Raw genomic sequence first — 286,015 nt, 5'->3', positions numbered from 1 at the left:
TTAGTGCATGGAATAACGTGATATCACATTTTGCCAATTGAGGTCCGCCCACATAAAATCTGTAAGAAGAGCAAAAAACTAAATGCAGTCCTCCATAGTAAGAAGCTGATTGAAAAAAACACATTCTCAGGGCCTTTGACTAACCTTCACCTTGACCAATACATACTGTATACACTGAAACATCTACCATATACTGTAGGGTTGGATATCATTTGGTTTTTTTTTCTGATACCGGTGCTAAAGCGATACTTTGAAAACGGTGCCGGTGCCTAATGCCTGATCCGATACTTTTTAAAAAACAGTAATAAAAAAAATAAATATATATAATAGTTTTTCCGACAACGTCAGCTGCAGACTGTTACGTCCCAATGTTGGAATCCTCTACAGTGAAATACAGTCACACTTTACATCGTTTAACGTTAGCTGTCAGCATTTTAACCGTGTTTAATCCAGCTACAAGCTAACGGTAGGGTAATGTTACCGTTTAGGTAGGTTACGTCGTTTAGGCACTAGTGCCATATTAGCACCTGGTATCGGTACCCAACCCTAATATGCTGTCATGTACAGTGCATGCATACACACATGAATGTCCTTTTAGTGGTGCCTCTAATCAAAAGGACATTTACTGGACCAGATCATTCATCAAAAGAATGAGTAAAACTCTTAAAAGATTAGCTGATAGAGCTACATCATACAGCACGCACGGATGGTAAACTAACTGTTTTTTGTTTTTTCTTGCAAAAGAATATAAGGACAAGGTGTGAACTTGCTGCCATCAAACAGAGATGAGATTATCAACCTATTAAAAAAAAAATTAGTCTCTTTGCAGATTGCATCTTAGACTTACTGAGTGGCTTTCTCGCACTGAACAGCTCGGTCCCTTAAATCTCTCAAATCTCTTTTTATTAGCAACAATTTCCCTGAACTCCTTTCCTCCTTATTACTAATAAACTCTGCCCATCTGCTTCACATTTCTGTGACTCACTCTCACTGCTATAGTATTTCACTGTTGACTCGGCATGAAAATGTGGATACTGACTGTTGTGAAACGATCCGATCAGCGTTGTTTGTTTTTTCGAATCCTATCATCTGGCTTGACCCCTGTGAGAAGATTCTGAAAGCAGTGGCAAGATCTTGGAGGACAAAGCGACATGAAGCAGGGTTGAGTTCACAATGTTCTAAAGGTTTAATGAGACACAAGGATGTGCCTATTCTAACAATCGCTTCATTCATTAAGTTGAGGTCGAGTAAGATAAGAGTCAGAATGGGAGGAGGGATTGTCTCAAGGTCTCCTCACACAGATAGGAAAACAGTGTTGCACTCTAGGATACATAAAACGAATGAGAACAACTTTCTTCAAACTTCTCACAGAATGGAATGTAACATTATTCACAACATTGACTGAGATTAGGTTTTTGCCTGAATGATTCGAGTGACAAATATCAAGGTGTAAACACTACATTGCATATTTTTCTAAACACCAGCTGTGCAATTTCAAATCCTAAATAGGAGCCCCTGCAATGGTAGCAGATGTTTGAGAAAACATAAGCTTGTGTGTCTGTGATGCCTTGTGAGGCTCCTCTTCATATCTTTGTGAGTAAGAGATACTTTACATATTGATGCAGAAATCTATCCTTTGCTTTAATGTGTCTGTGGCTCTCCACAACTCATCATTGTAAGGATGTCATGCATCTGAACGCCGAGAAATCAGAAAGATTGCCTAACAAAAGTCATTAAAGTGCTCATATTATGGTAATTTTTAGATTCATAATTGTATTGGTTGTACCTGAATAGGTTTACATGGTTTAATTTTCAAAGAACACCATGTTTTTGTTGCACTGCACATTGCTGCAGCTCCTCTTTTCACCCTGTGTGTTGAGCTCTCTGTTTTAGCTTAACTTCTGTACCATCTTTGTGGGAAGTCGCACATGCGCAGTACCTACAGTGGGTACGGAAAGTATTCAGACCCCTTTAAGTTTTTCACTCTGTTGCATTGCAGCCATTTCCTAAAATCAAAAAAAGTTCATTGTATTTCTCATTAATGTACACTCAGCACCCCATCTTGACAGAAATGTAGAAATCTTTGCAAATGTATTAAAAAAGAAAAACTGAAATATCACATGGTCATAAGTATTCAGACCCTTTGCTCAGTATTGAGTAGAAGAAACCCTTTTGAGCTAGTACAGCCATGAGTCTTCTTGGGAATGATGCAACAAGTTTTTTCACACCTGGATTTGGGGATCCTCTGCCATTCTTCCTTGCAGATCCTCTCCAGTTCCGTCAGGTTGGAGGGTGAACATTGGTGGACAGCCATTTTCAGGTTTCTCCAGAGATGCTCAATTGGGTTTAGGTCAGGGCTCTGGCTGGGCCAGTCAAGAATGGTCACAGAGTTGTTCCGAAGCCACTCCTTTGTTATTTTAGCTGTGTGCTTAGGGTCATTGTCTTGTTGGAAGGTGAACCTTTGGCCCAGTCTGAGGTCCTGAGCACTCTGGATGAGGTTTTCTTCCAGGATATCTCTGTACTTGGCCGCATTCATCTTTCCTTCAATTGCAACCAGTCGTCCTGTCCCTGCAGCTGAAAAACACCCCCATAGCATGATGCTGCCACCACCATGTTTCACTGTTGGGATTGTATTGGGCAGGTGATGAGCAGTGCCTGGTTTTCTCCACACATACCGCTTAGAATTAACGCCAGAAAGTTCAATCTTGGTCTCATCAGAACAGAGATTCTTATTTCTCATAGTCTGGGAGTCCTTCATGTGTTTTTTGGCAAACTCTATGTGGGCTTTCATATGTCTTGCACTGAGGAGAGGCTTCCGTCGGGCCACTCTGCCATAAAGCCCCGACTGGTGGAGGGCTGCAGTGATAGTTGACTTTGTGGAACTTTCTCCCATCTCCCTACTGCATCTCTGGAGTTCAGCCACAGTGATCTTTGGGTTCTTCTTTACCTCTCTCACCACGGCTCTTCTCCCACGATTGCTCAGTTTGGCTGGAAGGCCAGGTCTAGGAAGAGTTCTGGTCGTCCCAAACTTCTTCCATTTAAGGATTACGGAGGCCACTGTGCTCTTAGGAACCTTGAGTGCTGCAGAAATTCTTTTGTAACCTTGGCCAGATCTGTGCCTTGCCGCAATTCTGTCTCTGAGCTCCTTGGGCAGTTCCTTCAACCTCATGATTCTCATTTGCTCTGACATGCACTGTGAGCTGTACGGTCTTATATAGACAGGTGTGTGCCTTTCCTAATCAAGCCCAATCAGTTTAATTAAACACAGCAGGACTCCAATGAAGGAGTAGAACCATCTCAAGGAGGATCAGAAAAAATGGACAGCATGTGAGTTAAATATGAGTGTCACAGCAAAGGGTCTGAATACTTATGACCATGTGATATTTCAGTTTTTCTTTTTTAATAAATTTGCAAAAATGTCTACATTTCTGGCTTTTTCTGTCAGGATGGGGTGCTGAGTACATTAATGAGAAATAAAATGAACTTTTTTGATTTTAGCAAATGGCTGCAATGAAACAAAGAGTGAAAAATGTAAAAGGGTCTGAATACTTTCCGTACCCACTGTAGGTAAGGACTACTAGCCAGTCAGAAGCAGAGTATGAGGGCGTGCCACGCTAGCAGCTAGGCGAGCATTACAACGTGTGTTACAAAGTGATGCACGTTCGTCACGGAAGTAAAGGCTGGACTACAATAGAGCTGTTTGGAGCAGTTGGTGAACAGTGTTTTCTCTGGAAGGAAAGGGGAAAAGTCAAAAAGCATAATATGAGCACTTTAAGATTTGTGAATGTTTGAAAGGTCACGTATCCCCATCATCTTGTCATAGTGAAAAAAATGGATAAAGGTTTCAAATTACAGCGCACACACAGAAAGCCTGTAAGTAACATGTAGCTACTGGCCAGTAATCAATTTATATTCTACGTTGTTGAGCTGTGTCTGTCCAGGAACTATGTCCTAGGTACATTTTGGAAGACCTATCTGTGAAGAGTTTCTCAAAATGGTTGACCACCAACAAATCTTTAGTGCTTCGAGCAGCAAAGATGGAAAATGTCCAACATTTTTACAAGCCCGTGTTTTTTTTTTTTACACACATGCTTTTTTTCAAGCAAAGTTTCACATTCATACATGCTCGAGGGAGCTTTGATTTTATGCTGAGCAAGTTTTCAATCCAATTTCCCCAACCAAATTTCCGGAAATTGATCAGGGATTCATGCTGGTGTCACCTCCAAAACCAGAAAAAACATCCAACCAAAGGTCATCCTCTTCAACCTTTGGGCCAGCGAGTAACACACCTGATTTCTGATCGGTAAATTAACTTCCAGAATTATGTCAGGAGGCCAGATTTTGCTGACATTTCAGAGAATAGAGAGTTGACATTTGGTGTGTGTGTGCATATAAAATGTGTGCTTGTTTTTATTGGTTCCAACATGTGCATGCTCAATACTTTTACACAGCATCAATCACCCCAACTAGCTGAGTTCAGCCCTCCGTCAATAAGCGACATCACTTCTTCTCAACTCCGATTGCAGAGTTGAGATAAGATGCTTTAAAGGTGCTGTAGGTAGGATTGCGAGGATCCAGGACTTAGCCAAAAAATTTGAACATCGACAACTTCTCAGTCCTCCCCCCTTTCCGCTAAAGCACAAAATGGTCTCCTAAGCCCCTCCCCCCACAAAGGAGAATGAATGCGTGTACATGAGCAGTGATTGACACACAGACACCCCCCCTGGCCCTAATTGGTGCATCTGAACAGGGAGCGGTGGATTTGTACCTACTTCATGTAGTTCTACTCCAACATAGGGTCAGTTTCAGCAAATATGACAGAAAGTTAGTTTTAGAAGTCTTACCTACTGCACCTTTTAAGATAAGAGAACATTAACTTTATTCTCTCTGCATGTTTTGCTGGATATCAAAGCAAACACCTCTAGACATCTGAGCATTTCCCTAAATGCAGACAATTTGATTTTGACAATGCTAGTGTTATGGTTATTGTTTCATTTTAAACATAATTTATATGCGATGAGCTCCTTATAATAAAACCTGAATCATGGAATAACTCCTTTTCATTTTGTCGTTGTGCTGGAATCTGCCAATTCCTGCATTTCTAAGGAACTCTGTCCCAAAACGTTTCCAGTGATTGCATAATTCCTGAACACATAAGGTGACATCATACACTGTAAGATGTGGTACACTTTGCAGCAAAGTTAGGAAAAGAAAAGATGCATAAACTGACTTAGTTCTGAATTCCACTTAAGTGAGACACAACTGTGAATCCCATTATTGAAAAAGGGCGCCTCGTGGATTCAAGCTGATTACATGGTACTTATGGGACATGTGTCTTTGCTCTCAAATGCAATCCCATCCATCCACGCTTCACATAAGTGCTTGTGTGAAATTCAATCGCATTTATCTGAAGTGAAATGGGAGTCATTCCCTCTCTCTTCCTCCCAGGCTAAGGCTTTAATAGCCTTGCAGGCCTTATGTGCTCAGGCTGCTGGTGGACTCCAAGATCATCATACACTGTAGAAGCTACAACAGTCATTTGTATCGCACAGACTTTAGCACAAGCTGCACTGTCTCAGGTTTCATGCATTAAAACGATCCAAAACACACCTAGGGATACAAACAGTGAAATAGCATGTCTTCACAGATAAAACGCATCAAAAGCGTTTTGATTTCTTTGTTCTACTTTGGTTTGCTTTCATGCAGACATAACAGAGGCAAAGTAATACGTTATTTATAACTGCATGAATATCTATTTTGGCTGGTGTGTCTCTAAAATGAGGTCAAAGGTCAAGTCAGCTGAAACATGGACTCCTGCTGCTGGTAGGGATTTATTAAATGTGTCCCATCAGACTCATTAAACCAGGTTTTTAACCATGTTTTTGTCATGACATATGTCCACACTGGTAAAAATGACTAAATGAAGTATACTCCAAAATGCCAACACACGGTCGAATTCATCACTGAAACTCATGCCAATGGATTTTCTGATGCTAGATGGTCTATATGAAATAAAAAGGAGCAAACAGTCAACTTTTCGTATTGAACAGCCAAATAGTAGAGCCCTAGACTGCTTTGTGCCACGAAGCAAAATAAGAATGGAATAGGTTATCAGAGATGGACAAACTGGCGAGAAATTAGCAGAGGAGAGCGAAAAACCTTTTAGTTACAGGCCAGAAAACAAAAATGACTCGTATACTAACTGCTAAGCCTTGCTCTGCTTTGTGGAAACATTGGGACTGACTGTCTTCCTTAAGGCAGCCACTCAGTTTAAAAGGTACGTAAGTCTACCTCGTGACAAAGCCCTCCTGTAGTTTAATAAATGACAGCAGCATGTTGAGAATATACGATGATTAAAATACACATATTCTGGATAGGCCGTTATCCTAACTGCAGGAATGATAATCAGCTCAGTTGATTCAGCATAGATAGGCTTAGGCTGAAAGGTTGTGTTCCATTATGTTAATGCAGCAGTAGTTTTTGAATAGCATTGAAAAGAGAATATATAATAAAGATGTTTCATCATGTCTATTGACAATAAGTGGAGAATTCACAGTAAGAGAATCCAAATGCATCTATCTCCGCTAGTATTTCTTTCCACACACTAATTAAACAATAATCTGCCAAATGCACATTGCACAGCACCTTTTTAAGATATCTGTTATGCATTTTGGCTTTATTGATAGAGACAGGAAATACGTGGAGACCCTAACTTTAGGGTCGAGACCAAGGGGTCCTACATAAATCTGAAGGCATGGGATAATTAACATGCTGGGACTTCTGGTAAACAAAATATGTTCATTTCTTCTGACTTCATCTTAAATCTTTTGCTGTGGTTTAACTGGTCACAGCATATGAAGTCTGTGACGAAAGGTCACAAAAAAACACGGAGCATGAAGCACCACAAGGAAATCCAACAAAAGGCTGGGTCCACACAAATCATGGCAATCCATCCACCAGCTGTTGAAACATTTCACTCAAAAATACAAATGTCAACCTCATGGTAGTGCAAGAGGTAAAGTCAGCCTATGACCAAAGTCAATAGGATTCGTCCTCCAGGAACCACGAATGTCTGTCCATTGAGTACTTCATCAGTTTGGACAAGGGGTGGACTGACTGACTGAGCGTCTGACTGACATTGCCTTCCCAAGCCGCTAACATGGGGAAGTCAAGATAGCCCTAAATTGGATACTATTTGAACCAGTTGAATGTATAAAAATCCCCAAGTAGAAGTGTCCAAACAGCTCCTAAATGCACTGTAAATACAGCCGATGTGGTGATCGCAAAACAAGATGTCTGACTGATTATTATAGGGACTTAATTATCCACTGAAGTGACCTTCCTGCTCTGGCTCGGAGCAGCACTGGCACAGATATCAGCGACAGCCTTTAGATGCCAGAAATGTCAACTTGTAAACTGCCGCCTCTTTCACACGAACCCAAGGTAAAAAAAAAAAAAGGGAGTTTTAAAGCTTTAGAATGCATGGAAGAAAGGCTTGCAATAATGGTATGGTTGATATATTGATTAGATGCTTCCACCACAGCTGGATCCTCAATTACTCTGCAGTGCAACTAATGGACTGTGCTATTTTAAATGAGATAATCAACAAAAAACAAATAGTTCTTTAATGGCCAGCAAAGTGAATAGGCTTCATAAACAATAGGAGGGAAATGAGAAATAATAACAATAAACTAAGTGCTATTACAAGCCCCAAGGTCTTCGCACACTCCATCAAATCAATAAATACACAATGGCACAAATATAATGTAATTATTCTTTGAAAGTCAAGCACTCAAAAGTCTCAGTCAAAATCTTATTTATCCATGATAGATTAAACCATATAAACAAACATAAAAAGGAAAGAGGGAACAATAGTGTCTATCTTCCTGCATTATTAATAAATACCATGCCACAATTCATTTGTCACTACAATTCAATAGCAGATTTAATGGAAATGTACACTCAAATATGTACAGGGGAATTGTATGATGCCAGAGGGAAGATGAAGACAGGCTGCTAGAAAATCATGTATCTCTCACAACAAGCATTCTTCAAACAAAGCTGGAAGTGTGAAGCCACTGTTATGAAATATGTTGTCATATTCCGGTTAACTTATGAAATTTTAAATGAGGGCCTTATGTTTTTTTTTTCCTCAGTGTGCAAATTTATTCTGACAGAAATGGGTCAGTGGCTGGCTTTGATACCTTAGGTTATTAGACAGGGCTGAGTAACCTGCCACTTGGTTGCCTCACATGTCTAAGATCCTAAAGCATTTGACCACAAGCCTGTCAAACCTCTCAACCCAATTCCCTGCCTGACTGACAGCAGCATTTGTGCAGCTCAACACCCGCATGCACGTTATACTAACAAGAGAGATAGGTGATGTATTTGTTTTCCATGCATGACAGCAGTCTAGTGAGTATCTACAGCAAATACATGTAAATCAAACTTCTTACTATCTTATGTTTGTACCTATCTGTAATAATAACATTGTACTCACATGGTTAATTGCTGAAATCTGACAACGCTAAAAATGAACAATAAAAGAGCAGGTTTTAAACACAGCACCAAGTTAGCCAAAATCATTCAAAGACACAATTACAGGCCAACTGTTAAAGTAGTATCCAAACGGTCTGTTGTAAACATCCATCACAATTTATAGATTTACAACCTTACTTAGTAATGCGTTACAACAATATTTCTTTAGCGAAGAGTAATGTAAGGGATTATCATTTGAAATTAAGTAAATAATTACAGTTACTAAAGTAATGCTCTATTCTCCGACAATGTTGGGCTTGGTTGGCTTGTTCTTTAAGCGTCTTGCTCAGGGACACATTGGTTGATGTATTGCAGTGGGAATTGAACCCAGGCCTCCCACACCAAAGGCATGTGTCATATTCACTGCGCAGAGTACGGCGGGTCATGACTTCGCCATTCTAGGAAAACAATTGAGGCATCCAGTACATACGTTAGCTTGGAGCAGGGAGCTAACCTCTCCCGCTAACTTCAAAGTAGTCTTATGTATATGCTGTGTGCTCTTAGCCAGCTTGCTAACATTAGCGAGCATGTGGTTTTGTTCAGACTTTGTTGAGTGCTGCTTAGCTAACTTTGGGGCTAACATAAGATACCTGCTAGTAAATAACTATGTGTTTGACCGTACGATCTTGGTTTTTTGTTTTATATAGCTGAACTATTGTTCACAACCTGTTTGATCATCTGACTGCTTATGTCTTTTTCTCCATCACACTTTGTTGAAATGATTTTGCCAGATTTCCCAGATCTCAGCAATTAGTTTGGTGAGTACAAAGTTATCATGCCCCAAACTACCAACATCCGACATCCAAGTTCCAAAAAAAAAAAAGCCAAATTTTCCTTTCAGTGCCAAACATATCTAAAAAGTGACACCACTAAGGCTCAGCAGTCACCAACATTCACCCCCTTATAATACATTTGAGAGCAATACAATCTGAGGAGGATGGTATAAAACTCCCTCAGGATTGATGCTCAGTAGACTCTTGCAGGAGCAGCTGCCTCTGCTGCTGTGCTCTCCTTTCTAGATCCCTCTGAATGATTTAAATGACCCTGGATAAAAAAAGATCTGGACGAAGGGAAGGAAAATAGTGCCACTCCTTGGGGCAGAATCTGACATATATGGTGGAGGAAATGTTATTCTATCAAGCTGCACTGCAACAGAATATTCTGAAGATGGTGAGATATAGCAGCAAAATACTCATTTTTGTGTCTCGTGTGACATGATCTCACATTCTCCTATAGTCATCCATATTCCAAATACAGTACGGAGAATTGTATCCTTCATTTTGTTGCCCCATTTTATCCGAGACTTTATAAACTTTTTGCATTTGAGTCGGAGAAACATTTTAGGTTCAGTATTTATATACTCAGGCTCCTGATTTATGTCAGCAATTCAATGTGACGAGCACTCGGATGATGTAGCCCTCAGGAGCACCTTGGTTTAATTAAATATTGATGATTTCAGAGGGAGGTGGCACCAAAGTGCTTTTTAAATCCTCATGATTGCTCCTCTGAGTAATCCTTTCGTAGCCCATCCACACTTCACTCATTCATTTAACACTGTCAGACCATGTCGGGCCAAACACACTTCTTCCAACTGTATCAGTTCACAACAACAATAGCATCCAACACACTGGACTGGCGTTCCATCATCAATTTTATGAATGTAATGCATCTAAGACAGGAAAAAAAGAAATCATCTATTTTTGTTCACATTGGTGGCTAGAGCTAAGGATATTATGCCTAAACAGGAAATTAATCTTTAGTTTGAATTGGAATCCATTTTCTCCTATAGGCAGCAGTGTATTAGAGGGACACCTTAAGGTCTGCATTAGTATTCAGCCCTCTGCTGCCCAAGTGCCACCATGGCGATGTTATTAAGGTCTACAGGGGCTCATATAACAGCCATTTATCAGTCTACAGAAAATAGTCCACAACTACTTACAATGGTAAGTGTCACGCGGTCCCTCTATAGTCAATTATACTGCTGAAATGGATAATTCTTTCGGTTAGAATTGTTTATATAACCAGGTCTGTTGTCATTGTAGGTACATTTGGTTGGCCAGGTGCCAGAGAGGATATAGCTTAAAGATGTTGCACAAGGTCATTGTGATAACGTGACAGACTGCCGTGTTCAACAATTTAGCTCAAATTACTTCACCTTTTAAGGTGCACCTTATACTGCATGTTTTCCGAAGAAAACGTAATTGAGTGTGTGTCAGGAGAATAACAAAAAACAGCACATAAAAAATGTGTAACAGAATCTTTTTTTTTTCTTTATGAACCCTTTAACCATCTTGTAACACACTACAGTGTATCTTTAGGACGCCATGAGTGGCTACGTTAGGATATGAACCGCTGCTTCACATGACAAACAGCACAGCAGATACAATCCTTTAAATCTGCAGTTTCTGGTTCTTCTTACACTACGAGACAACAGACCTCGTTTGCAAGCCACATTTCTAACACACTGTTATGTTAACATACATGTTACATGAAAGCGTGACGCTAATCTGTATCCGGCTTTACTCCCATGTTATGTGAGTCAGTGTTCTTCTGACTGTACGATTCCCTTCCCAAAGCTGTTGGCTGTCACTGTTATGTGCTGATTAGAATCCCAACCAGTCCTCCTTTTCATTCCCTGTTTTTCAGGGGAGGAGGGGGAGATTTTTTGAATGGAAGCGTCACAAAGCATGCCTTTTCATGGGAATGAATCCCCCTTTAGCCGAAGATCTCACCCAGGGAAAGCGAAGACCTGGAACTAATTACACTAACGAGTTTGCCCTGATCCCTGTAGTAGCGACTGAGTGGAATCATTAACAGCCATTCAAAACACGCAGATGTACTGTACGTGCACTTGGACACACAGGGCCAAATCAATCAAATACAAGAGGTAAAGTAGGATTCTCTTGCTGCCCCTGGAGTTCTCAATTCTTCTGGAAGAAAACTACTGTTTTGTGCATGAACCAACATCTCTCCCTCTGGCATGTCATAGCCTCATCTCCCATCCCTGTACAGTACAACGACAACAACAGTCTCTCCAAAAAACATGCTCAAGGCTCAAGAAATGCATACAAGGGTTTGAAATTCAGCTAGTGAACTGACCAAAAAAGTGTCTGAATGGAGGAGGAATTTAAATCTCAATGCATTGTTGGACTGGCGACATCACGTTGGCATTCAGGCGCTGCCAGCCAGAGAGCCTGTGCCAACCAAAACGCTCTTGGAGAGAGGAGGCTGCAGGCAGAGTGAGGAGCAGGGCTCCTTCCAAGGTTAACACCAAAAATTGGCTTGTTTCTGGACCTATGTGGGCTGGGACATAACAACAATAGGGTTGTAAGCAAAGACTGAGGGGGAGCTTAATGGACAGCAGTACTCCCCTGTGGGATATAGGGCTGGGAAAAGTGGACAGAGCGGCTGGAGACTGACTGAGCAAAGTATGTCTGCTGCAGGAATTCAGAATGATCCAGCCATGCCATTAGTTGCAGAATCTCTCATTGATACAACTTCCTGTATAAGGTCATAGGAGGAAAAAAAAAAAAGAAAAAGCAGAAGCCTAGCGCTTTAACACTTATTCACCCAATGACGTACATGCACCAGTACTCCAAGAACTCCCTGAATTTTGGCTTTTCACTCCAATTTCTGCGGGGTTTTTTTCTTCCTACATCGCACTGTTAAGGAAAGGGACCCAAAAGCAGCCAAATCCACCGGGGGATATAGCAGCGTGAACTGTATTTTGATAACGCGACGCCCTGACCTAAATATGCATCCCATACAAACATCTGCAATGAGGCTTCCCAAGCACACCCAGCTATACGAGTCCCGTCACAGACCATGTTCGTTCGCAACGTCAACAAAACCAAACTGGATGTAGAACAGCAGATATGGCAGTTTTAGTTTGTTATGTAACCTTTTTAAAGAGAAAGCCAGGCATGGCAAAGGCTATGTGGACTCACCGTAAAGAGTAAAGGCTGGCTTTTTCACCTCGACTTGTGCGGAGACTTTATCCTTTCTGTCTCAAGCCCGGCCGTCCAGCATGGCAAGACTTTGCTCGAATGAAGTAGCCTATGTGCGCCGTTACTCGCCTGTCGGGAAGCCCCGCAGAAAGATGAATGGCACAGCAGTTTATTATTCCCTCCTTCCTCACAGTCCCACTGAGGAAAATTTACAGTCGGAAGCAGCCCCTCTCTCCTTGGCAGCAATAGAGACTTCTCCAAGAGCCGCGGACAGCTCCGGTGCTGAAATGTCTTACCCTTGTTTTTTTTGTTTTTTTGTTTTTTTTGTTCTTCCTCCACTCTCCTTTCTGAGCTACTCCCTCAGCATCTGAGGAGAGACACGCAGCTTGCTGGCTGTTGGAGGCAGGAGGAGTCCTTGCTGCAGACTCACAGGCGCCCACTGAAGTTCAATCACGGATTTATAACCTTCATATTTGCAGCCCCCTCCCTCTCCGAGAGCCCTGCGAGTTCAGTCATTATCATTTAGGTTAACAACTTGTGAGCTTCCTCAAGCTTGATCCTGGAGCGTCTTGATTGGCCCGGGACCACCAGGTTCCTGCAGGTCCCAAAATAATGACGTTATTAGGAAAGATTCCTCTGCAGCCAATTATGTCAGACCAACATGTTATACGTAATAGGGGATCATTTAGAGAGAGGGTGTGCTGCTTCAAAGTTTGAATCCCATTTTAGTCACTTCTCAGCAAAGGAAGCCTGAAGTCAGAATTTAGCATATGTTTGACATGGAGGCACATTATGCACGCAGAGCTGCATCTGCACGGATTAAACTACTGAGAGGAGAACAGGAAAAAGAGGAGAAGCTGCTATCAAATGTTAACATTCAGATTTCTAACCACTTTAAATGCTGAAACAACAACTTGTGTTGTTCTAAAATGTTTTCTAGGCTACATAATTAGTGAAGTGTGTTCACATTTATTTGGAAATTGCAACAGTCTCCCCTATAGCACCCGGAAATATGCAGTATATTGAATATTATTCTCATATTATGTGATTTAAAAAAAATACCAGTGAAAAGGTGTTAAGCCCAGACAGATGGCATGCAGTAAACCATTGAATTATCATTGATTGGACAATCCCCATTGTTGTCACTTTTATTAGAGTATCCCATTGTATCTAATGGACAGTGCCCAAAAATATATCAGAAATGAATTTCCACAATTCATGCAATACCTATACACTGTCTTGTTTCGTATTGTTCTTGACATTACGAAACAAAGCCACTTGACAATGGGCAAAATATATCTCATATATGTAGGGCTGCAACTAATGATTATGTCCATTTTCAATGAATTTGTCAATTTTCATTAGATTAATCGTATAGTCTAAACCCACCTTGATTATACTGTAAATGGACAAAAACACCAAATCCTACCATTTGAGAAGCTAGCACCAGTGAATGTATTTGCTTCATAAATGCCTTAAATGATTAACCAATTATCAAAACTGCTGGTGAATAATGTTCTTTCCATCTACTGTGCAATCAAAAAACTCATTATTTCGGTATGTATGTTTGTCTAAATAGGTACAGTAACTGCTGCAATATAATGCAAACATGTCGACAATTGTGCTTCTGAGTGAAAATTTCCCAACCAAATGATATACATTATCTCATTTGTACTAACAAGAATTTTTTCACTCATAATGTTTTAGTAACTAGAAATCCTTTTTTCTCCCATTAACATAAATCTTAAAGAATTGCTGTAACACAGATATGCTGTATCTGAGTATTAGCATAAAAAGTAAGTGGCGGAAAATAATCTCAAAGTTGTACTATAATAACCTCTGCTTACGGCTGTATGCTTTGCAATACGCATAGTTTCTTCGGGGAGTCCCAAATGAAATTGAATTACATATATTGACATGTTTGTGCAAACATAAAAAAAATTATCCTCCACAAGGACAATAATAAAACTTGAAATTCATCTATAAGCATTTTTATTCAAGCATGGCATCCATACACATACATGATATTACAGCATAAATGTCTTACTCCTTGCAACATAATATAAAAATCCAAGCATAGATAATTTATGTGTATGTGGTGTGACAGCTCACAAAGAGTAATACGCTGAGTCGGTATCATTATAATGGGTTCTCCAGGGCCTGTCTGCAGCATGGGGTATATGGTTAATGTATGAACAAATGGTATGCACCATGTCCCATTGTGTTGTTCCATGGCCTGCTGGATCAAATGGAAGGCCATGCATTATTGATGAAGACGTAAATGCACACTGACCCATTGGTCTTTAAGGGAAGAGAAAGAAATGACCAGCTATGGTATGTCCCATTGGAAACCTGACCCGTCGCCTACCAACCTGTGACACTTTTCCTTTGCGCTTTACAAAAAAAAATAGAATATAGATTTTCTTTCCATGCTGCCTAGACTGTGTTAGGCTACTATGACTTATTGGTTAGATGAGAGTAATGTGTAACCTCAAAAAAAATTCATGAAATATGCTAACTAAAGACACTTTTTTTTTCATTTTCGGGCAATCTGAATGTGTTTCATGGCCTTTCACACTGGCAGCCTATGGTTGTTTTGAATTGTTGCCATGGTTTGCACTTCGAGGTGAACATAAAAGAGTCATAGAGAAAATGTGTTATAGCTCATGATTAAAACTTTTATTTTACTTTTTTTCACAGAAATGGGCTCTTAATGAAGACAAGTGGCGAAGGCAAAGCCAAGCTTGGAATGTTTTTCAAAGAAGAATTAGGCTGGGAAAGCAAATAGCAATGGCCTCAGTTCCTCTTTCAGAGCAGTTCTAATGGTCTCAGTGGGGCTGTTTGTCACTATTAGCAGTCCATCCACAGCCCTGTTGCATTCTCACTATAACAGCATTCCCATAGATTTGGAGCTGGATTTTGGAGCACTGCAGTCACTGCCTTTTCAGCCCTGAATTAGTTACCCTGTGAAGAGAAAACAAAGGGCCTGATATGGCACCTGATTGGTCCGTTCAAGTGAGCAGTCATTTTACCTTTCTCTTGAAAGAATATTCTGTCACTTGTTCCTGTGCTGAAGGAGTTTTACTGCAAGAGCAGCTATTAGAGAAATGACCCCTTATTCAGTAACTGTCGCTCTTGGTCCAATAAGGTAGGAAGCAAGGGTGAAATATAAAATTTGGGGGGGGTCAACCTGCTTGGGGGGGTTAATAGTTTAATTATTTACACGCATACAGTAATGAACATCAGAATCAGTGTATTTTAGAGTAAGTTAAGATAGATTTGTATCGTCCCAAATAGTAGACACAAATAGTATCTGCTGTTTTAGAGAATTAAACACAACATAGTGCATTCATACATATAGAGTCAGTTCAATTCTGAAGTATTGAGGAAAGAAAAATAGCTTTCATTTAGCTTTTAGAGGCATTTGATGAATCAATCAATCTTCTTATCTAAATCTCTGCAAGAAAGCAAATGAGTTTATTTCCTAAAATGTCAAACTATTAGTTTAACTTCATCAACAGTAATCATGTAGGCCTAGTTTTGCACTCAACAAAGTGACACTGTATGAACCAGCAACCTACTGAACTCATTACGGCGCAAACAAGGTCAGAATGAGATGTTCTTCTCTTCAGAAACAATTGTCTGATTGGACAGGAATTATTAATTCATTTAAAATCCTAAATGCTGCTGCAAAGTAAGCAGAGGAGGGGACAAGCCCCCAGGGACAGAGCTGCGCCTGTCCAATTTGGCTTATTTCAGGATTAAATAACCTTACCATGGGATTAATGAACACTGACTTGCAAATCTTAATGCATACATGAATATTAAGATATTTCAACCACAGGTGATGCTTTTGTAAAGTCACAATACATTTCATTCAATATGGGTCATGTTTCACTCACTATTCCCACGTGTATATTGTGTTAGCATTGTTATTATTACTTGTGGTATTACTGATTTTGTTTGTTTGTTAATTAGTCTGTTATTAAAAAAAGAAAAGAAAAGCCTCCCGCGGACAGGTGTCGAAAATTAGCAAATGGGCTAAAACACTTAAGCAATACATCCAGTTCGTCCAATGTAACTGTGATTCCATGTCAAACACAATCTTAACTACATACAGTATAGTTCCTGTATGTCATTGTACCTCTTGATGCCATTATCAGTCTCTTGCTACATACAGACAACTGCCTTTGTGGTTCCCAACCTTTTTGGTCTAATGTACCTTAGTCTCGCTTTGCCAGACCTTCCTCCGCAGGCGCTATAAGCGCCCGGACGGAGCCAGGGTGCCGCTGCAAAAATAGCCTCGGAAAGGAACTTGTACTTGTGCTTGTTCAAAAGTTATTTTTATTCGTGCAACAGAAAACTCAGATTGGACAGATAGTATAGCTAGCTGTCTGGATTAACCCTGCAGAGATCTGAGGAGCAGTTAACCATAGTCAACCGGAGTTTAAAATTCCAAAAAAATTACACAAAGAAAGCGGAAGGTAACAGATATCCGACCAAAAAGAGGTACTCCGGCGGCACCGGAGCAATCCCGGAAGTGGAAAGTCAAGGATATAGGCTAAAGTAACAGTACCAATGTAACCCACTTGAAGGCAAGGCATATTTATATACTAAGCACATTTTATCAACAAGGCAATTCAAAGTGCTTTACATAAAAACACTAAGAGCATCGAGACAAAGTGCAAAAGAAACATTAGAAAAAAGGATATTTTAATATATTTAAAAAGTCAAGAGAATAGAAAATAAAAAACAAGCTAAATAGAGTAAGACTAGTGCAATGCATTGTGAGAAATGAATAATTCTTTGATCTAATAAAAGGCAAAGAGAAATGTCTTCAGACATGTAGACAGAAAGCAGACCTGTCCCAGACATCTTGAGTGCTCTGAATGGTTCATAATGTATCCTAGCAGGAGATCAGAAATGTATTTTGGCCCTTAACCATTCAGTGCTTTATAAACCAACATGAGTATTCTGAAATCAATTATTTGTCAGGGAGCCAGTGTAAAGACCTCAGAACTGGAATGATGTGATCCACTTCTGTTGTCTTAGTGTGGACTCGAGCAGCAGTGTTCTGAATCAGCTGTTGCTGTCTAATTTTTTAAGGGGGACCTGTAAAGACACTGTAACAGTAGTCAAATCTACTGAAAATAATACATTGGACAAGTTTTCTTCCAAATCCTGCTGAGACATAAGTCCTTATGTCCCACAATTTGTAATTGTGGCTGGTGAAATTCAGGTCTAGGTCCATATATGACTACACCATGATTTAAAACCCTAACCCTAACCCCAAACCTATACCTGTTCTAAACCAAATTAAGTAGTTTTGGCGCCTAAACGTAACTAAACTGCGACCGTTTAACAACGTTAACAACGTGTTTAAAACAGTGACCGATACATTCTCTGTGGGTCGTATTTCCTGCCACTGCTAGGGGCGCTAATTTATGAAATGATCCTATGGGTCTAGGAATAAAAGACCTATAAGCTCGTATGGTTTGGAGGACATGTTGGAATCTGCTATTGTTCCATACGAGAATGGATGACGCTTGACAAGCGCAGCAATAACTAAGGGGGGTTTTTCTCCTCTCCTCTTTGTTTTAATCATCATTCATTGTCAGACAGTGATGTTTAATCATGTCTCTGACTCATTTCAAGAAGTCCTCATCTCTTTTGTTCATGCATCTTTAAATTGGTGAATACAACCTTTTGTTATTCAGCCAACGTAACTAAACAAATAGCAACAAACACAGAAAGTCAAAGATACACGCTCATTGGTGTGAATGCAAAATAATTAAGGTAATTGCTTTGCTTTGGAGAATGGAATCTTTAATGTCATGTTATCTAAACATTTATTTAGCATTTTACAGAAAGATCTTGACTGGAAGGGTTTAGAATCAGCCTGAGTGAAGGCTGTGCTTGTAGCTGTTTGATGTTTCAGCATGATCAGATTAACTGGACGATGACTCAGCCTTTCAATCTCACAGTGTGGAGTAGGAAAGAAAGATGGACGAATGGTTCACAATTTAAAAACATGAAACTAAAAACACTTTCTTTTATTTTTTTATGTTGCTCTGTGTTTGTAGAATGTGTTTTTCAAGTATCTTAACTTGTGGCCTACATTCTTACTTATAAAGTGTGTAATAACTTCATGATACTAAGGTATATTTATTTTCCATTCAGAAATCTCTGCTGTATACATATTGTTGTCTCATGTGGCCTCCCTAATCATGTCTTTAAACACTGTAGGCTGGAAAAACCTGTTGATGCCAATACCAACACTGTTGCCAGGCAACTGATCAGCCTCGTTACTGATTTAGATTCACTCCGATTCAGCCAATGTTCTCTTTTCTGTTTCCAAAATTGCAAAAGTGTGAGTTAAAGGTTCAGTCCCTTAGACACCAAATCATCTTACACAGCTTAATAATACAGGTAATTATGATATCACAGATTGCAGGCTTAGTTTTAGTTACTTGCTTAGTTGTTTTATTATGCTGCATAGACGATATAATGCCTTATAGATATCTGTGGAAGCTGGAAATTGAATGAGAGTTACTGGTTATTATATTGGTGACATTAATATTATCTGTGGCAAGAAGGAGGGTGACAGCTGCACAAATATCCATTTCTTTGGGGCATTCATGTTATTGCAGAATGTTATCCAAACCTTCCAGCTGGGACTTTCTGAGTCATGCTGGGTCTGGTCAAGACACCACATTATGTACTATGTATGACATCTAACTGTAAATCTGAACTACCTGTATTTATTGTGGTAACAGATGGCTTGAAGAACATAGCAAAGCCAGAAAGTTTGTAATAAATAGAAGCAATAATGATGTTGAACTAGATTTAGCAACTGGGCTTTGCGCTCTGACCCATTTGTTTTGGTCTACTTTCTTGTATTGCAGATTTCTGTCATTACAAAAGTTTCTGTATTCCTGCACTGTAGTCTCTAGCTCTGCTGTGCCGCGCTACATCCTGTAACGCCCTTCAGTGCTCTGCTATGACATGAACTACTACGACTACCATTTGTAGTCACTGTTCCATTATCTTTGTGACTATTATTGCCACTGTTCATCACATCCCCAACCGGCAGACTCCAACTACCAAGAGCTTGGGTCTGGCCGAGGTTTCTTCCTAAAATGGAGTTCTTCCTCGCCACTGTCGCATCAGCCACTGCTAATGCTTGCTCTTGGGGGAATTACTGGAATTGTTTGGGGCTTTGTAAATTATAGAGTGTGGTCTAGACCTACTCTATCTGTAAAGTGTCTCGAGATAACTCTTGTTATGATTTGATAATATAAATACAATTGAATTGTTTAGATGCTTGCACTCTTAAAAAGAAAGCACTGATAAACCGATTGTATTGTACACTACCTGTCCAACACCAAACAGATGACAGACAAAGTTAGCAACTAGCAGGCAAACATAGTGGAGCATTTAGCTGCTAAAGAGTCAGGTATTTCCCTCAGGAGTTGGAGGAGAACAAAACAGAGGTAAAAGGTGAGTGAATATTGGACTTACATTTGTCAAGTGACCAGAAACACAACTCCAAATGCATGATAATGTTGATCTGCTGGACACGTAAATAGTAGACAGGCTAAACTTGTTAGTACACTATCAGTTAATGCAAGACAATGAAATAAAAACAAGTTTGTGTCCTGTGTCTCCATGTTACTTGTTTTGCTATTCTTTCTATATTCTATGTAAATTATTTATGAAGCAAAAAAGTAAGTACTTGTTATAAATATGTATCTCTCTTTTATTTTTATTTTTTATTTTGTAAAATAGTTCTGATGAGTCATGCTGCAGTCATGTAGATAAACAACATATCCAATCATATGTGATTCTTTGGAGTGACAATCCTAAGCATTACCCCCAAAACACAGCAGAGCTTCAACAACTTGGTCATCTTTCCACTAAGGTTTTATTGTTAGTCTAGTCTATATCGACAAAGTTTCATTTCTGGGATTGTTCAGGTGCCGCCAGATGTCCCTCTTTTCGGCCAAATGTCCGTTACCTTCCACTTCCTTTTTGTTGGCATTTTAAACTCCGGTGGATTTATGAGGACTATGGTTAACAGCTCCTCAGATCTCTGCAGGGTAAATCCAGACATCTAGCTACATATGCATTTCATTATGTATTAAGGGATCTAAAGATGCTCCATAATATTACTTCATTGTTATATAAATGATTGCACACTATAGCTTTTGAATTGAGTGCTTGTCCCCTTTAAGACAACTCCTAATGTCTCTCCTGTGGAGTAGTGTATCCCCACACTCACACACCCTTGCATGATATGATAGAATGAAGTGGTCATTTCCATCCTTGCACTGAAATCCGATAGACTTCTGCCAAATACTAATTTCTTATCTACCTGTCAATCACTGCAGAACTGTATGACAAAGCAGAGAACAAGGACACTGTCTAGCGCTGTTACTTCTGGAGCGCAGCTGCTCTGTGTCACATCATGGAGCTCATTCAGCGACATGTGGCTTACCTTATGACTAAGCACAGTTGGTGTGATTTTATCCAGATGCTACCTGCCAATGTATGCTGCTCAAGCCTTCCCGATAAATCAAGTCCACTGTCCTTTCTCCTCCTCGTCAAACCGGATCAGAGGATTTGCTCTGACAGAACTGTTTACCTCTTTTGTTTAGCTAATTGCCCGTCACGTGAATATTTTCAAAATTAAATTTAAATTGCTGCAATGTACATGGTCATTTCCTCAATCCTTGGGGTTGATTAATGATTGTGAGATGTGCTCTTTTTCCCCAGACAATTTGACGTCTTTGTCTGACGATGTAGATTTATTACCAGATCTGACAAAGCTCCATTATTCAGCATCACTCCCTAGAGCTGACAGAGTGGATCTGGCATTGAGGCATTATGGACCGCAAGCCTCCATTAGAACCAAGAGGAAGGGAGGGCCAAACGCAATGTCAGACAGCTTGAGCTTTTGAATTTAATTAAATGTGTCACAGGTTTTTACCTATTTATGGCCCGGGTGCAGTAATAGGGACAGGCTGTAACTCCAAAAATCCACCTCATTTATCTCCCGCTGTGAACAGAGAGCTACATGTTTTCAAAATGTGAGCAATTGGAGGTGTAGCTTTAACAAGATAAAGTGAGTGAAAATGAAATTGTTAGAGAGAAGATAAGGGTGATGTAAAACATGTGGCAGTATTGCCTGTCAGCTCCAAATAACATTGTAATACAACTTTATTTAGAGATTTAAAAAGAAAAGTAGAAATGTTTATCTACTCCACCATCACTTCACGTTGGAGTACTTTCTGCTCACACCAGCAGACATAGAGATGTAGTGTGATCTGTGGCTACCAAGGTAACCTGTGTCTACTGCTGAGGGCTCTGAAAGGACCTGGCAGGGTTGATTAATTAGACATGAAGTGACAGAAACGGAAACATCTGAGACCACCAGAGACGCAATTTTAACTAAAACCTTGTGAAGTTTTCGGAGAGGATGCTTTCTCTTGTTTATTCGGAGAAACTATCGGAATAGTTTCCACCCAGTTTCCTCTTCATCTTTTTAATATACGGAGGTTAATTTCTGTGCACTCCTAGGAAGCCAGTAATGAAAGGAAAAGCCATTAGCTGAGCATATAAGATTCCTCTCCCTGCCTCTTTAATGAGCATAAATTAAAAGTAGATAATGTTTACAAATGACGGTACATATTTCCATGGCAGCAGTCCAACAGAACATTTTAGCACAATTTAATATCCGAAAGAACCCCTTCCTGTAATGGAAACACCCCATGTTTCAGATGCACCTAAGTTCACAATAGGCAGGATGTGGTCAGCAGTCCAGATGTCCCCTACAAAAACAAAGAAAACATACAAACTAACTAAACTAACTACTCTACTTGTGGTTGATTTTTGCAGTTAGTGGGTATGTGGACTAGGGTTAGGCTTAAATAAGTGGATGTAGCCACTGAGAGGTCAACCGTTGGTTTGTGAATTACTGTTTTGAAGCTTCAAGTTTGACATTTTGTTTTTTTGGAGCCAGATGTGTAGGTGAGGGTGGAGCTAAGTTATCAGCTAACAGTAGTACTAGCTAGTGCATCTGTTATTTACGTTTACTGTGTAATTAATCAGAATGCTAATTTAGGCTAGCGAGAAACAGGCTTAAAACAAAATGTTCTTATCGGAAAAAGTCGACTCCTTAGAGTGTTGTTTAGTACAACTAAATGCTAAACAAGACATTTTTAGACTACCACAATGCTACAAATAACTTTCATGAACTGAAACACACTGTAGGGTCAAAGTTCAAATTTAAATGTAGCCTACACAGTGCCATGGATTGCTAAGCTTCTATCCAATCACAAGGGAGACAGCCCCTAAAAAATACCCAGCTTTATCATCTACTTTACTCTAAATGGGAACATAATTTACTAAAAGAACATCATGCTGTATTGAAAAAGACAAAGAAACAAGCGAGACTTCAGACTTCTGTCTGCAACCAGTGGAGTCGCCCCCTGCTGGCCATTAGAAATAACGCAGGTTTAATGCGCTTCTACATTATCTTCACTTTTAAGACCCAGCGGCTACGTCCACCTTTTTTTATACAGTCTAATAAGTGACATCTTATGGTTTGTTGTTTTAAAGCACAAAAGGCACATACACCATCTCTTGAAATCATCAGCAACTCAGTTGTCAAAAGTTCAATTCATTTTATTTATAGTATCAAATCATAACAAGAGTTATCTCGATAGAGTAGGTCTAGACCACACTCTATAATTTACAAAGAGCCAACAATTCCAGTAATTCAAAAAGTCAAAAGCCGTTTGGATTGTCAATCCATTGCTACATCCAATGCATTTTAAAGGTCCCATGGCATGAAAATTTCACTTTATGAGTTTTTTTAACATTAATATGACTTCCCCTAGCCTGCCTATGGTCCCCCAGTGGTTAGAAATGACGATAGATGTAAACCGAGCCCTGGGTATCCTGCTCTGCCTTTGAGAAAATGAAAGCTCAGATGGGCCGATCTGGAATCTTGCTCTTTATGAGGTCATAAGGAGGAAGGTTACCTCACCTTTCTCTGCTTTGCCCGCCCAGAGAATTTGGCCCACCCATGAGAGAGAGACATCATGGCTTTCAAACGAACAAAGTGGAAGTTGGTCAAGGCCGCATCCCCACCCCCCACCCTTCCCCCCCCCCCCCTCTCTCCTCCTCAATAGCATTTAAAGCTACAGACACAGAAATGGCACATACTAAGAAAAGCTCATTGTGGGACTGGCTCTAGTGGCTGTAATTCTGCACCAAGGCTGAATTTTGGTAAAGAGACTTCAGATACAGCATTAGGGGACCACTAAGGTCTATATAAAAGCATCCAAAGAGCACCATGTCATGGGACCTTTAAACAACCATTATTGGACACTCAGTGAATTATGATACACAAATAAAAATGTGATTGGACTTCTGTACGGATGAAGGAGAGAGAGATTTGACAAACCCATTTGGAAAAACTGATGAAAAACAGACAGCTGCAGGCAAAACACAGCATTGCAATGATCTAATTATATTCTTCCGCACATCCTCCACAATTACAGTACAGCTGCCTCCCCAAATCACTGGGTATGTTAATAAGTAAAATGTCTCAAAGCTACAACTCTATTACACGGAAACAAACAGAGATGTCCCAGGCTGAGCCGGCTGGCTAATTGGAGCTCCATATGAAGTGTCCTGAGGTGTTTATTACAGTATGTCAGGTATTTAATTTTGAGATGTTATGAATTACTGTTTTCCAACTAGACAATGACAAATGTATAAAATACAAAAACAAAGAAATAAGACAATAGAAAAACACTCAAGGGGGAGAGAAGAGCACTTAAATGTATTATTTTTAAGTGGGAGGAAATGAAAGCCCCTTCACTATAACAATAAATATCTGTGACTAAATAGGCAACAATCAAAGTTTAATGTTTTACCGTTAAAGTGTAGCACTCAAAAAGAAATAATCTGCCTTATTTGGACTAGTGTGGGTGTGGTTTTGATTAATACATCTTTAATTTGTGCATGGATATTTTCGATATCACCTTTTACCATCTGAGCTCCACCCACTTCAAACCAATGAGACCAGCACAGACAAAAAACACATACAGTATATATGTAAAATTAGCAAAATTGTTTGGCAGAAAATGTTCATAAAGAACCCCATCACTGATACTAAAAAACTGATTGAGATAGGTTTTCAGGGCCTAACATCATCATTAATACCAGGATTTACTCTAGCTTGAGACTGTCCTCCCCCAAAAAACGACCACATAGATTGATTTAAGCAGCTTATGAAGACCCATATTTACGTTTATAGTGTCTGTGACCTTGTGCGTAGAGAGCGAGAAAGTCAGCATAAGGAGGAGGTTGGGGTAGATGGACTGGTCATCAAAAACAGGAGACCGATGTCCCTGTCCAGTGTGAAACCAAAATAAACTTATTTTAGCCCAAACCATGATCTTTTCCTAAACCTAACCAAGTAGTTGTGTTGCCTAAACCTTACCAAATTGCAATAGCAAATCTATTTTAGGACACAATGCAACTTGATGTATAACTACACCTCTGGTATGAAATGACGTAATAAACTTTCAAAAAAAGGAAAAAAGTTTCATTTTGACCCTTGTAAAGTAAGGGTTGAAGGTTGGATCACAAGCAGGAGAGAAATAAAGCATTGTGACGACACCCTGTCATTAAACACAAACACTTTGGTGCCTCACAACATCGGCCGTGATGCTCTCATGTACTTGAGTAAGAAAGGCGTGCTTCGCTTGCATGCATAATTGATCAAGTCACTAGGTTAGATGAAAGACGGATATGCTGTTGGGCACAATGAGAGTCAGAAAAAAAGAAAAAAAAAAACATTTCCCTTTGGCCGGGCCTTAATGTGAAAGGAAATGGACTGCCACTTATCACAGATGCACTGTTATGGATGTCTTGTTTCTGAAGCGAAGCCGCTCTGGCTGTTGCCAAAATGGATACCTGATGGTCAGAAGGTTAAGAGGGAGGATTTATAAATAGGACTGCATATCAAGTCATATAAAGAACATTTGAGCACTTATTTAATTAAGAAGAGTGCTCGCTGGGTAAGGCACCCACCATGCTACTCGCTTTTGTCTCATGTTTGTAACTTTGGGTTTTTAGTCTTTGAATCTTTTACCTTCATTGGTATTTTATTTATTTTCGCTTGCTTATTTTCTGTTGGGATCCTACTGTATTTTAACAAATGTTTATCATGTGAAGCACTTTGTGACTTTGTCAAATACAAGTACAAGTGCTTACATTTGGGTACTTGCCGATGCCGAGTACCGATACGAGTACTTAATAATCCCTCCGGGGGCCGAGGGTGTTTTCAGACATACAGATGATTTTGGCCTTCTCTTATATTGTTGTCAATTAGAACAAATGCAGTATTTTCAAAGTGCCATGCCTTTTTTCTATTCAAAGCTCAGTGCCTGGGCCTGGACATTTCCCCGGGCTAATATATTTTATATTTTATATATATATTTTCATTCCATATCAAAATACTGAGTGAAGTTTAGAAAGAATGAAGAATGCAAAGTCCGATTACATCATTCACAAACTATGACAGTTAAAACAGTTAGACTACACATAGAGAGCTTTCGTTTCTGAAAAAATATAGCTATTTACAGAGTAGGGCTGTGGTTGTTAAAACAACGCTGTGTAGAAACTGCATGCATGTTTATGCCCATTAAGCTGATGAGAGACATTGGGCTAACACCACTACTCCAAATATCAGTGGTGAGGTTTACGGGCAACAGTCTGCTGATGTGCTTTTTCACCAAGCAGCTTTGGAAACACGGTGTGGGGAGAAAAGGCTTATGACATTTTTCCACAATAACAACTGGCTTTGGTAATTTACTGCCAGACTATAACAACATACTTTTATTGATTCATGCAGATGTATCTGGATGAAAGCTGACAGAGTAATGTTTCATTCATTCATTCTTTTAACATTTATGTCACTAATGCATAAATTCACCTTACTTTTGATTGATGGATGACATAAAGGTAGAGTTGCCAGAGTTTGTGTACTTTAAGCTTTTTTATAGATGCAAAGAAACTCCCCCACACTGTCTAACTTGCAAAAAATAAATGTAATAGTTACAGTAAGAGACCATCATCAAAATGTTGCCTGATGATGGTCTAGTACAGTTGCCAGCTATTAAATTTATTTTGTGTGCAGGAGCTCCTTTGCAACTTTTGACCTACTCATCCCTCTCCGATGCACCTGTCTCACATTATAGATGTGCAAAGTATTTTTCTCTTTTTAAACTGCCAGAAGGCACAGCACAGATAGGTCTATATTTTCACCTATGGCATTTTGATTTTGTGTTATATTGGTCATCTGAGGTAAGCGTTCATACAGCAGCACAGAACTGTTCATCTTTCTCTGCTTCATCCCGAAAATTTCATTTGATGCATTATTGAAGCCTCTTTATTGCTACTCCATGTAATCTGTCATCTTCTGTGCCCACCAGCTCTACGCAGCGCTGCACAATGGATTGTGGAGGCAAGTTAGACCGACAGCTTCTTGAATAAAACTCTCAATAGCATCAACAAGTTCCACAGCTACAGTTTTTCTCATCCTTCCGTTTTTATGTTCTTCCTCAGATGGTTGTGTATGGTACACGGCTGCAGAGCAATGGAAAAGAAAAAAATAAAGTTGCTGTTGTTCGTTTTTGTTTTCGTGTCATTCGTTGGAAACAGTACAAATGGAAAATTCTGTTTCAAAAGATGACATCCATTCCCTAGAAAACGTGACAGCTCGTCTCAAGAGTTTTTGATGAAGGTTGGGGCTACAACTGAATAGCAATCATCTTACGACGTCTGTTCACAGCAATGCTGTTTTTTTATAGTGATTCACTGCTCACTGCTTCTGACTATGACTTTCATGCAGCAAAACTGTTGCAAAATAGATGCACTCTGCATTATGCAACAACAGTCTTCTAGTACTTTACTCCACTTCTAGCAGCAGGATCCGATTTGCCTGCTAGGTGGTCCCTGGGGCAAAACAAATGTGGCGTTTCTGGCCACTTGACAAATGTAAGTCCAATATTGACTCTCTTTTTATCTCTGATTTTGCTCTTAACCTATTTAACTGCTAAATGCTCCACAATGTTTACCATCTAGTCGATAACTAACAACAAAATAATAGAAATTATATGTAAACCTCTGTATGGTTAGGCACCAGCCCGGCTTAAAATCATTTTTATTTTCTTCTCGATACCTGATACTCCTACATCTTCAATAACCTTTAACATTAAGATGTGTACGTAGCCTAAGAGGCAAAACCCAGGGCATACAATATCCATAATGGTTTAATGTGTGTCAGTTAGTTTGTGATGATTTGATTCAACACATGTTGATATAGGAATACACACTGTGTAAGTGGAATAACCAGCAGGGACAAAGGTATTTCCTGCCTCGGGACTGATGCTAAAATGGAAAGTAACACATTCAGTTGCTTAGCATTTTGTTGGATGCTGGTATTCACTTACTCGCTTACAAGCTTACTCTTTGTGCCAGTAGTGAATAGCTACACAATCCCAATTAGAATATACTCAGCTCTTTGGCTCTCTGATTGGCACTGAAGTGAGCACTAAAGTCCTCAGTGGATGACTACAAGTTTCCCTATGTGAGTTTGCACCAAAGAGAGCATCCAAACAAACAGATAAGCTGAAGTGTTAGTGGGAGTCGAGCTTCTTTTTTTTTTGCTCATTCACAGTGCTAGGATTTTCACAACAAAAGCCCGAGGTCATCAATCAGTGGGGATTGGGAATCAATTCCTCCGTATCCAATAACTTGACACCCACAACATTTCTTCTAGGGTTTCCACTCCTCCAACATTTTGTGAGGATGACATCGCACTTCCCAGTGGCTCATGCATGGACAGCTTTAAGATATGTATTCTTATTGTTTTGAATCATCAATCTTCTTGTAGTGCACCAGTAGCAGAAGTTTTCCTGGAAAAGCGTCAGATGACAAAGATTAGTAAGGTTAGAAACCATAACAGATGAAACAGCCTACAGATGTTATAACCTCAGGATGATGCTGGTGTCATGAGTCTACAATTACAGGGAGGCTAGTTGAAACAGCTTAAAGCTATAGTGCGTAGTTTCTGTTGCCTCCATGAGGAATTCTAAGTAATGACAACAACACTGTTGGGGCGTCCACATGATACAAGGCTTTGGTACTCGCGCACCACCCCCACCCCTCCTCTACGCAGTCGCTAGTAGCCGAGGAGGACACGGAGGATTAAAAAAAACATGATGGACTCTTCAGAAGAGGTGATTAGCTTCACTCGAGTTTCTGCGCATGAAAGTCGCCGGACGACACAATAGAGAGTGTGCAGCTGATAGTCTTAATTAGCTTTGTAGCAACTCATTAGGCAATGGCTAGAATGTAACGGACGTTCATTAATATCAAAAAGTTACGCACTAAAGCTTTAATAGACCTGAGGCCCTGACTTTTGTTACCATATCCAAGTTCAGAGTCTCCAGTTTTTAAATGCCTTGATAGAAGTTTAAATTTATAAAGCTTGTTTTTCTCAGTGGAGCAACTCACCGCGTAATTTTCTAAGTACCTTATGCTGAATGCATCAAAGGTATTTCTTTCTCAAACCACAATGAGTGTTATGGTGCTCTGGTAAAGAGTGCATGCACCTTAGGTTGACTGCATTGGAACCAGAACTTAACACAACCAATGTCAAATAAAAATTATATAATAATTATTAAATTATTAAATTATAACTATCTATCTAGCCCCTCTTTCCATTCTTCCAGTTATACTCTCCTGATTGAACTGAGTTTTCTCTTGTTGAGTGCCAAAACATTACAAAGGTTTAAAGTTCTGTTATAAAAAAATTTTTACTGCTAAAAATATCAATACTAAAAATACTGCAGCAGAAGTAATTGTCATCACAAGATGAAATAAAGGAGTTAAAAGCTTTCTATGGCTCAGAAGCATTACAGGTATTTTCAGAGTAGAAACGAGACTGACTGAAAGAAGAAAAAAACACTTTCCTGCTCTCAGTGTAAATGATCTTTCTTCTCCTCGCTGTAGTAACTCTCACTAACTGTATTGATCTTCCTTCCATCTGCAAATAAGTGCTGAGGTGAAAGAGTCTCCACTGTGTTTTGTTGCTCTCACATCCGTCTTTGTTTGTCTGTCTGTTGAGGGTTACAGCTGCAGTAATGTGATAGACCGTTGTTGGCCATGTCATTCCCCAGAGCGTGGACTTTATTATGATTATAGTCCCCCCCCCCAAGGGAATCTGAGACTAAGATCTGCTCAGCCTAAATGGAAGTATATTGACACAATACAAAAGATTTGAGAGTGCTGAAAACAAATTGTGAGCGCAACTCTGTCTGCGAGTCAACATTTAAGAGCGCACGGGCACAGATCCGTTAGAGCAGAATCAGACTTGAGAGTGCAATCCCGATGATGCACACTCTTGTTTCTGAGTCTGCTCTTTCAATTTTCTCTAGCTGTTTTGGCATCTCTAAACAAGAGTTTGCTTGCCATCCATTTTTGTCAATATGTCTTATCATTAAGCCTACAATTTCAATTATTGTGGGTTTGTGGGTCTACACTGTAGATTGAAGTTGAGCCAAATTCTGACGAGACAACTGTTCCCCTTACTGCTGCCGAGTTTATCCATATCGCCATTCTGAATGTAGCCAAAATAAATTCATAAAAACAGAAAAAGAAGAAATAAGAAAACCCTACATCTGGTTCAGAAAAGCACACTTGAAATATAAGTTAATACAAAGCTAAAAGGCTACTATGATATATAGCTAGTAACTAATTTTAAATGAATCTACTAGCCTAGTGTCAACCAATCAGATTTTTAAGATAATGCAGACATCAAATACTGCTATTTGTCTTCATTTGGTGGTTATAAAACATTTCTATCTCAGCTTTTATTTTGAAAGTAGAAGTATGAGGATGACCCTTCACTTCCTGGTCAAATTTAACAGGTGAGGCTCTGCTCTTTGTGTCTGAGTTTGCGCTAAAAGTGAGTGCTGGCTTTGATCATTACGAGCAAATGTAGTTACATTATTCCTCTTGCTGCTCAATCAAATTAGCTGTTACACTCATACGGTTTGACTTGCAGACTGAGTAGTGCCTTAATTTGTTTTGTGCTCTCTTGAATGTGTTGCCGTCAATATTCCTGCGCGACAACTTCTCAGGAGCACTTAAAGGAGGTAGGGTGAAATAAGTGACTGAGTAAGTTGGCTACCCATTTTTTACTCAATCTAGACCTGTAATTTACTAACCAGTGTAGTGGAGTTAATAATTCCACTTGCCATTAAAAGGTAACTTTTCATTTGGCTAGTAGTTCCCATATGAGACAGGCTTTTTATGTAACATGAGCACCATCTATTCGTGCTATTCTGCAGACGTTAGGGTAAATTCCTACACACTTATCAACAGTCTGCTGTAGCCTGTTTCATGGTAAGTCGCATAAATTGAGCTCCACTGTTATAGTTAGGTAAATGTGTTCATTGTGATAATGTTATGTAGTATATGATGTTCATGTAGTATATCCACACGGGAGGTCTCAAATTTTATATTAGAGGCCAGTTTTGTTTCTTTTGTTTTAGCTTAAATGAAAAAGGCTCACCACGTTGTGCTAGCTTGCTAGTCTGGTTAGCCTAGCTTGATAACCTAACTTTTATGATACAACCGTGGCAACAGTAAACTGATAATTTCTATTTTCATGGAGCTCTTTATGGTGACTAATGTGATTGTGAGACACTATTCTGCTGTTTACCAGGTACAGTTGTCTACTTTTGTGATTCCACACTGGTATTTTGTTAATATCATGTGTAATACTGTTCACCAGTCTGCTGTAGCCTGTTTCATGCTAACTGGAGCTCTTTATGGTGACGAATGTGATTGTGAGACACTATTCTGCTGTTTACCAGAATAAACGGCTGTGATAGCCAACGAAGAGTGACGGATTCGTCTGTAACACAACACAATACAAGAGAGAGAGAGTACACATCCGTTACACCAGCAGTAAGATAGCCTAAAGACTTTCCTGCAGCCCACTGCCCCCATAACCTTTGACTCTTACGTGTAAGGCATTTAGGGGTTCTTAAAGGCGAGCATCACTCTTAAAGCCGAAAAGCCTGACTGCTAACAACATGCCAGCTGGATGAGGAAAGTGCTCTTGGAAGGTTGACAAAACTCCGCCAGCCCTGAATGGCACTAGGCAACAAAGGCCCAGTGTGATTCCTGGTATATGGGGCATCCTTTTCGGCCGTCTCCCGGCTGCGTCCCCAGCAGCCGCCTCCCGGCATATGGGGTGTCCTTTTCAGCCGTCTCCCAGGCGTCTCCCGGTAAAAAAAACAGGCCCGTGAACACGTAAAAATAACGTGACAGTTACACGTAAAAAAAACGAGAAAAAACATGCCTGTGAACATGTATCAATAGATTAGACATAACGTGACATTTACACGAACTGCCGTGAGACTGGGTTGTGTAACACCACCACAGCTAACCTCTGCACACTGTAGTCGTTTACATTTGTAAGTCGGGGGCCTGAAGTCAAAATCTTCAGGCCCCAGCTGCCTTTCTCAGACCTCAGACTTGAGTTTCTTCAGGAAAGTATTCTCTTGTTTGCCTTCCATGATCCCACAATTCCCTTAGATGAGTAAATCAACCATTTTTGATGGCTACTGCTGCAGTAGAATATTTGTTACACAGCCTACGGTCAGCTCACCTTGAATGAAGGTGAATCTACCTTCCCTAAGGCTATGTCACTAAAACTAACCACATATCAATAATTCTGCTTTGTTCACAGAATCCCATAAGGCCTCAGCTGTCCAAAATAACTTGATGTCTCATGGGGCTGTCTTTGTCCTCGTCTTTACTGCGAGAGAGCCTTCTTAGGTCCTCTTGGTGTGCCTCCAGTTGTGTAATTAAATAAAAAAACAGGCCCGTGAACACGTAAAAATAACATGACAGTTACACGTAAAAAAACGAGAAAAAACATGCCTGTGAACATGTATCAATAGATTAGACATAACGTGACATTTACACGAACTGCCGTGAGACTGGGTTGTGTAACACCACCACAGCTAACCTCTGCACACTGTAGTCGTTTACATTTGTAAGTCGGGGGCCTGAAGTCAAAATCTTCAGGCCCCAGCTGCCTTTCTCAGACCTCAGACTTGAGTTTCTTCAGGAAAGTATTCTCTTGTTTGCCTTCCATGATCCCACAATTCCCTTAGATGAGTAAATCAACCATTTTTGATGGCTACTGCTGCAGTAGAATATTTGTTACACAGCCTACTGTCAGCTCACCTTGAATGAAGGTGAATCTACCTTCCCTAAGGCTATGTCACTAAAACTAACCACATATCAATAATTCTGCTTTGTTCACAGAATCCCATAAGGCCTCAGCTGTCCAAAATAACTTGATGTCTCATGGGGCTGTCTTTGTCCTCGTCTTTACTGCGAGAGAGCCTTCTTAGGTCCTCTTGGTGTGCCTCCAGTTGTGTAATTAAATACCCCTAAACATGAACTAGTTTAATTTCTATCGATGAAGTCACTGAAAATCTTGAAAGATGGCTCGGAAAAGTTGATTGAGTGCTCCTTCACAGAGGAAAGCTAAAGTCTGCTTGGATTCACAAGTTGCAATGGAGTCCAATGGCAATTTTCTGCCGTTAATCCTTCTCCAGACACTCTTGTTTGTCCACAACAGAGCTCTATGGTCTCCTCATAGCTTTTCTAGCTATATTTAGCAATTTATTAGCCAAGAAGAAACATAATTAAACATACAGATCAATAGCCCCAATGTGTGACTCTCATATATTACCATTACATTTGAGTCACAGAGCTAAGCATTACATTTTCTGAAAAATACATTCCAGTCGATCTATGGTAAACTCAGAATGCAGTTTAACTACAATTAACTGGTAAAGCTCTTTTCAATCGAAATATTAACATGATATTTTGACGGAAAATATGAATTATGAGAAAGACACATGTATTAGTATAACAGAATGGTGCAACTTAGCTCTGTGACTCCAGTGTAATGGTAACACATGAGAGGCACAAATTATGGCAAAATAATCAGAAGACAAGATGCTCTAGAAATGGTTTTAAATAGCCTGGGAACCAGACAAATCTGCAAGCTCCTATTTTCTTCCCCCTCCCGTTCACACATATTTCCAGCCGGCCAGGCGCTGGCAGGGCTAATCACAACCGTTTATTTTATGCATGTTTGAGACGATGACTGACAACTTTTGGAGTCTTTGTGCTTTATGCAAAATATCTGATGACTTCATTTTTACCTCGCGCCTGGGACACTACAGCGAGCATAACCTAGCTTAGTAAAGAGGAGCTACTTTGAGGTATTTTTGAAAACAACCGAGATGGCTGCAGCTGATGTGGAACTTACTGTGGAAGTGTTATTTTCAAATTCTGATGGCAAAAATCAACTCGTTCACAGACGTATTGATGTAACACAGCCCGGTTTCACGGCAGGTCGTGTAAATGTCACGTTATTTTTAATCTATTGATACGTGTTCACGGGCACGTTTTTCTCGTTTTTTACGTGGTGGCCAGCACGAAAATGCTAGGGAGTAGTATAAAGAGCCGAAAATCCGCGCAGGGAGATTGGTCGGGGTGGTGGATGGGTCAAACAACACAGGACTTTCACCCGGGCGAGCGGGGATCGCGTCCTGCGTGTGGTGTTTTGTTTGCCATAGTCTTCCTAATCACAACCGTCCCGTCATTGTCGCGCGTCCCCCAAGGCCGTCTCCCGGCGTGTGAGGCTCCCTTTCCCCGTAGGGTTTTTCCTAAATCCAACCTCCGCCATCCTGTTATTGTGGTGCGTCCCCAGCAGCCGTCCTCCACGGCCGTCTCCCGGCGTGTGAGGCGCCCTTTCCCCGTAGGGTTTTTCCTAAACCCAACCACCCAACCTGGCCGTCTCGCCGCCGCTTCCTGGTATATGGGGCATCCTTTTCGGCCGTCTCCCGGCTGCGTCCCCAGCAGCCGCCACCCGGCATATGGGGTGTCCTTTTCAGCCGTCGTAAAAAAAACAGGCCCGTGAACACGTAAAAATAACGTGACAGTTGCACGTAAAAAAACGAGAAAAAACATGCTTGTGAACATGTATCAATAGATTAGACATAACGTGACATTTACACGAACTGCCGTGAGACTGGGTTGTGTAACACCACCACAGCTAACCTCTGCACACTGTAGTCGTTTACATTTGTAAGTCGGGGGCCTGAAGTCAAAATCTTCAGGCCCCAGCTGCCTTTCTCAGACCTCAGACTTGAGTTTCTTCAGGAAAGTATTCTCTTCCAAGATGCATCCATAAAAAGCAGCCCATCTAGCTTAGGGAGGATAGCAATTGTCCAACGTGCCTTGGAGGGATGATACATTAGTGCGCAGTGGTTGGAGATGGTGTTCGAAGGCTCAGCTGAAGAGCACTCCATTGGCTCCATCCATTAGCCTAATGTGTTCTTTTCCTCAATGCCCCAATGACTACTTTGTCATGTGCTCTTCTCTTTTCACCTCTTCTCTTGTGTTTGGGGAGATGAGACAGATATTACTGCAATGTATTAGTGAGTTATGCCTCCTCTAACAGACAAAAATGAGTCATATTCCTTTGTATCTTTCCTTTTCTCAATGCCCTGTACTCAGAATAAGAAGATAAAAGAGACTGCATGTTTCAACTGCATGATACGGCTCAACTGAAATCTCTTTTTTGGTTTCCATTTGCAATAGTTGTGGATAGTACATGGTACTTTTATATAGTACTACCTTGGCCAAAGTTGCAATCGAGCTGAGCCAATACTAGAAGGTAGGTTTAAACTGGAGACTACTGATTGGTCAGAGAGAATCGTCACTTGGGACATCCTGCACAAAACCGCAATTTCTTTTTCAAAACCGCAATTTTTAAATAACCAAGCTTCCGTCACTAACAACCGCAATTTTTAATTCACTTGACCCAAATGGCAGCACGCAAAACTAAATGGCGTTCCATTGAAAAAGTGCAGGCATTCTGTTTTGTTGCTGATGAAAGGATTCAGGAAGTGCATATAAGATGAGGCGGCCACATTATGGCGACACTAACTGGTTTGATCTTTTAATCTGAAAAATTACTCAAGTAAAAGTAATAAGTAGTTCATTTAAAATGTACTTTAAGTAAAAATTACTTAGTTACATTAATAAAAAAAACGGGGCAGGGGGGATCTCTCCCATGAAGTGAAAATAGGACAAGGGGTCATAAATCCAAAACTATTTTGTTTTTAATTAAAGAAAAATCTCGATACAAATGTATGCACATAACAACATAACACATGTCACACATGACATTTAAGACCCTTAGAAAGGTATAATGTGCAATTTTAGTTCAGACCATCCCATAAAATGTTTCATGTAAATTGAAAGTGAACGTACCATACATTGTTAGTTCTGAGGGCCATCCTTCTTTTCTTCACAAACATGAACAGTTATAATGCAAATCAAGGCCAAATCATGTGTTTTGACTCCATAAATGGGTTAGACCCTATAATGTTCACAGCCCAGACTAGCAGCTAGCTTCTACACACCTAAGTAGCCCGTATGAGCTAATTAGATGTCTGTGACTTAAAGGACAATACCGGCACAAAACAAACCTAGGGGTTATTAACAGATGTGTACCCACTCGATCGCTCTCTGGGGCATGTTTTCATGCTAATCGAATGTGTTTGTAGCTTGAAAGAAGCTAGCACGGACCGCTGATTAGCTTACAACGCTAGTATTCGGGGCACAGGGAAAGTAAAAACAAATCGCTATTTATACCACTAAAAAGGCTCAAAATATCACCACACTTCAACGGTAGCATAATGAGGGTCCCTAAATGTTAACCGAAGCATTGAGAACATTGTAAGTGTACAGTTGTGTTTCAAGCAACAAACACATACGATTAACATGAAAACATGTCCCAGAGAACGATCAAGTGGGTACGCATCTGTTATTAACCCCTAGGTTCATTTTGCTCCTGAATTGTCCTTTAATTTAGCCAGTCTCCTACATACATTGTCCTACTGCAGGGGTGGGCAATTAATTTGCGATTTTGTGGGATATCACAAAGCTGGTCTTGACTGCTGCATCCCTGGATGCGTTGTTGCCTTTGCAGCTTAACTAGCAAAGCTTCAGATGTCCATTTCCACTCTGCATCAGTCAATCCTTTAACACAGCGATCTGTTCTCCGCAAACTATGTATCGACCTCTCTTTCTTTCGCATGAGCTGACATTTTTGAGGGATAACAGCTCATTCACGTCCATGTTAATGTCTCCCACTCAGTTCGCAGCTCGCCAACACGGGTCCGACCTAGGGCTTAATTTGAGCCGGAACACGCCGGAACATGTTCCGGCACCTCCGACGTTGGATCCGGAACCTTTTTTATTGTATCCGGCACCTCCTGTGTCACTATGAAAAATGAATCGCCTAAATGAAAGAAAAAAAAATGACTGTGTTCAATGTTATTATCTGTCTTGTTAGTCTATATTCCCCATTGAAGTTACAAAAAAATCTTATGTTTGCATTTTCGATGCGTTTTGAGGTGAATTTTCGCGGCGCTGCACTTCAAGTGTCACAAACGCTTCAGGGGAAAATGTCAAAAAGACAACAAAGTTTGCTTAACTTTTTCAAATACGCTGGCCAGTCGGATCCCAAACAAGCAAAAACCGTTACTGCCGATCAAGAATGTGGAGACCACGGTGGGTTTTTTGGTTAATTTAATAGTCCGATGGATTATTGCTGCTTGTGAAAACGATTGTTGCAGTGTAGCCTTTTTTTTTTTTTTTTTACATTTCTCACCGATGCAGTGCATGTTCTGAAATTAAAATAAACATTGCCCTGATGTACACACAGCGTTGTTTAGGTTTTTTTAGTCAGAGAAGCTACGTAGGCAGTGTCATTTTTTTGTTCCGTTACCTCCAACCCCCACTCTCCGGGACCTCCCACTTTACAAATTAAGCGCTGGTCCAACCATTCTCTAATGTTTTACAGTAGCCGCAGCCAAGTGACGTTAAAATGATGTAGATCTTGCCGATTTATAGCCACCACTCTTGACAAAGCGGAAACAGGAAGCATGAACGAGCTCCTGGGCAACCGGATGCCAGGACTCTCAGAGTGACTGCAAGTCTCTCTTGTAAACTTACTGGGTTAAGATGAGTTCTTTTATGGTGAATGAAAGGCTTGATCCGACCAAGTAGGTCATCAAATCAAATCGAAGCATTGACGTCAATGCTGCTGCCAGTTCTGCCGTTGTTTCTTTATTTCTTCTTTCACATTTGCGCGCGCCAGCTGGGCTACGGTTACTGTAAAACATGCTTAATACATCCATGTGTAACGGAGTAGAATATACTTGGTTTAATTATGGCAAAAGCGGGGCAACAGTGCCACCTATTGGCACGGCGGTAGCTATGACATTGTGGGTTGGTGTTTATGGAACTACACAGAGTGATACGGGAAGCACTGTGGTAGGTCACGTTCTCCTGCATGGTCCGGGATAATTAATAATTTTGTGAGATCCCAAATGTTCATACTTTGTATTTTACTGTGTAATGTACATATATTGACTTTAGCTAACTGTCTTGAGCCCAGACTATAAGCTATCTAGTGTTTAAAATGATATTTTAGAGACTTACTGAAATTACAAATACATTGTCAGTGTTAGCCTAGCATAATTATTTGCATCTGTTCCACGTTTTATTCAGACTGTTATCCTGAGACCAATGCTGATTGACATACCACTGCTGTACTGTGTTACAGGTAATATTCTATGCATTTCTGTGTTAGTTTTCATGATGTTTTATTGCATATTATTGTTTGTCTGCGTGAGCAGCTCTTTTTAACTGTTCAGTTAAGTAGCTCACACTAGTTTGGCTAGCTCATAGTTAAGTGAAGCAGCCTGTTGATTAGGTGTGTATGATGTATACCTGTGCTGTGTTTATGCTCACCTCCTGCTAAATGGTCAATGTGGTTTTTCTATTTTTTTTCTTATATTATAAAATGGATTACTGGGGGGTGTTTTCACCAGTATAATGTCAGTGCACATGGAGATATATTTGATTGTGCAAATGTGAATACAAGGCAGCCTAAGGCATTGTAATGTATTAGAATATATTAGGTAATATCCACTATACGATCACATCAAGTTATGATAATTTCTGTTGTGTTATTATTATTATTTTTGTTATGAAATCACACAGAGTGATACGGGAAGCGCTGCGACTGTTATCCTGAGACCAATGCTGATTAACATACCACTGCTGTACTGTGTTACAGAGCAATAAGGAAAATACGGTGCAATAAAGAACCCTGTAATCCACCCGACCGCCTGTGATGTGTAGAAGCAACAGTAGTGTGGAGCTGCATCTCATCACATACGGTTGTGACCCGTCACACATGGTCCGGGTCCGACACATTGCAGTTCTTCTTCTACTTATTTTTAATTGCGACTTGCAACCAGAGAAGAAGAAGCTGACACAAAAAAAAGAATGCCCAGGTCTGGTGTAGTTATTCCCAAGGGGGTAAGCTTTGCTTCAGAACTCAAACCTCCTATGGCGCCATTTTGATGCTACCAAACGATCACCCGACGTTAGCATTCCATTGACTGCCATTCATTTTGACGTCACTTTGACAGTGAATAACTTTACATCTGAAGCGTTTAAAGACTCTATTTGTCCATTGTTTATTTCTAAAGAAACACGACAATGTATAAAATGCTCCGTTACCTTGAATCTCACGTTATGGCTCCGTAGCAGACGTTTTTATAAAAATAGGCTAACGATTGTGTCATAACCACGCGACTTACTGTTGCATAGTACTAACATTACTAATGTTAACTAGCATTTTAGTTAGCAATAATTAGCCTCTGCCTATGTTATCTCTTTACATATAGGCTACCTACGCTCTCTGTCTCTGCAAGATTGGGAATTATTGAGATTTCTCTTGGCCCAGCTACCAGAAGACTTCCAACTTTCAGACAGGTTGCTCACGTCACATTTACGTCGTCTCTCTCAGTTGGAGGCTGCGCAGTAACGCTCAGCACTCACCAGAAAAGTGCTTCTAATATCCTTCACTGGTCTCCCGTCCAGAGCAACGGGATCTGTTGGTCCATTATATACTGTCTATGGTTATTCCGGGTGCGATTTTTTTTTTTTTTTTTTCTTCCTTTCGGTTTTCGTTAGTCAAAGTTAGTTTTTTTTACTCAGTAACGGCCAGGATTTGTAATGTAGCGAAATACAATCCTTCACTCAAAACGTAATCAAGTACATTTTAAAATAACGATTTTAAAAACTACTTGAAAAATACAAAATACACAACAAAACTACTCAATACAGTAACGTGAGTTACATGTCGTTACTTTCGACCTCTGGTTAAAGCAAAGTAACAGACACACACAATCCTAGCACATGGAAACAGTTGCAGTCTGTAATCAATGAGAGACAGAAATCTCACTCAAATATAAATGAGTGAGGTGCTGAAAGAATCCAAAATGAGAAAAGCATTTGCCACGTACCCAAATGAATGTGAAAATGTGAATGGAAAAAGAAGTTTCATTTATTACATTGGACGGTTTCCAATCAGGGGCTCCCATATGTAAGACAAAATGGCAAGGAAAAAAATGATAATTTACAGCTGGTAATTATGTGTTGCACAGCTTAGTTTTAAGTGAGAAATGTACTATCTGTGTGTCCCAAGTCCACTGGAACAAAGTAGCCCTGATTCCACATTCGTTCATATGCAAGTGGAAGTGTGTACCATTGAAAAGCATCCAGTGGATGCATCGAGGGTATCTGCCGCAGCCACAGTAGCATATGCCTCACAGCTGTTAGTGCTACTAAAATGTCCAGAGCATAAAGCGCCAGATTTTAAATATGCAAACTAGTGATGATTAGACATGCAAAGGAGAGGCATCACACATTTGATGATGTACATGAGAATATCGCGCTCACTCCGGGGATGTTACTAAAATCGTATTTCACTCGGAAACATGCAATCAAACGCGCATGAATATGTACTATTATGCAAGATAACGTGCTTTGAAAAGAAAGTAAGAACACAAAAAGGCTATTTGGTCACAGCTGGAGAAATACTGTCACCAACGTAAAAAACAGATGAGAAGGTTTTCAAACCTTCCCAACAGAAGGCTCTTAAATTCTGCTACAAACATTGAGTTTTTAACTTCCTTTTAGCTCAAAGCACCACTGTGCCAAAGTACAGGCGCTAGCATGGCTGGAGACTCTCTAATCAAAATCTGAAAATCACAGCAAGAGGACACAGACCACCATTACAACGAGGGTGTCTAAATGGGTGGCTAATGTTTGAGAATGTGTTTAGGGATTACATTTATTTTTTTTATTTTTTATTTAACCTTTATTTAGGCCATTGAGAACAGGTTCTCATTTGCAACGGCGACCTGGCCAAGAAAACCATAAGCGTGCAAGACAACATACAGTTTCACATTCAATACAATACAGGAATACAGAATACAATAGGCTACATAAAGTACAGATTAAGTAGGCAATTACAAAGCCGGCGCAAAGTGAGGTGTAAGTAAGTCGATGGATATGCGAAAGTGATATCAGAAACCTCAGTTTTTCTGTTTGTATGCCTGAGACCTAGCCTGACAAGCCAGACCCACATCAAGATGTTGGGTCTGGGAACTCACCATTGACGTTTGTAAGCAGGAACACATACAGTAGCACAGCCTATTTAAGTAATAGTAGTCTATTGAGCATGACGCTTATTACACTTTTTGTCTTTATTAACCACTCTCTGAGCGCTGTCTGGGTCCGTCGGTTTATCATATTTCAATCAATTATATTTTTATTTGGTCTGGGGGCAAAAAGAGGTCTGTTAAATTGGGGTTTAGACGAGATATCATTGCCTCATGTGCTCCAGGCAGTGGAGAGACATCTGACGTGTGCTAGTACTGTGTGTGTGTGTGTGTGTGTGTGTGTGTGTGTGTGTGTGTGTGTGTGTGTGTTTGAGTTTGTGCCGGGGGAAGCCTGGGATCTCAGGAGCCACAGAGAAGAACCATATTCCCCCAGAGAAGAAGAAGGAACAGCTGAGACTCATTTGTCAGATTACCTGGCAGCTGGGGGAAAGGTAACACGCCAAAATAACCCAAGAGTTTTGCTCTGAAATTGCTTTCATTTGCAATTCATATTTGTGTGTGTGTGTGTGTGTGTGTGTGTGTGTGTGTGTGTGTGTGTGTGGTCCACAGGTGTGGTTAATGGTTGCAAAAAATGACAACTTTTCTTTCGCAGTACATCTTTTCAATTTGTAAAGCTCAGAGTTTTCAGCCTGGCAGCATGACAGACAGTCAAATGAAGCACCTGAATAGTAGTAGTTTAGTTTATTTTGAACATGTAAAAAAAAATATATATATATATATATATATATATATAAATGACAGATAAATAAGGACATGTACTTCTCAGCACAACTACCAAAGTTATTATAAGTAATTCAAATAAGAAATTCCCATGTTCAAAAAGGAGTAGGAAGAAGTTCATAAACAAACTTTTCTAGTCCTACCCCCTTTCTCTATTTTTATCTTTTAGTTAAATACAAAACAATTTAACACAATTCTTCTTTACATACACATGCACCGTATAATGAGGCTAAAGGTTGGTTATGCCAGAAGAACAAAAGCAGCACCAGGGTCAATCTGGCCAGTTGAGATTCCTTTCATCGTCTTCCATGGACTGAGTGACGAAGATGTGTTGGTACTGGATTTTAGAGATGCCTTTCATTTCACATTATTAAGAGGGATTCTTAGACATTATCAGATGCTTTTCCTCTTTAATTTCTTTTATTGGAATGGGTCAGTGTGGCAAATCACAGCGTGGCAAATCACATTTCCTTGCAGCAAGATATACAATCTAGTGGGCAATTGATTCAAACTACATAAGATAAGACAGATATTACTGTCCCAGTGGGAAATGTGCCTCGGACATCAGTGTCCATAGAATAAAATCACAACATCAGTTACTTTCAAGTAGTCTCGCATTGCCAGACCTTCTTCAACGCTGCGGAGGAGGGTCTGGCTAGTCCACACAGCATTCCTGGGATGGGAGAAAAACCTGCTCTGGTTTATTGGCATTTCTTTAAACCAATCGCAATCTTCTTGTGCGGTTGCTAAGCGCCGGACGGAGCCACGGTGCCTCTGCAAAATAGCCTCGGGAAGGAACTTGTTTTGGTGGAACAAGTGTACGTTCAAAGGTTGTTTAAGTCGTGCTAGGGCTGGGACGGTATGGATTTTTTTTCTACCGCAGTTGAAAAGCAAGAAATTCCCACGGTATACCGCAACCCCCTTACGAGAGTAGCGTAAGTTAGAGCGAGAATGGCAGGGTGCCTTAAGTGAGTGACATCAGTGCCCGTGTGGTCGCGCAAGGAGAGCGAGCGGTAACGGAGGGCAGCGTATGAGTGCCGCTGTGAGGAAAAGAGAGAGGTAGAGAAAAGAGACACGTCATCAGACACAATCCATGTCATTAGAATCAATGAATCCATGTAGACACAACATGTACACATGTGGAGGCCAATGTTTTTTTTGCGGTGATGACGGTGACGAGCTCAGACCCGCGGTAGGCGTCACGTGACCGCGGTATTGCGGTAATGCAGTAACTGTCCCAGCCCTATCGTGCAACAGAAAACTCAGATTGGACAGACAGTCTAGCCAGCTGACTGGATTTACCCTGCAGAGATCTGAGGAGCAGTTAACCATAGTCCTCGTAAATCCACCGCAGTTTAGAATGCCGACACAAAGAAATCGAAAGGAAATGGCAATCCGGCCAAGAAGAAGGACATCCAGCGGAATTTCCAGCAGCACCTGAACAAGCCTGGATGTGGAACGTTGTGTATATTGACTATAAGATCAGCTAATATCCATGAAAAGCTGGTGTCTAGTTGCTCCTTCCTCACAGAGCTTGTTATGCTTGGTCACTTCTCTGCAGGAAATGTTGCTTGTTTCCTATCTGATCTCTTCTCGGGCGTGATTGGATGATGGATTAATGGAGCAGTGTGTGCTTAGTGGATTCAATCACTATGGCTTAGAGTGCTCTTTTAAACTACATGCACTGTATTGTAAACTGTGCAATCCATTGCAAATGATATGACATTTTGTTGTTTGATGCACCTGAAAAAACATATAAAACTTAATTATGTATACATAATTTTTAATGGATGAACATTGAAGACAGCAACAGAGAGCTTTAACTTTGATGAATTTAGGGATCAACATCCACTGTGAAACAGTGAAGTCAGCTACAATTCAGAAGAAAAAAAATAATAATATATATATATATATATAGGTATATATATAGGTATTATATAAATTGAATGTGTCTGACTACACATCAGATTGCTTTTTCTCTCTTTCATCTCTCTGGCTGCTTGTCTTGAGGTGTTTTCGGCATTGTCTGATAAAACATCAACTGTGGCAATAATCTCCAAGCACACACCACAGAATCACTCCATACTTTCCTTCCTTCTACAAGCAATCTCCATATTCTCATACTCATCATAGAAACGCTACATAGCAGAACAGCAAACACTATAGGGAGACTGGTGTAGAAAACACTTCACTTTCACCCCCCACATCAAACAGCAATGGAGCCTGCAGTCTGCTGCACGCCTCCATCTCATGCATGAACATTGTAACAGTGGGGAGTCAGTCAGTCAGTGAGGGACATTCAGAGTGATCATCCCACTCAATGGTCTGGCAAAATAAGGGTACCTGTATGTCCTGTATGACCAGGATGAGGACGGCTATAATGTCCATTCATATGGTCGGTATTACAATCATTAAGCCTTCATCAATCTGACTCAGTAATCTAATGCGGTCCCTTTCAAGCTACCACGGGTATCATCCAATGCAAGCAGAGTCTAGTGTCATTACAAATGTAGACTATATCCACAACGTTCCACTTCCGGGATTGATCCTGTGCTGCCGGAAATTCCGCCGGATGTCACTCTTTACGGCCGGATGTCCGTTACCTTCCGCTTTCTTTTTGTTGGAATTTTAAACTCTGGTGGATTTATGAGGTCTATGGTTTTAACTGCTCCTCAGATCTCTGCAGGGTAAATCCAGACAGCTAGCTAGACTATCTGTCCAATCTGAGTTTTCTGTTGCACAACTAAAACAATTCGAATGTACACGTGTTCCACCAAAACAAGTTCCTTCCAGAGGCTATTTTGCAGCGGCACCGTGGCTCTGTCGGGTGCTTAGCGCCGCCCATGAGGATTGTGATTGGTATAAAGAAATGCCAATAAACCGTTTTTCTCTCATCCCGGAATGCTGTGTGGACTAGCCACACCCTTCTCCGCAGCGCTGTGGAGGGAGGGCTGGCAAAGCAAGACTACTAATTACATTACAATTTCTCTGTCCGTGTAAGCTGTGACAGCAAGCCAGCATGCACAATACCAAGACAAACTGAAGTGGCTAAATGGAATACATCCATGGTTAATTGCTTTCCCTCCTCTGACACGTCAAAATATCTTGATTAAAAAAAGGCCTGTTTCAGTGCCTGCCGTTCCTTCCATGTCCTGCACTAGTCGTTAGTGTATCTACTCCCAGCTGTCAACATCACCTGATCCCCACACTCACCTGCACACCTGCTGCCAATCCCCTAATTAGCTCCCCAGGCTATATATATATATATATATATATATATATATATATATATATATATATATATATATATATATATATATATATATATATATATATGTCCTGCATGTTTAGCTCAGATGTGCCATCCACGCTGTAGTTCATTCCTCTTGTCCTCCTACCTCCCTTGGTTTTTTTACCCTTGCCTGTCATTTGGGGTTTCTGTCTGCTTGTTGAAATGCCCTTTTGGATTTGTCTGTTCTGACTGTGTTCCCTGCTGCTGACCTGCACCTTGTTTTGTTTTTCCTTCCCCTTAATGTTTGTAAGTCATGCTTTTGAGTCCTCGTTTCTGTGTTGCTGAGTTGTTGCGCACGATAGCTCAGCGAAGACTGGAAACTGAACTGAACTGCACTGTCGATCCGTCAAGTAGCAGAATCGAGAAAATGACTTACTTTATTTGAAACTATTAAATGCATTTGTTTATATTTTTTTTATCTACTGTAACATAGGACATGTTTTGAATTAAATGCATTATTTTGGTATTCCTGGAAAAAAATACATTATTGTGATAACAGCTTGATGAGAGATTAGCACAGTGATAATTTATCTCCATAAAACCACAGCCAGCTTTTTAATATTATCTAATCCTAGCTGTGGCTCAACACTTTAAATTCCAAGTCCAAATTTAGAAACATCTGTGCGCCACAAAAGCAGCGAGCAAGCAAGCAGCTTAATACCGTTCTGAATCACCAATACTGGATTGTGGTTTAAGGTGGAAGCTGCTTTGGTATCACCCAAGGAATATTGTCTGACCAGAATGTGTGTGTGTGTGTGTGTGTGTGTGTGTGTGTGTGTGTTTGTTTGGAATAGCTGAAGGAAAGTAAATCTATTTGACTCCTATGGACATATGGCCCTTGAAAATGCATTATTCATAAGCAAGACAAGTTTTAAATTATCTTGGGTAATGTGCAATACTACACTAAGTGGACCACGGGAGAGTTGAATGTACTGTATAGCAGTTTTTCAGGCAGTTTTATAAAACCCAATGGCACTACTGATGAGCTAAAAGTCGTTGAGGGAAAAAGTGGATATTAATAATGCAAAAAATTGCTGAATTGTTTTGTTTGCTGAGGAAATCCTTTCAACGTTACAAGATAACGGTGTCCGATAAGTGTACTTTACGACTTATGACTACTCTGCCACTATCTACTTTGGCCTGAGGCAGTGAACCCAGTATGTGCATCATACTGCTTAGGCTACGTTCAGACTATGTTTATCAAATCTGATAAATCTGATTCTGATAGAATAGTGTGAACACTCAAATCTTGCCCAGATCTGATTTTTGTTCAAACTGATTTAGACCACTTCCATATGTGGTGCTGAATCAAAATATTATTTTTTTTATTATTTTTTTTCAATGCAACAAACCAACAACCAAGGCGGATTCGATGCGACTTTTACGTCAATCTACATCGACATTTGACACAGTTATGCGCCGGTGGGACTCTTGAGGAGAGGCGCTGACATAGATAATCAAAAGTTGCCCCCGACATCCGAAAGTTTTGAATAAACTGCGTCTCTGTGAAGCTATTCACAATGCAGTCCCACCACTCCTGGCTTTGTCTCTGCATCCACACAGACCTCTGTAGTGAATTTGCAGGCATAACCCCGCAAAAGGCCAAAATAGCCAATTGGGCTCTCTTTCTCTTCATTCTTCTCCTCCTCAGCACCTGCTCATTAATGTTACGGCTGCCGTTACACAAACATTCTGAAATAAAAGCGAAAATGCTTACTTTCTCCATAACCTCCCTAACAACAGCGTGCTGCGTCTGATGTCATTGTTGGTCGCAAACAGTTCACACTGGAATCTGATATAGGCCACATTTTAAAAGGTAATGTGAACAGCCAAACAAAAAATCGGATCTGAGCAAAAAATCCGAATTAAGCATTAAGACTTGCAGTGTGAACGTAGCTTTAGAAAGCGTGTTGAGTGAGTTCAAGCCTCAGCAACCTGACCTTTTGACATTTTGTCCTCAGGAGGATCAATAGAAAATCACTAGGTCACTATAATGTCCTCATCTGATCTATCTGGTCTTTCTTCCACTTCAGAGCATCAACAGTGATGTAAAATCATCTCAGCGTTTCATTTAGCAGCTGTTCAGCAGGAGTTCACTGTCTCAGCTCTGCAACCTTTTTAAAAAAAAAAAGAAGTATGGCACAGACATAAGACTGAGATTTCCCACCAGCATAGAATCTTTTACCGGCTCTCAAAAGCAGCAATGAAACCCTCTTTCATATTAACAGAAAAAAAATGTTGGATGAGATCACTATCTTATCACAGCCAATTCCTTTTTCTTTCACACTTCGAACGCCTACAAGCTCATTCTGCTCCAAGGACCGAAACTAAACCACTCGACCAATCTGAAGCCTTTTGTCTTGTGTGTCTGTTTCTGTTTCTGAGGAGAAATGCCTGAACATGATTTGTGATTTACAAAGACTAAAATATACCAGACGTGTAGAAACAAATGCATGGAAACACCAGAGAATTGACTGGCCAGGGAGGTGAGAATGTGTCAGATTACACACACAGGATGCTGACTTTAACTCTCACAGTGGGAGCTGTCTTGGCCCCATGATGCGTGAAGGCCAGTGGTTTTCACCACTTTGAAGAACTGGTTATTGTTCATTTTCAAACAGCAGTCAGTGGCTTTGTGTGTTGCCAAGTGGTCGAAAGAGCATAGTTATCATAAGCTACCCTACTCCTGCCCATCTGTGTTTGCCATCTGTAACTGTGGATTTCCACTGGATGCGGAACGGCTGCGCGCTCCGCCGTCTGTCAATACCCACTAGGTCCGGATTAGTTGCGGCACGGCTGCGGCCATGACTGACAGGACCCACAATATCTCGCAAATTCACGTAGAATACAACCACAAAACCAACAACAGTTTGTTTCCATCCAGAGTCGTAGTGCAGGGAAATATGATCCGCCGTGAGCACGTGTATTTTACTTTGAAAATTAACTGGATTCTTATTTTGTTTCTGTGCTCGACTTCCTGTCCTGCACTATCTGGAGCTCTCCGGCGTCCGGCAAAAATAGAAGCTCTGCGTATCTGCTCCAGAGGGCTGCAGACCGCCAGAGCTCGGACGGAGTAGGGACGCAGACGTTCCGCAGTCAGTGGAAACCTAATGACTCCGTCGACGTTCCGGAGCCGTTCCGCAGCCGTTCCGCATCCAGTGGAAATTGCCGGTAACATCGCATCCACGCTGCATAACTCCAGTCTTGGCCTCCCTGATTTGGCTTCCTATGGAGCCTAGGGCTTCTCTGAACAAATAACCTATTTGCATAGTCTTGCTCCACAATACTTAAAACAATATTCATTGATTTATTTTTTTTCCATGCTTGGGGGCAGCGGAACAAGCTGTTAACACAACACTGACTTGTTAGCAAACTATTTGATTTACAGATCCAGAGGACACAGAGCAACATTAGCATTCATTTGGAGTATGTGTCCACATGTTAATATTTACTCTCATATTAGGTCTCCACTAACCTCCAAAGAAAATACATGGCTTGTTAGCTGCTTGCTAGCAGTGTTCTAAATGTGTCCAGGATGTCCTGCACAGGGATTTGTTTGGTTTTGTTACCAAACAACTTGAAGGTCACCATTCGGAACCAGCTCCGTTAGTCTTGCCAGAATTTCACCGCTCAGCGGCTCCGGTTTGGTCCCAATAATCCGGTAACTCACGGAGGGAGAAGTGGAAATGTTTGTCTGCTCATATTTCACATATAACACCTTGGTTGTACAGTATGCATACATGGATAATAATGTCACTCATGAGTTGGGCCAGTCTTGTTACTAGAAAAAAGTATATGTGCATGCACATATGCAACATTGTGACATTTTGGCTGTTCTTCACTTCTGAAAAACAGCCAACAGGGGACAGTAATGCATTTCCACAGTTAATTGTAGGATTCAGACTTGGTTTAAATTGTGTAGGTAGAATTAGGCATGTAGCAGAGAAAAGCAAGGTTAGAGTAAGAGTTCAGGATAAGAATGCAGTCCATAATGTCCTAACAAGCATCACAACAAAAAAAAAACTAGATGAGTTCCAAATTGCATTGTTTTTCTTTTTACCTTACTTAGTATGTACTGCAGCTGCCCTTGTTAAGTATGTACTGACATAATTAAAATCAGTTTTATGTTCATTTAAGAAAAAAATACAATGTTTTATGACAATAAAGAGGCGTGGTTTACTTCATAGGCTGTGTACCTGTGTTATTACATTATCTTGGTCACATAAGAGTAATATAACCAAAAGATGTATTCTGGAATTCATTTAAAACTTTAATTTGTTTTAAAAAAAAAGAAAAAGTAATACATAATTAAATATTATAGACAATTATATTGTAAATCGCAATTATTTCTGAGACAGTTAATTGTACAGTAAAATTTGGAATTGTTAAGGCTCTAGTTGCATGCAGTATGCATACAATTGGGACATACTACTTCTTAATAACATTGGGCCTCATTCACCAATATCTTCCTAAGTTTTCTCTTAAATATGTTCTTAAGAAAGTCCCTAAGAAAAGTCTAGGTCTGATTCATGACGTGTTCTTAAACAGCAGAATTGTTCGCAGGTGTGTTCTTAGAATGATGAATCCCAATGTCTTCGTACGTTAAAAGCTCGTGCCCGTTGCTCCTATTTAGCAAAGGTAAACACCCCGTTAATTCCCATAAAAGGGCATGAGATGGCAGGGCCGTGTCCTGTACACACTTAGAGAAATGTCCAAAAGACACGGCAAAGACGGTGGAGGCCTCGACTCCAAAAGAAAGGGAAAAACTTTAGTAATTCTGAAGTGGAGGTAGTGCTGCAAGAAGTTAGCGAAAAACAAGACATCACATTTAGCAGCGGCAATATTTAGCAGTGCATAATAAGCAGCAAATAAAACCGATGCATGGAATGCAGTTACTCATGCAGTGAACGCTGTATCCGGAGAAGGACGCAGAACCGATGACGTAGAAAAAGAAACGGTTCGATCTGAAATCTGAGGCAATTTTTTTTAAATTTCAAAACATAGAAGATACTCTTGCCGTATAAATAGCGTGATCACTTATTATTGGATGGCAGGCCTCCCTCGTTAACATAATTGATTCTGAATTGAATTGAAGGCAAGTTTATTTATATAGGCCTAGCACAATTCATACACAATGGCAATTCAAAGTTCTTTACAAATGAGTGGTAGTGTGTATTTATTAAAACAAACAAACAAACGTATAATTATGTGTAAAATAATGAAAGTGATTAGTTCCAAAATGGAGAGAACTATTACATTTTAAATTAGAACGGACGAGTACGGTATAGCTACTTGTTTTGCGCAAACGTGTCAGCTCTAAATTGTGCGTAAGAGTGTGCGTAGATTCTGTTCTTCGTGAAAACTGCGTTAAGTGGGGTTTAAGAACACATTTGTTCTTAAGAACGTTTGGTGAATGAGGCCCAATATTGCGCCTTGAACTTTCACCATCTTGCTCATGTATGCTGCGCAAAGAATTGTGGGTCAGAATAGCAAGAAAAGCATGCTGGCCTAAAGACTGCAAAATCTGACTGGATGCAGCAGGACATCCTGATATTTTTTGGCAGACTGACATTTGACATACTATGTATTGGGACATACTAAATCTTTCTCTGGCATACTGAATAGAATGATAGTATAGGTATTGGAACGCAGGGCATATGTACTGCATATGTACAGCCTATTATCTGCTGCCCTCACTGTGCATTTCAAGCCTTTTTGTATCTGACCCTTTAAGAAGCACTCAGCCTTTTACTCTGAACATGTTCCTTTTCTGAGTATGTTGAGCCCTCTGGCAGGTCCGCTGGCATTGATTGCATCAGATTCAGATCTAACAATATTTACAGCAATATTATCCCTGTAGACTGAATATAGACATATAGAGAACTAAACCAATCCAAGTGCATGAAATTCAATTCAGTAAACATCCTTTGACCAACAACCTATCTGGTATTATGGTATTTATGTAAATGAAGTATACCATATAAGTTTTATTCTTATAACTGTGAGCTAGAACCCGAGTTTACCCATTTTAAAACAGATACCCTTAAGTAAAATGTCTCTTTCAAGAGTGCATTTTTAAATCACAGACAGGTACATTGCATTATTACTCAGGCAGAATACAAACTGACGTGAAAATGTTCCCTGGAAGCTGCTAAAGTAGGAGAACTACAAGCAGTGTTCATCAAATGGTTTTCGTATTCTTTCCTTTTAATATAAAATTCCGTTTTTTTTCCCGTCAAAGACAAGATCAAACCATCAAACAAATAGTTGAACTGAGACTGCATACCTAATCAACTGATAAACATTCTCCACTGCAACATTTTAAAAGCGGTGTACGTGATTTACCACCATTGTGTTTTCTCTTTCGCACTGGAATCTGAGACATGCAAGTTACCATGGCTTGGGAGAGAAATTAAAAGACAGATTACTGAATAGCCCAGCAGCAGACATTTTGTATTGAACACAGGGTTTGCTCTAAAAGCGATTAAAGTACATTAATCGCTTAATCGCATACACAAAGTAAATTCAGAAACAATTACACCCCTGGGATGAGTAATGTTACATGCTACTTAAATCCAGATAATGTAGACATTACTGTCTGTGTGTGAAAACATAAGTAGGCTAATGTGTATATTGTGACAATGCAAATTAATGAACATTGCATTTTATAGTGTTAACAATCCCCCGTCCATTCACTCCCATCATAATTCATGTTAGAATAAGCAAGTATGTCCCTAATCACACAAATCAAACACCCTGCTGACTTCAACCATGTTTAATAATCCAATAACTTTATTTTCAGATACACAGAATCTGATTTTACAGCATTTCTTCTCTTTTTTATTAAAACCCAATCAATCAGCCTAGCACACTGCTACTATAAGCCTATACAAAGTTATAATTCTTAAGATTTTCCTGAACTCAAACCATGTTTTTAACATATTTAACAATAGCCATTCAATGTATTTGGAGTACATTCTGTAATTACCTCTCAATCTGGTAGTTTTCATTGTTAGTGGGGGAGGCCGCCAAACCTGCATCAAAGCAACACTGCGTTACATTTTCAAAGTGTAATTGACTTACACACCGCAGTCGTAAATATGGACAGCTGTACATGTGCATTTTTTATGATTATATAACATATGATCAAAAATAGCAGGTAATATCAACACCAAACTACCTAGACTTTTACCTACTAGATTTTACCAGGAAAAACGTTATTATCGGGTAAGTAACATTTTTGAATGTAATTTTGTCTTTTTTTTTCTCTTCTTAGTATCGTCTTAACACAATAACAAAACATTATTAAACAACATTAAGAGACGTGGCTGCTTTGGCTTTTAGTTCTTTATCTATTACAACTAACTTTTGATCTTATTGGCACTTCTCAGAGCAACTTTGTGGAGAAAAAGTTTGCCTTTCCATATCCTGTAACTGAGCCTGGTTAGTGGTGTAATGGCTGAAAATGTTACTCCCATAAATCCACTCTGAGTCCAGACACTCTACATCCTATTCATTCTCTGCGGAAAGTGATTATGGATATCATCAAAACAGTTTTATGTTTGGTCCCCTGTGGAAAGGTCCAGCCCTTTTTCACTGAACTCAGAGCACAAACATCAGAGGGCAGCCAGATAATTTTCCATCCCCGTAATACAAATTGGTCTGACTTTAATAGTTGATGCAAGCGGAAAATGCTGGGATTGTTGTCCAAAGGGCTGCTCGTCTGATAATTATAGGCAATTGGAGAGGCACTGATGCTTTGAATGAAAGCTTGGCAATCTGATCCACAGCTTCAAAGTCATAATGGTGTTTCACATCCAAAATAATAAGAAATCCAAAGCTTCAAACAGCAACAGCTAGTGATGATTTCCTGGATGTTACTGTGAAGTGTTTTTAATTATTTATTTTTATGGCTAGAACCACATATTGGCAAACTGATCATTAAAGATAGTGAACTTCTTCTAGAGTAACTGCATAACAAAGTATGATGAGTAAATGCAAAATAAAGATAATTAGCATCACACAGCAGTTTCTTCCAACAGTCTTTTTCCAAACTATGGAGCCCCGGAGGTGACATGGAGGAAGAAAAACATGTACTGGGGACAAACCAAGGGGGTAAGCCAGCTTCCACAAAGCGTAGCTCCTGTGGCGCCATTTTGATGCTACCTAGCACTCACCCGCCGTTAGCATCCCATTGACTGCCATTCATTTTGACACCACTTTGACAGCGAATAACTTTACATCTGAAGCGTTTAAAGACTCTATTTGTCCATTGTTTATTTCTAAAGAAACACGACAATGTATAAAATGCTCCATTACCTTGTATCTCACGTTATGGCTCCGTAGCAGACGTTTTTGTAAAAATAGGCTAACTGTTGTCTCATAACCACGCGACTTACTGTCGCATTGTAGAGGAATTACCGTATAGTACAGGAGAAGCTCGCAGGCAGTTTGGACTTACATTAGCTGTTTAAGTTTAATTATTAATGTTAACTAGTATTTTAGTTAGCAATAATTAGCCTGTGCCTATGTTATCTCCTTACATATACCTACGCTCTCCGCCTCTGCAAGATTGGGAATTATTGAGATTTTTCTTGGCACAGCTACCAGAAGACCTCCAACTTTCAGACAGGATGCTCACGTCACATTTACGTCGTCTCTCTCAGTTGGAGGCTGCGCAGTAACGCTAAGCGCTCACCGGAAAAGTGCTTCTAATAGACTTCACTGGTCTCCCGTCCAGAGCAACGGGATCTGTTTGTCCAGTTTATATACTGTCTATGGGACAAACACTCTTGCGAGATCTCGAGTTTGTGACAAGGAGGAAAAAAAAAAAACGAAGGGGAAAAAAAGAAGAAAAAAAAGTAGGCCTACTGGGGGCAAACCATAATATACAGTCTATGGGGCAAACACTAAACACAAGATCTCGACTTTCAAACTCGAGATCTCGAGGAGCTGTAGCCGAGGATCCCTCGGCTATAGCTCCTCGATGCTCGTTTCTCGGGGCAGAAATAAGATCTTTGAGACGGCCTTCACCGAGGAGTCAAGAAGCTATCAAATAAGGGACATGGGATGTAGCTATTGAAAGTTTGTCAGATGCACATTGTGAACACGATCCAATATGGGTTCATTCAACCCTGTCCAGTTTATATGCTGTGTCCATTGATCAAATGATTTTCTGTAATTTGCATTTAAAGGGTAAATACAGTATATGTAACAAAATGGACAAACTAACTTAAAGTGTTAATATTATGCTTTTTGGCTTTTTCCCTTTCCTTAATTGTGTTAAATATCTTTTTTGTGCATGTAATAGGTTTACAAAGTGAAAAAGCCCAAAGTCCACCGCAAAGGGACTTACCATCTCCAACAGAAAACACTGTTCACCAACTGCTCCAAACAGCTTTATTGTAGTCCAGCTTTTACTTCCGTGACGAACATGCTTCACTTTGTAACACACGTTATAATGCTCGCCTAGCTGCTAGCGTGGCACGCCCTCATACTCTGCTTCTGACTGGCTAGCAGTGCTTACATAGCTACTGCACATGTGCGACTCCCAACAAAGAATGAATAGAAGTGTGACGTCTCACTCTGTAGCTAAAACAGAGAGCTCAACAATGTGCAGTACAACAAAAATGTTTTTTGAAAATTAAACCATGTAAACCTATTCTGATAAAACCTCTAAATACAATTATGAACCTGAAAATGACCATAATATGAGCACTTTAAATTCAATGTATTGAGTTTCAAAATGCATCTCAAAAGCTGGCCACTAGTCTTTGATATGAGTATAGTAGATTAGTTTATGGGGGAAAACGGGTTATAGGAAAGCTGAGGAAGCAACAGACACTTTCTTGAATATGTCGTCGCCCCTTTGCCTGTTCGTACAAGTGAGACGTTTGACGACTTAAGATTTATGGGAACTGGAAACGTGGAAGGCCCCGGTGAATAATGAATGACGCACCTTGACTGATGGGCAGTAAAAACTTATGGCGGCACCCGTCTTCTCCATCAAGTCCTTTTTGAATCAATAAAACGAAGACATTAAATACAACTTTTATGCACCGCAACAATAAATAATGCTAAAGTGAAACACGGATGCACCACAAATCATGACAGTGAAACTGTGATATTTTCTAAATCATTGTGAGGCCAAGATGTCGTGTAAAAAAGTTTTTATTACATTTTTCACAGAATGGAAAAAAATCATCTTAATTAATCAGATATTTATATATTATACTTTCTTTTAAAACAGAAAAAAAAGCCCCGTCATCACACAACCTAGCCAAACCATCACTTGGGCTAATCATTAAAGCAGCCGCTATAAATGACCAATCACTTCCATACAACAGCCTGAGAAATGCTAATTCATCCTGAGTCGACATCCCTTCATGCATTAGCTAATGAGCTTCAGCTGCTGACTACAGCTGCATCACAGTAACAGATCTCACATCCAACACTGACTCAGACGTCCCGCAGAAATACATTTACTGACGGCGTTTCTGGAGGTCCTGGATTTAATGACCCTTTCAACATAATGACATCATACACGAAAAAAAAAGGCATTGGTCAAAGCTAGGCACCTATTCCAGGGGGAGGTGGGGGGGGGGGAAGAATTGGCCTAATTACGACAAAAGTATAATTTGAGATGAAAGAAAGATCTGTGATTAAAAGAAACTCGATTATAAATGGGCATTAAAGTGAGGAATCGGAACCCTACAATAATAAAAGCGCTAGATTCAACAGATTGAAAACCCGAACGAAAAAACAAAAATGTTCACAGTAATACTATCAATTGGCAGTAACAAGACACGCTGGTTATTTCAACATCTTGGAAATAGAAAACATTAAAAAAAAAAATAAAAAAAACAATATGGAAAAGTTCCTTCAGCGATGACAGACATGGTGTAATGCACTTGCATGGATTTCACCAAAACGGAATAGATCGGCTTGCAAATTGACCGTGAAGTAGCGCCAGACATTGGGTGGCAGATTGGTTGGCTTTGGTGGTTAAAGTGGTCATTCTGTCGCTGTGGAGTCCCAATGTCAGCTTCAGCAGTAAGACACTGAACCGACTCAAGATTCACATACTCGTTTAGTTCTATTTCCCCCTCCTATAACATTGAACTTATGCCTCAGTAACAAAGTTAGGGGGGGGGGGGAATTCCTTGAAGGCCAGTTTGGTTTAAATGTTTAAATGAACTGCGACAGCCATGTTGCTAGTGTAAACTGTTTAGCGTTATGTATTTCGGGAAGCTTTTTGACCGTTGCACCATGAACCATTTGCCAGACTGGCCAGGCTTGGAGAGCTCGGTAGGTTTCATCCATTCTATTAGTTCTATTAGAAAACAGAGGAGTTCAGGAGACATTCAGAAACTGTGGTTCCTGCTCTAACCACATAGGCCTTCAACCTCATGAGCTAAGTGAGGTGGTCTACAAATGCATTATGGTATCTACGCGAGTCCAGATGCGATCCAGAAGAGTTCAGTCAGTCTAAGATGCCCTTAAGTCTCTGGCTGAAAAGGAGGTGGCCCCCAGTGTCAGTAATGCATGACATAGCCCTCAAAGAGAGTTACAATAAGTGGCAACCTCACGCGACGTGTTTGTGGGGATCCTTACGTGAGACACGGTTGGCAACGTCTTTCTTGTGAGAGGTCGGTATTAAAAACTACAGTGACGCCACCGTGTCCCTTTTCTCTGTGGCACAGTGAGCTCTGGCGGGCTTCTGCGGTTAAGCAGCAGCGCTGCCGTCGCTACCTAGACGCGTCCGGGACGAGTCTCTTAAACCAGCGGCCCACGGCCACGTCTACTCTCAGCACTAGTGTGACCCCGATCAGTAGAGACACGCTGCTCACCAGGAACCCCGAGGCCTCGAACATTAACCTGGAGGAGGGGGGGGGGAGAGAAAACAGAGGACTCTGTAATGGCGGCTGAGAGATGCACACATTTAAAACAATTCCAATTTTCTAATTTCAATGTAAAGTCCAACTTTCCAACTGTTTTAAACCTTAAAATGTAATGCAATTCAAAGCCAACGGGCTGCGCACTGATACTGGCTGTGCAACACACATGGTTAGTCAAAATACTACCCCCCCTACGGTTTAGAAACATATAAGACATAAATATATAAATAAAAGGTAGGAATCGTCTACAGAAAAGTAGACCTTTTTACTAAAGTGCGCCTATACTTAATACGATATCAGCGCTGAGTATCCTCAAAAGCCTTTTACTGTAAGAGAGTTCGTGTGAGCTGGAAAATCCATTCAGTCACTTACTTGGGTGCGAAAACCTTCCACACCATTAGGTGTCTCCTGAGGATAGCAGCTGCGCAGACCGAAGCGAAGACCTGTGAAGAGGCGCACAGACACATGTACAGACTCGCGTGATGTGATAAAGATACACATGGAATGGGCGGGACTGCACACACACGAGACAAAATGATACGATTAATAAAAACAAAAAAAAACAACAACAAAAAAATCACACTTAAAGGGGACTTAGATTCCTGAACTGAATGAATGATTTCCATTGATGAGCAAACAGACAGTTAATAGACGCTCCTCTAATGTGTGAATCTGTACCAGGGCTGCTCGATTATGGGGGGAAAAAAAAATCTAATCACGATTATTGAAATCACGATAATTTAACACGATATTACTCGTTGACTTCTGGAAAGATGTTGCAATTATTGAACTTGGAAAAAAAACAACTAAAAAACAGTGAAATAAATCAACAGTAAAAAAAAAAAAAAAAAACAACGCAACCGTGAAATTTGCCTTAATACTTCTATTTAAAATTCCTTTTATTTTGTCATTCAGAACACAAGAGAAAATAAGAGTTTACTTGCAAAACATAATGAGCTAAATAATAGTTTTTCTCGATTATTCTGTTTTTGTGATCATTGGGAGCCGAAATCACAATCGCGATTATATGCCGATTGATTGCACAGCCCTAACCCATACTGGGCGAACAAAGGCGTGCCGTGGCGTGCGGACGTACCTGCGCTCCGAGAATGAAGAGGTAGCGTGTTGAGAGCTGAAGAAGGGCCGAGCTGAACTGCTGGGGGTTTTCCCGCAGCCTCATCTCCATCACGGCGTCCTCTCCCTCTTCGCCACAAGCTCTCGCTCCCCTGCTCCCACGCACCTCGCACACCAGGGGCCAGAACAGCAGCAGCGGGCAACCCACTGAGGACGACGAGACGTGGACACAAATGCGAATCAGCATGGCAACAGGCTCACGGTTTCACTCCTACCGTTGGGTTGCCAAACTCTACCAATCATCTGCTTTGTTCCGACTGAATTTCTTTTGGTATTCATTCTATTTGCTTTCAGTTTTCTGTATCTCCCCTGCATAATATGACATTTTTGGAGTGCATTGTTGTTGAAAAAACGATACATAACTGAATAAAAAACTAATATACCTTGGCCTTGCATTTAATCATGTAGTCAAAATAATAGCTTTTTATCTTTTTGAATTAGGTCATCCCATCTAAATGTTACAGTGAAAAGATTTTTTTTCATCTTTTTCCATCGCATATTGTATATTCTATTTAATCTTTGTTTATATCGTAGCTTGTCTTTTGTCCCAGCTGAATGCTAATACTTTTGCAGCTGCAACAGCCTAATTTCCATTAAGAAACATCAATTAGTTATTTCATTCGTTTTTAAAATCATATCTCATAACTCACGTTGCTTCTCTGTTAATAACTACCTGCGAACAAGATGTGTGAGGCAAAAGTGTTGAGGGTGACCAGTGAGGCGGGCAGCAGGGTGCCCGTGTGTCCGTCAGGGAACCCCACGAAGGCAGCGCCCCACTGGATGGACGGGAAGGTGGGGAGGTGACCTGTGGCGTGGAAGAACTGGGTGGCCGCCAGGGACCAGAGCACCACTGGAGTCCAGGGCACGTTAAAGCCACCTGAGGGGGAAACAGTGAGAGGGTGGCGGGTGAGTGGGGTCAAATCTTCACAGTCATGAGGGACAAACAAAAAGCGCAAAAGACGTGCGATTCTGAGGAATCTCACCAGAATATGTTCCATGCAGGCTACTGAGGTTAGTGGAGGAAGCGTGAATGTGCAACAGCGCTCCCATTTCAAGCAGCAGCAGGAGGAAAGACAGAGCCATGCCCTCTGGGTGCAGCAGCAGCAGGCCAATTCCCAGCAGGCCACAGAACAGCAGCAAGGGGGCGGAGTAGACGGTTCCCAGTCCGTAGGCCTTCACGGCGGGACTGCTGTCCACCTCGCCGCCCCCGCTCAGCTCGCCGTCGTCCATGGAGCGGCGCATGCGCTGGTAGATCTGGGGGATGAGGTGGTGCAGCTCGGCTTGGGGGCTGATGCCGGTGCTCGCCCGGTAGCTCGGCGGGGGCAGAGACGAAGCTCGGGCTGAGGCCGCGCCCCTGGTCTTGACGAAAACGGTGAGGGGATCCAGCCAGATCAGGAGCAGCCCCAGTCCCAGGAGACAGAAGGCGGCCCTGGGGAGGGCCAGCTGGGCCAGGCTGATCAGCTCGGCCAGATTCCTGAAGCTGTCCTCTGGAGTGGCGCTGACCGCCCAGTGGAGCGCCAGGCACACGGACAGCAGTGGCAGGATCCAGTGGGCTGTGAACACTGTCCCGCCGGAGGAGTTGAGGTTACCGTAGTGGCGGAGGCAGCGCCTCAGCAGATACGTCCACAACCCCAGGGAGAAGACGGAGAGGACGTAGTGCAGGTTCTTCAGCTGGCTGTCCTGCAACCGGGACAGAGGAGAGAGGAACGGAGACGGCTGGCAGGAGCCCTGCTCTTCCCGACAGGCGTGGAAGGAGAGGGAGAGATAGAGGCTGCCGACGAGGAGCCCCAAGCAGGCGAGGAGGATGCTGCTTTCTTTCCTCACGGTCGACGGGGACAAGGCTGGGGGCGGCAGGAACCCCGCAGCCTTGAGAGGGTCATGGCTGGGGGGCAGGAGCAGGCCATCCCAGTTGAGATGGATGGGAATGTAGAGCGCCAGAGAGAACACCAGAAAGGTCACCGCCCGGCCTTCGGCGATCACGTAGCTGTCCGAGAGCAGGGAGGCGCAGCGGAGAAGTGGCACCAAGAGAGGCGGGATGAGGAGGTGGCACGGGGTCAGCCAGGTAGTACACTTTGGAGCTTTGGCTCCGTTTTTGTCCGCGGGGATGGTTCCGCACCGACGGGCTCTCCAGAGAAAGAGGAGTTCGGAGCTGAGGGCAGCGGAGGCCAGACACCACGCCGCCTCGACGTAGCCCTGCGTGAGCAGCTGACAAGCAGCCGCGCAAGCCCCCGCCACCAGTGCCACGACCACCGGGGCCTTGAGTCCGGGAGCGTTCTCCCTGATCAGCACCAGGGACAGCTCAGACAGGAGGAAACACGTCAAGCAGGCGAATGCCAGGATGGCCAAACCGACTGCCATTTTAAGGGGGTTGAATCGAGCCCAGGTGGCTCGGCAGGTGTCTCTGACGGAGGTGAGGTAGGCCTGCAGCGAGGCGGCCAGCTGTGGGGAGGGTGACCGACCCTCTCTTACCGAGCTGAGGTACTCAGAGGAGAGGCGGGAGAATTGGCGCTTCAGCCGAGAGAGGCTCTCTGGCGGGATGTCTTTGGCCATGCCGGAGTAAGTCTCTAGGAAACGGTTTACCTTCAGAAACATAACAGTCATGAGGTGAATACACATAAAAAAAAAAAAAAGAAAAACCACCTACACACAATAACTGAACATGCTCCATGATATGTGAAGTCTGATGGGGTTTTTTTTTTTCTTTTCCTGTGGGGAGACATTAAAAAGAAAAAAAAAGAAAAACTGTGCTAGACAGCTCCTAACTGAGGAGAGCACCTGTTTTGCATTGATCCACAGTGCCTCCAGCTGGCTGAGACGTCCAACTGCACCTTCTGTCTGCCCATGGGGGGGGAACAGAGGCAAGAGAACCTGCCCCACACTGCTGTACGGGATGGGAACTCCAAGCAGCAGAGCCAGGGTAGGCACCAGGTCTGTCTGGGGCACCACGTCCGGTTCACTCTGCAAAGAGGAGAAAATAAGATGACTACTCCATTATCTGTGTATTTTTTAGGGTCAGATTCGTAACATTGTTTACTTACTTTACTTATTCTTTGATCGGTTAGTTCCTGATTTAAAGTGAGACCACTTTTGAAGGAAGAAATAACTCGGTGTTCGTTTTACAAATGAAAAGGTGACTTGACTAGGAGCTCACGGTGGCTAATGTTAGTTAACTTCAGATAGACGCCGTCTGACAGACATTGACTACTGAATATGTTTGAATACTCTTCTTGTACTTGCAGCTGACTTAAGAGAACTTCAGGAAAAGAATGCAAATTCAATATGCCATTATCTTGCAATCTAACATTTGTGGCCACGGTGGCTGCTGTTCAGCTAAAGTTACTTAGCATAGCATTAAATCACTGGATTCATTTAGGCAACCTGCTTGTCCTCTTAAGCCCTAGTTAAGAGGACAATAAATAGATCAAGAAACGGATACACCTTCACGTATTTTATACATAAATTACCATAATTAGTCCCTTAACTGCAAGCACATTAAGAATAAAGGACTCCGTTAACTCAAGCAGTGAGTGAGCCACCACTGCAGTGCCATTTATTCTTGAGATTGGTGGATTAGTTCACGCCTTGTGTAGCAGTGGTATTTTCTGTGTACTCATGTAACCTACGATTCTCCACAATGTATTATGCAACGCTCCAATTACACTGCAATTATGGAAATCATCGGTGAAGTTCACTTTTCTAGTGCGAGATCCACTTTTAACCCTGAACAGGCAGAGACCAGCAACCTGCCAGCATCAATTTAGTGGATTCGGGGAACTGCACAGCCAACCATGAACAGAAATGACCATGCACTGACTGGTTTAATGTTTCATATTCATATCATCGCAAACACTCCGTTCTGTTCCTAATATATATGTTGTCTGTATAATATATGTTGTTTGTATATCTGGAGTTTGTAACAATAATCATTTCCCCCTGGGATTATTAAAGTATTTCTGATTCTGAAATGTTTTGTTTTCTGATATAATAAAATAATAAATGAAATGACACAAAACACACAAATAGATGAAAAGGTTCCTTATTTGTGGGCAGCATCTGTTGTTTTTCGTCTGTTTGACAGCATTTCATGTTCTTTCAAAAAGGTCCAGGAGTCAAAGGTTGCTTTCTGCCAGTTATTGATATATAGAATATAATGAGTCTGTTCTGTAAACTTTCAGCAGTCTAAAACCGTGCTTCTCTCTCACTCTGCATTTCATTTACAACTAGTTAACCGCAGTGTTTCCCACAATGTGTGGCGGTGCGCCGCACTATCAACACCGGCCGCCGCACATTGCGTTTCGTTATTAATTTTTTTTTTTTTTAACGCTATTTAAAACACGTTCAGCTGCATTTCCTTTCCCTGCTCTCCTCCGTCTCTCTGTCACTTGTGTCTCGCTCGCACACACACACACACACACACACACACACACACACACACACACACACACACACACAGCTCCTCCCACCGTGCGGTGTTTTTAGCCCCCAACGTCGCCTTCCAGGCAGCGCGGCAATGGTTATATTTAGGGTTAAGGTGAGGTTTAGCTGCCTGGAAGGCGACGTTGGAGGCTTAAAACACCATGGAGCCCACCGTGCACACGGCGTCTGTCTCCGTAAAGGAGAGAAGACGGATGGCGAAATTCACAAGTTCACGAAAGGTTGGTATCCATCTCGTGAACACCTTTTACACAATCGCACATTCACAATCACCGACCCGACTCTTAGCAAACAAGCGATTGCGCCCGCTTTAGAAAGTTAACTAGTCGCAAGCTTGCGGTGAAATACAGTTGGGTCGTCGAGGTCAAAACACTATACGTAGCAGCTGTGAATCAAATAAACGTATTATAAATAATGTCATGTCATTTTTTACTCTTACAATGAATGTTTGCTGCTTCAATCCAGAGGAGTATTGAAAAGTATTTTCCGCGACTGAAAAAGGCACGCGTTGAGGATGAGGACCAGCCTGAACCGGAGGTATCACTCTCAAACAGAGATGAACAGTCCGACCAGTGGAATTAGTTATGCTATTCATTTGTTTTCAATATTTTCAGGCTTCAACCAGTGGAAGACAGGGTCAGGGAGAGAGAGATTTGTTAGGCGTTGAAGTAGGAGAGGAGGACGGCATCCAACAGCGTGATCCTCCTCAAATTGCTTTCTAATCTGTGGGAAACGCTCAACCGATTACCGGAATGAAGCATTTAGCAGAGACAGGACAGGAAATCTGATGTTAAATGTGACAATCAGCAAAAAAAAGAGACAGGCGCTCCAGCAGAGCGTCTCACACAGAGGGTGAATACAGGTGCAGCAGCCATGGGCAGTATGAGGAAAATCCTTTTTTGTGTTTTTTGAACATTAAGCATATAAAATATGTTCTAGTAGAAACACAAAATACAACCTGAAAGCAGTATATGATAGGTCTCCTTTGAGACTTTGCAGACCTGGTTATAAACCCCTTATTTCTCAACTGTCAGTACTTTACTAACTTAAAAAGTGGGCCAGAACTGTCATTTAATTAGGCGTATTATTGTCGTTTTTTTTACGTAGACCTGGGCCCGAGCATTTCCACACGTCATACTTTAACAAACTCCTCCTGGAGATTTCATCCGATCGACTTCAAATTTGGTCTGTGTCATGTTAAGACCTTAAAGATGAAAAGTTATTAAAAGCTTGAGTTTTCGTCATAGGGCCTAGCTGTGGCGGGGCAGACATTTTGTGCGTTTCGCCATTGAAACAGGAAGTGGGTGTAACTCCAGTGTACATTGTCCAATTGGCCATTTTGAGCATTTATCGATGAACAATGAAGTTGTTGTAACTTGAGTGTACGTTGTTGTATCTGCCCGAAATTTCTCACGATTGAGAAGGGTCCAGGCCTGAGGACATGTACAGGCCAATATTGACTTTCGGTGATAGCGCCCCCCACTGGCAACAGGAAATCAGCCTTACATGACAAACGTCATCCGATTTACATGAAACTTAGAATGTGTGGTCCACATACTGACACTGACATGATACTTTAACCAGGTCCACATACTCAAGCCACGCCCCCTTTTATGGCTTTAGAACCATTTAAGGTAGAGTCTTGTGTGCGGTATCATTGAACTCAATAGAGAGTTCCTTTGTCATTGGTCATAGTTAAGCCCGCCCCGTATGCTAAAGCCACGCCCCCTTTCATAACTAATGACCCGTTTGATGTAGACCATTGTGTGAGGTATCATTGGACTCAGTAGAGTTCCCTTATCATTGGAGATGGTTTGGCACGCCCCCTATGCTTCAGCCACGCCCCTTTCATAACTAATGACCCTTTTATCGTAGACTATTGTGTGAGGTATCATTGAACTCAGAAGAGAGTTCCTTTTTCATTGATGACGGTTTGCCCCGCCCCCTACACTTGGTACAACTTTTGCAATGCACCATCTCAAACGGCACACACTCCACTGCGCGCGCTGTGTCCGACGGTTGTGCAAATGCAGGGTCCGCCAGTAACTCCATACGCGCGAAAAGGAGCGAGGGCCAGTCCAACGCTGCTTGCAGCTTTAAATTATTCATGTATTTGATACAAACTCATAGGGATAGCATAACGCTGCAATGCCGCAAAGAAATAGACCAAAAAGATCTTTTACATTTGTCTTTACCCCTCTGTCTTCTCCAATGAAACGTTCCCTCAATAATGCACAAAGCCTTTCTTTAGACAGATTCATTGGCTAGACAATCATCCTACTGCGTTCTTGACCACAAAATAAAAAAAAAATGTTCTTTGTGCATGTCCTTCTTTCACATATCGATCGTCTCATGTGAGAAAACTGACCGTGAAAAAAATAAAATAAAAAAAAGCTGGCTACTCTACCGACCTGGGACGGCGGTCCGGGAAACAGAGGGGACGGACTGTAGAGGAAGATGGCAGCGTCGGTCTCCTTCTGACTTTCTCCGCCGTGATCTCCGGTGTCCGTCATCCCGTGATCTCCCATCACCACCAGGAGGGTGTCATTCTGCAGACGGTCAATCACAGACCTGGAGGAAAAGCGTGAATATGGTCCGAGGGGGTTTCAAAGAGAGATTAATTAGGGTTCCTGCAATTCAAATTCCATGATGTGACATGACATCATTACTCAATTGCAGTCATTGTAAGCAGTGTTAAAAAAAGAGCTATCTGGATCAGCATCTTCTAATAACAGTGTTACTAAGTGACAGGACTTATCTACAGCACTGCTGCTGTGAAACAAGCTTGTAGCAGCTGTTGTCTGACCTGATGACTCCATCCATCTGGGTGAGCTTGTCGGCCATGGCCGGATGGTCGGGACCAAACCTGTGGCCGCAATGATCCACTCCGAGGAAATGAGCAACCAGGACATCCCAGTCGTCCCCCACCACTGTCAAAACCAACAGCAAGGGACGGGCGGACAGATGTGAAGCGCGCGGACAATACAAGAACAGTGCAGAAGTGCAGAAGTGGATACGTACTAGTTGTGTAGAGGTGCTGGAGGATCCCATTGTCCACGGTGTGCAGATCCTTCACGTTGAAAGAGGGGAAGGGCAGAGAGCGGTGGAACTTCTTCGGAAAAAGGTTCTCCCAAGTGTCGTCGCCCATGAACACCACTCGTTTGCCTGTGAGGGGATTACGCACCTTTCAAATGAACTAAATCAGGCAACGGCATTAGTTCACGCAAACACATTTTCACCTATTAAAATGGACTTTGAGGTGTGATTAAAGTATGATGTAAGAAGAATCTCTCAAGACTTTCTGGATTGTCCAATTCTAAAACTTTTCAACCCTTGATCTATATTTAGTTTCTTATACAAAATTGTGATACATCAGACTTTTACTAGGCTACATATTATTAAAAAGGTGCTCTAAGCGATGTTGGGTGACATCACTTCTTGTTGACGTTCGAAGTATTGTCAAACAAAACAGAGGCTAGCTCGCCCCTCCCTCCTCTTCCTCCTTATCCCGTCCCCTCCCCCTCCCTTCCGTGCTTCCGCTCACTAACCCCCCCCCCACCCCCAAATCCTTCTTGTCGGTTATTGGCTGGAACAGTGTTTATGTTTCGTGGTGCAGGTTGGCCCAGTTTGTTTTTGTTGGCGTTTGTGGAGCCTGGGCTGTCTACAGAGACCACTTTTTTTTACAGGGTGTTCAGGGGACAGGCAGCTAGCGGATTGTGAGGAGATGTTTGCTGTATGTGACAAAAAAAAATGTGTGACATCGCTTTGAGCACCTTTTAATATACTGGCACCATTGTCATGATCTTATGACAGTAAAGCAGAGTTGTATCCTTTCTTTCTCCCACCGTTTGAAATGCCGGACTGCTCTGTGCTCCTGCAGTTCAGCTAAAACCCAAAACAGTCTACACAGTAAAGGTTTAAACTTTCAAGCATTAGGCTGTGGTCAGAACAGCTAGACAGCAGTGCAGCCCTTTGATGTAATAGCCACTACTTCACCTCAGCCTTATATAAAAGACTGTGAAACTAACACACACATATGTCCGTTTTTTTTGCTCTTTGATATATATGTAACGTGAGGGTTCGGTATGTGGTGGTGGATCACTCTTTATGAGAATAAACAGCAGGATGGAGACCTTCTGACTTTCTCAAGCGGTACTCTACTGAACACCACTCACCACAACAACACTTCCTTGTTCGGACCTTCCACGTGACTGAACTAACCAATCAGAAGCGAGAACTTAGACTGAGGTAAGGTGAGGGAATCAGAGAGGCAGATTCAACAGAATATCCTGACTATGTTAAATACGTAAACATGTAAATATGCAACTAATAATTGTGGAACATAAATATGTAAATGATTAACTGACTAAACATTGTAAATACATTTCTAGTAAATTAACTCAAATATAAATTATATTAAATTCTGAGCCTTACACCTTTCACATATGAATTAACTCCACTTCTAAACCTTACATATATAATGCCATGTATGTAGTGTGCAATGTGTAGTATTGTAGTGTACTGCACCTCATACATACAACTGTGTAACTACTCACCCACTTGCCCAAACTGGTGGATGAGGTTGTCCTCCAAGATGGCACTGGATGCAAAGTTATTACCTACATCCACAAAGGTAGGCAAGGAGCCCGTGGTGAAGCCCTTGATCCTCTGCATGGTGGTCGTAGGCGGGTCGGCGCGGAAAGGGTACAGGCGGCTGTGGGAAGGCCTGGATGAGACCGTCTCCTCCAACACAGGCAGCTTGTTCTCATACGGTCTTGGCGCCGTGTTGTTGGGGTCAAACCAAGCGAAATCGATCTTAAGGGCGTCGATGATGAGGAGGACAGCCCTGCGGAAACGGGGCTGGACGCGGCAGAAGTCCACTGGCTCCTCTCCGGGCTGCAGCACGTCTCCACAGGTGCTGGTCCTGTTCACTTCAAGCCTCACCAGCAGGAATCCACCCACAAACAGGTAGATGCCCACAAAGTACATCGCACACATCCAAAGGAGCAGGGACAGCACCGGGAGCCCCCTCATCCTACACAGACACAAAGGTGACAGGAGTGACGTTACCGTTAACGTTACAGGTAAAAATCCGGGCACACTTGTTTCACACAAGGTAAAAAAATAAATAAAAAAAAGTCAAAGAAACAAGTCTTTGGGCAACACCTGCTACATGAGATGCTAATGCTAGTAACGTGCAAATTGAGAGAAAAGCTCAAGTTCCACTTAAACCGAAATACACAGCACACGCGGCGTCAAGACGTGACAGGTACTATTAACAAGCTAACGTCAAGAGGAGGGGACGGTTAACGTCTGTAAATGAACCCAGAGTTAAGTTAGCCCCGAGGCTAGCTTGCCTCGGTCTTGTCACTGACCTTGTAGCAGTCGGATTTTCGTCCTCTCTCGGCCGGAGAGGGGGGGGGCGTGAATGTGTGTGCTTACAACACAGGTGTCCCAGGTGTTTTAGGTAAACAGAGAACGGCGCGACACCCCTATCACCTTCATGGATTTCAGTACGAGATTAGATGGCTGGTGACAGCTAGGAACTTCAGTGTGCGTGCAACCCGGCGGAAATATGGGACGGACCGTTTTCTATGCAACACCGATTTTTTTTTTTTTTTTTTTCCCCCGATTGGAAATAAATCCCTGAATTCAGACTTTCAGGCTAACCAAAGCGTAATAGAGGTAACTCTTTGGGCTAACCTTGCTTTCGACCGTTCTTTCAAATTACCTAAACCAAATATTAAACAGAGGAGGACATCTTCAGCTCTTATTTTTTACAGTCAGCTATTCTCCAAACCATTATTCATAGATATCAATTTTTTTTCTTCACAGTTATGATGTCTGGTAGTTAAATGAATGGAGGACGGAAATGTACCAAAGATACTGGATTACTTTTTTTTTTATTTGTTGGCACAATTATTCAATTGGTTTAAAATGTAATAAGATACATTGCAAACAAAACTACATTCATGTTATAGGATCCAAGCCGTCTGTGAGGCAAAGTAAAGGGCTAACTATGATCATATCATAACAACATAACTAATCTCTATCCAACATAGAGGAGGAAGGAAGCAACGATGTGTCACTCTGTCAGTATGTCACGGAACCAACAACTCATTCACTATTCTGTAGATTGTAATCTTGTAAAACAATAAATAATCTAATGCAGGTATATTTTGGTAAATAAATACATGCGATGTAAAGTGTATATGCTCCCAAACATTTCTGAGCAGTTTCTTTAAATCCTTGTTAGTACATGTGGCATACTTTGGAACTCAAATGTCAAATAATATTGGTATGAAATCTAAAGCTGCTGAATTCTGGCACTTTGTTTCTCCCGCCATGCCCCATGGAATGAACCCTGGCCCATTTGTACCATACCTCCGCTCATTTAAAATCATAGTGGCACATTTTAAAGGTGCACTTTGAGTTCCTGCATGGTTTCAGCTCGATTTCATTTTTGTCTCAAATCGTAGGCATCTCTCCTTGATCCGCTGGCTGGCTGCCCCCTGAAAACACTGTGAAAAAGCCCAGGCTCGGGAGACAACACAGGGGTCGTAAACGTCAAACAAACACTAGAGGCACCATAGACAGTTAAATGAATGGACCAACAGATCCCGTTGCTCTGGATGGAGACCAGTGAAGGATATTAGAAGCACTTTTCCGGTGAGTGCTGAGCGTTACCGCGCAGCCTCCAACTGAGAGAGACGACGTAAATGTGACGTGAGCAACCTGTCTGAAAGTTGGAAGTCTTCTGGTAGCTGTGCCAAGAAAAATCTCAATCATTCCCAATCTTGCAGAGACGGAGAGCGTAGGTATATGTAAGGAGATAACATGGGCACAGGCTAATTATTGCTAACTAAAATGCTAGTTAACATTAGTAATTAAACGTAAACAGCTAATGTAAGTCCAAACTGCCTGCGAACTTCTCCTGTACTGTACGGTTATTTGTCTACTATGCGACAGAAAGTCGTGTGGTTACAACACAATCGTTAGCCTATTTTTTACAAAAACGTCTGCTACGGAGCCGTAACGTAATATACAAGGTAACGGAGCATTTTATACATTGTCTTGATTCTTTAGAAATAAACAATGGACAAATAGAGTCTTTAAACGCCTCAGATGTAAAGTTATTCGCTGTCAAAGTGGCGTCAAAATGAATGGCAGTCAATGGAATGCTAACGGCGGGTGAGTGCTACGCTTTGTGGACGCTCGCTTACCCCCTTAAGAGGCACAGGCTGTGCACCAAAATACAACAAACCACTCCAGCCAATCACCGACAAGATGGTTGGGGGAGGGGGTGGGGACAGTTAGTCACGACAGTTACGGAAACATGGGGGGAGGGGCGAGCTTGCTCTGTTTTGTTTGGAATTTACATGGAACGTCAACAGATGCGACCATGCAGGAACTCATAGTGCACCTTTTAATGTCTATTTGTTGACACCCAGACCAAGTGAACCCATGTATTATTTTATTTGATGGCAAATAGTGACCCAAAACATGGAGTTCCAACTTTAACGTCCATTTTCAAATCCTACTAGGAGTTTTTTTTCCATCAACAGTCAAGGTTTTCCAAAACATTACATTTGAGTTGCAGTTGTTCCACATTCATTTTTTTACACATATCGTCTTCCAGCATAATTGTATATTTCCAAACAAGTGCTTTACAACTTCTCATTCCACCAAGTCATAAACTTACTGACGTCTCTTTACTTCGTCTCAAATGACACAAATGTAATTTTTGCTTTTATTATAAACCTGTAAACACCAGTGAAGCCTATGACATGACAAACTTGCCGTCTTTGCAGAGAACCATGAAATTGAATACATATTTTCCATAAGACATACGAGGTGAATACTAATATGAAGATGGCAGGAACATTTGTTCTGAGGGACGTCTTTGTATACTAACTAGTTATCGAGAAGGAGTAGTTTATAATGGATAATATCAGAAAATATTCCTAAATAAATACTGGATTAGCTTTTTTCAGGGAGATGTTTCAATCAAACACCGGGCCAAGTTGTGAATTAACTACACCTTGGGGAATCTTTCACCATTTTGTGGCATCACATGTAGCAACTTGAAGTTGCTGGTCCCAATGATGCTGAGGACAGTTGAAGAATTGTCGCTGATGTCTGTAAACAAGCCGTAACAAAGCAGATGGCTCCTGAGCTAACACGGCAAAACTAATGAATGTAGGCCAGCCCTGAAAAACAGGCTGCAAAAGGAGAAAACATTCAAAATAATCGTGTGTTTCACTTACATTTTGAAGTAGAGCGGTACAGTTAAAAACCGTTACATCCACTTCTAATAGGGTTTATGCAAAAATACAAACCACACGCAACAGATCTGATGCACAACAGAAATTGCCCACAAATGACTTATAGATCATATCCTGCACAACACCCGGGGCTTATTTCTGCATCCACTGTCCACAGTAGCTGAGAAATCCCAAAACCTCATCATCAATTTCTCCATTTTGTCAGCCTGCCAAAGTCACTGGTGTGAGTATATTTGTCCGAAGGCTGGTGTTAACTTTCCATTCGGACAATATCTGAACATAAATATACAGCGAAGATTAAAAATCCTACAGAAAAATGTGTTTTTTTTCCCCCCCAAGACTCCAAGGAAAAACATCCCAGGAGTTTGTAAAGGTGATAGTTTTCCTGTCCGGTCAGTAGAGGGGTATGTGATCATCACACAGCGATGCCTTGGATTCCCCCCCCCCCACCATTAACTGAAACATAAACTGCTGTTTTCTGCTTCTGTGACATTTTACTACATTGAGTTCATTCGCCGAGCTATTGAGATGATTGGCTTGCATGGTCTTCACTCTTCAGCTGCGCCGCTTCTGGTACTTTTGGACCCTTCTTTGCCATCGTGCTGTAAATGGTCATAGCCTGAGTGCAGAAAGACAGGAAGAGAGCCATTAATGTCGTGATTGAAGACGGCTATAACGGAGTTTCACTAAGTCAAATTTTAGGGCTCCTGTACGCTGGCTGCGTAGCGTGAGTGTGTCAGCTGCGCGGCGTGTCCGTTTTTATTTCGGCTCCCGTGTTAACAGGTTAGAGCGTGCACACTGCCTGCGTGACACGCATGTCTCAGGCTCGGCTCGAGCCGCGCCGAAAACGCGTGCATGCTATTTTTCACGCTTGTGTGTTGGAAGCGTTTCCATTCAAAATAGAATACGAAAATATGACATTTTGACACGAATACATTTTATAAATGACATTTTGATGTTTGAAAATCTCTAGCTTTTGACATAAATGCAGATATAAATGTAATTTAAAAATAATAATCGATTTTCAAATATTGCACCTGTCAATACAGAACAAAATATTCTGTATTTTGCCGTCAATACTGCCGATGTTGTCTTTGCTGTAATCACATCAGTAGATAGTTATGTGTTACATGAAGTATAAGAGCATTAGAGGTAGCGTTGCATGGATGTAGGAAAATTGAGATCTGTTTAACATTATTTAAGACCTAGAACACAATACTTGAGCACATGTACACCTTTTTATGCCTAAAAGTTTAATTTAGAAATTTTAGAGACTACTTAAGACCCCACGGAAAACCTGTGCAACTCTAAAAAATTCAAGAACAGTTTTATAAACGGTCACCCTGCTCTGAACAGGAATACAAATAATGATGCGTACACGTGTACATACCTGTGTGATCATTCCGCTAATGTCCCCAGTATTAGAGGGCAGGAGGATGGTGTTGGACTCTTTGGCGAGTTTGGAGAAAGCAGACACATACTGCTCGGCCACACTCAGCGAGGCTGCCGCATCTCCGTTCTGTACGACGCGTGATTTAAAAAAAGAATCAAAATAAACTTCCATGAATGAGACTGCGATCATGTGAATCTCTATTAAAAAAAAACCCAAAACATCTCTTCACCTGCTGGGTCAGAGCATCTGACAGCATACAGATAGCCTTAGCTTTTGCCTCTGCTCTGGCCAGAACTGCTTGGGCCTCACCTGGAGGGAACACAGTAATCCATCAGTGACATAGAACTTGTCCTCATCGGTGATTTCAGTTTATTTAGCCCTACGACCTCAACTTACGACGCAACAAAGAGCAGCAGATGAACAGGAGAAAACAAGCCTACCTCCCTTTAAGCAACGAGGCTGCGTTCAAAACGGCAAGGACACAACAACTAAACTGAGACTCTAAGTGCACCCACCAGCCGCTTTATTGATCTGCTCTGCTTTTTCACCCTCCGAGGCCAGAATCTGAGCTCGTTTCTGACCCTCGGCGACATTAATGGCCGCTTCCCTCATCCCTTCGGAGTCCAACACCGTGGCTCTCTTCTTACGCTCGGCCTCCACCTACAGAGTGGAATTAAAAAAAATAATTTAAAAAAAAAAGTCCGTTAAAACATTTTCTGCTATTAATACAAGCTCTCTAGCTTGGCCAGAATCTCACCAGTAAAATCCTGAATTTTATTCTCTGCTTACTACAGTCAAAACAAGACCTCCTGGACGCTCCGTACAAAAGAACTAAATGTTTCTGGCAGACTTAGAAGATTAAAAAAAAAAAAAAAATTGCATTTGCTGCTGAAGGTATTTGAGTTTAAAACCCCTTGATTACCCACATGCGCTGACATGAGAGCAAACTCTGTTAGCGGGAATAAAAACGGAGGAGAGGTGAGGTTCTTGGGTGTCTACAGTGATCTAAATCAGACTAAAGGCCTTTTTACGGTCGCCGTTCCCGACCTGTCGCGTAACAATGTGACGTCAAAATTACGTCAATCTCGCTGGCGCGCCGGGATTTACTCTATTTTTTTTTCCAGCGGCGCACGACAAAGCGGAAATGGGAAGCATGGACGAGTTCGAAGGGCAAGCTTTCAGAAGCTTTTCAAAGGACGGACATCCAACCTTCCTTTTCTTCGTTTCTTTGCAAGCAGGCTCAAAAAGCAGCTGCTCTTCCTCACCCATTGACTCCAATGTCATCTTAGCCACTGTTGACATTGGCGCCAATGCTGCTGCCAGCTCTGCCATTGTTTACCTTTTTCTTCTTCTTCTTCTTCTAGTCGGTAGCCTTTCCTCAGTTGCGCCACCTCTGTTCAGGAGAAGACTGCAACTAGTGTCACGACCACCACGCGCGAGTATAAACAGTTACGGCGCGCCCATGACGTCACGCTGTCGCGCCACAGGTCGGAAATGGCGAGTATAACGAACGCTTAAAGGCAGCTACACACTGCCAACGGTCGGCCGTCGGCCCTGTAGCTGCCTTAAGGCTATCAGCAATATATTGGTTCTATTTGCCCCACCTGCATCTGCATGGACTCTTTGACACGAGGTGGAACGTGTATATCTTTGATTTCATAACGGAGGCAACGGATCCCCCACTCATCCGAAGCTTGGTTGATGGAGTGGACGATGTTGGAATTGAGGGACTCCCTTTCCTTGGAAAAAATCAAATAAAAAATGTAAACAAAGAAAATGCATCAACAAATGATGTGCTTGTGACACCTTTCTTATTACAAGGCTACAGCAGTAGTTACCCTGAACACTTTGTCCAGTGTGAGTTTGCCTAATTCTGAACGCATGGTGGTCTGCGCCAACTGTGTCACGGCATATTCTGGCTCCTCGACACCGTAACTGGCCTGGGAACAAATGATATTACTTTTGATCAGAGTACAACAACACAAGTGAGAAGACCAATCATTCCAGCGTGAAGCAGTTTCTTAACAGCGTACCTTAAAAGGGTCTAGGATCCTTAAGTAAAGCACTCCATCAATCTGTAGTGTTACATTATCTGTAAAAGCAATCATGTCATTTTAAATATACCGTGTGTCTAGGAACTTATGTCACACTTAAAATTGAGCACGTTATTGATCCCATACCTAGAGATACTGCAGACTGCTCCGGCACATCGATGACAATCTCTTTGAGACTCTGCACGTAGCGCACTCGGTCAAGTATGGGTATGAGGAAGTTTAGACCCTAAAAGAGAAAAGAGGGTTGTTGAACTTTTTGGTTTTTTATCCCCCCCTGCCCCCTTCCATAGAGTAATATTTGACATTAGTGATTAGGGTTAATACCGGCTCTAGGATCCGGTGGAAGCGACCCATTCTCTCCACCACCCAGGCTTCCTGCTGGGGCACAAACAGGACCACGGTGTTCATGGGCAGGCTGGACGCCCATCGCTGCTGGGCGGGTGTAACCCACAACCTGGGCACGGCCCGCTGGGTTTGCTACAGAGACACACGGTCAAGAAAAAGAAAACAAATGCCATCAGATTGTAGAACTTTAGCTTGGTGAAATGAATTTCCAATTTGAAAATGTATCCTCAAAAGATGCTTTTCAAACCCAAATCCTTGCAGCAACGGTCACTTGTCTATAACAAAAATGGACAGGGCTGCAACTGATCATCATTCTATTTCGTTGAATCAATTTTAGTCTATAGAAAGTCTATTGAAAGTCAGAAAACTGTGCAAAATGCCCCTAACAATTTCCAAGAGCCATAGCTGACATCTGTATATGGTATGTGCAGCCCATTTAACAGAAACCCCAAAACCAACCACTTAACATCCTGCTTTTTTAACTATTTTTTAACAACATGCTGCAGAACAGGTGTGTGTGTGTGTGTGTGTGTGTGTCACAATGTGCATTATACTGATGTAGGATTTGTGATCTGTTTTGTTATGTGTTGTCATGTTTTTACTGTTGGATTTAAAGTGTGCCCTGCCTAGGGACTGCAGATGTAAATTAGCCTGTGGCTAACTCTGGTACAATGCATCAAATGGCAACATTTATGTGAAAAATTGCACATGGTCCCTAACAACTAAAATGAATAAATAAGATATTGATTTTACAATAACAACAAGCTGTTTATTTTGTATTTAAACAACAACTTCTACTATAATTTATTTTGGTCCGAAAGGGTTTTCTGTTGACATGTTAACTTTATGTTAGTACCGTACCTGTATTTACTCTTTATTTATCTGTTTGTTTTGTTCATGTATATATTTTGTTAGTGTCAGCACTAGAAAAGTGTTTATTTATAATGTGTAGGAATAATCCTATAATAAGGGACGGGCCGTGTAAGAGGCAGCAAATAAAGATGTGTGTGTGAAGCATCCACGTTACGCCAAAATATACACATATCTTTTATTACATGGTAATTGTAGTTGCTTTATAAATGATACTTGGGCAATCATTCCACCGCTAATATAATAATAATAATAATAAATAGTAATTGAGAAGTGAACCACTTTCAAGTTTGTTGACTTGTGTAAAATATGTTTGCTTCTGCTCACTTTTAGTATTGTAAAGTTACTGTTTTTTATTTTTTATTTTGCTCTATATATATATATATATATATATAAAATTGTATTACTTTAAAGATGCAGTATGTATGTATCCTTGCATGTTTGTCGTCATATATTATGTATAAAGTTAGGTTAACAGTGTAAAGGTTTTACATGTCATAATGGATTATATATATATATTTTATTACTTTAAAGATGCAGTATGTATGTATGTATGTATGTATGTATGTATGTATGTATGTATGTATCCTTGCATGTTTGTCGTCATATATTATGTATAACGTTAGGTTAACAGTGTAAAGGTTTTACATGTCATAATGGATTATATATATATATATATATATATATTTTTATTACTTTAAAGATGCAGTATGTATGTATGTATGTATCCTTGCATGTTTGTCGTCATATATTATGTATAAAGTTAGGTTAACAGTGTGAAGGTTTTACATGTCATGTTGGTACATGTTCTACTATCTCTCTACTTTCTATTGAATAGTTAGCATGTCAGTCAGTGATCAACTCTTGTTAAATTGGCACTTTTATCAGGATGAAGAGTGACATTTCGTGGATTATTAACACTCTGATGCACGCTGAATGACACCCACATTACCGACGGCTGGGAGAGAACTCTCAGAATGTTTGCACATGCTAACAAACCGGATATGCTATTTACCTGAAGAAGGGCCCCGCCGGTCCGACACAGCGATCGTAACATCATTTCATTAGTTTCAGTGATTGTGAAAAGACGGTTCAGCTTCGTAGAATGGACTCACTCTACACAAACTGTTCTGATAATGACCCCTTACCAATCAGGAAATGAAAGTTACATCAGTGGTGCAACGGTGAAAAACTCGGGCTGCAATAACCGAACGGCTATGGTTCCGCAAGCACGATAATGTTATCTGCAACTGTTAATACTAACTAACTACTACTACTACTACTAGGCATAATAATAATAATAATAATTAGAAGAAGAATAAAAATACAAACATTTTCTTTATTATTTATTTGTTTGGTACTTTTTTGCCTAGTGTAGGTCTGCATTCAAGATATTCTGAAGCCAAAACATGAAAACCCTCCCCTAATATGTTGGCCTATAAGGTATATAAGGATAAGGATTTGTTACCTAGTACTGTACCCTAAAGTTACCCAGCATTTACAAAGACAGACAGATCCTAACCAAGTACAGGCTCAGTGACGATAAAACTAGCAATCAAAACAAGAAGACACAAAAACAGAATAGGCCTGCATGGTCACCGGTGGACAGGTGAGGGAGATGCACCTTCTCCTACAATGTAACACATTCAATGAAACAACAAGCATTTACTTTAAGTGATTAAATAAATGTTTCAGGACCCAATGCAATGACTCACTAAAACACATGGTGGTGCTGTTGGTTTTGTCTTAGCTCTACCACAGTTGTATGGTGAAGACCATATTAATATGTTTGGTATCCCTAATGGCATGGCTGTTCAAAAGGCACTTCTTTATTGTAAAGCTCTTTGTGATTAAAAAGGGTTTATAAACCTCACCTGACATGACACTTCAGCAAATTATGCTAAATCATTTTTAATAGTAGGCTATGCAGCAACTATATAGCCAAATAAAATACTGGAATAAAAAGTGGGAATACTGTAATGCATTAAAACAACCAAACATGAGAAATAATAGAGAATTGAGAAACTAATAAATCAGTAATGTTGTGTGTTGCAAATACAAAAAGGAGAAGTCCAAGACATAAAAATTGTAATTGTCCATTTACATCACATTCAATTAAGAATACATGTTGTCTAAAATTGCATTGTAAATGAATAAAGAAAACTATAATTACGTTTTTTAAGTATAGTAACAAACATTTTTTATTTTATTTTTGTTAAAGGTCACTGTTTACTGTGTTTTACTATTTAAAAATAACTTGTATATGTATATTACTTTTTAAGATAAGTTGTATATATTTTGCTTTTATTCATATTTTTACTGGTTGCCTTTGTTTGTGTTCTGTTTACTTAACTTTGTTCTATTTATTCAGTTATTTATGCACACTATACTATTACTATTGTAACAATACTATTGTACTCTGAGCACAATGACAATATCTATCTACCTACCTGCCTGCCTGCCTACCTGCCTGCCTGCCTACCTGCCTACCTACCTGCCTGCCTGCCTACCTGCCTACCTGCCTACCTGCCTGCTATGAAAAAGCAATGAAACGGCTCAAAAGGTGTTTGGTCTGCCCAGGATGTGTGCGTCACCTGTTTCTTCCGCTAACCTGTCCCTCACAGCGATTGGTCGGATTTATTTTTAAGCGGCTCCAGTGCGGTACTGTGTTTTGATTGGACACCTCAGACGCCAGTAACAGGTGCCTCGACCCCGCCTCCCTCCCCCTCTCTCTCTCTCTCTCTCTCTCTCTCTCTCTCTCTCTCTCTCTCTCTCTCTCTCTCTCTCTCTCTCCGTGCCCTCAGGTTGTTCGTCAGTCTGAAAACCTGTGATGAGAGTTTTAACAATGGCGTGGCCGTGGCGGGGGGCTGCTGCTCTTGCCCCGAGTCCATATTCAGAAAACCACCTGTAAACATTGAGTTGGAGCTTATCGGCGATTTGAAAAGTAATTTGACGGTTACAATGATACAGGAGAGAGTAAATCTCCGCTGACAGCCTGCTCTACAAACTGTGAAACTACTGGAGTGTCGCTGGAAGCGCTTTGCCATGTCGTTACTGTGTGTCAGAGGTAAGTTTTACGTTCATTTATTTTCTTTCTTTCTTTACCGTTACATGGTTAGAAACGACATTAACTCTAAGTTGTACACGTAAAACCTTGAGTTTGTTTGAATTCAATCTGATAAGCTCATAATCTTACAGAACAGGTTTTCTGGCAGGAGGCATCTTCCCTCAGGGTAGCTAGTAGCCTACATTTGTCCCGTCGTGATTTAACGTTTTTTTTTTTTTTAAACACAGACTCTTCATGAAAAACAAGAATCATATTTGAGATTGTTTTCCTACCTAGCCTTCCATGCCAGCTGTTGTAGCCTAACAGAACCACCACTGACACTTTGAGATAGCACAAAACAGTAGCCGTGATAGGCTACTGTAATTTATGGTAGGGCTGGGCGATATGGAGAAAATCAAATATCACGATATTTTTGACCAAATACCTCGATATCAATACCGCAACGATGTTGTAGTGTTGACTATTGGTGCTTTCATTGCAGCCTTTAAAACCAGGAAAAGGCAACACTTCTGCAATATTACGATATCCAAAATCTAAGACGATATCTAGTCTCATATCACGGTATCGATATAATATTTATATATTGCCCAGCTCTAATTTATGGTCAGTTTAGGATGATCCCTGTTCAGAATAAGAGTTACAGCAATTACATTTGTATTTAGGGGTCCACATAATAAAAATAATTAAAAAATATATAATAATTGATTTATTCATATTTTTTGTGTATAGCACCTTTCAAATAAGGTTAAGTCTTCTTTACATGGACATGCTTCTATGCGAATACATGACTAAAGCAAATCAGGCTGGGGTGGGTTAACACCATAAAGAAGTTGTACAGTCCTCGCCTGCCCCAGCATCCTTTACAGCAACAAAGCACATTATGTAATAACCTTTTTTTTTTTTTATATGTCAACAAGACCAATGCCCAGCAATGTGGTCCAGTGCTGCCAGGATGAGGGGTGTGGGGGGGGGGGAGAAAATCATGCAACAAGCTTAAACAGAGCTGCAGGCTTCTTTCCTTTTAACCACATGTACTGTATGCGCATCTGTAATGATGACGGAGCCACCCTGCCAAACTACGCATAATATCATTTTTTTTTTCAAACAGTTGGCCATTAAAATGTTATTTATTTTTTTTTTTCATTTTTAAAAAGAGGGCTTTAAACATAGGGAAAAAAAATGTCTTTGTCTTTTCCCAATCTTTTGAAAAATACAGTCAGGCGGCCTTCTGTTCAAATATCCTTAAGGAAACTAGACTCGCGCGTGTTTACACAATCAAGCAAACACTTTCTGTTATGATCTTAAGTTTCTGTGAAGATGTTATCCGTGTCAATGCTAGTAATCATGTAATCATGTAAGTAATCATCGTCACAACACTCATCTCAAGATATAGGAGCAGGGATCCTCCCCGTTGAAGCAGTATACCTATCTATCGACCAGTTTTCTTTCTCTCGCACCAGAAGCTGATTGTCACTGATTGGGCTGTTTGTCTACTTTTTCTCTCCCCCCCCCGCTGCAACGTGCTGCTCTGATTACTTGCTGCGAATCAAACGTACAATGTAAATCAGACACATCGTGACGTTAGGTACTAGATGACTAAACATTAGGAAGCCTTTTTTATTTCAGGCTAGGTGTGATGCCTCCACTATAAGATGCTGGCGAAACCACCAGTATTTATATTAAGTAATTGAAAGACTGACCTCGCGTCGGCCACTTCGTATGTGGCACAAAGATCACTGCAGGTAGCCTACTCCGTTAAGGACGGGCAATCTCAGATCATCCTGTCGTCACTATCTTATCACAAAAATAAACTTTTGGTGATCAGTGTCGTCTTGCAGCAGGAAGCACAACAACATTTGGATGTGTGCAGGTGGTGTAGTCTAATGTACTGTAGTGGTTATACTGTGCTGTATATGTTTATGTTTTGGGGGGGGTCTGGGTGTCCTTCACCAGGGAAGACTTCATTTCCTGAATTTTGATACACTTTTATGCAGCAATTACTAAAATACCTTTTTATTTAGCCTATGCAAAGAAAAAAAAACCCCACAGATGACAACTCAAAATATGTCAAAAATATAATGGAAAGTATGTCATTGCGCTTTCTTAAGTGGGTATATGGAACTCCTGGAGCTTTCTTAGTGAGTATACTGCACATACATGCGTATCACGTAGACTACACCACTGGATGTGTGGGGAACATAAAATTGGAAAGGAAATGCGTTTGAACTACTTCTGCTCCTTCTAAAAAAAACAACAACCTGAAAACAATGAGCCTCAGACGGGATTCAAGCATCAGTACACCAAGCTGGGAAAGGTCACAAAGAGGCATGTCAGCTTGGTCCCACTTGCTTCAGAAAGTTCAGCCCAATGGCTCGGGCAACCAAGAGTTATTGTACTTAATGTGGGCCGTTGACGATAGAGCTGTCCATTTATCGATCGCTGTTATGGCGAACAGGGGGCCGGTAGGAGTTATCCAGACCATAGATAACAGAGGAGGGGGTGCTCGGGCAGGGGTTGTGGGACTAGCTGATGTTGTGACTCATCCTCCCCCCCCCCCCGATAGCACAGCTTGACAGTGTTGCTTATTTATTGGGAGTCGAGAGATGCTTCATCTCCATGGCGATGTCTTTACACAACAGATAAGTGGTGGCCCTTACAAGTGGACATGTAGGGAGAGACTCCTGCTGTGGATCAGGGCAGGGATGGCTGAACGCATGGCTCACATGGACCCCCATCATGCTGCACGATTGGAGTTGTACTAGGGCTGCCGGCTATATGGGGAAGAAAAATCATAATCACAATTATTTTGGTCAATGTTGAAATCACGATTATTTAAAACGATTACTCATTGACTTATGGAAAGATGTTATAATTATGGAATTTATAAAAACAAACAAAAAAACCACCTTGAACTGTGAAATCTACATTAATACTTTTCCCTTAAAAAATAAAAACTTCATTCAGAATACAAGACAAAATAAGAATTGACTTGCAAAGCGTACTGTGCACAATAATAGTCGAAAAAAAAGAAAAGAAGTGATTAATTGCACAGCCCTGAGTTGTACAGATTCAGACACGTGATTACTTTAGAGACAGAATACCTGGGATCTTCTGACACTAGGGAGTAGAGCTGGGCGATATGGAGAAAATCAAATATCACAGTATTGTTACCAAATAGCGATTAGTGGCGATATTGAAGGGTTCACTATTGGTGCTTTCAATAATATCTATGTCTGTTACTGACTTGAAAGACAATGGTCAAGTTGTTTGTTTGGCATGGGTTATTTCCATGGCGCCAATGCCCAATTCAGCTTTCTGATATTATGGGACGATAGGAAACATTTGGCACAAAACATTTTACCAAAACTCAAACTTGAATTCGTCACTAAAAAGTGACAGCAGAATTGTAACGAAGTCGCCTGATATTGACATTGTAGTTTGTGCACTTGCTGTATATAATGTGCGATTTGACAGTGAATGAGTCCTCAATTTAGATCATACTACGTCTCATGGGAGTGTTAGTTGGAACAGGTTAGAGGAGGAGTTGGAAGGCAGAGAGCTCACACGCAGCTGTGCATACCTGCAAACTAGTCGCTTTTCGGCGACAATCGCCCTTTTTGAATGGGAAAATGTCATCCACGTGAATCGTGTAGATCCGAAGAGTTTTTATTTTTGGGGGTGGGGGTCTCCGAGACCCGGTGCCTTGATGGAGGTCAGCTAACTGCGGATGGTGATGTGCTCAGTAGGGAGCCCTGCACGGTATATCATTTTGTTATCGCTTTCGAGATATCCACCGGCGCAATAAACGCATCGCGAAAGGCTGCGACTTCTCGCGAGAGACACTCGGATTGTTGAGTTAGTTGAAAGAAAATATCGGTCGCAAACTGCCCTTTTAAAATGTAACGGTCTGTGTTTTTTTTTTTTTTATGTACAATTCAATGTCCAATTTCTTCAACAAACGAATGTTGGAAATGACGTCCTTTTCATTTGTTTCAAATTCAACAAGCAGTTCATAGTATTTTAGCCGAATCCTGAAAGCAGCAGAGCTGAGTACACTTTAATATCGGTTTGTTTATCGCAAGTAATATCGTTTATCGCAACATTTCGCAAACGTTCAACCGCACATTTTCCTCATATCGTGCAGCCCCAGTGCTCAGACTGGACAACGTCCTGAAGGTTGTTATTGGAATATGAGGAAGTAGCACTTGACCAAACTGTGCTGGAAGGTGTTAGGATGTGGTGACGTTTAAGCAGTAAAGCAATTAGGCTACATTACTGTACATAAATGTTTGCCGAGCAAAGTCTCTCGTCTGCTCTGTTTAGTCTTGTTTCGTGAGGGTAATCTGGCTCCATGCTTCCTACGTTGGTCTTTGGGGTTTTATTGCTGGCTGATCCAGTGTCCACGCCGGATGTTGAGCTTGTTTCATGCATCATCATCTTTTTGTATGCCGATTCTTCTGTTGACAATACAGTACAAATGAGTTTTACTCCTTTAAATGATAACGGTGATGTCTTTGTCATGGCACACACTCCAGTCTTTCAAGTGTTCAGGCCTCAGATGCATCCGCTGCGTCAACACGGTTTGCTCCGAGCCTGCTTATTTGACTTTGCAGCTGGTTCAGTAGGTGAGGAGAGATATATTGCAAGCTACATAACTTGATAAAGGATGAGAAACGGAGGCTAAAAACAACTGAACTGCAGTAGAGGGTAGTGCCTGCACGATTAATCGATCTCAATTCACCCTGTTCACGATTTAGTTTTTGAATAACTTCGATGTGTGTGTTTTTTTTTTAATGACTCCGATTGTCATTTCATTTTACGAGCCGACTGCATGACAAACGCTACTACTTTCTTCTGTGAGTTTTAAACATAGACTGTATAAAAAAGGTTTTAAAGCGCTGCAATGCTCTCCCTTCTCTTCACTGAAGCCTCTATGTTTACAGGCTTGTGGTGATGCTCAATGTGCAAAAAAAGAAATCTATGTTTAGTACTGCCAATTTGTTTTGTTTTGTCATGGTTCATGTGTGCCACACATATTACACTTAGTGAGAAAAAAATCGCGGCAGAGAATCGTGATATCAGTTCTAAGCTAAAAAATCGTGATTCATATCTTTCCCCGAATCGTGCAGGCCTAGTAGAGGGGTTGAGTGTAGCGAGCAGCAGAGTAGTGGAATTAGAGAAAGAGGCAGAGAGTGCGCTTAGAGATTGTGGGAGTAATCCCCTCGCCATCTGTTTCTCTCTCTCCCTCTCTCTCTCTCTCTCTCTCTCTCTCTCACCACTGTCTGCAACAGTGCAGCAGTAGATCCTGGCGTCACTTCCTGCTCCTACTTCCCTGCTTTCTGCCTGACATTCCACCGATGCTGTCCTTTTTATTTTTAATCTATCTATCTTTATCTAAAATAAATCATTGGAGTCTTACACGGACGCGTGATTTTAGACTGTCAAGAACAGTCTGAAATGGTTTTGGTAATTCACATAACTAGAGCTGCAACGATTAATCGATTAGTTGTCAACTCTTAAATTAATCGCCAACTATTTTGATAATCGATTAGTCGGTTTGAGCAGTTTTTCTAAGACAAAAGTCAAAATTCTCTGATCCCGGCCTCTTAAAATGTGAATATGTTCTAGTTTCCTCTCTCCTCTGTGACAGTAAACGGAATATCTTTGAGTTGTGGACAAAACAAGACATCCGAGGACGTCGTCCAGGGCGTTTGGGAAACACTGATCCACATTATTCACAATTTTTTGACATTTTATAGACCAAACAACTAATCGATTAATCGAGAAAGAAATCAACAGATTAATCGACTAGGAAAATAATCGTTAGTTGCAGAACTACACACAACACATTTTTGTATTTCTGGTTTTTTTTTGCCAGTTCGAAAAAAACGTGATGCGAAGTATTTCCAAGTGCCAATCAGGATTTAGGAATATTTGAAAGAAAATCGAGAGACAGCTGCGGGGTTGTTTGCGTATGTTGTCTATGCAATTTGACCAAACCGCACATTCAGTCCTGATGAAGCACATTAATAGATTTTTAGGACTGTTAAACTCTTAGAGGCCCTATCTTGCACCGACGCGAGTGTCTTTGCTAGTTTAGGACCGACGCAGTTGTCAATTTCCCGTCCAGCGCCCGCGTCGTTTTAAATAGCAAATACACCTGCGCCCCTCTTTGCGCCCATGCGCCAAGGTACAAACGCGCCTGGCTTTTAAAGGGAATGGGAGATGACACGCTGATTGTTTTTTTTTGCACGTTACGCTCGAAACACACCTATGAATTAATGAAGACACTAAGTACAACCCTTTTGAACCATGCGCCTGGCGCACGGACCCTTTTTTTCCTCCGTTACACCAGCAAAAGGGGATTCGTACACGCCCGAAACGCACCTGCGCCAGAAGCGTTGTTGAACAACATGTTGGGCAACATGAAATTAAACTAGTCCGGGCATTCTTTTTTATGAATTAATGTTATTCACTATTATGTTTAAAGTTGGACCAGCGAAGGAGTCAACTGTGACCAAAGCATGCACCTGCTTAAATGTATTTAAATCAAGTTGCAGGCATGTTGAGAAGAAAGTAAGCCCACTTGGAAAAGAAAGAAGGAAAGAAAAAGCAGGAGGTTGCTAGGGTTGCTAGTGGCACATTCTTACCTGCACTGCTGTCATATTTGTTTAATATTTGCTTAATGCTCTTTTACACTATTCCATTTGCACAAACCGTATATGGACTCTGTACTACACTCGGCATTTTTACTTGGACTATTGTATTGTATTGCATTACTGCCATACCACTTAGACATAACATTACACAAACTGTTTGACTCTATATGTGACCTGTGTTTTTGGTAGACTACTGTATTTTGTGTGTTCATATTTTGCGTATTTAACGCGTAACTCTATGTTGTCTCGCACGTTTATGATTTGTCTTGGCCGGGTCGTCGTTGCAAATGAGAATTTGTTTTCAATCGGCCTACCTGGTTAAATAAAGGTTAAATAACAACAAAATAAAAGGTTGATTGTACAACTAGCCCTGCCAAATAGTGAGCTAAATGGCCTCTAAAGCCATGGAGGGACCCAGGGCAGAAAATGATAAGCATCAGTTTCCACCACAATGGCCCCCTGGTTTATTGCTCTGTGCTCCGTGTACCACAGCCCTAAATAACATCATGCAATTTAGGACATAAGGCCACTGTGCCAGCTCATTTGCCCCAGTGACAAAGAGTTGTACGCATGGCTGAAAAGAATTAGTGAAAAGCCACAAAAAAAAAATCACACTGCTGGTTTCTCTCAACATTTCCACTGCTCCCTTTCCGCTTCACAGTGTGGTATGTACAAGACAGGAAACGCTTCAGAAGAAGTTCGTTCCCCCCCCCTCCTTTGTGATAACAAAGTTCCTTTTTTTCCCACCGTTATCCTTAATGACAACACTGGAAAAAGACTGAGTTGTAATCCTTAAAGGTCCTATGACATGCTGCTTTTTGGATGCTTTTATTTAGACCTTAGTGGTCCCCCAATACTGTATCTGAAGTCTCTTTCCCAGCCTTGGTGCAGAACTACAGCCACTAGAGCCAGTCCCACAATGAGCTTTCCTTAGGATGTGCAATTTCTGTGTCTGTAGCTTTAAATGCTATTGAGGAGGAGGGCGGGGGGCAGGGTGGAGGGTGGGGGTGAGGCCTTGACCAACTGCCATGCTTTGCTTGTTTTCATGCCATGATGTCTCTCTCTCTCTCTCTCTCTCTCTCATGGGCGGGCCAAATTCTCCGGGGGGGGGCAAAGCAGAGAAAGGGGAGGTAACCTTCCTCCTTATGACGTCATAAGGAGCAAGATTCCAGATCGGCCCATCTGAACTTTCATTTTCTCAAAGGCAGAGCAGGATACCCAGGGCTCGGTTTACACCTATCGCCATTTCTAGCCACTGGGGGACCATAGGCAGGCAGGCAAAAAAACTCATAAAGTGACATTTTTATGCCATGCGACCTTTCATTTTTTGAATTGTTCTAGTGTTTTGGGCTAAAATTGTAATATCGGGGTTATCACTTGTTCAATTCATAAGCAAGAGTGATGTTTTAGACAGAGGAGAAAAACAATTACATTCTTCTCTCTCCTGCATAGTTGTTTTAATGTGCACAGGGGATGTCGCATGAAAATATGAAAGTTTCATTTGTGCCTCCATCATCCCGTCCTGCCCATCTGCCATCTCAAGCTCCAAAGCTTTAGTAGTATGCCTGAACACATAAACCTCCAAACAGCAATCACAATTAATCCCCTCCAAAGCGCTTCGCAATCCCATAACTGTTATTGTATAGATGCATCAAGGGGCTAAAGATGGTCTAAAAATAAACCGAAATACATCAGCAAGCATTTTTCCCAAGTTTTTGGAAACTGCTGCTGTTGGCAGTTGTTTTTACTTTTTGGGTTTTGTTATCTTAATACCCATCTGCCCTGGCCCACTTTTGCCTTTGTGTTTGGTGTGTTTGTTTACCAGCTGTTGTGTTTTGTGACACAGCTGTCTAGCCGTATTGTTCTCGATTATATTAAAGTTGATATTTACCAATCAAATAAAATGTGTTTGTCAACTCTGATAAAATGTGGGTGTACATTGTTCTCCACTTGTATAATCTAAAAGCTCTTACTCAATGCAAGGTTTATATGACAGTGTATCGTGATGACAAATATTCCAATACAGATTAGTTATGTTGGGCATCGTTTTAAGTTTAACAGTTTAGATTCTTCTTCTTAAAGGTCCAGTGTGTAACGTGTTTAGTTGTTCATTATCAAAATCTGTGTTTCCCGTTCACAAACTTGTCCTTTTTCATGAATATTGACCACCACCACCAATTCCAAGTATTCCGTTTGGCTTGACATTTAACATTTGCGTTTGCATGAACTGTTGTAGACGCTCCATATCCATGCGCCGTCTTGAAATAAGTTAGCCGGTAAGGGACATACAGGACATACTGCTCCACCTTTCGCTTTTTCCGCTGTCACATGATAAACTCACAGGTGCTGCTAATGCTGCTAATGGGTATCGTAGCTTCCCGGCCCCCGGCAAGTTTGAAGAAGGAAACCTGGAGGACCGCACGTATTCAAAATCCAAAAAGAAAAAGGATGTTGAAAAGAGCAAGAGACCGGCTTTTTGAAGCGTGAAGGCTACCGTAGCTGTAAGACGTACTTTGAGCTGCGTGGCGCGAGAGAGTTAATGCTAGACGGGAGAAAGTCATACACGTTGGACCTTTTTAAAACGGGTCACGTGCTTACAGGGTTTTCCCTGACTCAGAATGAGCCTTTGGGGGGTGACTACGCAAGACAAGCATGATGGGTCCGCGTACAGTAAAGGCAAAGAGTCTGTGTCGCCTCATTGGACAGAAATTTATGCATTATTTCTGACAATTTGATCAACAGAAAATATATATAAAGCTTGAGTAAATGAAACCCCAATTAACAAAACTGCTTCAAAAACTAATAATATTAGTTTTAACTACCGTTAAAATCATCAGGAGAGTCCGACACAGACAGACTCCGGACGTCAAAACTGAGATTAGCGCTCCTATTCAAGTTTATGTTCTGCTTGTTTTGAATTGCGTTTTTTTTAAAATGTATTTCTTTCTCTCAATTTCTGTGATTTTGGCGCTGGTGATTTTCCTTTGGTGCTGGCTAAAACCCCTTTGGGGGGGCGCCGAAAAAAATCCTCTATGCAGGAAAAAGTCTCTGATTTCAAAGAGAAGAGGACAATTTCATTTTGATTCCATGGTGATTTACAGTTTTACCTGGCTTTTCCAACGTCAAATAAAGCCACACTAGAGCGCCGCCTACTGGGCTCCGTGGCTGCAACGCAACAAGCGCCTGGAAGTACGGTGGCCGCTACGGAAACCAAAACTAGCGCGTGTAAAATTTGAAACCGGATTGGATCGGATTCAAAACCAAATTTTCCAAACGCTTTCCAAAAACGATTCCATTGGAATTGGAATTTTTGTAACGATTCCAAGTTGGAACCGGTTCTCGATTCCCAATCCTACAGATTAGGCTATAATTTTAAAAGTATTTTATACCCAAACTGTCATGTGTCTCTCTGTCAGATTATGAACTTTCCAAAGCTAGTCTCCTAAAGAAACTTGAGAACTTTGATTGATTTAAGAACAAAGATTGCTATTGTCATCTATTTCACTTCTAAACGCTAGCAGAGGTCGGGATTATTCATCCGGTGTGGGAGGGTTTTCACAAAGGGTTGTATTTAAATCAGAACAGCTTGTGTATCAGGAGAATAAGTCAAGATTAGTTCTTCAGTGGCAGTTACTATGGTAGAGTAAAGGTAAAAATAAATGCAATAGGCAAATGGAAATGAGGCAATTTACATGCTAGTGTCATGAGTGATCAAAAAGCCATCCAGTCAGGCAAGGTGACGCATGAATTCAACGAAAACATTCAGTGTTTTTGTTTTTTTAATAGCATTTTAACGCAAAGCTGCCCACCATAACAAATAGCTCATCTGTTTTGATCAAGCTGCACACTGGGTGCTCCTGCTTTTGCGGACGACAACATCGTGAGGCCGTTGTCGTGTTTGTGTGATTCAGGTGTCACGAGTCATCGCCTCACGGCTTGTCTGCATATAAATGAATGTGTCAGGCTTCAATAACATGAGACCTTCCATTACTTTCCATTACTCATGCCCAGATATGTTAACATTTCTGACTTGTTTTTCCATACTTGTTCCACATCGTGCTCAACATCATTATTGTCTTTTTTTTCTTTTCTTTTGTTATTCGTTACAACAGTGGATTCCAAATGAGATGATTTTAATCTGTTTTACAGTTAGCCTAATCATTGTTTTCCTTTTTTTTTTGTGTGTGTGTGTGTTGCAGTGAAAAAAGCCAAGCTCCATGGACTTCGAGGTCAGTACTACTGTATTCACCAACCTTTTGACTTTTTATGAACATTTACTGTATTTGTCTTGACATGAACACTGTCTGAGTCCTTGAGATCGGAGCGTATTCTGTGGCTCCTGTGGGCTTAGTAACGTTGTTTTAAGACCTGTTCAATGACATGATCTACAACTCTCTCACCCAGCGTCGAGCTATCGGGAAGTTTACCCAGCAAACCCCCAATAATGCGGCCATTTACAATGTTTAGAGCCAGTCCTCTAACTAACCAGCTCACCTTACTAAATTCTAATTAGCTTTATTGTTTTTTGGAAATATGCCACATGCACTCATTTGCTCTTGTTGGCTAATCAGTCAAATTCTGGCAAGTCACTGAAAGCTTGGCGGGATTTTGCATTACGTAATCCAGTGTCCTTGCACAGGTGAGCTTAGATCGTTGGCCGCTAAATCCCAATCTCCAAACTCTCCACCTAAGCAAATCCATCTAGCGTTCAGCCTTACACCTTCCTTTAAGCCCTATGACGTTTCCGGCAAGAGCAAGCAACAGCATAGACAGAAAGTCACGGCGGCTTAAGATCTGCCGTGACATTCGCAGTCCCTGACTGACCCCGTGTTCGCTGAGAATAATTGCTAAAGTTAATTGCCCAGCAGGTCTTTACATTTGGTTCAGTGTGTATTTTTCTTAGCCCCTTCACCTTTTGGGAAAACCGAATGATTTATAGTGAGGTGTCTTTTTTGTGTCAACAGCAGCACTATTCCACTTTGAGGTATTGGTTTTAGATGGCCAGTCTATGCCCGGACTTCTCTGTCTGTCCCTTCTCTCCCTTCCCTCTCCTGGGCCACACCACACGTGACACCTGTCCCAGAGCAAACATCAGGGAAATTCAGTTAAGCCTGTCGTCTCCCTTAGGCGAAATGTAAACATCAGTCAGTTTAAGTACAATCTGGCATGAGATTTAGAACAGCAAAAGGGCATGTGCATGCATTTGTTTTGCACATGCTGTGGAGTGAAATGAGCACTGTGTGTATGAGGTGCATACATCATAATGAACTGGTGTTGTCAGAAGAATCTATAATCAAATTTGGTAGTGGATAATATTATAGTATCCTGACGTATAGCAGATGAAATGATTGTTCCGGACTATCATTTTTCAAGCTTATATGGTCCAAATTAATAATTTCAAGCAAATTGTTATCAAATACTTAGATATTAATGTTTTTTGTTGTACATGTGTGAAGAGATTTTTGTCCGATGTAACACAGTTTATCGCATTGAGCATCAATTAGTTTATTCAATTTCACATACAAACCCAAATTCCAATGAAGTCTGGACGTTGTGTAAAACGTAAATAAAAACAGAATACAATGATTTGCAAATCCTTTTCAACCTATATTCAATTGAATACACTACAAAGACAACATGTTTAATGTTTAAACTGATAAACTTTATAATTTTTTTGCAAATAGTCGCTCTTTGTGAATTTGATGCCTGCAACAAGTTCCAAAAAAGCTGGGACAAGGGGCATGTTGCACTAATTGTTGAAGCTTTGTAGGTGGAATTATTTCCCATTCGTGCTTGATGTACGACTTCAGTTGCTCAGCAGTCCGGGGTCTCCGTTGTCGTATTTTGCGCTTCATACTGGCCACATATTTTCAATGGGAGGTACCTGCACTCTTTTACTACGAAGCCACGCTGTTGTGACACGTACAGAATGTGGCTTAGCATTGTCTTGCTGAAATTAAGCAGGGACGTCCCTGTAAAAAGACATTGCTTGGATGGCGGCATATGTCGCTCCAAAACCTGTATGTACCTTTCAGCATTAATGGTGCCTTCACAGATGTGCAAGTTACCCATGCCATGGGCACTAGCACACCCCCATACCATCACAGATGCTGGCTTTTGAAGTTTGCGCTGATAAAAATCTGGATGGTCCTTTTCCGGAGGACATGACGTTAATGATTTACAAAAACAATATGAAATATGAACTCGTCAGACCACAGCACACATTTCCACTTTGCATCAGTCCATCTCAGATGAGCGCGGGCCTAGAGAAGCCGGCGGTGTTTCTGGGTGTTGTTGATAAATGGCTTTCACTTTGCATTGTAGGATTTTAACTTGCACTAGTAGATGTAGCGACAGACTGTAAAAATGGTTTTCCCAAGTCTTCCTGAGCCCACGTGGTATTAGCCTTTACATAATGATGTCGGTTTTTAATTCAGTGCGGCCTGAGGGATCGAAGGTCACGGGCATTCAGTGTTGGTTTTGGCCTTGTTGCTTACGTGCAGAGATTTCTCCAGATAGTCTGAATCTTTTGATGATATTATGGACTGTAGATGATGGAATCCCTAAATTCCTTGCAATTGTACATTGAGAAACGTTGTTCTTAAAGTGTTGGACTATTTGCTCACACCGTTATTTACAAAGTGGTGAAACTCACCCCATCCTTGCTTGTGAATGACTGAGCCTTTTGGGGATGCTCCTTTTATACCCAGTAATGACCAGTTAACCTGTTCACCTGTGGAATGTTCCAAACAGGTATTTTTTGAGCATCCCTCAACTTTCCCAGTCTGTTGTTGCCCCTGTCCCAGCTTTTTTGGAACATTCAAAATGAGTGAATAATAATAAAGTTTATCAGTTAAATCACATTAAATATCTTGTCTTTCTAGTGCATTCAATTGAATATAGGTTGAAAAGGATTTGCAAATCATTGTATTCTGTTTTTATTTACGTTTTACACAACGTCCCAACTTCATTGGAATTGGGGTTTGTACTTTACCATAGCAAGTATCTCCTCTACCTAGTCTCGCATTGCCAGGCCTACCTCCACAGCGCTGCGGTGGAAGGTCTGGCAACAGGAGCATACACTCCTCGATAGGAGAAAAACACTCGGGGTTGATTGCATCTCTTTAAACCAATTACAACCGTTTTGGGCGGCGCTAAGCTCCAGACGCAGCAAGCGTGGCTCTTCAAAATGGTCTCGGGAAGGAATTTGTTTTGGTGGAACATTTGCACCCCGCAAAAGAAAACGCCACATACATTATTAAATGAAGAAACTGCTCACACAATACAGTAACATGAGATATATAAATTAGCTGGATACATGGTTAAACTTAATTTGCTCTTACCAGTGTATCACTGTGTGTATTTTGTCTATAGCAGATCCCTGCCAATCGGTCCCAAAACGTCCCCGTTAGATGGTAAATAGAGATGTACCGATACCAATACTGATACCAGTATCGGTATTGCCTCCGATACTGCCTAAAACGCTGGTATCGGTATTGGGAAGTACTGGAGTTTATGCACCGATCCGATACCACGTAATAAAGCCCTAAAAAAAAACTACGTTAAAGTAGTTTATTTATGTTCTTTTTCCGTTATAACTGACTGTCAAACTGGAGAATAAAAGAAAGTTTTGTGGCGTTCATTATTTGTTTCTTCATGTTTCACAAAGAGTTTAACCTGAGCCAGACCGACAACAAAGACAGAAATCATATCACATCCATACAGGGATAGTAGTATACAGCTGTTAAAACATAATAAAATATATGACACACTGGTATCGGATCGGTACTCGGTATCGGCAGATACGCAAGTTCAGATATCGGAATCGGTACCGGGAAGCAAAAAATGGTATCGGGCCATCTCTAATGGTAAATGTCGTAAACATATCCTTTGTAAATCTTGACAATCATTCCCCAAAATAACCAAGCGGGCCTACCTTGTTGCACAATCCAAATTTACTTCAAAACTTGCCATTTTCAGCTTGTAACATTGCTCAGAGGTTCCGGTTAATGTTGCTCAATGCGACTTGAGTTTAAAGTAAACACAAAGAAGGCGGAAATTGAGTGACATCTAGCCGAATTTCCGGCGGCGCCAGAACTATCCCATAACTTTACCGTCGTCGATCCAGACTACCTCTAGCAAACATAAATCATCGTGCCAAACACGTGGGGCTTTCAAACCACAGCGTGCTGACCTGCCTCCTCCAGTCATTTCAATCAGGGAAGGGGGCAGAGCGAAAGCGGTTTCTATTACAGCAGTAGAGGTATGAAGCGGTTGCCTTCCCCCGTGAACACGCACAGGTCTTACTCTGCCGCCGCAGTGTGAAAGCAGCTTACCAATCATAACTCTGTGCAACGTAAAGAAAACCGTGGGACGGACATTGTGAAGACAATATTTGGCATTAGGTAAATGTTTGATGATGACATTGAAATGGAAACTAAATTTGATTATATTATTATAATATGAAAGTAATAATTCATTTTTGTCTCATCATTGTACAAAGTATGATTCTGGCACATTTTAAACTTGAACAGTCAGGCATTTTCCCCGTAGACTTAGCAATACAGAGCCTATACTGTACATTTTCGCTCTCCAATTGTTCTGATCCTTAGGCCACATAAAGTCTGGAGGTGACAGATTACGCTATTTTGTTATGCTGCGATGACAATCAATTGTGCATCAGAGCTGCATATTCTGCTGCGTGGATCTGCACTTAATCTGTGGAACAAGGAACAGCCTTGGTTAGAGACTGGCACTTTGTTTATCTTTAGATTCAAGGAATGAATTACTTAACATGACATGGTTATTTATTATTCTTAGCTGCTCATTATCATAACCCTAAGAGACACGTGATTCATTGGAAGAGCCTTCAAAGTTGACATAAGGCTGGTCTGGGATGTGTGTTTGCACTGTGCTTTCACCACACCTTCAGATGATAGCTTTTAGGCCTTACTTTGGAACCCTTTTTATAATAAGTTGTTTCCGGGGGAATACTGTGTATGTAGAACTGAAGGTTCCCTTGGACGGGCCAGTGGCTAGCTGCCTGAATTTCCATTGATTGCCACAGTGCCACAGGGAACTGGGTATTGATACGAGCTGTGTGTTGCTGGATTTGTGTGCGTGTATTCAGTCTGTGTGTCAGTGTATGCCTGCACACATTTGTCAGAATTTAGATTTAATTTCCCAAATAACAAGCTTTTATTTCAACAATACTCTGTTTAAGTGTCTAGAGTACACATCCAAATTATACTGTTCCAGGGTTTTTCCTGAATTGAATAGAGGAATTCTGGGCGACCCCAATGAGGTTTTAGCAAGCCCCAAAGGAAAATCAGCAGTGCCAAAATGATAAGAATTGAGAGAAAGAAATAGCACTTCAAATCCTCTCTGAATGTGTTTAATAGCAGTTTACCAAACAGCTGCTGAAGAAGCAGAACAACAACTTGAATACAAGCCCTAATCTCAGTTTTATTCTATAGTCTGATTTTAAGGGGAGTATTTCAATATTAATATTATTCTTTTAAGCAGTTTTGTTAATCAGGGTTTCATTTACTCAAGCGTAATGGACATTTTTGTTTATCAAATTGTCAGAATTAAGAGGCACATGCATAGTTTTCTGTCAAATAAGGTAAAGCAGACTCTTTGGCTTTACTGTATGCTTGCTGTCCCCCCAAAGGCCCATTCTCAGTCAGGAAAAATCCTGTGTTCACATGATGTCCATTTGAGAACTCTATGTACTGAAATGGAGAAAGTTCTCATGAACAACAATGGTAGAAGAGTCCTCCAATACGTTTACGTCTTCACTTGCATGCAATATTGATGAGTAGTCTGAATTTGAAATGTCAAGCTTTCCAACTGCCTGCGTTTCCTTGACTAATTTATTGAAAAACTCCTCATCAATCAATAATGGAAGAGGATGCTTGTCTGTGGGCTCAGGGGTGAGTGGGTTCACAGGAAGTGAGTGTACTGTCTCAAAACATGAACAGGACAAGTAGCCCGCCTTATCCCACACTTCACCTCAACTGACGTCTCCTCTTTACAGCACGCCGACTGGTGCGCTTCCACTATGTCACTGTTGTGAATATGTGTGTGTTTGCTCAGTGCGTGTGTAATGGAGAGAAAGAATGAGAGTATGTGCATACAGACGTGTTTGTGACGTCATGCATTTTAACATGTTAGAATCAGTTCTCCCCACGCTGAGGACGGTCCTAGGAAGGTAACTTTTAACCTCAGATTAGGTTAGGTATAGGCTTGATATACGTGGGTTTTATCTTGTGACCCTGACCAGGATATTTTTCCAGGGCCAAATATTATCAGTCACTATTGTATTATCATGGATATGTCAGTAAGTGTGAATATGTTGAGTCATTTCAGAGCCAGAAATTCTAGATTTATAGGCAGTATAGATCAAGTGCTTATTATTTTCTGTTAGCTATTACCAGTTGATATCAAGACTTCCATTGCAACTCTTAATAAAGTTACATTTGATGGATCATTCCCAAACATATTTTAAATCCAGTATGGGTCAGGCTTTAGTGTGTATTTCCGGACAGTTATTGCTGCTTTCTCCTCAATGGTGCAGATTGTATCAGCCGTTTTGTGGACAGCACCTGCTGTAAAGGGGCCGCAGCCATTATGTGGCTCTTATCTAATCCATACATCCTCTTCCCTTATCTCATCTCTTCTATTCATGGGAGCCAGCCCAAACGTGGCACAGGGCATGGACTATCTAATTAGGGAAAGGCTTGAGCGTCCCCCAGGCTCCTTTTTGTAATCATGCCTGTGTTTTGTCCCACTGTCCCCTCGAGGCCCTAATTAGGTCTGTCTCCTTTCACTCATGGTGCTTGTAGTAGGATGGACAGTGCTTTCAGACAGTGGCACGTCGGGTGGGTTACTGGGGCCTAGTTTAATCTTTATTCATGTTGTGCGTCAGTGGAATGTTGTAAGAATGTGTGTCAAAGTGTTTGTTTGACACGTCTCTCATTGTGTCAAGAGTTGCGATAACTTGGTCCGGCTGCTGTTGTAAAGGCTACGGGCAGAGTAAATGTTTCAATATGTTGCCGAGGTAACCAGGAAAATCTTTGTTTAGTGTGGTCAGGTGATCAATCTACAAAGGAACAGCTGATGCCTTGCTTTTATTTCCCATAGACCAAAAGTGTGTGTGTGTGTGTGTGTGTGTGTGTGTGTGTGTGTGTGTGGCCTCTACGTTTTCCCTAAAAGTACACTTGATACCTTTTTATTAATGTCCTTCCTTTTGTTACATTGTATTACGTTCTACTGAGAGGAGGTTTCTGTTATTTACGCTATCCTCATTAATATTAATATAAAGGGTGTGGAGACCTAACTTATATCACAGCTGTCCCTTTTAATATCTCTGGCTGTATTAGGCAATTGTGAGCAATGATGCCAATCAGAGTGATGAAGTATCTTGATTTGTCACGTATTTAATTCAGTGAATCAGCCGAAAACGGACCTCACCATGTGGTTATTTCACCTATATGCAGTTCCGCAATTGAAATTCTCGAAGATTTACTAAATCATGATATATACTGATATCACAGTAGGACGTTACGTATAATGTGATAGAAGATATAATCAAATTCAAAAAGGCTTTATTAGCATGACCATATTGACATATGGTATTACTAAAACGTACACATTTACATACACTTTTAAGATGCCGACAATAAAACATGTTTATATATATATATATATATATATCTATATGTATATATATATATATATATATATATATATATATATATATATATAGTGTGTGTATATGTATGTATATATATATATATATATATATATATATATATATATATATATATATATATGTATGTGTGTATGTATGTATATGTATGTATGTAGTATATATATATGTATATATATATGTGTGTATATGTATGTATGTGTGTGTATATATATATATGTATATATATATGTGTGTATATGTATGTATGTGTGTGTGTATATATATATATATATATATATATATATATATATGTATATATATATATATATGTTTGTGTGTATATGTATATGTGTGTTTTATAGTGTGGTCTAGACCTACTCTATCTGTAAAGTGTCTCGAGATAACTCTTGTTATGATTTGATACTATAAATAAAATTGAATTGAATGTTGACATTCATGCTTTTCCTTTTCACTGTAAATGCACATCGGTTCCAAATATCGTTTATCGGGTTTATTAACTACTAATAATCGTTATCATCCTTGAAAAACCAGTATCGGTCGATCCCCACTCCAGATCAGCATTTCCATCTCAGCCGTTCCTCCAGCTCCTCCAGCTGCTCTTGTGCCCAGGTACAGTAGGGGGTTGGATTTATGCCATTAGAAAGGGGAAGTCGCAGGGCGGACCGCCCATGGCGCAGGGCTGCTATCTACCAGACCAAACTGAGCACATCAGCAGACACATGTAGACGCTCCCTCACCCTACTGCGGGAAATGAAAAGTGCTGGTTGTGTCACGGGCCGTGTAATCCCCCTCCACCCCGCTCAGCCCTCACCCCGCCCAGCGCTAACAGCTGGTGCAGATGGTTGTTGTGGCTCTGCTGAGCGGCACTACTGGCCGAGAGAAGGCTGACGGAGATCACTGCGTGTGAAACCTGTCCACACAGACTGACAGACAGGCACTTGACTCCATGCCTCCAAACTGCCACTTTTAAAAGCCAACAGAGTTCCAGTGGCGATAATTTACGACAGAAATGGCCAGCTGTCATATTTAGGCTTTGTTGGTAAAAAGCCGCCTTTCCCCTGTGACCTAACTGAATTTCAACTTTAGTCTTGATGGTATCGGGTCTGACAGAGACCTTTTCTGCAGCAGTAACAGGTCAGGAGTGACTTTCACTCCATTACATGATCAGCAGACCGGCTTCCGGCAAATATTTCAAAAGAAGCTGTAATTCACAGTGCAGGTTAGATATAACACAGGCAGTTGGATCCTGTAGTTGTATCTGCTGCATGGGGTTGGCTCTCTGGAGATTAACGGGGTCAGTTTGCTGCCCTGGCCTGGATTGGATTGGCTTGGCTTGGCTTGACATAGTGGGGGGTAGAGAGAGAGACTTATCTGCTTTCACTCTCACAAGAGCTCCTGATGTCTTTTTCTACAACACAAAGCCAGAGTAGAACTGGCCTGGTTAGTATTACTTGAAAGTGTGTATTTTGACTCAGGTGTGTCTGACAACTGACATGTTAACACTGTAATAACCATCTGCAACTTCTCTATTGCTCATTTGCTCATTTTTTTATACATCAGGGTTTTTCCTGGCTCAGAATGGGCTTTTGCATTTTCCTGTTAGTTCTGACAATTAAAAAAAACAAACAATGTACATATGCTTGAGTAAATCAAATCCAAATTAACAAAATGTAATATTTAAATAAATCACTAGAGATAAAACTGAGATCGGCGCTCATATTCAGATTTATGTTCTGCTTGTTCAACGTTGTTTGGTAAATCTTCTTAAACACATTCAGAGAGGATTTTAATATAATTGCCATTTGTATTCTCAGTTCTTGTCATTATGGTGCTGGTGATTTTCCTTTGAGGCTGGCTAAAACCTCTTTGGGGGAGGGTGGGGGGGGGGGGGGCTACATTAAGTGTCTCCCTAATGTAGCCCTTCTATATGCTCTCAGTGTGTTGCTACTGCCTCGCTATAATTTAAACAATAAACTCCCTTTTCCTTTGTTTCAGACAAGTTCAACACCTACGTGACGCTGAAGGTGCAGAATGTCAAAAGCACAACGATCACAGTGCGGGGGGACCAGCCCTGCTGGGAACAGGATTTCATGTTGTAAGTTATTAAACACAGCTTCTTGCCTCAAGATTTATTAAACTAACTGTGCATTGTGTAAAGTGCATTGTAGACGAAGCAAATGCTACACAGACCTTAAACACTCAAATGCTAACTCTGCACACTATACTAGACTGTAATCAAAAACAATCAGTATGTTCAACTTGGTATCGTCATGAAAACCATTCCCACAAAGCATCTTTCTGCTCGGAGAGCAGCAAGTTTTAGGTATTTGGTCAAATTGCACTGCATTGATGTAGTGCCTTTTTTTTTTTTTTTTTTAATAAGACCTGCTTGACGGTTTGTCTTTGAAAAGTATTAATCTGTGAGACAGTACATGGTGCGCCACTGTGGTCATACAGTATATCCACGCCGTCCCTCGAGTTCCGTCAAAACTCTTCATTAAAGCTTTAGTGAGTAACTTTTTGATGTTAATGAACGTCCGTTACATTCTAGCCGTTGCCAAATGAGTTGCTACAAAGCTAATTAAGACTATCAGCTCCACACAACTCTCTCTGTATTTCTCAGTATGGCTATGTTCAGAAGGTCGTGGCATCCGCAGGGATAACTGGCTTGTGGCGGCCACGCGTTCATAGCGACGTCGCTTTTTGATCCTCCGATGTCGCCTCTTCCTATCATTGTGAAGCAGAATTCACCAAGCGTTGGATTGTGGCCCTGGAGCATGTTAACAAAAACCGGATGACACTTACTAAAAGAAGCGTTATGTCATACACGTGTATGACCTGTGTATAATGTTTATGGCACGTTCATGACAGTGTCATGTCTCCTAGACACCTTCAAGTAAAGTGTAACCCATTTATTTGAAGTTTCCCCACCCTAGTTCCTACCTAGTGCTTAGAGCTACAGGAAAGGTGTTATCTTGTTAAACAGCTGCTGTTCATTTCCTCCTTATAATTCATTGGTTTAATTTCCTCATTTTACTTTCCCCCGTCAAAGGTATCTATGGCGACGAGAGAGCCAGCACATTGTTGCATGTGTGCCATTGTTTGTCTTTTGTGAACTCCCCCATTGCACCAGTGTTTGTTTTTCCAGACCCTTCATCCTCCTACTGTCCATTAATGTTGTGTCAACTCGGCTAGGTGTGATTCATCATGAAACATAACCATCAGCGATTCCGGCAAAATGCTCCGCACCACCTGTTACAACAAAATACCTTTTTAAGAAACGCTGTGAGCGCTGATGACTCGGCTCCAGTGAAATCTATTAAAAGGAATTCAAATATCCAAACGTAAACTTTCTAATTCTGCTGGACTTTTAGATACTAACACGTTTTTAGCAAACAGCAGCAGCATTAGACTAGTACATTACTAGTCTGTTACCTGTTGAATAGCGGTGGCCTAAAGGTTAGAGAAGGTGTAGGTTCAATCCCCACACCGACGGGATCAAATCTGGGTGGGGAAAGTGAAAGAGCAGCGCTTGTCCCTCCCACGCTGAGGTGCCCTTGAGCAAGGCCCTTAACCGCTCCAGCAGATCAGACAGTGGCTGTACTGGGCAGCTTCCAAGTATAAATGTGTAGCTCTGTGTGAATGTGATCAGGGCATTCCTGCAAAAGAGAGGCCTCCTCTCAGTGAACCTTCCTTAAATAAATAAAGGTTAAAAAAAAATATATTCCATGTATGCATCAACAAGGAAGAGCTTTTTAGAATGAATGGAATAGGTTTGAATAGTTTTATTTTGGGAAATGCACATAGATGAATCATCTCCCGGAGAGAAAACTACATTGTGTATTTCCCAAAATGTCGAACCATTCCTTTTCTGGTTAACATAACGTGGTCCAAAAATAAATAAATACAAAAAAACAGTATTGCTTTGATTTGAACCTGGTGGTGCAACAGAAGGTAGGAAATCAACCTCTATGCTGTCGATATGCTTTGCAAAAAATAGTAGCCAATATCAAAGTACAGTATCTGTTATGTCATTTGTGTTTGTAATAGTTTCAACCCACCACTGAGATCAAAGTTGGTGAAAATATTTCCACAATTCCATATTGTTCTGTATCTCCTACACATCGCTGCTTTAGCACTGAAATGTACAAGATTCCAAACAAAAAGCGGATTTGCAGTCTTACTTTTTTTATCTGCGTTTTATTAAACGGACATGGATGATACACAACGATACATTCAAAAATCTACTCGATTGGATAATAGAATCAAAAAGGCATCTCAAACAGATTCTTCTCAGTTGAAATTAGCAACAGTTTGATTGAAATACCTTGCTGGGTTTATTTATTCAACACATGCTTTAGAAGGCCTCTATCTTTGCACCTGGACGCCCTCCCCTGCACTTCTCTCAATTAGCTGCTCTCTTTGATTATCTTTTCTCTCATCTTCCCTTTTGTTCGGCCTGTCGATAGTTGTAAACTGCCACAGATGAGAACATGCAAATGCCCTTGTCACGTGGCTCCTTTCAAAATTGATATGCCATTTTGTTGCTGTCATCAAGCTGTTTTTGAGCCCCTTTGAATAGCACGTTGAATGACAAAACAAGGCTTGAATGGATTATGACAGCCAATGCCCAACAAAAAGAGTAAGTGGCCTTTTGTTATCAGCTAGTTGTAGGGCCTGGCGGTAATTATGGAGACAGTTCGGCTTCATTGAGCGTGAATTGAATGGCATGTTGGAGTTCTCTCGCTTTTTTAAAATTCTGATAACAAAACCCTAAACTACACTGATATTGTTCTGCTCTTTTGTTGGCTGAAATCCCCCCACCCCCTCCGGCTGTTTGTCACGAAGGGGTTTCTATGGAAGCCTGACATTACCTGATACCTGTATACCGCCTTTTTCCTCCAGCGAGATCAACCGGCTGGACCTCGGCCTCATTGTTGAGGTGTGGAACAAAGGCCTCATCTGGGACACCATGGTGGGGACGGCCTGGATTCCTCTGAAGAGTATCCAACAATCCGAGGAGGTTGGAGTATTCGCCCATACACATGCATTTCAAAGCGCTGAAAAAAAAAAGCGACCTAAAATCCATCCATGATAACAAAACAGGGGTGCTTTTTTACATTTCGTTACTGACATTACTGAGTTTCTCATTTTTCAAAAGGTTTTTCACTTTAACATTTTTTTTACCTCCATAGACATTCAGATTTAATGGGGCTTCTGTGTGAATTGGCATAGAAATAATACAATACCTGAGATGTGTTACTTTTGGAAATGGGGGGGGGAAATGCCATAGAGTAGGTAGAATAATGGACACAAAGAAGGTCTAACTCACAACCAAGGTAAATATCACTATTATTGTATTAACGATTTGGGAGAAAAAAATCAAATTGAGATTTTTCTGCCAGATATTACGATTCAATTTGCGCTGATTATTAAAAAGTTTAGCTAAAGTTCAATATTCACTGTGTAACCGATAAAACATGTCATGGAGCATTATACCATGAAACGCTCATCATACGTGCTCTATATTCTTATGAAAGAATGAGAACATAGATTTTTTCTTTTAATAAGCATGGGACATTGAACAGTTAATCACAGAACGGTTATCACAAAAGCTAAAGTTATACTAATAAAAAAACAATTCCAATAAAAAAATATCACTACTTTTCTGTAAATGCCTCAGTTCAATAGCAGCAACTACATATCGCACCTTCTACGATCATGTTAAATAACGTCATGAAAAATCCACTGAAAATAGGACATTTCTGTTAAAGATCTGTGATATGTAACATGAATCCAGCATTGATCTTATGATAAAACAGTAAATATTATAATCCAAACAGGAATACAAGATGTTATGCCAAACATTAAGCTAAGCATTCACATTCGATTTCATAGCGCGATTTCAGTTTGAAAAGGATTGGTCGTTCAGCCCCAATCACTATGTATCCTAATTGCAGGAGGGCTGCGGTGACTGGATCTGTCTGGATGCAGAGGTCCTGATGAAAGCGGATGAGATATATGGCACCAAGAATCCAACGCCTCATCGAGTCCTGCTGGACACTCGCTTCGAGCTGCCTTTTGGTGAGATACGCCAATCCCTGTTTTCAGTTGCTTTGCATTTTAGTTGCACGTTAAATGTTCAACAACATGTTTAGTGCGAGAAAAACACTATTTTATACATGCTTGCACATCAATATTCTTTGAAAATGCTGGACTCAGTATACCATGCAGCGTTAAGATTTGTAACTAATTCCAGTTTTCGTACTCATCACTGTAGCTTGAGAGTATGAGAGTGTTGGTCGGCCTTCTTTGCATAATCGCAGGTTGGAGCATTGGTATATTTTTCTCTTTAAGGCCATACTGTGTAAACTGCCTCCTTATTTATGTTCTCTCCTGACTCCTAAAGTCACTACCGGGAAATGTGATCTTCGATCATATGGGCAAATCACGTATGACATTCCCCGAAATGCGAACCTTTTTCGGTGAAAGTGCCTTTAAATTCTTTGCTCCATCATCCTGGTATAAACTGCAGAAACATCTTAAATTAGACTACCTACCAACATTGATACAGTTTAAAATTAGGATAAAGGATTACTTGAGTACTATACGCACAATGCCGCTACTGAGTGCTGCTGGGGATTATGTGGAGAATGTTAATTTGCCAACCTTTTTTTTTCTGTTTTATGTTGTCTGTTTTTGCTGTATATTTTAAATATGGAACTTTTGTACTGCTGTCTTGGCCAGGACTCCCTTGAACAAGAGATTCTGAATCTCAATGGGATTTCTCCTGGTTAAATAAAGGTTAAATTAAAAAAACAAATAAAAAAAAAAAACAGAATTCGGCAAATCTCCAATTAGTGAACCACACTTTTGAAAAGTTCAGTTGCTTAAGACATTTCCACAGGCTGTTATCTGTAAGTACCAGCTCCGACAACAGTGGGCGCATGGTGTAGGGAGCACATTAGTGATTCTGGTTACCGTGAGGGCAAATTAAACCTTGATCCACTGAGTTACACAAAGGCCATACGCGTTTCCTGCTGAAATGTCAGCAGTTGCTTTATGTCGCTACGCAGATAAAGCTATCTTGCCTGGGGTACTGTCTAAAGAAATGCGTCCTGTCGTCATACGCTAGCATAGCCTGCATTGATCTGTCACCTCAACTCAAATAAAACACATACGGACCACATGGACAGCATGCACGGGTAGAGTATGAGGTCACATTTTTTCCTGAATGAAATGAAGTCATTCAAAAATTGCATTATCCCATTCCATGATGAAGAAGGACACTTGCGTTGAACAACTACTGGCTAGAAACAGGGCACTCTTAGATATTGGTCTTACTGTATAGTGCAGTCTATCTGGTTCCACTGGGAATAAGGAGTTTCTGTACTGCTTAACTTGAGGACAGTGATTCATCAATGACAGATCATCCTTTATTAACTTATGTTAAGGTAATATCATTTGGTCTTTGCCAGGTTGTTCCATTGTGGCAAACCTGATTAAGGAACCATTAGGAATGGTGTGTGTGTGTGTGTGTGTGTGTGTGTGTGTGTGTGTGTGTGTGTGTGTATATATATATATATATATATATATATATATATATATATATATATATATATATATATATATATATATATATATATATATATAATGCTAACAGTATGAAGAAGAGAGTATGACCATTAGCAACTTACCGTTTTCTGGACTCATCTACAACATTTGCATACTGTATATATTTAATTAAAGTGCATATATTGTTTTTTTGGGGGGGCACTTTGGAGCAGAGGATGTCCACAACAAGCTGACAGACACATAACACTGATATATTATTGTTATTATTGTAAAATTGTAACATTTTTAGCAAACACCAGCAACATTAGCATTAATTTGGAGTTGTGTTTCCGTCCGCCTGATTAATAGAAGTCCAGTATTCACTCTCCTTTTGGCTCTTGTTTGGTGTCCATCAACTCCTGAGACAGATGTCTGGCTCTTCAGCTGCTATACCTCAGCTGGTCACTATTATGTCTGTCTGTTGTTTAGTGCTGGTCAGGCAGCGTACAGTGGGTTTACAACTGTACAAACCATACAGTTAATGAGCCATAAAACCAAAACAATGAGCAACAAAAGGGGCTAAAAACTGGCTAGTGGAGCAGAGTTCACCGATACTGATTATGGGTGTCGTCTTTCACAAAACGCGTAGTCATTTGGTTTATTGCTAATATAACCACATTGCAGATCAGCAGAGCTTTAATGCTTTCCGTAGTGGTAGCCACACCCTGTTCAGTTTCATTGATCAGACAGTATGCTACACCCTCGAAATTGCTAGATTTAACATGATAAAAAAAAAAAAAAAAGTTGCTATGCAATGAATTTAATTAAATCATTTTTTTCTCCAGGGGACAATTCAATGCTCTTGACGATCGGAGGGTGAAATGTCCCCTCTGCTCCTCCTGCTCTCTGTGTTTGACCACGGTTTCTACCTACAGTATCTCTGTCACCAGCACTTCATATCAGGCTCAAGCCTTGTGATCAAAAGGCATCAAAGTTAAAGCAGGGTGTCTTTCCACTGAGTGGGAGAGAGGAGACCTTTCAAGGTTGCAGGAGGCCATCGTGACTCCCTGTGCTACCAGAGCCATTCATTAAAGCTGCCGGTCGGTGTGTCTTTGAAGCCCTGGCCTTTTGTGTGCGTGGCCTTTTAATGTGCATCTGTCTGCAGAGCAGCGCAAATCCCCCTGAAAAGTGGGACTGGGGAGAGTATCTGATATCTGGTACTTCTTTTTAAATTCTTTTTTATTTATATGGGACACGGGGTTAACTAAAAATGGCAAATTATGAAAGCATTTTTTTTTTTTTTACATTATGAAGTTATAATGAAAATAAGAGAAATAATAAACTGGAGGAAATGTTACACTTTGTCCTAGCAATGTTTAACGATACGGTCAGACAAGTATTAAACACTCACGTTGATATAATAATATAATGTAATAAATCATTAACGAGTACATATCTGATTAAATTAAGTTTGTAAAAAAACTGCTGTATGTTGTGCAGTTCCTTATTTCCAGAGGGTCTAACAAAAAAAGTCTGATTGTCCAATTTGGCTTTATCTGAATAGAACAACACAATATTGTCTGGCAACTGCCCTCTTTCGTTTTTTTTTTTTCTCTGGAAGCACTGTCCATGGATTTGACAGTGTTTTAAAGGAGGGGGGGTTCCATTCCCTCTAAAAGTTATGGTGTTTTTCCATTATATGGTACCTGCTCGCCTCACCTCGCCTCGGCCGCGGTGCCCCGTCCTCCTTTTTCCGTTGCAGATTTAGTACCGCCTCATGCATGAGGTGAGCGTGGCTGGTCGTCATAGCGACGCCGCAGGAAAACTGCCGTGACCTAACGCGACACACACACACACACAGAACGTCGAAGGTGTGTTGTTTTTGGCTCTCGGCATGTGGCTGTTGCCACAGCCAGAAGACAAGTTTTGTTTCAAAAGAAGCTGGAGGCAGCAAAAAAAAAAAAAAAAAAAAAACACAGCTGGCTAAACTATTTTAAAAAACGGCGGGTTTGTTCAGGACACCCCCGTCCGTCGCTAGCAGTGATGACGCAGTGATTAGTGACGATTCTCTCCGACCAATCAGTAGTCTGCAGGTTTTCACGTCATCTTTTGGTATCGCCTCAGCTCGCTCGGAACCTCGACGGCGGTGATACTAAAAAAAGTACCTGTTAGCAGGTACCAGGGACTTTTCTTCATAATGGAAAATGGAGCTGGGCAATATATTGATATTATATCGATATCGTGATATGAGACTAGATATCGTCTTAGATTTTGGATATTGTAATATCGTGATATGGTATGTCTTTTCCTGGTTTTAAAGGCTGCATTACAGTAAAGTTAAGCCATTTTCTGAACTTACCAGACTGTTGTAACTGTTCTATTATTAGCCTTTACCCACTTTATCATTATATTCACATTACTGATGATTATTTAAAATCTCATTGTGTAAATATTTTGTGAAAGCACCGATAGTCAACCCTACAACATCGTTGCGGTATCGATATCGAGGTATTTGGTAAAAAATATCGTGATATTTGATTTTCTCCGTATCGCCCAGCCCTAATGGAAAACCAAAAAAGGCGAGTAGAGTCGAGCAGGTACCATGTAATGGGAAAAAAGCCATTAGATAATGAGAAAGGAGGTCTTTTGAAAACTTACCATACTGAAAGAATTATATCTCTGAATGATACAGTGGTGATAACGATTGGGCTTCTTATAGAGTATTTGAAGCGTTTATTTATGAGATTTCATAGAGTGAATCTGCTGGCTTAAGTATGGAGGCCAAGAATACAACAGTGTTTTTAGTTTTCCAGTAATAGATATCATTGGAGATGTTGTGTTAGGTGGGGGAAAAAAAAGAAAAATGAAAAAACACCCATTCTGCGCATGCATACGTCAGTTAGGAGCCACATGTACACTTGATTTTCTTTCAGAATATTTTTTTCTGCCATTTTTGAGTTAGTACTTTTATTTTTTATTTTTTTTATTATATGTTCGAAACCACGACTTTTGACTTTCCCTTAACAGTTTGTGGCCGTTGCTACAGTAGCCAACTATTTTCATTTCCTCATTCCTCAGGCTCATGAGAAATTAAACGGGCATTCATGTATTATGCTGGCATGCCGGGACATGATGCTTGAAATCCGACAGAGCCAGATGTACACCACAAACGCAGGTTCTCATGTATTGTCATGTTTGTTGTTTGCACATTTTGGCACCAGACATCCCAGATGATGAGGCACAGTACTGGACAGGCAAGCTGGAACGCATCAATACCATGAGAATCCATGATGAGGTAAAGTGCAATTTTTAAAAAGGATGTACTACTTTTATCTGTTTGAAAAAAAATACAGGGTATCGGTGTGTTGTAATGATAAACTTACTGCATGTCCTGCTGGTTTGAATGCTACTTTTTTTTCGCAGTTGAGTATGCAGATTAAATCAATCAAGTGCAAGCAAGTGTTGATGGAGTGGAGCGAGTGAATTACTGTGGTAAGAATAGCAATACGACAACATGAAAAACGTACTTGATGCCTGCTGTTTTTCTCCCTTTCTCCTCTGTAGTACCCTCTTCAGGATGACGTTCAGAGTCGCCCACTGCCATTTGCGGCCTCCCAGTGCTGTGAGTGTTGCCTGCCCCATACTCCTCTCGGCCTCTAGATGGAGCCAGTCCTCTTGTAGTTTCAAGGCTTTGCTACTATTTCCTCTCACTTCCTTAACCCTGTTGTGCTGCCTAATGTAGTAACAGTCGAAATCCTCTTCATCAGAGTTGAAAATGAAGACTAAACATTTCAAGTTCAGTCTGTCTATATTTTTCTTTCTACAAACATAACCAAGCATATGCATGTTAAATATTCTCACTGTTTGTTTTCCACTCTGAGAACCACTGATGGGGTTCCCTCATCCTCCCACTATTACAACACAGGGACACTTCTTTTGTTTTCACAACCCCTGCCTCCTCTGACTGTACCTCTCACTCTCACTAATGTCTGCACTTTCACCAGGCAACTATTTCGGATGGGCTGACCCACTGAGTATGTAAACAAAACAAAACACTTTGATGTAATTCTCCCCCTGGCCAATCCTCAGTGCCCTCTGCATGTCCTAATGCCCTAATGCCCCATATTCCCCAGTAACATATAGTCTATAAGGTTTCCATGCATTTTAGTTTCATTATTTTACTCTTAACACTTGATTTTCCTCAGTGATTTCCCTAAATCCCCTTTGGCCTTTTTACTTCCTTTTCTGTTCTTGCCGTTTACCTTTTTATGCTTTTTTGCTGATGTCATGTAATTCTCATTACCCATGTATACTTTATCCTTAAATTATTGGTTTAGCACACATCCTAGAATAGGAGAGTTAGGACAACTCATCATAACACACACTTTTTCTTTTCTCCCTCTGTCCCTGAAATTGAGCTCCATGCATCTTCTTTTGTTTGAATTCAATGAGAATACTGAGCTCAAATATAATAGCGATACCAATATAAATATTTCTGAAAGTCTGCTAAACAACAGAGCCCTTGTCAAATCTTAAAGGGTGTAGGTTGCAGTTGCATCATTAAACTGATTGGTGGCAGTCTTTGCTAAAGTAAATATCACCTGGGCATTTATATTGTCCTCCCAGATACCAACAGTATCAGTTTGTCCTTCACCCTCTCACTTTATCTCCTTTGAAAAGATAAACTCAGCTGTCCCCTCCAGCAGATGCCAAACTCATGGTTAGCGCTTGAAACAGGTTTCCTTCGGTCATTGTTGGGGTTTCGCGAGGTCACTTTCAAAAAGGGGTTTATATAAGTGTTCTTCTCATGAGCAACACGGGTCTATTATTTTAAGTGTAAAGTTATTCAATAAAAACACCATCAAACTGTTGGAAGTAAAGGTAACGCAGATTCAATTTCTATAGCTATATCTGTGAATTCTGTATCTTTCTATACATTGATGAAACAACAACAGTATCTACATACTGTACGAACGCTGATTAAGAGCAGCTCTGTGTCTTCCATTTAGCAGGACAGCTTGCACATATAGAGGGCTATAGCCTATTGAAAGTGAAATCCCTCACAGCCTCCCCATTAACCTGGCATCCGCCGACCACAATTTGTTTAATTCTTCAGCTCCTAACAGTTTTGTCCAGATAGGCAAACATTTAAACTAGGATGCATCCTCAGCTTTGACATGGGTTAAAGCGTAACTCTCGCCAAAATGCAACCTAGGGTCTTTTTGTGAATGTACCCGAGTCAAACTTTCGTTTAAAAGCATATTTAGGACGGAAACGCCACTTTTAAGATTTACCGTGTTTTCGTTTTTCGGTCAATAGGGGCACTTTTATGCTAGCCTCAAAATAGCTATTTTTAAAACACTAAGAAGGCTCGACACAACATGAAACTTTGCTCGAAGTATCGCCAAGGGCTCGACACATGAACGCAAGCAGTGACAACATTGTTTGTGTACACAGAGTTTACTAAAAAAAGGTTTTGAGCAACTCACTATAGCTGTTGTTCTTCCGGTCGCCGTCTATCGAGCCAGTCAAAAACAGTCGAGGGAGGAGAGTAAAGATGGAAAGCTCAGTTCCATATAAATGCACGGATAATTCGTTGTTTTGTCGTTAGTGAAACACAATATTGACCTTGTAGTTGAAAAAGGAGCCTCATATAGGAAAGACATTTCCTCCTATGGAGTCCGTTCATTCGAATTCGGAGATCGCCTATTTTGGACCGGGAAAATGGCGGATAGCGTAAACAACAACTGCTAACGTGAGTTACTCAAAACCTTTCTTTTTACTAAACTCTGTGTACACAAACAATGTTGTCACTGCTTGCGTTCATGTGTAGAGCCCCTGGCGATACTTGGAGCAAAGTTTCATGTTGTGTCAAGCCTTTTTAGTGTTTTAAAAATAGCTATTTTGAGGCTAGCATAAAAGTGCCCCTAGGACTCCCATTCAAGAGGCCATTTGACCGAAAAAAAACCCGAAAATACGTTCAATCTTAAAAGTGGCGATTCCGTCCTAAATATGTTTTTAAACGAAAGTTTGACTCGGGTACATTCACAAAAAGACCCTAGGTTGCATTTTGGCGAGAGTTACACTTTAATGCTGATTTGAAAAAAAATAAATAAAAAAAATGCTTGCTGCCACAGCAAACAAACTTACTAATGTTTCAGGAGAGTTTCATTTATTCTGCACACCACTGCTTGCCTGTTGTAGCTCTGGATGACCAGGACAGTGCTGTCGACGACCGGGATAGTGACTACCGCAGCGAGACGAGTAACAGTCTGCCTCCGCGTTACCACACAACGGCTCAGCCCAACTCCTCCATGCACCAGTATCCCATGGGGCCTCGGCAGCAGCAGCAGCAGCAGCACCACCACCCAGACTCCTGCACAGACTCTGTCCACAGTTTGGACCTGGACTACAGGGACCAGAGAGGAACCAGGTAGACAGAGTGTCCACAGAGACTGGTTCAGTCACTCTAGATGAAACATTCCCTTTCTCACACAGTCACACACATGTAGGCAGCTTACTTAGACTACAATAGTACAAGTTTCAGCAAGGTTGGATTTCAAGGTTACATTTATCTCAATAATGTACTTGTAAAAAGAGCAAATGTTTTCTTCTAAACTGCACTGACGCCCTCGCTTACTCAAACTCACTCATAACTTCCCTCACAGTCTCTCACAGTGTTATATAGTATGTATAGTATATATTCTCTCTATAAAATACACGTCACAGACATCCACTTTCAGATTTACCGTGGCAGAAGTAGTCATTTTAATTCCCATGCATCTTAGTTTTTTTTTTCTTCTCTCGCATAGTTTTGCCTGACCAAGAATCCAGCTGGAACTTTGTACTTTTATTTTTTTTTTCTATGCGCTGGTTTTCCTGTGTGCCGCAGTAGATTAGGGTAGGTTTATTCAGCTGCTTCAGTTGACCAGGAGGGATCTGTAGGCCTACTCTTGAGGTGAAATGGATTTTGTCACACCCTGTATCTCCAGCCTAGATGCTAAAGCGCATTCATTTATTATTGTGGTTGTCCTTGCACATCGCAAGGCATATTCCACTATTTGAAGTCAGAATGTTGTTGAGATGGCTAAAAGTGTGTGTGGTGACTGTTACAAAAAAAGCATTATTTCAATGTAAATACATACTTTTCCATGTAAGAGGAAAAGACAATATCAGTGATACTATTGCTAGAAATAATACTACATTGTTATTGTTATTATTACCAGTACACAGCTGTTTTGAGGCCAATTTTGGTCAATAAGACAAATGGTCTCAGTGCATGGAATCTACTTTTGTGCACTCGTGGGTTGTCTTGAACTACATGTGGACTAGTGAGACTGCTGCAAATCTGCCTGTGTGGACTGATAGGAAGTTGATCCGGATAATTCTACATCAGAAAAAAAAGGGATTACAGCCAGGGAAAGCTCATTGTTCATGTTTCTTTTTGTCTTGAGGGTCTGTTGTGTTGGTTAAAGTTCCTGGTAGTTTGAAAGGCTCTGAACTTGGTTTAGCCATATCACTGAGGAAATCCCTCTGTCACACATGGAGGGAGTGGGTCAGTCACACACACACACACACACACACACACACACACACACACACACACACACACACACACACACTACTTTGGTGATTAAAAACTTGTTCAGTGTACGCCATATGGTTGTGATTTACTGAAGCATGCCGTTCTCATGAACACTGTTGCAGGCTGAGTGTTGAAGTGCTGATAAGCATGTTGCTGTAGGGATTTACAAAGATCTGAATTCACAGAGACGCATGCAAACATAGGGGCACACACACTCGCACACTTAGGGATATACAACCCATGCACACTGAAATGTGTAACGCTGTAATCTGCAGTTGATTTTCAGTGAGGCTTAGCTATCAAATATTACAAGATCATGTCATATTATTACAACATTGATAACTAAGATGAATTGTGACCTCCCATTTGCATGAAACTATTGTCGACTTAATTTCTCCATTTATCGTACTGTTTAACTTGTGTTTGCATTTTTTTCTTCTTGTTTGTTTGCTTCCTCTTATTTGTCCTTGTATCTTTTCCCACCACCTTGTTAAATCCATTCCTTAACCTAAATTAGATCATTAAACCAGAAAGGAAGAGTCAAAATTATACCTGTAGATTCTGACATGGGTGTTGAAGATTGGGAAATCAAATACAAAGGGCAGGGCAAGCCCCAGCTGAGTGCCTTTTTGGATGATGAGGAAGACAATGTTATCCTTCGAATGGGAAGGCCCTACCCTGAGCCATCACACTCCTCTATACGTCTACATTCTCAACGCACTGGTTTTCAGCCTGCCACCTACCCTGAGGGCTATGAAACTATTGATCGGCGGCGTAAGAAAAAGATAAGGGACCCAGGAGGGTTGCTTAGTACAAAGGCAGACAAAATGAGAGAAGAGGCTTTTCCTTCTGACCTTGAACTGCTCCGTGAGAAGAGAGGGGAGCTGTTTATGCGGCAGGTAGTTGAGATGCAGCAAGAAGAGGAGCATATGACATCATGCCTCAGGCCATACCAGAATGGGCTTCTCTACAAGACAAGGATGTGGGCGAAAAATGAGCTAGATAACACTTTGGAGAATTATGTGGCATACAAAAAAGAGCAAGATGCTAGAATGAGGGCACGGTTTGATTTTGATTTAGAGAGCTCTGAGGATCTGCACTTCTCTATAGGAGCAGATGAGGATATTGATGACATCGCCTTTATAGCAGAAGACTATCATCCAGAGAAAGCAAGACATTACAAAGACAGGTATTCTTTATCCTGTGACACAGAACATTCTCAGGGTCCTCGAGAGAAGAAGTATGGAAAAGCTAAACTTGGAGGATGGGCTCCGGAGGCAATGCTCTCTCCTGTAGAGGAACCAAGTGATGAATATGTAGACCCTATGGATGAGCTCCAGTGTCTAGTTGAAACAGTTTCTGAATACCTTGCTGAAAAAGAGGAGGAAATTAGCAAGTATGGTTCCCTTCCTAAATCAAGCAAATCTAGGCTATCATCTCTGGGTAGCAATAGAACTGATTCTTTTGGAGAGGACCAAAATAGTTCATCAAAGGATCCTAGAGGAGAACCCCAATCACACACTCCTTCGGATCAGGGCATTTTAGGAGTGAAAAGCGCCATGAGCTCATTATTTAGTTCTCTCACTGACAGAGTTGGAGGAGGCCCCAAACAGCCTGTCCCATCTCCCCAAGCACCATCACCACAACCCTCCAACCAAGCTGGACTTACAAAACTGTTGTCCTTTATTCCTAAATCAAATAGCTCAGCTCCTGTAGCTGTTATATCTCCAGTAGAAAGTTATCATGAAAAATCATTAAGTTCTTCTCAGCCGCCACATGTTGCCAAGACACAAGGCCATAATCAAGAAACAAACACTCAAACACGTACAAAGGAAGATGACCTCAAGTTTGTAACCAATCCTCAAAGTGCTCCAGGAAACTCAGTCTTGGGAAAATTTAATCCTTTAAAGCTTATTTCAGCAGGGAATAATGAAAACTCAACTGAACAGGCACCAACGTCAACATCTTCTCAAGGCCATACACAATGGCATGAGAAATGTGGTCAAGGTAAAGAGTCAATGACAGCAGAAGGAGAAGACCAATCCGAAAAAGTAAGAAGTTCATTGCAAGTGAAAGATTGGAAACAAACACAAGATGAAAATGTACATGGCGGAACAAACCCAATGATTTACAAACAAGAACATGTGCCTATTCCAGCAAGGTCGGCTGGCCAAACACAATCAGCAAGCACTGGATTCTTTAGCCCTTTCAAGAAATCATTGAGTTCATTGATCACACCTGCTGTCCCCTTTCCGCCCCAGGGAGCTCCACCTGTGGCAGTTTATCCAGTATTTAGGTCCACAGAGGATCCCCAACTAGAGAGACCTTTGGAGGACCCATTATTGAGCAGTAAGCTGAAACTTCCTTTCCTTTCCTCTGAAAATGTCTCCACTCAGCAACATCCCAAGGCAGAGGGAGGCATGCTCTCTGGTTTCTTAAAGTTTGCATCCAGTGAAGATGTTAGTGCCTCCTTGAACACACAAAATCCTGTGCAAGCGTATCATGATTCAACTTCAACTACTTTTACACAGAATTCTACTGTGCCCCAGGAAAACACTGAGAAAGGATGGTTTTCCAGCATATTTAACCCTACCTCAGTTCCCTCTGGTTCGAACCAGAATTTAACCAGTGATCAGCAATGTCAGAACAGCAAAGTGCCATGTGGCTCACATGCAGGACACACATCAAATCAGAAACCAATAGCCACCCCTCATGGAACGCAGCATCAAGCTCCCAATCAGCCTGAATCACAAAGTTTTTTGACAAGTCTTTTTAAAGGGAGCTCGACTGAGGACATGGGCTCTACTGAACCCAAACAAGCAGGACTGCTATCTGGACTTCTTAAATTTGGCTCTACCAGTGACCTATCTGGCAATTTGCCACAGCAGGCTTCCCATAACAATCAACCACCCAGGAGCAGTAATCCCCCACAGTTTCCTAATCGCCTTCCCCCACAACAAAGTTCTTCAGTACCACGGATTGGAGGCCTTGTCTCAGGACTAATGAAGTTTTCCTCAACAGAAAATATACCACAAAACGTACAGCCTTCTGAAGCTGAAAAGCAGGGGGACATCCCTGGAAATTACTCTTGTCAGCAGCAGACTTCAGAGGAAACTCAGCAAACGCAATCACAGCAAAAGGGCCTGTTGTCTGGCTTGTTTAAATTTGCATCCTCTGAGAATGTTTCAAGCAGCCAAACATCGCAGCACCAACAAAGCAGTGTTCAACATAATCAAGAGGCTTTCAACCAACGGAATACTCAAGGTCCAAACCAAGGGTCTCATCTCAAGAATAGTGCATCAAGTCAGCAAGTTGTCCAACAGGAGACGAGTAAACCAGACTTTACTCGACAACAAACAGTTCCACTCCAGCGACCACCATCCCAACAAAGTGGTCTTTTATCTGGTCTTTTTAAATTTGCTTCAGCCGACAACATAAATGCACAACAACACCAATCAGCTCAACCGCACGGAATTATGCCAAGTAAATCCAGCCATGAGCAACCTTGGGCAAGTAATATACCAATTTCCAACCAAAACCAACCACAAAACAGCTCAACACAAAAAACAACTCAAGCAAGTCTGCTTTCTGGATTATTCAAATCCTCCTCAGAAAATATGGCTCAACAGCGGCAGCCCAAAGTCATTCATGAGACACAACAACAAATCCAGGTGCCAAGCAGCCAGACCGCTGAAACACAGGTGGAGACAGCAAGTCAATCTGGAGTGCTCTCAGGGTTGTTTAACAAGTTAACAAAATCATCTGAAAACATTACCTCAACCTGTCAGACATCAACAGGACAATCGCTGCATCAAAAAGCCAATAATTACACAGTCGCTATGACAACCCCACTACAAAACCAGTTGCACACTAATGTAACACAACAATCCTCACAAGAACATGCAGAGAAAGAGGAAAGAAAGAGGATTCTACGACCTGCCCAGCAAGGGTTTTTATCTGGACTGTTTAGCAAAAATGTAACTGAGGACCCTTGTACTCCTAAACAAGTAGAAACTTCAGGTCAGATTACAGCGCAGACACCCTCAAATAAGTTCACAGAGTTACATTCAGGCATATTAAAATGTGCTTCCTCAGACTTTGGAAGGGACAGCTGTCAAAGAGTTGTCCAATATTCTCTTAATCCAGGACAAAGCAGACACTCTTTAATCAGTGCCCCTGCATCAATTATTACAGAGAGTTTAGACTTAAGAACATCAGCTACTTTTGCAAGATCTCTTCAGAGTCAAGCAACGTACTCCTCAATTAGCACAGGTAATGTATCTCAGTTAAATTATTCTGGCTCACTTCAGTCAGTTCCCCCAATGTCTTATAGTACAGGAAATATCCATTCCCTTTTGCAAAGCCATACACCTTTCTCAGCAATCAACATGCAGCCATTTATTGGTGGAAGCACTTCATCCTTGTATGGAGCAACAGAGCAAAGCTTTTACCATGGTCAGTTGTCCCCTTATGGAACAAGTCCCTCCTATGATGAAAACCAGTGGATCCGTGAAAGTGCTCTCTGGCAGCAGTTTCAGAATGAGTCACTGAATTATCAATTCCAGGCAGAGGATCAAGTGTATAGACAGAGCTGTGAAGGTATGTCATTACAGGCATCTGCTTTTCCCTGCAGCTCCACAGATACATATCAGCCATTTAACTCTTCCACACCATGGCAAGGTGTTGTTTGCCAAGAACAAATTCAACCATATCAGTTTGAGGGACATGGGAATGACGATCCATATCCCAAGAGGAAATTATGGAACAGCCATGAAGACTTGGGAAACATAAAATATTCACATAATGAGGAGGGTGCATTGAACTTAACCAATAAACAGAGTAATGCAAAGTTTGGGAAATGGCACTCGTTTAATGATGGCAGCACTTATAGCTTGAATGGGGTTTCATATCATGAAGGTTATTATGAGGAGACTGCACCAACCTTATCTTATTCGGCTAATTGGCAATATGGAATGGATAAAGCAGTCCTACAAAATTTTCATACGGATGGCATTTTGCATCAGAGTCAGTTTAATTGTAATAGACCAATAGATTCAAGCTGTCCCCCGAATTCTAAAACTGAGACGGAAGACTCTCTGTACCTGGAAGACACCGAGTGGTATCAGCAGTGGCTTTCACTTTTGGAGCAGGGAATGTGGTGGCCAGCAGAATATGGTGACTGTGGCTACTTTGTTTACACAGATCATGAGTACATTTATGCCTTGCTTACAGATGCAGCAGGCGAATATGTGTATGCTTGTGCCCCTGAAGACGAGTCTTGGGGAAATGCACAGAAATTAGATGGTTTTCCCAGTGCTTGGCTAAACAGTGAAATGGTTTCAGTGTGTGGCTTTAAAATTCCACTTTACAATGAGGACGAGCTTCTTTGGCTACCTGGTCAAGATCACAGTGATTCTCAGCTTCTTAATGCCCCCCTAGATTTGTCTGCTGCCTATAGAAAAGGGAATCAGATCATGAATTTAAATCTTGAGCAGTTTTCTCAAATGTATGAAAATTCATTTCTGTCACAAGGGCAACAAGATGTAGATTTCACATCTTACAGATTAAACAAAGTCAGAATAGATCCAAGACAGCACAGTTGTATCAATGAAGACCAATGCAAAGATGTTATTGACCTTTCCTGTCATAATAAAGACACCACCGCCCCTTATTGGAACAACCAGGAAATTAAGACATTTCTTGCTCAAAAGGTTGCTGTTTCCCTAAACGCTTCGACTGCAAATTCCAATCAACAGCTATTTCTCAACTGTTACCAGCCTTGCCAACGGCGGCGTTCATCCACTGGAGTAACAGTGAAGCATGTAGATGATGTATCAGAGAATGAATGGAGGGAGAGAGTTTCTCTAAGAGAAGATCTACCTAATCGTCAAGTCAACAATATTTCTTCCCTCATCTCCTCTTTTGTGGGCAAAACATCACAGGTAGAGTTAAACAAAACTAGCATATCCTCCTGTGATAAAGCTCCTGATAAAAATTCAAAGAGCATTCTTGCATCAGGTTTCCAAAGCCTAAAGTCAAAGATCATCAAAGAGGAATCTACTGCTGATGTGACTCAGCCAGATTTAATTGTTAAACAACAAATTCAGGCACCAGCTACCACACAGAAAATAATTTTGCCCACAGTACAAACAACTGCTCAAGTGACTCACCCCTCAATTCAATCACATACAGCTTCACAGAAACCCAGGCTTTCACGTCAGACTACCATGGTACAACAAGCAACCCCACAAACCCAGCCCAGTGTCCCAGCGCCTTTAGGATCAAAAGAATATTTTATTAAACCTGGACCACCTGGACAACTTACAGCTGGGAAGCCAGTGGATACACCAGTGGAGAAACCATCTGAACAGCAGGCAGGCTTGATGAACTTTCTGAAATCTGCAGTGGGAATAGAAGAATCCATGCCAGATCCCCAGAAAGGTTCTCAGACATATACCAATGAGCAGAGCAAAACTGGCAGCACTGCTTCTTTACCAGGCAATGTTCCTACAAATAAAGAGGCTACAGGAGTGTCAAATCTCTTTGGATCAATTAGCAGCCTATTTAGTTCTGAACCATCTCCACCACAGAAACAGCAAATGAAACCTAGTGTTACAGAGGGTTCACTGACATCAGTATCTAGAGCTAAGGGTATACAGAGACAAAAAACAATGGACCAAAGTGGTACCTCACGCCCCACACAGAGCCAAACTCCAAACAAAAGTATATCCCAAGCATTTTCTGCCAGTTCTTCCACCGTCCCTGCTACAAGCCAGTCAGAAACTGTGCCAGGTACAGAACAGACAAAACATGAAGCAGGAACTAAACCATCTGGTGGACTGTTTGGATTTTCAATTGGAGAAATGCTGACAGGATCAACAGCAGCTGCCCAATCTGGACCCACACCACAATCATCTACATCAGCTACAGCTCCACAAGAAGAATCACTCGGTAAAAGTATATTGTCAATATTTGGTGGGCCAAATCCTCCGCAGGCTGCACCTAAAACTGGACCTTTGCCACAGACACATCCACCAAGTGTAGCTCCACAACCTTCTCAACAGGAATCCCTTGGTAGAAGTTTATTATCAATGTTTGGAGGATCAGGTCCTCCTGAGCCTCAGCCTCCCCCTCAAACCAAGCCTGTTGCTGAGGTACCACAACGGGGAACTGTTCCACCAAAAGATCCCCCAAATACAGGATTCTTTTCAATGTTTGGTGGTCCCAGCCCCCAACAGCAACCCCAAACAGGATCTCTTTTAGGGGGAATTCTGCCCGGGTCCTCAAATTCAACTGAAAGCCCAATGAAGGGACTGTTGTCAATGTTTAGTGATGCCAGTCCCCCACAACCTCAGCCACCAACATCATTATCTCAACAAAGAGTGGCCCAATCACAAACTCAACTGCAAGTGGAACCTCAGACACAATCTAAACAACAAACACAGCCTGAAGCACAAGGGCAGCCAGCCACCTCTGTTCTTGGGGGAATATTCGGTGGCCTGTCTACCTCTAATGAAAGTCCAAGAAAAGCTTTGTTCTCCATGTTTAGTGGCTCCAGTACTCCTCAAACATCAGGAGCTGGGGAAAATGCACATGTATCTACTCCCCCAGTGACTGCAGCACCCAAAGAACCTGCAAAGAGTATACTCTCTGTTTTTAATGATATTGTGTCACCTCCACAACAAACTCCTTATTCATCATCAGCTATTGTTACTGATACTAGAGAGCCACCAACAGCACAAGGTTCTTCCCCAATGTCATCTGTTTCCAGTAGCCATTTGCCAGTGGCAGCGGCTACCAGTGAAATACCAAGTGAAGTGCATGTTAGCCCATCCACTGATACTACTGTAGATACTACATATCTTGCATCCATAAAGTCAAATTCCGAATGTGTCACTGTTGAAAAGGAAATGAGCACAGAAGGTGCTCCCCAAGATCCTACTCCCTCAAAAGAACCACCAGCTTCTGGTCTTCTGTCGATGCTCAGTGGATCAGGCCCAAATGCTTCAATCTCACAAGCAGGATTAATTTCAGACAGTCCAGCAAAAGGTTTGCTTTCATTGTTTTCTGGTCACAGCACTGAACATAGTTCTAGCCAGATAGGTCCTACACCTACAGGGTCTGACCCTGGATCATCAGGCCCAAAGGACCCATCAGCCAAAGGCTTGTTGTCTCTGTTTGGAGGTTCTGCTCCTCAGTCATCTTCTCAGCCTGGGAATTCTCTATTAGGATCAATGTTTGGAGGCTCTTCACCCCAAACAACAGGTTCTCAAACAGGGGGGTCATTACTTGGTGGTTTATTTGGGGGATCTACTCCTCAGGCTGCTCCTCAAGTTGGCCCCGCTAAGATTGGAGTATCTGCTCAACAGACAGCAGGCCCTCAGGCAGGAGCATCCTTACTCGGAGGGTTATTTGGTGGATCTGCTTCCCAGGCCGCTGGATCTCAGACTGCAGGGTCTATTTTGGGTGGTATTTTTGGAGGATCAACAGCTTCAACAGCAGCACCTCAGACTAGTGGGTCCTTTGGTGGATTGTTTGGTGGGGCTGCTACCCAAACTTCAGCGCCCCCAAATATTAGCTCTATATTGGGAGGTATTTTTGAAGGATCATCTTCTCAAACAGCTCCTGCACGGACTGATACATCTCTTCTGGGTGACGTTTTACCTGGAGCTTCAGCTTCTAATGAGACACCTGATAAAAGTTCGCTTGGTATGCTCAGAGGATCTGTTCCACCTGCAACACCTACTACAACAGATATACCAAAATCCAATGATGCCAAGAAAACTTCAACTACAGCTCTAACCCACAGTTCTTCAGATGTTCTACCAAAACCTAGTGATGACAATGAAACTGCTCCAGCTCTTACTGGTCCTGAAATCTCTTTACTTGATACTGCTTCCAAAAGCAAAGAACAGCCAGGAACACTACAGCAGCCTGACAGTACAGTGCAATGTCTTGAGGCAAGTCTTCCCAAAACTGATGGCAATGTCACAGACGTTCATTGCCAAAATGTTGACAAGCCAACTACTTTAGCTAATGATATTCATTCTAAAGAATCTGAAATATGTGCAGAAGCACAACAACATGCAAGAAAAGAGCTTGTGAGTGGTCAGCCGAGTATAGATACAATACCAACTAAAGTAGAAGAGGAAACACCAGCCACTCAGTCAGCCAGTACTGTAGTCCAGGAACAACATAAGCCTCCAGAGCCAGAAAAATCTCTTGGCGACTCAGCAGCAGATACAGTTACAGGCTTTATGTCCTCCCTTTTCAAACCAACAGTTCCTCCCACGGACGGTCCTCAGCAACAGCAGAATAACTCACTTTTTGGAGGAATGGCACCCCAAGGTGCTACTGGTCAGAGTGGAGCATCACTATTAGGGGGTATTTTCGGAGGGTCCAACACTGAGTCAGCAGCCCCCCAGACTGGGGGATCATTACTAGGAGGTTTATTTAAAGGGTCTTCTCCTCAGTCTGGTTCTCAAACCACAGCCCCCACCACTGGAGGGTCAATGTTAGGTGGGATGTTTGGAGGAGGATCAGCTGCCAAGTCTGTAGGTCCCCAGACTGGTGGATCGTTACTGGGTGGGATGTTTGGTGGATCTGCAGCAACAGCACAGCCTGGTGGTTCTTTACTTGGAGGAATGTTTGGAGGAGTCACTGCTCATACTACAGGATCACAAACTGGAGCATCAATACTTGGGGGCATAGGTGGATCTTTTTTTGGGGGTATGGGACAACCTAAGCCATCTGAAACGATGCCAGCTGAACCCAAGCCAATGCATGGCACTACTCCACAGTCACAGATTAAGAATGAAAGTGTGACACCAAAAGTTTCTCCATCTGGCACTGGAACTAGCACAGATAAAATGGTGGACTCAACTCTACCAGATAACAAGCAAGTTGAATCCGGTAGCCTAACAAGTAGTAGTGCGATGGCATTTGAGGTAGTTTGTATAGAAACCTCTGCTGTCTCAAGTACTTCAATGAGCACTGCATGTGATCCCACCCATGAAGTAGAAAACACTGAAAAAATGAAACCAGCTGTTGATGGAGAGATTATACATGAGAAGCCCATGGTCATTAAACGAGACCCTGAAAGTAAAGGAAGTGACAAATCAGTCCCACCTGAAACCCAAGAAGTAGAGACTCATATAGCTCATCCATTTAATCAGTTGCCCAACAATGAAGAGCCACCTCAAGCTAAGTCTCTGTTTGGTTTTATGTCAACACAGAGTGATGCAGGGAAATCTCTTGGATCCCTATTTTCATCAACAACATCATCAGGTGCGCCATCAGTGCCTCAAACCGAAGGAGTGAGTGGTCTGTTTTCAGGATTAAAAGCCTTTTCTGGAGGCTTATTTCAAGAGGAAAAATCTGTTGCCGGAAAACAAGAGCCACCCTCCACTTCGTTATTTGGAACAAAAATAGGTTTTCCTTGGCAGGGAGAGCCACCCAAGCCACAAGCTGTCCCAGTTGTAACATCTCAACCCAAAACTAACGAGCCAACAAGTGGTCAAACACATACTGTACAAAAAACTGAATCGGTAGGTTCCACAGATGATATAGCAAACCCCCAGATTTGCATCTCCACTCCTGAAGTAGATCCTTCAGCCTCCCTGTCCCCAAAGGAGAAGGAAGGGCTTGTAGAAACATACCCCTCTGCAGGTCCTACCTCTGGAGTGCAGCTGGACAACCAGTGCAAGAAGGATCAGTTGAATACAAAAAGGCTAGTAGAAGCATAATAAATGGTATTCCCCCTCACCATTTATGATGCATTGACATTTTGAAACAAATATATTCCCTGTTCAGCTCTGCAATCCATCCCCACTATTTGAATTTTATATTTAGCTTGTTTGTTTGTGTGTGTGTGCGTCCGTGCGTGCGTGCGTGCGTGTGTTATTTGATGTGGGTATTTTGTGTGTAGTAGCTACATCATTTTCCATGTAATTTCAAAACAGAATTCCAAAACAAAATTTACATATTTATATATTCATGGGCAATTCACAAGCGAACATACTAATAATAATTCATTAGTTCATCAAAGAGAAACAATTTTGTGTGCTATGATACTGATTCATGGTTCGCTTTAACTATTTTGTTTCCTCTTTAGTTTGTAAAGAGACACACTTTTAAGTTAAAATATTAGCATGACTGCATGACATTATAAATAATGTAAATTTAGTTTGAGCATGGAATTCTGAGTTGCGTTTTATTTTTATATGGTGTCAATTATTTTACACTTATGTGTATCTAATAACATAAATCACATTATGTAAATCCTTACCATTTAACCCAGAAACATAAACATTACATCTAATCTGCATTCAGCCTCTTAAAAGGAAGGTGGCTTTTAAATGCCACTTTCAATTTCAAACACACTGATCATCTCTGCATATTTTACTGTCTACATCCATCTGTTCTTCAACCCCATGTCTCCACGAGCTTACTTACCATCAAACACCCTTTATGTGTTCTGTCCTGTGGACAGGTGAAAGGATTGAGGTTGACAATGAAATATGCAGATGTAAGTGTGTGCAGAAATATACTCTTTTTAGGACTAGCAACAACAGGGGAATTTATACCTCACACCACGAAATAGAGCATACTCTTATGGGTGCCATTTCTATTTAAAAATGCAACTCTAATGTAGAAAAAGCATATGCAGTGTATAATGCACATTTTCATTATTTTCCAACATGCAACAGTCACCCTGCAAGGTTGGGTCTTTTTAGGGCATGATGTGGTGTGTGTATACCAATTTAAAATGTAAAGCAGACTTTGGCTCAATAGTTAAAATAATGTTTGCATGTAATTCTTAGTAGATGGGAGGGGATTATTACAGCTTAAAAACTATTACTTGTGTTGGTTGTTTCAATATAAAAAGCATCAAAACATTCTAAACTGAAGAAGTACTTAGAATTACTTTTATGTAACAATCCCCACTTATCTAACGTGGAGCTAGAGAGCTAGAGGAAAAAAACAAAAACCCACAGTAATATTTAGAAATAGTCTTTCGCCCAGTTGTGATCGGAAGAAAAAGTGTTCGGACATTGACTATTTTCCTCACTTCTCTCTCACCATTGTAGTCCAGTGGAAAGTAGTCGCTTCGGGTCATCGGGCAACCTGAGCCAGACCAGCTCCCAGCTTAGTGAGACTGGCCAGGAGAGTACTGGAGGGTCAGAACTGGAGGAGTCCTTCCACTCCTACCACAGTACCAGTTTTCACCCCTCCACCAATGGGCAACCACGCACCACTGAACATCCTCCTACCAATGGACACTCTTCTGTCGGTGAGCAGGAGATACATAGGCTGTCCCCTAAAGTAGGACAAGGCCTGAAAAATGACACTCCAGCAGAGAGAGGGTCCTCTAAACTCCTAAGGTAAATTTTTTCAACTCCGTTATATATATATATATACTGTATATGCTATAATGAAGATGCATGGTAACTGATAGATTGTATCCATCTCTTGCGGCCACTCTACTCTTAAATCCATGTAACCCAGCTTCCATGATGATGGGCCACCATTACCCTTCTCCCAATCCAGAGTTCGTTGGTTAAAGGCCATCAATAAAGTCAGGGTTCAGCTCCGTGAGGTAAGCAATGTTTCGCTTCAGTTCCTCCACCAATATCTGATCTCTCATTACCTCTAAAGCCTGAGTTTCCTACCCTTTTCCACACATACACAAAGATTACACATGCATGCACAGACATGTACACACATTTGCAATTCTTTGAAAGTGGTTGAGTTTAACCTCTTTGGTTGTTTAAGATGATGCACTATTAGAATAATATTAGAACTGCCCTTGTTTTTTGGGTTTTTTTTTGTTGCAACAAACACGTTTGCTCGTCTACGCCCTCATGGTTACACATTAATTATTGGGAACTGTTGAGTACAAAGACTTTTGATAGCCTCTGGGCAGCAACTGTGGAACTACTTGGGATTCAGCGCCTCATCAAAGGTACCCCACAAATAATTTAAGGGTGAGTGTATTTGATTATTTAGTTTCACCCATCTGTATATTCTCTGCAAACATGGTATTTTAATTGCAGCTTTGTCACGGCACTCTGCATCTGATAGAGACGCACAAGGCATGCACTGTTATTCAGCCATTATCAAAACAAAGTACCAGAGAAGCTTGGATTACAACACACACAGAGGGAGTGCGACTTCATTCTCTGCTTAGGACGCCATTACCCCACTATAACGTCACATAGCAATCATTTGTTTACTGCAATAATAATGTTCCGAATGTCGAGTATAGCCCCTCTGAAGGTGGTCACTGAGTATTACATACTCAGAATCTATATAGAATCTATATTACTATACCGTATCTGTGAAAACAATGTTCTTTAAGTAAATGCATGACGAACCAAAACGAGTCTAGGGTCTAGGGACAACAAACAACGAAATAATGAGGCTTGGACACAGCAAAGTGTCTCTCTTTTCATTTGTATTACCCATCATGTCATCCCTTGGGTGTGACAAAAACAATGGTCTATTTACTTGTTCCAAAATTTGAACAATCTAATGAGAGGGAAGGATGTGCCGTAAGAGATGAGGAAATGTGACAATTACATTATCAGAGCAGTTTATCCCTTGATCATTTCACATTTGTGTATACTGTCTAATTCTCAGACAGAGGTTGTAATCTTCTGAGTAATAGATGTACCATTTGAAGCCCCTCTTTTTTTAATGGAAAAACTCTCAAAAAAGTATAGGAAATCATTTGACATTGTTTTGATCTCCATCATGTCGTATTTACCTTTTTGGTGTCAGATTCCATGTACCCTCATATTGAATCAATCGCCAATACCAATTCTGAAGAATTTGTATCCACCACATGTTAACAGATGTTGAATTTAGTCCTGCATTTAGGTCCAAATGGAAATCTTTAGAGGTCGGTCATAATGAAAACATCAGAATCTCTCAGCCCTATCTGGGGTTCATCCCCTTGATTAAGTTGTTTTATGGCACAGCAGTAAAGGAGTAGCTCATATAGAACCTTGATTGGCTCCATTACAATGATTAGTTTGCATGGACGACTAACATGACTGTAAATGGTGGGTGATTGAAGACATGAGTATAAATGGAAAGCAAAGTGAAAGCTGTCTAAGTGCCATTTATTATAGGATGAAGGGAGATACTTGGGACACAAGTCTAAATGCTGAAAAGACTAATGAATATGAATTTGGTTGTTAATCTATCTAGCACTGTAACCGTAGTCAACATAATAAGACACTGTAAAAATTCCTTGCATGCTTGTTTGCATTCAAAGAATAGAAATAGATGAGATGTGTGGCATGTCTACAGTTTCCTCGAAAATGTTTGGCAGCAGTGGCACACGGGCAAATATAGAGTCGGAAGTGGAGATGGCTACCAGACTCATTTCCAGTATCAGTTTCAGTACCTATATTTGATAGACTGAGCTTTTTTTTCCTTTTTTTTACAATTCTTCATTAACAAGGTAAAAGTAAGCAAATAAATCAATGAGTGCAGGGCACCCAGTGGTACTGATATGTTTATCAGGGGAGTTTTTCACTTTTTTATGAATAGAAAGAGCAAAATCACTAATATCAGCGGCTGGCAGATGTGGAAACAGAAAAAGAGTGAATGAGATTGAGAGCTGGCAGTCTCTCATCCTCAGATTAGCTTAGTGCTGGAATACATTGCCAGAGGACTCAAGGAGAGAGAGCAGAGAGAGCAGAGAAAGCATGCAAGAGGGTGGGAGGGGAGTAGGGATGGCTACTTAACCAGGGGTGAAGTGCTGTGTGATCGTGGTCTACCACTGTCGCACTTGCCGTTCCAGTGGTAGAACTGAGGGATTCAGCCCTTCTGCATCTGTGTCAGTTAATGAAGATCTGTTGGTACACAAAGGAAAACAGAAAGTTACCATTACTGATCTGCTCAGCGACCCTCCATGCGGATTTAGTGGATCTTGCAAGATAATGTCTACAAGTTGTTCTTGATTAGAATTGTTTCCATAAGGTAAGGCTTACATTTTAATATATATGCATTTGTCCTTTTCTGCACTTAGGTCTTAAGTTTGTGTAGACTTTTATTAATAATACATGGTAATGTATGTTATACTGTACAAAACGTATGTTTGGCTAATGTACGTACAAGGTTATATCTGTCTTAGTATTTCTACAGAAACAGAATTTCAGCTTGTTTCAGTAGTCAGTTGATCTACATTTGCACAGGAAATGTGATTCTTTGTTTGAAGTCAACTTCAAAATGAAGATTCCTTTTAGTAGGGAGAGAAAGGAGATTGCTGAAGGCTATTACTATGACTGTACTGGAAATGATTTACTCAACCTAATAATGGCAATAATTGTAGTGAGCTTGTTAATTCAAACAGTGGAATAAAGAATACCTAAAGATCAGCATGGTATCTTAATCCATAGTGAGAGGTAGGTAAACGCATGATATTGTGTTTTTGTGTTTTTCTTTAAGGCTGTAATTAAAATATTTATGTTGGAACATAGTAGACCTTGCTAAGACTGTTGCCCCATTCTCAGTTAAGGAGACAAAGCAGCCAAAGAAACCAAAAAGCGATCAGAAGTTCACATTATATATTTAATGTTCTTGGTATTTTGAACAGTCAACACGTTAACATGTCAAGAAACCCCCAAAGTGCTTCATATTCACTAGTTCAACAAAACCTCCCGTTTAAAGCAGCTGTATTCATACCTTTCTCTGATCATGAGGGGCAGTCAGCAGGAATTGTTCATGGCACAATTATAGAATTTCTGCATTCCCGATTTGATTATCTAAATGGTGATGCTCAGTGGTGATATCACTGAGCTGGTCTAGTATATACTATGACTAAATGGAAGGTGCATATGAGACATAGCCATATAATTGCGAAACTTTTGCAACTTTTTGTAAACAAGTGTTAAACAATGTGGATGCATATTAATTATGATACACATTTAGACTACTGTACATGCATCCCTGGATTATGTAATGCCATCAGATTTATGTTGCATTTTTGGGGTCTTCAGTAATTCTTTTAGTGTAGGCACTGTGATGGGTCAGAGTTACAGAATAAAGCCGTGCAGCTGGTATGGGTGTAAAAGAATGACATGGCCTTAGAGAAAAGAATTGACCTGTCATCTAATTACCGAGCTGCCTTTCCAAGGCATTCCTAATTACCGAGATAAGCAGCTGTGTGGTGTTCATTCTGCAAGTTGCTATTCTGACTGAGAAGTCACTGTCTATCCTAATTCTATACAGTAGTGTTGTCTCTCAATTTGACCTCAAATGTCAGCAAATACATTCATAGCCATAATATGTCAACTCCTGAAATATAACTCCCTTGTAATCACAGTGTCACACATTGGAATTACTTCTGTTTTTTTTTTTCTGGTATGTTGGTCATTAAAAAAATTCAGTACATTTAAAAGAAATAAGATGAATAATGGTACTATTTAAATGTATTTGAGTTTTCATTTCACTTTCATGAGTGTAAATAAAAATGACAAAATATGAAATTGATATCTGGAAGAAAAAAAAAGCATTTCTCTTTTTTAGTAGCATGTAGAAGATGTTCTTGATTTGGTGGTTTCATAATTAAGTGTGGTTGCTATTTCATGGCAGAGACATAGCAGAATAATGGCATAATATAACATCTATCCAAATGAGATTCCTATAGTAAATTTAATTAATACACAACAAATGCATATCAGTGCTTGGAGCTTTCACTGCTTTGTCACAAAAATAACTTATTTTTTGTCAGTCATGGTACAGGCACTCAGTCATTTGAAGTTTAAGATGATGCCTTATGCTAACACCACCCTGAGGAGGAGCCACTGAGGTGGTGATTTGTCCACGTGTGGAAAAAGCTGATCAAGAGTGCCATTTTTCAGGGATGGTCTCCAGAGGACACATCATTGGACAGGATGAACCCTACAAATCAGAGCTACTTCCACTCTCGCCCAAAAGGCTAGACCTGCAGGAGAAGAGATCACAGAGCCCCAAAGTGGTGCGAAACCTGCACAGAAAGCTACAGAAATACCTGCAGGGGACAGAGGATAACTCCCTTTGTGACCTGTCATCAGTGGATTCTACCTGCACCAAAGATGACCTCACCCCGTCACCCCAGTTGTTCTGATTGCCAGGATGGTATTAGGGTTGGGGATGATACTTTACCCAGGATTATTGAAAGGATCAGAAATGAAGAAGAGAAAAATGAGATGGATGATGAGGAGACAGAGCAAGGCTCTAGTAACATAGTGGAACATATACTAAAAGAGCTGAAAGGCATCAACAAGATCCAGGAGGAAATTTCTGACCTGAGGCAGTATCTAACATCTGTGCGAGGCTCCGTGGATGAAGTATCTTGTTGTGTCGATGCAGTGCTCAGTGAAATAGGTGAGCTGTACTCTGGGGCTTCAGCTGCACCTCACCCTAGTCCTGTTTCTCAAACACATTGCACCAGGCAAGGAACCTTGGGTAGACAGAACGCCATCACATCTCTTCAAGGGAGAGACACCAGTCCACTGTTGGATCGCAAAGATTGTGGAAATGATTTGGGATGTGTACCATCTCACAGATCACCCAAACAATGGCATGTTGATAGAGTCACTCTCCAATCAGACCAGCAAACGGACCAAGAAAACTCAAAGCAAAAGAGTTCAAACATGCCCATGTTAGGCCCTACAAAACCTGACCCCTGCTACATGGAGCTTCATCGTGGCCATTGCTACCAAAGCACCAGCTCTTTGTCATCGTGTCGCAGTTCCAATTGTCTAGAAGCAAGTCTTCTCTCTGGGGAGACGGAATGTGACAGGTCGCCTTCTTCTGTTGATATGCAGCACAGTATAAGTGGAGAAGGAGGTTGGAGTGAGGAGGACATCTGCTCTTGTGCAAACAGTGGAGAAGAGTTAAATAATTGTCTTGGTGTTTGGAACAGGTGTGCCACAGAAGAGACACAGAGCAGCACACCCGGCCATTCTTCACACAACAGCTCTGAGCATCTTTCATTGCTGTTTGGACACCAATACAACTCTCCCTCTAGTTCTTCCAGTATAGTGGACTGGATGCCCCCCAGACTACAAAATAAGGGAGAAAACTTGGAGTGTGACTGTTATACAAACTGCCCATACTCACGTAGTTCTGGTTACCACACCATGGATGCTTGTGCAAATGAACTGGGTAGTGAGCCCTCCAGGAGTCTGAGTTGCTCCACTGTGCTTTTGACAGACTGTGATGATGGTTACCTGGAGCCACATGCACTATGCAATGACTGTCAATCTTCTGCTGACACTCTTGATCTGGGCTCTGCTGACAGTTTGGACAGGGAGTGGACAGATCATAGTATCTCCAGGGATGACACGGGAGAATCTTTGTCACAAGAGTCTTCTGAAATAGGTCCTGATGGTGCAGCTGTGATCCCGAATGTAGGTCTTGACATGACAACTTTTAGCAAGGCTGTACTCACTTTCAGGTCAGCTTTGAAAGGGGCTTTGAAAAAGTTGGAAGGATGCAACCCTGAAGGTGTTAAAGATGATAGTGAGTGTGAGGCATGTCTATCTCCTGTCAGACAAGCCAGTGAACCCAAGGAGGAGCAGGTCAGAACAGGGTGTACAGAAGGAGAGGTTAGCCTGACAGAGAATCACACTCATTTTGGCACTCCGAAGGAGGAGAGTGAGGCTTCGGTCTACATGGATTGTGGTGAGACACATGAGAACATGTCAAACTCCCTTCAAGCATCCCCACATGAAACAAGCCAGTCTCCCTGCACCCCAACTGAGTATCACTCTTTAGAGATTACACAGGACAAAGGAGAATGTCCAACAGATGGGGAACTGTCCAACCTTGACCTAACACCAGAGCATTGTCCAAGGCAGGCCGTGAGTCCACTGGGCCCCGTGCACTGTACAGATGAGGTGCGGTTAGGTCCAATTAGGGAAAACTACATTCTTGATGAGGTAAATCAAGGAAAGCCTACCGATGCCAGTCACAAAGAGCGGATAGCTAATTTCCAGCGCATCCTGAGGGAAAAGAGGCAAACCCGTCATAGACTATCCAAATCATCTCAGGGGTCCCATGGCTCTCAAGGGTCTCATGGCTCTCAAGGATCTCAGGGATCCCAATCTCAAGATGAGTTTAACCCAGGTACATTATCCCGTTTAAGGAGACTTTCTTTTGACTTTAAAGACTGGCAAGCTCGGTAACAACGGCCAAAGAAATATCTTAAAGCATGTAATGATCTGATTAAATCTACGTGTATAGCATTGATATTACATTTGTATGACGTTATACATGTATCAGTTATAAACACTAACACTTTCTAATCCTTCTATGATTTTTTTTTCTTTGCAGAGTGTGGGAGAGAAGATAATCAGGTTACTCATAACATCAGCTCCATATTTCACCTACAGTTTTTTTGTTGTTTTTTTTCTGTTGATTTTGATTGTTGTGGTGTAATTTTGTTTATTTCTTTTGCCTTTATTTGTCTTTGTCAAAGGGAATGCTTGTGTGTACTTCAAAAGCATAATGCACTATATACCAATGATACAGGTTAGCATAGGGTTAACATGCAATAATAATTGAAAACTCCATCCTGCTATTCTGGAAAAGCATTTGTCCCATCACTTCAGTTATTCTGTATAATAAATAGTTCATCATTGGTTTCATTCATGTTGTAGCTTTAGGGTCTGATTCCCCAGTGCTTGCGTTAATTCAGCTGATTCATATTTTCCCCAAAAGTTTTTCAGACGCCAGCTGAAACTTGTACTGTGTTTCAACTTGGGTCATCTGAAAGACAGATGTACAGACACAGAGGAAAGGCTTTCCCTTTGAGGAAACAGTAACAAAAATGTGTATACATGTGTAGCAAGTCATAATCTTGGTGGTTTTGTGAAATCCTTTAATTCTTCTTCTTATAAATTACCTGGGGTGTCTCTTAATGCAGTCTCTGGGCAAACAGATTTTACTTGCATCTTGACTTGAGAAATAGAACTCACTCTGTGGTTTTGTATCGACATAATCTTTGTCCACCACTGCATTTCACATAACATCGTTTACAATTAAAGAGTTCGGCGACGTGTATTTGATCCTGTGTCTTAAAAGCACCGTCACTTATTTTTTTGACTTTGCATGTTCTGTAACATCAGAGAGGTGAAACTCAACCAAATGTAACTTTCCATTATTCCAACTTTCCTCTTCTCATGACATGCTGCTCTGTGTGAACCTTTGCATATCGTCTGCCTAAATTCTCACATTTGAAATCTTGTAGGGTCGAGATGAAGATCCCAATGTTAGACAAGCCTGGGTCCAACCAGGGTAAGTCACATATAGTTAACTCCTCCATTTAGTTTGCTCAAGATTTTAATTCTTAATAAGTAGCAATACATTAGCATTTTATTATTTTTAACCATTATGATTACATGTGAAAATGCCCTGCTGTGCGCTGCTGTGTTATTGTATGTTAGGACTTTTTATTGACTTTTCTTCTGTTTTTTTTCGTGCATAGTGGCGGATCTGGTCTGTATGGAATTGACAGCATGCCAGACCTGCTTAAAAAGAAACCTATCCCCTTGGTCAGCGATGTGGTCAGTACTTACTTGTCAATCCTTCCCTATATATATATATATATATATACTGTATGTCATCCTGTTTGTTTTGTTCTTTCTTTGTGAGTGCTCTTTTTTTCTATTTGTGAGACCACCACAGAAGTCACAGTTCTTTTACGTTTGAGCTGGATGTGGGATGAGATTGTTGCCAACAAATGGAGACAAACAAATATGAAATCAAATATGAAATCAGCCTGCTAATTTCTCTCTCCCTCCTCTCTTAAACCCAAAACAATTCCCCACAACTCTCTTGAACGCATTCACTCTCCTTGGTCAGGCTATGGTAAGTCTAATAGAACCCAGTTGCCACTCCCCTTTCTACTAAAGTGCAAAATATCAAGTAGGACGAATAAAACAGTAGTTGCCTCAAACATGTATGTCTATAGGAGGCTGATCTCTTAGATCGCAAACCTCTTGTTTAATACGAATGAAAACATTTGCATGCATCCTCTTGGTCATGGGCAGCTTTTCTTCCTGCTTGATATTATCATTATAATATAAAAACAGTCATTCCTCCACCTTTTGGTTTGTATTTGTCTTCGCCTGCTGAGCCACAAATAATAAAGGGTGGAATACGCTACTAACACTCCCATGGAAATGTGTAGCTGATGGTTTTGGTGTTGTTTTATAGGGTTGATACTAATATAACCTTTTCCTTTTTAGTAATCTCCTCTTCACTAGTTACTTAAAACTAATAATACTCACACGGGTTTTCTGATCATCTGGTGAGAATTCATCAGTGGGGGGAAAAAAGAAAGAATATTCCTTCTTACCACCCTTACTACCCCAGCCACCTTTTTAACCCTACTGACTTTCATTGTAGCAGTAATATGTTGAGGCGTGCTTGGTTGTGGGTTGTATATGCGTTCGATAAATGCTAACTAAAATTTCCCTTGGCGCCTGTTGTTCAGTCTCTTGTCCAAGCCAGGAAGGCGGGGATTGCATCTGCCATGGCTGCACGGTCCTCAGTCAAAGATGAGGAGCTGGTGAGTAACACCTTAAACATGATATGCTTTTATTGTAGAATCACAAGTTCCTCACAGATACATTATGATTAGAAAATGCAGAGCTCTTATAGTGTCCTAGTGTCTCCACCATCTCAACAGGCTAGGACGCATTTTAAAAGCTTGTGGTGCTATAGGTGTTGTATTTTACCTAGCACCCTGTCTTTTTTCTCATCTGCCCATTCTCTCACTATAATTGAATCAGCAGGAATTAAATATATTTAATGTATATACATATCTCCCTTCTGTAGAAAACCCATGTGTACAAAAAGACACTGCAGGCTCTCATCTACCCCATATCCTGCACCACGCCACATAACTTTGAGGTGTGGACTGCCACTACACCCACATACTGCTATGAGTGTGAGGGGCTGCTGTGGGGAATAGCCCGCCAAGGCATGCGTTGCTCCGAGTGTGGGGTCAAGTGCCACGAGAAGTGCCAAGAGCTGCTGAATGCTGACTGTCTACAGCGTGAGTATTGCCCAGAAAACAATGAAACGTCACATGCACTACTAACGGTAGTAATGTGTTTTTGTTTTTTTTAAAGATTTTAATCCGTATCCATTTTTTGTTAAATGCATAGGTGCTGCAGAGAAGAGCTCTAAGCATGGAGCCGAAGACCGGACCCAGAACATTATCATGGCCATGAAGGACAGAATGAAGATCAGGGAAAGGAACAAACCAGAAATCTTTGAACTTATCAGGGAAGTGTTTATCATCAGCAAAGCCATCCACACGCAGCAGATGAAGACCATCAAGCAGAGTGTACTCGACGGCACCTCAAAGTGGTCGGCCAAGATCACCATCACAGGTGATCCCGCTGATCAAAATTGACAGAAAAATGGATGACTTCAACCACGACTTTAAAGTTCAACTTTTTTTAGCATCATTCTCAGCAGCACCACATGGGATTCTTGTTAAAGGCACACTATGCAAGATTTGTACCTTAATATAACAGCTTCAAAGTCATTTCGATGGTAAACAAACTCGTAGTAGGGCGAATCATCCCGATAGCAAAGCGGGGGGGCGGACGCCGCTGGCAAAACCAGCAATGCAAGTTTGGTAGGTGGCGCCCCGCCAAATCTCGCGAGAAGGGTGGGGGAGGGGATCAGGCCGTGAGTGCAGTGACGGCTCTGCATACGACAGTAACGTTAAATACAAGTACTCCACAGCGACTCTAGGGGTCGCTGTTTGACAACAAACGGAAACTGCATAGTACGCCTTTTATGCTAACGGTTGTTCCTCGTGTCTTTGTCTCTCCATCATCGCATTAGTCGTTTGTGCCCAAGGACTTCAGGCAAAGGACAAGACAGGATCCAGCGATCCATATGTCACTGTTCAGGTGGGCAAGACCAAGAAAAGAACCAAGACCATTTATGGCAACCTCAATCCTGTCTGGGAGGAGAAGTTCCACTTGTAAGTCCCCAAAATTACTTGGTTATAAAATGTGTGTATAATATGTTAAACGTTCCTTGTGCAAGGTTCTGTCTAATAAGTCTAGTAAGTGCGAGTGCCTCTATATAATAGCGGAGCATACGCTAGCCCTGAGCTAAGTAGGATTCATCAGGCAAAGTCTTGTTTCTTTTAAAAAAAAAAAAAAAGTTTAAGCTTTTCATTTAAAAACACTGTATCTGCTCTGTTATTTTCCATGAGATTGCATCCTGTATTATACTATTCTTTAGTTTATAGGTTGTTATCTCCTGTTTTTTTGCTAGCGAGTGCCACAATTCCTCAGACCGAATTAAAGTGCGCGTGTGGGACGAGGATGATGACATCAAGTCGAGGGTAAAGCAGCGCCTGAAGAGGGAATCTGATGATTTCCTGGGCCAGAGTATAATTGAAGTTCGAACGCTGAGCGGAGAAATGGACGTCTGGTACAACCTGGGTGAGTACACTGTCTTGTAATAGCCTGGTCCTACCAGACTCTCGCACATTTCATTTGTACAGAGAGTCTGGCCTCTCTCCATTGACAAGTGTTAACTTCCTTGAAGGCGGGTACTCTGTTGAAGTTTAAAACTATTGGATCTGCGCAGAGACACTCTGGATCTGCCATAACCAATCGCTAACGTCTGGTCGTGACGTATGTCATGTCACTAACGGAGTGAGCCGGAAAATCAAACTTTTCCCGAACCCCGTGGGGAGGAGGGCCACAACATCATGGCCACCAACAAAACTCACCAAAGATCGTTCTTGCTCGGGCTTTAACTTCTGGATATTCGGCAGCGTTGCTACAACGGACCGAATGGCTTCGCTCGCATCTTTCTCCGCCGCCATTCCGGAACTACAACTCAATCTAGCGCATGACCTCAGCGTCATCGTTCTCAGCCACTCCGTCTGTCCGCTGATTGGACCGGTAAAGATTTGGCCGGAGAAAACCCAAGAATATACCGCAAACCCAGACGTGGTACTGAAGGGAAATGAAAATTGAGCGGAAGTACGTAGGAGGGCGAAGCCAGGCTAGTCTTGTAATGGACATACAGTGAAAAGTACACTGTTTGTATACCAGGAGAGGGATTAAAGATGGTCTGTTTCATTGGTGTATTTTTAGACGCTAAGTACTAGGCATAACTCGATCACAAACTAACTAACTCATTCATGCGCATTTAGAAGGTGCAGATTCTTCAGGAAGAGAGCTGTTTGGTCACCTCTTTACAATATATAGATATTTTATCCCAGGGCCCATAGATCACGCGATACTGCATGCTGTTCATTTACAGTTTCAGTTTTGCTTATTTCTACCTTAGGCTTTTTCTCCCCTTTCCCTCTTTCATTGTACATTACTTTCTCTTACTGAAGAATTGATCTACTTCCGATGAGGCGTACATTCGTACCACATCTGTGTGTTTCTGTTGTGTGCTAAGAGTTCTGTTTTCATAGTTAAGTCAGTGGTTTGTTTGAACCTCATTAGCTACGTCTCCTTTGCCTGCAGCTATTTTTTTTTTATTTTTTAACACAGGCAAGAAGTGGCCCCAAGGCCCATATTGACATGCATGAAAATACTGGCTTTTACCTGGCATGCTTATTCAATCAATTCCCGTTGCGCTTGCTAACAAAAAACGTATTTCATGATCACCAGTACTATCCCACTGGGTTTGAAGATACTTTCATTAGGATGAGGCCTGGATACAGTCAGTTAAAAGTACGCAAGAGCTGATTTATCAGTCCCTTATGCTATTTTGTATGAGCACTGGTGGTACAGCACAAATACAGACAGCTTGTATACCTCTCGGGGGAAATCTCCTCCTGTCATATTTATCATGCAGACAAACCGCATTGTCGTTAAAATTATATTTCTGAATTATTATCTCTGTCTGTTTGCTTTTAAAATCGTACAGCTTTTATCCAGGCATCAACCCAGAAGTCAACGGACAGATTTACCCACCCCAGGCATTATGTCATGTTGCTCTGATCGCTATCCTTTAAAAGCACCACTCATGTTTACATCCATGTTGTATATAAGAGTGAGGCGTTCACTTCTTAAGCACAACGCATCTCTTGTTTCAACTTGATTAAAGTGCGGAAAATGACTTCAGCGTGGCATTAATCAATCTTCCACAGCAACAGCATGGCAGTGAATGTGCCTATACATCTGCTGTTGTTTTGTTGTAAACTGGAAGACATGAAGTGCTCAACCTAATATCCTTCTGATAATCGCATCAACAAAATATCCCTTTGGTTAGGAGTCATTAGGAATTCAAATTTGAAACCAAATGAACGATGAGTCATGTAATACGCCCAATCCATTTTAAACATTTTGTCATCTCTATCGCTGTCTTCTTGTGCCTGAAAGCCCCTTCTCCTCCTGATGTGTGATTATCAAGTAGCGGCACTCCAGTCGGACATCGACCGCTCTGCCGACATTTACAAATTGCTCCTAATGATGTGCCTGTCAGGGCAAATAGCAGGGGTGAGCCGCCAAGCACTCCACATCCAGAGAAGCTCTGGCTCAAGTGTCTTGGGTGATCAGGCGCAGATCCGTACAGCCCACTGCCATTGTCTCCCTCACTATCAGCTAGAGCACTTCTATTAGAGTTGCCGGCGCTGCACTGCCATCAAACTGTAGGATCAGAATCCCCTACAATAGAACTGCCACGTTAATAGTCAGTAATTAGTGTTGTGTTCTATGTGCCTCAGTGTCACAGATTTGTACTGGAGTTATGAATCGAGAGCATGTGTTCACACATGTACATCTACTGCATGTGTATGGACTGCGTGTGTGCGTGCGTGCGTGCGTGCGTGCGTGTGTGCGTGTGTGTGTGTTCAATTACAGAGAAGAGGACGGACAAGTCCGCCGTGTCAGGTGCCATTCGCCTCCAAATCAACGTGGAGATCAAAGGAGAGGAGAAAGTGGCTCCGTATCACGTCCAGTACACCTCTTTGCATGAGGTATTTGATTCCCACTTGCTATGGGTTTGTGCTTGTGGTAATGACCTAAAAACAGACAGGACCACCACAGGACATCTGTATCGTGAATAACCAAATTGCATGTGATGAGAGGTCTCTGCAATCAGTCTCCGACCGAATCAGTATCAGTAATTTAGACGGGATTCAAATCACGAATTGCATAATCCCACCTCTTCCCTGAACATACCTTTCCAAATCAAATTTCGAATAGGTCTCACACCATATAGCCTGTGCTTTTAAAGCAGACAACCCCAAAAAAAAAGGGGGTTTCCACCCCTCAATATCTCCGCCGCACATGTCCTGCTAAGGTACCCTTGAGCAGAAACCTCCACATACTCATCATGTTTGGTTCCGATCTATAAGAGCTGTTTGAATGACATTGACCCAATGTTTCTGTCCATCGCAGAACCTGTTCCACTACACGACGGATATGCTTGGCCAAGGTGCGGTGAAAATCCCGGAAGCTCGTGGAGACGATGCCTGGAAAGTCTACTTTGACGACGTGGCCCAGGAAATAGTGGACGAGTTTGCCATGCGCTATGGGATTGAGTCAATCTACCAGGCCATGACGTGAGTCTAGGGATATGACGGAAGAGGACATTCAAACTTTCTCCCTAGCTCTCTCTAGTCCATGTGTTTGTCGCCTCTTCATCCCCCCTCTGTTCCTCTGGCTCGCTTTCTGCTTTTGTCTCTCACATTACAGTGCCTCTCGATGCCGTTGTCGTTCCCTGTTGGCCTCCAAACGAAAGAAAATCAATTATAAATGGACTGAGGATGGATTTGTCTCCATGAAATGTCGTGCACTGTACAGACACCTGTTAGCTTGGCCCATCATTCACAGAAAGCACCCTCCGATGGGGCTATCCTTCAGCCTAAACGTGCCAGCTAACTGATAGGCAGAAGGATTCCTAATAGGGATCATTAGGTGAAAGCAAGACGCCTGAGAGGACACAGGCTGACCAAATAAAGACACAGCTCTTCACGGTGTACTCCCACATTGCTTTGACGAAGCCTTTTCTCTGTGACAATGAGCTGTCTTTCTAAGTGTGAGGAAATGGGAGGAAGAGGAAGCCTGCTGCCCAGGTCTTTATCAAGCTTTCCCTGTGCTTGTTTTTTCCAGGCACTTTGCCTGTCTGTCATCTAAGTACATGTGTCCCGGGGTTCCTGCAGTGATGAGCACCCTGCTGGCCAATATCAATGCCTTCTACGCCCACACAACCGCCTCCACCAATGTGTCCGCCTCCGACCGCTTTGCTGCTTCCAATTTTGGGGTTTGTATTACTGTAGCACACACACACACACACACACACATCTGCAATAAATATGTCTTGTCTCTGTGTTTCTGTCTCTCTCGCTCTCTCTTCTTTTCTATACTAGTTATACATATACAAACATGCAGCCTCTATCTTTCTCCCAGCATTTCTGTATACATATGTCTTTTTCCTTTCACTTAATACTTGTATGTATATATATATATATATATATATATATATCTCAATCTTTTATCATTTCTTTTTTCTTTCACCATACAGAAAGAACGCTTTGTCAAGCTGTTAGACCAGCTACACAACTCCCTGCGCATTGACCTCTCAACCTACAGGGTAAGATTTAGATTGTACTAAATAAATAGCACTGTTGTTAATGACTGTTACTGTTCTCAAAAGTTCTATTGTTGTCCTGACATTTAAAAATTTCTTTAGCAGTGTTGATAATGTTTTATTTATTTTTCACTCGATTTGTAAAATTGAATTCCAGTACCTCTGTAATCACTTGTTTTCATGAATTTGAGGGAGAAATGAATCCATTTCACAACAGAATGTTCTTCTAACTACTGTTAGTTATGGTGGCTGCTTGTGTAACGTTGAGGAAATGACACAAGTACTTACATGGGAAACCTTGTTTTAATCTACATTTTTGTGACCCATATATGATTTTTTTTTAAATATTTTATTATCACTTAATGTCTCTCTGGAAGTATAAACGGTATCAGCAATCCGCTGACCTACTATATTCCTGTAATGGTCATTCATTCAATTGAAAATAGTAAATCAAATTGTTTTTCCTCTGTAGAACCACTTTCCTGCCAGCAGCAAGGATCGCCTGCAGGATTTGAAATCCACTGTGGACCTTCTAACCAGCATTACCTTTTTCAGGATGAAGGTAGCTAACAGTGTTTCATGTGTCGTGTCGTGTCTTTTTACTGCAGTTGCTCTCTGAAGGATCTGAAATGGTTATCAATTGATTTTTTTTAAATCAAAAGCCACAGCTTGGCCATGAAGTCACCACCTGATAGATTAGATGCACAGTATTTTGTGCAAAGTGATAGCCTGACAAGCCAGACCCACATCAAGGTGTTGGGTCTGGGAACTCACCATTGGCAGGGCTCAATCCGAGGGGCGGGATAAACGGTTGTCTTTCAAATTCCCTCTGCACTCATAGCCAACCAGAGCAACGCTAGTTGATAGATTAAACTTTTGCCGTCTCCGGTCGGCAAAACTCCGAACACATCTTTCTTTTTTAAGAATGACTTCAGTGCTTAACTCCAAGTCTTCCAGAGTCGCGGCCAAAGCCGATTCCAAAGACCGCTGTTCACCAGCAGCCATCTTCTTTGTTTTCAAGTAGCAGGGAATTCACGCGGAACCGTCACAACTCTGCCGTCCTTATGTTAAGCCCGCCCACCGACTCTATACATAATGTGATTGGCCTGATCAGAGTTTGGTTATTCCAGCTCGCAAGCCAACGGAGAGTTGCTAGACTGACCCTGGCTGCAAATTACATTTGCTACTGCTAGGGTGCGTCTAGATTTCTAGGCTATGCTACTTCACCAATAGACCATATATTATATACCTAAAATAGAAGTATTTTAAACTTAGTAAAGCTCTGTAACGTGAACACATAATGCAATAGAACGATAAAATCCAAGCAGCAGTTGCTGCTTGTCTTTAACCGCTACAGAACTCCGGGACGCCGGCTACCAGCGGCAGTTGTTTAGCCGCCAATAGGTGACTGTGAGCCGGCCACAGGCACTGCCAGATGACGGTCCTTTCAGGGGCCGTGGTAGTGGGGTCAGTCCAGAAAAAGTGAGCGTCATGCGGCGATGGCAGTTAAATTTATTAGGCTTTAAAACGACTATAGTTTAGGAAAAAGATCAGGGTTTCGGAAAAAAACACTCCGGAGGAACGAACGAGCGTTTCCTGGGTGAAAGTATTTTGTCTTAGCCGCATAGTGAACTCCGCTCTCCAGCTTGAAAGCGCGTTTTATGTTGACACCACGTTGTGCTATTTCATTCTGAGATTATTTTCCAATGAATATTGAAGGTCATAAATAAGTGTTTTGACACGGCTGGCCAAGTGGCTCTATATTCATGGTATTGAAAGGGGGATTTAATTCTTGCATGTTTTGTTTAGTTGTGCATGATCAAACCCCCTCCCCCCCCTCTGCTTCTTTTACAAATTGCACCCTGCAGATAATAACCCTGTTGCCAGGTACTGTAAGTGTTAATGATTGTTTGCAGCCATTCACCGCCAGTGTTGCTATCTCCATCTGGTGTTCAGGTCCAGGAGTTACAGTCTCCGCCCAGAGCCAGCCAGGTGGTGAGGGACTGTGTCAAGGCCTGCCTCAACTCGACGTACGACTACATCTTCAATAACTGCCACGAGCTGTACAGTAGACAGTACCAACCTATTGACACAGTGAGTCGCATACTAATGATCTAACTGTTGCAGGAGCATCAGTAAGTGAAAGCTCTGCAAGGGTAGGTAAAGGGTATACATATCTACCAACCAATCGCTTTATCAAACTGAGACAGCTGGGGACAATAACATGTGTACGAACTGCTGTATAGTGTGACTACATGACTACTACAGCAGACGTAAAGTGATTATACAGATTGTGTTTTTATGTTGAAGTCTCTTTTGTTTTAGCGGCTGACTGTGTTGTGTTCTAATCTAGAACAAGGAGGAGCTCCCTTTGGACGAGCAGGGTCCGAGCATCAAGAACTTGGACTTCTGGCCCAAACTCATCATGCTCATTGTCTCCATCATTGAAGAGGACCGAAACTCCTACACACCTGTGCTCAACCAGTTAGTAATGGGCGTACACTCCCTTTAGCTTGACTACCTTTTAAAAATGGCATGAAACACGTAGACCGTTTGAATAAATCTCGTGGGGAGGAGGAGATTTCTTTAATATTTATTTCCAAATGTTCCAAACCCTTAATCGTTGTCAAATTGTCACCTCTCTCTCAGATTCCCCCAAGAGCTGAACGTAGGGAAGGTGTCAGCGGAGGTCATGTGGACATTGTTCGCTCAGGACATGAAGTACGCTATGGAAGGTAAGTCACACCCAATGTCGGATGTCCATCATCCCGCTCATGGTCACTTGCTGCGTTGTACGAGGGGCGTGCAGTAAATTCTCGTCATTTGGCTCCCACTCTCGACTCACAAAAAGAGTATATGATCGTACCTGCGTATATGTGTTTCCATAGTATCCTGTAGAGCCATACCATAGACTGTTTATTATTCTGCTGTGTTGAATCGAGAAGGTATTTGTGTATCTATAAGTGAAGGGAAAGCCTGAAGGGTCAGAGGCTAAGAACAAGTAGAACAGAAGAGAAGCTCCTATGACACTATTGAAATGGCATGAATAGAAGAGAAGTTCTGGGGTAGAAATGATACCGAAGTGAAAGAGCAAAATTATAACTGTGCAGGGTTTGAAAGCAGCTTATGTCTCCCATGAGCCTCTCTGATTTTTTTTTTTTTCTCTTCTGTACTGTACTGTACAGCACCACCGGTCCCCAGTGGAAGTTCTGCTTTTATCCCAGCCTCTTTCCTACAGAGACTATCACTGTGAAATATCTGTTCCACATACTACAGTACAGAAGTGGTGGCCCCTTCATTTCCAATCTGTATTAATATAAAAATGGATGGCAAATGTGTTCAGAGATGGAATAAGTCCTGAGCGATTTTGCTCTAGAAGCACTACAAAATACTACTTCAAAGCTAAGAGAAGTAATATTTTTTTTTTTTGGGGTTGCTAAAAAAAAAAAAAAAAATGACTCCAGTGCCTGGTTCGATCTGAACTATTGAATAAATGTTGCTAATGCGAAATCCCTCCAGTTACTTTCTACAAGAGTATCTTTAACTCATATGAGCACAGTTGGAGTAACATCAGTAACGGCAGGAAAAGTCACGTAGTAATGACTAAAACTTCCAAGAGCACTGTCACTATTAAGTCACGTAAATCTGTGGGCAAATACATACAATGACATAAGTGTTACACAGTGGGGGGTTTTGTCGTTTTCATATTAGAGCATCGGAGGATTTTGGCCAAAAATTGGGGATATATAAAAGAGGATATTTTAGAATGATGCCACGACTTTAATGTGAGAATGTAACTAACTTTAGCATAGATACAGGTAGAGGTACATTTAGAGATGACTTTGTTTCAGGGTTTAGGGTTGGTTCACTTTTTTTTTTTTTTTTTTCAATTCTGTCTTAAAACAATACTCGCATATACTGCCTATACTGCATGTACATTTAAGAACAAAACCTCATGTTAGCTTCAGCTAAGCTTTGGAATTCATTCTCTTTGTGGCCAGTAAAGACATTTCTTTTAATGCATATACGGGCATGTGAGTATAGTTTTTTAACAAATACTTTAAAAGATGTAGTCTTGAAATTAGTGTTATGTTGTGGTGTGGGTGAGATTAGGATTAAAGGTGCACTGTAGGTTTTTAGCATTGCACGTCCATTAAGTTGCTAGGCCTGTGAGAAACACATTTAAAAAAAGAATTCGGAGGCTATCCTGACTTTTAGCAGACGGTATGAGTTACGGTCCAAGGACCTTTTGATTTTACTCATCCCATAATGCAACTTGATGGCATGGATCTCTCCCACCCTCTGTCACAAAAACTCATCCCAGTGCTCACAGACTCTTTGTGTCTTTTGTAATGTGCAGAGCACGAGAAGCACAGGCTGTGTAAGAGCACCGACTACATGAACCTGCACTTCAAAGTCAAGTGGCTCAACAATGAATATGTCAAGGAGCTGCCAAACTTCAAGGGCGTCGTTCCCGACTACCCATCGTAAGTGACTTATATTTGTGTCAAACCATTCTGAATTAGGAACTGTGGAGCTGCAGAGACGTCCCAGCCTACAAATCCGATTTTACAGACTTAAGAAAAGATCTTTGTTTGGTACAGATCCTCGCAACAATCACACTATTATCATATTCAGTTTTTCAATTTTAATATTTGTCAATGAAAATGAGACTAATGATACAAAAATGATCATCCCCTCCAATATAGTGAATCATATCGCAATCGCAAAATCTGTTAAAAATAATCGCCACCTCACATCGTGCAGCCCTATAGCCGAGCCTTCTTTTAAGCGATGATTAACCGTCAACCGAGAAACAGGCAACAGAGTCCCAGTTCACCCCGTCCTCGAGGCTCGGACATACTTTCCATGTTTTTCAAGCAGCTGCAGACTTGTACCGGTCTCCAGCCACGACGTTGCGTGCGTTGTCGTGGACACATGCAGCCACTTTTCTGGAACCGCTGTGCGACCGACACAAGTCTGTAGCTTTTCCAAAGAGCATGTGTCCGAGCCCGTCTCCACCGCATCCACCTGCGAGGTTGTGGGCCGTGTGTCTGCCTGGCATCCTCCATGTGTAGGACGGCCGATTTAGCCAGCCAGTCCTCACCGATGTAGTGGCATGTATCACGTAACGCTCCACGGTGAGCACCGTCCATCAGAGAGCCACAAACACCAAAAAACACCTTTAGCAGTTAAGAAAAAAGGATTGTATAGCTTATTTTTAGACTTTTTTGTTTAATAAATATTCTTTTTAATTGTTTAACTGATATATATATATATATATATATATATATATATATATATACTGTATATATTAATAAATACATATATACACACATCGTATACGGTTAATCATTACCAACCCTAGAGGAAACATTACATTCTTTTTTACATTCAAGAACTTCTTTTTGATTATCAAATTGATTGATTGATCCCTAACCCAGGTATTGGTTAGGGTAATAATACCAATTCAGTAGAAATAAATAAATAACTCTGGTTGTCTTTATTTTCCTTGCAGATGGTTCCTACAGTTTGTGCTACAGTGGTTGGGGGAAAATGAGGACGTATCTATGGAGTTTATGCATGGCGCCCTAGAGAGAGACAAAAAAGACGGAGTAAGACAATAATATTGACCTTTTATATGTTGTTACCTCAGCCAAGGAGGTTATGTTGTCATAAAAATGGCAAGAGTGAAATTAGTGTCCATGTTTACAGACACGCGCGCATTACCAGCGCATGGACTTCAAAAAGCAGTTTTACAGCATGTAGATATACAGTAGCTTAAATCCAATAACTAAGTATGGTTTGTGTAATTGTTTGTTTTCCCCTTGTCGTCCTACGCCGTCTCAGTTCCAGCAGACGTCTGAGCATGCTCTGTTCTCCTGCTCTGTGGTGGACATCTTCACCCAGCTCAACCAGAGCTTTGAGATCATCAAGAAACTGGAATGTCCCGACCCTACCGTCATGGCTCAGTACAGCCGCCGCTTCTCCAAGGTAAACCCATTTCACTGGGTGGTGAAACCTGAAAACGTGCTCGCCACTACATCCCACTGTGAAAGGATTTGTCTTGGAAAACAGCACAGAGCCCTCGTTTGTAACTCATAGTTGCTGGAGCTACATGGTGTGGGTTTGGGTCTTACATTTCCATAATGGCTAATGAACGGACTATTAAAGTGGCTATATGTAACTGTCAGTCTGTGTTGATTCTAGAGGCTGCTTTGGACAATAGCGGTAGCAGGGTTTCCCGCAGAAAATGGGGGGGGGGGGGACTCTGTACTACACACTACACTAAATATCAAATTTAAATATATAATTAATACATCTCTGTAGTGCAGACTCTGTACTACACACTATACTAAATATTAAATTTAAATAATAATTAATAAATAACCAGCTTTTCAAAATAACAGTTGCAATGTGCAATTTTAAGCTCATTAAACTATTTAAAAAAAAAGTGCTATAACAATTTTACTGGCATTGCTCCCTTTATCCTCCGTGACAAACGCTCTTCCACTTTGCCTGACAACTCTTCTCCAAAACAAACCGCTCTGAGATAACAGAGCTCAGCCCATAGCTTCACTCACTGCAGCAGATAGTATGCGTGAAATAAAAACAGGACACGTAATTTCACTGTGCGTGGTGTTTAACTACGCTAACTAACCGTGTATTGTGAACCGCGTGTAGTGATTTAAAAAAAAAAAAAAAACAGACAACAGCTGTGTCTCAAAGACCGGGCAGCAGCCGGGACGTTGAGAATCCACGCGCGAGAGGTGATGGATATTTCCAGTCACTTCGTCACGTATTGACTTCGTTGAAACAAGAGAAGAAAGCCTCGCTGATGTGAAGAACAGGACAGAGAAACATATAAATGTTTTCTGCCTGCCGTATGCCAACGCTCCGGTAAGTCCACTCACCCCGTCTCTGCCCGGGCATGCCCCAGCTGCCCGCACATTTTGTTGACAAACTCCGACGCACACGCGACGGTGAAATGGCTATTTATCCCTTTAAATGTGAATAAATGACAGTTACACTCACCGCCAGCAAATGCTCTTTCCTTTGTGATTGGTGGTATCTTTACAACTCGCCGTTACCTTGTTTCCTACAGACTGTGTTGATGCGACTTGTGGTTATATATATATTTTTTTTTTATTATTTTTTTTTTTGAAGACTCAGTTAAGGCGGCATGCGCGTGTTAAATGGGTAGTGTTTTTACTACAGCTGCTGTCGTAAAGGTCTTTTCTTTACGGTGCTTTTATTGCCCACTGTAGATTACTGAGTTAGCGTTACGGGGAGGTCTATATAGTCGCGATGAATGTCTTGCTCAACCAGAAAATCATTACTTTACAATTAAATAATAAGTTACAGATGCATCGTTGCATTTCAAATGTTGCATACGGTAACTTAGCCTACTTTGGTCTGGTGAGCTAAACCAGGTATCACTGTCACAGTTTGTTGAAGAAACCAACGTAATGATAACTTAGATTGATTTAGCGCATTATATGAAACCCACGGACGCTTTACGTTTAAGTGACATTACAGGGGGACAAGGGAAAAGAAAATAGTAAGCGAACACAAACGCGGACTAAAAGGGCATAATTTAATGTTGGCTACTGATGCACAACCACATTGCGCATTGTAAAGTTATTTTATGAATGAAACGGACATATTACGGCTGCGGGCCAATTCGGGGTCGGTTTTGAATCATTTACAATCCCGTAATTGTCTCCATCTGTTGATAGCCCGACCAAGTGTGACTTGCGTTACCGCCCGTTGTCTTTCCCTTTCCCTTTTAGCTTTTATTTGTTCTTTGTTTAATTTCCTTCTTTTCTGTGATGGCCCTGCCCCAGTATCAGCCACAACTACAACAGATAACTTCTAAAATAACATTAAAATACAATTAGGCTGATATAACAAAATATCCTGCTTACTTTTACCTGGCTCAGCTGGCTGGATATGGTAACACTGGCTTTTCTGGTGTTACAAAGAAATCTGTGACCCATGAGAATGTGTTACTGTAGCACCGTCTACCTGCCGCAAATCATTTTGTGAATTTGCGGGGAAAATCGAACCCGAGCAGATGCCTTACTAAAAACTATATAAAAATAGCGTTATTTTCACTGTTAGTCTCGTTTGCTGTTACAGCTCATTTAAGACCATTATATGAAAAATGACAGAGCTTTAGAAACATTAAAAAGTTTGATATAGTCACTTTAAGGATCACATTTGTACTGTGACTATGTTCTTTCCTTAGAAACACTAAGAAATCAGCTACACCATTGTCTGATGGGACATTCAAATATTTCTAAAGGGAATTTTATATTTCCTTCATTAAAAATAAATGTTGAATTGGACATAATACTCCCCTCCTGAAAGTCTTAGGGACAGCACAGTTTTATTAGATTGGGGATTTGCTTTCCTGCATGCCAGAGAATACATCACGGGACATTTAGGAATGTTTTTAATACCGTAGTTGGAAGAGATCATTCAGACATACTCCCCCGAAAGTGTAATATAGTCCCCTCCGGGAAGGGTTTTATGAGAAATAAGTAATTGGATCTATAACCATTTTTAAATGATTTCAAATTAAGTTCTGTTCCGTCCAGGTTTAATGCATTTCTTCCTCTTTATCTTTTCAGACTATTGCCAAAGTTCTTCTCCAGTACAGCGCCATTCTGACCAAGAGTTTTCCGACTTATGTTGACAAGGAGAAGATTGTAAGTTGTCATCTTTTTGTGCTTTACGCACTACAGTCAGCCATTTTAAATTCACCGGTGTGGTTTACCTGCTGTACCTCCTACATAATATCGTTCAAATCCAATTTTTGGGGATTTTTTTTGACACTTGGCAAACCCTCCAGTGGCTCCATCATCACATGTAGAAACCTCTTTCCAAAGTTGAATAATTACGTAAACAAAAAACGAAATATTTTACACAGCCGTACAATTGCAATCACTTGTGTGTAATCTCTCTGTCTTTTATGTCTCTGTCTTCCTGTGTCCTCTGGTAGCCATGTGTCCTGATGAATAATGTGCAGCAGTTAAGAATTCAGCTGGAGAAGATGTTTGAGTCGATGGGCGCCAAACAGGTAAGTCTGGAGACAAAGGCGTGGATAATGTGCTATGGCATCATACTGGATGGCAGACAGTACCAGTATGATACTGTTAATGCCCTAATGGCTAAAAAAACTAAACACAAAATGACTAATCAACGAAACATTTCTTACTCAAGCATGACAAGTATATATACTAAGGGTGGTTCCTTGAACTTTTATTTGTGTCTGTCGTGTGTCAGATTGCAACAGGCGGAGTGCTGGTATGTGCAGTAGTGGTAGTTGATAGCATGTAAAGTAGATGCCTGGTATTAGGACATAGTGTTGACTCTTAACAAGGCCGTAGTGGAAGTTGTTCAAAAGGTCTATACGCCATCCCAGTGTCTAATGTGATGCTGTCAATGAACGCATACTGTAGATCAGAGATCTTCAACAGGGGGTCCGTGACCCCTAGGGGGTCCTCGGAGTTAGTGCAGGTGGGCCGCCAAATTCTGTTTAAAATATCTTTTTGAAAGTTTTTAAATACAAATGTCTGAAAATATACATCAATGTGAATCCAACATATTAATAGCAAAGATAAATTGGCATATTTGTGAAAAGAAAATGATTTACACATTGAAGATAAGCGTACTATAGGTAAGGTAGCTATTATGGTAGCCACACAGTTAAAGGGTAACTACCGTTTTTTCCAACCTGGAGCCTATGTTCCTATGTTTTTGTGTCTAAGTGACTGAGGGGAACAACAATCTTTGACATTGGTCCAGTACTAAGCAAGACTGCTGGCAGCGGCGAAAGCTACAATTTAAGTTAACAGGGCAATTGTCCAGCTTGTGTTTACCTTCACTAAAGTGCTCGTTTTGCCACTGACAGGCTCAGATTACTATTCCAAGTGTCTGACAACCTTATGGAAAGGATTTCTAGGGAGGTCGGCCTTAAAAAGTAAGATCCTTTTTTTAAACATAAAAACATTCGCGAAATCGCGTTCGCTAAACCCGCCAGACTCCATGTAAATAAACAGTAATTTTAGCATCGTAAAATACACGTCATTCAGTGGGTTTAGCTAACGCAATTTTGCGGATGTTTTTATGTTTAAAAAAAGGATCTTCCTCTTTAACAGAAAGGTCGACCTCCCTAGAAATCCTTTCCATAATGTTGTCAGACACTTGGAATAACAATCTGAGCCTGTCAGTGGCAAAACGAGCACTTTTATGAAGGTAAATACAAGATGGATTGCCCTATTAACTTACATTATACTGTAGCTTGTTTTGCCGCTGCCAACTGCAGCGATCTTGCTTAGTACTGGACCAATGTCAAAGATTGTTGTTCCCATCAGTCACTTAGACACAAAAACATGGGAAAATAATGTCCAGGTTGGAAAAAACGGTAGTTACCCTTTAAGTTTAATGATGAACTGTGCCTCCCGCATGTATTACATTACATTTGATGTAATTTATCTGACGCTTTTATCCAAAGTGACTTCCATTAAGTGCATTCAACCGTGAAGGTACATGTATGGTATGTCTAACGTTAAAATATGACGTATGAATAATAACCTTTCTTTCTTTTTTTTTAATTATTATTTTTCGGGCCTTTTTTTCGGCCTTTTATTGACAGGACAGCTGAAGACATGAAAGGGGAGAGAGAGGGGGGGAATGACATGCAGCAAAGGGCCGCAGGTCGGAGTCGAACCCAGGCCCGCTGCGTTGAAGAGTAAACCTCTATATGTGGGCGCCCGCTCTACCAACTGAGCTATCCGGGCACCCTAACATTTATTTTGATCTATTCTGCCCAGTTTAATATGCAACCCATATTTTATACGATATATGTATGCAGTAGGGTGTGCCTACTAGGTCTCTCTTTCAGCTAAGGTGTCCCTGGCCTAAAACACGTTGAAGACCCCTGCTGTAGATCAATACTGACAGAGATTAGACCCTGTGCTGCCTCATAGGCTAGAGAATATCGAGACAGAGACTTAATTAAATCATGTCCTCTATTAGTGTAGCTACAGTGAGGACAATCGATAGCTTCTCTGTCGGCTGTGACCTCCCTCTGCTTTCAATCCCTACCATGCTTTTGCATGTAGTGTTTTAGCCCATGTATTCTAGCTGTAGCGCATTATTGTTTTTAGTGGTGCTTGGTCGGTTGTAGGATTGTAGCAGTTGGACACTGCAGCTAAAGTTTCAACCAGTGTCTTCACTTTACAATTAAAGCACAATGAGGAAGATGAGGAGGAAGAGGCAGGAGAGGAGGAGGAGGTAGGTTTGCATCATGATCTGAGCAGAGCTGAAATGGGCCGATTTTTGTCCATATTAAAGCACATCTTTTGGTTGTTTAATGGCGTGCGATGCATCCCTGTATTCATTATTTCCCTCCTTCCTCTGGTTCGGACAGCAGGTCGGAACTGAGGATGAGGAAGCAAAGGCTCCGGTGGGTACTGTGGATGGTAGCAGAATAGATTCATGGGTAGTAGTTTGAGCTGCAGTTTAGAGACTGGTAGATCAACAATCCCACGTAGCCAACCCCTTCTTTAGCATTTACAGTAGCTTAATGTGTTCTAGTCTAGTGACTTTGCTGTCGTCAATGGGAATGTCATTAGTAGTGCAAGTGTTTATCATTAACCAAGTAGTGGACAAGTTAAACAGTTGACCTGATGATGGCGCTCAATGAACAGTCAGAGAATTACTAAGGTTATTACACTTTATCCTGGGAGGGGGGGATGCAGGCATGAAGATATCAGAAATATCAGAACCACAAATGTGAACTTCATGGTGGTCGGGGAAAATAAAAGTCAGGGGATGACCAAAGTCACTGCTAGCATTGGTTAAAAATTTTAAAAAAATACTTGAACAATGGTAATTTTTTTTTATGTGACTGGTTGACTTCAACATTGAATTGCCCTTTAGGGATAAAAAAAGTTGTTTGAATTGAATTGGAACAGGTACTACTGATGTAGCTAGCATTCCTGGGCCAGCTTTTTTGTTTGCTATCCTGCTGGATAATTTATCTATCTGTCTAACACTTTCTAAAATATGAACAGCAAGTTTAGGGACTGTTCGGTATTTATGGAATGGACCACCGGAGGAAGATATGGGAGGGTCATGTCTTTTTATTCTTTGTTGAGGGGAGGGTCATCCAATTTTTGTTGGAGCTCCATGCAGCTCTCTCAGTCTCGGCCCCTATCGCTAGCAAATGGGTCCCTCCCTGTTTAGTCAGCCAGACAATTTGAGCTGTAGCTTTAGAGACCGTGGGATTTCCCAAACTGAATAAATCCCGTTCGCACATATAAATGCATAACTGCTTTGCTAGCTCCATCGTGTTGCAACTAAGACATCTGCTGAAAAAATAATTGTATTCATTAGCATGATTGCTGTACTGTTTAGTTCAAAAACATCCAAAACACCATATGAAAACATACCAGACGCGAGCTTTTATTTTGAAAAGTCAAAGCTCGCAGACTGCACCAAGCCGAGAGGGCATGAGACGGGAGGTCTCCAGGCTGCAGCCATACCTGATTCAAATATCAGAAAAATATTTTTCGTCCTTGTGTATATATATATATATATATATATATATATATATATATATATATATATATATATATATATATATATATATATATATATATATATAAACGATAAACGACAGCCTTTTCAAAGTATTTGAGAAGGACGGAGTGGTAGCATGCAAGCCCCCAAATTGACACTTGTCAAGAGAAAAGGAGTTTTGGATAATGTTCAGCTTTGGCAGCTTTACCTATGTGCTAAAATATACAATGACTGAGGAAGCCTAGTGACGAGTCCATAGCAACCAGTGTTGAATTTGTTATTTCCCAGTGTCCTTTGCTGAATGGTCTCAATGTTGTATTGTTTTATTTCATGTGAATACTAGTTTACTAGAAGAGTAACTTAGTATTTGAAGTAATGCAGTAATGCAGGAAGTGTGCATTTAGTTTCTATGCTTATTGTGTTTCCACAACAATGTTAGTGAGTAAATCTACTGAAATGGCCACCACACCATAACAGAGGAGGAGTGTGATGCGTAAGATGAGAATGCAGAGATTTAGTCACGTAAGTCATGGCTGTTAAAAAAAACAAACAGTGGTTATCTGTATATCTTTGCCAAGCGCAAACCGGTACAGAAGGCATCAATACATTGTTAGGGAGGGTCATCCCTTTTTCCCATATCATTTTGGAGGGTCATCCAAAATGTATTGCTGGTGAAGGGAGGGTCAGGTCTTTTTTGATTAAAGATCCCGAAACTCCCCCGTGGCCCCTGAAATAAATAACAAACAGTCCCTTATAGAAAGGCTTTTCAGACTCACTGTTTTGTGACGGTGTTCATTAATCACAAAATGAAAATCAGCTTTAGCAAATGAAGATCGACCCGTACTGGTTTTTCAAGGCCGATGCTGATGCTGATTATTAGTAGTTAATGAAACCGATGATATTTGGAACCGGTATGCCTTTACAGTGAAAATGAAAATCTTTAAGTCGACATTAAGATTTGAATGAAATGTTAACAAACTCCAACACAAAACTTTGTTTAAAACGCTTATTATTTAAGCAATTATTTAATGAATTAGAAACTTTCGACATAATCCACAGTAAAAGATAGTCATAAAGTCAGACTCAGTGGTGAGTGAAACCGAAGCAGAGGGACAGACACAGAGCTGTAGGAGAGCCAAAGTAGCTCACTTTTTAATTCATTAACTTTTTCGGTTATCGGGCAAATAAAACGCAGAAACAGATAATCTGCAAACTGCCAAAAAAAACGGCCCGATAATCGGTCAATCCCTAATAGAAACCTCTGAAAGTAGCCTCATTGCAGTCAGAAGACATGCGTTGTACTTTGTGTGTATGGTTATGGAAAATCCTCACTCCTTTGGTACTATCTCTACTCAATGTGAGCCAGATACTGAATTTGTTCTTCGATGGCTTATTCTACATGCATTTGAGTTGGACTTTTATTTTATTTCACTATTAGCATTCTTGAACTTGGTTAATTTGGACCTTTTATTTTTTGAGGTTCGTGGTTTGGAGAGGTCACATTATGTTGCAAGTCTGTTACTGATGTTGCCTGACCGATAAGTATGTGGGTTAAAGGTAGCTTGCCCACACCAAATCACATGAAATACACTTGAGTCGAAAGCTGAGATGGCAGCTACTGAGATATGCTACGCTAATTACCCTTTGAAGGAGTTGTTTTTTTTTCCCCCCCTCCTTTCTTGGATTCAGCTACTCCCTAATTTAGTAATGTGGAATTGAAACTGGATTACCACAGTGTCCGTAGTCCATTAAAAGGGATGATTATCTTTTACAGATGACCACAAGGGAAAAATCAATCTGTAAATTAAGTTGTAGCTTTAACTGTGGCTATCTGTGACTGCCTGAGCAGTTAGCTTTCACTTGATGTTGCTCTCTTGTTGTAGCTGTCTAGTAGTAGTCTCTCTCTGTGGCAGAGGGTGCAGCGCTCTGTCTTAAGCACTTTATTTTTGACATCGTTGGGCACAAATTCCATAATAACCTTTCAGCATGTTGTAATTGAAGTGGCCCTAGACTTCGGCACCTCCTCTTTGCTCTGTATTCAGGCTTCAGAGAATCTAGCCCCCACGGGAGACTATGGTCAATCACAGGTCATTTCAGAGAGAGAAAGAGTTCCTATTGGCTGTTCTGCACATTTATAGCCCGGGGAGACAAAGAGGGGAGAGGGAGAGCTGCAGAAGGAGGTCTCACTCTACTTCGAATTCTGGCGTTTGCATTCTACCCATTGCACCTTTTAACTACATTTTGATCAAATATGTAGTTACTGCGTTTTTGCAGGGCATAATTGACTAAAATGTATTTTTTTTTTTTTTGGGGAGAGTGAAGTCACAATCATGTTTTTCCTCTTTTCTAGCGCAACAATAGAATGCTAGCTTGGCAGGCAAGTTCCCCGTATATGCATACATGTTTTGGATGCATGTCTGCATATACGCAAATGCTCATCTCTGCAAATGAAATATTGCATCACTTGTAATATTAGTTTGGGGAAATGGAAGCACCAAAATCATCTTGAAAGTACAAGCTTTGTTGAGTATGGTTGTGGTATTTGCGGCAATGAGCAATGATGTTGTGTTGTCTTTTCACTGCCGCTCCTAGTTTGAGGAGAGTGAGGAGCAGGAGGAGGAGGAGGAGGAAGAAGAAGAAGTAGGGGAGGAAGGGGAGAAAAATGAGGTTGAGGTTTGTTGCAGTCTGAAGTGGTTGTAACCTTTCATTCTCAGGAGTCCTTCTCGTGTGCCCTGTTCTTCCTACTAACCGCAACATCACAGTGCTACTCAATCCTACTGAAACAAGAATGCCCTGTGGTTGTCATGGTGCCGTTTATTGTGTGCAGTTTTTCTAACGTGTGATTTCCACCTCGAGTTTTCACCCTCCTTCATTTTCCTTGGCCTTTCCTCAAATCTCATTTCCCCTGAAACAAACCTTATTGCAGCCCTTTTTTATGTTGTTTCCTTTCCTTTTAATTTGTGTTTTCTTTGTAACACTTTTTTTTGGTTTGCAATGGGCCGACCTGGAGAAGGTGGGTGTTACAAATACAGCATGTGCTTTCCAGTGTGGAAAACAAAAACTTGCAGTATTTGTGGTGTTTTTTTTATTTTAATTTCAAGTGGCTTACAAAGTTACACTTACGACAGAGCAGGATTTCTTTTGACAGTTTTCCATTTTTATTTCTCTTTTATTTAATTTCTCAAAGATGGATGAACCAGTAGACAAGGTAGGTTATATGCACGCCAGTATCTGCTGCCACAGCACTTTCTGTAATGGCCATCGATCCTCTGTAGTTATTCTAATATAAATGAAAGTTCGTTTCCAAATGGGATGACGTTAATTGAGGTTGTCCTGTGTAACCCTCCACCTGTCTTGTGCTGCCGCAGACCGAAAACGCATTTGAAGACAAGAAGGTGAGTGTAGGCGTACAGACTCGAGATTACATCAGTATTCCCATGTGCACAACACTGCTCTCGGGCAAAACAAAACACGTCCAGCACATTATAAACAGAACACAATCCATTTCTAGCTGCCTTTCCTCGCCCCAGAAGCCTTCCCTATGTGCTGCGCAGCCGAAGCGGCTCAGTCGCTCCCCACTAATGGTGCTATGTGACCCTGACAGGCCATGAATCAAAAGGCCACTGGATCATTGACTTAATGAGCCACACCAATGGCTTCATCCATATGGCATAGCTCTCCTGCAGGGCGCTGCTTATTTAGATGACGCCACAGTATACCTGGGTTAGGTACACTGGAGGTGATTCACTGCCCTACTTGTTCCCTCGCCCTGTGCCCGTGCGTTAATAAACCTTTTTTTTTTTTTTTTTTTTTTTCAATTTGCTCCTTTCCAAAAGTTGGAGACTGCTGGTTTAAAGGTGGGTTTTACTCAGATGTGTGTGTTGAATTTTAAAATTTCATTTGAATGTTTCTACTCTACAAACTACAATCACGTCTCTGCTACAGGAGCACAGAATGCAAACATTACAGTAAACTCTGCCTCTCTCATCTCTTTGGTATCCTTTAGTAGGAACCTTGACAGATTGTCTGTGTTGGTGTGCTTTTTTTTTTTTTTTTTTTAATAACATGACGGTTATTGAAGTTCTTTTTTAAATCTTAAAGGAGAATTCCGGTCAATTTCAACACGTAGCTCTGTTGTTTGGAAATTTGGAGTGCTGGCAGTAGCAAAAAAAACGAAAACAATCGGTGCTGCCTACACCGTGTTGTCCCCCCTGCTAGCGTTAGCACCCAACAGGCTTAAACAGGGCAAGTTTTAAACGTGTTTTAAGCCTCTAAACATGCTCGGAATGTCATTACAAGTGCCTACCCATGTGCAGTGATTCCTTCCGAGGGAACACAGCGAATCTGACTGCAGTAGATGTGACAGAAAGGCATAAAAGTTGTGTTAATCCAGCCAGTGCACATACCTCCTGTTACCTACCTGTTTATTTCCTGTTTTCCGGTCAAGTCCACACTAGTCGATTGTCGAACTCATACAATCCAATATTCCAGTCAAATTTGCTGTGTTCCCTCGGAAGGAATCACTGCACATGGGTAGGCACTTGTAATGACATTTCGAGCGTGTTTAGAGGCTAAAAACACGTTGCCCTGTTTAAGCCTGTTGGGTGCTAACGCTAGCAGGGGGACAACACGGTGTAGGCAGCACCGATTGGTTTAGTTTTTCTCGCTACTGCCAGCACTCCAAATTTCCAAACAACAGAGCTACGTGTTGAAATCGACCGGAATTCTCCTTTAAGTTCCTGCTGCCATTTGTGGCCTTTAGCTTTTGCTTTGAATTCTTAAGTTAATCTGGGGTATTTTGGCCTAAAGTTGCCAATATGACATTAAAGAAATGCAAGAGTTCTATGTCGTCCGAGAGCTGACACACAATTCCTCTCTTGAGCATAATTATTTTTCATTTTCAAGTTTTTGGAGTTGACACTTTTTGAACTTTCTCCGTATGCAATAAATCACCTTCAGTCAAATTGTAACCGACTAACCCTCCTTGCATTCTGTCTTCCTGCCTGCCTCTCTGCAGATGGACGCTGAGGCCAGTGACTTACTGAACGACCTGCAGGTGAAGCTGAACAATGTGCTGGATGAGCTCAGCAGTACATTTGGGAACAGGTAGCCTTATCCTGACCTTATCCCCCCCCCTCCCAAACACACACAGACACACACATATACACACACACACACACACACACACACACACACACACACACACACACACACACACACATACTGTACATCCAGAGGTAAATCAGTAACACGTGCATTTGTGCTGATTGATCGTTTCCTTTCTTTTTAGTTTCCAGAGCCATATCAATGATTGTATGCGACAGATGGCGTCTCTGCTGTACCAGATCAAAGGGCCGCTCAACGCCAACAACAAAAACCAGGTGGACGGCGACTCTGACAACATGCTACGGCCACTCATGGATTTCCTGGATGGAAAGTGAGTGGATGAATGCATGTTTTTGTATTGCTCTTTCTTCCTCTGGGTCGTAAATCTCTGTCCTGCAGAAATAGTTTGGCGAAAGTCATGAATTACAAATTTTAACAATTTTCAACCATACTAACACCAATTGGGGTTAACACACCCCAGCACTCGCTATGATCCCCCGTGTCTCATCAGCTTGTGTTTTTCTGTATTTGTGTGTGTGTGTGTGTGTGTGTGTGTGTGTGTGTGTGTGTGTTTAATTTTTTTGCAGGCTCACACTGTTCGCCACTGCATGTGAGAAGACTGTATTGAAGCGTGTGCTCAAGGAGCTGTGGAGGATCGTAATGAGCAGCCTGGAGAAGACTATTGTCCTGCCACAGGGCAACGATACCTTTGTAAGCTCAACGGCATTCACCATTATCAGCCTAACGTTTGTTTGTTTGTTTGCCTCAGCATTTGTAGATACTGCAAATCCCTTAGACTTTTATAGGGCTGGGTATCGTTCAAAAATATTCAATAACGGTACCGATACAAAAACCGTGACTTTGATACCGGTTCCTAAACGCTACTTTTTTCAATTCCAATTATACAAAACACAAAGAAATTACAACGTTACACATTACGGCAGTTGTCCCTGCGTGCCTCTACGACGTGTAACGTTGGACAGCCAATCACCAGCAATATTAGATCTTGGTAGAAGCATGCTGCATGCTTATTGGCTCACTGACGCTGACGAGATTTCCTCCTTAGGTATTGAAATTGGGTATTGAATGTCAAGGCATTTTTCAATACTCAATACTTTAGAGGCACTTCGGTCGATGCCCAAAAAGTATTGAATTCAGTACCCGGCCCTAGACTTGTAGGTGCACAAATGACAAAAGAGCAGCAACTCTATTCCATTTCTTTTGTTTTTTTTACCCCAGGGAGCACAGATTCTCTCAGCTGCAAAAGAACTGGGTCAGCTCTCCAAACTCAAGGTATCATAATGTCTTCATATGTTTTTACACCATGTGAAATCCCCCACGTGCTACCAAACTGAAGAACTGACAACCAATTGAATCACTGAGCGAGAGGAATCTAATTTTGTAGAACTAACGCATCTCTTTGCTCATCATTTGGATGTGCAGGATCACATGGCGGGGGAGACTAAAAGCCTGTCTCCCAGGCAGTGTGCTGTCATGGATGTGGCACTGGACACTATCAAGGTCAGTTTATACTGCGGGTTTTGGTTTCATTAGGATGCAGGGGAGACGGGTCAAATTAGCTTCATCGACTGTTGTCCCTTGTGTTGTCCTCCTGGGTCAAAACTGAAATTGAACACTTTTTTTTGACGCTTTTTAGACACATTTTTATCGCTTTTTGACGGGGGGGTTTCTAACATTTTCCTTTTTTTTTTCTTCTACACTACCATCAGTAGGGCTGGGCGATATGGAGAAAATCAAATATCACAATATTTTTGACCAAATACCTCGATAACGATACCGCAACGATATTGCAGTGTTGACTATCGGTGCTTTCACAAAACATTTACACAATGAGATTTGTGATAAATAATCATCAGTGATGTGGATACGATGACTAAGTGGTTAAAGGCAAATAATAGAACAGTTACAGCAGTCTGGTAAGTTCAGAAAAGTACATCACTTTACTGTAATGCAGCCTTTAAAACCAGGAAAAGACAACACTCATGTCATATCACGATATTACGATATCCAAAATCTAAGACGATATCTAGTCTCATATCACGATATCGATATAATGTCGATATATTGCCCAGCTCTAACCATCAGTATACTGTACACACCATTCACACCAATGTATTACCACTAATTTGACACTATTTTTTTTTCTCAAATTCATGGTCAAGAAACCTCATTTATATGAAACGATATACATTTTTTGTGTTTTTGTCAAAGTTTAGTTTAGTTTTTTTGAGGAAAAAACACCCAGAATTCAGTAAAGTAGTGAACTGATCCTTCGTTTAGCTTGCAAGAGCATTGTATGGAACCATCCATGCAGTTTTTGGACAATTTGGTTATGTAAGCAGCTTGTGACCATGTGTTGTCTGATTTAACAGACCAGGATCATTTTGAAAATATTTAAATTGATTCTGTTGTTAACCACGAGTTTTTCTTTTGCTCTGTAATTTCAAACGGATCGCCAGGAAATACATGTATCCTTGTCTTATTAAAGGCTGATTCTGGCTGTTTTCAATTTTCATCTTATTTTGACAGTTTTCGCTGCCAACATATTTGATGATGTTCCTAATGCAATCAGTGGCTTGGTTTTAAAAAAAACTCTTAATGCTTTGACGAAAACATAGTAAACCTCCCGGTTTCCTTTGGCAGCAATACTTCCACGCGGGAGGCAACGGGCTGAAGAAGGCGTTCCTGGAGAAGAGCGCCGAGCTATCCTCGCTACGCCACGCTCTGTCCCTCTACACTCAGACCACCGACACACTCATCAAGACCTTTGTGACCACCCAACATGCACAAGGTACTTCTGACCACTGCAACAATAATAATAATAATACATCCAAAAAGGTGACAGTATAGGAAGAATGCATTTCCCACAGTAGACCAGGAGAGGGCACTGTGTGTGTGTGTGTGTGTGTGTGTGTGTGTGTGTGTGTGCGTGTGTGTGTGTTTGATAAACAAAGCTTTTCACTGAATATTCCCTCTTTTTGGATTGCACCTGTATTCTGTGTGTTTTATTAAAAGTGTTTGGTTTTCCTGTTGACATTTTATCGCTGTCTTCTCTTTATCTCCTGTGCTGCCTCTGTGCCAGTGCACAATGGGAAGGGTATTCGGTTAACTCCCAATGAGAAAATACAGCCCAGCAGGGGTAGGTTTCACTGAAATCATCAGCCAGCCCTCCTCTCTGTCCCCCACCCTCTCTCTCTCTCTCTCTCTCTCTCTCTCTCTCTCTCCCTCTCTCTCTCTCTCTCTCTCTCTCTCTCTCTCTGTGTACATGTATGGCTTTGTCACACTGTGCCGCTAAGGTGACTGGGTCAACCCTAACCCAACCTCTCCACCTGCCTCCGCTTCTTTAAACAGTCCTTCCAGAAAAATGCGGCGTTTTCATTTGATTGTTGCGGGCAAAAATCCTTGATTATGCGGCACGTTTTTCTTAAAAAAATGTGATGGAATATGCGGGATATTTATGCAATTTTATGCGATGAAATTGCGGGAACTTGCAAAAACTGCGGTTTCATCGTGGCTTCATCGCGGGGTCTGCAGCTTTTCGATGATGTTCACGTCGCGTAATTATGTCACTTCATAACGTTCCCATGGCAACAGGGGGAAATGGCTGCTTTTTTTGCAACGAAAATGCGGGGATTATGAAACCATGCAAGAAAGTGCGGCCTATTTGAAAAAATGCGGCGCCCGCATACATATGCGGACTTTGGCTGATTATGCATTGAATTATGCGATCGCATAATCGCGTTTTTCTGGATTATGAGTCCGACTTTATTTTTTGTGCCTTTTAACGGACCAAATGTAAGCTCACTGATGTGTCTGGGTGTGTGTTGAACTAGGTTCGGGCGTGGACAAGCCAATAGGTGAGGTGTCTGTCCAGGTTGAGCTGCACACTCACCCTGGGAATGGGGAGCGGAAAGTTACTGGCAAAGGTCTGTCTGATGCTAAATATGTGGCATTTCTTTTTTAGCCAAGTGTTTTTTTCATCTGATTACATCACCGCCTTCCCCTCGCCAACTGCGTTTTAACGTGTCGGTGTGTTGTTGTTTTTTGCACATTTAGTCATTGGAGCCAGTGATTTAAAATGGCAGACGTCAGGCATGTTCCGACCCTTCGTGGAGGTCTCCGTGATCGGGCCTCACCTCAGCGACAGGAAACGCAAATTCCAGACCAAATCCAAGAATAACAGCTGGTCTCCCAAGTACAACGAGACCTTCAGTTTGTAAGTACTGCGACAGCTGGACCTGCTTTTGTCATTTTTATTGACTGAAGAAAGCACGACCACTGAAATCTCAGTTTTACAGATGATGACCATCGGATACTTGGCAATCTTTTGGTTGCTGTCTGCTTTACCGTCCTCATATCATGTCTAATTACAGTACACACGTACAGTATGGTTTCATGATTTGCAGCTGTTTGTGTGCCTTGATTATCTTGTCAAATATTTGAAGAACGCGGTCTTCAGTACTAGAGATGATGTAATGTGACGTCAGTAATGTTAATGTCCACCAGCCTGGCTAATCTGCGATGTTTTGCTGCTGGTTCAGAGTTTGGATTTCTCACTTCTATCTAGAGCAGCAGCGATGTGTCGACGGACAGAACAATAATCGGCCATTTCGACGACTGATTTGTTTTAGTCATTTTTCAAGCAAAAATGGCAAATATTCTCTGGTTTCAGCTTCTTAAATCAAAATGCTTTTCTTTGACACACATGACAGTACATTGAATATATTTGGGTTTTGGACAGTGGGCTCTGAAAAACTCAGAGCCCATGTTATAGACTAAACGATGAATCAATAATGAAAATATTAACATTTAATAATAACCATAACCGTAGGATTAAGGTTTGTTTTGAAAGAAAATCCAGTTACACTTAACTTGAAGGTATCTACATAAGAGTGTCATGACACTGTCATGAACGTGTCATAAACATTATAAACAAGTCATAAACGTTTATGACATAACGCTTCATTTAGTAAGTGTCATTCGGTTTTTGTCATGACAAGTTAGGGTTAGGGTTAGGGTTCATGTATCAGTCATGTCACTCTTATGTAGATACCTTCAAGTAAAGTGTTACCGAAAATTCTTACCTAGCGCTGCTTTGTTGACCAACCTACTGTTGTGTTCAATGACTGAGACTGAATGCTGGAACCTCTGCGTTCTCTCTCCACAGTGTCCTGGGGAATCAGGATGACTTTGAGTGCTACGAGCTACAAGTCTGCGTCAAAGACTACTGCTTCGGCCGCGCAGACAGCGTGGTCGGCTTGGCCGTGATGCCATTAAAAGACATCGCGGGGAAGAGCACCTGCGCGTGCTGGTGCCCGCTCGGCCAACGCATCCACATGGACGACACGGGCCTCACCGCCATGCGAATCCTCTCGCAGCGCTCCAACGACGACGTGGCCAAGGAGTTTGTGAGGCTGAAATCAGAGACTCGTTCGGCCGAGGAGGGCAGATGAGGGAGCTGGAGACGGACAGAGAGATTGATGAAAGGATGGATGGGGTCTCCTGATTCCACAACAAGAGAGGGATCTCACGCGACACTCTTGTCAAAAAGGCAGGATATGTATTTTCCGTCTTTCTTAGACCTTTGATGTGTCTTAGCTGCTAGTTGACTGTTTGGTGGCGCCTTGCCAAGCTCACCGACACACTGTCACGTTCACACTCTGGGTATTTTGGACAACCGCTCCCTTTCCGTGTTTCTCCAACACTCACATTATATACCGAGCTACTGTACAGCACCCAACCACACACTCACCAGGTGTTTCGCCAGTCAGTTAACCTTTTTGAACCCCTTCTCCTCATCAGCTGGAGTGACACCGTGTGCACGCCACAGCCTCAGGGGAACAGAGGACGCCAGGCCCCGCTGGAGGGCCAAACACGTTCCCACACCTCCCCAGTGTTGTTGTGCAATAACCCCACCTAAACCCCTCGAACCGTGGCCATGTGTTTGATGCCTTACACCCTGCAAACTGTGAATGTGTGACGTAACAAAAAAACATGTCTTTTCAAGGCTCTATTCTGTAGCTCCACTGTGATTTACTCAAAGTAAATGTGAAAACCCGGTGTGGTTTATCTCATAAAGGGGTCTTTTGTTTGAAAGAATGGCTGGTAGCTAGGAGACAGTCCCAGTTCTGTCTGTCATTTATTGAATAGAAGGGGGAAGTGAAGCTGATGAAAAATTGTGCTTGTTTCACAAGTTGATCCTGTACAGCTAATGTTACAAGAGAAGGTACTTAAACTAATAACCCTTAATTGTACCCCTTAATTTAAAGGATTGATCAGTTAAATGTGTGCCTTGCCATATTATTATATTCCCATTCCTGTTTCCCTAGTAACAATACTAGTGATACGATCAGTATATAATCAAAGTGGTAAAATCAAGAATAATAATGATTTAAATCAAAACGAGACCAACAGTGTGGACACCGTATGTTAAAGGTGAACCCTGTTTTGGCCATATTTATTTCTAAGTATAAGCTCCATTGACAACACTCTTAAGTGTAACCATGCAGGGTGCAGCCATTTTATTTATTTTTTATAATATTTATTGTTGTCTGGGCTGGAATTTAATTTACTGCCGAGGACAGACGCGTTTGCCAGAACGGTGTGTTTGTGGATTTGCACAGTTGAGAGTTGTACGCAGAGACAGCAGTTTGATGAGATGACTCAACGCCCTCAGAATAAAGTGACAACCTAGTGTTCGTTTGGAAATGAATAACATGCTGTAGATGGCGACCTGTGCCCTTGACTGATAACAGTGATAACTGTCTATTAGAATTTTAATGTTGAACTTTTCAGGTAACAACTTTTACTTCCAAAGGATATCTGAACATAAACACAAACTCCTCAGCTGCTGAGTTGATATGGAGTGTAGAATTACTTTTGGTTTACATATATGTTCGTGCTCGGTCTATGAGTGTGGCCTTACTTTGGTGAAAAACAAAACAAAAACAAAGTGTATCTTTATAATCATTTTTTTTGTTTTTTTTGTATCCTTGTATTTCCTTTGGCTCTCAGCAATGAGGATCGGCCACTTATTTGCCCATAACGATGTCAAATACGTTTTCCAAGTGACGTTCCTTATCATTTTGTACTTTTCATCTTTGATGATATTGGAAACGTAACTATATCTAGGCTGGGTTTTCTTTTCAGTCCGTTTATATTTTGTGTTTACGTTCCTTATGATGCTTTGGAGACGTTTTCCCTTAAATCCTCTTTAATCGTTTGGAATGATGTCAATCAAATGATGTGTTATGGCCAGACGTAATACACAGTGAGATATGTGCCAGTGAAATTGTTCATAAATGATGAAAGAATATTAAACTGTTACTTTTAATGAAGGATAGATATTGCTAAGAACATCAATGTGTGCACATTTTTAAACCGATCACTCTGTAGAAACCACTTTGTTACATCATCCCTTGTGAATACACGTTTCATAGCCATTCTTTGTTATACATGTTCCTTGTGCCAAGTTACAAGTTTTCAATTTTTGATGTTTTTTTTTTTTTTTTATATTTTCTAAAGTTGTTCACCCTTGCACCATCACTAAATCACTGCAATAGTTAACATGTACAGTACATGAGTCACAGTAACTGCATTTCTGTGGTGTTTTCTTTGTATTGTCACAACTCTGAAATGTTGTCACCATGTAAACATTGCGATGAGTGACTTTTGTATAAAGTGTATGAGAAGTATCTATACGTGTGTCTACCTGCTTTTTTTTGCCCAGTGCAACATGTCATGGACTGAATTTTTTGATTTTTCCATCTTATCAACACGATTTGATTTATTTACCATCATGCAACTCATGAGCCAACTGATTTCAGCTAGTTGGATGCAAGTGCACTGTAAGGGGGAGTCGAATGCTCTTGAATTTCTTTTTTCACTGCCTTGAAATTGACCAACCTGACATGCTTTAGTGTTTCCTGTTGAAAGTCAGAGTTGCTTCTTCTTAAAACACAATAATCAAATTTGGGTTGTTTTTTTTTTTTACCGCGTGTATGTGTTCTCGCGGGCGCACACGCACCTGCACACACACACAATAACTAATTTAGCAAGCAGGTTCATGTTGAGGTCCCCTGGACGACACGACGCTCCTTTGTGTTCGAGCCCAGGTATTAAATTCCATTTCTGAAAGCACCTGGATGTGCGTATCAGTCATGAGGACGCAATATTTGGAGATGTCATTTTTAGTACGGCATTAAAAAGTGTTCATCCTTCAAGAATGACAACCAATGCGCTGCTTTTCTTGCACCTTTAAAAGAGGCGGATGAAGTGGATTAAAGGAGCTGGTGTTAAAAATGTGAGAGAAGTCCTGCAGCCTGAGCATGCGCACCCAGCAGGGTGTGTTGACATACCTGGCCATTCACCTGTACTGTTGTTTTACAGCCCCCTCCACTCCTGCACCGTCTCACCATCCAGGTCCAAAGATCGCTGCAGTGTTTGCTCAAGCCCTGAGCTGTTAGGCGCAGGGGGGGATGGGGGGGAGGGGGGGGATCCCAGTTCTTCCTGCATGAACCTGAAACCTCTACTGTAAGCGCCTCTTTCACCGCCGCGCCACTTCACCTGTCGTCCATCCGTCGTGTCTTTCATCCTGCTGGAGGCCCCCGGTCGAACCCTCTGCTCTGCCGGCGCCTGGACGTCCCAACAGAGCACAGACGAGGGCCTGGATTTACTTCATCTGAGGCGGAAGCAAAGGGAGGATTGGAATTTGTAGTTTTTGTTTTTTTTCCCCCTCTCTTTTCCTTTGGGCCCTGTTCCTGGGCCCTGTTCCTGAATTTATGTGTGTGCAGGACTTGCACAGGAAATCACATTTCTTTTTGTTTAAGGTATGTGGCCTATTTTCATTGGTTTGCAGACGTATGGGGAAATGCTGGATGTACGGAACTTTTGCGGGAGAGGTTCAAAAAGATCTAATTGTGAGAAAGATTTGAAGTACATGATTAATCAAAACTCCGAGCTTACTGGCTCAGTCGCTTCCGATTCACAATAACTTGTTCGATTTTCGTAGTTGTGTGTGTTAGTGTGCGAGTAAAACGACAACAAACTGAAAGACTTTGCCTAACCGAAACATTGGCACCATGGTTTGGTGCTGGCTTTGGTTTCCTGAACAATACAAAGCAGGGTAAATATGTCTCAATCATCTCAAAGATGATTCATGATTTTTCTTTTATGTGGAGGATATTCACTTTTTAAAACTTATTTTGAAGAAGAATACATGGAACTGGCTGGTGTTGTTTTTTTAGCTATACATTCAGGGCAAGGATCAGCCACGGATTTCTGAGTATTTTTACTGTTATGGATTCACTCATAGTCTTCCGGTCCCATTTTAGAAATGATCTGCTCTTCCATGCAGGAGAAAACACAAATATGAAGCAAAAACTAGATTTTCTGTTTTGTTGTGTATTCAAAGTATTTTTATTCTTTCCTGATTCTGAGCTAGTTGAATGGTCATGGTCCTATCGCTTTCTTAATCTTTGTGGTTATGAATGATCTTCAATAGATTGCCCTGTGGTACAAAGGGTTGAGAAGGGAGCGGCTAGATGTCTTTACAGCTGTGCAGCACAGATAAAGTCTAAAGGATGTCGCCTGATATTACCTCAAAGAACGACTTCTGACATGTTTTCGCACTTAAAAGTCATATTAGCTTCAAATGTTTGTAGAAATATACCTTAAATCTCTATGTTTTTGTATGAGCAAACCAGGGTCTCTATTACAGAAAGTCTGGTTGTTGTTTTTTTTAACCATGACCATACGTAAACGGGTTCCCCTCTCACTTTTGTCACAGTTTCTCCTTTCAGTTGTTACCTCTGTATGGTCCAACTACAAAGAAATGGCTCTTTGCTTCACTAAATATTCGTCACTCTGTGATTAGTATACACATGATTTTTCTCTAGGTGTGAAATATGGAAGAACTGAGCTAAAGATGGGATCGGTAGCGTCATACTTTGGCCAGTTGTGTGGGAAAGAGCAAAAGAAAGGTGAGAACTAATGCTACATTAAATGTTAATTGTATGTCTTTATATCTGGCTTTTTTCTTGTTCTTGCATCACGTTTGTAACGTACCGAGTCAGTGGACTAATGGCACTAAGACTTTTACATACTGCATGTTGTACTTGTACAAAATAAAGCGACACTTTTCTCCCATCGCTGCTGCAACGTCCTCATCCCTCTCTTGCTTGGATTCTTTTACTTTTTCACAGAGGAGGAGAGACTTTTTCGAGCCAACGACAGACCTTTCAACCTCTCCTACCACTATGCTGTAAGTATAGAAACAGTCAGTTTCAAACTAGCTGTCTAGGGCTGCACGATATGAGGAAAATGTCAAATTGCGATTCACGATATTGGAGGGAATGATCCATTTTTTTGGATCATCATTCTCATTTTCATTGAAACACAAATAAACATGTACTATAGTCATGTAGTGTGATTTTTGCAAGAATCTGTACCAAACAAAGATGTTTTCCTTTAGTCTGTAGGATAGGATTTGTTAGCCCAGGACGTCTCTGCAGCCCCCACAGTACTTCATTCAGAATGGTTACACATATTTTGCCTTTAACAAATATTGGATATTACTGGATATTGCACTAGTCCATATTGCGATTCCAATACAATTGTGATTAATTGTGCAGCCCTAGTGCTGTCTTTACAAAAACCAAAACTTTTCTCAGTGATTTTGCATCATAATAGAGTACACAGCGCTGGAGCTGTCAATCTGCTTTTGTCACATTCCCGTGCCACTTTTCTCTACTTCAGGACAATGCCATCAAGACTTCCAAATACAACCTTTTCACCTTCCTGCCACTTAACCTCTTTGAGCAGTTCCGGAGGCTCGCCAATGCCTACTTCCTCTTCCTCATGGCCCTTCAGGTAGACGGTTTTCTTTGTTTAGCTGTACCCCCTCTAGTCCTGTGATGCATGTACACATGGACTGTATATGGACTGTGTCTTACTTTTTGCACGTTTACATTTTTTAAGGACTGACATTTTGTTTCACAAATATAGCAGGGTCTTGGGTATTTATACTGTGTGTGTGTGTGTGTGTGTGTGTGTGTGCGTGTGTGTCCTGTTTACAGGTAATCCCACAAATCTCCTCTCTCTCCTGGTTCACCACGGCCGTCCCTCTGATTTTGGTACTGTCTATAACAGCAGTCAAAGACGCCAGCGACGACATAGTAAGCTGAACTTATAACAATCTATGCCGACTAACTTGAAACATAGCGCTTTGTTAAATAACTGAAGGCAGATTTTAGAAAGACCCGAAAATAAGGAACTGAATTCAAACGTGGAATTAAATCGCAAATGCGTTCACTGTTTTCTCTTTATCCTGTGTCATCGGAGTAGAACAGGCACAAAAGCGACAAGCAAGTGAATAACCGCGCGGTGAAGGTCCTCATCGATGGAGAGTGAGTCATTTAAGATGCAAACTTCACACCATGCACTTCTACATTCTACATGTGAACAGCTGTAAAGCATTGTTGAGCTTTAAAAGGTCATGCATTTTTCTGTGTAGTAGTGTGTGATGTCATGGTGTGCTCTATGTTTACATTTTTCTGGCAGACTGAGAAATGAAAAATGGTTGAATGTTCAGGTTGGAGACATAATCAAACTGGAGAATAATCAGTTTGTCACAGTAAGTATGGAGATGTCAGAATAAAAAGACACATTTGTATTTGCCCGCGAATGTTAACTGTGTGCAATATGGCATTTCATAGCATGTTGCCACAAGTGATACTAAAGTGTATCTCATCATATTATCTTCTATACTTTCAGTGTTCCTTACTGTATTTAATGCTTTTATTTTTAGGCGGACCTTATGTTGCTATCCAGCAGTGAGCCTCTCAACCTGGTCTACGTAGAAACAGCTGAATTAGATGGGTGAGTGTGCAGAACTCTCTGTGTGTGTGTGTGTGTGTGTGTGTGTGTGCGCGTGCGTGCATGGCTGACGGCTGATGTCTAACACTGTCTTAGATTTCCCTCCAGTCGCATCCTTCTCATGTCCTCTTGGTCTCCCCCAGTGAAACCAATCTGAAGGTGAAACAGGCCCTGACTGTAACTGGAGAGATGGGAGACAGCATTGATGCGCTGGCTGGCTTCAATGGTGAGAACCTGAAAGAAACAACGAAAGAGACACCCAGATTTTTAGAATTGCAGTATGGCTTTTATTTTTTACTGAGGGGGAAAAATATCTACGGTGGATTTTCGGTCCAAATATTGGGATTTCTCTGGTGTGTAGCCTGCTTATTTTCATAGAAAATAAAAAGTTTGCAAATTGGAATTTGTTACTTTTTGTGTTAGATTTGTACGATTATTTAAGCTAGAGATAAGAATCCATTAATATTGTTTTCTATAAAATCCTAAGGGTGAAGAAAAAGAAAAAAACACTTTCCAGAATGAATGGATACTAAAATGTGCTTAAAAACATTATCATAAAATATGTTAGATAATTTTTTTTAAGCAAATAGTTACAGCAATTAAGGCCATTTGTGCACACCATATAGCCTATGAAGTGGTACTATTACCACTGCCCAAGCAATCTTTTGAGAAAGGCCTAAGCCTTATACACTATGACAGTAGTCATCATCTTTGAGTACAAAAATATAATTGAGAGGCAAGTATGCTGTTTGTCTTCATCACTGCATTGATTTTCACATTTGAATACAGGTGTTGTAGTTTATAACTCTGACGCTGACATTAACCGCCATCGCTCTCTCAGGTGAAGTGCGATGTGAGCCTCCCAACAACCGTCTCGACAAGTTCAAAGGAACCCTGACCCTGGACGGGCAAACCTACTCTTTGGATAACGATAAGGTGCTGCTCAGAGGATGTACTCTGAGGAACACTGAGTGGTGCTTTGGTCTGGTTATCTTCGGAGGTAAACAGTTGCTCCAACCGAATATTCTGGTAACAGCGTAATGATAGCTTAAAATGTGGTCTGTTCAAAAAAGCGCAAGGGGACAGCTAACCGCTCAAGTCTGCAGGGGCAGAGCAGAGGGCGCTAATGCTTCACACATACACATAACCGTAGGCTAGTTCCAGTTGGAAAAAGTCATCTATTTTATTGAAAACAAGTCCGACAAAAACAAAATAATAAATAGCATCAGTAAAAAAACACTGCAGTGAATAATAATTAATTCAATTAGCAAAGATAACGGCAAGTAATGGTAAGTAGAATAATTAACTCTTCTTTAGCTCCAAGCTGCTATCTTTGGCCATCGAAGCATAACGTACTACTAACGTTAGCTAATACCACTTTGGCAAATGGCCAACCTGCATTCAGTTAGACTTTGAACTTGTCGCTGATAAGAAATTACTGGTCAGTTAAATTTAGTACCAAACTCACCAGCCTATTCAACTGAGTGAAGGCAAAAAAATAGTGAACCTAAACAAGGCCAATGAAACAGAAAGAGAGATATTTTTGAGTGTAGCTAACGCTAATGTATCACAGTTTGATAGCAAACTTTTCAAAAAGAGAGGGAAGTTTAAAGAAAGAGATGCTGCCTCAGGCTTGCATTTACAAGTCTATGTGCACCTATTAGGAAGTCACTGACTGAAGTAAACAAGGATGAGAAGAAAAAAAAAGTGTACTCGGAAAATTAAATCACAATACTACAAACTACAATAATACACTGAACATATATTGATTACAGATCAGTATCTGAGGCGGATTTTCCCTTCAAAACGGTCTATGCAAATGCTGAAAACGTGCCACTATCTACATGGTTGTCAGTGTATCTTAACACGAGATTGAATCTTTCCAGGTCCTGACACCAAGCTGATGCAGAACAGTGGGAAGACAACATTCAAACGGACGAGCATTGATCACCTGATGAATGTCCTGGTGTTATGTGTGAGTTGCATGTCAATGCTCACTGTTTGTCCCACAAATATACATGAGCTCACATGTACAGTTTTTAGCCAGAAAATTAGTAATTTGTTACTTTAAATTCATCGCTGAGTATGTCAAACACACATGTATGAATCCTCAAACAATTGGAAGCATTATGTAAAATTCTTCATGTGTCTCTAAATTTGAAAATTACACTTTAACATTGGCTATAGTTAACATAAAGTTAAAACTACTGATAACACTATTGGGAGAGTACTTATCAGTGTGCGTGGTTTCTCTTCCTAATTGTTCCTGATACAGTACAAGTCAATAAATGTCACTGATTACTTAATGGCCCTTGAGCTCGCACATGCAATACCTTCATAAAAGCTTTCATTTTTGAAATGCAGATTGCTTCTTTTTGTTTTTTTTAATATCAAGATGTGTGATATCTTGAATCTGTCAGATCTTTGTTTTCCTGGCGTCTATGTGCACCGTTCTGGCCATCGGCAATGGAATCTGGGAGGTGAGGGAGGGCTCAGTGTTCACAGCCTTCCTCCCTCGTGAACAAGGTGCTGACGCCGCCCTCTCATCCTTCCTCTCCTTCTGGTCCTACATCATCATCCTCAACACGGTGGTGCCCATTTCTCTCTACGTCAGGTACGTTCCAGCGGAGAAAGATAACAAAATCAGAAATATCATGACTTCAGAGTCAAGAGTTGTTCTTTCTTCGTGCGTTCCTGCATGTCTCACGCTTATTCCCTAATGTGTGTCGATGTCAGCGTGGAGATCATCCGGCTGGGGAACAGTTTCTTCATAGACTGGGACAGGAAGATGTATTACCCCAAGAATGACACTCCTGCCCAGGCGAGGACCACCACGCTCAACGAGGAGCTGGGCCAGATCAAATACATCTTCAGCGACAAGACCGGCACCCTGACGCAGAACATCATGACGTTCAACAGGTGCTCCATCAATGGGAAAGCTTACGGTGAGCTGCTATGCTTCTAAACAAACTACAGAGTTAATAGGACACACCAGCATGGGCTGAATGATTTATTTTTCGAGTATTTCTCTGTTATTCAGGAGAGCTGTTTGACTTTTCTGGTCAAAGGATGGAAATAACAGAGGTGAGAGGAGAAGACTGATACACAATTGTTTTTTTATTTTTATTTGGTGTAAAGTATGTATTAGTCCAACTTGTTTTTTTTTGTTTTTTCTTGTCTGCTTTTTATTCTCTCTGCAGAAGACAGCGAGAGTGGACTTCTCCTGGAACCAGCTGGCTGATCCAAAGTTCACCTTTCACGACCACAGTCTGTTGGAGACGGTGAGGGAGGGAAACCCGGAGGCTCAGGCCTTCTTCCGCTTGCTGGCTCTGTGCCACACCGTCATGCCTGAGGAAAAGAAAGAGGGTGAGCGCCCTCTAATGGAAAGCTTTGTTACTACATAGCAGGTGGCTGCAAAGGTTTAAAACAGAAGAACTACTGTACATTGCTTGTGTTCTGTCTGTGGTAGGTTATAGTGCATCGTTATGTGAAATCCTAACTGAGCTCAGTCCTGAATTATACAGATTCCTCTTCTTTTTTACTCTTCCTATAGATCATTTAGCAACTCCAGGATGAGATTAAAGTATTTGTGTAACAAAACAAGCTAAGATATTTGTTCTGCATACGTGCTTTCTTGTTTAAACTAATTGAAATTTAGCAACTTGCTAGAAACCAGCCATAATACTGTTTAAAGGTAACATTTTTGATGTACTGCTGTGAATATGTGCAGTAGCTAAACGTATTTAAAGTGCTCATATTATGCTCATTTTCAATTTCATAATTGTATTTAGAGGTTGTACCAGAATAGATGTATGTGGTTTAATTTTCAAAAAACACCATATATTTGTTGTACTGCACATTGCTGCAGCTCCTCTTTTCACCCTGTGTGTTGAGCTCTCTGTTTTAGCTACAGAGTGAGGCATCTCACTTCTGTTCCATCTTTGTTGGGAGCCGCACATGCACCGCAGCTAGGTCAGCACAGCTAGCTAGTCAGAAGCAGAGTATGAGGGCGTGCCACGCTAGCAGCTAGGCGAGCATTATAACATGTGTTACAAAGTGAAGCACGTTGGTCACGGAAGTAAAGGCTGGACTACAATAGAGCTGTTTGGAGCAGTTTGTGAACAGTGTTTTCTGTTGGAGATGGTAAGTCCCTTTGGGGTGGACTTTGGACTTTTTCACTTTGTACACCTATAACTTGAACAAAAAGATATACACTCAACGAAATTATAAACGCAACACTTTTGTTTTTGTCCCCATTTTTTATGAGCTGAACTCAAAGATCTAAGACTTTTCCTATGTACACAAAAGAACTATTTCTCTCAAATCTGTCTAAATCTGTGTTATTAAGCACTTCTCCTTTGCCGAGAAAATCCATCCACCTCACAGGTGGCATATCAAGATGCTGATTAGACAGCAGGATTATTGCACAGGTGTGCCTTAGGCAACGGTCAGTAAACAAAAAAAAACAAAGTTTCTGGATATTGGCAGGACACTCTAAAATGTGCAGTTTTATCACACAGCACAATGCCACAGATGTCGCAAGTTTTGAGGGAGCGTGCAATTGGCATGCTGACTGCAGGAATGTCCACCAGAGCTGTTGCCCATGAATTGAATGTTAATTTCTCTACCATAAGCCGTCTCCAAAGGCGTTTCAGAGAATTTGCATTTTATTGATGGCATTTTGAATGCAGAGATACCGTGACGAGATCCTGAGGCCCATTGTTGTGCCATTCATCCACGACTATCACCTCATGTTGCAGCATGATAATGCACGGCCCCATGTTGCAAGGATCTATACACAATTCCTGGAAGCTGAAAACATCCCAGTTCTTGCATGGCCAGCATACTCACCGGACATGTCGCCCATTGAGCATGTTTGGGATGTTCTGGATCGGCGTATACGACAGCGTGTTCCAGGTCCTGCCAATATCCAGCAACGTTTTTTTTTTTTTACTGACTGGTTTTCGGACCCCCCCCCGGACGCCCCCAATACAGTAAAACTGCACATTTTAGAGTGGCCTTTTATTGTGGCCAGCCTAAGGCACACCTGTGCAATAATCATGCTGTCTAATCAGCATCTTGATATGCCACCTGTGAGGTGGGTGGATTTTCTCGGCAAAGGAGAAGTGCTCACTAACACAGATTTAGACAGATTTGTGAACAATATTTGAGAGAAATAGTTCTTTTGTGTACATAGAAAAAGTCTTAGATCTTTGAGTTCAGCTCATAAAAAGGGGGGGGGGCAAGTGTTGCGTTTATAATTTTGTTGAGTGTATAACACAATAAAGGAAAGGGGGAAAAAAGCCAAAAAGCATAATATGAGCACTTTAAAGCCACTAATCGTATGTCAGATTTGAAAAACTTGAAAGACTTTGGTGCCCTCCAGTGGCAGACAGCAATGAACCCTGTTGTTTTTTTTACATTTGAACTTTCTTCCTTTCCTCTCCGGTCATCTTTATCTACTGGCAGGGGAGCTCTACTATCAGGCTCAGTCTCCTGATGAGGGCGCTCTGGTGACCGCAGCAAGAAACTTTGGGTTTGTGTTCCGCTCACGTACACCAGAGACCATCACAGCCATGGAGATGGGCAGAACAGTCACCTATGAACTTCTGGCTGTTCTCGACTTCAATAATGTGCGCAAGAGAATGTCAGTCATCGGTAAGAGAAAGTAGTCATACAATGTTTTTTTTTCTTTTTTTTCTAGGTTTTGCATGTTGCCAAAATATGATGCAGTAAGTCATATTTAGAATTAAGATGTTTAATCTGTCACATTTTACAATTTGTTGCCTACATGAGTTTGATCCCAGCTACAAATTCATGGTGAAAAAAATGACCGTTTTGAAAAATCCCTGTTGGTGCATTCAAGGAGGCTCCGTTAACTGAGATTTCTGTGTCGACTGCTCAATAGTGACCTTGTGAATTCACGAAATGATCAACTTTGCATTATCCTTTCCATTATGTTCATTTCAATGTACTCAGTCGGTCATGAAAATGATCCTAGCAACAGGTTAATGTATCAAACCTCATGACTCTGTGCTCGCTAAGCGACTTCCACCATCATTTCCAGCGCGTAACCCCGAAGGCAAGTTGACTCTATACTGCAAAGGAGCAGACACTATCATCTTTGAGAGACTGCACCCATCCTGTAACAAACTGAAGGAAGCTACCATCGGACACCTCAACGTGAGTGATGCGGTTGGATTTTTGTGATGCGTGTGTGTCGATATAAAACGAATGCACTTTAAGAAATTGTCGAGATTTTTGTTTTGAACTGCTCTGAACCGTCCAACTAAAACAGGAGTACGCAGGCGACGGCCTCCGTACACTGGCCCTGGCCTACAAGGACTTGGATGAGAGCTACATGGATGAGTGGAGACAGCGCCACCACGAGGCCAGCACCGCCATGGAGGGCCGAGAGGAGAGACTCGATGAACTTTATGAAGAGATAGAGAAAGACTTACTGGTTAGTCCACATGTTGACATATTGCTAGATAGTTTGATTGACTCAACAATTGGCTGGTTCATTTATTGGTTGGTAGCTTAGGTGCTTAGTAGCTTATTAATTGTATATACTTTATATACTGCTCCATAACACATTCAATTAATAATGACGTATCACCGAGAAATGATGAAACACAACTTCAGAATAACGAAAAAATATCACACGCACATTTAACTGACTGTTAAACCAGCATTGTTTTGTGTCTTTTATTCATTATATTTCTACCAGAGGAAGAATATAAGCATGGCTTTAAACATGTTACTTTAGAGCTATAGTGCGTAGTTTCTGTCGCCCCCATGAGGAATTCCAAGTAGTGACAACATAACTGTGATGATACAGCCTTCCGTGATCGCGCACGCGCCCCTCCCCCCTCCTCCACGCTGTTGCTAGTATGCCAGGAGGACACGGAGGATTAAAAACACATGATGGACTCTTCAGAAGAGGTCATTATCGTCACTCGAGCTTCTGCATGGCAAAGTCGCCGGACGCCACAATCTTCTGAACATAGCCATACTGAGAAATACAGAGAGAGTTGTGTGGAGCTGATAGTCTCAATCAGCTTTGTAGCAACTCATTTGGCAATGGCTAGAATGTAACAGATGTTCATTAATATCAAAAAGTTACGCACTCAATCTTTAAACATACAGTATTGAAAAATCACATTGCCACCCTTTACTCTGGTTTTTAGCTGTTGGGAGCGACAGCTGTGGAGGACAAGCTGCAGGACGGCGTGCCACAGACCATTGAGCAACTGGCTAAAGCTGACATCAAAATCTGGGTGTTGACTGGGGATAAACAGGGTAAGTGTCACATACTGTATGTTCCCACAAATTACACATTTCAAGATGGGTGAAGTAATGCAGCAATATAATGTGAAATACATTCTCCTATTGTCTCACTGCTAATCTCAATGCGTCGGGAACCCTGGGTACCAAATTTCCAAGGGTTCACATGACACATCTAAACATCCTATCTGAGCTGTAAATGAACTCAGCGAGGCAAAGAGGGAATGTCTTGGCATGTTTGACAGATTAATTTGAATCACAGTAGTTGTACATATTGTTTTGAAACAGAGACTGCGGAGAACATCGGCTATTCCTGCAACATGCTGAGGGAGGAGATGAAGGAGATTTTCGTTGTGGCAGCAAATACGGCTGAAGGGGTCAAAGAGGAGCTACAGTAAGTCAGTCAGAAACAAATAACTACCACACATATAATATCTTCTATTATTTAGTAGGAGATTTTCCAAACTCAACATACTTAAAATAACTACAACAAAAAATACCGATAATGTATTTGACACAATCTGATATAAAATAATCTAAAAAATAATCCTTTATCAGTCCCTCAGCAGGGACATTTGCATGCATTTAATACCTTTTGTATTTCTATAGTGACTGCTATGCAAAGCATTTGCATTTGTTTCTATCCCAAACACATTATATTGTTATATTGTATTGTTATACAGTTAAAAAAGAAATGTCAAAGCGTTTTATTAACGCGGCCAACCATCCCCATGTCTTCCTTGTTTTTAGGAATGCTAGAAGGAAAATGTGTCCAGAAGCCGCAGAGGAGCCATCTGTGAAAAAGGCTCGCGCAGGCCTGCTTTGGCTTCAGAAGACTGAGACAGTGCAGGATGAGAAGGTGGATGGAGATTATGGCCTAGTTATAAATGGACACAGTCTGGTAAGAAGGCCTTTTCAGGCATTTTAAATGTTGTACCCTTTTGTATACAGCCTGTACCCATATATTGTTGATTCCAAAAAAGTGCTGGATGTCCTGGTTGTTTTTTTTTATAAAGTTGCCTGCCTGCAGTGGTGGAAGAAGTATTCAGATCCTTTACTTAAGTAAAAGTACTATTACCACACTGTAAAAATACTCTGTTACAAGTAAAAGTCCTGCATTCAAAATGTTACTTAAGTAAAAGGATGTAAGTATCATCAGGAAAATGTACTTTAAAGTATTAAAAGGTAGAAGTACTCAATGCAGAAAAATCCTCACATTTTAGAAACTGGAAACGATCCAAACTGTTCTGTGTTTAATGGGCTAATCGTTTCAGCTGTACTCGTAGGACTATATATTGTTGGGTAGTTTAATTTATAATAAAACCTTGTATTTTATAAACTACATGCGTTTTTTGTGCAACAATCTTAATTTGTTAAGTAACTAGTAAGTAAAACAGTAAAACTATCAGATTCATGTAGTGGAGTAAAAAGTTCAATATTTCCCTCGGAAATGTAGTAGTAGAAAGTAGCATGAAAATAAAAGACTCAAGTAAAGTGCATGTACCTCAGATTTGTACTTGAGTACAGTACTTGAGTACATGTACTTAGTTACATTCCACCACTGCCTGCCTGGGCCCAAAAAGTGAATCACTCTATCTGAAAAGTCACCACATTGTACCATCAAAACATACCTGATATTTTACAGGTTGATTCTAGTATTTTTACAGTCAATATATTTAAATGTAACTACTTATATGCCAACAACAACACATTTTAAATGAAGCACGAGAGGTGCAATATGTAATACTGACAGCTAGTGTTTAAAATAGTTACTGCAGTACAAAGCTCACGCGGAGCTCTGTACCCAACTTACAGACACACTTCCTCGGCTTAGAATTACGATAGGAACCGCTAAAAATACCACTACCTTGCCGTCCTTTTCCACCCGACTGAAGACACTTTATTGGCTTAGAATTACGGCAACAATCGCTAAACGCACTGCAAACTCACAGTCCTCTCTTCCCGATTTACAGTCTCCCTCTTTTGGCTTCAAATAACTCACCGTTGTCGTCTACAGCTGCTGAACAGGCTACACGTTGTCAACAGCCGTGGCCCGCTTACCTGGTCCTCCGGTAACGTTAGCAGTTAGCAGCATTAGCATTGCGACGTTAGCCAGAACTAGCCAGGACCAGTCGGGATCACTTTACTCGCTGTGTCTCAATTGTTTTTGCGAGTAACCAACTCCGGTACTCTAGCTATATAGTTCAATGTGAGTAGCTACACAAATGTTGAAATGACATAAAATGCCCGTCCCTAGTAGCCGTGATAAATTAGCCTGAAGCTAATGCTTACCTGTTCAGGAGGAAATTAGCCAACTCTGCGTCCTTTGGGGATCTAAGCTGTCTCCATCTTTCAAATGCATCTCCAACATTTACCCGGGGTTTGTTACGTCTCTGGTCACACAACTGTAGAAACATGCTGTTTTTTTTAGGTTGGGTAGAATCTATCTCCGTTCATCCCGTTCGTTTATTTGCTGCTTTCGTGGCTGTACTAACGTTACAGCTGTAGCGCGCTGGGTTAACGTTCTTACAGGTATATCTGGCAACCTGGCCTGGCTGTCAAACTGGGCGGTTGATGATAACAACACACAGGCCAAAACACAAACCTCCGTCATGGAACAGAATTTTCAAAAAGGAGAAAATACTGGCATTAGCGTTGTTGTCAGAAAAGATAGTATTTCAACTTAGCATGTTTCCTTAATATCTGATGACGCATTGGGGTCATTTTTGGATTTATTAGAGTAAATATATTACATATTGGACCTCCAATTATTTCTTCACTAGAATTGACTACATTCCTAATAGTGCAGAGAGGACTTGACTCGTGACCTGATTGCGCTCCTCTAACCCCTCCCTCCCTTTGATCCTCAGGCCTTTGCCCTGGAGAAGAACCTGCAGCTGGAGCTGCTTAGGACAGCATGTATGTGTCAGACGGTGATTTGCTGCAGGGTCACCCCGCTGCAGAAGGCCCAGGTGGTTCAGCTGGTCAAGAAGTACAAGCAGGCTGTCACTCTGGCCATTGGGGATGGGGCCAACGATGTCAGCATGATCAAGGGTGAGTTCATTCAACTCAGACACTCATTACAAGAATGTACAGAGCTTTAGCAGTTAAACCAAACAGCTAGAAAATACTTACTGCTACGTATTGTGTTTCTCTTTCTTTTCTGTCGGTCCTTCAGCTGCTCATATCGGTGTAGGTATCAGCGGTCAGGAGGGCATGCAGGCAGTTCTCTCCAGCGACTACTCCTTCGCCCAGTTCCGTTACCTTCAGCGCCTCCTGCTGGTGCACGGCCGCTGGTCCTACCTACGCATGTGCAAGTTCCTCCAATATTTCTTTTACAAGAACTTCACCTTCACCTTTGTGCATTTCTGGTACGCCTTCTTCTGCGGCTTCTCTGCACAGGTGAGGAATTATGTAACATCATTTAATGGGTTACATGCAGAGTGAAACATCAGGGAATCAATTCAATTCAATTTTATTTATAGTATCAAATCACAACAAGAGTTATCTCGAGACACTTTACAGATAGAGTAGGTCTAGACCACACTCTGTAATTTACAAAGCCCCAACTATTACAGTGATTGCCTCAAGAGCAAGCATTAGCAGTAGCTATTGCGACAGTGGCAAGGAAAAACTCCCCTTTAGGAAGAAACCTCGGACAGGCCCAGACTTTTGGTAGGCGGTGTCTGACGGCACCGGTTGGGGGTGTGATGAACAGTGGCAGTAATAGTCATAATAAAGCTAGTGGAACAGTGACCACAATGGTAGTCGTAGTAGTTCATGTCATAGTAGGGCACAGCAGGGCGTTACGGGGTGTAGTGTGGCACAGCAGAGCATGGGTGGACGCGGCAGGACGCAGCCGGATGCAGCCGGACACTGCAGGGAATCGCAGAGCGTAGCTTGGTGTAGTAGGTCCACAGCGACAGCTGCACCCAAGACCCAGGTCTTGGTGCCACCCTATTCCAAGGCGATATTCTGGGTGAAGAAGAAACATAAGGACTCCGGGGAGTAAACTCCCCAGAGCTAGGTTAGTAACAAGCATTTCTGGGACTATGATGGACACAAAAGGAAACAAGTGAAAAAGAGAAGAGAGAGCAGCTCATTGTGTCCTTGGAAGGAAGGAACTTCCCCAGCAGTCTAGAGTTATAATAGCATAACTAAGAGTGGCAGGGTAAAGAGAGGTGCCGGATCGGGCTTGAACTCTCTCCTGCCGGAACGGGCTGTACTCGCCTGCCTCCCTCTACTCTCACTATATTATTGTTTATATGATAGATAAATCTGATGACTATGAAGAGAAGCAGGTGGGCCGGGTTAGGCGGACGCCACAACTCCTCACTCCCTAACTAGAAGCTTTATCAAAGAGGAGAGTTTTCAGTTTATTCTTAAATGTGGTGATGGTGTCTACCCCCCGAACCCAAATTGGGAGCTGGTTCCACAGGAGAGGAGCATGGTAGCCTTCAGCTACCAGGCTCAAATGAAGCACATGAGTAACTTTTAGCAAAGAACATGACTTGTTGACTATATGTGCAGTTATATTGCTATGATGTGGCTCAGAAGTAATAAATGAAAGAAAAGGTGACTACATAAAAAATACAATTTGTGCATTAGTCTCGCTTTGCCAGACCTTCCTCCACAGTGCTGCGGAGGAGGGTCTGGCTAGTCCACACAGCTTTCAGGGATGGGAGAAAAACGTGCTCTGGTTTATTGGCATTTCTTTAAACCAATCACAATCGTCATGGGCGGCGCTAAGCACCGGACAGAGCCACGGTGCTGCTGCTAAATAGCCTCGGGAAGGAACTTGTTTTGGTGGAACGTGTACGTTCAAAAGTTGTTTTAGTCGTGCAACAGAAAACTCAGATTGGACAGATAGTCTAGCTAGCTGTCTGGATTTACCCTGCAGAGATCTGAGGAGCAGTTAAAACCATAGTCCTCAGAAATCCACCCAGGGTTTAACATTACAACACAAAAAAAGCAGAAGGTAACGGACATCCGGCCTAAAAGAGTGAAATCTGGCGGAATTTCCGTCGGCAACGGAGCAATCCCGGAAGTGGAACGTCGTGGATATAGACTATATGTGCATATATACAGAATACATAGGTATATATGTATTGCAATGTTCAGGATATGCTCAATTTAACATGAAGATCATACAATATAATGCAATGCGGCTTTACAAGAACACAAATTACATCTCAAAAATTGCCTATAGAGTTGAAACAACACCTCTCACAGACACAGATCCAATACAACAGATATGCCCTAAATGCTCAAATGAAATTCAAGAGACCTGTATAGACCCTTTGCCATTAACAAAACAGAAATTCGAAAGGGAATTACAAACATTTCCTAAATTGCAATGACTCAAGAGGCATATACGTGAATACATACAATTGTATTAATCATAATATATCTTTATTTCAGACTCACAATATGTTTATAGCAGGAAAAACAAAAGAAATATATATATAAAAAAAAATATATATACACATACATACAAAATACAATACATCTGTCATTTTAAGAATGTGTGTGCAAGCTGTCATGCTAGTGTTTTCTGAGTTGAGATGAGAATCGAAAGCAGCTCTTTCTAGGACTCTATGATGCTATTTTCTGACTCATCCAAACGACACATAAATGTATACAATAATTATCTCAATAGTGCCTCACATGTAGAAACACCAGCGTTTACAAACAATGCACTATGCCATCTGGGTACCCGAAGCAGCATCCTCATTGCATCATTATACGCCACAGTGAGTCTGCACCAAACTACTTCTCCTGTATACATCGCAGTACAGAAAGCTCTGAATAAGTTACATTTTACAGTTGCAGAACACATACTAAACTTACTTTAGTAATACGTTGGCCTGAGCATACAGCTTACAGCACTTTCCGTATACAGTATGTCTCTGTCAGCGTTCAAATCCTCAGCGATAATGCCGTATTTACATGTTTAATGTATGTTTTGCTGTTCTTGTTCATAGACTGTGTATGACGAGTGGTTCATCACCTTGTACAACCTGGTTTACACAGCTCTTCCTGTCCTCGGCATGAGCATCTTTGACCAGGTATGCACTAAGGGGAAAATTATTATAAAATGAGTTCTAAATACTTATATAGTTTTGTTTAATATCATATCATTTGTCAGTACTTCACACCCACCCACCTTTCTCTAATCCTGTGTTTGTGTAGGATGTGAATGACCGCTGGAGTTTCCAGTATCCTCAGCTCTACACTCCGGGCCAGCTGAACCTGTACTTCAGTAAGAAAGCCTTTGTGCTCTGTATGATGCACAGCTGCTACAGCTCCCTCATCCTCTTCTTCATCCCGTGGGCCGCCATGCACGACACGGTCCGAGATGACGGCAAAGACTTAGCCGACTATCAGTCCTTTGCTTTATTGGCACAGACCTGTCTGCTGATTGTGATGAACATACAGGTGAGCACGCTAAAGTTACAGGATTTAAAATGTGATGGAAGTACCTTGATTTTCTAAGGTATTAAAATTGCATTCTAATTTGTTTTTATCACCCAAATGACATTTTACTCATATCACCCACCCTTAAAACACACAATATGAATGAATATGTGCACCACAATAAAAAACAATTTACCTTTACATTTTCAGCTATGTCTGGACACCTATTACTGGACAGCAGTGAACCAGTTTTTTGTATGGGGCAGCCTGGCCGCTTACTTTGCCATCACATTAACCATGTACAGCAATGGCATGTTTCTCATCTTCACCTCCTCTTTTCCCTTCATCGGTGAGTAGATTCAACTCATTTATAGAGGCAGGTTGTTGCTGCCCACATCTTCAAAGTGTAGTCTTCCAAAAGCAGACATAGCCCAATATGTAGAGGTTGATATGTTTCATATCAGGCCAACAATCATAAAAAAATAGGCTAGAATTGGGTTGGCAATAATCCTGCTGCGCCCCAAGTCTCCATATACAATTTTAAAGAGTTTTTTTTAAATAATAAACCTTTTTACTATGTGATTCTGACTGCTGGTCTGATGCTTCTGGAACTCCAGGCACCGCAAGAAACTCTCTGAGCCAGCCTAGCGTGTGGCTCACCATATTCCTGACTTCCCTCCTCTGTATCCTGCCTGTGGTGGCTTCCCGCTTCCTTTTCGTTCAGCTTCGGCCCACCATCAACGACAAGGTGAGATATCACATGACACAGACTATTGCAAGTCTTTTATGTACCCTGTTTTTACCTCTATACATAAAGTTATTGTTCTCAAAGTGATCAAATATTTTGATTTGGCAATATTTAAACTCTGCCTTGTTCCCACATGTTACAACTACCTTCATGTTACAATTTGGCCTTCTGATGTGTTGAATATATTAAAGGGATATATGATTAAGGCAGCAAAAGCAAAACAGAAGGACGACTATCATGGATTGATCAACCTGCAGTTTTTACCAACAGATATCTCCCGCGGTCACATTTGCTTAGTTTAGTATAGAGTACTGAAACTACAACATGTTTGAAATATCGTGATCTTGGAATTATAAGGGTCTACATAAGCTTTACAGAAAGTGATGCTTTCCTTTTGCAAAAGTACTTTGTTTTAATACACAAAATCAAAACTGATTATACAGAAGGGAGTTATTATGCTGTACACAAGCTATAAACAGACACAACCCCAGTTAGCATTGTCATAGAGTTAGCATCCGATTACTAAAACATTCAGCAACTAGCTGCTAGAAACCGGAACTTATGTCAGATTCCTACAATTTCAAATGTTGGCCTTTATTGGTGTCATCTTTAAGGAAGTCACAGTAACTTGAGTTGCTAACAAACAGTTGCATGAACTGTGTAATTCAAATTAGCAAGCCAGCTGTCTAGCATGGTAGTTGAAGTTAAAACGTTAAAACAAGGGGTCACAATATGGATAAGGAAGGAGTTTGTGCGTCTTGTTATCATTATAAAGATATCAGTAAAACATTATAGAGGTAGGTGGACCCTGACCAAGCTTTTGAATTAATAGCAATAAAGCGTCCCATATTAAGAAGTGTAAAGACTTGTCCCTCTCTCCCCTCTAGGTGAGACAGAAGGTGCGGAAGGAGGCACTGCCAGCTCCTGCACCTCGCCGTCCACCTGCCAGGCGTATCAGCACCCGGCGGTCTGGCTACGCCTTCTCCCACGCCCAGGGCTACGGTGATCTGGTGACATCCCGGAGGTTCCTGCTGAAACTGAGGAGTCGACCGGCGCTGTTTACACAAACGGACTCTCCTCTGACTGAGAATCAGCCACAGGTCTACCACACCATCGCAGAGGATCCGGAAGAGTCACAGAGCCCTTAGACAGGAGGTATGACCGCAGCAGAGTGCGCGGGACCAGGAGATCCCGTTTTTATTTTGGGAGCAAAGGGTAAAGTTCACCATCTGGAACATTTCCACACCTAAAAACTGAGTCTGACTTGAACTTGAGGTCTTTTTTTTCTAATGGATGTTAAAGGTGCTGTAGGTAGGATTGTGAAGATCCAGGACATAGCCAAAAAAATGTGAACATCGACAAATTTTCAGTCCCTCCCCCCTTTCAGGTAAAGCCCAAAACGGTCTCCTAAGCCCCTCCCCCCACAAGGGAGAAGGAATGCGTGTGCATGAGCAGTGATTGACACGCAGTTAGACACCCCCCCCTGGCCCTGATTGGTGCATCTGAACAGGGAGCGGTGGATTTTTGCATATCGCACTACAGGCTGTAGGTGGTGTCAGAGGAGCCAGATTTTTTTTAATTTTTTTAATTACCTGCTTCATGTAGTTCTACTGGAACATAGGGTCAGTTTCAGCAAATATGACAGAAAGTTACTTTTATAAGGCTTACCTACTGCACCTTTAATGTCACAGTGAAAATGTTGAACTTTTGGCAGCACATCGATTGTAAAAGACCACACTGGTGCTTTTGCACGTTTTAGCTTAATAAGTACAGCTCGCATATACTGCAGTCTACATTACTGCTGACCATTTTCCGAAGCATACTGGGGTGTTTTAGAGATATTGGTTTCAATTCATTTCATTACAGCTACAATCAACTTGTGGAGAATCGCGTTAGCAAGGTAATCAATCATAGCCGACATTTAATCGCCTTAGGTTTTGTCACTGTTGTGTCGTAAATTGGTTTTCATCAGGGAAGTCTTTTGAAAAACTGCATTCAAGCACACTTGATGCTAAAATTCACATTTGGATTTTTTCCAACAACATAGCTCATAGGTTTAATGCTTTTCCAGTCCTTTACATAAACTTTATTGTCTTCACACTAGCACACAGCAAAACTATGGAAGAGGATTAGGGCCACATGTGAAAAATGTGTAAAGTCACAATTGTGAGATTAAACTCTGAATTCGGACTTTAAACTTAGAACTTAAATATATTGTTGATATTGGCACAAATCCTCTTCCATACAAAACACAGTGTTGTCATTACAGGATAGTGCAACCTGTGCAACAGTTTTGCAAGGTAATTAAAAACAAGGTTGGCTGTTTCATACACTACAGGTTAACATACAGGACAACTGCTGACTCCCAAAGGTAACAACCTTGAATGCACTAACAAACAGTAAGTCCCTACTCAAAGACACAGCGGCCAGAGGAAACTGATCGTGTAGATTCGACAAAAATAAAAGTGTACATTACCTAGCTCAGACATGATTTAATACTGTTGCTTTGGGACATGGCGAGAAATATGAAATAACATAATATATGCAGTATGTACTTATTCGGCTAAAACATGCAATACCAGAAACTGCGATGAGATTAACTTTGTGTAACGCACACCAATTTTTTTTTTTTATTGTTGTAATCTGTAGATTTTTTAGAAAATGAGGTTTAAAAAAAAATGTAAAGGTTCCCACTTGCTGATCTGGAGAAACTGGATCGCCACACTGCCTGCAACATTAAGTTGCATTGTGTATCTTTAAATCCCCCCCCCCCCCCCCCCTCATGTTAATTGTCAATACTCCCGGTGTCATTCTGAGAGAAGATAAAACTGTAATTTCAGTTGAAATCTACCATGTACCTATTTTCACTCTGTTGTTTACATAATTATTTCCATGACGATTTTTTTAAACATTGTTTTGTTATTGTTCTGCGTTGTTACTAATCTGTTTGTTCATTTCATATTTCTGTCACTCGTTGTAAAAGATTGAGGAAATTGCCCGTACTATCTATACTGGTTTGAATCGTGTCGGTGTTAGCTTTGATTTGCGCTCCAAGCGGCCATTTTAATTTCCCCACAGGATTTTGGTAGAAGTGTTATGATGCTTTATGAAAAGAAATGCATTTAAAACTGTAGATTGATTAATAGAAACATGCATAGAGTTCAAACTTGTACACATACCCACTGCGTCACGGGACACAGTGACATCAGAATCTGTATGTCTTGTTTGTATTGTATTGTTGTATAGGACAACAATGTGATTATTGTAAATATTTTATAACCTGAACTCTTTAAGGAAACCTCAACCAAAACCTCATCCAGATGTGTTTGCATTATATTTGCAGCTGGGTGCACTTTTACTCTCGCTGCCTGTCTTCGTCTAGCTCTCACACTCTCTCTTTTCACTCACATTTCCCATACATACATCCTGTACTGACACACACACACACACACACACACACACACACACACACACACACAACTGCATTGTCCTCTAGGACTGCCAGCAATGACATTACTAGTGGAGGACTGTCCCAGGAGGGCACAGATCCAGAAAAGCTTTCTGATCCACAAGAAAAAGACACAGGTTTGTGTATATCCCAGCGTATCGCTTTGTGTAGAAGTGCGCACAAACAACTCCAAAGATTAATTACAGGTTTTAAAAAAAGCCAGTGACTGAAGAGATAAAATTACTGAAAGATAACTTTGAAATAATATTAATTAAATAGCTTTTAAAAAAGGGACCATTAGAAGTCATTCATTTTGCAAATCAGATCTCCTCACATGCATTGGCATGATGGACCTGAATGCCAAATAGAGTTAGCATAGGGTTAAAAAAATAGAATATAGCTCTCGTCTGCTCCGGTTTAACCCTTGTTCCTCCCCTCATGGCCATGCAGCTCAGTCAGCAGACTCGGCAGTCTCCATTGAAGGTCACTGAATGATCCCACAGTATGGAACAGGAATAAGGACTGGTATGCTTTATAAATAGCCTGCCTGTGTGGCACACCCAAACCACAACCATGGACTTTTTGATTATAAAACAACCTAAAGATAATATTTCTGATTAACCAGAAATTACATTTACACTTTCAACCACATTTTAATATTTCCCACGACCTACCTTTTGGCCCATATCAGTGAAAATAGAAGCCAATGAGAGCAGTGATGGAGCAGTTAACAATAAAAGAAGTCAGTTAAATCATTTATGCTATTAATGGACACTGACATTTATTGTTCCAGGAATAAAAAGCAGTTTGATTTGACACAGAAACTGGGATGAATCGGACAAGTACAAATGAACACAGAGAGACAGATGAGACATGCACACTGACATTATCATACAATCTCCCTGGGTCAAAGTTCAAGTGAAATGTTGCAGGCGGGTCTGACTGGTCAGCTTCTGTAAGAGGAGACAGCAGACTCGACTTAAAGAGAATGTCACACTTGGCGGTCCAACTTGGACTAGAGGATCACAGTGTGTGACTGTCTACCACCAGGCAACAATCTGCTGCTCTGTAGAAAGAGCAACCTTCTAATAACTTCCTGACAAATTACCATTTATTTTGCTCTGGACATTCATGGTCCCCCAGACAATGCCTTGGCAATGATCTATTTTCCGATTATCGATTTTCCCTTGACCAGCACTTTGGTACATGAAATATAATCGAAATCCCTCCAGATCATATACTCACCCATTCTGCCTGGAGCGCGTTCAGCCCCGACAAAACGTAGCAAAATGTTTATTAAAACTGAAACAGTGGTTTAGTTGTGCACTTTTTTTTTTTTTTTATACCACAAGTTTGCTGATTGGGTAGCACCTCTGACATACCCACTAAACAAGAGAAACTCTAGCAAAATGGTGCACACTATTTTAAGATTGAACGTGTCCCTGGTTTTCGCATGTCGTCATTTCAGCCCGGACCACGCCCACCTGCCCTCTGATAACCCCTTTCCCTCCAGTTTCACCACATGACCTGATCCTCCCTCAAGCTCACCTGCTTTTTACTTTCCCTGATTGCCCCAGCAGTTTGAATACCAGTCCACCCCCACTAATCACTTGCCAGGTTGTCATCTGCGCTATGCTAAGCATTAGCAAGTTGTGAGCTCATCGATGATATAATATCAACTTTAAATTGATATGGTCAAGTTGTTACCAAACATTTGCTTTTATACGTGCAGTAGTTATCGAGCAGCATTATCATTCATTTGGAGTTGAGTTTCCAGCCACCTGATGAATGTAAGTCCAATGCTCACTCTCTTTTAACTTTTTTGGTCTCTTCTAACTCCTGAGGGATATAGTGAATGTAAATGCTCCAAGTTCCCCAGCTAGCCTCTAACTGTCTGTCTGCTGATGCTGAGCAGATAGTGAACATTGTTTTTTCACTGAAAAATGCTGCCTACTGTGGCCAAAAGCAAAGCTATTAGAGCGGAGAGAGTGAAAGAAAATGGCAAAGTTGCAGCCTGACCGCTAAACAATAAGGTGCAACTTGTAAAGCTGAGGGGAGCTGCAGGATCAAATGATAATTCTCTGTAGGTTCATCACTTTGTGCGACCCGTTTGACATGGTCACAGTTTTCACATTGTCATTTGATAGTTTAGATGCTAGAATGTTGTTACCCTAACCCTAGTCTAGCTCACCGCATGTACAGTGCTGGGATAAAGCCTGACATTCGCAATGTCCCTCCCATTCCACTATCTCTACTTTGTATTTTGCAAAGGTATCGATGCTGCATCTGGGCTTAGTACCGCCCAGGGCGGCGGTGATTGGTTTAAAGAAATACAAACAACCCAGAGCGTTTTTTTTGGTTCGCTCATCCCAGAACAGATAACCGGAGTAGCCAGACCATAGTCCAGCGCTGTGGGGATCCGTCTTTCTGGCAATGCGAGACTACCATAACCCTGTCTTTTAGTCTAACACAATTTTAACCCTTTATAGCTAGCCAGCTGCTAACTGTTGTTGACTCTTGCACATTATGGCACTTTTGTTCGGTAACTAGGGTCGTAGAAATGTGATCCTGAAATTGTAGCTTTCTCTATTGCAGGAACATAGTATATAATGTAGATTTCACTCTCAGTACTTTCATGTTGTAGTGTGTAATAAACATTGCCGCCTCTAGGGTTTGTTTAAGGCACATTAGACATATAGTATTAATTATTTTGATGGACAACTGACTATACTATTTTGCCCCCCCGTAGCACATAAGCTATAACAGTGAGACAGAAGAACAACAATTATTCTAGACAACCTAACTCTGACATAGGGGTGTTCCCGGATCCGACGGATGACTCAGTGTTAAGTCTTTTGCCTTAACGGAGATCAAACATCGGACCAATGGTAGCTTAACTGTTTAGATGTTTGACAAATGGTGTGTGTATTTGTGTGTGAATGTCTATGTGGGTAGAGCGAGACATACAAAGAGAGTGGTGTCAGTTGTAAGCCTTGTGTCTAAATAAAGGATTACCTTCAACCTTAGAAAGTGCACACTCCCAGCTACCGCATTAGTTCTAGTGAGGGGTGTGTACTACTCGCCAGGAGAACAGGTTAACATTACCAATAACCTCTGCCCGCTTTCTCGTATAGTGTTCATCGGGGATCTTATCCAAAACTGGCTAGTATGTCTGGTTAGTTGCACAGGAATAGGAAACCTATTCCTGGCATATGAGGCTTTCAGTGTAAACAGAGCCTCTATAATATAACCTAATGATGGCAAACAGGCAAAGGTTCCCTGAACTCTTGTTTGGAAATAGAAAAGAGTGCAGAAATCACGTGACTTAGACCTGGCCAGAGTTCTGTTGAACCCCATTTGAAGGAAGTCAAATGAGTCCCAAAGGCCTTGTTTGACTAAAAGGTCCATGGTGTTTGTCTTGCAAATGTTCAGGTGGTCTTCCAAATGTGGAACCACAGCAGGGATCACATTTCACAGTCACATTTCCATGTAGATGACACGCAGTGGCAGGTCAACATGGGAATCGTGTTAGTTCTTCTTATTAGATTGGCAAAATATGTTATATTCTTTTTACAATTTAATATAAACTATATTATTTGCTTCATTTATTCACCTTAAGCCTTCTCGTTGAAGCACACTGAATGCTTTGTTTGCCTTTTTGAATGATTATTCTTTTCCTTTCTAAGTAATTACCATGCATGACTTACTCTGAATTCTTCTACATAGCCAACACCACTGTTGAGCCATATTTGTTGTTTTCAGACTGATTTTCTGTCTAATGTGATGGCATTTGAGGGGCCAAAAACAGTAGAATCATTGTCTCCATCCCGAGCTGGAGCTATTTTATCATCTGTTGGTGTTGACAATGTGATGACAAGTCAGAGAAAATTGCAATTCCTTATATTTGCACTTTTGCTTTATTGGAGATACCTGATAGACCGTCATAATGAGTATAAACCTTTACAGGCATGATTAAACAGGGCACAGCAGGGCTGGGGGGTTGCCACGCTTCAACTCGTTTTTCACTAGAGGTTACAATGTTGTCACTAGTCTGCATTTTCTCTATCACTTGATCATTGTAAAGCTTGATTGATCACATAACACCATTTTCCTTCTTTTTTTGGAACTATTATTATTTTCCTTTCTGAGTAATTACCGTGCATGACTTACTCTGAATTCTTTTATTTGCTGGACATCCAATGAACCATTAACCCTTGTGTTGACTTCGGGTCACATTGACCCATTTTAAATTTTTGTTTTATAATCAGAAAATATGGGAAGTAGAAATAAGCGCTGAAAAAGTGTACAAGAAAAATTTTAAACGTTGGAAAAAGCAAAAACAAACTGAAAAAAGGTGTCAAAAATGTAAGGTTTTCCAAGGTTGAAAGGAAGACAACACAAAACCCTCCCGCTCCCTGCAGTGCAGATAAATCATTTACAGCACTGGCAAAACATTGCATTTGTGCATGCGTACGTGCGAGTCCCTGGACTGGAAGATGAAGAGCAGCCTCTTTTCAGATGCCGTGATGTCACCTTCAGCACGGAGCCGAGTGGTGCCGACAAGCTGGCATGAAAACGTGCGTGCTAATGACGCTTTCTCTGCATGAGCCACCTCTGAGCCAGCTGGACTCGTAACAAGGTCACAGTTTTGGCTTTTGGTCCACATCACAGAAATTCAAGTAGATTTAGGCATTTGTTCAAAGATTTTTCAGTGCATAGCCTCAACAGATTGAATCTGTCTCGGTTAGTTTGTTTGTTTGTTGCAATAGCAGTTAATGTTTCACAGAAATGGAGGCGGTAACCGCCCATCCTTTAGATAAGTCATTGACTGGTTGAGAAATATTTGAGTGGACCTGCCATATTGAAATACCAGTGTATAATTAGAATTGATTAACCAAGGTACATATGTGCTTTGATTCATAAAATATTTAGCTTAAGGGAAAGAACATCTAATTGTTGTTCCTTTTAAATTATCCAGTCCATTAGTTCAAGTAATTAAGATAATCGAAAATGGATTGTCAAGTTATTATTTAGTGAGTGAGAACATCCGGTCTTTCAGTGAATTTATAAGAAACATTTATTTCCAGATATGACAGACTTGGAAGATTTCTTTATTTGGTAACCACCTCCACCGTAATGACATTCAAGAGAAGCATTATCATCACCGTATTGCATAACAAGATACTCCGACATGATCTGAGGCATAGAGACTATAGTCTGGACTGATTGCAACTGAAACTTGACAGAAAAAAAAGTGACCGTTGTTTTAAAGAAAATAATTAATATATTGCAAGTACAGTAAAATTGTAGTGAAACTATGAAAATGGTGGCCAGCAAAGCGGTTTTAAAAAGAAAAGCCAGGCTTTATAACACATTATTGGAAAAATGATGTATAGAAGGCACATTCATAGAACAATGGGACACTCATGCATGCACACAGTCCCACCAGATAAAAGCATCAAAGTTACAACTATATCACAGTTTAGTGGTAAACACATTAGAATACCTGATCTAACACCAGTCGTACAGTATACATGTATTTCTTTCATTATTGCTGTAGAAAAAAGGTAACTGTGCATTTGTTGTCATAGATTGTTGGGGAGTATTCAAGCAGCATTATGGATAGTATAAGAAAGCCTCCATTTACACGAATTAAACACTCTTTAAGTCATGTTTTGAAAGAGGTGCAGTTTGCATAATCCTAGATACTGCCACAGAAAAAAAGGCAAGTGTTTTATATAATGCCTCTGTCTTTTAATGGCAATCTTTTCAGTTTCCTGAAAGATCCACTTAATCACTGGCTATTAGGAGATCAATCTAAGGTGACCCAGTTTTACCCCAGTGATCATGGTGTTGGGTATTGGCAGGTCTGGGCTGTAAAACCCTCACAATGGTTATAAACAACAAAAAAAATCTGTATCCTAGTTTAAACCTAGACTGTATACCAATTGATGACCCCAACATTGACCAAACCAATGCTTACTAGGACATATTCATGATATGAGACAGTATAAATGATAGGGGTGTTGAAATTAATCATTACATCGATGCGATGCGGACATGGACGATTCTGCATCGATGCAGTGACCGACCATAATCGATTTTTGCCTGATGTTGCTTGTTGATTTTTCCTGGTAGCTGCTTTTTTTTTTTTTTTTTTGTCTGTTGTGTGTGTTCAGACGCTGCTACATTCAGAATGTGTCTTTTTTTTTTAAGCAGATACAATAAAAAAGGGGAGTTCATATATATATCTGACTGCTTGAATTTGTTGAACACCACGTGTAGCAATATATAATGTTGAGGTGGTGACGCATCGTGATGTTGAATCGATTCGAATCGTTGACAGGATAATTGAATCGTGAACCCAGTGAAGCTTCACACCCCTAATAAATGGTGTCATTTTAATCTACTGTGGGTCTTGGTTTCTATCTGGTTCAGTATCCAGTACCAAAGCTTACTGTACACGCCACTCTCAATCTTGCTCGCACCTCACCTCTTACAAGCGTCCCCACCATTTGTGCACCAGCAGGTCGTCTCCGTTGCCCGTATCAAGGAGGCGGTTGCCACATTCCTCCCAGCGACACACCTCCCCCTTGTCCACCACCACAAACTTCCACTCCACATGGATCTCTGCGGGCAAGCTGACCACCGTGGACCAGTGCCCGTCCTTGGCTCTCTCTAGCGGGATGAATCCCTTCCAGTTCCCCAGCTCCTGCTGGTTCCCCGTGACAGCCACAGTCTGGTATGGCGATTGGGTGACATAATGGATGCGAAAGGTCACGTTGACATGCTGGGGCATGGGCTGAACCGCCCCAATCTTCTTGCTATTTTCCGTGTTTTCGTCGACAAGGGAGAGCGTGCCGATTTGTTTGACTTCAGTGGAAGGTGGGATGTCGGTTGTATCTATACAAGTGGAGTCGGTTACAGCAGAGCTGCATTGGTACTCTTCAGTGGGAAGCGGTTTGGTTTTTGTATTGTCTTGGGCAAAAGATGGGGCAGAAAGATTCATCCAAGGAAGGGCTTGGTAGTTACCATCCATGATCCATTCATTATGGTCCATAGTTGCCTCCATGATACTGATTTCAGTCATTTCATTGTCCTCTATCGCCTTCTCTGCTTTGTTTTCCTCCTCCTTTTTAGCACTTACTCCTGCTTCCTTCTCTTTAACGTCTACAGTAACGTTCACATTTGTGTGCATTTCCAGGTCATTGGTGAAGCTTGTAACGCTGTCTGCAACCTGCGCCATGAACTGATCCGTCGCTCTGAGGTAACTATCCTCAACCTCATGACCAAACAAGTCCTCGTTGGCTTTAAATGATTCATAATTAGTCCAACCTGCGCGCTCGCTGTGGGGTGGCTGGGAGTGACGTGATGGGTAAAGCCCGAACACCATACCTGCTGTATCCTCTTTAATGACTGATGGGGCAGCATCATTAGCAAAGAGGCGGTTTTGACTTTTGTGTGGATCACAATCCATCACTGGAAGCGCCGTACTTTCAAAGATCACGTCAAACTCATTATCAGGGCTGACAGTCATGCTTGAAATCCCACTCTCTTCACCAATACCAGCAGATGAGGTGTCATCCCTAAGCTCAAATTGCTTGAAAGATGGAAGGGGAATTTGACACATGGGAGGATTGATGTTGATGTCCTCAATCATGATGGGAGTTCCACCAGTGGTAACTGCAGAATATTCATTGGTTTGGTCACTTTGTTGGTCTTGGGAGGAAGACAACATGTCAGGACGTGATAGTTCTTTAGACATTATAGGTGAAGTAAGGCTAGCATTAGCGCAAGCAGGTGCATCAGTGGCAGAATTAACCCTCGTCTCTTCAAAGGTTTCATTATTTTCCACGCAGTCACTTTGTTGGTCTTGGAAGGAAGACGACATGTCAGGATGGGATATTTCTACAGACACTGAAAGTGCAGTGCAGCTAGCATTATCGCAAGCAGCTGCTTCAGTATTAGAATCGGCCCTCATCTTTTCAAAAGTTTCATCAATTTCCATGCGGCCACTTTGTTGGTCTTGGCTAGTGGATGGCAGGTGAGGACTATATATTTTTTCAACTATTACAGAAGCAGTTTCGCTATCTTCGTCAACTGTACCAGAATCAGCAGCAACACTCGTCTTATCAAAAACTTCAGCCATTACATGGGCGGTAAGATTTTCACCATCACAAGCAACTATTTCAGGAGCAGCAGCAACACTTGCCTCGTCAAAAGTTTCATTTCTTATGGTTTGGACGCTTTGTTCGTCTTCGCGGCCAGATTTAACATGAGGGTCATGCACTTGGTCATTGCGTTCTTCAGCCAACATCATCGCTGTGCCATTTACATTATTTTCAGGCTGATTTTCTGTCTCATGTGATGGAATTTGAGGTCCAAGAATATTAGTAGAAATGGTGTCTTCATCCAGAGCTGGAGCTATTTTATCTTCTTTCTGTGGGTGTTGAAGATCTGATGACAAGTCGGGGAATTCTGCAATGCCTGGGATTTGAACTTTTGCATCAGTGGTGATACCTGACAGACCGTCATCATGATTAATAGCCTTTATGGGCGCGCTCAAACAGGGCAGAGCAGGGCTGGGTGCCACGCTTGTACCTTCAGGTTCTTCACTACAGGCAATGTTGTCACCAGTCAGCGTTTTCTCTTTTACTTGATCATCGTAAAGAACGCCGTCCTCTTGATCACACGCAAGACCATTTTCCTCCTTTTGTTCAATCTCCACATCTTGCTCGTCAACCTGCGGCAAAAGGGCATCACATTTAACAGCTGCAAGTATGTTCAAGTGGTCTTCATCTAAAACTTCCCGAATTGGCGGAGTCACCTTGTCCATCTCCTGATCACACTGCTCCTGCCAGTTTGTTTCTTGTTCAGATGTTGAGGACCAGATCTCAGCTTGTTGATCAATTAGCTGCTCGTCATCACGGTTTTCACTCACATGAGGGGTTTTTTCAAAAAACACCAGATTGGTCAAAGCACGCTGAACATTTTCCTCCTCTTGTCTGGTTGTCTTGTCAGAATCGTCCATGTCGGTGGTCACGTCCTCATCTTCCTGGCATTCTGCTTTCAACACCTAGACCCATGAATAGAAAGTTAATATCTTCAGGTCTAACTTTGTCAAGATAGAAACACAAACTGCCTGTGACTGATCTCCTAGTCTGTGCTATTCTGAAACCACAGAAAGAATGAGTTCTAATGGAAATTGATATGTAGGTGAGAGAGAAATATTCCCACTGGGTTGGTTGCTCCAAATCCTTAAAGAAATAGTTCAGACGAATTGGGAAATACACATATTTGCTTATTTGCCAAGAGTTAGATGAGAAGATCAATAGCACTATCTTATCTGCTAAATATGAAGCCACAGGTTACCTGAGCTCAGCATAGCACAAAGCCTGGAAAGTGGGGGTAACATGCAGCCAGGCTCTGTCCTAAGGTCACAAAAGCACCTCTAAAGCTCAATTGTAAACGGACCAACTGTGACGGATGAAGTCTTAAATTTGTCTGTAGCTTACCAATAACTTCAGTAAATGGCTGCTTACCTTCTCTTCCTCCTCGTGGTTCTCATCACTATTCGGCTCAGGCTCCTTCCAGCAGCTGTCCTTGATCGCGTCATCCGTTTCACCCTGATGGCAATCAACCGCATCCTCCAGCACCATTTCAGCCTCAGTGTTAGTATCACTTTGCCGGCTCCAATTGGCCTTGTCTGCATACGTCTCTGCTACTTTGCAAGCGTCCGGTATGTGGATGTCACTCTTAGAAGGGGAATAAGGCGGAGGGGTCTTCTCAGCAGCACGGCGGTGCCTGATTTTCCGATCACTCCGAATCAGATCAACATCCTTCTTCACATCTGATGAGCCTTCATCACTCACCTCTATAACAAGATAGGAAAAAAAATAAAAGCCCATATGAGAACACTTAAAGCTCTGGTAGGCACAATTTTTTTTGCATCGTTGGGCAAAAAAAATCTCTTTTTTTTTTACACACACACAGATTATGGAACGTTGACCAAACAACGCCAAAAAAAAGAAATGTCTACCACAGCTTTAACACAAACAAATATACACAATTGTATAGTATATTGAGTTTGTTGTACTCTTCTTTTTATTCATGTCTGACTTCATAACTTAGTAGAATAGATGCTTTTCTAAATATTAAATTAAATATTACTTACCTATAGACGGTTAATTTAAATTGTAAACTAATATTTGATTAAACCAGCATGCTTACTGTATTACAAAGGACGGACATAAAAACCAGGTAAGATTTATTGTTTGTGAACTTTGCCTTATCTACTTTTAAATGACAACACAGCAGAAGATCTAATCACAGGATAGGTACTTAATGCAATCAGCAACCGTCATTGTCTGTTGTATGCCTCCTCCATTTAACGCCTTATTGGACCTGACAACAATCTCTCTTATGTACCTTATTAGTCAATTTGATCTTAGTGTGTCTATAGCTGAATCCAGTGCACTAAAATTAGCTAAATGTAATGGAATTATCAAAAAGGTCAAATAACTCAGAGAAATGACCCCAGTGGGTGTTATTTTATCTCCTGGATTATTAATATGCGTTCGTGTGTAAGCATCATTTAAGACAAGATTGAGCTCATTTTATTTACCTCTGAATTGTAGTGTATATATATTAAGTAGCACGGAAATACTCTGTCATTTGTTCACCAACAATATTTGTACTGCTATAGTAATTTAATAAAGCCTTTTAAAATGTCTATTTATATCAGTATATAAGGTCAGCTTTATAGTAGGCTACGTTAGTAAATATTAATAGCGTACTGATAATATCTGCAGTATGCGGTTACACTTTTAAATGCATGGCGTCGTATGTGGTATCATCATATGAGCACATATTCCTCAGTTTTCTAGTGTTACTGGGGTGCTCGGTTTTAAATGTGGATGACTCTTGAACCCAAACACCATCACCTATCGCCTTGTATTCCTGTTATGTGTGGATCTTTTTACCTGTTGACTCCACGGAGCTCGGCTGCATCACCGATGCGTCACTCTCCTCTCCGGGGCTCTTGCTGTCACCGTCGGCGGCTGTGGCCTTCTTCCGCTTCCCCCTCACGGTCCGGTAGATGATGAAACCCGCCAGCAACGACGCCATGGCTACAAGAGCCAGAGCCACGGCGGGACCGTGGCGCCCGATCATGCAGAAGAGAGAGGCCAGGTCCACGCGTCTCTCCACGGCCACGGTGTTGCCGTTGTTCAGCGGCATCGCAGAGCCAGTTGTCCTTCTGTAACGTCTCTGTGTGTGTGCGACTGGAGGCCTGGCTGGGGCTGCTGCAGGCTGTCACCGCTGTGCGCTCTCTCCTCCACGTTTCCAAATGTAGTGACCTCTTGTTGCTGCAGAGCTGCAGACGGTGCAGGTGCGAGCTGCTCATTGGCTGGCTGGATCACGGGGACTAGGCATTCATTCATAAAATAGCGAAAGGGGCGTGGTTTGCATTTCACACATCCCACTAAAATCCAGTGTCATTTGTCCCATTAAAGGCAAGGCAAATGTTCTCTTCCACTAAGTGTGTGTGTTGATGACATTTGTTCAAATTTAATTTTGGTCACTGGATGTGGCTTTATTTATTTATTTTTTTCCGTGCCACTGCGTGCAGTTTAGAGCATTTTTTAAAATGTGAAGGCTGTTTGTGGGCCTGATTACATTTCAAACAAGCCAGTGGGCCTTTTTCACAGCAGACATGTTGACTTCATAGTAGGAAAAGCACAGCTGAAACTGATAACCTTAACGATGGCTCAGTTCCATCAAGTGTCCCAGTAAACTATTTCAGTGAGTCAGCATGCACACTACCAGGGCCTCTCCTAAGTGGAATGCAGCCATCATTAATGGTTCAGAATACACCTGTGCTTTTCCTACTATGACATGTCTGCCGTGAAAAAGGTCTGTCATGCTGTAAGGTTTTGAGACTGCAAGAAAGTAACACAATTAAACGTATTTGTGCTATTTGAATAGCTGAATGCCTTTGCTCAATAAATGCCAGTAAATCGTCCTCTTTCTGTTCTGATGAAGGTACCATGCCATTCATTCTCAGATCTTGAAAGGTTACCCAGTTTCAGTACATTTGAAGAGCAAATAGTATTGACATATTGATTTGCAAATGGCAGGATGGAAATCTTGTGTGACATCAAATGTATATCAAGATAATTTGTCAAACAAAAATCCATTTTTCATGAAGTGTCCTACCATTACTGATTTGACCCACACACGTATTATGCAAAATGGCTGCACTACATTTCTGTAATCTTCATTTAACATGTAGCATGAAACTGAGTCAGACAGTGAACTACTTAACCCTCTGAGGTTAAAAGGCATTTTTAGATTTCTTCTTGAATTATTCTTTTGAGTTTTTTTTTTAGTTTTTTTTTTTTTTTTTTGCATAAAACTGATCCCCATGTGTTTCATATTAAAATGTTTAGAAGAAACTCAGCTTTCTGAATAGTAATGCCCAATATTGCTCCAGAGCATTGTATGAAGAGATAATTTGGCCCCAAAGCAGAAATATTTCTCAAATCTCTTGTGAAAACATACCTACACTCAATTGTTTTGGAGCTTGAAATGAGTTAACAAAAGTCTTGGGTTGACAAAAGTAGCATAATATATGAATAAAATGGTAAATAAATGTTGTGGAATGAAATTTTGTAATAATGCTTTTTGAGTAAGAGTATGGCTTGGACTCTCTTAAGTCTTTAGTCCTCAGAGGGTTTAACAAGCATTGATAATGATCCAGTGATGGGAGGGGTGACATGAGCTCCACCCAGTGGAGAGCTGTGGAAATGACAATGAATGTTGCAGAAGTCTGGGAAGAAAAAGAAAAGAATTGAGGAGACAGAGCGAGGGGTGTAGCAGCATCCACTAGATGTCATAAATAGGCCGGCAAACCACTCAGATGATCACTTTCGTGGGAACAGATTTGTAAAGTAACCAAAATGGTAGCTTATCTCTGGTTTGATAACAAGCAACCAGTGGTAGAATGCAAGCACATTTACTCAAGTACTATACTTAAGTATAAAATTGAGGTACTTTACTTGAGTCTTTTCTTTCTCTTCATTCCCAGGTTACAGTAAATGGCTGCCCACTGCTCCCTTGAGGGATGGGTTAAAATGCAGAGAACGAATCCAATACGTATATGTATGTGCATGTGACAAGAAAGTACCATTACCTTTTCATGCCACTTTCTACTTCTACTCCACTACATTTCAGAGGGAAATATTGAACTTTTTACTCCACTACATTAATCTGACAGTTTTAGCTACTTAACAAATTAAGATTTTTGAACACATGTACTTTATAAAATACCATGTTTTATTATAAATTAAACTACCCAACAATATAACAGCCTACAAGTCCAGCTGAAATGATTGGACTTAGTTGATTGACGGAACTGTTTTGATAGTTTCTAAAATGTGAGGATTTTCTTCTTTCTTTACATGTATTACTTTAAGTACATTTTCCTGATGATACTTACATACTTTTACTTAATTTTCAAATGCAGGACTTTTAATTGTAACAGTTTTTTTTTTTTATATTTTGGTATTAGTACTTTTACTTAAGTAAAGGACTTAAATACTTATTCCACCACTGCAAGCAAAATCAATTATATCACCAATTCTGAATATGTGTTTTGTTTTAATGATAGTGTAAATACAGTACATGCAAGAAGGAATCATGATCTGGGATGCCATGAAGGAGAAAGTATACAATCTGTATTTTCATAGTTTTCAACATTCAAAAACCTTTGTTTTATTTGTCTCTCATCACTTGGGAAGCAGGTGTGCTGTTCCAGATGTGTGAATTTTCAAGTTTGCGTGCATGTTTTTCAAAGTCTTACCTCTTCAGACCTCTACAAAATGCCAAAAAGCAAACCACCCGAGAAGCAACAATGACTCTTTGGTTAAATAGAATATTGTAACATAAATGCAACTCAACCCTCCTGGGACCCCAATCACTCTTCATCACCAAGTTGAAAAAGAAATAACCATAAAAACAATATCAGCTAACATTGTACAATGGAACAGCATTAATGACCTCTTCCACCCATTTTCTTTCCCTATGTTGTTTACAAGTTAATGTCAGCTATTACCACGGGTGCTTAGTCTCTCCCTGGCTCCCGCCTGGCTGTCAGGCCTTTTCTTACCCAAGAATAGACGGATTGTCCCGCAAACGTGGCAACACAGGGGCGGAGGAGGAGAAAAACTACTTTAGGGACTCGCTCAGCTTTAGTTTTTTTTATGTTCTATTCGTGGAAAGTGCTGACAGAATGCTTATTCAATGGCTCTTTAAATATCAGAGGTTACCCTTCTGTTCTCCTCTCCCAGTTTTCTGTTGAATTCCTGCTTTCATCTCCTATCATCTCCTGTTATATCACCTCCCTCTGCACTTGTCTTCACCTCCCTCATGCCACTGCCCCCTTCCATCCTATCAAGTCTCCTCTCTACCCTCTCCCCTCCCTCTGTGACAGGTTGGGTGTAGCCGTGACATCCCCTTTACCCACCATCCTTTGCTTTCATCTCATCACTTCTCCTGCAAGATGCGGACTGTTGGCAACACATGGGAACATTTACTGTCTGTTACATTTCCTCTTTCCTCCAGGGCCATTTTCCTTCCATCCCATCCCCCCCATCCTCCTATCATCCTTCGCCTTCTTTACTGAAATTGTTCTCTTCATCTCCCTCCCTTCCTCCCATTCACTCCCTCCACATTTTTCCCCCTCCTAACCCTTCCACTAATTTCCCCATCGTCTCAACACTTTAACTGACTCTTGATCAACAGGGTGTGTTTGAAGCAGACTGCTTTTATTGCCATTACAAAAGCCCATGAGTCAGTCTCGTGTGTATGTGTGGCTGTCTGCGTCTGGTTATGTTAAAAGTGATGTAGTACAAATGCCGTATGGTGCCTTATCGAATGTGATATGACAAAGTGTACATTGATTCAACAAATAAAGTACTTTAATGCACACTTTAAAGTTTCAGCTTGTCAAAACCTCAATGTTTTGCTGAGGAATTATTTTTTTTTTTTTAGTAAAGTTGTGTTTTCCCGATGCATGTACAAAGCTTGGATTGTACCTAAACCTCCTGGAAACATGCAGGAAAACACAAACACACAACCTCTGACGCCAGTCCTTTCACATTTGACGACCAGGTCACACCTAATGAAACCGTCAGTGTAGATGTGTTCCAGATAGCGCTACATGAACAACAGAAATGTTGTTGGAAGTTTTCTTAGAGTACCAGTGTTGAGTGTATCGTATGTTATAGCTCGTGATAATAGTTGTATAATGTTTTCTGTGGTCTGTGTGTGAGAGAGCTTTCTAAAGTCTGAGAAAACAACCCTGATGATGTCACAATGTCATCAGGGTTGGCTTGGCTACAGTTGCAGACTGGAGGTGCGGAGTTTGAACGTGAACAGGGACGGGTTGGGTTTAGGAAAAGAAGAATGGGACTGTTGGGTTTAGGAAAACAATAACGGGACGCGGGACAACAAAGGCACGGTTGGGTTTAGTAAAAGAAGAACCGGTTGGGTTTAGGAAAAGAAGAAAGCGACGGTTGGGTTTAGGAAACGTGACTCGGGACACGATCCCCGGTCTCCTGGGTGAAAGTCCTGTGTTTGACCCATCCGCCACCCCGACCAACCTCCCTATGCGGATTTTCGGGCTTTCATACTACTCGCTACGGCGTAAATTGACACGCAATCGCAAGGTAATGTAAGTCAATGGAGGCCAAACGGCGTTGATAAACACGCTAAAAAGCGATTATGCGCCAAAATGGCCTACGAATTGGCGTGTCATACATACGCCACTTATTGAGATCAGTCTGCAATATTTCACTAACATTCACCAAGTGTTTTTGTTGTCCAACTTTTAACCATGCACTTTAATTTGCAATAACCGTGATCTATCACCAGCCTAAACACGCCATAACTGCCATGTGCTCATATTATAGGATCCGAGAATTTTTATAAAGGTTAGCAGAAACTCTGGTATTGAATTTTATCCAGGGGTTTGCAGCATCGTCCAATATTGACGTTCTTGTGTGGCGATACGGTTTTTCATTTTGGTCCAAAGCTTAACATCAATTACCAAGACTGTCCTCACCGGACTTGGTTTACGCTTTAAGGACGAGCAACCTTTTGTGGCTGTGCAAGTTTTGACTGTTGTCTCGTAGAAGCAAAGCTAAAAGTAACGTTGACATTACTCCAATGAACATCTGTACTGCTGTTTGCGCCTCCTTTTTCGGCCGAGAGGACATGGTTTTCTTTTAACCGTCACCAAGATCTTTACCTAACTTATCCACATTATTTTTGTGCCAACACCTAACAAAACCTAAGTACTTGAGTCCTGGACTAGGACTCAAGTCCGAATCCAGTCCCTATTCCCTGGACTCGTGACATGACTTGGACTCGTGCACTGATGACTTGGACTCGGACTCAAGCATTTATGAAATAGGACTCAGAAGTTGGACTGCTTTTATGTGTAATAGGCAGTGACGATGTCTCTGACTCTTCTTTAGTGACTCAAACTCGAACACTGAGAATTCAAGACTTGACTCGGACTCGACAGTTGGTGACTCGACTACAACACTGCCCATAGCACTGTCAGATCATCATGTTTTAATATAAAGTGGATAAAGTGAAAATTGCGATACCACTGTATGAGGCCTGCACCTTAGTAACACTGTCATGCATAAGCAATAGAAAGCTTCATTGTATCATTTTTGACTCTCAGTTAAAATGTACTGTGCACATGTCAAAATACCAAAACATGGAGGTGTATAATGATGTGTTTATTCAGTGTCTGTGCCCTTTTGGAGTAACATTACAGCAGGTACATGAACATTTTTCCTCTGTTACTTATTGTGGGAACATGCAGCGAAAGGTCAAATATTTTTATTATAAATTATGCTCACAAAGAGCGGCTTCTGTAGCGTGTGCACACACACACATGCACACATTCACACATATTTCCTGTGTTACTTTGAGGGTCTCTGGATCAGATGTGGTCAGACTGAGCGTGCCTAGATCCCCCCCTGACCTGAACGTGCACTTCCTGCTCCGAAAGCTAACACCCAGAGAGAACAATCGTAGTCTGTACCCTCTGAACACACGCACACGCACACACACACACACACACACACACACACACACACACACACACACACACACACACACACACAGTGTGCAAAGGGCCAGTGTTTAGGCCATAAACACACATAAAAGCACATGGTCACAGATACTTTTAGAAATGGACTTATACATAGACATCACACACACACACACACACACACACACACACACACACACACACACACACACACACACACACTCTCGCACACACTCACAAAGTAGTTAGTGTGTGTTATTTTCAAATGAGGTGGAAGTGAGAGTGAACTAGTGAACCAGTGTTTTTAAGCCATCTCCACCTCATATGTTTCATTGTATGTGTACACAAAAACTTAATTAACTCCTTTCATTTCTGGGATTTTTAGAACCTCTGTGATGCGTAACGTGTCAGTGGGAGTATTCTTCTCCCATACAACAATCTTGCATACATTTTGAAAGGTTGGAAGTGTACTCTTGTATAATTAGTTTTGTGTGTTACAACAGCTGAAATGTGACAATTCAATCCAGTTCTCAGCTGGGAAAGGCCGAGGACTTTCTCTGAATGAATGTGAGACATTAAGAAAATACAAGCTGAGATGCCTAAGTGAGAGAGATGGACCAGACAAAGAGAGAAAATATTATTTATTTTTTAAACAGTAGAGAAGAAATATGACAACTATACAGAAGAAATATGAGAACTACATAGAAAATCAGAAAGAATATAAGACATGTCATGCATTAGATAAAATATACTGAGAAGAGAGAAAGCCATGCAAATGAATTTGAACTGAATAAATACAAAAATATCAAAGGAAATAAAGAGAGATGGCAAAACTCAGAGATGAGGAAAGAAATGGACAAAATCAGTCAGCAGGAGAAAAAGACAGAGGTCATGGACTATATGCTGATTTTGTGCCAGTAAGGCAGAATGGAAAACTAGAGCCGGTTTGGATAAGTACTACAGGGGGAAGATCAGAGAACAAAACACACACACACACACACACACACACACACACACACACACACACACACAAAATGAAAGTACTTTTTATCTTCGTTTTTTTAAAATGTGAATAACTAAAATAAAATAATAATAATAATAAATCTGAATAACTACCCATCAGGCATAGATAAATCACTTAAAAACTACTATGACTATAAAAATAGTAAGAAACAATGTGGTTTTATTGGTAAAATGTTGGCAAGTTAGCAAAGGAAAACTACACAACACAAGCAGTAAAATGTGGAGTTATTACACTGAAGTTCAAGTGAAATTCAAACACATAAATCAGTTAAAATTTGAAATCGATCAGATCGGGCCTTGAAACGGAATATCAATGAACTGAGGCCACAAACGGCAACTGAGGGACCATTTCTAGCCAAACATTTTCTTTAACCTCGCAGAGCAATCAACTTTGTTTCTGAAAGCTCTAACAAGGTCATAAAAGTTTTCTCACGAGCAAAGGTCTTGTCCAAGAAAAAAACTTTCACACGCAGAAAGTGCAAATATTACCAGCAGTAGCAACTGTGGTTGCTTTAGAGTCAAAGAAAAAACGAACTGGGCAGCAACGGCCTACACAGCAAGAGTGAGACCAGTAGACGTTTGAAAGCCTCGCTAGCACCTTGGCTCTCAGGATGGCGTCTGTCCACCATTTACAGACTGAAATATCTCAACTGTTGGATGGATTGCCATGCAATTTACAGACAGAGATCCCCCAGAGGATGAACATCATCAGGTCAAAACTTTACTTTCTCCAACATTCTATGAAGAAATACTTCATTTCTTCGGGATAGCGAGCTGTCGGACAGTGGCCTTTCGGTCCAATAGACATTTTTCGGACTAAAGAGCATCACAATTATGAGCCGTCGGAACAATGGCATGGCACCCATTTTTTGCCGACACTCATGCCCGGATTATCCATAAGGGCACTTGGGCCAGTGCCCAGGGGCACCAACCATTCACAACCAGAGGGGGGGGCACCACATGACACAAGCATTAAAATATTTTCCGTAAATTGTTATATTATTCACTTGAAATTGTTGAAAGACCATACCTTACTCGTTTATGAACACTAATTTCACAATAATAATAATAATAATAATACACTATAAATAAATCAATATTACATGACCACTATCACTCCCCTCACCAATCTGTCAGAGTTGAATTGGTCCACAAGTATGCGCAAATTTATCATTTGAGGGATGGAAGGGGGGGTTAACAATAATCAAAAGTGGCCAGTTTAAACCCCCAAAAATTTTATCATAATGATAAATGTAAAATATTAACTGTTATAAAAAATTATAAGTGGTTGGCTTTCTTTATTCAATGTAATTGGCAAGCAAATAAAAACATTTTTCATACAAACCCCCCCACCTCTGGGTGACACTTGGTTGCGCCCAACCATTCTCTGTGTTTTTCAAGCACAGCACAGCCGGTGCGCTTCGTGAGTTTATTCAGTATGCAGAGAAGTGACCGGTCCACAGTCTGCGCTTCTTTTCCTAGAACTCGTATTTCTTTCAGAGGACTTTGTGCAATAAATCCATATTCTTAGATCTAATATTGATAGTCTTTTGTCTATATCTTATTCATTTTCGGTCCTTTTATTGTCGTTAGCTGTGATGCTAAAGCAGTTTTAGCTTTCCCATGATGCTTTGAAAGTTTTTGACCAGAGGAGTTGCTTTCAGGGCTCTTGAAATAAAATACATATTTGACCGACCCACAATGCTGCAATATATAGTATTGATTTTGGCTTTTTGAAATGATAGACATTTTGAATTGAGACATTTGAATATAGTGCTCACTGCTCATATGCCTACATGTATGTAGTTGGACAATTTAGTAAATTACATTTGAGAAATCCCCTTGATTATGTCTGATATTTTTGCCAGGAGGACAGCACGGGTAAAGGGGGTGGTGGACGGGGGGGGCACTTTGAGGTATAGTGCCCAGGGGCACCACATTGTCTTAATACGGGCCTGCCGACACTAGATATCAAACAAAAGCCAGAGACTATATTGACTATACTGTTGCTGTGAGCTGTAACCATTAAAAAGTAGATGGCAGAAGATTAAGTTATCTCGGATCCTGACCGGGCAAGGCCTCTTTTCCTCTGGGCACTCAGGGTCAGGGTCCGCAGCCGCCTGTACCGGAGAGCAGCATGAAAGCGAGGAGCACTCACTCTGCATCTGTCTGGAGGGCCGAAATATCCCCGGTAGTAAACGGCACACCGACTAGCAAAAACAACAACAAAAAAATGACTGTTTGACTTGATGCATTTATCGTACATAATAAATTCCTGTTTGACTATTTGCAGCATTTGCTAAAACCTTCAGTGCCCTGCAGTTTTACAAATAAAACGGACCCATTTTTAAAGACTTAGCCTACATCCTCAGACGTAACAAATGGGCTTGGGGCTGAGTGCCACGGACAGGGTAGGGAAGTCCGAAAGAAACAGACTAACGCAATGTTGGTTTTGGTGGTAAATAAAAACAAATTCTAATACATCAGCAATATACAATATGCTTACCTAAAGTAGCCCTCCAGATCTGACACCATGGACATGGTGACCATGGTGAATGTGTATCTCCACTCCCCTAGTTGGTCTTCACTAAATGAGCAGCTATGGTGCTTTTATGGAAAAATGTCACTACTTTTCCAACCCTCCCCAGGAGGCAGGATACCTGGTTGAGTGAGACTGCCGTCTTGGCTGAGAACATGAGCAAATCATCCAGACTGTGGCTCCAATCCAGTTACTGGATGGGCCTTTATGGCCTCGATTCTGGCATTGCATTCATCACTCCATTGGCACTCGTGTGGCTCGCATACAGGGATGCATTTGTAATTTTATACTTGTCTAATGCCAACATGTAGTGGGGTAGTCACGTGTAGCTTTCATTTGCCCCTGAGGTTTAACCATTTGTGTGTGTTGGTCAATTTGTTTCCAGTTCTGTCATGTGATTGTTCATAAATCTCGGGAATTACAGCTGTTAGTATGAGAAAGAAAGGTCAAGGTTTGGTTGTTGTTCTGTCTCTGAGCTAGCATTGAGAGGTTGCTTAAAGACTGCAAAGAGAGAAAGTTATTTCCCTATCAGCATTTTTCCCATCACCTTAAACCCCATCTCTTCTCTGTCACCCACAGTATCTTTTTTTTAATTATCAAAGAAGCTTTCGTAGTGTTTTTTGTTATGTTTTGTAGTGTCCCACACTAATTTATCTGTGTTTGTCTGGGTCACTATGTTGGGCACCCCCAGGAAATAAGGTGCCATATCATTTCTCTGACGCTCCATTGTTCCGACCTCTCAATAACCAAAACAATTCCCTTTGGTCCTACAGCCCACTAGTCCGACGTCCACCAGCGATATTACGAATCCCACTATGGCCATGCCAAGACCCGCCCTTCAATAGCATTTATTGGCCAGGCGTCCATGCTTACGCAAGGTAACGTAACCCCATTTGTACAGGTCCTATCCCCTGACCAATCGGCTATCCTAACCTTAACCACTCAAGGTCAAATGCCTAACCCCAACCAATCGAGCTGCTTCGTAAGGCGGGTCTTAGTGGGATTCGTAATTTCGCCACCAGAGGGACATCGGACTAGTGGGCTGTAGGACCAAAGGGAATTTTTCGGGTTATTGAGAGGTTGTAACAATGGAGCGTCGGAGAAATGGGCAGTCACTGGAAATAATACATTTGTATGTTGATCATTGCAATCTATCTTGACAGTTTTTGCTTTTGAGGGAATGGAGAGCCAACGAGCACAACATGAACTGAACTGAAGTTATTATATGAGCTGTGTCCCACCATTCAATTTTATGAGATTTTAAGAGATGGTTTGCCTGTCGTGAAACAAAATACAGTAGTACAGCTATCTTTAAAATAATGTTACTGTATTGTCTGGTTGGCATATGAGCTTGCTGAATGGCTATTAACTGACAATTAGAAAACTTGCAGGCGATTCTGTGGCTGGCTCGCACTTGCATGTTATCTGCTAGTTGCCATGCCACCGGTTACCTGCCACTTGCATTGGTTTGTGTCCAAACAGTATATGCTTTATTTGTAAAAAAAATAAATAAAAAATAAATAAATAAAGAGCCATTAAATTAAGAATGACCATCTCAAAGCGATCACAAAAACAACAGAAGCAATCAAATAAAATGAAAGAACAGTGAATTTGTGCTTTAATTGATTTGATCAAATTAAAGTGAGTTTGTTTGTGTTTGTGATTTACCAGTCTGAAATTAATTGTGCTGACAGAACTTCCACAACCACTGTAGTAAAGTCATAAAATCCACTATAAAACGATGCAGTGTACAGCACAGTTGACACAGACAGCTCTGTTAATGACATTAACAGAGTGCAAGAGAGAACCTGATTTACAAAGACTGTGTGTGTGTATGTGTGCGTGCACACATACACATACACACTGTGAAAGACAGACCATCATGACATCACTGTTTCCACAGGAAATCATGTTTCCAAAACCCTGGTTTTCCACTCTGTAGCCTACCTCATACACAACTCACTTTTCTCTCTCTGTGTGTCTCTATGTCTCTCCAACACACGATACTGCATAGTGGCAGCAGTTAACTAAATCAGTTTAATTATGTCGTCCAGTGTTGTTGCTGTTCCCACCAGCAGAAAGGGTGAAGTCATATCGCTTTTACATACACTGCTGGTGATTTAACGGAAAACGGATATTACAAATTGGGTCTCATTTTCATTGTTTTGGCCACAATTACGATCGGTTTAAGGCTCACCAACCCGACGGCCGACTTTCGGCAGAAAAGGCAGTCGGACTGACTGCCTCCCCGAGTTGGTCAAAAAAGTGCCTCGGAACACATTGAAGCGACGCCGAGACGTAATAGGTCTCCATAACATCAGGCGACGCTAATCTGTATTGTCGCCCGAAAAATGAAAACCGGCAGCTGACCCACGTCACGTGGGTCTGGTTGCTCCCGGATTTTACAACCGGGCATAATGGCGGCTTCGTTCGGAATACGATGTCATATTTTACAAAGGTAGTTCACCGAAACGTGTTTCTGAAAACATTTTAAGCGAGAAATAAGCCATGCAGTTGCTGAATCTGTCTTCATTTCAGATCGACAAAGGTCAGTTTAAAAAATTTTGGAGAGGCATTAGTCAGGCTCATCCCGCTTGTCATTTCTGGGTTAGCGCTCCACCAATCAGATTGGCCATTGAGTCCGACTGCCCGCCTTCTGATTCAACATGTAAAATCAGCCCAAATGAATGCCGACGGCTCCTCCAAATGACGACGGCACGGAACACACCGAACCGACTCGAGTCACTGACCTCGCCACTGTGTGTCAGGGCCTTAAGATTACATTGTACAATGGTGGGCATTTCTGCGAGTACAATATTATCACCAGGGCTCAAAATACCATGTGCACATGCAATGCAGCGCATGTATGGTTTGAGCTGTACACGTATAGACGTATTACTTCTTAACTCACGTTGCGCGTAACTCAGGGCTGCCAACTCTCAGACGTCACGTCAGCGTGTTCACGCAACACTGAAGCAACAGTCTACTGGTTAAGACTGGTCAGAGCATTGTAAAGCGTCGAGCAGCAGAGGAGCAGCCAAACTTTCTTTAAAATAAAAAAAACTTTAAGAAACACACACACACACACACACACACACACAGACGTGCACGAGCACCGTTGCGTTGCTGCTTCAGAGCAGAGCGGAGAAAGGGCCGCAATTTTACTTCATGTCTCATTCACCCGTAAACAAACACCTAATATTATCATACCAAATGTTTCAAACAAACATGACTACTGTTAGCAATGCGGTGACGATGCGCATTGAGCTCAGGCTCGTACACGGGAGGGGTAGAGTATGCGTAGCGGGGCAAGAAGGCACTTCATTGGTTCTTTCCAAGCGGGCCGCGAGGCCGTGATTGGTTTTTACAGGATTACAGCAGCTACAGATGACGGATCTTTTTCGCTCCTTTTTCAGAGCCCATAAGTATTTGCTGTCAGGGTTCAAACACTGTATAAAAAGTGTATTTTTGGAAACAGTTACAGAATACAGCGTAACTAGATAAAGATCCTGTTGATTAAGCAATTATTATCTAACTAAATCTCTGTCAGGACTTGAACAAGTAGTAAAGAGAAAAAGAGGAGATGGAGGAATGTTGGTTTAGAGTAGCTAGTATGATGAAAATAATGATACATACAGATTGCAGCCTGAGATACACAAATCGTGGTCATCCAGTCTCCTAGTCTGCTTGATCTTACACGTACGCACACACGCACAAACGTCCTACCACAGTAGTGTAGTTACTTGAGACATGCAATAGCTCTGCGGCCACATGAGATACTGTGCAAACATTCAGATCCAACCATTTGCAGTTGAAAAATCCCAGATCTCTGTGATGTGTGTGTAAATTTGATACGTGAAATCAAAACAGAGCTTAGCCAGTCCTGCAATCACTGCAGCGTATAATGAGTGGTTATTGTATCATAGCGGTAATTGAGTGATATCTGTTTACTGCGCTGTACTGGTGTTTCAAACCGAAGCGGTGTTCTGTGATAGAAGGGCTGTGAGTGAGAGAGAGCAGGTGGCAGCAGAAAATGAAAGGGCAGAGAGGAAAGGAGGAGTGGTTGCTTCCCATTCAGCTAATTATGTCGCCTCCCGTCCTTGCTCCTGACCCAGAAATGGATCGATGTTTGCCATAATCGAGGAAGTTCTGATCATTAAATTTCATCTCGCAGGAGGCTCCTACAAGAGCTTGGAGTAAGGAATCACAGGTGTATCCTGTTTTTTTTTTTTTTTCTAATCTGACACTGTTTTCTGATGGGACAGTAAAAGGAATGGCTAGGCTGCTGTGGAAATTGTACTACTTATGATATTGCATGATTGCTTTTCAGCAGTTTAGCTGTTAAGCTGGGGAGCCAACCCTAAACTAACACAAACACATGGATAACTTGCATGGATGGACTAGCGAGACAAATATTTTTCTGGTATTTGCACAGTTATCAGTCATGCCTCATTAACCGTGTTTCCATTCCATTGTCAAGCTAATTTTAAGTAAACTTTTGAAACATTTCATTAAAAAAATGTGAAATAGGCGTGTTTCCATCAACTGCTTTGGAGCGAATAAACTAGACTACAGCATAGATTCATCAGAAGTTGGCGCTATAGACTATGCAATGCATGGCTATAATCCCCTAGTAAACATGGTAGAAGAAGTAGAGGTTGCTAATTGGAAACTACACAAGTCACCTTGGCTGCATCTGATCTATAATATGTACTGTATGTGAGAAAAATGGAGAGGTCTTCAGGAATTTGATTCAGTAGTGGCAAGTTTTAATTATTTTATGTCAGCTAGTATTTGGCATGTTTCATGCATTCACTGTATAGAAAGATGAACAACGCCCTTTCACTGAAGCCCAAATATCCCTGATACAGGCCTGCCATCTGGTAATTTTGGAGCTGGGACTAAGCGGTACTTATCGGGCCGAGTTGATTGCGTTCCAGTAAAACAAGTCGGAATATTTGCAGTAGCTAGGTTAGCCATTGTTAGCAAAACCGGTTGATAACAATGCATTATGTTGTATTTTGTGCATACAAACAGTGTGGCAACATTTTGACAGATAGAAGTTGGACAGGACTATGTATACGACTGGTTTAATGAGACACAAATAAGACAGAAGTGCTATTAAACTGTATATTACTACAGCTTTCACTACTGTTGATGCACAGAGCCATGTTGAATTTTGAGGTCGGCTTTGCTCTGTGTACTGTGAGGTTCTCTGGCTTTCAGAGTTGGAAATCCGACTTCAGGGGGCGTTCCATTTGAAATTTTGGACTTAGAAATTCCGACTTCCGAGTACAAATGGAATGCACCAAAACTCCTGCCCATCCACCCGCCAATCACGAGTCAATCCCAGCTGTCAGTCATGATGTTTCAATTATTTTTATGGCATCAAATAACTAATAAAAACTTGGCAGATAAATTAACACTTGAACATCTTTGGATGAAATGTATTTGGCGTGTACTTAGATTTTTTTGTTTGTCCCATGTCCCATGCGCTAACATGGAGGGGGCAGGATTAATTGACCTATACAGCAGCCAGCCACCAGGGGGGCGATCAATATGTTTTGGCTTCACTTTTACAGTCTATGCATCAACCCCTGGTTCAATGCTGTCTGGAGATGAAGACATGTTAAAAGTACTCTAAGCAATGTTGGGTGACGGCACTTCTTGTTGACGTTAGGCTAGCTCGCCCCTCCCTCCTCCTCATCTCGTCCCCTCTCCCTTCCCTCTGTGCTTCCGCGCACTAACCCCCCAACTCTCACCCCCAAATCTTTCTTGTCGGTTATTGGTTGGAACGCTGGAAGACTGTTTATGTTTGGTGGTGCAGGTTGGCACAGCTTGTTTTTGTTGGCGTTTGTGGAGCCTGGGTTGTCTACAGAGACTGTGTTTTTTTACAGTGTGTTCAGGGGACAGGCAGCTCGCGGATAGTGAGGAGATGTTTGCTGTATGTGACAAAAAATGTTGTGCATTGACATCGCATGACATCGCTTACCTTTAAGGGAATATCTGGGAAAATGCCAACAGCAAAAACAGCTGATTATTCGTGTGAATTAAATGTTTGCTATGTAAAGAATTAATTTGGCAAAGGATTTTCCATATCCTATTTAAGTCATCAACAGTTTTTCAGCAAAGGCAAAAACAACCTCAAGTGAGCGTAAAAACTACTTCTTGAGGAAATGTTATGGGATTTTTGCCATTTCCATTCAGGTTTTCCAATGCGATACTTCAACTTGTGCATGCGTGAACGGAAACACGTCTATTGTCATCCAGCGACTCATACGGATCACCCATTGGTAACACTGGTCAGTGATTAAACATCACAACAACTTGGTGCTCCTTCTGAATGACCGTATGTCTTGAAGTTAATGAGACAGTGAGAAAGGTGTCCTATTTTAAGTGTAAATTCAGCTGCCATTACAACCCACTTGACTTTACTATAAGTATTTGTTTGCTAACAGAAAATGTTGATCAAGGTTTGTTTTTCTTGTGTCTCAAATTAATTGAAAAAAGGGAAACCTTTTCACAGGGCAGAACCCTTTTAGCCAGCATATTCAACTGGCTCAAATCTGTGGAGAATGATTTGGAACATTTTCACGACCGTGAAGTTCTTTACAGATAATACTCCGACATGGAGGAGAGGGAGAGGCAAGCTCAGAGACAACGGTCAGAGATGACTTTGACAGAAGGGAACACAGTGTGTTTCCCCACCCTGAACTCAGATTGAACCAGTGATGAAAGTGATAAAGGCATGAGTGCCAAACCATTGCACAGGACTATGAACTTACCTCTGTATTAAACATAAATATTTTAGGATAAAAAAAACAAAACAACCTTATCCTTATATTATATTATATTGTTGTCTTTGTTTTTTGAAGTCAGATTTCCACAGATGCTCAAAGAAATAGTGTTATTATCTCCTAAAGGCTACGAGGGACATACCTTTCAGTGTTGTAATTTTTTCTCTCTCGGCTATGTGAAGAGTGTGAGATGGATACGGCCCAAGTAAATATTTTTTCCTGGAGGTTTCCGTTCTTTGAAACTTCATCTGGAATGGTAACTTTAGAAACCGATAAGTTCAATAAATGTTTTTTTACAGTGAGTCCAACTGTAAACTTTTAAATAGATCTGGTGACTACAGCCATCTTTTCGACTGACCTGTCAAAGTCAGGCCTAACAAAGTTTTGCAAACACAAACTGATATTCTGGTGTTTTTCAGGGAAACAGTTAGTAAAAAGTGATGTGACCTGTGTATTTCATGGCACTGGAGTTTAAAATTGTACCCAGTGATGTAAAAATATTGTCCTGCAGCAGAGTATTGTTTGTAAGATTTTATGGAGACGATTTCAAAGTGTAAAATGTTGCATATAACACACAGCAACAAAACAAGCTAAGATATTTGTTCTGCGTACGTGCTTTCTTGTTTAAACTAATTGAAATTTAGCAACTTGCTAGAAACCAGCCATAATACTGTTTAAAGGTAACATTTTTGATGTACTGCTGTGAATATGTGCAGTAGCTAAACGTATTTAAAGTGCTCATATTATGCTCATTTTCAGGTTCATAATTGTATTTAGAGGTTATATCAGAATAGGTTTACATGGTTTAGTTTTCAAAAAACACCATATTTTTGTTGCACTGCACATTGCTGCAGCTCCTCTTTTGTGTGTTGAGCTCTCTGTTTTAACTACAGAGTGAGGCATCTCACTTCTGTTCCATCTTTGTTGGGAGTTGCACATGCACAGTACCTAGGTAAGGACTAGTAGCCAGTCAGAAGCAGAGTATGAGGGCGTGCCACGCTCAGTGTTGCCAACTTAGCGACTTTGTCACTAGATTTAGCGACTTTTCAGACCCCCTTAGCGACTTTTTTCAAAAAAGTGACTAGCAACAAATCCAGTATTGTCCAGCGAGCACGCAAGGTATTTCTCTCGTGTAGTCGCCAAAACAGTCTTCTGTTCTGTGACTGAGGAGCAGCGGAGCAGCCTCTCCCCTCTCTCCTGATGTGCAGCAGCACTGCGAACAGTGCGCAGGCAGGGAGAAGGGAGACAGGGTGTGGGGGCCGGTGTAGGTAGGAGAGACAGTAGAACACGACGGGAGAAAAACTCCACTGAGCTGGCCTGGACCTGGGCAAGCCAGCCTTCTTTGAGAATTCTTTATCGATCTTTTTCCCTCCCTTTATAGAATTTCGTTTTTTTTATTTCAAAGATCGGCTACCTAAATAATAATTATAAGGTAAAATAAATTCCTAAATTGAATTTGTGATCATTTGGCTAAAGAGTTCTATTTCTTTCTATCTACCTTGCTGACACAACCACTAAGCTTTATACAAATGATTGCGTAATGACGTCACAGATATGAAAATGAGCGTATGACGTCATCTAGCGACTTTTAGCGACTTTTGGAGCTGGTGCTAGCGACTTTCATTGGAAAAGAGTTGGCAACACTGGCCACGCTAGCAGCTAGGCGAGCATTATAACATGGGTTACAAAGTGACGCATGTTCGTCACGGAAGTAAAGGCTGGACTACAATAGAGCTGTTTGGAGCAGTTTGTGAACAGTGTTTTCTGTTGGAGATGGTAAGTCACTTTGGGGTGGACTTTGGGCTTTTTCACTTTGTAAACCTATAACGTGCACAAAAAAGATATATAACACAATAAAGGAAAGGGAAAAAGCCAAAAAGCATAAGAGGAGCACTTTAAGACACCTAAAAAAGGCCCACCTAAAGAAAAAAACAATCAGTTTAAGCGTACACTATACTTTGAATATTTTACTGCTTTAACTTGCTGTCAGACAGCCCTTGTTAAGAAAATTACAGGAGTTTCCCGGGAGAAACGACAAAACGGGAGAGCACTGGGATATGGCCTTGAAGAACGGTAGAGAGCTAGGAAAAACAGGAGTGTTGGCAGGCATATGAATGGGTGTTGATAACTCGCTGCTAGCTCACACTATAACTAATAAATAGTTAAGTTTTACTGTATGTCCTAGCCTGATTGCTAGCCTGCTGCACTGTCTGCAGCTCACCTGCAAATTAGCCTTAAAGGACAAATCCGGCGCAAAATGAACCTAGGGTTAAATAACACATTGTGTACCGAGTCGACCGTTCTCTGGGATCTGTTTTCATGCTAATCAAATGTGACCAGTTTTATCGCAAACCACTAATTAGCTTATAACGCTAGTCGTCGGGGCAGAGGGTAAAGTAAAAAGAAATCGAAGTCAGGGTTTTTTTTGTAGTTTATGGTGTCAGTCACTTGGAAAAGGTTTGACAGATTTGAGTTCATTACCTTGTTAAATGGTCTTGACCTAGGAATTGAGTGTTGCTAGCTTGCTTGTACATCGAGAAAAACAAGCAACCCACAATTTAAAAGTTAGAGCACCATGAAAGCCTCCTATTAGTATTTGACCCGAACCAACCAATCCAAACTATCACAAAGGCTTGTTTGATTAGAAGTAAAGTGCTGTTAGTCAGCAAAGCTCAGTGTTTAAGAAAACTGTTTGGCCTGGATGTCTGTTTGACCCAAATCATTCTTGTTGGCTACAATAATATATATTTATATGTCACTATTTACAGAGGAAAATCCTTGTTTACTGTTCCGATTTTAGTGCGTGCACATTTGTTTGTTTGAATTGTGAATTGTGAAAGCTGAGTCACACTAAGAGATCCTAAAAAAAAACCAAAAAAAACATGTATTTTTGCCAAGCAAACAGAGGAACTGATGAGGAAGAGAGGGTAAGATGTAGTGAATTTCCCTCTTTTAAAACATTGACTTAGCTACTACAGTACAACCACTCCATTGCATTGACGGGGATCCTCATCCAGGCCTGGAGATACATTATTTCCTTTTGTGTGAAATTGTTAGTTGCTTGTTAGCTAGTATTCGGGGGCACGGCTAAAGTAAAAACAAATTGCTATTTCTATACCACTAACAAGGCTCAAAATAGCACCACACTTCCACGGTAGCATAATGAGGGTCCCTACATGTAAACCGAAGCATTGAGAACTTTGTAAGTGTACAGACAGTTTATTAAAAAGATAGTTTAGAAAGACAGTACCGTACATGTATAAAATCAGGCGCCATCTTGGGAAAACACTCACGACCAGTCGAATGCCGAACGCCGTGCTTGAGCTATGTTACTGGTTACTGGTTGCACAGCGTTCGTCGTTCGACTGGTCGTAAACTATCTTTTTAATAAACTAACTTTTTAATAAACTGTCTGTACACTTACAAAGTTCTCAATGCTTCGGTGTAGGGACCCTCATTATGCTACCGTGGAAGTGTGGTGCTATTTTGAGCCTTGTTAGTGGTATAGAAATAGCGATTTGTTTTTACTTTAGCCGTGCCCCGAATACTAGCGTTGTAAGCTAATTAGCGGTTTGCGATGAAACTGGTCCCATTCGATTAGCGTGAAAACACATCCCAGAGAACGGTCGACTCGGTACACATATGTAATTAACCCCTAGGTTCATTTTGCGCCAGCTTTGCCCTTTAACATGACGTAACAATTTCACACAAAAGGAAATAATGTATCTCCAGGCCTGGATGAGGATCCCCGTCAATGCAATGGAGTGGTTGTACTGTAGTAGCTAAGTCAATGTTTTAAAAGAGGGAAATTCACTACATCTCACCCTCTCTTCCTCATCAGTTCCTCTGTTTGCTTGGCAAAAATACATGTTTTGTTTTTTTTTAGGATCTCTTAGTGTGACTCAGCTTTCACAATTCACAATTCAAACAAACAAATGTGCACGCACTAAAATCGGGACAGTAAACAAGGATTTTCCTCTGTAAATAGTGACATACAAATATATATTATTGTAGCCAACAAGAATGATTTGGGTCAAACAGACATCCAGGCCAAACAGTTTTCTTAAACACTGAGCTTTGCTGACTAACAGCACTTTACTTCTAATCAAACAAGCCTTTGTGATAGTTTGGATTGGTTGGTTCGGGTCAAATACTAATAGGAGGCTTTCATGGTGCACAACTTTTAAATTGTGGGTTGCTTGTTTTTCTCGATGTACAAGCAAGCTAGCAACACTCAATTCCTAGGTCAAGACCATTTAACAAGGTAATGAACTCAAATCTGTCAAACCTTTTTTCAAGTGACTGACATCATAAACTACAAAAAAAACCCTGACTTCAAAAAGGTTTCTGAGTAAGTAAAAGGTTGCCTTTCATTAAGCCCTGTTCCCCAACATTAACATTGTTTTTTTTCCTGTTTACCTTACTTCTGAGAAGTTGCGGTGTGGTATGACGCATGCCGGACGATGGAACAGAACCGGAACGCAGCTTATCTGCGCCTGGTGGAATTCCGGGGTCACTCTCTGATTAGTCTATATCCACGACCTTCCACTTCCGGTATTGCTCCGTTGCTGCCGGAAATTTCGCCATATGTCCTTTTTGGCCGAATGTCCGTTATGCTTTCTTTGTGTTGGCATTCTAACCTCCGGTGGATTTATGAGGACTATGGTTAACTGCTCCTCAGAGTAAATCCAGACAGCTAGCTAGACTATCTGTCCAATCTGAGTTTTCTGTTGCACGACTAAAACAACTTTTGAACGTACACATGTTCCACCAAAACAAGTTCCTTCCCGAGGCTATTTTGCAAGAGGCACCGGTGCTCAGTGCGGTTGTGATTGGTTTAAAGAAATGCCAATAAACCAGAGCACATTTTCTCCCATCCTGAAATGCTGTGTGGACTAGCCAGACCTTCCTCCGCAGCGCTGCGGAGGAAGGTCTGGCAATGCGAGACTACTCTGTGATAGCCTCCCCCTCCGAGAATGATTGCAAATTGATTTGCTGCCTTCACCCATGACATGGCTCCACCCGTAGCTAAAAACACACACACAAAACATAACTACAATGGCTAACAACTCAGAAAACAAGAATAGCCTAATTACATATAGCCCAAATAATTCAAATCCACTAAATTGCTTACACATGCAAGCTGTAGTCTTTGCCTAAACTGCAACACGTGAGCATCATCAAGTGAAGCAAATTTGCTAGGCGAATAAGAAGCCAAATAAAACAAATATCAGAAGATCTGAACACTACTAGGCCAATACAATTCCAAATATTTATGTCATTATACTAATCATTTAACAATACATTCAAAATCACACACGGATGTACCCCACTCTTACCAAAAGAACAACAAGGTCACCATAGTTTCAAAACTTGGAAAAAGAAAAGTGAAGTCAGTTACAAACGAGCACATTTTGAACGGGCACTGCACCAGTTTGGATTGTGGACGTTCTACCAGTTGGTTTGACAGGTGATACAGCTTGTGCAGAACGTCGTAAGTAAGTGACGTCGCTTAAGACTGGCGCTATGGAACCAAGGATTTCTCGTTTGGCATATCCATCTTTCTCTCATATCCCCGCTGGGAGGTGCTAAGACCCGAGTGAGGCAAGCGAGAAGACACGTTAGCAAATTGAAAGCCCCCTGTATGTGTGAACAGTGATACGTCAGCAGGTAGGGTCGTTGACTTGCCTCAAAGAGTGTCATTGACAGATAGGGTTAACAGGATCACGTGACCTGGTGACACACAAACACTGAGACATATGCTCTCTCTATTTCTCTCTTTCATTCTCTCTCCATCACTGAAACGCTCCCTTTCTCTCTCTCTCTCTCACACACACACACACACACACACACACACACACACACACACACACACACACACACACACACACACACACACACACACACACACGAAGGGCTGACATTCTCATCACTGCTTTGACGGTGGGTGATCTGCTGTGGTTGACCTCTTATTGAAGTTGGGTGCTAAATGTCACCACTTTGATGTAAAAGCAGAACAGCTCCTGTGTGTGTGTGTGTGTGTGTGTGTGTGTGTGTGTGTGTGTTCAGACATTCTTAACATGCCCAAAAGATTGTTACAGACAAGCCCCCTCCCTTGTCAGCCGTATGTTAGGACAACCCCCAAATGCCCACCCACACACACACCTACCTATATTCGATATTCAATATAACCATTATTAAAAAGATACAGTGATACAATGCTTCATCATTATAGAAAAGAGTTAAAGTATGTTTCAACCAAACTGAGAACCATACAAGGGATGAGGGTGGGGGATGGGATGGGAAATGTTTGTGTAATATTTGTGTTTTTGTTTTGTATTGATTTTATTTACTTAGCTTTTTTCTTTTTTCCTGTTATCTCTTCTGATGTTCAAAAATCCAAAATCCTGATCCTTAGTCTGTCTGTAAGGTTATACATTTATGTATGTTCCTTTTGTAAAATACGATTTTCAATCTATCAAACTATAGATCCTTGCTACACACCATTAACATCTTGTAAGAGCTTCTGTTAATAAAAACAAATCTTAAAAAAAAAAAGTATGTTTCAACCCTGTATTTGTAATACAGATTTTGCTTGCGTTTTAATGGACGTTGAATTGTATTAATCAATGCATCATATCTCACATTTTCATGTCATCTCGCATAACATATCTTGTATATGATCTTATTATACATCTGATATCATACTGTATCTCATATCTCAACTCATATAGCTTGTCCTTAACTTCTTCCCCATCTCAACTTTCTTACACATCTCATCTAATATAAAAAAATTTTTTATAAACTCATACATTTTATACCATGTCATATTTCTTATCTCCTTTTATATAACCTCATCTTATCTCACTCCATCTCATATACTTTTATTTCTTACATATGTCATCTCATGTTTCTTCATCTCATCTAATCTTCTCAACATCTCTCATCTCACCTCATATATAATTCCAAATTTGTCTACATCCCCTCATCTCTCATCTAATCTATATGTCATCTCATATCTCATATCGTATCGTTCCTCTAATACCTATCTCATCGCAACATATTGAAGTATTATGTCTAATCTTATCTCTGTTTTTCATATATCATCTCATCTCACGTTTGTTAAAAAGCATCTATCTCATCTCATAATTTATGTTTATCATTTCATATTTAATATCATTTCTCCTATCTTTTCCATGTGGATAACATCTCCTCTTGAATTAGCCTAAGGTAATATATGTTAGCGCTTTGTATATTTATTAGAGAATTGCACTCACTGAAACCTTTAAAGATGTAGCATGTGGCTAGAATAAGTAACAAGCGGACTGAACTAAAGAGAGCTGAAATATGACTCTGTTGAAACAGACAAGGGGTTCTTTTACCTCCTTGGGCAGGGACCATTTCCTTTCCCCCCCTTTCTCCCTTCATTTCTCTTTTTAGGGTCTTTATATCTTCCCCTCCTTCCTTTAGCCCTTACTTCTCTATGCCATCTGTCTCTCTCTTTCTCTCTTTCTCTATGTGACACATCTCTGCATTGCTGACTCCTTCTTCCCTCTTTTAGGATTCTGGCAGAGGAACTGTCAGTGTGTGTGTGTGTGTGTGTGTGTGTGTGTGTGTGTGTGTCAGTCAGAGGTCCTGTGGCCACCGTGACTTCAAAGCTGAAACCAGAGTCTCTCCACAGTCTGCAGCTACCCTATAAATCACACTAACTATACTGCAGGGGAAACACACATACACATATAAACAGCCACAACACAGAGAGAGAGACGAGACTGGAAGCAATAAGAAAATAAACAAGAAATATCACTTAAAAAAACAAATATTGACAGGTACAGCGGGGAGATGTGGAAAGAAAGGGAGATAAACTGAATGTGGCAATGTAAGAGAGGTTCAAAGTGGACTGGAATGAAATAAAGATGAGATATTGGCAGAGATGGATTTGAAAGAGTTACAGTAACAGTAGAAAAGGGACAGTCTTTCATTGAATTTGCCATAGAATAAACAGGGTGTTGCCAGCCAAGCCCTAAGTGAATTTATTTTTGTAACTAGATTCTTTCTCCTGGTATATATGCAACTATGCAGTTGAATCAAATGATTTCCCTTGTGTACAGTAACCAAAGACGGAATCTTGATGTCTGCAGAGGGTTTTGTTTTGTTAAATTGTTTCCCCCCTGTGAAAGACATGTCTTTCACAGTGACGCCCTGGTTCGCGCTTTGGTTCACACTCCGTGTATGGCTATTAGACCTGGAGCTGCCGTCACACGCGGCCTGTGATCACCTCGAGCTGCTCATTAAAACAGCAAGCATGAAAACGAAACGGATAAGAAAATTAGTTTCATACTTTTTGGGTTCATATTCTTTTTTTTTCCCCCACTAGCATCTCAACTTTCATTGGCTTTTGCCATACAACCTGTTAAAACTCAAACACGCTGGACCAAATCCTGTCGGAATCTGGCAGGTCTCTCTAATTGTCAGGAGGTCACCGGTCTCCATTGTAAAGCCTCTGACAAGATAACCTCAGAGACCTTTTCCCTGACTGACACTGCATTACATTAATGACATTAGCTGCTCTGACATACTGCAGTCATACTGCACTAACAACCATTTTATAGGTTTTCCATATAATATATGGGCTGTTAAACTAGTGATTGTGCCCTGCTACCCTGCCTGAGGTCACAGTGACAGTTTAGCATCTGGTTTTTGACTTCTTATCACATTTTCCCAAAGATTAAGTTCTAACTTGTTTTTGTAGAGGGTGTAGATAAAACACAGGTTTGTATATTTGTAAGGAATATATGGCCATGGACACAGAAGGCAGTCATTTGTGTAATTGGTGACCAGATCTTGAGAATGGAAGGAAGATTATCTGGGAAACAGAGGTACAGTCTCTTCTTTTCTAATATAAATAATACAAGAATTTGCTTCCCTTTTATTTTTTTACAGAGTTGTCCCTTGGGGGTCTGGGTCATTATTCGTACTTGGGCAGGTAAACACCCAAGCACATGTCTCTGAAGGAGCCTGTAGCATATTCTAGCATTTCTGTTGGCTGATATAAATGATATTTGTCCAATACCACAAAAGGGATTTTGACAGAAAAATGGGTAAATACTCTAATAAACTGAAGAATCTACATATCCGAGTGGGTTTGGTAAAGCTGTTTAAGTTGGCATTAGGATTCAGTGCATTTTGAAGAATATGTTAGTTCAATTTCTGCCATTTAGGCAGCTAGCCTACATTGCTGACAACAACTTGACTGTGGAGATTTGGCTCAATATTTCAATTACTGACCTGGGATTTTGTTTGGACAACCTTGTCCTGTACTTGTGCAGACTAACAGATCTCCAGCTGTTGCTGTGGCTCGAGCATGCAGTTTTTAGAGTTGATTGTCTCCAACGTGAAGTTTAAGGGCTGTCTTTCTTCGCACAATGCAGCAGTCAGCACAGCGTCACAATGGGTGGTAGATCCACATCCTCCCTTCTAGCCATTAAAACAAATAGCTCTTTATCCAAGAATGTGTGTGTGTGTGTGTGTGTGTCTGTATGAGCCGACAGGGGAGACTGTGTAAGTCTAGTAAGAGCAGATAGGCATGTTTACCTGTTTTTTACCTGGTGTTGTGGGTGCACACATTTGTATTTATTCCTGGAGTTCTCTATGTAATTCTAGTTGGGCCAGCTGACATAGATCTTTGTCTATCTACTGTTTGACTCTTTTTTTTGAGGGGGGGGCATGGGGCATGTCCACCTCAATATTTAGAACACATGCATTCCTCCCCCCTAATAAAAACCTGAAAGTAGCAGAGGACTTTTATTTCGAAGAACTGCTAGAACACGAGTTATAAGGTGTGGTCACACAGAGCCGATAATCGGCCGTTGGACAGTCTGGCGAGTTCAATGACTCGAGTCTGTTCGGTGTGTTCCGTGCAGTTGTCCGTCCGAGGGGCCGTCGGCCTTCATTTTGGCCGATTTGACATGTATAATCGGCGGGGCGGGAACTGCCGGCAGTCGGACTCAAGTGACCCATCTGATTGGTAGAGTGCTAACCCAGAAACGGGGAGTGGAATGAGCGTGACTTGAGTCTCTCAAAATCTGCCAAAAATATTTTAAACTGACCTTTGTCGATCTGAAATGAAACTGCATGGCCTATTTCTCGCTTAAAATGTTTTCAGAAACACGTTTCGGTGAACTATTTTAGTACAATATGAGATCATATTCTGAACAAGACGCCATGACAGTCTGTCTTGAATTTCGGGAAAAGTCAGACCCATGTGACGCGTTTGTCCAATCAGCTGCCAGTTTTCATTTTTGGGTGACAATACCGATTAGCGCCACCTGCTGTTTTGGAGACGTATTACGTCTCGTCGCTTTGGTGTGTTCCGAGGCACTTTTTTGACCAATTTGGGGAGACTGATCAGCCCAACTGCCTTTTCTGCCGACGTTTGGCAGTCGGCTCTGTGTGTCCACACCTATAGGCGCACCAATGCCTCCGGTAAAAGGCCAGAGTGGCAGTATGCAACTTCAAAAGCAATGGGTGCAATCTGCCATAAAACGTAGAAGAAGGAGCAGATATGCACGGTTAAAGCAGAACAGCCCGTCCTTACCCAGAAAACGGCCGTATGGGTCGATTTTGCAAGCAGCTCTTTACGAACTCTCGTGGCTGTGGTAAATGTCACAAGAGCAAACAAGGAACTGAGGTGACAAAGTATAAGAGCGCAAAATTCTGTGTAAGGAAGGAAGTTGGGGTGGCAGATGGGTCAAACAAACCCAGGACTTTCATTCAGGAGACCGGGGTTTGTGTCCCGCGTGAAACCAAAAGTCAATGGACATTTTGAAATGAACTGAGTTTTACAGCCACCAAATTTTGTACAGGTGTTCCTGGTCCCCTAGAAATGAATCTTACAGACTTTGACCAAAATATCCTGCTTCAATGCTTCAGTATCATTGGGGTTTCTAATGATCAATATAACAGTGTATTCCAGTTAAACACACAATACTGTACGCATAATGTAATAATACATAATGTGGTCCGGGCAAATAGAGCCACATTTATCTTTTACAGTCAGTGAGACTAGATTATCATTTCTCATTTGTAAACTATATTCAAATAATCATACAGATGCAGGCATGAAAGAAAGAAATACATGTATTGCAGATGGTGAGGACAATCTAGACAACAAAGTAAATACAGTGCTGTCTGGGACGTTGATCTACAATATCAAATTGAAATGTGCAGATAAAATCAGTTGTCAGGAAGAAGTGGACGGAGAGACACAGGAAACAGAAGATGACAGCGTGAGATTAGAGAGGGATACAGGAAGCAGGGAAAAGTGGCAGAGTGGAAAAATGACAAAAACAGAAAGACAGAGAGGAGAGAAAGAGAAACCCGAGAGGGAGAGAGTGTACAGTGTGTGAGGGTTACCACAACCATGCCACTGAGTGGTGTGTTTACATGGTACCACACCACTAGGCTTTTAACCACAGACGTGGCACTGCTCCGTGTGAGTGTGCGTGCAGCTGTGTGCATGTGTACTCTGTTACTGAAACACTGACCGCATGCACGCCTGTGGGAAGAGATTCAATATGTTTCAATATGCAACCTGTGATTTTACGATGCAAACTTGGGCTTTAATGAAATCTGCGACTAATTTAGTTTCACAGACAGGTGACATTTGAACCAAAATCCCTTGTACGCCTGTGTCAATACCCATTGGATTACACAATTATGAATTCCCTTTACTACTTCAACTGAAAGTATGGTTTTTAAAGTATTTATATTTAGCTTGTAATTTCCACTACCTCAGCAAACTAAGATAACATTTTATAGCAGGATAGCTGGGATTATGTTCCAAAGCTGTACATGTCAGAATAATTTATTTACAACAATTTATACTCTTGCTGAAAGGAACACATCCCATGTAACCCTGCCAAAAGGCCTTTTAACAAAGGCAACCGAAGAGATTTCACGTGTTTCTGGATGTAACTCTGGACACTCTGTACCAATAATGGTGTTCTTGCAGGTTAGTCGTATGTCACAATGGGTCTCACACATACGAGTGTACCAAGTTTCTTAAAAGGCTCTTTTCAACTTGATGCCACCTGTTCATAAGGAGGTGAGATTTGATCATTAGCATAAAGAACAGATTGGTATGTAAGGCTAACGCTTCCGTTTCTGGGCACATTACAGTCACAAAAATATTACAAAAGAGTAAAAAGAAGGGCTTCAAGTTCTGCTGTCGGAAATCAGCAGATGACATGTCAGTAGTGGTCTGTAAACGACAGGTCTGGACCACTCATCCTATGACAAAATTATAAATACGAGAAAACTGGTGAATGCCACAAATATTCAAAAATTACTTGTATGTGCCACTTAAAGCAACACCAAAGCACTTTTCCTCTTCGGTCCCCCTACAGGTTGGAAGCGGAATTGTCCATTACCAAACTACATTCATTCATTCATTCGAACTACAGATCCGCTACCCGATCTGGCAAACTTGCATAGTGCGGTTATAGCCGATAGAGGGCCGCAAAGCGAATGAAGAAGTGCTGTTCATCCTGTTACGAGTTGATGAACCACTGAAACGATTTTGGGAACATTAATTTTAAGGTACAAAAGAATCTTTGGTGTTGCTTTAAGAACACATCCATTCACTCGAATGGTTCTTGCATGAAGCCCATTGCGCAAGATGGGTCTAATAAAATCTCTCTTACAATCTGCGTGACATTGATATCAATTTTAAAACATGGCATATTGTGCGATAAATCATAGTGCTACGATGTGAAAAAAGCAAGTGGACTCATCCTAAACCCACGTGGATTGTAGCAGCAGTCACACTGCGAGAGATTGGTCCTACATTTCTGACAGTCACTGGATGTGTCTCACACAATGCCATCTAGGACAACGACTGTTAACAGATTTACGACCATATTTCACCATATTTCTGTCACGATTGTTTGCCTACAGCAGAAGATGAAAAACTTGTCTCTGCTGCTTTACTGCCAATCACTGAGTCATGCTGTTATTTGAGAGGATTTGTTTTACACTTAAACTCTGCGTAGTTCATCTTTAGTACCGAGATTTTTTGTAGTGTAAGTGTAAGAAGAGAGGGAAAGAAGAAAGGTGGAGACCCTAGAGAGAGGCAGAGGGAGCAAGAGTTGTAGGGAATGGAGGGATGATAACAAGGAGAGGGACTGGAAAGCACCGGGGCAAGGAAAGGTTGTGAGAGGAATGAGGTAGTGAGAAATTTTGTGTGAAAATTAGGAGGAAAATATAAAAGGTGAGGTTAGTAGGCAGGAAAGGGTGGAGGAGAAAAGAGTGAAACATGATAGAGGGGGAGACAGGAAGGAAAAGGAGGGCTAGCTAAAGAGTGAGATGCCAGCAAGGGAGAAAGAGAGAGAGGGAAGAATAAAGGAAGGAAAGGGAGGGATAGAGCCATAGGAGAGAGGTAGGTACTGGCATGGGGAGGGGATGGAGGGAGGGGTGGGGGATGGACACAAATGAAGGTAGAGGTGGGGGGTTCTTCAGCTGCTTTCTGAGGAAAAGCAGTTGAAAGTAATTGGTTCCTGATGTGAAGCTGAGCTTAGTTCTCCAAATAAAAGGCCTTTCTGTCAACTGTAATGGCTTTTCCATGCTGCACTGCTCTGGTGGGGGCTACATTAGCATCCCAGCATAGCTTATGACCTGCTTTGAATCAGAAGGTACACAAAAACACAAATGTACCAACTGTGATGGCCTGATAGCATGAAAGGTCTTTTAAAGAGAGTTTCTGCGACAATACAATCTAATCTGTTAGAGGCTACAGTCGATAAGAATCCAAGCATACAACTGCAGACTGTAAGCTGTTCAACAATGCACAATACAGCATTTTCACACACACACACTTTACAGTAGTATCCAAGCATAACTAATGGACAGCCAATGCCAAGACAAACGAGAGGACAAACGACATTGCAAGAAAAGGAGAGCGTTTAAAGGAGTAGTTTGACATTTTAGGAAACTCGCTTATTCACTTTCTTGTCGAGAGTTAGATGGAAAGATTGATACCACTCTGAAATGTGAAGCAAGTAAGAAAGCTAGAAAGTGCATTTCCAAAAATGTTGAACTGTTCCTTTAAAACAAAAAAGGTTTGGTGTGGAAACTGCTGGCTTTGTGCTGATGCAGGTCCAAAGAAGAGGGAAAAGATACGGTTTCAAATTCATCTACATTACTGGGGACCAAGGTTATTATAGTTTTGCATTTTTCAGTAGTTTTTTATTTTTATTTCGTTTTGACTTTTTGTTTTCAAATTCAGTTTAGTTGTAATTCGTTTTTAAAGTGGGTTTGCTAGTTTAGTTTAGTTTAAATTTTTTGAAAATGCTTAGTTTTAGTCTTTTATGTAATATGGGTTACTTGTCGGGGGATTCACAAAGGTCAGAAAAAGTATTGTATAATAATAACTCAACAAAAACATCATACAATTTTAGAAATATGTATTCACAATGTATTCAACAATAACACCAGTACAAACAATGTACATATGATAAGAACAAATATGTAAACAGTCTACACAAGACGCCGCAGTAAAATGTGTAAGAGACGTGTGCCAGGAAAAAACCTAAATAGCCAATAGACTAAAGAAGACATACATAAACAGGTGTTTTGAACTTTGGTTTGAGTAAAGTGGCGAACTTTTTGAAGTCAATCAACTCACACATTGTGTAGACGTCCCAGTATCAATACACACATTAACCCACACTTCCTCCCGGTTACGGTGTTCCTGCGTATTTACTAACCAGCAGCTATCGGGTCGCCAGAGAAAGCACTCCTGTAGTGTTCTACGTATGTTTACTTGCCTGATTGCCTCTTTCTCTGTGTGTGTGACTGTGTGTTTGCTTACCTGGTTGCATGACAGCATTTAATTGAGTGCATACGTGTGTGTGCACACACTTTATACACATGACGGATTAGGCCTCAAAAGCTAACTAAATAAACAAGTTATATCTCGCTCGCTTATGTAATAATATGTAAAATATATATATATATCCGCTGGTTGCCTGGCAACGGCTCAGAGATAGTCTGGCACATAACCCCGTGTAAAAAAATAAATGGTGAGTTTTTACACTTTGGTTTTGTACGGATCCAACCAACAAGATGTAACTTCTCAATCAGTGAGCTTTAGATGTGCTGGTGGATTTTGTTAGTGTTGGAGAGTGCAAGGTAGCTGTATAACTGTGTAAACTTGATCTTTTATGCTTATTCAATTGAACTGGCCGTTAATCCCTTCACAATGACAGCCTGGCAATGACGCCAACTCTATGTGGTTTAAGACCTAGTAATTGCAGGGGAGGCTGTAAACCAGTATACAAGAGTCCATTACAAAAGAACACTTTACAACTGATACAGTCATCGACAGAGAGAAGCCATTACCATGTATCATCACTACCTGAGACAAAGGAAGTCCCCATGGTGGATCTGTCATCTCCATCTCATTAATCTTTACTGCTGACAATAACGGAGAGAGAGAGAGAGAGAGAGAGAGAGAGAGAGAGAGAGAGAGAGAGAGAGAGAGAGAGAGAGAGAGAGAGATGTTGTCCGGAACATAAACTGTTACACAGTCAATCTTACTGTCATCATGTGCATCTGGTCTGTATAATTTAGCCTGTCAGATTGTAATCGTGAAAATAAAATCTCTGAGTCAGAGGAGCAACACAAGGGAGAGGAGAGCTGGAAGTTTAGGGAGGTTTACTAAATATGGCAAAAAGGGATTTTGTTTATTTATATATTCAAATATTTTTCATGTACTGTAATTATTCATGACTTAAAGGGCTATTTTGTTGCTTAGTACCCACATAAAAAAGTGCTGCAGGAACTGTGTATTGCTCTGTCTGATAAACCTTAATTTGAAAATGTACATGAAATCATAAACCGTTACTACATTAGAAGAGGATGACAGTGGCCATATGTATTGTCTTTCTTTCCATTATGGGTGCCTGACTGGAGCTTATTTTGGCTGTTTTTTTTGTTTTCTTTGACTGTCTCATTATTATTCATTATTCATCATTCATATGGTTGTTGTGTAACATTTATATGGAGGCTTTTCATATCCAAGCCTATTGTATCTACATCAACAGTAATTCATAATCACCCTTTTGTCACCCTCCTACCTGAGAGTTTTATTTACTTTGTGATGTAATTCATCTCCCTGCCCCTGGGCTGTTTATGTAGCCTTTTGTCTATTCCCCCACTTCTACTTTTTTCAACCATTTCCTCTTATTTCACCCTACCTAACCCCTTGGTCTCTTTCACTCTCTGTTCCACTACTAATTGAGCACCCTTTGAAAACCATGTGCCTCTCTCCCTTTGCTGTCATATGTCCAAACCTCTGAACTCTTTATTTCTGTCTAATTCAATCCTCTGTCTAATTCTCTCTCACTCCCAACATGGTGGTGATTGTCTCTCGGGGTGATTTGTACCTGCCTCTAAATGCTTAACAATCTAAAAGGAGTTTGTATTGGGAGTGAGAGCTGGGGCTAATCAGTAGTGCAGTTCATGCTTAAGAAGAGGACCTTTGTTTTACTTAAATACACAAATTCAAAGTGGCAAGCCTCCCTTATGTACATAACTAGGCTAAATGCCACATGGAGCCGGACCTGGTTACATGGCTTTAAAAGGAAGTGAGATTTTAAACCAACTTGTTATCACACAGAGTTTGAACTAAACTTTTCTTTTTATTTGGCACATAAAAAAACGAGACTCGCCACTCCAGCGGCTCTTTAAGGCCGTTCAGCAGTGCTTTGAGCAGAATGCTAATGTAAGCATGCTAACATGCTCGCAATAACACTGCTAACATGTTGATGATAAGCGGGTATAATGTTTACCTTATAAGTTTAGCATGTTACCAAAGCCCATCTACGGAAAGCCGTTCCACTCCCTATTCAGCCCCATTGTACCTACTTTGGTTGCAGTTCCACCAGAGTTCCACTGGGGGTGATCACGGTCCAGTGCTAAATGAATGGGATTCTATGGAGCTAGATGGCTAAATTTGTCTCTTTCGTCTGATTGTCGTTGAGAAATCTCGGATTTGATTGTAGTTTTTGCAAGTTCAACATGGATTATAGGTCAAAAGTTGAATGAACAAGTACTTGTGTCCTTTCGATTTCTTACAGGTTGAGTCATTGTTGCCCATAACACGCTAGCATTCTGCTAATGAATGCTGATTGGTCAGTGAAGGACTGATTACGATCGGAGATCCCGCTTGACGGCATCCAAAGCAGAACCAGAATGTCAGAGTGAATATTTCGGCGTGGTCTTTAAAACATTAGCAAACCTCTTTCTAGCACGTGTTGTCGATGCTTCGAGAGAAAAAAGGAAGCGACTCAGAGCTTGCCGTAAAGCAGTATCTCTGGCTGTATATGTGTATGGCGTCATTGACATTTTAAAAGGCTTTTTAGAACAAAAAAGCCACTTTTAAAAAATCTAACACCCAGTAGTGTGTATTTTCTTAGCCTCCCCTTTCGAATGCAACATTCAAATTACTAGACAAAAAATTATATCGTGAGAAAAGTGGATTTTGAGGTGTATAGCTCCATAGAGTCCCATTCATTCTGCACTGGCCTGTGAGTGCCCCCTATGCAGAACTCTGGTGGAACTGCAACCAGTTCAGAAGCCGGAAGTAACGAGAGAGTGGAACTTCTTCCCTTATTAGAAATTCTTTAATGTTACCATGCTAACATTCAATTAGCACTGAACACAAGTACAGCTGAGGCTGTTGGGAGTGTCAGTTCTGCAGGTATTCAGTCGAAAACCACTAGTATTTGCCAATTTGGAATTTTGAGCTGATGATGGCACTGGATGGAAAGTCAGTGGATCACCAAAGTTATTACAAATCATACTTGGGGGCATGAATTAGAGTTTAGATGCTCTCCCCGAGTCCGAGCCCGACCCGAGCCCGGCCCGGCTCGACTCAAGCATTTGTGTTTTTTTTTAATCATTACTTTATTAGCCTAATTGGGTGGGGAGAAAGCTATGCCATAATCAGAAAGATTATCTATATAGGCTATATTTAGGCCAAAGTAACAAATGTGTCCAAAAAGTTACACAAGTTGGACTACAGTTACAAAATGCAACACGTGTCATGTATCGCACACATCACACCGGGGCTGCTGGGCTGTATGGTGTAGCTTAAGTGCAACATGGAGCTTGAGGATGTAAAGAAAAAAAGAAAAACAGGAGAATTAGCTTTGAGCAAGTTTGGAGGAAAGTCGGAGCTATGGAACCATTTTAAACAAGTCGTGGGCAGTGACAACATATGTCGGCTTTGTCCAGTGCGTTAGGCTAAGTGCTGCACGCTGCTCGCCTATGACAGCAAATAAAACGGGGACTTGGATGATGAACAGACACATGAAGCAGGCTCGCCGTGGCAGAAAAGATGATAGTCAACCTTCAACGTCCTCTTTTGTTACTTCTCCAAGCATGAGGGCGAAGCAAGCCCTCACAGAGAAAGGTGTTGAGTTCATACAACTCCTAATTGTAGTTGAGAAAGTCAGTTATAACGGCCCACGTATTAAAAAAGTGTTGGGTTGAAATCGGGCTAGGGCTCATAATTCCAGTTAATGTGTCGGGCCGGGCCGGGCTCGGGTTGGGTCGAGCTTGATTTTTTTGGGCCAGATCTAAGCTCTAGCATGAATGACATTGCCATCTGTAGAAGCATGTTGGATAAAAATAAACCTTTTATTTATGTTTTTTTCAGCCTTGCTGTTTACAATAACCAAGAAATATATTTTACGTGACCCTGCATAAGACAGTTGAGAAAGCGCCTAGGCAGGATATTTAGGAATTTTGACAATGTACGTTTCCAAATTGTAATACAAAAATGAAAATGCTGAAATGTCAGAGCGGAATTGACACTGCCAGTTGCTCCTCATCTACGGGTAACTACAGTATATCAGACACATAAGCCAAATGGTATGTGAATTATCTTTTAAAGATTCCTGTTTATCTCCTATAGCACTATTCAATGTCGACAAAAACGATGTGATCGTTAGTGCAGGAAAAATGTCTATCAATGCGTAGTGATCAGAACATAAGCCTGACTCAGGTGATTACATGTTGTCTACACCTCCAGTGACTTGCAAGGAAGAAGTACATTAGCTAAACGCATCTCTGCTCTTCCCTCCCATTCCTACAATTATGTTGGTTAGTCTACTGCAAACACCTAAATGCTACCAGATGGAGCACAAGCCTGTGGGTGTGACACATAAAAAAAAAAAACTCTTGTGGATTGTGCTTACAGAACTAACTAGTGACTTGGATACATGCATCAAAAGTCAATGAAATTTCTTATTGAGGTGATATGACCATTTTTAATAATTGAGTGACTTTTAACAGTAGACACAGGTCCAAATGACAGGTTACATAAGGTTGGTCGTAGTCTATATTCACGATGTTCCATTTCCGGGATTGCTCTGTTGTCGCCGGAAATTCCACCAGATGTCACTCTTTTCAGCCGAGTGTCCGTTACCTTCCGCTTTCTTTGTGTTGTTATTTTAAAGCTTTAGTGCGTAACTTTTTGATATTAATGAACGTCCGTTACATTCAAGCAAACATTTGCTTGTGTCAAAAGATTTCTACGACAAACAGTTTGTGCATCAACATATCGTGAAAAAAAGACAATACAAGAAGTACATGACAGAAATGTGAGGAATTATATCAAAGTTGATGCAATAACTTCTAATATAGCTAGTTAAAATGATGTTTTGGTTGTAGTTGCAGAGTAAATAACGGGTCCATCTTGAAAGTAGATCATCAGATATGTATAAACAGCATATAAACAAGCAAGTATACATGTGCCTAAAGCCTCCCCCTTGTACAGTAGGTAGGATTCTCCTTCGGCCAGCTCGTAGATGTTTGCTTTCCATTGTGGGATACCACGGTTTAAATTTGGTCTGTTAGACTTGTGTGAAATACAGGACCTTGTATTACAACAAGCAAATGCAGCATAGCGGCCATGCAAGTATTTTCACAATTCCCTGAAAGCAAACAGATTTCCCCATTGCTGGTTTCTGTGTGGTTCCACTCATTCCTTTCCCATCTGCGAGTATGCCAGGCGCTACAACTGACTTTATAAAACATGTCTTGCTGAGTCATTTAGTATTTTCAATTTTTCTCCCAACAAGTCGTCCAAACCATACGACGATAGGTTGTCTATTCCTACCCTCTAATATGACCAGCCAGTGGCGTAGGCAGAAATAGTATTTTGGGCGGGCCAGTACAAAACTGAGTGGGCCATTTTCAAAAAGATGTAGAAGTAGCAAAAAGGACAAACTGAAAAAAAAATGTACCTTCCAACATACTGCATTACAACGGCAATAGCAGCACTGTCTACAACATGCTCAACCAACAAAGCTCAGTCTAATAGGTTTGTACACAACAATATAGACAAAAACCTGTTGATTTTAACCTATTCAGGCTAAAATATATTTGCACCGGCAGAACCAGCAGCATTGGCTCTGCACAGCACTGTTATAAAATTAACCATTTTATTGCACAAAGTGGCAACTAAACATAAACCCAAACAGCAGAGAAGGCATTTACATACTGCATGACATATAATAGCCTACATCAGACAGAAATCGCACATGTAACATATCCTTTGTGCATTCATAACAGCATTGTTGCTATAGGACTATGGTCAGATCATGAGCAGCAAATGCGCTACCAGCAGTAAAAGAAACTCAAAGAATGAAAACTTTCAGGCAAGCACTGTTTGAATTATGAAAGATATAATGAAAAGTGGCCAGCAAGGCGCCAAATCTTAGACCGTGTGTCGAGTCCACGGCAGTGACAGGATCAAAGAAAACTAAAAACTACGTCATTCACAGATAAGTTATCTTCTTATTTAATGTGGGCAAAACACAAACGCGTTTCAGCTAGAAGCCATCATTAGTGTTCACGATTTCTTACTAAATAGGGAGGTTACTAGATAGGTTACTTAAATAATAACGCAAGAAGCATGAAAGACGTTTTACTTAACGTTACCTCTGTGAGGGCCAGCACTCAAACAAACTCCTCTCTCGCTGATGAGCTGTCAGTCAGCTCCACTTAGAGGACGGACACCCGAACCGAGCCCGTCGGAACCCGACGGGTCGGGCCGGGCCCGGAAAGATATTTAGAAATGATGTTCGGGTTCGGGTCAGGCTCGGTCACATCAGATAAGGCATTGAACATTTTACATTTAAAAAAGCTTATTATGTAGGTGCACACCTGTGTTAATGTGCTCTTGTTGCCCCGTGTGCGCTGATGCGCTCATCTGTTGACATTTCCGAATGCCTTCCTACAAACGCCATGTGTCATTAGTTTGAGAGAAAAAAAAATTAGATTTTAACTGTGTCGGGCTCGGGTCGGGCTCGGACATAAATATCTTAACGCCTGTCGGGCTTGGGCCGAGCTCGGTTACTGCTCTGTCGGACGCGGGCCGAGCTGGGACAGAAAAATGCGGCTCGATCTGCACTCTAGCGCCGCTGGGGAAATGTCTGCACATGCTGCAGAAAAGCTTGTCGTTATTTACACTGTATTCCATCCAAGAAAACTGTCCATACCACTTTAAAGAGAAGCCATTGTTGTCGCGGTAACTTTTAGCAGTACATTGCTTAACACATCCATGGTACATTGTCTAAAAAGCCAGCTAGCTAACGTTAGCTGCTGAAGGCAGCCCGGAGAGTCGGCCTGTTGTTACCATAACAACCACCTACATTCCAAGGCTTCCTAATTGTTTGATCCTTTTTCTGTGGTTTAAACAGTTTCGTTTTAATCAGAAGAGAAGACACATTAAACACACACAACTAGTTCTGTTATAGTATAGTTCTATTTTTTTTTTTACATACATTTGAATATTTTTCATAACAAAACATATTTTGATCAAACTTGGCTGGACGGGCCAGTGAGTAAAGTGGGTGGGCCAGTTACTGACCACGCGACTGTGACCAAAAGGAACGTTTCATAAATTAGCGCCCTAGCAATGGCAGGAAATACAACCCACAGGAGTGTTTTCACTCCTCATATCTAAACCAGAGAATGTAACGGTCTCGGTTTTAAACATGTTGGTAAAGTTGTGAAATGTCACAGTTTGGTGATGTCTGACAACAAAACTACTTAGTTAAGTTTAGAAAAACATTTAGGTTCAAATCTGTTACTTCACTTCTGGTTACACACGCGACATAGAAAGTGATTTTTTTTCTGGAAAGTTAACTGGAAAAAACTCGCCGTTTACTTTTATTTTCAAACGGGTCACAAACCCCGGTCTCCTGGGTGAAAGTCCTGTGTTTGTTTGACCCATCCACCACCCTAACCTGTCTCCTTACGCAAAATTTGGCGCTCTTATACTTCATCACGTTACTCCCTGCTTTGCTCCCATTAAAAGTAATAAGGCCAGTCGGCCACTAAAATAATACGGCCACTAGAGTGTGCCGCCTCTACACCCTATAAACGTAAATATGAGTCACAATTGCTGCTTGAACAAACAACTTATGGGGCGTTTTTCGGAGGATAGTCTCGTTTCTCCACATCACAATGCACAAAAAGAACCACAAGTATGTGTAGGAATCAGTTACTATGAAAATCGATATAGGTGGCAGAGAAACTAAACACCTAGGCTGTTCTGAATTATGTGGCAAAGATGAAAAATATCTTAGTTTTGCAGAATGCTCAGATCAGACACAGCGCGTACATGTACGTCTTTTGTCAGGGTCACTTTTTAATCATTGGGCTTTACATTCCTGCTGTCACTTGACCAAGAGAAATGTCAGACTACACGTTGAACACCAACCAAGCATAGTTTACAGTCTGTCGAGACCGTGAAACGAGAACAACAGCAACATTTGTTGTTTTTAAATGCCTACAACAACCTATGTGAATTATGACTCGTTTCCGTCGGCAAAAGGTTGACTAAACGTCTTAGGGAAGTGGCTTGGTGGATGGTTGGGCCCACACTGTTTAAATGCTGTGTTCAACCAACAGTCAGAGATCCTTACCTAACTTTAACTAGGTAGTTTTTGTGCCTAAACCTAACCAAACCTTATATATTGCACTGGCAGATCAAAGAGGGTAATTTAAAATCATTTTGTGGTGAAAGTCATTTTTTAAGAGTTTTGAAAGGCACTGACTCACGATGCCATCCTGCTGATAGAATCAGAAAACGCTCATATTGCTTGTTTTGTAACTACATGACAAATACCAGACCAGACAGGAGGGGGCAGAGACAGGACTTCCAGGATCAGGGTCGTCAACAGTCATGGCGTCACAGATTCTGATTCTGATTTTGTCAAGAGGCCGAAAGAGAAAGAAATTGGCCATGCTAGGCTCTCAGTCAGCTCCTCATGAGGCGTCCTAGATACATATTTGCAACCAACACTTGTTTTCGTTGTTCTTTGATCTGCAGAATCTATTTTCCTTCAATAAGAAGACGTCATCATATCATTTTGGTTTTGTCTGACCAACACTTCCAAAACCTAAAAATGTTCCGTTTTGTATCGCACACGACAAAGAAGAGCAGCTATCCTCGCATTTTAGAAGCCGGAAGTGCGGAATAGTGTGTTGCTTTTACTTGGAAAATGACATTCGCAAGGAATTGATGATCAAAACAGTTGCAGATTATTTTTCTTTCAATTGACTATATTGACTGTTACATGAGTGTATGAGAGATGGTGTATGGGTGGTCTATATCCAGGACATTCCACTTCTGGGATTGCTCTCGCTCTGCCGGAAATTAGGCGCCGCCCAAGACGATTGTGATTGGTTTAAAAATTGGACTGGCAAGACCCTCCTCTGCAGAGCTGTGGAGGAAGGTCTGTCAATGCGAGACTAGTGTATCAGTAATGCTTTGAGGATATTGCGAAAGGGTTAATGTTAGGATTAGGGGTTGGGATGGCTGTTTTATGTTTCCCTGGAAACTGGTCCTATATGTCATTCAATGTAAGTGACACGCTCACCTTAATGAGACAAATTGTTTCGATGTATCGTGGCTTTAACGCTTCATTTCATTCCACAGCCGCGGCAGTTGGTTTGCTACAAACACCTCACAAAGTGTTCACAGATAGTGTAAAGTTGGCAGACACATAACTGTCCCTACCAAATTTATATTTTTTTGAAGTAATTTCTCATAACCTGAGAACTTTGAAAGAGAAAGTTTAAACTTCACTTGGCCACCAGCACTGGCAGACACAGGGAAATCTTTCCAATAGGCTATATTATGAGGAAGGTTAATTGGTAAGGAATACAATTATGTCTTTGAGTCCCTCAGTGTCAGTATCACGCTCCCTTTTTCTCTCTGCTTCACTCCACCCCTGTCTGCCTTCCTGTCTCTCTCTTAACAAGTTACTGAAAAAAAATGTGTTTCCAATTAGGCAGCAGAGGGAAAAAGAACAACTCTCAACTGCGAACACTACAATAAATGCATGTGGGAACAATTGCATTTACGTCGTGAGATATAGGCTACGTGGGAAAATTGTGAATGAGTGAATTAAATGCACTTGTCTCCTGTGTTAAGAGATAAAAAAAAAAAAAAATAAATGCACCAGTGTCAAGAAAAGTCTGGTTTTTATTTTATTGTTTGCAGTGAAAAGCTGTAACACCGTCAGACAAAATGTCTCTACGTGCAAAAAAAAAAAAAGATCATTACCACCCTTCATTTAAAAATGAATTCTTTTGCAGTGTGTGTCTGTATGCGTGCGTGAGGCGTGTGTGTGCGCGACGTCATGTGCAGACAAAGGTCCTCTCCTGCAGAGTGTGTGTGTGGCGGTGTGAGAGAGAGAGAGAGAGAGAGAGAGAGAGAGAGAGAGAGAGAGAGAGAGCGCGCTTGGCGGAGCCGTCGCGCCAGCGCAGAGAGGCACGGAGACGCAGACACGGAGCATCAGGGCGACTACATCTGGGAACGAATCAATACAACAACTTGAAAAACAGGGACACGACGGTGGGCAAACAAAACAACATAGGAGGTATTCTCTGCACGGACATAAAATGAAAGGGTTACCTGGCTGTATTTTAGATTTGGAGTCGTTTATTACACCGCTGCGACTTTGACACAAGAGTTGCGCAGAGTCTCTAGGAGTTGTCTGTTGGAGGCATTTCAGGCACCCAGAATCAAACTTGACTTGGGCATCCAGGAACCAGTCAGGGAGTACGCTAAACTACCTATTGCGCTCTTTGGAAAGGAAAGACACAGTAAGTATTTCTTCTCTTTATCCTGCTTATTGCATCAATCCTTATAAATCCAATCACATTTGCTCCAAACGGGGGGCAACTTTTCTTCTTTTTTCTTCTATGACTCACTTATGCACGCACGCATGTGGGCATCTTTACATAATCAAAGTATACCTGCCACGTAGACGCGTTGGGTTGAGATAAAGGCTTTGATGGCATTAGCAGATGCTGCGCACACCGTTATTTCGTTAGGAGACGTTCGGCTGTGCGCACTATAGGGCTCGGGAACGGGGACGCTGCAGGAATGAAGGGACTTGTTTCGCCAGACGGACTCTTTATCAAACTCTGGGATTGGAACAATATTTGTGGAGTGAGTGAGCAGAAAAGAGAGAGGGGGGGGAGCAAAACAAGCGGGCGTTGGGTCCGAGACTGAAGGTTTGACATCTGTCTTGATTTTCCACGCTGATCTGCAGTCAGAGAATGTGTTTTGGAATTTTCTTTTCGTTTTTCTTCATTGAATCCCTTCCTCTCTGCCAAATGTAACCCCACTTCCCTTAAAAAACAAAACAAGTTATCCATAATCCAGGATCAGTTGTCCTCCCAACAGGAAATACTTGTGTCAGCACATGAAGGTGGAATTGCAAAAACATGATGAAGAGGCCAGCAGCAGCAGATTGATAGTCCTCAAACATTTCTTGTGGTGTTGGCATCCTCCCAAAATATACGCCTTGATGCTGTCTACTACCGGCTGGAGTCGATACACCCTGCTGTGCCCTGGACTCAGGCCTTGAAATAGGCTACAACAACAATCTCACGAACTAACCTCACTCCTCGCTGAACTCCGTTAAAGATGAGACAAAATGATGTGACGTGCCACCAAAACAGGATCAGAAATTCTAGGTGTGTGATTCTCACCTGCAACGCGGATGGAGATCAAGAATGTGCGTGGCTGTGATTGTTATGCATTGTCGTGCTGTGACAGAAATATGAAAATATCATATGTTGTGTTTCCAAAGGTATTATGTAAAAAAAAAAAGTCAAAAGAAACATCATCCCATTTGCATATATAGTTCCGGCTGTGGCCAGGTGCATCCTGGGGTTTTTGAATAAGTACAGTCGTGATCACTCATGCAAATAGTTATGATTTTTCATTCACATAAAAGGTGCTTATGAAGATGATTATCAGTCAAGTTATCAAGTGTAGCATGCACAGATATTTTAGTTGCTGCAAAAGTTCATAATACGTTGAAGCTGTGCCTACTACAGGGCTTTTTCCAGGGGTGATTCTAGCATCAGACCTTTAGGGGGGCTCAGCCCCTAATGACAATATGACACGGATACAGTGCCTGGCAAAAGTGTTAACCCCCCTTGCTAAATCAGTAATTTAATTATCTGATCATCTCTGAGCTAGCTACTGAACAACAATGTCAGCAAACGTTTTTTGACACTAACACTATAGGAGCTTTCCGACCGGATAGTACTTGTACTTTTTAGAGGAAAAGTACACTTCTAAGCAGTTCTAAGAACTACTGTTCCCCCAAAATCTTTTTTTCCGTTTGCATTCCCACTGGCCAAGTGGCCATATGGACTGGTAGGAGGGGTAAGGGAGTGACGCAAGCACGGTAGTGGTCTTTATAGCATCGTCACTAGACCTTAGCGCCACATACAACAACAACTAATGATACTAATACTTGCGCACTTTTCCTATATTAAATGCACGTCCATTCTCGTAGTAATTCACGTAATGTTTTGCTCAACACAGACGGGGCTTTATTATACTCGGAACAGACCCCGCCTCTGCCTGCTACGCTGTGGACGTGTGTGTGTGTGTGACGGCCGGCGAGCCGCAGGACACGCTTGTGGAGTTTAACACAATTTCTCGCCTAAAACGTTGTCAGAAGTGAATTTAATGATGAATAAGATGGTGAAAATTGTTAAAAATGTCCCGTTGTTGCTCTGTCTGCAAGTTTCCGAGTTGGCAGTGGGCGTGACTATAAGTTCGACCAATCAAGTACACCTAGGAAAAGGGAAAAGGGATTGAGCCCCCCCTAAAAAGGGTCTAAAATCGCCTATGGCTTTTGCACTGATCTTCTGCTTGCCGACAGTTTTTAGAGCTACCTGACATAAACCCCATATCGTAGACATATCGGCATTGGCTCGTACGGAAGCCCCTAAAGGGACATGGGAGGGTTTTTTTTCTTCTGGTGTGCACAGGATACTTTCTGGCGCGCACAAGAATCTGAATAGCACTCAAAATGGCTGCCGAGGAGGAGGGATTTATCTTTCTGAAAACGCAATGAAATGTCTTGATAGTGTCTTCAACAAACTTAGATGACTAATGATTAACTAAGATGATAAGGCAACTGTTAACTGATGTCATGCTGTGAATGTGAAATATTAACTTTAGCCACATAACGATAGCAGTACTTTGTTAGCTTCATTTTGCTAGCCTTAGATTGGTTTCTTGTGAGCAAAAGATACTGTTGCGTGTGCACCAGAAAGTGTCTTGTGCACACAAGAAAAAAAAGAAGTCATGTCATGTCCCCTTAGGCGCTCCGCTTGAGTGTGATGTGTGAACTTCTCAAAAACCCGAGATGAGGCTCGCTGGTGTCTGTAAGACACATTTCTGAGCTATGTTCCAAATTGCATTCTTTTCACTTTTAAAGGCATACAATGTAACTTTTCCCTCTTTCCCCGCTCGCAATTGCGACCGTGCTCTGTGCTCAAAGTGCTAATTATTATTTAAACTTTGACCTTGTTGCCGCTGACCATTCAAGGCGCAACCAATTCCAACAGCTGCGCTTTGCCTCTTTGGCGCCCGACCTCGCGGTTTTGCCGCAGATCATACATAGGCGGCTTTACTATGTTCTGCAGCTGCCCTTACAAAGTTATGTGTTGCATGCAGTATGCATACAATTGCGACATACTACTTCTTCATAACATTGATTTGATGCCTTGAACTTTGACTTTTTCATTTATGCTGCGCAAAGGATTCTGGGTCAGAATAGCAAGAAAAGCATGCTGGCTAGCATACTGCAAAATATGACCATATGCAGCAGGACATCCTGGTATTTTTGGCATACTGCATTTGAAATAGCCTTCTATGCATTAAGACATACTAAATCATTATGTGGCATACTAAATAGTATGGTAGTATGGGTATTGGAACTCAGGGCAGATATCTAGCAGGCTTAATATCTGGAGCTGTCAGGGACTCTGTCGGGGAGCTTCAGCCAATGAGAATGCAAGACATGGGCTGAGGGGAAACCAGGGGGAGGGGTGGCCTGTACTTTACTGTATGTGTTGCATTTGCAACACGGACCAAAGTTGTTGTTGTTGTTGTACACGGAAAAAACTAGGCTACAAATAGTAAAAACGTGTGGAAATAGAATATTTTGTGAACATGTGTGCCGTCAACAACACTCCCTAAAAGTGCTCAGATTTTTCTTTTTCTTCGTTTCATGCTGTTTTATTGTTTTATTTAGTGTTATTATGTGTGCCATTGACAACACCCTCTTAAAAGTGCTTTGTCTGATTTTTCTTCTTTGTTTTATTGCTGCAAATCAGTCACCAACAACTTGGAGCGCTTGTTCCTGGTGGACATCCAAAAATCCTGCCCCGCATATGGTATTTCATCATGTCCCGTGTCACTTCTCGCATGTGTTTTTATGACCAAAAAAAAAGTAGTGTGGAGACTAGATTCAAGCATGCTTCCTGGTGAAAGATCTAGTAGTGTGTGAGCCCCCGTCGATGGTGGGTTGTGTGAAAACAAGACAGCAAATTGTGTAGTGTGAATTGTACAGCCAACTGGAACTCAGCTTAAGAAACTGTTGTGTGTTCAGGAAGCGGATTCAGAGGCCACTAAAGCTTACACTTGTGACTCTTAGTGAACAACACTATCTTAACCACCTGTTGTTTTTTTGCCCAATAAGTGATGGTCGATGATTCTGACCAACACTTTGGCCCAAAGCAGAATATTTCAATAACTGCAGGCTGCTGTGAAACTTGGTGCTTGTGTTCCCAGAGGAGAATTTCTAATCTCGCTGGAGTCACTTGACATTTCAATAGAAGCAGGTCAGGTCAGAATTTTCACGTGACCAACAATTTAGTCTGTTAGAACAAAACTAATGGCCTTTTTGCTATGAAATGTATGTGTGTACATTTGAATTCTTTTAGTGAGTCCTTGATCTTTCCCTCTAACGTCATCAACAGGTCAACATTTTATGATTGATTTGTCCCCTTGAATTACCTTCACCCCAAAACTCAGGCCAAAATCTCAATTTGTACTTAAACTCGCATCTTTAAAGGAGAGATAAGAATTTACTTAGAGCACTTAAATGCTCCCCAGAAGATTGCAGATGGGACCCACAGGTGGCACAGAAATAAAGTTTAGTTAAAGCTCCCATTTGCCTCTTTACACCCTCGCTTTGTAGAGCTAGCATTGTCAAAGACTGCAGTAAACAGGGGGTTAGTCGCTCCAAATTGTGAGGAAAATCAGGAAAAATGACAAAGGATAGCGAGAATAAGAAGATTTCTATCCCATTTGGTCATAACATGAACTACCCTTTACTGACGCTTTTAAGACAATTTATTATCTCTGTAAACAAAAAATAAAAATAAAAAATGGTCGGATCACTGTGAAATTTGCTCAGGATGGTCATTATTTCACATTTTTGGTGATCCCATGGCTTTTCTTTTTTTAACATTTCCACATGCATCTGCATCTGATCGTAAAGGTCTACTGCAAAAGAAGGGGAAAAAAAGCCATATGCTCCCTGCATGCTATCCTTGCCCTTTTGATGTTACCCAATTAATACTGATCTGAGGCTCAAATGGTGTGTGTGTGCGTGTGTGTGTGTGTGTGTGTGTGTGTGTGTGTGTGAATATTCACAAGAGATGACAAGAACACTGTTTACCTCCCACCCACTGCCACAAACCCCAGGGGGGCTTTGATGGTATAGTGGAGTGTGAGAAACATTTACACTTCTGTAGATAGATTAGGTCAAAGGCTTTCAAGCTGTTTTAATTATGGAATCCACATTCTCAGAATAATGTATCACAATGAGTCATGTGTTGACTGTTAACTTAATACTTTGCAATACTTTCCTAGTTGAAATATTTCATCCCATATTGACTTTAAACTAGGCTGAGACACATCCAACAGTTACAGAAGGATAGAGCAATAGGGTCTTCAGCGTTTTCAGGCTCGTGCTGAAAATAAGACATTCAACTTTTCCACTTTTAACATGAAGAAGTATTATTACAGTACTTATTAAGGAATTCCTCAGAAATAGGGCTGCAGCCCACTTGGTGTGCTGACCTATGGTTTATGGCCAGTTTGGTTGCTTTAAGTCATTCTTACCAATTTGTTGTAAACACTCAAATGCAAACGTAAAACTGCAAATTTTTAAGAACGAAAGCAAATAAAGTCTTGAGTGATTAAAGACTATTTAGATGGATGGCATTTAAAGGTGCTGTAGGTAGGATTGTGAAGATTATCCAAAGAATTTGAACATCGACAACTTCTCAGTCCTCCCCCCCCCCCCCTTTCTGCTAAAGCCCAAACGGTCTCCTAAGCCCCTCCCCCCACGAGGGAGAATGACTGCGTGTGCCTGAGCAGTGATTGACACGCAATCACGTTAGACAACCGCCTATTCATCATTTCACCATGAGCACAGCTACTGCAGAGTGTTATGACATGAGGAGATACGAGATTACAGATGACAGGGAGAGATTTCAACAGAAAAACAGTTTTGAAACTGTTATCAGATTAAAAGAAATTGCCAGCTTGTGACTGTACAGAGCAATCTGCAAGAAATAATTATTTAAAGTAAGAAAGGTTGAGCTCCTGTTAGATGCAATGAACTATATTTTATGTTTTAGTTTTAAGTCTTAAGTTTCCAAAACAATTCACAACGGATTTTTAATTTATCGGCCATCCAAATGTTTATGTATCATAAGACCTTTTCAGTGGATAATCGCACTGTTTCCCTGGAAATGACGCAACCGCACTCCAAACATGGGGGACAAGATAGTTCTCAGGAGCTCAGTGGTTTCCTCAGCAACACAGGGAAGAAGTGCAGTCTATTAGTCCTTAAAGTTCAGGTTGATAGATTTGACAGGATTATAGAAACGTACTCATCCCAAAGTTATTCCACAACTTGAGAGAAGCTGAAAAGCTCAAAGAGGATAAGCCGATACCTCTGACATCTGACCTCGTTCTTACTCAAACTAAACAAACCTCCCACTGCAAAGACTTATCGTCTCCCCTGAAGATGGCTGTTTTATGTTTCTCTGCATGAGCTCTGACATCCGTCAAAAAGAAAGGGTCCTTGAAACATCTGTGTTGTGATTACTGAAGGCATGGTTCCTCCTCCTCCTTGTCTAAGGACCTGCATTCCACCCATTCTTGCTCCCAACATCCAAATTGTATCCACATTCATGCAGGTAACAGGGTCACACTTTGTGAACCATTGTGGCAGAAATTAACTTTCCCCCAAGGCCATGTGAGCAGTGAAATGATTCAAGCAAGAGCTCTAACAGCCGTAGAAATAGTAAAGATACAAATAGTTACAAAGATGTTTTTTTTTTAACAATTTGTTTATCGACATCTTCAATAAAAGAAGCAATATCAGTGCACAATAGTGTAACAGAAGACCATGTCATTGTAAACCGATCCTAACCGTGAGTTTGGTGATCCGTTGCACCCCTAACCCAAACCATCTTTAACAAAAGGAGTAAGCCTGCATCGCATGACAAAGGAAATAAAGACAGAATAGTAACTCCAGTTATAAATTAACACACAAATAACATAAATACATAAAGCATATAGTAATAATGACAATAGTAATGACAATATTATGAATCAAGTTACAAAGATTTGAAGAAGATTATCTCTTAAGTGTTCTTTATTTTTCTACACATGCCGGTATTCACGTTGTTTTGGAGCTTCACAGTTCAACCGTTGCCTTCTAATCTATTAGATCTTCAGCCAGCATTTCTGAGAGAATTGTGTACCAAAGATGCAAAGGTTCTTCTTCAGTTTCAGTTTCCCATGGTCGTGTATAAATCCGTGGTCAGACCACTACTTCTTCAACGGCTCAATATGAACAAGTGGGCGATCACATCTTCAAGGCATGTTGCACCACCACATAGTTTCCCCTGCAGCTCTGGCCCTGATCATGCTTTTGGTTTGCAGTGACATGGGACTTGTCAGAAAACCAGGGGAGACTCGTTACCTCCCGGGCCGACGTTATAAAATGAATAACGTTGGGGTTAAAATCACATTTCTGGTGAGCAAATGAATGAACTTGGCTTTCAGTCTGCTGTTTATTTTGGACACCGCGCACACTGTGTACAAAACTTAAACTTATTGCACCAACTCTGCTCAGGTTGCATACAACACGTCTGCGTCCTCTTTCTCTTATCTCTCTTCTGCCCAATTTCCACACACACACACACACACACACACACACACACACACACACACACGCACACTGAGCTCTCTTAAAGGAGCCGCAGCACCATTTTACAACAAATACGTTATCGTGCTGATGTGACTGAGCCCGACCCGAAACCGACCATCATTTCTAAATATCTGTCCGAACCCGGACGGGCTTGGGTCGGGTATCCATGCCTTAGTCCCTTGTCCCTTTTCTTTCTCTCTTTCTCTGTCAAATGAAGCTGCCTTCAAGTGCAGAAATGTCGAGATCTATAAACGGTAATTGTGAAATAAGTCTACTTGTTCTACATTGGGAGGTTAAAGAACACAAAGGGACGTCACACAAATGGGCCTTTTTAGCATCGCCGCACAAAACTGCGGGAAATCACAACTTCCCCTTTTGCTGGTGTGAATGGGCCCTAACTGTTGAAGACACCCTGTTGTATGATTTTATTGCTGGCCGTTGTATATTACTGAGGAAGTACTGGAGACTCTTCTGGCTGTCAGACACTTGCTGCTTCTACACAAGGAGATATAAATGTTGACGCAAAGGTCCTTATCAAACTCTTCAGCCATTTTTAACAACGTGAAAACGAAATTGTGGTCTTGACAGGAAGCTTTTCTTGTCAGTCTGATGACACAGCTGTCATTGTGTGTGTATGTGTGTCTGTGTGTGTGTGACACAAACAATGCAGTTTAGGATAGTATGTTGGGATGATAACATGTGGCCATCATGGGAATTGTTTATCATGTGTTCCAGTGGTTAACTTTTTGCTTCCCCTGTCACATGCTACATCCAAACTGATCTTACAGAAATATTTATAAAGAGCCACAACGCATTAAATAGCGGCGGCAAGTAATTTGTTAAAATGACATTCTGGTGCCATGGAAACAATGTAGGTTTAGGCAACAAACCTACTCGGTTAGGTTTAGGAAAAGAACATTGGGTTAAAATAAGTACGTCACGTACATAAGTTCAGTAGGCTATGTCACATGACTTTAGTACGGACTTTAGTGGTTGGGACTGCTGAGTACTGCGCTCAATCCCCGGTCTGGGCCTTACTGTGTGGAGTATGTATGTGGGTGGGTGGCGTGGGTTTTGTTCTGGGTGTTCCGGTTTCCTCCCACCACCAAAAACATGTATGTTGGGTTAGTGCTCCTGTCAGCGTCCAGGGCAAAAACAGCTGGAGTTGGGTTTTAACAAGAGTATGGGTTAAATGCAGAGGACAGATTTTGCTTAACTGTATGCTTAGAAATGGCAATAAAGGCATACCTTTATTTTAACTCACCTACATAAGTTAATGATGTGGTTTCACACAGGACACGAACAAGGGCCCTTAAGGTGAAAGTCCCATCCATCCACTCCAACCTCCTTCCTACGCAGACTTTGAGACAGGGCTGTGTTGCACCACGGAACACGCGTGTCCACCGCGACAACAGATCCTATTTGACTTTCTATTGGCATTTTTTTCCGCAGTTCGGGCACATCATTTTAACACATTACCTGCCACCACCACATAATGTGGTGTTAAGAGGTCATGGTCATTTAATGTATTTCTGTAAAATCAGAGACATCTGGTGAAGATTTGATGTTTAGATAAAAATAACCCTCTCAGGTTGCTTCATTTCAATAATAATTCTTAGAGAATGTACAGAAGAGTTGTTGTACAACCTAGAAGAACAGCTAGCAGCTGGTTAGCAAGTTGGCTAGTAGAGTTGAGTGCAGAAAAATGAGTGAAAAGTCATGTTATCTTTGAATGCCCTGCAGGAACCACGTCTCACAGCCCTGCAGTGTCTTTATCATATCCAGACGAGTCAGGGAAATGGAGACTGGACTGAGGAAATAAAAAAGATGATGAGAAAGAAATAAAACGGAGACAGAAAGAGAGAAAAGCAGACAGGCACATGCCTACTTGCCCACAGGTTCGTAGCCATACACAAGTCCATTTTGAAGGTCTCGGTATACCTGTTGAGCACCATTTCCTCCGCAGACTCATGCTCACTGCCTGCAAATATGAATGTGTAAATATACTGCTGTCTGTGCTGTCATTATTGCTGGAGCTGCCATTGCACTCAACCCAGTTACATTTACTACAAAGTGTGTTTACTGTGAAATGTAAGCAACACTCATAATGTCTTGACAGCATGTGTTGGCATTCCCGGAGATGGAACAATGGCACTGTTACCAAATACTGTATGTGCTGTAGTGGACCTCTAAATCTAAACTGTCACCTATACTGAGAAGCATACATATCATGATTGTATTCCCATACAAGTTAGACAAAAGGTCATTGGTCAGAGTGTTGGGGTGTTGATATTGGTCACTTCTAATCAGCTGATGGTCAGACTACGATCTTGGCGTACCGCGATGTTAAACATTTCCACAGCACAAGCTGCCATGGCACAATTTTGGAGGCTTGTGCTGGCAGGCACCAGAGGCAGAGGCATCAGCTAGCGAACGAAACGTGGTGGCCCTTACTGCACAGGGGTGTTCAGACATGAATCCCATTCATTTCCCACCTTGCCACTCTTTATTCCTCATGTTTTAATTGTGTGTGTGTGTGTGTGTGTGTGTGTGTGTGTTTAACACTCATTAAACCTTATTGGTTAAAATCATGTACAGGATGTCTCAAGTTAGTCATGGGAAAGACCAAAAGAGGAACCAAAAGCTGCACGAATGAGGACATTTGTTTTAAAGTAAACCCAGTTGTATCTTAGGAATCAGGTTCAGTTGAACTTGCTGACTCATCTGAGGTTTGCACTGGACAGCGATGCTCTGTTGTGTTGGCTCTGTGCAGCACTTTGGAGTGCTGTGAAGTAAACCATGACGATGACGTTACATTGCTGACTCTCCACTTTCAGTTGACTGTGTTAATATTATTCACATCAGGTGAACAGTGTAGTATGCTACTAAAGAAATACAGACGCAATCCATCTGATTAGAGAAAATAAAATAATTGTTCGCAGTCAAGAAAGGAGTAAAGTGCAAATGAGTAGGCCTATTCTCGGCTGCGGAAGTTGGAATATTTGTTGAAGAGAAGACAATTTTAGCTTTAACTGAAAAAAGGGGTGCTTTCTTCCTACAAGAGGAAGGCTACATGTGAGTGAATACTAGTTAAGTAGCCTGAATGTTGTCAGATCCACAAAAAGATCAGTGATTTATTTAAAAAGACTGTTGAAAAGTCAAGTTGGAAGATTCCTGGTTTTTCTTAAAATTTTAAAACGCCTTTATTAGCTGGACCTAAAAAGTGAATCAAACTGGACCTGCTGGCAGCCGTTAAAAGTAGGGACAAGTACGCATTCTAGAGAAAGATAAAAGTAACAGCGTGTTGCATTGCTGGTCTTTTGTCTTGTGTTGCTGCGGTGATGAACGTGAAGCTATTGTAAAGTGACCTTCTGTGCATCTTCAGATTTGATGCATTATTCTTTACTGAGAAACCTTTTTCATGTCGTAATTATTACTGAAGACTGTTAATGAAGTCACCTTCTTTTCCCAGATTAGTTAAAATTCAGACGCACTTTCCTTTGGCACAGCGGTCAGTCAACAACGTTAAATCAGTCGCAGTGGATACATTTCAATCCTGTCCTCCCACTTTCCACCTCTAAATAGGAACACCTTAAAATGCATAATACATGAGCACAAGCACACAGTCTTTGGCAGTGCTGCTTCTGTCAAAACCTTCAGTAAATATGGACACATGCATTTAGTGCTGTGTTTTTTTTTATAATGAAATCTAGACGCACCCTAGCAGTAGCAAATGTAATTTGCAGCCAGGGTCAGTCTAGCAAGTCTTGGCTTGTGAGCTGGAAAAACCAAATTCTGGTCAGGCCAATCACATTGTGTATAGAGTCGGTGGGCGGGCTTAACATAAGGATGGCAGAGTTGCGACGGTTCCGCGTGAATTCCCTGTTACTTGAAAACAAAGAAGATGGCTGCTGGCGAACAGCGGTCTTTGGAATCGGCTTTGGCTGCGATTCTGGAAGACTTGGAGTTAAGCACTGAAGTCATTCTTAAAAAAGAAAGATGTGTTCGGAGTTTTGGCGACCGGATACGGCAAAAGTTTAATCTATCAATTAGCGTTGCTCTGGTTGGCTAGGAGTGCAGAGGGAATTTGAAAGACAACCGTTTATCCCGTCCCTCGGATTGAGCCCTGCCAATGGTGAGTTCCCAGACCCAACACCTTGATGTGGGTCTGGTGATGTGGCTAGTCAGGCTAGAAAGAATTCACTTTTATCACACTTAATTGTTGCTGCAGATTTAATTTAGACTTTATTACATTTCCATTTTTTTGGAAAAACCCATAACGACAAAGCAAAAACATGTGTTTAGATATTCCTCGAAATGTTTTAATAAATCAATAAATGAAATCTCTCATTTACATTCAAGTATGTTACAAGTATTCAATAAAAATGTTCTCCCTCTGGTGAGACAAAATGCAGCCAAATACTCAGAGGTCCTTGAAGTAAACCTGCTCCGGAGTGCACACAACCTCAGCCTGCTCACCTTTCAGCACGACAAAAGCATACAGCGATGCCAATGCTGGAGTGGCTTCAGGATAAGTCTCTGAATGTCACTGAATGGCTCAGCCAAAGCCTGGACCTGAACACCATGAAACATTTGTGGAGAGAAATGAAAGGATTTGCCAGCAAGAATGGGAGAAACTGCTCAAATGCACAAAGCTTGTAGAGTCTCACCTACTTATTGCTGCCAAATGTTTTCGCTTTGTCATTGTGGGTTATTGTGTGTGCATTGTCAATCCATCTATAATTGCAAAAGGTGAAGGGGTATGAATACTTCCAGAAGCCACTGTATCTCTTTTTATTCCTTATTTTTCTTTTATTATTTTGTGAAGCACTTGGCATACTGTTGTCATAAGTACAAAAAAAAGAGAGTCTGGTCTTGAGATGTACAGTTGGACTGAGGTCAGGTAACTGGCTTGGCCGGTCAACAACATTCCACTGCTTGGCCATAGAAACTCTTTGGTTGTCTTGTCTGTGTGTTGAAAAATACTGACCTGCTGCAATAAAAATGCCTGGAAATTTGGGGGTTTAACCTTAAAGCTAAAAGTCAGCAAATGTAATGTGCTGAAACAGAACCCAAACAATCAAAACACGTCACTTTCCAAATACTTACAGACTGCACTGTATTTCACAATTTTCAGTAGTGTTGTTTCAAAAATGTATTTTGCATGAAATATGTTTTCAGGGTAATGCATGCTGTACACAACCCTTTCAAACTGACGTTCAATGCATTTAAAATGCATGCAAGCATATGTTTTCATTTCATGGTACAGCATTAGGGGATTTTGACAAGCGACAGTCCCGGAGCATTCCTTTAGTGATGAATTTGAAGAACGCTTTTGAGTCAAACCCCTGAAATCTCTGCAGACCGCAATGACGCAATCCCATATTGCATCTGAGCGACGGTGATGTAATCTGTGAAATCTGTCTCCAATAGTGTGATTTCATTAGAGGATGACTGAACACACCCAACAATAAACTGCACAGCAACCTGACACATATGGTTTAAGGCTGTTTATCTGGACGCGTTCATTGTTAAATAATGAAACCAACAAATCTGTAAATGCATTAAAGTCAAATACTGTATCTTTCTGCGTCAGAGGGATGTCAAGTGTTTCCCTATGTTGGATCCGAGTGGAATTACAGTGTGTACTGTGTCTTTGTGTGTTAGTTTAGGTGTGAAAGTGGTGTATTTGTGAGCTTATGCTGCTCTAAACTGCATTTCTGAGGGCTTTAAAAGGATTAATTTCATGCTTATATAGTTTTTTCCTGTTCCTGCCATTTAGCTTAAAAACCTGCTTTGCATAACATGTGGAAAAGATCAAAGCAGAAAGACCTTGAAGCAAAGAAGCTTATTAGATGGACATTTACAAAATGAAAGAGTGTGTTATACACTGCTCCGCAGATAATAACCCATGAGTTGGATTTTGGTTGCCACTAGGCTTTCCCGAGCTATGATCCATGGAAGAATTTATAGCCAAATGAAAAAGGCTTTTAGATGTTATTTATGATTGGCTGTTATTAAGAAATCAAACATTGCTTTGAGTGGCTTTGGAAAACCAGAAGCCACTGTGAAAGCCACTCAGCCTGTCCCTACGGAGCTGTGTGTAATTTAGCATGTTGACTCCTTCTCCCTGCGGAATAAAACAATATTTTGTCAGAGCACATCCCTGACTAAATGCTCCAGAAGAAGCTTCTGTTGGTGGTGTGATGAAATGCTGCTTCTTCAATCTCCTGTAGTGTGGTTTCCTTAGTGTCATCCTTGGAAGTGCACGTCTTTTTTTTTAATAGTTGCTGTCAACTGCTGTCAACGATTATGTTTTATGTCTTTTCTACAATAGATAGATTCCCCTAATTCTATTCTAATCTATTATATTCATGTCGAGTCGTGCCAAATAGGTAGTTCAGATTCTGGTAGAACTGTGGTTGGCAGGGGTTATCATGGTTACGCGTCTCCAACCGGCTCTCAGGAAGTGATGTGGTAATTACAGCTCAGTGCATCCTAAAAGATACATACAGTACTACTGTTGATTCAGACAAAAGTATGTTGAACGATATTCTCACATTTCCAGACCTATCTCCACAGCGCTGTGGAGTAAGGTCTGGCTACACCACACATACATTCTGGGATAGGAAAAAAAAATGCACTGGGTTGTTCTTTTAACCAATCACAATCGTCTTGGGCGGCGCTAAGCTCCTTCTCGGGAAGGAACTTGTTTTGGTGGAACATTTGCACCCCGCAATACGCCACATATAACATTAAATGAAGTGAACTGTTCACACAATACAGTAACGTTAGCTATTTAAATTAGCTGGATACATGGTTTAACGTAATCTGCTCTTACCAGTTTATCTCCGTGTATACTTCGTACAAAGCAAAAATATCCCAGTCAAGAGAGTAAATGCTGTAAACATATTCTTTGTAAATCTTTACAACCATTCCCCGAAAGAACCAAGCAGGCCTGCCTTTTTCAACACGTTCTCACACTCATCTCGTAAAATATGGACGCTTGGTCAGGTGCCTTTGTCGTTCTTAGTGACGCTAAAAGTCTCCTTTAGCGCTTTAAGTAAACACGCTTGGTCGGGACTATTGCCGTCCGTTTTGATGCAGTTATCTTAAGGAAAAGGTTGTGGGTGGGCTTACGGTTCTGTGACACGTGGGAACTATGGGACGGTTGGGTTTAGGAAAAGGTTGTTGGTGGGCGTACGGTTCTGTGACGTGGGAGGAAAGAAAAGCAAGTCTCTAGCAAGTGTGACAAGCGGGACACGAACCCTGCTCGCCTCGGTGAAAGTCCTGTGTTTGACCCATCCACCACCCAAGCCGACCTCCTTATGTGGAAATTCGTCCTTACATACTACCCGCTAAATCTTATCTAACTGCTGCTCTCCCCAGTGCGTTACACAAACACACTGAAAGACACCTTTTTCATCGCATCAGACGCTGACAGCCACTGTCCAAACGTCCTTATTTTACGAGTTCGGAATGAGAACGGGTTGCCTTTTTGCACAATCCAAAACTTTCTTCAAAACTTGCCAATTTAAGCGTGTAGCTTGCTAGTTTGAAGTTTGTTGTTGTTTCCAGAAGCGAAGGGATTTTAAGAACGGCAACACACAGAGAGTGAAAGCAGAAGGAACCTCCGATCTCCGAAGCGATTATCACGAAAATATACTTCCGTTGAACACATAGTGGTATGTACTGTAGTGTGATTTTGGACGCAGCGTTGGTCTTGTTTGTCTAGTTTTCTTTAATTCTATTCTAGTCAAGTTTGGTCTTAGTCATGTTACTAATAATGTTTTATTCAAATATATTCTATTCTATTATTTTCTAGTCAGACCTAATAGGGTATAGTTTGTAAGACTAATCACATTCTATTTTATTCTGTTATTAGTCATCACATTTAATGACTGAACATGTGTCAGTTTGGGTCTTTGTGTGCTGAGATGGAAGCACTTAAGTGGTTGGTGGGGTATCATTTACTGACGAGCCGTGAATCAGCCCGTCACGGCGGCAGTCACACATGACTCAACACCAACTCTCAATCCAACCCTTGTGCTGTGCTCTGCTGCACGGCGGCAACTGTTTGAGACTATGTGCGAGTGTGAGGGTGTGTGGTTTGTGTGCACTCGCCCATGATGTTAAAGAGAAAGTTAGAGAATGAAGGCCTATGTCTGTGTGACTGAGTGTTTGTGTGTATTCTGGGTTGTAGAAGTCCTGTTTCTTTGCTTTCTGGGGTGGGAGTATGGAAACAATGGGCACTTTGTGTGGAAAATTGGCACAGAGGAGGGAGTGAGGAGTGAGGTGAGGTGAAGAGGAGGAGACAGGAGAGGAAAGCTGAGGAAAAGAGAGGTGATAGAAGATGAGCTGAAGGGAGAGAAGAGAAGGGATGTTATAGGGAAGAGCAGAGGAAGAGAGGAAAGGGGAGTGTGGAACGAGTTAAGGGGGGAGAAGGGCGGAAAAAGGGAGAGGTGAGGAAGAGAGGAGCAACTATGGAAAGGGAAATGAATGGAGGAGAGGAAAGGAAAATAAGTTGGAGAATAATTGAGAGCGGGAGAGGTGCAAGGATTTCACATGAAACGGTGAGAGGAGAAAAGGAAGAGAAGGAAGAAAAAGGAGGAAAGCGCCAGTGTGAAGGTGTTGATGGAGAACAGGGAAACCAGGCGGAGGATGAGAGCAGAAAGAAAACCAACAGAATAGAATGTGTGGAACATACATGCAAATTAGGATAGGTGAAGGCAGATTCTAATTTGAAAAAAAGAGGAGAGATGGAAGAAGTATGGAAAGTTATAAGTCTTCTCAGTTTCACTTGTCATACATTTAATATCCATGTTGCCACTACAGTGACAAGTGGGAATTTGTGGATCAGGCTTATGTTTGCTGCGCTATACGTATGTAACATTAACTCTTGCACTATATGCTCTTATAATAATACAGACAAACACTTGAGTTCCAGTACTTAACCATATCAGTACTAGGGGTGGGACAAAATATCGATATGGCAGTACATTGTTGTCCTTCATGTGATATGATAATTGATACGCTGGCGCCAAATATCGCTATTTTAATTAATAAAACAAGGCGCTCTAAATAGATTTCCCTTCTCCCAGCGTCGCACCTTCATGGCTACTCGAGGTGGCGTTCAACACATGAATCAGGGAAACTTGAACATAAGTTAACCAGCAGAAGACAAAGAGGTTTTCAAATGGGATGGCGGAAAATAAAGGATGCCCCAACCACGTTTAAGTCCAAAGTCTGGACCCATAGTTGCTCTATAGTTAGTCTTGCTTTTGCCAGACCATCCACACGCTGCGGAGCAGAGGAAGGTCTGGCTAGTCCACACAGCATTCTGGGATGGGAGAAAAACGTGCTCTGGTTTATTGGAATTTCTTTAAACCAATCACAATCGTCATGGGAGGCGCTAAGCTCCGCACGGAGCCGCTGCAAAATAGTCGTGCAACAGAAATCTCAGATTGGACAGATAGTCTAGCTAGCTGTCTGGATTTACCCTGCAGAGATCTGGGCAGCAGTTAATCATAGTCCTCATAAATCCACCGGAGTTTAAAATTCCAACACAAAGAAAGCGGAAGGAAACGGACATTTCCTGCAGCACCGGAGCAATCCCAGAAGTGGAACTTCAAGGATATAGACTTCTCTATGGTTGACACTGTTTACGTAGACTTGTTGACTCTGCTGCTATTAATCCCACCACTCTCACTTTATCATGTGATTTGTCTCCTAATACTCTTGTATAGTTTTTATTTTATTCTGTATTTTAGTTTTTGTACCTGGTATTATTTATTTATTTCTATAGCCTACTTACTGTATCTGTATTTCTTTCTGTTGTTTGTATTGCACTGCTGCAACAACCAACTTTCCCCACTGAGGATCAATAATGGTGTATCTTATCTTACATTCGGGATGTAAATCTTTATACCGGAGTTGCAATGGAACGTAGCTTGTAAATCATCTCGGCAAAGTAAATCAGACTTGTTAAATCAATCAGAGGCAGTAGCTCTGACACTGACAGACAAACAGGTAGGCCTGACTCAGGACTGTATCACATCCTGGACATTTCAGTCACTCAAATTCGCCATGTGAAGAATGTTTAAGATATAAACTCACTGGATGGTAGCCAGTTTTCTTAGCAACTTTGCAGGCAGGCAAACGTTGACGTCTGGTGGATATAAAGTGTGAAGTCTCTTGCATGAAAGTTAATACAAACGCATGGATGAACAATGAGAATTTGTCACCGGATGCTTCTAACCTCACTTATTGGCAAATAAACTAATTGTTGACTAACTAATCTGAGGTATAGGCCTAAACTAAATATAGGCAGTTTCACTCTAGAGAAGAGTCTACAGACAGTGATGGAGTGTACAGCATTCAGTGAAGAGACTTTCTATCACTTTCAGATGTTACCTCCTCCCTTACTCATAACCCCTTCACATCAAAGTCTGGTTTGAGAAGCACTGCACAGCTGAACAATTTGGTTGATTTATTTTATGTCCTAAAAATAGTTTAACATCTTTAAAAATCATGATCATGGCCCAGATGTGTACACTGGAATCATTATTCAGTATGATAATGTATGCATAGCTGTAATAACTGACTTTTTATGAAAATGAAAAATTCTTCCAGAGCTAGAAACCACAGAGCCAACCTTTTACCGTGAGATGCAATGCTGATGAACTGCACAGAACATTTTATAAAACATTAGCATATTTGTCTGAACTTTAACATCCAAATCAGCTTCATATGATTACGTTTTTCTCAGGTCCAAAGCCAGAGGAAAATCATCACGTTTCCCTGTGAAACTCTACATCAGTTTGATAGTCTGACACACGAGTAAATGTTCTCTGATACAGACTAAACTTTCTCTCTGCATAGGAATAACACTGTCAAACATAAAATCCAGTGGTGTTCCCCCTTAAAGCTGTACTCCTCTCAGGACGGTATTAACAATAGCAAACTAGAAGGTTGGATGATGGATTGTTGAGAAACTTAGAGCAGACATGGGTTTTGTTACTGTCTGAAGTTTATTCAATTTCTGACTGGATCCAGCCAGTTTATCTCAGTATGTGTTAGACCAACCATGACTCAAACTAGTCCGCAAGTAGACGGGTATTTTTAAAAACTTTAAAAGCTTTTTTGATGTGGCCTTTCATCCACACACAAACGTCATTTTAGGTCACTGTAAGCCGAGCTTTTGGAAAACTCTGGACAGGTTGAAGACTTTTAGAAACGCAGTTTGTGTGTGTATCATTAAACAGTTTGGAATCACAGGGTACCACATGATATGATACACGATACATGGCTCACAACGGCGACGGGATTTTTTTTTTTAAAGAACGGACAAAGGTAAAACCCTGTTTTAAAAAATAACCATGTACGTGTGGACTACTACTGCATTTACAAAAGACAATAAGACAAAACTTTTTGGCCATCAGGCCTTTATCACTGTCACAGTGCAGATGCCTCCAAAATAGCAAGAACACAGGTGATTCCTTTAAAGGTAATTGGCATTGCGCTAACTGTAGTAAGGTAATCATATATTTAAATTACCAGAATCTAACACTGAAACAAGGCAAACGTTGGAAACTAGACTTGCTATCAGATATTGGCAATATCTCAAAATGTCTACATCGGAATATCTACAAAACCCTACAAAACACAAAATATATTTTTCCTAAAAAAAAGTATAATTTTGTTATACATATTTTAATATGGCAGGAAGTATAAACAAAACGACAAGAAAAATAGATACAATCGAAAATGCTGATAATAATGTTTGCAATAATACGTAAGGGCAATAGACTCAACCATGATTAAATGGTTGGAGTGATAGGGCACGGCCCACTGTTGATCTTAGATTGAGGCTCGGTCAACAATGGATGTTGCAACAAGTCCTCCAAATTAAAGCACACAATAAGTCATTTGGAACTGCCCTCTAGAATGACACAATTCAATCATTTAAATTTTATTTATATTGTCAAATCATAACAGACGTTATCTCGGGACACTTTACAGATAGAGTAGGTCTAGACCACACTATAATTTACACAGTCACACAGAAGCGACAAAGCATTTTCTGACGCCCTTATCGGCAGTATGGCATCATGTCTGCGCCTTCCAAAACGGTTACAAAACTGTTTAATGATGTGGTAGCGCTATGGCCAAAGTTTGGTTAGGACTCGGCACAAACACGACTTGGTTAGGGTGTTTGGGAAAGGTTTGGGTTGAAATAAGTACTTTGTTAAGGTTAGGGAAACATCGTGGCTTGGGTTAGATTTATTTCTTCGTTAAGGTTAGGGGACATTTGTCATCATGGTTATAGTAATATAACCATGTGGTTACGTTCAGGGAACGAATGCGGTCATGGTTAAAATAAGCCAATGTCTAACAGCTATCTCTCATGTTGATGTCAGACATTTATTGACCCATTCATCCACTCCAACAATCCATAATGTTACATTACTTTGCTCTATTCCTTTACCCTAGAGGGCTACATCTGTCTATCCACCTCTTTTGTCGAAAGAAACCAAACTTCAGGGCAGGTTCCCAGGTTTTAACAAGATATTCCATGATGCCATCAAATTGTCACCACTGTTGGGCCAAACTTTCCACGTGTACACAAAAAATAACAGAAAAACCTAAACTACCATGACATGAAGAAGATCTTTTATTGGCACTCCAGCTCTCCCAAAGTCAAAATGTCAAGTTTGCACTCAAGATGCCTCATAATCGATTTTAAAGAGTTCTATAAACCTTTTGGTTTCAATGAGTCCATTATCTTATCTTCAGCCCATCTTCAAGATTTGCCGATTTCAACATGCATATTGTGGAGTGTAATGAGCTTTGCAGTTGCCAGTGTCATGAAAACATTAAAACATGAAAATCAAAACCGATATTAAATATTTATTAAGTAGTATATTTAAAGCCGGTGTGTCTGTTTGCTCATTTGCAAACAAAAGACAAAGTTTGTGCGATTGTAACAGTAAAAGAGAGACTTTGATAAGTGTGTGTGTGTGTGTGTGTGTGTGTGTGTGTGTGAGTGAATTAGGCGTATGTTATGAATATATGGATGCAGCCCTGGCGCTGATGCTTGAGTTATGACCTCACTTGTATGGATTCCAGGGTGGTCCTTTCATAGCATACACACACACACACACACACACACACACACACACACACACACACACACACACACACTCACACTAACAAGCATGGAGAGAGTGTGTGTCGACACACACTCAAGCACAGCGAGCATTTTGTTCTCTGTCTTTAACACCCGGGGTTCAACACATTGTACACACACACTCCTGAACTTTCCTCTCCTGCTCACACACAGACACCAAAATGCTTCAATGACTTAGTCATTCAAACTTTCTCTTTCTCTTTTATAGTGCACATGTACACACCCAGGTGCAGGAACACAGATTTAAAAAATTCCCTCTTTCTGTGTCCTCTTTCTTGCTCTATCTTTCCCTTTTACCAGACCCACCCACCAGCTGTTGCAAACGCACACACACACACACACACACACACACACACACACACACACACTGACAGGATCTTTCTCTGCAGGCTCCAAGGCTCTGATGAAAGTGTTGGGAATGTGTACTGAGAGGCCACTGACACTTCCTCTACTTTCTAGTACTGACGACTGGCCTCAGGCATCTAATGCCCCAATGACTGCTCCCTCCAGACATTTAATGGCCATAAACCGCAGATGACAAGCAGAATAAATGGGCTTTCATCTGCGGTGGTTATTGTCATAGACTCCCTCGCTGAGGATCTATCCTGCGTTAGTGTTGCTGCTGTCACTCAGCTTTCGCTGCTTCTTAATGGTTGGCTTTCTCTGGAGAGAAGTAATTACAAACCTCATAATTACATGCATGTTTGATAATTTCATTTCTGAAATTAGAAAATCACTACAGACACCAAAGGGAAGCAACAAACCCATCACAGACAGAAAAAAGTAATGTGCATTACAAATGTAGCAGTTAATTTCTAGAACATTGACCTGTGTCGCTTTTTAACCTGGTCTTGAATCACTTTATGCACATGAAGGCATACAATCTGCATAAAGATGAATTATTTTTAATGTATTATCTGATAAATAAAAGTAGTTTTCTTAAAGGATATGTTCACATTTTTTTCAAGTCTGTCTACAAACAATACTCATGTGCCCATATGTACGTTGGAACAGCTGTTGCCTGCCGTAATCATTCCTCCTGTTCATACTGGCCATTAAAATATCCACGCTGTGTCAATGCTGGAGTATGGTCTGGCTGCACGAGTTAACATTCTGGTATAGGGGAAAAAGAAACGCTCTGGGTTGTATGCGTAACCAATGACAATCGTCTTAGATGGTGCTAAGCTACCAATGCAGCAACGATGCTTTTGCAAAATAGATAACGGAAGGGGAGGAGGCACTAGCCTGGCTCCGCCCTCCTACGTACTTCCGCTCAATTTTCATTTCCCTTCAGTACCACGTCTGGGTTTGCGGTATATTCTTGGGTTTTCTCCGGCCAAATATTTGGCGGTCCAATCAGCGGACAGACGGAGTGGCTGAGAACGATGACGTTGAGGACGTGCTCTGGAAAGATGCGAGCGAAGCCATTCGGTCCGTTGTGGCAATGCTGCCGAATATCCAGAAGTTAAAGCCCGAGCAAGAACAATATTTGCTGAGTTTTGTTGGTGGCCATGATGTTGTGGCCCTCCTCCCCACGGGGTTCGGGAAAAGTTAGATTTTCCAGCTCGCTCCGTTAGTGGTGAAGGAGTTGGCTAAGGCTAACGCTAGCGATGCTAATGCTAAATATAAGCCGATAGTTGTTGTCGGTCTCCCCTCTTGTTGCACATGCGCATGACATACGTCACGACCAAACGTTAGCGATTGGTTATGGCAGATCCAGAGTGGCTCTGGGCAAATCCAATAGTTTTAAACTTCAACAGAGTACCCGCCTTCAAGGACGTTAACACTTGTCAATGGAGAGAGGCCAGACTCTCTGTACAAATGAAATATACGAGAGTCTGCTAGGACCAGGCTAAGGAGGCACTGGATGTCAGGCTTCAAACCCGTACTCTACATCCGTTTCATCGCTTAAGTAGAAAATTCCCTCTTTTGTTTGTTTTCCTGGACAGTGTTCCTATGATGAGCTGTGGTTTAGAGATAGTAACACAAAGAGGAAAGTTAACAATAAAGGACTGTAAATAAGGAGCATATTCATCTGATTTTGAAATTGCTGAAGCCTCATATTAACTGCAGATAAACTTTTGAATAGGACTGTGGATTTTGTCCTTCCCATTGTTGGCTAATTAGGAATGGACAGCAGGAATAATTCCAGCAAACAGTACATGTCAGAATACATATGAGTACTTGACTACTGTTTTAAGACACTCTTGAAAAACTGGGAAGCTTCTTTAAATGAGCGTTAATGTTTTTGTGTGGTCTTGTATGAAAAAGAATGACTAGAGTTCTATGTTCCTAGTGCAAACATTAGTCATTAATCAAAACATACAGTAAAACTGACACTTCCCGGTCTGTTGATTACGTCACATTTCTAGTTAACAGTCATTACTTTCTGTTTTGTTTTTGTATGCCCACCTCCTTTCTGATAATTCCCGCCTTGTGTGTTTTCCCGCCCTTTTGTGATCGTCTGAGTTCCACCTGTTCATCAGCCCTCGTGTCACCTGTTCCTCGTTACCACCCTCGTTACCTTGTGTATTTAGGCCCTGTTTACACGACAACGCTCATGGGTGAAAAAGAAAAAATATTTTATCGGATGTGCCTTTCGTTTATACGCCAACGGCGTTTTTGGGGCTTAAAAACGCAAAAAAAGTGAAACCACCCTCCAGAGTGGAAATTTTAAAAACGCTCCACCGTCACGTTACCGTCTAAAGGGTAAAAATGCAAAAGTCTGAAGACAGAGGTGTGGAGAGAGACGAGAAAAAGGCATCCAGGTAGTTTGTTGTTACGGAGTAGGCTACAGAAATTATAGGCTCCTGTTATCTAAAAGATTTTCAATGTAATGGCTCAATATTTAAATGATTTCAACAATGTGGATAAGGTTGTTATACTTCGATGACATATGACACATATGTAGGCTATTCATTTGAGCCAGAGTAGGCTACAACGTTGCGGATGAAGAGAGAGAGAGAGAGAGAGAGCGAGTGGCAGCGGCCTGGTGGTGTTGTGTGGCAGTGCCACCTAGCCGCCTGGCATGCATACTACATCGAATTTCACACACTTTTGCGTCACCATATGCACGCAGATTTCCCCCCCCAAAACTCTCATCTAAACACGGAATAAAAAGTGAGAACGCAACGCCACTTTTGCATTTTCTCTTCAGATCATTTCCGTCTAAACATAGCCTTAGTCTGTATGTATGTGTATGTATCATCAGTTTGTCGTCGCTCCTGTGTCTGAAGTACCAGCCTGTTTCCTTGAGTATTCAGTCTGCCTAGTTATTCCTTGTCATTTTTATTTTTGTATTTTCTACTTGTTACCTTCGTTGATATTTGGAGTTTTGTTTGTTACCGGCTGTGCCTGTTTTTGATAGCCTTTTGTTTATAAAGTTATTGAACTGGGTTCTTCTCCTGCTTCCTGTTCTGCAACCATGACAAAAACACATAATAAAAAGAAATACGGCCCTATTATTATTATGGTATCTGGCCTGTGTTTGATTTTTGACATTTCCCCTAAGAAATCAACATGCAGAAATTAGCAGATACATCCGGCTTGTCTGGAGCTGTACAGTATGAGCAATAATTACAGCTAATAAAATGGACCGTTGTTATTTCAGTGAATGAAAAAAACATTTTACAGCCACTCCAAGCAAATGTGGCCGCAGATGGAGTCCCTTATCGGCCCGCCTCAGGAAATTGGACATATAAACAGAACCCAGAAATTTGTTCATTTAATTGATTAGGACTTCCTTTATACTGTTATTGGTGCCCTGCCATGCCTAATATACACCCGTTTTGGCGAAGGAATATAAAGATGTTGTGCACTGCCAACATTCTGAGCCATTCTACTGTATAGTTGATGGACAGTATTGCTTTTGGCTTGGAGTATAGTTAAAAAATGGGCTAAATTTAGAATTTATAGCATGGGGCTCTATGGAACAAAAGCACAGTCGGGAACTAAATTATGGGTTATTGCTACCGGAAAAACTAACCCATTAAAGTATGTAACATGTCTTGTATATCATGGCCGTCAAAACTGTATGTTACCATTGAGATTTAGAGCTACTCAGGAGTCGAGGGTGCAGGAGTTAGAAAAATATTTTTGGCAAACTTTAGCTTTCATAGCTTTCAACACTGCCTCATTTCCCAGGAGTATCCCTTATTTTTCATGTGAATTCTTGAGAGGTGAAGGTTGTGATAGTTTTTCCAACATTGCAAATTAGTCCAAGAGGGATAAAAAACCCTTCATGTTTGCAGTTCAGTTGTTTTGCTGTGTCACTGCAGGGAGAAAAGAGGTCTTAGAGGATTTGGACGGTCATGTTAGAAGGTAAACCAAGAGAAGGATTTCCACAAAAACACTGGCCTTTGACGCACAACTCCTAATACTCCTTTCATTCCTCGTCCCCTACCCTCTTCTCTCTCTTTGTCTCTGTCTTACTTACTTACACACATACAGACACACACACACACACACACACACACACACACACACACACACACACACACACACACACACACACACACAACCTCTAGCCCTGAGGTCCTGTTTCCGGTCTGGGGTGTATGAGAGGGACTAGCCAGCATCTGTGTGGGACTGGTGCTTATTACACACACACACACACACACACACACACACACAAACAGTGCTCACGGGAACATGTGCGTGCATGCGTGTGTGTGTGTGTGTGTGTGTGTGTGTGTGTGTGTGTGTGTGTGTGTGTAAGCGTCATGTTGCTGCTGTTGCTGCTTAGTTTTCTCAGTTTACTCTGATGCGTTTTTTTTTTTTTTTTAAAGCTGGAACACCCGTAAAACTTCAACAGATGGAAAAAACATGTTTTAGCTTCATATCACACTGGGGTTTATTCATACAGCAAACATAGACAGACAGACAGACACGCACACATACACACACACAAATGACTACTAATCATGTTGAGTCTAAATCCAAAGAGGAATTTTTGTTTTTCCATGTTTCAGGAACCGGCTTAAGTCCATATGTTTCCTAAAGCGCTGCTTTTTGTTGAGTGTTATGAAATGCATTTTTCCGGAAAGCATAGTTTAACTCATTCTTGACAGAAGCATAAAACTTGGACATGTGCTAAGAAAAATGAGTGCAGAGGCCTATCTGTTTAATGACCACAGATTTTATTTTGGTGTCCAAAATCCATGTAAATACATAGTTAAATACTGTTTAAAAAAAACAAAACATTTATCATATTTTAAATGGTAGTTAAAGTATGCTTTGAGGCATATAATGGCCCCATTTGTATGTCTACATATACCAACAGATTACAGGGGGAACACTGCTCTGCTTAGAGCATCACCTTTCCAATGAAAAGTTTAACAACCTTCGCAAAAATAGTTCTTTACATTTTGAATATTTTCTCCTTTCAGAAAGCACCGCTGCCACCATGGATGAGGAACAGTGTTACTACAACGAGACCATCGCCTTCTTCTACAACCGCAGTGGCAAGTACCTTGCTACTGACTGGGACACCGTCAGCAGGCTGGTGATGGGCCTGGGCATCACCGTGTGCATCTTCATCATGCTCGCCAACCTTCTGGTGATGATCGCCATCTACGTCAACAGGAGATTCCACTTCCCCATCTACTACCTGATGGCCAACCTGGCAGCTGCTGACTTCTTCGCTGGACTGGCCTACTTCTACTTGATGTTCAACACGGGACCCAACACGAGGCGTCTGACTGTTTCCACGTGGCTGCTGCGCCAGGGCTTGATTGATACCAGCCTGACGGCGTCTGTGGCCAACCTGCTCGCCATTGCCATCGAGCGCCACATCACCGTGTTCCGCATGCAGCTACACACGCGCATGAGTAACCGGCGTGTGGTGGTGGTGATTGTCATAATCTGGACCTTGTCCATTGTCATGGGGGCCATCCCCAGCGTGGGCTGGAACTGTATTTGTAGTATTAAGTCTTGCTCCAACATGGCGCCGCTTTACAGCGACTCCTACCTGATCTTCTGGGCAGTGTTTAACTTAGTGACTTTTGTTGTCATGGTGACGCTATATGCCCACATCTTTGTCTATGTGCGACAGAGGACCATGAGGATGTCGCGGCACAGCTCTGGACCACGACGCAACAGAGATACCATGATGTCTCTGCTGAAAACCGTAGTGGTAGTGTTGGGTAAGAAAGACATATTATCTATCTATCTATCTATCTATCTATCTATCTATCTATCTATCTAGCAAGCTATCTATCTATCTATCTAGCAAGCTATCTAGCAAGCTATCTAGCAAGCTATCTAGCTCTCATGCTATCTATAATATCTATCAAGTTATCTCTATTTATTTATTTATCTATCTATCCCTATCTTGCAAGCTACCCCTACTGTGTATATCTAGTACTCTATCTCTTTAGCAGTGAATGCAACATTTAACGCCATCAGCAGCATCAGAACAATGGATCTGTTGTTGGGTTTATCTATGAGGCTGCATCATTCAGCACAAGCACAGTGTCTGCCTAGCACCACTGGAAGCCTCAAATACATCATCACAGCCAACCCTGTCCCCTTAGAATTACGTTAATGTGCTGGGATTGTGCATGAGCTCTTTTTCAAAGGGCTGTTGAGTGCAACATGATTATTTTCTGAAAAAACAATTGCATTTCATTTTGCTGATGTTATATATGTATATATATTAGAGGTGTGAATCTTCACTGATCATTCGATTCGATTACGATTATCAGGTCTTCGATTCGATATCTCGATGCATCACGATGCATCACATCATATACCACCATACTTTTAACCAGCAAATCTATTGTGCTGTATTGGAATAACTGACCCCAGAAAACTCTTTAACAAAAAAGGTATTGTTTACTGAATGATAACTTAAATGTACAAATAATATTTAGCCGTTAGATTGAATAACAAAAAAAATACATAACACAAATCACACCCTTCAAATATGCTAACTGCAATATTTCTTCAAATGATATTACACACAACTACCCCTTTACCCGTTTCTCTATCAGTTTCCACTTAAAACACTCCAGCTACACAAAATGATTCCTCCTTACAGCAGTTTCAATGTAAAACTTACTCAAACCCTATTAAACCACTGTGTTACCACACATCCACCCACCCACACACAGACACACACACACACACACACACACACACACACACACACACACACACACACACACACACACACACACACACACACAGCGAGAGAAAAAACAAAAACTTTGCGGGCCTGATGGTAGCTCGTGTGGACATGCAGGACGTTATCTTTAGCAGGGAAACACGCTGTCGTCGTCTCTGGTCCAAAATTAGCGTCCTCCGAATCAGCAACTCTCCGCCCTTAGTTCCAACTTTAGCTAGTCCGTTAGCTCCAACTTTAGCTAGTCCGTTAGCTCCAACTCTAGCTAGTCCGTTGGCTCCAACTTTAGCTAGTCCGTTAGCTCCAACTCTAGCTAGTCCGTTGGCTCCAACTTTAGCTAGTCCGTTAGCTCCAACTTTAGCCAGGCACACTAGCACGTTTGTTCTAAACCACTGCTGTTAGACAGGAAAAGTGCCTGTAATAAACAGAGGCAGTGCTGTCTTTTACATTATAGCACAGTAGCACACTAACTCAGCCATCAGTTGCAATGTGAATTGTGGGAAAAGGGCTTCGTGCTGCCTGGAAGCAGGATGTCTTGGTCCTAGACAAAACATACCAGCGGATTCTGTGTGATTTGTCTCCTGTTGCTTCTGTTGTCTTTACTCCAAACTTAATTCAAAGCAGTGGACAGCAGCAATGTGCTCTCCAGCCGGTACACGGTATGTATAAAACTGGAGGACGCATTGCATTTTCTGCTGCGTAGAGATGCTTTGTTTGTTTCTACTTTTTTGTCGTGCCGCGTAGTAAGCAAGCAGAATCTAAGCCTGCAGACATTTCCATGCATCTTAATGGCTATAGGGTGCGGACAGTCCCTGAAAGTCCTTGTGTCATTGCAGCTGCTTCTAACTTCTTGCAGTCAGTGTTCCGTATACCACTGCAGAGAAACATCTTGAGTCATCAAATAACACTTGCCACTAACACTAACAAAACCCCCTTAAAATGAATGCAAACATGTTCCAAATGCTGGTGAGTGATTCATCCCTAAATAGCAGAAGGTTCCTTAGAAATTAGACAAAATACGTCACGCCCTATCTCAGGAGTTGCTCAGTATCAGGTTGTGCCAGTAAAGGTCTGGCCTGGGGTCAATGATGTGACAGTCTAAGCTTATAATTTACAAAAGCTTTACTTTTATCTACAGATGGATCTAGGAATGGAACAATTTTAATGTAAACATGAACTACTCTGCAACATACTGAAAGAAAAGTGATATCACCTTCACTGAGCAAATACACTACTGCTGCTCTTTGGCTGCATTCCCAAAAAGGGTTTAGATGACTACTGTGATTAAAGGAAAGTTAATAATTTAACGAACAAAGTATGACACCTGTTTTGTATCTTCACTACAATCAGACAAACAGTTTTACAATACTTATGACAGTTCAACAAATCTCAGTATTACTAATTTAAATCATTATTGTTTCAAATTCCTGAACAAATCACATGCGTTTCTTTTTCCTGATGCCAAAATCTTACTGAGAAAGTACTTCAGAGCAAGGGTGTGTGTGTTTTGGTTCAGTCTGGAATCCACTGCTGTTTCTGAGTGAGGTCACTTTTATTCACAGAGGAGGAGATAAAAATAAAAAAAATGTTGTTGTTTTTGTACTGATAGAATGGAGGTAGTCGTCTGTTTCAATTGGCTTTACAGTGCAATCACTCATTCACATCTCTTCTCATCTCTACACTTATCTCCTGTTTCATGGTGTTGAAAAAATCCCCCTTTGCCTGTTTTTTTCTTACATTAGACAAAGTTAAACAAAAAAGGTCACAACTCTCCAGTGGCGTTAAAGCTGCCATTGAGTATTGCGAAAAGGTTAAGATGAGTTCAGCCTTTGCTTCTTGAAGAGAACGTAAACCCCACTGCAATTCCCTGTCCAGCGTCTCCCATCTGCTGAGCAGATGATGATGATAAGTGCTCCCCTGCTGCCTGCTGTCCTCTCCACTTGTTCTTCTCAAGACACTGTAAAACCAGCCATGGGTGAATTCTTCTCAGAAGGATGACATAGAAAGTTGGTTACACACACTTGCACATAAGCACAGGCACATGCATGTACACACCCAGACTCTCTCACACTCGCATAAACCCCCAGGCCTAATAAAAGATAGGGGGACATGAGATTGACTCCAGTCACAGACTATTACTTTCATACTTAGTCAAATGATGGGAAAACAAATCCAGAATCTGGCTTGTACTTGATTTGTTTTGCCAAAGACAATAGAGAGAGACACACACACACACACACACACACACACACACACACACACACACACACACACACACACACACACACACGCACACATGGAAATAGCATTTAAACACACACACACACACACATACAAGGAGAAAGTCCTTCCTATGCACTAGAGGATGGATACCCGAAGCGAGCCCATCGGGACCCGATGGTACCCGACAGGCCAGGCCGGGTTCGGAAAGATATTTAGAAATGATGTTCGGGTTCGGGTCGGGCTTGGTCACATCAGTGCGATAAGGCATTGAACATTTTAAATTTAAAACAGCTTATTATGTAGGTGCACGCCTGTGTTAACGTGTGCTTGTTTCCCCGTGTGCGCTGATGCGCTCATCTGTTGACATTTCTGAATGCCTTCCTACAGTTGCTTAATAAAAGCGGGCTTTCCACACAAACAAACGTATGTGTCATTAGTATGAGAAAAAAATGAGATTTTAACTGTGTCGGGCTCGGACATAAATATCTTAATGCCTGTCGGGCTTGGGCCGGGTTCGGTTACTGCTCTGTCAGATGCGGGCCGGGCTCGGACAGAAAAATGCGGCCCGATCCGCACTCTACTATGCACGTTTTAACCGATTAGTTTTTAATGGATACGAAGACACACATACACGCACACGAGCATGCAGGTGACACAAAGCACATTTCAGCCAATGCTTTCTCACTATTCCCCTGATCTTGCATCTTAATGGCAGTGTTAATGCCCCAAAAAAAGCAAGAACGTGCCAGAAAAAGGCAGGAAATAAAAAAACGCGAACAGTGTTTTGTGCTAACAACTATTTTAAAAATCAGCTTTGCAAATGTTTTATGAGGAATGGAAAGCATTTAACATGTTTGTTAGGCCTCAAGGCTGTTTACAAAAACACTCTACAGTGAGGATTAATATTTTTCCCGGAAATAAGAATCTTCTGCCCCGAGAGCAGAAGCACACTAGGAAATTGACTTGTTAAATTGAAGTTATAACTTCAGCTATATTTAAAACGCATTGGTCATATAAGGAACACTAAATGCAACAAGCATAAATATGCATACAATTACCGGTATAGGCCTATTTTTTGGTGGTAATTTTTAGTAGGCAAAATAAGGCCATTTATAGGCCTTCTAAATGGCCATTTATAGGCCTTATTTATTTATCACAGGTTCAATGTTCTGTTGGCGACCTGGATTCCATCGGAGGGGGGGAGTGTGTGGTAGAGCAAGAGAGAAGTGAGAGAGTGACGGTGATTAGCTTCGGCACTAGTACCGACTCTAGAGTCATAGTGAGAGAAACAAAGTGTCTCCCCTGTGTTTTCTGACCACGGTGGGAAATCTGTAGCAGGAAAAGTTAACCCTCTCCTTGATTTCATGTTGTTTATGGAGAAAGAGAATCAGGAAATGAGTAGGGGGACATGCAATGCTACCAAGCCACGGCCGAGCGACTCGTAGTTAAATTTTTCAAGAGGTGCACGCACAGAGGGGTCTGCGGTGGTACGCCGTCGATTCGACACAGAAGCATAAAACAGCCTTAAAGGTCTTACTTACGTATTTCTGTAGTGATAAATATTTGTATACCAGCCAATTTGGTTTACGCCTAGAACGTAACTACTTTTCCCCGTTTTCCTGTTATTATATTTCTGAGGAAACACAAAATAGTGTGGATGTGTATTCCCAGGATTAAACCCTACTCCACAAGACTCCTTTAACCCTAACTGCCCGAGCTTGTCGGATACGACGAAAAACAGCAAAAAACAGCATCTCTGATTCATATTTTAATCATTTTACAACCATAAGAGCTAGAGACCTCCAGCTAAAAGCTAACACTCTGGCCTTCGCGGTGCTGTATTTGGTGTCTTTGTATTTGGTGTCTACAGGGGGTTTTCTATCCAGCATGGAACTTTGCCTTTTTGTGGGGTCTTTGAGTAATAAATCCAAACCCTTACATCCAAGATTGATCCACTTTATGTCCATAATTTATGAATTTTCGGCCACCGATCGCCGCTATCTCTGATGCTGACCATCCATTTTGTTTCCCATAATACTTTGGGAGGCTTGTTTTTGTCTTGTAAACCAATGGAAGGCAGGTCCGTCACACATTAGGCCCACGTTATTATGGAACCCATGTAACTTCTAGGAATGGCCCACCCTACGAAGCAGCTCGATTGGTCTGGATTAGGCATTGACCTCGAGTGGTTAAGGTTAGGATAGCCGACTGGTCAGGGGATAGGGCCTGAACAAATTGGGTTACGTTACCTTAAGTAAGCATGGACGCCTGGCCAATGGTAGTGTGTGAATGCTATTGAAGGGCGGGCCTTTCCTAGAAGTTGCGTGGGTTCCATAATAATGCATTTTTCCCATATAAAGCCGGCAACACATCATCCGAGGGACAACAAAGATTGTTTATTGTGAGGAGAGATCATTCGAAGTCAGAATAGTAAGATGTGGCCAAAGATTGCTATTACCGTTCTGAACCGTTCTACAGAGAAGAATGGCATTACTGTTTTAAGTTTTGGCATAAGTTTAGGCCTTTTTTGAAGAAATGTAAATAGTTTGTCCTTTACATGAGTTATAATGTTCATTATGTTTATTTTTGCACTGGATGACTTCAAATATATAGGAGAACTATTTTAGACAACGCAAATGCTTGTGTAGCATTGCTGTGTGTGTGATATCAATAAATATGGCATTATTATTTTGAGTATTGGCATAAGTGAATGTCATGAATATATTTTATAAACATAACTTATTATAAGTAAAACAAATGTATACTGTTTGACTCCCAAGACATATGTTTTAGACAGGAGATTGGCTTAGCTTTTGTTACTGTGTGTGTGATATCAATATCTGTGAGATTCAATTTCCGTTTTATTTATTTATTTGTCTTTATGGTCCCACAACCTTTTTTTTTTTTTTTTACATTCAGGTGACCTCACTGCAGCACAAGTATTCTAATAGCCCAGTTTGTCCTGAAAAAAAAGAAGATGTTTATAGATTGACTGTGCGTCTTGCTTGTCCATTCACCACTGGTGCTGCTGAAAAAAAAAAAAACGTTTGAATGACACCAACAGAGATTCTCCTCCTCACTCTTCAATGAGTCAACTGACTTGTCAAATCAACCATGACCTATGTTCACTGCGTGTGTGTCTGTGTGTCAGGTGTTGGCTCATGCACGGATCGGCCGTGAATGATTTGATTATCTTAAAGCATGTGGTGTTGTAATGTATGCGCTCGCATCGTCAGACAGTGTGGAGCGCCAAGACATACCATCGTCCAAACACTGATCTACATTTGTTTCAAACACACATTGTATAACCAATCAATGTTCAACCCAAGAACTCCCTGATATTTATGTCTAGATTTCAACAAATTCACACACACACACACACACACACACACACACACACACACACACACACACACACACACACACACACTCATTTCTTTGTCTCTGATACTATAATGCATGCGTGTCTTCTGGCTGAATGAGAGCAGAACCAATCAGAACTAACTACAACCCTCCAATCCGCTGTCGGTATGGAAACATGTCTGGCTCGCAATGTCACCTGTGTGTGTGTGTGTGTGTGTGTGTGTGTGTGTGTGTGTGTGTGTGTGGCGCTTAATTTAAGAAATGACTGTTCACAGTGCAGCTTTTCTAATCACTCACAATGGCAGCATATGTCATATATATGAATCCTGTTTTAGCAGTCAGTTGTTCATTTTTGGCAAACTCTGTATCCAAGCATCTACAACATCCTTAAATGCTTTCAGGGTGTGCAGCCTGGATTTATAAGCCTGCATTTACAACTACAACATATCAAGTATTATTGAGCATTATCCAGATCCAGCCTGTTAGGATAAAAAAACAACAACTGTGAATCATATGACACCATCAATCAAAAACAGCCCTGGAAAGGAATTTGTTTTCATTCTGTCGAATGACAGATGCGATTCTAATTACAAAACATCTGTGTTCATAGCATGAAGCAAAAGAATCTGGTGCCACCAAAGGTCTAGCAGAAACATATGCAACCATACACAATTTAGTCAACAAAACAGTATTATTTTAACATTTCAAGGACAAAAAGTCAATCAGATGTATTTTTAGAAAAATTGGATTTGGAATTTGGTGGTGAGTGGCATGGCTGTGGCTAACAAACTGGACTTGATTACAGAACATTACAATACCAGTGTGCTTTATTTTTACTGCCGACTTTTGTCTTTTTTAATCCCAAGCAGTAGGAAAAAAAAGTAGGAGTAAGGTGGACGTGAGTGAGTCACTGCAGACCAACAACTCTGCAGATATATCACAGCCTGTTTGTGCTGGCGAAGCAGAACACCTTCATTATTGCCATTTCAATGACCTCACTGGACTTCCAGTCAAAAGCTCATTTCTGGATACATTAGATCACCGTGACACCACCACCAGACTCCATCACTGTGTACGCAAGCCTCTTTATCAATAATCGTAAACACCCAGCTGCTGAATGTGAAATTTGCTCTACTCTTCTGTGTGTGTGTATGTGTGTGCGTGCATGCGCGTGCGTGCGCGGGAAAGAGGGGGGAGAAAAATAAATCCCTTTGCGGACAAACGTGAAAGCCATCGGGCCATTTCAGAAATGTACATAATGGTTCGTGTCCGCTGACTGACTTCAGTGGGATCATGGTCACGACCGCAGAGACGATGGTTGGGTTAGGAACATGATGCAGAGATCAACAGAAATTGATAGAGACAGACACGGGGTTAGAGAGGAAGACAGGTGACAGAATGGAAGGTGTGAAGACGAAGAAAAGAGAGAGAAGTGAATGAGAGATGGAGAAAACAGCCGAAAGACAAGAGACAAAGAAAAGTAAGATAATTGAAGATACACAACAATGAAAGGATGGGTAAAGCGAGATAGAGTGGGGACTGAGAGGGACAGGAAACCACCAAGAGAAAGAGGAATGGAGAGAAATGCAGAGGTTGATGGGAAGAAAGGCCGCCAGAAATACAGAAGAATGAGAGCAGTAATTTAATATTGGTTGTTTATTCATTTATCAGGGCCTGAGAGAATTGCACATTAGTGGAAACCTAAGGCCACATGAAGACACGTAAGTAAGATAAATAGGAAGGCATTACAATCCCAGATAGCAGAACTTAAAGCTCTATAATGAGTTGAGTATGTTGCTACATGTGGAATACATCAGCGCAATGTAGAGGAACTCAGAGGTGTGAGACACAGCACTACAATATAAGCAACAGAGACAGTTATATCTTTCACTTGATACATTGAAATTGTTACATGATACCAGGCAATTTTCTATTAAAAATTCTAAAGGTTATTATAAATTTAATTTGTAGAATGAACTTTGCAGATTAGTGTTTTTTTTTTTTTTTGGTGTGTGAAACGTATGTTAAAATCCTGTCATACTGCAGTTGCAAACAGAAGACTGAGCTCACAAGAAAAAAAGCACACTTCTGTAAACACTTCTCAAACACTTACTGTAAAACCACCAGTGTTAACATTTCCTGACAAGTGACCTCTTGTGATCTTGCGAACGATGGCTGTTTTCTCTCAGAAGCAAAGGCAGAAATAGCAAGATGTTATCATAAGACTGCAAAACCTTCTTAGGGAGGAGGGTGGGGTGGATGGTTTGGGCGTACCAAGTGAGGGACACCACAGTTCACATCCCGTCTCCTCCTCACAATCAACAATGGTGTCTTTAACCATGGTCACCATCTTCCCTAACCTTAACTCAATCATTTTACACAATGTCAGCTATTGGGTGCTGGGAACTGAAATTAGTGTTGGGTGCAACGATTGCCTTTTCTCATGTAGTGATTGGAAGACACAGCATCTGTGAATACGTTTACATGCACATAATATTCAGTTTTTTGCCCTTATTTCGAAAAAAACACAGCTATTCCGACTACGCTGTTTACATGACTAAAGAAAGTGAATATTTGACTAATATTCCAGTTTACACGAAGCCGTTTAAAATAGGCTTTTTTTCAAAGTTTTCCACCGGTGGCGGACTTGTTCGATCGTGCGAACACAGCTTCTCTCTTTCATTCCTTCAACCAGCTTCTTGAAAAGGTCGGCGCTGCAATGTTTGCTTGTATCCAAAAACCTGTTGATATCCAAGTCTGTATCCAAATACTGTTTAAAAGTATGTGTGTTTCTCCTCCTTTTCTTTTGGGCATGCATCTCTACTGCAGCCTTGTAAACTGTTGGCTGGTTGGTTTCATGGATGTATGAAAAGGTTGGTTTGTGTACAACAACCATAGCAATGCACAGAGCTGACGCAAGCCGTAAACAGGCAAGAGTCTGTAAACTGCGGTAAAAAACGCATATTCCGAATGCGCTGAATACACGTCGAAAGAATGCCTCTAAAACCCGAATAACACCGCAATATCCCACAGGTCTTAATCAAAATATGCTTAATTAAAAAGGCCTTACCAAACGGAATATGCTGTTTATATGACCTGGATCAAATTCGGAATATTATCATATTCTGAATAATAGTGGAATATTGGTGTGCATGTACATACTCTGTGATGCCTCACAAAATCCCAACAAAAGGACGAGCATAACTAGCATTTCTTGATCACCTGGGATGAAATCAAGAGAAAAAAAAAGCTATGATTGGTCGAGGTCTTTCCAACAAGTCCTGAAATTAGTAGGATTGGGGATCGAGAACCGATTCCTACTTGGAATCGTTTCAAAAATTACGATTCCAGTAGAATCGTTTCTTTATTGGAAGCTTTTGGAATCGTTTAGAGGATTTGGTTTCAAATCCGATCATCGCTTCCCAATTTCCCAAGTTTTAGTTTCCGTAGCGGCCAGGCGCTTGTTGTGTTGCAGCATTGGAGCACAGTAAGCAGCGCTCTAGTGTGGCTTTATTTTACATTGAAAAAGCCCTGTAAAACTGCAAACCACCATTGAATCTAAATAAAACTTTCCTCTTATTTGTGAAAATAGACATGTGACCCGTTTCAACTCCACCCCTCAAAGAACCGGAATCAAGAATCGATAAGAACCGGAATCGATAGGAAGAAGTGGAATTGGAATCAGAATTGTTAAAATCCAAACGATGCCCAACCCTAGAAATTAGACAATGAAATATGTGTGTTTTGGTTCAAATCAGTACTTTGTTAACGTTAGGGAAACATCGGGGTTTAGGTTTAAATATGACAACTTGGTCAAGGTTAGGGAAGCTTTAAATGATGTGGTTATGTGGATAGTGTGGCCTGTGAAAACCACCCCACTCCACCCAAACCCCCTGTGTCTTTAGACAAGGGCGCCTCCTCCTCCTTAGCCTGACATCGTCATACTCAGAATCTAGTCAGAATGTGAACTTCCCGACCTCGAATGTTGTGGGCGGGGCTAAGTTCGGCTGGCATCCAGGCTACCTCCTCCTCACACATCCATCTCATTTCTCTGTCTTACCCCTTCCCCTTACCCCTTCCCCTTAGTTTTGCACATTCACGTGAGAGTAAGGGCTACCCCAGTTCTCATTTTGATTTTAGGTAGGGCTAAGGGGAAGGGGTACATACCCCTTAGTTTTAAGCAAAGTCGCAAGCTTACTTGAAAGCAAGGGGTACTCTGCACAGCCGGCAACAATGGCGACCAGATCGACCAGAGAGACCCATAAATGTAAGTATTTTCGGTCTAAAAAATTGATTTAAAAATTATGAAAGTCTTGTTTTGTGCTCTACACAGTCCTGTACATATATATTTGCAACCATGTTTGTAATAGAAACATTTTTAAAAATCATTGTTGTTGGTTATGATACAGGACACGAAATGAATGAAAGAAATGGGGTTGGAGGGAAAGGTTACTGGCCAACAGGCATCAGACTGGGGTCTGGAATTTCAGAATAGCTGTAGTTTTTTTGTTTGTTTGTGGTCTTGTGTGTCTTTTTTTAGTTTTATACATTTGAGTGCCTTTTTTATATGTGTGTGTGACATGTAAGTTATGGTTCTAATAGTTGTAATAATGTTATGTTTACTTTATTGGGCAATAAAGACAGTTTTTTGTTAACAAAGAAAGTGTTTCTGAACATCAATGACATTCAAAACAGTGATAACTGAAACAGATATACAACACACCATCCCGTGTGTATACAAATATTTATTGCAAACAGACCTAAGTATGTATGATAACATAAACAAGTGGTGTCTCATTTCAAAGGGGTATGTTTTCACCCATACCCCTTACCTCTAGGTCAGAGGGACAAGGGCTAGGGGGTAAGACGAAAGGGTAGGGGTAAGGGGAAGGGGTAAGACAGAGAAATGAGATTCAGATTATAACTGCCCTGATAATTCCCATGATTGTAACTAAGAAGATAATGCACTATAAATCATTTCTATCGTGAATGTTTCTCAGCCCTCACTCTCAAATATCAGAAGCCAGAACATCTTTTAGATCACCAAAAAAATTATCTTCAAGCAAGTGTATTACCACTAATGTAACTTTGACAAAGCCAAACTGGAAGACAAAATGTTCATTACCTCTCTCGGTTCAAATATCTGCAAGTTGTTTTGCAAAGCATTCCAAACCACTGGAAATGTGAAACTGATGGCAGCAATAAAACAAAACACGTCATTTCTAGTTAAAGGACTAAACATGCAAAACCGCCATCACGATCCTTTAAGCCATTTAACCTCATATTTGTGTAATTCTGTAGCACGTGACTGAGAGCAATAGAACGAGCTGCAGCAGACAATGTGTCAGTAACGCTGACGAACGACGTCATGAATGTCTTAATTGATGCATTTCTCCCAAGAAGAAACCTGACACGTCAGCCATTAGAGCATTTCCTCTCCTAACAAAGATAGATTAGGAAAAATCCACATTTCCTAAACTGAAGTGAGGAGGTGGTGTGTAGAGACCGAAAAAGACCTCAAAATCATTACTCATCATAATCCCCTAACGATGATGTGCGACCCAAAGAGCTTTAATGCTGAAAGTGAAACACTCTGTTTCTGGTTAATAATGATTGTTAGGCTAAACATGCTGGGATGGACAGTTTGACTGAGTGCTTTCTCAACGCCGTCCAAAAGTTTTCACATCATGTTTGAGTGCTCCTCCATCTGTCTTTGTGCCATGTGTAATTATGTAAGTGAGTGTTTGCGTGTGTTTGTGTCTGCACATGTGAGTGTTTACCCGTGTCTACTATCGGTTTTATGTGTGTGTGTGTGTGTGTGTGTGTGTGTGTGTGTGTGTGTGTAATGGAGTTCATTGCCATAGTCTGGTCTCCATTATTTCCTTATTTTTTGTACCAATAGCCCTCCTCCTCGCTCTCTTCTGGAAGCCCATTTCCGCAAGGAAAGAAAAAAAAGAACGCCAGATAGGAAGGATAATGCAAAAAATATTCATGGTAAGCCAACAAAAATGAGATACTTAGTCAAAGTTTTGACTGTCTTAGTCAAAATTAGGAGATACAATGTAACATGGCTTTCAACAAGGTAAATTCCCTGTGCAGCTGAAATGTCACAATGTGTCACTAGGACACTGTTGCTATGCTAACAGCCCATACGTGTCTCTTGCTTCTGTGTAATTCCTAACTCTATCAAAACCTGGAAAAGTGTCAAAGTAGTTTTCCTTAAAATTACAGATTTTCCAGGCCTGCATCGGAGCCGTGTTTATTTATTTTCCTCCACCGACTTTCCATTTCTCCAGTCTTTTTTTCCTCCATCCATGTGGCATTTTCAAGAAATGACAAAGGCAAAAATATTCACTTTGGCCAAAATATCTATTTGTTTCATCCATAAACAAAAACTCAGCTTTAACTTCTGTGGCAGTAACGCTGCTCTATGTGGCCGCGGAAAATCCCATTGTTTTGGGCAAAGGAAAGTGGGATGTTTGAGATGAAGGGTGTAACACAAGCAACCATATACTACCCCTGGCTTGAGAGAGGAAATGAAAAAATCCAGGGGTGAAACCTCTCAGGTCATAGCTTCACACAAAGACTGCTTTCTTCTTCATTCTGAGGAAAATGAGATAGTGTTGCTAAAGGCAGTAAACATGGTCACATAATACAATCATAATGTTGGTGGGAAGTGTATTTCTCGTTTTTTTATGACTGAAGTTCTGAATGTCTCAGTGTTGTTGTTTTTCTTGTCCGGTTCAGAGTAATGTTTCACTAGCTCAGATAGTTTCTCTGCTGGGCTGCGAACTGTTTGAGTCTGCCTGCATAGCTGGGGAGTGAGGTCAAGCCTTTCGCTGCAGCGTCCGCCTGCAAAACACTAACAGATAACTGGCCTGCCTGTCGATATTGTCCTCCCCTGTCTTTGCTTGCCCAATTTCTCATCAAGACTTTTTGTTTTACTGTCTCAAGAGTGCAATGTCCTACAGTTGTCTTATAGTTGCGACAAATAGCATCTGTTGACTGGATTCGCAATACTTGAACTCGACATTCAGGAGTAATGGGTCAGTGACTCCCCCCCTTGACTGTGCGAGCACACTTCCTCGAGTCAGAGAATGGTGATGCATTGTTCTCACTCACATGAGGGTTGAAGGTTGTAAATATGGTGATGGGACACTGGAGATCTGGCTGTAAAAGTGAAGGAAAGGTCAGCCGTTTAAGATTCTGTAGATGTGTTCACGTTAAGGGAGGGATAATGGAGAGCGTAGATTTGGATTTCCTGAGAAATCATGAATCATGAATCCCATCCCATCTTTTCACTATGAACATGAGGTTTGTGTGGCATTGACAAACATTTACTCACGTTTGGCGGACTCATTGTATTTCTTAGAAAAGCCAACCCAATTTATTTATTCTATTCTTTCATTTTTTTTATTTAATTTTGGCCTTTTTCTTGGTCATCCCGGTTTATGGAGCCCTAAAAGTGACACTTGTCAATAAAATCTCAACACTGATAATATTAGATTAGATTAGATTCAACTTTATTGTCATTGTGCAGAGTACAAGTACAAAGACAACTAAATGCAGTTTGCGTCCAACCAGAAGTGCAAAAAAGCTGAAAAGTGCAATGTGAGATTCAAGCATAGACAGGTGGTGCATAGGCAGGACAAGAAATATATTGCATATTGTTATAAGAGCAGAATAAATATGGCTATGTAATATGAACAGTGTATGAACAGCATGTACAGATATGTGCAATGTAGTAGCAGTGACATTATAATAGTGATGCAGTGAATTGAATTATTAGCAGAATATACAATAAGAAAAACAGAATAAATATGTACGTATTGTTTGGTAGTAGCGTACTATATTGTGATATATCTCTTTAGTCAAAAGTGCAATACCATATTTAAAATGCAGATCAAACAATTTAATCTGTTTATGAAAAATAATGACATATTCATGTTTTCTATTCTTATTCTATTCGTCTATTCTATTTTTTTCTATGTCCTTGGTGCTAGCATGTTAAATCTGTCTTTTCATAGTTTTTCGAGTGTATGGTCCACGAGAACAGGCTGATCTATGACACATTTCCCACTTTCCCCATTATTACATTTCAATGGAATTTGTGTATCACTTTTGAGGCCCCATAACTGGTAACCTAATGCACCCACAATAATAATGTTTGAAAAACAAAACAAAACTGTGCAACAAAAGTACTTGTGTCGGTAAAAACGTTTTAGATGTGGTTATAGAGTGAAATGGATGTATTTGTTCTGTAGACGCATGGTGTGGTTGTTAAGTGATGGTGATGTGGTTGTAGAGTGTTTTTTGTTTGTTTCTAGTCAGATCAGAATCAACCATTTCCTGCTCCCAGGCAGACTGGCTTCATCTACAATATACTGTATATGTTACATCATCCTGTCCGATCAGTAGTTGTTTTGTAGGACACGCTTTCCCATAAAAGATTTTTGGGAGGGCTTTTTTGGCCTTTATTGGAATGGACAGCTGGAAGACAGGAAAGTGGGAGAGAGGGGGGATGACCATAGATATAGAACAAGATGGTGGACAGTTATCCCATTAGTTATGACATCTATTGTTTTATATCTATGGGGATGACATGCAGTAAAGGGCCACGGACCGGAATCGAACCCGGGCCACTGCGATAAGGACTGAGCCTTAGTACATGGGGCGCATGCTCAACCAGGTGAGCTACCAGGGTGCCCCCAAGGTCAAAATCTTAGTTTCTGCTTTCTTTACTTTTGTTGTGGTTTAGAAGAGGAAGAAGAAAGACAGGGAGATATATGCCTGATTCAAACCCAGGATGACACATTAATATATTAATCACTGGAGGTGGCAGGATGCCTCCCATGTGCAACATAATGAGGTATAAATGTATGTAAGCTGACACTAAAAAGACATGCCATTTTGATCAAGTCATCAGTCCTCGAGTTTAAGTCCCAGTGAATCATTGTTTCTCAAGTGTGAGTCAGTCTGAGACCAAAGCAAGTCCTCAGTGTTTATATGTATGATTTACGTTTATTCATTAAGAGTCATTAACATTCAAACTCAAATCCAAGAAGTCTGGGACTAAGTACTGCAATGCCCAAACCCTGAAAATACAATATACACAAAACACATTCTGATTTGGTGAAATACAGTTCTGTATGTTAACTTGGTCAAATTCAAGAAAGTCAGGCTAACATCACCTTTATGTGGTCTTAAGTGTACATTCAGCCCAACTCATCTGGCTCATTAAAAGGCAGAGGATTTACAATATGTAAGAACATGAGCTTGTCTCATTAGTAACCGTAACTAATGTGCAAAGCCAAGCCAAGAAAACTCTCAAAGGCCAAAAACTGGGTTTGTGTTACTTTGTGCCTCCTAAAGTCTCAAATACAGATGTATTACACAATGTCCTTTTCAAGATAAAGAAATATATGATGTGAATAATTGCCATTGAGATTTATGATGGACATGTAGGCCCAAGAAAAATCCAATTACAAAATGCATTTTAGAAGAATTCTGACATAATCGAACTAATCGGTAAAATCTGTCTTGGTGTAACTGAAAGAAACTATGGGCCCAGAACAGCCTTATTTCTAGTAAACGGCATAAGTGAAAAATGATAAAGTGCAACAACATTTACTCAAATCTTTCTCCACTCAAGTCATGTCACTGACTTCTACAACGTTATGGGGTTTGAAGGATCAACAACTAGAATGTGACAACACATTCTCACTCTCATTTTGCAGGGGCACCGTGGCTCCGCTCGGCGCGTAGCACCGCCCAAGACGATTGTGATTGGTTTAAAGAAATGCCGATAAACGAGAGCACGTTTTTCTCTCATCCTGGATTGCTGTGTGGACTAGCCAGACCCTCCTCCGCAGCGCTGTGTAGGAAGGTCTGGCAATGCGAGACTGGTCGGTATCAGACGCCAAAGGGGCCACTGACCACGCTGCCGTATTTGACGAGTTGGGAGTGAGAACGGGTTGAATGTGAATAGTTTACTATTTATTGAACTCTTTACAGCCTCGTCTCCCATTTAGAGACGGACACCACAAAACTATGTTACTTTACCTATTTAGGAAACAAAGCATTCCATATAGCTGTCTGTTTTTAAATTCCTGTACAGTTTTTTTTATTTCTTTAGCACCAATTTCAATATTTTGTCCCTCTGCTATGTGTCCCCTCAAGGTGCGTTCATCGTCTGCTGGACCCCCGGCCTGGTCATCCTCCTCCTCGACGTCTTCTGCGCCAACTGCAACGTCCTCACTTATGAAAAGTTCTTCCTGCTTCTCGCCGAGTTCAACTCGGCCATGAACCCCATCATCTACTCCTACCGCGACAAGGAGATGAGCGCCACCTTCAGGCAGATCCTGTGCTGTCAGCGGCAGGAGAACGTCAACGGGACGGTGGCGGAGGGATCTGACAGGTCGGCGTCGTCCATCAACCACACGGGGCTTAGCGGCGGTACACAACACCACCACCACCACCACCACAACAACGAACACTCAGTGGTATAAAAAAAAAGAGGGCTGGGGATTGCGGCCATTAATTCAACTGCTTGGTGGGGTTGGTCTGTTTCGGAGATACTGACTGAAAGAAGGTAATTGGCAGCAAGGAAAGGTCGAGAGGGACTGCGAACACGATATGACCTAAAGACAGAAACGTAAGAAATTGGAGAATGAAGATTAGGTAGACAAGAGTAGAGCTGCATGAGAACAGGATGTGACTATGAAGAAAGACGACAAGACTTTATCGCTGTGTGGAGGAAGAACGGGGGGGAGGGGGAGTCCGATGTTCGAGGACTCTGATAGGCTGTTAGTATTTTTGTTTAGTTGTTGATTTTTTTCTATTTGTTTTAAATGTGTTGTTATGGAGAACGCTGATATGAACTATTTAAAGTAATCTGTGAAATGAAGGTAATGCCAGTAGTCTTCTCTAACTTTGTATCCTGTAGTCGTGGGTTTCAGACTTTTCCCCCTCAATCCCCATTCTTAAGAAAGGTCACATAACATCATCATACACACCCGTCACATACAGACAACGTGAGTTTCCTTCACATCCATTTGAGGACGCATTTTGGACGCAATATAGAACACTACTCTTTCTTTTTCCGTAATGTTTGGGAGGAAAGACTTCACATCTGGGGAAAGTATTTTAAACTAACACATGCAGATTTATGCTCATACGCGTAACTGAATTTTAATAGAAGTTGTCTCCAGCAGCTTTAACTTTAAAAAGAGCTTGTGGAGACTTAAGGCTGATTTTCTTGATAGTATTTTTTCCACGGTTTTATCTTTTTTTAAATATAGACGTCAAAGTGAAAGTTTTATGGGACAAGCTGCTGATGCTTATATAATAAATAAATATATAAATACTGACGTGTTTGACATGTTTAGCGACTTACCAAAAAATGCTGTTGTACCCATTATGGATTGTTTAAGTAACCACAGCCACTTCATTACCACAGCAGACTCATCATTCATCTTTTAAAGTGACCTTACAACCTAAAGACTCATTATTCTGCTGATGTTCTACTCCAGTTCCAGTATCTTCCTTCCATCCAACGTAAATACATGAAGGGTCCAGGACCTGTTGTTTATTCCCTCTAAGGAATTAGAGACAAGTTGTTCTAGGGATCTTACCAAAAAGAGGAGGAGGATGTTTGCGGTTTTAGAACAGGCTCTGTGCCACAGTGTTATGTGGAGACAAGGTGAAGGTCATTTCTGGTGAGCGTTAACAGACTTCAGATCATGAGATGAAATGTGCTGAGCTTTCTGCCTCTCATGGTTTTATCAAGCGTCTCTGTGTCCATGAGGCCAACTGAGGAAAAGGGGTTAGGGGTAAGTGAAGGTGGAACTTATAATCAGTATTAAATTGCCCTTTTTGTAAGAGGTGACAAGATAGGCCATTCTATCTTCATAGCACATGAAGATAAAATGGATGTTAATGAATGCTTGCCTAAATTTGTAGTTTACAAACGCAATTTTGCCACGGGTGATACAGCAGCAACAGTTTTGACTGCAAAAACTGACCTGCAAATGTCACAGCATTCCAAAAATCCAGTTTGCAATCTGTCCGTGGTGAAAAATCGTGTCAGAGTTTACCAAAAGCTAATGCATCGCTCAGATTTACTTGGTCCCCACGAGCATATCCACTGATTCCATTGTATTTCACTTATTTCTCAAAATATTTGCTGGTCTGGACCAATCGCTGCTGTAGCAATGCTTAGCTTATAAGTAGGGCTGGGCAATTTCAAGAAAATCAAATATCACTATATTTTTTAAACTAAATACCTCAATATCGATATTGCGACAACATTGTTGGGTTGACAATTGGTGCTTTCCCAAAATATTTACACAATGAGATTTGTGATAAATAATCATCAGTAATGTGGATATAGTCATTAAGTGGGTAAAGGCAAATAATAGAACAGCTAGAACAGTCTGGTAAGTTCAGAAATGACCATCACGTTACTGTAATGCAGCCTTTAAAACCAGGAAAAGACAACACATCATATTACTTACTCAAATACTCTAGTGTCATATCATGCCCAGTCCTACTTATGAGCTCCATTTCAGCTTAGCCGCAGATAAATCTTATCTTAAAATCCCCAAAATCTTAAATGTGCATCTTTTATCGCAGTATTTGGAAAAAAAGTTGAAGTTCTTTCCTACAGTACCACAGTCTGATAAGTCAG

General features: G+C 41.3%; 7 protein-coding genes across 9 annotated transcripts; 4 read left to right on the top strand and 3 right to left on the bottom strand.

Annotated features, from left to right (window-relative positions):
* Positions 1 to 56,893: 56,893 nt before the first annotated feature.
* pigo (phosphatidylinositol glycan anchor biosynthesis, class O) lies at positions 56,894 to 68,268 on the bottom strand. The gene is made up of 11 exons (XM_078270631.1): positions 68,071 to 68,268; positions 67,252 to 67,730; positions 65,717 to 65,860; positions 65,502 to 65,625; positions 65,107 to 65,266; positions 61,037 to 61,219; positions 59,245 to 60,841; positions 58,935 to 59,138; positions 58,224 to 58,408; positions 57,500 to 57,570; positions 56,894 to 57,107 (listed from the first exon to the last, which is right to left on the bottom strand). Exons 2-11 carry the CDS (start codon positions 67,727 to 67,729, stop codon positions 56,978 to 56,980), a joined length of 3,276 nt encoding a protein of 1,091 aa, XP_078126757.1. The 5' UTR covers position 67,730; positions 68,071 to 68,268; the 3' UTR covers positions 56,894 to 56,977.
* A 1,884-nt stretch (positions 68,269 to 70,152) lies between these two features.
* On the bottom strand, positions 70,153 to 76,821 carry LOC144530892 (stomatin-like protein 2, mitochondrial). The gene is made up of 10 exons (XM_078270632.1): positions 76,658 to 76,821; positions 74,752 to 74,904; positions 74,554 to 74,653; positions 74,407 to 74,465; positions 74,212 to 74,313; positions 73,978 to 74,112; positions 72,889 to 73,033; positions 72,603 to 72,682; positions 72,371 to 72,499; positions 70,153 to 71,599 (listed from the first exon to the last, which is right to left on the bottom strand). Exons 1-10 carry the CDS (start codon positions 76,700 to 76,702, stop codon positions 71,501 to 71,503), a joined length of 1,047 nt encoding a protein of 348 aa, XP_078126758.1. The 5' UTR covers positions 76,703 to 76,821; the 3' UTR covers positions 70,153 to 71,500.
* Positions 76,822 to 78,433: 1,612 nt separating this feature from the next.
* unc13bb (unc-13 homolog Bb (C. elegans)) lies at positions 78,434 to 164,351 on the top strand. Of its 3 annotated transcripts, XM_078270809.1 has the most exons (40): positions 78,434 to 78,709; positions 89,568 to 89,597; positions 99,080 to 99,179; positions 101,990 to 102,107; positions 103,045 to 103,168; positions 107,860 to 107,933; positions 108,203 to 108,260; positions 110,843 to 111,071; positions 124,313 to 124,606; positions 124,731 to 124,821; positions 132,472 to 132,518; positions 132,709 to 132,787; positions 133,720 to 133,794; positions 134,064 to 134,283; positions 134,396 to 134,623; positions 135,087 to 135,228; positions 135,528 to 135,697; positions 138,083 to 138,198; positions 138,623 to 138,786; positions 139,337 to 139,487; positions 139,749 to 139,817; positions 140,287 to 140,376; positions 141,771 to 141,908; positions 142,168 to 142,298; positions 142,464 to 142,549; positions 144,175 to 144,301; positions 145,333 to 145,429; positions 145,665 to 145,808; positions 148,451 to 148,528; positions 148,822 to 148,899; positions 157,426 to 157,514; positions 157,699 to 157,845; positions 158,102 to 158,225; positions 158,754 to 158,807; positions 158,958 to 159,035; positions 160,179 to 160,326; positions 160,618 to 160,674; positions 161,369 to 161,461; positions 161,592 to 161,751; positions 162,703 to 164,351. In XM_078270809.1, exons 1-40 carry the CDS (start codon positions 78,688 to 78,690, stop codon positions 162,986 to 162,988), a joined length of 4,806 nt encoding a protein of 1,601 aa, XP_078126935.1. In that variant the 5' UTR covers positions 78,434 to 78,687; the 3' UTR covers positions 162,989 to 164,351. The 3 variants fall into 3 exon arrangements, with proteins under 3 accessions (XP_078126935.1, XP_078126936.1, XP_078126937.1); XM_078270810.1 differs by lacking the exon at positions 89,568 to 89,597; XM_078270811.1 differs by lacking the exon at positions 160,618 to 160,674.
* On the top strand, positions 129,133 to 132,185 carry LOC144531626 (uncharacterized). Its single transcript, XM_078271875.1, has 3 exons — positions 129,133 to 131,348; positions 131,556 to 131,621; positions 132,148 to 132,185. The coding sequence occupies exons 1-3, from the start codon at positions 129,311 to 129,313 to the stop codon at positions 132,183 to 132,185; spliced, it is 2,142 nt and encodes a 713-aa protein (XP_078128001.1). The 5' UTR covers positions 129,133 to 129,310.
* Positions 164,352 to 165,893: 1,542 nt separating the features above from the next.
* On the top strand, positions 165,894 to 187,176 carry LOC144531759 (phospholipid-transporting ATPase ID-like). Its single transcript, XM_078272038.1, has 28 exons — positions 165,894 to 166,363; positions 167,432 to 167,515; positions 167,738 to 167,796; positions 168,291 to 168,404; positions 168,611 to 168,709; positions 168,879 to 168,940; positions 169,095 to 169,167; positions 169,342 to 169,412; positions 169,553 to 169,635; positions 170,251 to 170,409; positions 171,296 to 171,384; positions 171,830 to 172,023; positions 172,146 to 172,354; positions 172,450 to 172,493; positions 172,610 to 172,775; positions 174,879 to 175,067; positions 175,477 to 175,592; positions 175,708 to 175,872; positions 176,600 to 176,711; positions 176,985 to 177,090; positions 177,447 to 177,597; positions 179,567 to 179,750; positions 179,875 to 180,098; positions 182,681 to 182,764; positions 182,889 to 183,134; positions 183,324 to 183,462; positions 183,731 to 183,861; positions 184,749 to 187,176. The coding sequence occupies exons 2-28, from the start codon at positions 167,461 to 167,463 to the stop codon at positions 185,007 to 185,009; spliced, it is 3,585 nt and encodes a 1,194-aa protein (XP_078128164.1). The 5' UTR covers positions 165,894 to 166,363; positions 167,432 to 167,460; the 3' UTR covers positions 185,010 to 187,176.
* Positions 187,177 to 192,398: 5,222 nt separating this feature from the next.
* Positions 192,399 to 198,643, bottom strand: stbd1 (starch binding domain 1). Its single transcript, XM_078272200.1, has 3 exons — positions 198,292 to 198,643; positions 196,852 to 197,183; positions 192,399 to 196,385 (listed from the first exon to the last, which is right to left on the bottom strand). The coding sequence occupies exons 1-3, from the start codon at positions 198,545 to 198,547 to the stop codon at positions 193,806 to 193,808; spliced, it is 3,168 nt and encodes a 1,055-aa protein (XP_078128326.1). The 5' UTR covers positions 198,548 to 198,643; the 3' UTR covers positions 192,399 to 193,805.
* A 40,950-nt stretch (positions 198,644 to 239,593) lies between these two features.
* On the top strand, positions 239,594 to 284,696 carry lpar1 (lysophosphatidic acid receptor 1). The gene is made up of 3 exons (XM_078271494.1): positions 239,594 to 239,984; positions 266,006 to 266,761; positions 283,507 to 284,696. Exons 2-3 carry the CDS (start codon positions 266,023 to 266,025, stop codon positions 283,833 to 283,835), a joined length of 1,068 nt encoding a protein of 355 aa, XP_078127620.1. The 5' UTR covers positions 239,594 to 239,984; positions 266,006 to 266,022; the 3' UTR covers positions 283,836 to 284,696.
* The last annotated feature ends 1,319 nt before the right edge of the window (positions 284,697 to 286,015 follow it).

The sequence above is a fragment of the Sander vitreus genome, chromosome 16 (genome assembly GCF_031162955.1).
Source record: "Sander vitreus isolate 19-12246 chromosome 16, sanVit1, whole genome shotgun sequence".
Lineage (NCBI taxonomy): Eukaryota > Metazoa > Chordata > Actinopteri > Perciformes > Percidae > Sander > Sander vitreus.
This window is presented reverse-complemented; position numbering and strand designations above follow the sequence as displayed.

Bases quoted from the DNA above. Each gene is read 5' to 3' on its own strand.
- unc13bb (XM_078270809.1), top strand. From the start codon at position 78,688: ATGTCGTTACTGTGTGTCAGAG. The intron at 108,261-110,842 runs GTGAGTGTTGCC...TGCCTGTTGTAG, and splicing joins ATTTGCGGCCTCCCAGTGCT to CTCTGGATGACCAGGACAGT. The intron at 139,818-140,286 runs GTAAGATTTAGA...TTTCCTCTGTAG, and splicing joins TTGACCTCTCAACCTACAGG to AACCACTTTCCTGCCAGCAG.
- LOC144531759 (XM_078272038.1), top strand. From the start codon at position 167,461: ATGGGATCGGTAGCGTCATACTTTGGCCAGTTGTGTGGGAAAGAGCAA. The intron at 177,091-177,446 runs GTAAGTCAGTCA...CCTTGTTTTTAG, and splicing joins GGGGTCAAAGAGGAGCTACA to GAATGCTAGAAGGAAAATGT. The intron at 177,598-179,566 runs GTAAGAAGGCCT...TTTGATCCTCAG, and splicing joins TTATAAATGGACACAGTCTG to GCCTTTGCCCTGGAGAAGAA.
- pigo (XM_078270631.1), bottom strand. From the start codon at position 67,729: ATGAGGGGGCTCCCGGTGCTGTCCCTGCTCCTTTGGATGTGTGCGATG. The intron at 65,626-65,716 runs GTACGTATCCAC...TGGTTTTGACAG, and splicing joins CCAGCACCTCTACACAACTA to TGGTGGGGGACGACTGGGAT. The intron at 59,139-59,244 runs GTGAGATTCCTC...TTTCCCCCTCAG, and splicing joins CCTGCATGGAACATATTCTG to GTGGCTTTAACGTGCCCTGG.
- LOC144530892 (XM_078270632.1), bottom strand. From the start codon at position 76,702: ATGATGTTACGATCGCTGTGTCGGACCGGCGGGGCCCTTCTTCAG. The intron at 74,905-76,657 runs GTAAATAGCATA...GTGTCTCTGTAG, and splicing joins CCGGCGGGGCCCTTCTTCAG to CAAACCCAGCGGGCCGTGCC. The intron at 72,500-72,602 runs GTGAAGAGATGT...CGCGTCGTACAG, and splicing joins CAGATGCTCTGACCCAGCAG to AACGGAGATGCGGCAGCCTC.
- stbd1 (XM_078272200.1), bottom strand. From the start codon at position 198,547: ATGCCGCTGAACAACGGCAACACCGTGGCCGTGGAGAGACGCGTGGAC. The intron at 197,184-198,291 runs GTAAAAAGATCC...ATCTTGTTATAG, and splicing joins GAGCTCCGTGGAGTCAACAG to AGGTGAGTGATGAAGGCTCA. The intron at 196,386-196,851 runs GTAAGCAGCCAT...TCATGGGTCTAG, and splicing joins ACCACGAGGAGGAAGAGAAG to GTGTTGAAAGCAGAATGCCA.
- lpar1 (XM_078271494.1), top strand. From the start codon at position 266,023: ATGGATGAGGAACAGTGTTACTACAACGAGACCATCGCCTTCTTCTAC. The intron at 266,762-283,506 runs GTAAGAAAGACA...TGTCCCCTCAAG, and splicing joins AACCGTAGTGGTAGTGTTGG to GTGCGTTCATCGTCTGCTGG.
- LOC144531626 (XM_078271875.1), top strand. From the start codon at position 129,311: ATGACCTCACCCCGTCACCCCAGTTGTTCTGATTGCCAGGATGGTATT. The intron at 131,349-131,555 runs GTACATTATCCC...TTTTCTTTGCAG, and splicing joins TCAAGATGAGTTTAACCCAG to AGTGTGGGAGAGAAGATAAT. The intron at 131,622-132,147 runs GTTGTTTTTTTT...CTCTTAATGCAG, and splicing joins ATTTCACCTACAGTTTTTTT to TCTCTGGGCAAACAGATTTT.